At 49.2% G+C, this 228,585-nt stretch overlaps 16 protein-coding genes, 2 long non-coding RNA genes and 1 other non-coding gene across 34 annotated transcripts; 11 read left to right on the top strand and 8 right to left on the bottom strand.

Moving 5' to 3' along the window:
- Nucleotides 1-9,523: 9,523 nt before the first annotated feature.
- Nucleotides 9,524-11,147, bottom strand: LOC105068255 (small ribosomal subunit protein eS7-like). Its single transcript, XM_045515890.2, has one exon. The coding sequence runs from the start codon at nt 10,765-10,767 to the stop codon at nt 10,375-10,377; it is 393 nt and encodes a 130-aa protein (XP_045371846.1). The 5' UTR covers nt 10,768-11,147; the 3' UTR covers nt 9,524-10,374.
- Nucleotides 11,148-21,034: 9,887 nt separating this feature from the next.
- Nucleotides 21,035-25,899, bottom strand: SLC27A3 (solute carrier family 27 member 3). 2 transcript variants are annotated; one of them, XM_074349457.1, is made up of 10 exons: nt 25,010-25,899; nt 24,445-24,654; nt 23,944-24,102; nt 23,260-23,384; nt 22,798-22,893; nt 22,599-22,689; nt 22,271-22,469; nt 21,932-22,029; nt 21,677-21,807; nt 21,035-21,363 (listed from the first exon to the last, which is right to left on the bottom strand). In XM_074349457.1, the coding sequence occupies exons 1-10, from the start codon at nt 25,653-25,655 to the stop codon at nt 21,187-21,189; spliced, it is 1,932 nt and encodes a 643-aa protein (XP_074205558.1). In that variant the 5' UTR covers nt 25,656-25,899; the 3' UTR covers nt 21,035-21,186. The 2 variants fall into 2 exon arrangements, with proteins under 2 accessions (XP_074205558.1, XP_074205557.1); XM_074349456.1 differs by having other exon boundaries at nt 22,798-22,992; nt 25,010-25,898.
- Nucleotides 25,900-26,348: 449 nt separating this feature from the next.
- On the bottom strand, nt 26,349-60,457 carry INTS3 (integrator complex subunit 3). The gene is made up of 30 exons (XM_010954030.3): nt 59,683-60,457; nt 54,297-54,380; nt 53,431-53,514; nt 48,462-48,575; nt 48,218-48,302; nt 46,814-46,880; nt 44,355-44,499; nt 43,289-43,418; nt 41,882-41,979; nt 40,536-40,727; nt 39,486-39,573; nt 38,915-38,994; nt 38,375-38,466; nt 37,929-38,035; nt 37,097-37,216; nt 36,592-36,721; nt 36,090-36,144; nt 35,756-35,859; nt 35,192-35,236; nt 34,875-34,994; nt 33,364-33,517; nt 32,210-32,278; nt 31,277-31,352; nt 30,749-30,862; nt 30,322-30,370; nt 29,076-29,243; nt 28,687-28,787; nt 28,444-28,516; nt 28,086-28,242; nt 26,349-27,971 (listed from the first exon to the last, which is right to left on the bottom strand). The coding sequence occupies exons 1-30, from the start codon at nt 59,824-59,826 to the stop codon at nt 27,894-27,896; spliced, it is 3,123 nt and encodes a 1,040-aa protein (XP_010952332.1). The 5' UTR covers nt 59,827-60,457; the 3' UTR covers nt 26,349-27,893.
- An 8,295-nt stretch (nt 60,458-68,752) lies between these two features.
- LOC141574313 (uncharacterized) lies at nt 68,753-71,270 on the top strand. Its single transcript, XR_012501211.1, has 4 exons — nt 68,753-68,882; nt 69,553-69,644; nt 69,786-69,898; nt 70,096-71,270. It is a non-coding gene; the product is annotated as an uncharacterized LOC141574313 (long non-coding RNA).
- A 3,172-nt stretch (nt 71,271-74,442) lies between these two features.
- Nucleotides 74,443-88,269, bottom strand: NPR1 (natriuretic peptide receptor 1). The gene is made up of 22 exons (XM_010954031.3): nt 86,928-88,269; nt 86,042-86,241; nt 85,483-85,596; nt 84,926-85,061; nt 84,358-84,449; nt 83,475-83,610; nt 83,156-83,240; nt 82,222-82,342; nt 81,668-81,742; nt 81,429-81,506; nt 80,927-81,031; nt 80,595-80,666; nt 80,318-80,474; nt 79,878-80,033; nt 79,481-79,649; nt 78,604-78,750; nt 78,395-78,518; nt 78,183-78,251; nt 77,722-77,896; nt 77,367-77,465; nt 75,575-75,666; nt 74,443-75,424 (listed from the first exon to the last, which is right to left on the bottom strand). The coding sequence occupies exons 1-22, from the start codon at nt 87,658-87,660 to the stop codon at nt 75,362-75,364; spliced, it is 3,198 nt and encodes a 1,065-aa protein (XP_010952333.3). The 5' UTR covers nt 87,661-88,269; the 3' UTR covers nt 74,443-75,361.
- A 4,937-nt stretch (nt 88,270-93,206) lies between these two features.
- On the bottom strand, nt 93,207-93,278 carry TRNAM-CAU (transfer RNA methionine (anticodon CAU)). Its single transcript has one exon. It is a non-coding gene; the product is annotated as a tRNA-Met (tRNA).
- Nucleotides 93,279-93,517: 239 nt separating this feature from the next.
- Nucleotides 93,518-99,879, top strand: ILF2 (interleukin enhancer binding factor 2). Its single transcript, XM_010954033.3, has 14 exons — nt 93,518-93,614; nt 94,297-94,356; nt 94,573-94,615; nt 95,037-95,141; nt 95,524-95,601; nt 95,917-96,019; nt 96,602-96,667; nt 96,950-97,066; nt 97,522-97,600; nt 98,154-98,241; nt 98,640-98,701; nt 98,779-98,893; nt 99,111-99,201; nt 99,353-99,879. The coding sequence occupies exons 1-14, from the start codon at nt 93,610-93,612 to the stop codon at nt 99,511-99,513; spliced, it is 1,173 nt and encodes a 390-aa protein (XP_010952335.1). The 5' UTR covers nt 93,518-93,609; the 3' UTR covers nt 99,514-99,879.
- Nucleotides 99,880-100,061: 182 nt separating this feature from the next.
- Nucleotides 100,062-101,693, bottom strand: SNAPIN (SNAP associated protein). The gene is made up of 4 exons (XM_010954032.3): nt 101,496-101,693; nt 101,170-101,216; nt 100,822-100,940; nt 100,062-100,677 (listed from the first exon to the last, which is right to left on the bottom strand). Exons 1-4 carry the CDS (start codon nt 101,636-101,638, stop codon nt 100,576-100,578), a joined length of 411 nt encoding a protein of 136 aa, XP_010952334.1. The 5' UTR covers nt 101,639-101,693; the 3' UTR covers nt 100,062-100,575.
- Nucleotides 101,694-101,769: 76 nt separating this feature from the next.
- On the top strand, nt 101,770-117,363 carry LOC123616590 (uncharacterized). The gene is made up of 4 exons (XR_012501312.1): nt 101,770-101,903; nt 108,685-108,833; nt 109,876-109,910; nt 117,040-117,363. It is a non-coding gene; the product is annotated as an uncharacterized LOC123616590 (long non-coding RNA).
- CHTOP (chromatin target of PRMT1) lies at nt 111,523-120,030 on the bottom strand. 4 transcript variants are annotated; one of them, XM_010954034.3, is made up of 7 exons: nt 119,741-120,030; nt 118,650-118,731; nt 117,159-117,312; nt 116,463-116,546; nt 114,522-114,708; nt 113,574-113,711; nt 111,523-111,928 (listed from the first exon to the last, which is right to left on the bottom strand). In XM_010954034.3, exons 2-7 carry the CDS (start codon nt 118,712-118,714, stop codon nt 111,723-111,725), a joined length of 834 nt encoding a protein of 277 aa, XP_010952336.2. In that variant the 5' UTR covers nt 118,715-118,731; nt 119,741-120,030; the 3' UTR covers nt 111,523-111,722. The 4 variants fall into 4 exon arrangements, with proteins under 4 accessions (XP_010952336.2, XP_045371980.2, XP_010952337.2 ...); XM_045516024.2 differs by having other exon boundaries at nt 114,522-114,705; XM_010954035.3 differs by lacking the exon at nt 116,463-116,546 and having other exon boundaries at nt 119,741-120,029.
- Nucleotides 120,031-121,193: 1,163 nt separating this feature from the next.
- On the bottom strand, nt 121,194-124,788 carry S100A1 (S100 calcium binding protein A1). The gene is made up of 3 exons (XM_010954038.3): nt 124,639-124,788; nt 122,472-122,624; nt 121,194-121,509 (listed from the first exon to the last, which is right to left on the bottom strand). The coding sequence occupies exons 2-3, from the start codon at nt 122,610-122,612 to the stop codon at nt 121,366-121,368; spliced, it is 285 nt and encodes a 94-aa protein (XP_010952340.1). The 5' UTR covers nt 122,613-122,624; nt 124,639-124,788; the 3' UTR covers nt 121,194-121,365.
- Nucleotides 124,789-125,576: 788 nt separating this feature from the next.
- S100A13 (S100 calcium binding protein A13) lies at nt 125,577-132,724 on the top strand. 2 transcript variants are annotated; one of them, XM_010954040.3, is made up of 3 exons: nt 125,577-125,732; nt 126,682-126,875; nt 132,499-132,724. In XM_010954040.3, the coding sequence occupies exons 2-3, from the start codon at nt 126,723-126,725 to the stop codon at nt 132,640-132,642; spliced, it is 297 nt and encodes a 98-aa protein (XP_010952342.1). In that variant the 5' UTR covers nt 125,577-125,732; nt 126,682-126,722; the 3' UTR covers nt 132,643-132,724. The 2 variants fall into 2 exon arrangements, with proteins under 2 accessions (XP_010952342.1, XP_010952341.1); XM_010954039.3 differs by lacking the exon at nt 125,577-125,732 and adding an exon at nt 125,847-126,524.
- A 2,166-nt stretch (nt 132,725-134,890) lies between these two features.
- S100A14 (S100 calcium binding protein A14) lies at nt 134,891-137,155 on the top strand. The gene is made up of 4 exons (XM_010954042.3): nt 134,891-135,045; nt 135,440-135,547; nt 135,990-136,136; nt 136,359-137,155. Exons 2-4 carry the CDS (start codon nt 135,518-135,520, stop codon nt 136,494-136,496), a joined length of 315 nt encoding a protein of 104 aa, XP_010952344.1. The 5' UTR covers nt 134,891-135,045; nt 135,440-135,517; the 3' UTR covers nt 136,497-137,155.
- A 1,104-nt stretch (nt 137,156-138,259) lies between these two features.
- On the top strand, nt 138,260-144,303 carry S100A16 (S100 calcium binding protein A16). 3 transcript variants are annotated; one of them, XM_045516029.2, is made up of 3 exons: nt 138,260-138,441; nt 143,084-143,263; nt 143,573-144,303. In XM_045516029.2, the coding sequence occupies exons 2-3, from the start codon at nt 143,111-143,113 to the stop codon at nt 143,729-143,731; spliced, it is 312 nt and encodes a 103-aa protein (XP_045371985.1). In that variant the 5' UTR covers nt 138,260-138,441; nt 143,084-143,110; the 3' UTR covers nt 143,732-144,303. The 3 variants fall into 3 exon arrangements, with proteins under 3 accessions (XP_045371985.1, XP_010952346.1, XP_010952345.1); XM_010954044.3 differs by having other exon boundaries at nt 138,262-138,428; XM_010954043.3 differs by lacking the exon at nt 138,260-138,441 and adding an exon at nt 142,211-142,365.
- A 21,257-nt stretch (nt 144,304-165,560) lies between these two features.
- S100A2 (S100 calcium binding protein A2) lies at nt 165,561-168,309 on the top strand. 5 transcript variants are annotated; one of them, XM_045516033.2, is made up of 5 exons: nt 165,566-165,719; nt 165,815-165,906; nt 166,855-166,943; nt 167,100-167,253; nt 168,061-168,309. In XM_045516033.2, exons 4-5 carry the CDS (start codon nt 167,113-167,115, stop codon nt 168,211-168,213), a joined length of 294 nt encoding a protein of 97 aa, XP_045371989.1. In that variant the 5' UTR covers nt 165,566-165,719; nt 165,815-165,906; nt 166,855-166,943; nt 167,100-167,112; the 3' UTR covers nt 168,214-168,309. The 5 variants fall into 5 exon arrangements, with proteins under 5 accessions (XP_010952347.1, XP_045371989.1, XP_010952348.1 ...); XM_010954046.3 differs by lacking the exon at nt 166,855-166,943 and having other exon boundaries at nt 165,567-165,719; XM_045516031.2 differs by lacking the exon at nt 165,815-165,906 and having other exon boundaries at nt 165,584-165,719.
- Nucleotides 168,310-176,115: 7,806 nt separating this feature from the next.
- Nucleotides 176,116-178,903, top strand: S100A3 (S100 calcium binding protein A3). 4 transcript variants are annotated; one of them, XM_010954047.3, is made up of 3 exons: nt 176,116-176,255; nt 177,767-177,912; nt 178,380-178,903. In XM_010954047.3, the coding sequence occupies exons 2-3, from the start codon at nt 177,772-177,774 to the stop codon at nt 178,542-178,544; spliced, it is 306 nt and encodes a 101-aa protein (XP_010952349.1). In that variant the 5' UTR covers nt 176,116-176,255; nt 177,767-177,771; the 3' UTR covers nt 178,545-178,903. The 4 variants fall into 4 exon arrangements, with proteins under 4 accessions (XP_010952349.1, XP_045371847.1, XP_045371848.1 ...); XM_045515891.2 differs by lacking the exon at nt 176,116-176,255 and adding an exon at nt 176,275-176,294; XM_045515892.2 differs by lacking the exon at nt 176,116-176,255 and adding an exon at nt 176,842-176,956.
- Nucleotides 178,904-180,223: 1,320 nt separating this feature from the next.
- S100A4 (S100 calcium binding protein A4) lies at nt 180,224-182,825 on the top strand. The gene is made up of 3 exons (XM_010954049.3): nt 180,224-180,320; nt 181,231-181,383; nt 182,528-182,825. Exons 2-3 carry the CDS (start codon nt 181,243-181,245, stop codon nt 182,690-182,692), a joined length of 306 nt encoding a protein of 101 aa, XP_010952351.1. The 5' UTR covers nt 180,224-180,320; nt 181,231-181,242; the 3' UTR covers nt 182,693-182,825.
- A 3,982-nt stretch (nt 182,826-186,807) lies between these two features.
- S100A5 (S100 calcium binding protein A5) lies at nt 186,808-189,224 on the top strand. Its single transcript, XM_010954052.3, has 2 exons — nt 186,808-186,948; nt 188,596-189,224. Exons 1-2 carry the CDS (start codon nt 186,811-186,813, stop codon nt 188,734-188,736), a joined length of 279 nt encoding a protein of 92 aa, XP_010952354.1. The 5' UTR covers nt 186,808-186,810; the 3' UTR covers nt 188,737-189,224.
- Nucleotides 189,225-189,887: 663 nt separating this feature from the next.
- On the top strand, nt 189,888-191,428 carry S100A6 (S100 calcium binding protein A6). 2 transcript variants are annotated; one of them, XM_074349451.1, is made up of 3 exons: nt 189,888-190,045; nt 190,702-190,860; nt 191,203-191,428. In XM_074349451.1, the coding sequence occupies exons 2-3, from the start codon at nt 190,723-190,725 to the stop codon at nt 191,335-191,337; spliced, it is 273 nt and encodes a 90-aa protein (XP_074205552.1). In that variant the 5' UTR covers nt 189,888-190,045; nt 190,702-190,722; the 3' UTR covers nt 191,338-191,428. The 2 variants fall into 2 exon arrangements, with proteins under 2 accessions (XP_074205552.1, XP_074205553.1); XM_074349452.1 differs by lacking the exon at nt 189,888-190,045 and adding an exon at nt 190,077-190,260.
- The last annotated feature ends 37,157 nt before the right edge of the window (nt 191,429-228,585 follow it).

Below are 228,585 nucleotides of genomic sequence, written 5' to 3'. Positions count from 1 at the left end.
AAAGGAACCCTCCTACACTGTTGGTGGGAATGTAAATGGGTGTAGCCACTATGGAGGGCAGTATGGAGGTTCCTTAAAAAACTACTTACCATATGATGATCCACAATCCCACCCCCGGGCATATATCCAGAGAAGAATATAATTCAAAAAGGCATGCATCCCAGTATTCACAGCAGCACTGCTTACAACAGCCAAGACATGGAAACAACCCAAATGTCCATTGACAGATGACTCGATAAAGAAGATGTGGTACATATATAGAATGGAATACTACTCAGCCATAAAAAGGAATAAAATAATGCTATTTGCGGCAACATGGATGGAACCTGGAGATTGTCATTTTAAATGAAGTAAGTAAGAAAAGAGAAAAAATGCCACATGATAGCGCTTATATGTGGAATCTAAAAAAAGGACACAAATGAACTTTTCTACAAAACAGAAACAGACTCACAAAGAACAAACTTATGGTTACAAAGGTTAAAAGGGCTGGGGAGGGATAAATTGGGAATTTGAAATTACACCTGTTGGGGAGTGATGGAAATGTTAGGTATCTTGATCGTGGTGGTGGTTCCATCTATGTATATACATCTATCAAAATTCATCAAATTATACATCTGAAATATGTGTAGTTTACTATGCAGGAATCACACCACAATAAAGGTGTTAAAAAAAAAAAAAAAAGTCTTCCACATCTTTAATTCTGCCTCAAGGCCTAGAATAGTATTTCACTCATCCATCCACCCATTCATCCCACCACCATATGCTGAGGGTCTACTGTGGGCCAGGCACTCCTCAATTTACCTCCCACAAGCTCTAGTTCAGGCTGTGGATTGTCTTGGAATGTCCTGGCCTTGGCAAAGGAGGCTGTGTTCTGCCTGGACAGATCGTTCAGCGAGGCAGAGCTGGTCCATATAATGACACTTCAGCATCACTGGCTGAACCCCTCCACGTGCCAGGCATTATACTGTAAGCCCCACAGTCACTGCCCCCTTTAATCCTCGCTTTGCTTTTATTTCTCCAAGTTTACAGATGAGAAAGCCAAGTGTCAGAGAGGTTAAGCAACTTGTTCAATGTCAGAGGGGCTGGTGGAGGTGGGACTCAAACCTGGATCCTGGAAGCACCGGACAGCTGACAGCATATCCCCCTGCCACTGCGCTCCCTGGAAGTCTGGGATTCCGTGTCCCTGGTGCTTACCCAGGGTAAGCCTGCCTCAGGTAAGGGCTTTAGGAGTGAATGGTTTGGGGCCTTAGTCCCCAGCTCAGTCCCTGGGGATGAGTCTACACTGACCCCAGCTCCTCTCCTGACATTTAGGCAACCCAGGAACCCTCAGTTACCGGCTGACCCTCTGCTCCCTCTGCTTCTCCTTACGCACCTGAAGCTCTCTGACCATTCACTTCCCTGGCTCTGCAGGCAGCAGGATGAGGACCCCTGCCGGCCGGACAGCATGGCATTTGGCCAGAAGCACTGATCATCATGGAAGCCTGGCATCCTGCCCTGCCCTCCTGCCCCAGATGGTTGATGGGAAAGGGAAGTGGGAGGCCAGAGGAGCCCCACCCGGGCTTCCCTCTGCTCTCAGGGAGGAGCCCCTGTTCCCCACCCTTAGCTTTCAGTTTCTAAGTCAGCTCTGGATTAGAGACACAACAGCTGCCCACTTCCCTTTCAGTCTTCAGTTTAAAAAATATGCATCCTTTGAAAACATCTGACAAAATTTTACTAAAGTGTGCAGAGGCACCTAGATGCCTTCCCAAGTTTCGCTTGTTACCGATACTATGGGGCCCCCTAGTGGATGATCCCGGCATGCCATCCCCTCACATCCCCGGTGGCACCTGGGCCTCAGGCTGTGGTATGAGTCTTAACCTCGGTTTCCCACGAGGCACTGACTCTTCATAGACTCTGCTGCAATCCTCACTTCGGGCACAGAACTCTCCCACCCCACTTGGCCTGCATTTGGGGTCATTATGGGGCGTTCCATCTCAGGTACAAAGCTATTTTCATCCTCACCCCAAGAAGGAAAACATGCAAATGTGCACACACACTCACATGTACACGCAGGCACACCACGTATAAACACAAGCACACACCCCACATGCACACACACAGGTGCACCCAGGCCACCACTCCCAGCTGAGACACAGGAGCCCCCTACTCTAAACCCAGCAAGGGCTCCCACTGCTCTCTGGATCAAGCCCACACTCCTTTACATGGTGGGCCTCACCTACCTTTTCTACATCAATTCTTTATTACTCTGAATTCTGCCCATTTTATGGTCCAGCAACATGGAACTAGCTGCATGAACTGACTATTCTCACCCTTGTGCTTTTGTTCAAGGCGATGCCAGGAATACCACCCTATCTCCCTGACCTTGGCCAGCCTCTCTCCACCCACCCTTCAACACTCAGCTTTCTCCCTGGGGCCCCTGCCCATCCCTTGCCCACAGCCCACAGGCTCGGTTAGAGGCCCCTGCCCTGGGTTCCCTCAGCACTTCCCTCTCCACTTGGTTGCAAGCTCTGGGGAGCCAGTGATGGGCTAAGCATGTTCAGTCTGCTTGCTGCTGTATTCCCGCACCCAGCACAGTCCTCATACACAGCAAGTGCTCAAAGTGTCTGTCTTTACAAAGTATCTGCACCACAAACAGCTGACCACATCAGCTACACCCACTGGCAGTGGCCCCAGCTCCCACACCCTCCCCTCTGCTCAGTGCCTGCTCTGATCCCCGGGTCCTTGCTTACCCTTCAGAGTCAGCTGGGCATCCTGGCTGTGGCAGGTATTGGCCACATTGCGGGCCACACAGTGGTAGGTGCCCACATCAGCCTGGCTCACGTTGGTGATGTGGAGGATGCCACCAGGCAGCAGCGTGGCCCTGAGGATGCAGAAGTCAGGGGTCCGAGGCTGTACTGTGGCCCACAGCCAGCCGCCCCACCACACTCCTGGTTGGTACTCACCGGTGGTTGGAGGTACTCAGGGTCGTGCTGTTGTGCTCCCAGGAAATGGAAGGCTCAGGCACCCCCCGGATCAGGCACTGGAAGTGGGTGACTCCTCTTCACTCCACCTCCACGGACTCTGGATGTTGGTTGAAGCGTGACAGACCTAGGACTTGGGGACCACCTGAGCTCCCACAGAGCCAGCCCCGGCTCCGCTACCAGCAACCTTATCCCAGGGCCCCAGCCCCCGACTCCCTGCTGACCACCCGCTTGACCCCTGCAGTCTCCTGTCTGTGACTGTTGCTGGCCATGAGCACTTTGCCTTCCTCCAGAAGAAATGTTTAAAATTATGTTTTACAGTTGCATTGGTACCAAGACAAATACAATCCAGCCCTATAAAACTATAACTCATTATATATTCATTATTATATTCATTTTTTCTTCTGGCTTTAAAGAAATTAGAATTCAAACATGTTCACAGGCCCCTGAAAGTACCCTGGGCCCTAGGCACCATGCATACTATGTCTAATGGCCAAGTCAGCCCAGCCCAGGCCCACCATGGTGACTGCCCCGTGGGTGCCATCTTTGGGTGCCCTGCGCACTCTCGTCCTCCCCACCAGGAGCAGCCCAGTCACTTACTTGCCAGCTGCACTGGGCCCGCTGGCTCACCAGGCGCCCTTAGCGGTTCTGGGCCACGCAGTGGTACTCACGGGCGCGGGAGGGGAGGCTCCTGCGGGAGGGCAGGGTGGCCAGATGCAGGGAGCCATCCGGCATCAGGGTGGCACTACTGTCGTTGGCCAGAGCCAGCCCATTCCGCTGCCAGGAACTGGACACGGGCGGCTTGCCCTCCACCTGGCAAGGCAGCAGCACCAGCGGGCGCTCCCACACAGCCACCATGTTCCCTGGCTCCTGCATGAAGGCCAGCTCAGAGCCTGCAGCACGGCCTGTGGGGACAGTGAGTGAGGCCTGGACATGGAGGCCTCCTGTGGCCTATGGCGTCCCCTCAGTTTTGACCCCCTCCCAGCCATGGGCGAGGGGTGAGGAGGCAGGACTTTACTCTGGGGGACCTTGGGCCAGCAAGGGAGGAGCCGGGCCGGCTGCTGTCCGGCTGGACCTCGGTGATTATGGGGAGGGGGCGGGGCGGGCACAACAGCGAGGTCAGGGGCCCAGGCTGGGCATTGCGCTCCCCAGGGGACAATGAGGTCGCTCCCTCCCTCCCCTGCCGGCCCATCTGCCTGCCTGCCTGCGGGGTCAGCTTCCCAGGACTCCCGGCTCTGCCCTCCCACTGCCGGACCGGCCCCTGCACAGGGAAGGAGCGCCCTCATACACACTCACAGACACACACACTTGGACTGAAGAGCCCAACCTCGCAGACCACCCCATAACCTAGACACAGACAGATGGTTTGCATCCCCAACACAGATACAGGTGTCCCTACAGACTCAGTCACAAGCACACAAACTCAGGGCCACGAACAACAACGCCTCAGGCCCAGCAATGTGTGAGCATAGCTGTGAGCCCACACGCACACCCGTGGGGGGGCTGTGGTAACTCAGCTTGCAAGCCTAGGCAGGGATCCACCCAGTAGATGGGGGACAGGGCTGGAAGGGTGGAGGGGGTGGAGGTGGAGGGGCAGACGGCAACCCGTGAGGGGCCAAAGCCCACAGGCCTAGGGCTCAGCCAGCCTCGGTACCCTTAGGACATCTGTGGGAAACCTCTTGGTCCCTGCCTCCAGAAGACCCTCTGCCTGACAGCCCCTCCTGGCCCGCAGGACCCCCAGCTTCCCTCCCAGCTGGCGTAGACGAAGGACTGCAGCCGAAGTCCTTGCTTCTCCAAGGCTCTCCTTCCACATGGCTCTTTCCTGCCGGCACATGCCAGTCCTTCCTGCTTACCTACAGGGTTTCAGCTCCTCTGCTCTGATCACCGAGGTGCCTCCGCACCTCCTTCCCCCACTTTGCCCCCCAGCTCTCCCACCCCTGTGTCTTTCCCTTTAGCCTTTCACCCACCTCCCACCTGGTTCTCCCCCACTGCTCCCCTCTGCCTCCTCCCTTTATACCCCGCAGGCCCTGCCCTCTTACCCCAGTCTTGGAGCAGCAACAATAGTAGCAGCAGCCCCCGCCCCATGTCCCCACAGGCCTGGCCCCCTCAGCCCCTGGCTGCTCCCCAGGCAGCCCTGGTCTTCTGCCTTCAGCCTGGGGGCCCCTGGGCTGTGGGCATTCCCACATACACACTCGGGGAGCACAGTGTGGGGGCTCTGGCCTTGCTGTGGGGAGCCTGGGGCCAAGGCTGGAGGCCGCTGTCCTTTGCTCCGTCCTCCCTGGAGCTGGGTCTCTCTCTGCTTTCAGCCTGAGCCCCCTCCCCACCCCCATCCCCACTGTCCCCTCCTCCCAGAGCCAGAACCAAGACACCGAGACAATTAGGGCGGGGACGGGGGGGGGCAATGAGAGGAGGCAAAGTTGGGGGGTCAAGCCCGCCCCTTTCCCAGCCTCCAGACTCCTCTCCCAGCCTCCAGACTCCTCTCCCAGCCTCCAGACTCCTCTCCCAGCCTTCGACCCACCACTTACTCCCTCTCAAACGTTGACAGAATGAGTGAAGTTCTAGGGAGTTTGGGGCATCTTCTAAGCCCATCTCTAAGGATCCAGGGCCACAACGGGGAGGCCTGGAGACGGACTGGGGTCCTGGGGAGGGGGGCAGAGCCCCACCCTCCTAGGGGAGTCGCTGTCCCAGGTGCTGATCTGGGCCCAGCATGGGGGAGCTCATCCCATTAGTTTGGTCACGGCCCCAGCAGCCCCCTCACCATTCACAGTGTCACTTTCCAAAGCTTTTCTCTCTGTTCTTGTTGAGACAAGAACAGAGAGAAAAGGGGGTTGGCCAGCATGCAGGAGGTGGGGACCCAGCCTCCACCAACCCATCCTATAGAGAAGAAAAAACCCTGGCCCCCTCCCCTTGCCAGGCTGACCATCTAAACATGCAAAAAGCGGGGGTGTGGGGGGTGTAGGGCGGGACTGCCCTTTCGCCAGAGGAGCCTGAGGCTCCTCTGACTTTCTGACTTACTATTTCTGCAGAATCTCCCTCCCCTAAACTGCAGCCTCCCCCCAAAAGCAAAGTTTCTGGAAAGATAAGAGAGAAAGTATGGGGCATTGGCTGTGAGAAAAGTTGAGAAGCAGAGGTGGGGAACCTGGTGGGGGCAGAACACAAGGCCATGAGCATCCAGGCTCCTAGCCGCTCCAGCCAGCCTGGCCCCTGACCCAGTCTTTCCTGAGTCCCCTTCCCCTCACTGTTTCTCCTTGGCTTGGCCCTGCCTAGCTCAGGCTGTGCCCCTCATCTCTTCAGCACAAGCCCCCACCCTGTCTTCACCCTCACACCCCTCTCTGTTCAGTCTCCTTTCTGGCCCCGCACCTTGCACTAAGGCATTCAGAATCAGCTCAACACTGCCTCTCCCAGCCCAGCTCAGCGGCTCCTCCTCCCAGACCAGCAGTCCTAGGTGGGGTGCATCTGAGCCTGGGCTACCCCGAAACTACTGCCTTGTGGGAAGAGAGCCTGCAGCCTCCCCTCTGGGCCTTCCTTACCCAGCCCTATATCTCTCTGTCCTGGAGCCGCCAAAGCTGGTTCCCACTCCTTCCTCCAGAGAGGCCTCCTGAGTCAGAACAGCCCGGACAGGGAGAGGATCACAGGCCCTGAGGTCAGGCAGACGTAGTCCAAATCGCATACAAGCTTTGTCTTCTGTAGGCGGCCCCACCTCTCTGAGCCTGCTTCATGGATAAGACGGGTGTGTGTGTGTGTGCTAGAAACAACTTCCCGCCATGACTGGGAGGATGAAATGGTTCAAGGGCTTAGAACACAGTGTGGCCCAGATGAGCATTTGGAGTGTTTGAGCTTTCCTCTCTTCTCTATCTGGTTTCCCCCGCTGCTGTCAAAACCCCCCTCCCACACCTACGAAGATGCCTCCTTATCTGCTGCACTTACCTTATCACCTCGGAATTCACGCTCCAGCATTGCCCACAGGACAAAGAATGACCAATACAGAAGACCTGGGTTCGAGTCCAAGCTCTGTCACTAACCAGCCATCTTGCCTTGGGCTGGTATCCCTCACCTCTGAGATTTCCCTGCCTGTAAGATGGGAAGAAGGCAAGGCCTGCCTTGCAGAACAGGTGAAATGCATTTCACTTTAAGGGTCAAGAGCCACTTCTTCCTCTCCTCCTCCTCCTCAGAAGAGTTTGATTGGGATAATTTACATACCTTAAAGTTCACCTGCACAACTCAGTGGTTTTAGTATATTTCCAGAGCTGCATAACCATCACCACAATCTATTTTAGAACATTTTCATCACCCCGCTAGAAACACTGTACCCATTAACATTCACTCCCCATCTGCCCCCCTTTCCCTCCCCCATCCTGGGCAACCACTCTACTTTCTGTCTTTTCCTATTTTGGATGCCTCTTATAAGTGGAATCATACGACGTGTGGTCTTTTCGTGTCTGGCTTCTTTGACTTAGCATGAGGTTTTTAGCATGAGTTTTCCAAGGCTTATCCATGTATCAGTACTTCATTCCTTTTTATAACTGCATACTGTTCCACTGCATGGCTATACCACGTTTATCCATTTACCAGGTGATGAGCATTTGGGTTGTTTCCACTTTTTGGCTGTTATGAATAATGCTGCTGTGAACATTCATGTTTGTGTGGAGATATTTTCAGTTTTCTGAGGTACATACCTAGGAATGGAATTTCTGGGTCCTCTGGTTAACCCTGCATTTTGAGAACTCTCAAGCTGTTTTCCAAAATGGCTGTAGCAGTTTACATTGTAAGCACTGCTTTTTATAAGCCTCAAGATAGTAATTAACTTTTATTCATCCCAGGCCTCTTTGAGAATTTGATGAAAGCTTCCCCCGACTCCCACCAAGGAGACAGAGATACACTCGCGTTCCCGTGGACATCTGCATACACCCCAAGCCCCAGGTTGGGAGGTGCTGTCCCAGGAAGAGAGACCCAAATAGCCTTGATCCTTAGGAAATGCTGGCAGAATTGATTTATGGAGAGCTGTCCCTCTTTGCCTCCCTCCCCAACAATTAGCAATTGGCCTGACCCTGAACTGCCCCAGGCTCTTCTGGAACAACTTCCCTGGAAGGTCCCCCAGGCAGATGAGACCCTCCCAAGGACTCCCCTAGCACACCTTGGACACTCTCTTTCTCCCTCTCTCCATCCCTCCTCTCACCTGGGATCTGTCTCTCTCTTCATACCCTTTTTTTCCCCTGCCTCTATCTTTCTCTATCTCCATCTGTCTCCCCATCTGTGGCAGGCGGAATAAGGGCCCTGAAGTGATTCATGTTCTAATCCCTGAACCCATGAATACGTTTGGTTACATGGCAAAGGGGAATTAAGGTTGTGGATGAAATTAAGGTTGCGGATGAAATTAAGGTGACTAGTTATCTGACCTTAAAAAAAATTATCCTGCATTATCCATGTGTGCGCATGTCATCACAAGGGTCTTTAAAGGTGGAAGCGGCTGGCAAAAGTCAAAGGGAGAGAAGTTAGAGTACTGCTGAGAGGGAGCCAAGCCCTGGGCTGCCGATTTTGGAGGTGAAGGGAGCAGAGAGCCAAAGAATGTGGGCGACCTCTAGAAACTGGAACCAGCAGGAAAGGATGTCCCCCCGCAGTCTCCACAAAGGACGCAGCCCTGGGAATACCATGATCTTAGCCCAAGAAATCCGTGTGGAGTCCGACTTCAGAGCCCTGAGACAGTAACTTTGTGCTGTCTGAAGCCATCAGTTTGTGGTAACTTGTTACAGCAGCAAAGAGAGCGATAAAGGATTCCTGTCCCTGACACTGCCAACCCCTGACGCCTCATTTCACCTCTGCGTGGGTTTGTCGCGCTTCTCCTCCGCTGGAATGCCAGCTCCACCCGGGAAGGGATTTCACGTGGTCTCGCTGCGTGCCCAAAGCCAGAGCCCCTAACACTCCGGGTCAGCACTGGGGGAGGGAGGAGGGAAGGAGAGCCAGCCGGCCTTGCAAAGCCATGCCCAGACCTCCCTTTGGCGAATTCCAGTGCGGGCTGCCCTATGAAGAGCCGGGACAAAAGGTTAGGGAAGGCTGCGCGTTCCCACGGGTGGGGGCCGCCTCCTGCCGAGGCTTGCGCATGCGCCCTGACACCGCCCACCAAGAAGAGTCCGTCTGGGGCTGAGCCCCCCCCACTCTAGGGTATCTCTTCCCAAGTGCCCGCAGGGTCTGGTACCAGCCAGTCCTTCGGCTCCCCACCTGCTCCCACCTTGCCAGTCACTGGGGTTTTACACCCTCTGTTTCCTCCTCTGCTAGGTGCATCTTCCCTCGGTCTTCCGTCTTTCTCTGTTGAAGTATTTTCAAATAAATTCCGGACATTATCTCATTACTTATGTGTATCTTAAAAAACAAATACAAACTTTTCCCCATAGCCATGATGTCATTAGCATATCTAATAAAAAGAATGTTACCAAGTCCAAGTTTCTACTATTGGCTGCTCGGCAGGCCAGTCAATGGAGATGAGAGATGAGTCGTTGGAGCAAGGAATAGTGACTTTATTTGGAAAGCCAGCAGACTAAGACCGTGATGGACTAGCGTCTCGAAGAACCAGCTTCCCTGAGTTAGAATTCAGGCTGCTTTTATACTGAAAGGGGAGGGGGTAAAGTCCTGCTTCCCTCCAGACTCCATGGGGCATGTGTTAATTTCTCCTTCCTGTAACCATTCCCAGGTGGGCCTGGTCAGGATGTTTCCTGTGACCTAAACAAAGGTATTTTGGCTTAATGCCCATTACCTGGGAGGCAGGTTTCCCAGAGGTGGACCATTATGTATAATTTAAGCTTATAGGCAACATTCCTTTAGTGATTAACTCGTAATGGAATACAAAGTTCCTTTCCTATTATAATTCCCCACTGTCCGTGATCCTTTCCACAATCCTATGGGAAGAGGGAGGAAGATGGCTCTAACTTCTTCCTGCTGAACACAGGCCATGCAGAGGTGATGATGGAGTGGCACCCATCCACCCTGGACAGGAAGTATTCCTTAGAATCTTTCAGTCAGCATCACGGTCCTCTGTTCTCTTAGATCGACAGCTGTTCTGAACCTGATGAAACCCTTAGCCTTTGTTGTCTAATTTACAGTTGGTTCCAGTTCCTCATAACTATTAATTTTAACTTTCCAGCTGTTCCATAATTACCCTAGATTCCTGTGCTATTCATTTGAACAAGATTAAAACAAGTAGGTTGACCCTTCTTTAGCTACAATGAAATTACATCTCAATACCTACCTTTCTTAAACGGCATGCCTTAAGTCTTCTTCTTCTACCTTTTTTTTTTGTGAATACTGTTTTATTTAGTCATTTTTGTTTACAACTGAAACTCTGGAAATTCAAAATTAATATCCTCACCCATGAGGTTCTTATAGACACCAGAAAACGTTTCAACCTGTGCTCCACGTTGTTCTACTGCACTTTGTCCAAATGCACCTTTATGAGCCAGCTGCCGTCCAGCTTCACGTGGATCCTCTTGGCCACGATCTCACTTGGGAAGACCAGGTCCTCCAGGATGGCGTCGTGCATGGCCGACGGAGTGCGGCTCCTGGAACACTTTTGCTTATTTTTGGTATGGCTTTTTCGAGTTGGCTTAGGCAGAATTCTCTGAGCGATGAAAACGACGTGCTTCCTCCTGAACTTTTTCTCCAACTCATACACCAGCCAGACCTGGATTTTCTGAAAAGATTTCAGTTGAGGGACCGGGACGAAGATTATAATAGCTTTCCAACGACCGCCAACTTCAATTTCCTTGGCCCCCGTGATGTTCAGCTCCCGCAGCTGCGCCTTGTGGTCCCAGTTCATCTCCAGCTCCAGGAGGGCCTGGGAGATGCCGGACTCAAACTCATCTGGCTTCTCGCCGTTGGGCTTCACGATCTTTGCGCTGGAGCTGAACCTGGCCTCGACCTTTGCGGGGCAGGCAGCATTGGCTGCCTCGGCTGACACTTGTGAAAAGAAATCTTCCTTTTTAAAAATTCTATTTTATTGAGTTATAGTCAGTTTACAATGTTGTGTCAATTTTCAGTGTAGAGCATGATTTTTTCAATTATACAGGAACATACATATATTCAGCGTCGCATACTTTTTCACCGTGAGCTACCACAAGATCTTGCATACATTTCCCTGTGCTATACTGTATAATCTTGTTTATCTATTCTATATATACCTGTCAGTGTCTACAAATTTCGAACTCCCAGTCTGTCCCTTCCCACCCCCCCCCCAGCAACCACAAGTTTGTATTCTATGTCTATGAGTCTGTTTCTGTTTTGTATTTATGTTCATTTGTCTTTTTCTTTTCTTTCTTTCTTTCTTTTTAGATTCCACATATGAGTGATCTCATATGGTATTTTTCTTTCTCTTTCTGGCTTACTTAGAATGACATTCTCCAGGGACATCTATATTGCTGTAAATGACGTTATGTTGTTTTTTAGCCTTGAATCTTCTAAGAGTTCACAAACCTATCGTTTCCCAGACCTCTCAGGACTTGGGTTGTTTTCTGATGACGGTGGTGCTGCTTTAATCCAAGTGTAATTAATCCATGGCTTTACCCCAGCTAACTTGACAGATGAGTGCCCTAGTAAGTGATACGACGTGGTTCTGTCTACCTTGGCTAGGTCTTTTAGAGCATTTATAGATTGTCCCACCTGGGCAGGCACCTGGAACGGCCTACCATACAATATTTCAAAGGGGCTTATTAATTTAAGCTTGCTTCTGGGAGCCACTCTGATCCACAGCAGGGCAACTGGCAAGGTCTTATCCCAAGTTAAAAACATCTCTTGACATTTTAATAATACTCCTTTTTAATGTATGATTCATTTTCTCAGTTTTTTCTGTTGATTGTGGTCTCCAGGATGAATGTAGTTTCCAATTCATTTACAATGCTTTTAATTCCAATCAGGGGCTAGTTTCCTTAAGGAGGGCTTCAACCACATCAGAGGCTTTTTCTGACGGAGTGGGATATGCTTTTACCCATCCTGAAAAAGTGGCCACAGACACTAGCAGGTATCTGCAATTCCCTGCAGCTCGAGGCATTTGAGGAAAGTCTGTCTATTTGCCAGTCCTCGGTGGGGCAGGTTCCTCTGTGTTGAGTCCCCTTCGGGGGAGGTCTGATAGCAGGCTTTGGGTTATTTTTAGCACAAATCATGCAATTCTGAGTGACTCGCTGGATGGTCTTCTGTAGATCAAGCCCCATTTTATACTTTTGAATCGCTGTAAGGTGGCACCTCTCCCCTGATGGGCACTATTATGAATGTGCTGCAGTGCAGTGTCCAGGATGCTTCAGGTTTCTACCATACAGCACAGGGAAGTATATTCAATATCTTATAGTAACGTATGATGAAAAAGAATATGAAAAGGAATATATGTATGTATATGTGTGACTGAAACATGATGCTGCGCACCAGAGATAGACACAACATTGTAAATTGACTACACTTCAATAAAAAATTAGTAAAAACTACAACAGCAACAACAGAAAGAGTGCCTCAGGCATCAAAACAATTCCTCCTGCACTACATTTCCTGCCAGGCAAGGCATGATCAAGAGTGAAACCCCACTCTGTGGCCCTCTCTTTGTACTTTTCTGAAAATACCAGGCTGGTATTTTGACCAGTCTGTGAGAGAAGTGATGCTACCTACCATGCCTTGAGAATCGCCTTCCTCTGCTGCCTTCTTTGCAGCTTGGTCAGCTTACTAGTTGCTGTTTACATGATGAGGGACATCAGGATGCGGTCCCCTAGTTGGCATTCTAGAGGTTGTAAGAATGAACGATTTTGTACATCTCCAGAAACTCCCATGACCAGGATGGATTGAGATGTTTTCTGTACCACCTTGGTGTTTATACCACAGAGTATGTTGCATCCATGTTTGTCAGAAAGTCAATCAGCTCCTTCCCCATTGTCAATTTTATCCGGGGCTCCTGTGGGGAAATTGGAATTGGACGCCCCAAGTCCAAGGAAGCCCCTGGGCCTCTTCATTCATCACGTTCCTCTTTCTATCAGATGAGAGGCTCCCATCTTTCTTTTATTGTTTGCCTTACATTTTGGCCACGGGCAGTCTTTTTTCCAATGCCCTTCCTCCTTCCAGTAGGCTCGTTATTCTTTCCCCAGTGGTGGCTTACCTCTCTGCGGTGACTCACCTTCCAGGAAGCCAATGCCGCTGCCAGAAAAGTGGCGTTTTCTTTTTGCATCTTCTGTCTTCTGTTGTTCCCTGTTGTTGCTAGCAGTTGAGAGAGGTTCATTCCAAAAGGTACTCTCTAAATTTTGCAACTTTTTCCCAATATCTGAGGCACTTTGCCCAAAAAAGGTCAAGTTGACCATTCTAGTATTTCCTGGGGCCTCAGGATCTGCATCTGTACAACGTCTGTAGGCCTGATAAATCTTCATTTGGTTTTTGCTGAACTTCTTGAATTTTGTTCAGACTCTTTTCTTTGGTTCCCCTTTTCAAAGCCCTACCAAGATGCACTCACAGCAGTGCTCTAATAAGGGCCTTCCTCCCTCATTGGGGGGGGGGGTGGTCCCTGTTTGGCTGTGGGTACTGCCAGGTGGGCTTCAGGTGTACCTTTGGGTCTGTTAGGTGGAGCTGGTGTGCTTCTTCCCTTGCTTCATCAAAGATCATTCTTTCATCTCGAGGATCCTCCCTGTAAGGAGGGTTGCCAATTAAACAAGTCTAAGGTGGAGAAGGGCTGTAGAAACCAAGCAGGCCGGCTGTTTGCACTTAGGCCCCCTAAGGGATAATGGCTAAGGGAAACCGCCCTGCCCTGGGAGTGGCTCCTGGTCCAAACTGGGTGCCGTGTCGGGTCTTAGATGGTGATATCAAACCAGGACCCTGTGCCCCAGCAACCAACACCGGATTTTCTAGTTGACCCCTATAAGGAAGGGGAGCCAGTTCAGCCACTTCCTGAGCCCCAGTGTTGGGAATTGGGGCTGGATAGGAATGGGAGGCAGTGGAAGTGGTGGATATATTGGCATAAAGGCTGCAGCAGCTGGGACAGCTGGCTCGGCCAAAGATTGGAGCAACATATCCTCACCCTTGTTCCCTTTCTTTTCTTCCCGTATGACAAATTTTCCCTTGGGTTTCTTTTACTGTAAGGTGACAACTGTGACCTTCTCCTACCCTGATGTTCCAGCACAAATGCTTGCACATAGAGGATTTCCTCATTCTTCTCTGCTTCTTCACAGAATAGCTATGGAGCCATTCAAAGGCCACTGTAAAACCATAAACAACAATTGATCATCTCTAACCATTAAAAACGTACCTTTTTTGCCTTGGCATCCACCAGCCAGGCTGAGGTCTGGGATGGGGCTTTTGGTGATTTTAGGAACCAAGTGGAACCTTTCTGTTCTCCCCAGGAATGTCCTTTCCTCCATTTGACTTCAGTCTATAAAAGGAGAAATGGTATCAAAACAAAATGAAATGAAAAACCTGAAAAACAAACAGAAAACCCCAAATAAACCCTCAAGTTTGATCTCGGGGTTTTACATGTGCCAAGAAGCATCAACTCAACCCCCATGCAACGTGACTTCTTGGAGAGCTGTTGGATCCAGACCAATGACACAGGAGACTGCAAACAATGTAGTTAACACAGCAAGGGTGACAGCACATGGTACACAGGGTCCCAAGAAAACCCTGCTTAGACCCCTTGTGGAGATCCTAACAGGGTACTGTGGCCACACATTGTTACAATAAAATATCTTCCTCTCAGTCATGGGTTCATAGCTGTAATCAGATCACTTATCCAAAATGTGCCCCAGAGGAATTTCTTTAAAGATAGTTGAAACATTACCCCAATTTTTAAAGACAGAAACAAAAGGCAAACAAAACACAAAAGGCACACACAAATGCTAGCATCCAGAGAAACAAACTGGTTCACAAATCAGCTGAAGTCCAGCAAGTATTTCCTCTCTCCAACATGGTATCCCACTCAAATACAAAACAAACTGGCTTATTCTGGAGAAAAAAGCCCCAAATGGAGAGGAAATAAAGTTTTCAACTATACACACCACGGTGACTTCTCCTATGTTGAGGCCAGTGGTTCCCAGATGTTGATTCCTTGTTCCAACTGCCAAACACTGGGCCAGCCGGTTCTGCTTCAGGGGAGATCCTCCGGACAAGTGGTCCCAGCATCTGCTGGGACTTACCTGAAAATTCCCCAAACAGGGATGGCTGGCCATGAGCAGCAAGGCTCCTGGCTGCCTTTGCCAAAATTTGTTACTGAATCCAAGCTCATACTGCTCACTGCACAACAGGCCAACCAATTGAGGGATGAGTTGTTGGGGCAAAGAAAGTGACTTTATTTGGAAAGCCAGCAGACTGAGAAGATGGTGAACTAGTGTCTCAAAGAACCATCTTCCCTGAGTTAGAATTCAGGCTGCTTTTATACTGAAAGGGGAGGGGGTAATGTCCTGCTTCCCTCCAGACTCCAGAAGGCATGTGCTAATTTCTTCCTGCAACCATTCCCAGGTGGGCCTGGTCAGGATGTTTCCTGTGATCTAAACAAAGGTATTTTAGCTTAATGCCCATTACCTGGGAGGCAGGGTTCCCAGAGATGGACCATTACATATAATTTAAGCTTATAGTCAACATTCCTTTAGTGATTAACTTGTAATAGAATACAAAGTTCCTTTCCTATTACGATGACAATAATTTCTTAATAATCACCTAATACCAAGTCCATAATCAAATTTCCCTGAGTGTCTCAGAAATGTCTTTTTATTCTTTTTTTTTCCCCTTAAATTGGAACAAGGTCCATATACTACACTCTATTTGATTATGTCCCCTAAGCCCCATCCCCACTCCCCACCTCTTATATATTGAGTTGTTGAAGAGACTGGGTAAGTTTTCTAGCAGAATTACCTGTATTCTGGATCTGTTTGATTTCTTTGGTGTTATTAAACATGCTCCTCTACAAATGGATCTTGGCCCTAGAGGCCTGGTCAGTTTCAGGCTCCCCTTTTAGGGAAGAAAACCTTACAGGCAGTGCTGTGTGCTGTACACTGCATGTCTTCAGGAGGCAAGCAATGTCTGGTGGTCCCACTTTTAGTGATTCTAAGATTGAATGGGGGCTTCAGGTGGTGACAACCAGATTGCTCCATGGTAAAATTCCCCATCAGTCTTTCATCTAATAGTTTTATTCATTGATGATAATTGCTTGCCTCAGCGATTTCATTAGGGGTTGCAAAATGGTGATTTTCCATTTCTATAATTCCTTTCTCACTCATTAACTGGAAGCCTTTTGTAAAGAACTTTCCCTCATCAACTAGGACAATTTGGTAACCCTGAAATAAAATTCACACAGGAAAGGGGGGACAAATGCTTGATTCTTTCCTTTAATTGCCAATTGTTGGAGTAAGGAGTTGGTGCTCGTCCCATGTGTTTCTCTCCGGTTCTAGTCCTTTATCCTCCTCGTCCCTTTTCCTGCCAGTCTGAATGGTTACATTTTGTATGTTCAGTGTTTCAAGTGCCTTCTATTAATCTTTCTGACAGTCCAGATTGCCCTGCCTTAGGCAATGGGAGCTCAGTGTCCTTTACTGGTTCCCCATCCTCTGGTGTGTTTGCTTTCCGGCACAAGATGCCCCAAGGCTCATTCTGAGTATTTCCTGCCCCAGATCTGGAACCAACCTTTCCTACAGAGAGCCGGGTACCAGGAGATCTCACTGTTGTCAAATTGTCCTTTGCTTTTAGGCTTTTTCAGTGACAAGATTTTTATTTTACTTATTTTATTTTATTTTATACTTACAACTTTTCTCTTGCTCTGGAAACAGTGACTCCTAATATGTTTATTATTATACAATATGCCATAAAATAAGTTCAAATAACACCAATACTACTATTAACAGGTACACTACCAAACAAAATGAAACATATCTTTATGTCTTTATTTGTCCTTAGGTAAAAAACTAACTCTTGCAATATTCTCCCTGTATAAAAAATTAGATAAACTGTACTTCATCAAAATTTAAAATCTTTGTGTTTCAAAGAACACTATCAAGGAAGTGAGAAAACAACACACAGAATGAGAAAAAAATATTTGCAAACCGCATATCTGATAGGGAACATGAGTCCAGAATATATATTGGAAAAAAACTCACAACTCAGCAGTAAAAAGGCAAATAATCCAATTAAAAAACAAAGAAATAATTTGGATAGACGTTTCTCCAAAGAAAATATACAAATGGCCAGTAAGCACCTGAAAAGATGTTTAACATCATTAGCCCTCAGGGAAACGCATATTAAAACCACAGTAAGATACCAGATCACACCATGATTGCAATAGTCAAAAGACAAATAACAACGAATGTTAGGAAAGATGCAGAAAAATTGGAACCCTCATATATTGCTCGTGGGAATGTAAAATGGTGCAGCTGTTGTGGAAAATAGTTTGGCAGTTCCTTACAAAATTAAACACAGAGTTTCTAAAAGACCCAGCAGTTCCAATTCCAGGTATACACCCAAGATAACTGAAAACATTTTTATTTTATCTTTTTAACTTTTTTTATTTATGAGGAGAGGTAATTAGGTTTATTTATTTATTTATTTAATGGAGGTACTTACTGGGAATTGAACCCAGGACCTCATGCATGCTAGGCATGCACGCTACCACCGAGCTATACCCTCCCCACAAGATAACTGAAAATATTATGGCCACACAAAGACTTGTACACGAATGTTTATAGCAGTATTATTCCAAGAGCCGAAAAGTGAAAACAGCTCAAATTCCATCAACTGATGAATGGATAAGCAAACTGTGGTATATACATACACCGAATAGACTATTACTCGGCCATAAGAAAGAATGAAGTCCAGATACATGCCACAACAGGGAGGAACCTCGAAAAGTGAAAGCCACTGGCACACAAAAGGTCACATATTATATAATTCTATTTACATGAAATGTACAGAATAGGTAAAGCCGTATAGACGGAAGGCAGATTGATGGCTGCCAGGAATTGGGGTGAGCAGGGGATGCTAACGGGTAGGGGTGATGAAAATGTCCTAAGTTAGATAAATGGCTGTGGTCGCACAAATTTATGAATATCCTACAAACACTTAACTTTACACTTTAAAATGGTGAATTTTATGGTATATGATTTATATCCCAATTAAAAAAAAACTTTCTCCCCGCGTTTGCTCCTTAGACGCCCAAAGAGAACTCCAGGTACTCTATCCCCGCCCCTCCATTCGTCTCCGGGAGTGGCTGCCACAGCGTTGGCAGCACAAGTGCGTAAGCGCCTTTCTGCTTTGGAAGGCGAGGAGGGGCTGGCCCCGCCCATGCAGGACGACCCCGCCCACTCCTCGGTCTGCCCCGCCTCTCTGGCCAATCTGCGCTTGCGCCCCGAGGCCCAGTTTCCGCGCTTCCGCGTGGCCGCCCGGGGCGCGTGGCTGCTCGGAAGTGAGCAGATGGGGCATGTTAGTCCCTTTCCCCTCTCCTAGTGGGCACAGGCAGCCCCTCACCTGGGAGCTTTCTGCCAAGCCCCCGGAACGGTCAGCACGCATCGCCCCGGGCTTCCGACGCTCCCTGTCAGCTGCTTTCCCGCTCCGTGCTCGCGGGGAATACCGGAGCCCTGTTTCGGGGGCTGGACCAGCCTTAGAACGGGGGTGGACAGTCTTTCCCTCAAGAGCCACATAGTAAATAGTTTATCCTTTGCAGGCCATGCGGTCTCTGTCACAACTAACTCAACTCTGCTTTTGTGGTACAGAAACAGCCATGACAATAGATAAAGGAATGAGTGTGGCCTGTTCCAATAAAGCTACTCTGGACACTGAAATCTGAATCCTATATAATTTCTACATTTCATGAAATATTCTTCTCTTGATTTCTTCAACCATGTAAAAAAAAAAAAAAAACCCAACAACAACAGCAAACCATTCTTAGCTCGCTGGCTGCAAAAAAGCATGGTTTGCCGACCCCAGTGCCCCTTTACAGGTTTCTGTAGTTGTCGAAGACACGATGCCTAAGTAGCCCGGGGAATCCACAGACACAAAGCTGAGAATATTACCTTGATTCGAGGGTGGTGTGAAGCCGATCTCTGGCTCCACACTTCTTCCACTCCAGCGTCCCAACATCTCAGGGACTAGCATCCTGAGAAAAGGGCCGCACCACTTGAGGACCAACCTATTTCACCTTTGCAAATTATCTCATAATTCCATTTTATTTTCATTGGATTTCTTTGGTAGGAAAAATCCTTTTAAAGTTTATTTTTATTTTTAATTGTAGTAAATAGAAAACCTAATTCTTTTGGATCCAAAGTGTGCCTTCTTGCAGCTCTCCATTCTTACCACCAGTTATACAGCCTCTGCCACAAAGCTGGTTCAGAGCTGCGGCTCTGTCTGGAGGGCAGAGTGCCAGCCTCAGCCACTTGGCTCCGCCCACTGGAACAGAAGAAGCCCCTCCCCTCCCTGTCCTTAGGAAAGTTCAGCCGCTCAAAGGCAGGCATGATGTGGAGACAGCTCACATGTTACACCCGGTATTTGTGGGTCTGCAGAAGGAGTGGGGACAGGATTTAGGCCAGCACTACGCAGTAGAAATTTAACAGTGGCTAATACGTAATTCTGCATTTTCTAGTAGCCACATTTACAAAAGTAAAAATGAACAAGTAAAGTTCATTTTAATATATTTTATTTAATCCAATGCATCCAAAATAGTATTTCAACATGTAAACAGTAGAAAACAATTATTAATGAAACTTTTACTTTATTTTTGGTGCTAAATCTTCGAAACCTGGTGTGTTTTTGACACTTACAGCGCACCTTGCTGCAGACCAGACACATTTCAAGTACTCCCTAGGCACGTGTGGCTGGCGGCTACCATACTGCACAGATTTAGACCAAATGAAACAGGGATTGTGGGGAAAAGAAAGTGGTTTGTGATTCCACGAGAGAGGAGATAGCTGCTCAGCACATAGTCCTGGGAAACCTGGGCTGAATTAAGGTTATAAGAGGGCAGCTGCCAAGCACCGCACCTACCGGCACCATCCCACGCCACCGCAGGCATACCCTAACCGTTGTATTGTTGCTAGAGCAGATTAAAGAGGTGAGCAGAAGGTTTAATTCCTCATTTGCTGGTCAGTGTGTGAAGACATCATCTGTACCTCAGTGTGCACCTCTGGTCTGTCAGTAAGGCTGAGCTGGGTTTGTTGGTGGAGAGTGGGACAAGGTGCGCGGTTTGGAACAGGAGGTTTGGCCATCGGGACCCAAGGCTGGTGATGAGGCAGGTCCACTGAACTTTCACGTTGGGGACAGGCATTGGAAGGGGAAAGACAACCCAGGGGAAAGTAGCAGAAAATGTCAAGGACCCAGAGCTTAAAACAGAGGGGGATTTTAGTTCAAAGAGAAGCAGCAGTTTCATCATTTCAAGCTTTAGATGATTAACCTTTTTGACACTTCATTCAGGGGCCAAGGAAAAGCCCTTTTCTTTTTGAGTCCCTCATCCCGCTGCCACCACATGCACACACACACTCTGAGCCCTGCTCCAAGGAGGGCCTCCAGTCACGCTCTCCCCAGAACCTGAGGGCCCCCACCTGGGTTGCTCCTTCTGGGGATAAGGTAGGACTAAGAGAAGGTAAAATTAGGAAATTCTGAGTCGGGAGGCTGTGGCCCCACCCTTCCGCGTCACCGACTGGCTTATCAAAAACAGCCCTGATGGGAGAGGGGCGGCTACAGCATCCTCTTCCCCAAAATCAAACCTTTATTTTGCCTGGTGAGACTCTTCCCCAGGCCCCAGCCACACCTGAGTCTGTGGAGATGTTTCAGCTGGCCACAGGGGGCAGCGTTTCTGGGCCTCTGTTCACTTCTGCCATTTACACCAACCGCTTGGGTCCTCCAGCTCCCCAGAGAGAGCAGTGTGGGCCCTCCATGAAACTGGGACAGGAGACACATGAGCACACACAGTCATTAGTCACCAGGGGTTTTCCAAGGACAAGGTTCACATGGGGTCACCTGAGGGAAAAACACCAAGTTCCAGTCATTGGGCTCGGGCCCACTTAAAGTCAGGGCAGGAGTGCCTGTGGCTCTGTGCTGGTAGAAAGTGTCAGAGGAAAAGCTCCAAGACAGACAGGGAAGACAGACACTGTAGATCAGAAAGACACAGCCAGATTGTCTCTGGCCACATTTATTACAAAATGATTACAAATCTGGTATTAAAAAAAATCCCTGACAGCAACTGATACACCTGCAATCCCCCCGCCCCACGAAGTCTCTCCCTCAGGTGCCCTGGTGTGGAGGGCTCTCAGATGCGAAGGTCCCCAGCCAGGAGGGCACTGTATCTGGCAGGGGTGAGGGGCAGGTAGGCGCCCCCAGCCTGGTCCAGAATGTACAGCGGGTCGGACAGCGTGCTTGGGTCAAAGCCCTCCTTTGCCATCCGAACCTTCTGCTGCTTGAAGGTCTCTGTGGTGGCCAGACACTCCTGGGGAGGGGGAGGTGTCAAAGGGAGCTGAAGGAGGGGGTGTTCTGCCCCACGGGTTCAGGTGAATTGCCTGAGTTTTGTCAAGGGGCAGGTCTGGGGAAGGGGGGCATGAGGCCAGGGTTTAGGGGAGGAGGTGACAGGGAAGTGAAGAGCCAGGCCTGGAGGATGAAATGGGTGAAAAGCATGTGTCTGGGAAAGAACTGTCCTTTCTATTCACAGAGGACGTTATGTGGGGGCCCTTTTGTAGGGTCTGGGAGGCACTGACTGCTGCAGATAGAGGGCGTGAGGGGTCAGAGCAGGAGTGGCTGGTTACCTGGAGCCTTAGGAATCGAGGCCGGGCATAAGGTGGTAAGTTCTCAGAAACATGGGCGTAGAGCTGCACGAGATCCAAAGAGTGGGGGGGACGCAGAACCAGGGCTGCCATCCCAGCCCTGCCTTCATGCCCTGGTGGGTGTGGAGGGCAGGGTCAGCCATGGTAGCCAGTCACCACGAGGATTCATGCTCCCTGTGCCCAAGTAATAGGGGGTTGGGCTGGGTGGGCTGGGTGACCCCTCCCATGCCCAGGCACCTGGGACAGTGACTCCGTAGACGTTCACCTCCTGAAGAAAATCCAGGGCTTCCAAGGCCTCCGCCACCTCGGTCGTGGCCACATTCTCCCCCTTCCACCTGTGAGAGAGCGGAGATTTGAAACTGGGAGTCAGGGCTCAGGGCCTTATGAGCTTGGTGGGGAGGGAAAGAGGTCAGAGATGAGGGTGAGGTGCCAGACAGTCACAGGGAAGAGTGTTTAGGAGGTCTGAGGTAGGTTAGATGAGGAGCTGAGTTAGGCAGATTAGGGAACTGTGGTTTAGAGGACTTGGGTCAGAGCTCAGATGCCCAGGAGAGGGATCAGAAAGTTAGGGACAGATACCTGAAGGTGTCTCCAGTACGATCATGGAAGCGAAGAAAGCCTTGGTCATCGCAGACCAACAGGTCCCCAGTGTTGAAGAAAACATCCCCAGGCCGGAAGACATCCTTCAGCAGCTTTCCCCGGGCCAGCTCAGGCCCCCCAGCATAGCCCAGGAATGGCGACTGTGGGCTCACAGGGGCCACCAGCAGTCCTGGCTCACCTGGCAGAGTTGCCGGAGTCAGGGGTGGCTGCCCACCCTCCCCAGAGCCTCCTAGCCCCAGCCCCACTCTCCAAATCCAAACCTCTTTTGCGAGCTTCACCACCCCTGCCCACACCACCTGGCACAAACCTGGGGATGTGGCCACACAGTGCCCTTGGATGTTCCGAATTGGCTCCCCTGTGGTGACATCATAGCGAATCAAAGAGAAGGGGAAGACATGCTGGGAGAAGGGAGACCCAGGCACTGGGTCATTTTGTTTGCATGAGCTCCCGCCCCACCAGCCCCCCACATTGTTCCAGGGGTTATCCAGTTTCCTCCTGCAACTCACCTTGTAAAGCCAGGAAGCCCGCCCCACAGCACCCTGCTGTCCAGTGTAGTTGAAAGTTGCCACGTTGCCCTCAGTCAGCCCATACGTCTCCAGCACCTGCAGGGGCCCAAAGCGCCGCACAAAACGCTCCCAGGTGTCTGAACGCAGCCCACTGCCCACCGCCAGCCGGACCTTATGTCCATGTTCTGCCTTGTCCTGAGACAAGTGGGGAGAGGGGCAGGAGACTGAAGGCCAAGATGCCAGCTCCTCCAAGTGGAGCCCTGTTTCACATTCCCCAGAAATCCCTTCCACTGTGACCTCCTTTGGATGCCCTAAACATCAGAGTCCTAGCACCCCATACCCTTTCTTGCCATTTTCTTCTCCTTGCTTCCTCTCCCCCCAACTCCCAGACAACTGTCTCGGCAGCTCCTGCCAACTGCCCATCTCCCTTCCGTGGCTCTGCAAGGAGCTGTGCCCACGTACCGGGGGCTGGTTGACAAGGTATCGGCATAATTCTCCGATGTACTGGAACACCGTCACCCTGTGCTGCTGGCAGTCCTCCCAGAACTGACCAGCCGAGAACTTGGACTTCAGCACCACTGTGGCCCCTGCCAGAAGTGGGGAGGGAGGGGAGGAAGGAAGGAGGTGAGGTTAAGGGCTGGGGAGTCCTGACCCCCTCCTTCCCAGGCACTAGCCTCCCCTGTAGTGTAGTTCCTGGGAAAGGCCTGGCTGTGACATTCACACTTTGCACAGGCCAAGCTGGCCCTCCTTCCTTCCCACCTGTGCCTTGGAGAGGTTAATGCCCTCTTCCCACTTCCCATCCCCAAGCCATCCATCCTCCGAAGCCTGCCTCCAAGTCCCAACCCTCTTCTCCATTTGCCTCTTCCTGGGCTGCCACTCACAGCTCTCCCCTGCCCTGGCCCCTGGAGTTCTGTGAGCTGCATGGCTGCCTTAGTTGCCCAGTCTGCAGGTCTGTGAAGGCGATGCTTCTCCACTGTACCAGGAGCTCCTGGAGAGGAGGCCTTGCCTCCTCCTTCCCCTGGATTCTCTACCTTGAAGGGCTCAGGAAGCATCCCCAGGTGAGCGTACCACAGTGGATATTTAATGTTTGCTGGCATGAGCATTTGTTGGAGGACTGAATCGGGGGTTGGGGTGGGGGAGACTGACCAATGCCCAAGCAGCCCACAATGCCCAACAGGGAACCAGACATGTGGTAGAGTGGGAGGGCGAGGTAGATCACATCGTCCTGGTGGGCACCGCAGAGCTGGTAGAATCCCTGGCATTGAAGGATCTTCAGATGACTGATCCGAGCAGCTTTGGGGAGGCCTGGGGGTGGGGTAGTGGGGGAGATCAGGAGAAGGGTCTGAGCTCCAAGCCTGGTGTCCCTCTTTGTCCCTGCTGGGTTTCCCACAGAAAGCCACAGAGGCAAGACTGAAACTGAGAAGACAAGCCAAGCTGTCTTAGAAATGGAGGAAGTTCAGAGAGGTAGAGAAATGAAGAGGGATGGGAGGACTGGCGAGAGAGGGGATATGATCGCTGGGCTAAGAACCCTCTCTGGGGGCTTTGAAGCCGTGGCCTGGTAGCAGAGGAGGTCACAGGTCCTGTTCTTAGACCCCTGCCTTCCTTGACCTTAGTTTCTAGGAGGTAAACATTGAATCCAGCCCTCACCAGTCGTGCCAGAGGTGAAGATATACAGGCACGTGTCCATTATGTTCTGGGGGGAAGACAGATATCCAGGCACTGGTTCATCCACTTCAGCTGAGGCCTCAGCCAGCAAATCGCTGATTCCAGCAGGATGGGTTTCAGCGCCTGCAGCCCACAGGTGGAGCCCCATGGCTCTCAGGGCCGGCAGGTCAGGCTCCAGGGACTCCAGGAACTCTGGGTGGAGTGGGAAAGCATAGCTCTATGTCTCTGCCGCTACCCACAGGCCCTCTCCACACTTTACCCTATTCACTCCCCCCCTCCACCTCCCACCCGTATTATTGCTCCTGGGTGAGACTGGAATGCGGACGTCCATCACGGGTCTGGGATCTGGAGCGCGACTGTTCGGAAATCCTTGGAGAACCAGAGACTCAGCTCCATCCCTTCGCAAACCCAGACTCCTCTCTCCACCCTTTCTGAACCCCAGGAAAAGCGTGCGGCCCGCTTCCGAGCCCACCCGGTCGCTGCCGCTCGCAACACGCCCCTTTCCGTGGGTGGCCCCGCCCCCATCTGCCAAGCGCTCCAGCCTTACCTGGCGCCAGCACGAGCGCGCGGGCGCCGCAGCAGCGGAGGCAGTGCAGTAGGGGACCCCGGCGCAGGGCGGTGGGCACAAAGGCCGTGCGCAGGCCGGCCTTGGCCAGCCCGAACCAGAGCCACAGGAACTCTGGGCAGGCAGGAAGCAGCAGCGCCACGGTGGCCCCAGGTGCCAGGGGGGCCACGCCATCCCTTTCCCTCACGGCCCGCGCCGCTCCGCTTCCGGCCGCGACGTCTGGAGCGCCGTGCGCCGGCTGCTCGCCTTCCTCTGCGCCCCCCGTGCCGCCGCCGCCGGGTCCCCTGTCCCAGCCTCGTGCGCGCAGGAAGGCGCGCGCAGTCCGGTTGCTCTGGCGCTCGGCCTCCGCGTAGCTAAAGCGCCGCGCGCCGTGAATGAGAAAGGTGTGCGAGGGGCGCTGCTGGGCCAGCTGCGCAAGGCGCCAGGCCAGGCTGCAGCCCCCCTCGGGACCTTCCGGGTCGGCGGCAGCCGCGGCGAGGGCGCGCGCTCGAAGAGCCCGTTTGCAGCGTAGGGCGCGCACCGTGAAGGCCAAGTCCGCCGCGAGCCAGCGCAACTGCGGCCAGAGGCGCAGCTTCAGCAGCAGCAGCGGCAGCAGTAGCAGCAGGGGTAGCAGCAGGAGGGCGGCCATGGTGCCCTCTTCCTCCACTCGGCCCTGTCTGGCCCCAGGCGCTCGCAGACTGCCCTGATACTCCCTTCCGAAAAACTGGGGCCGCTGGCTAGCGTTTAGACCTCTCGTTCCCGGGAGCGCGCGCTCTGGCACACGCCCCTTCCCACCCAGCCCCCCTCCCCACGGGCGGAGAGCAAAGGCCCGGGAGGAGGGCTAGCGGGGGCCGGCCCCGCACTCCCGGCCCTCCCCACAGCTACGCTCCGCCCTAGGCGCTCTCCCTCCCGGGCTACTCGTGGCCCGCACCCTACCAGATCCTGGGCGGTGCTCCCGCCTTCTATCTCAGGGTCGCCTCGGCTCCCCGGGCTTTTTGAAGTTTTCGCTGCGCAAGGCTGGACGTTGGACTCCACAGCCTTAGTGCCAGGGCCTCAGGCTCCAAGTCCATCTTTCCCTCTTACATCCCATTTTCACCCTGCTCTCTCCCAAAAGAGACTTAAGAACTCGGCCCCTTGCCCATATGGTGCCCCAAGTCCCGGAGAGATAGCCAGACCTATGCCCTCCCTCCAGCTGCCAGGAGCAGCAGCAACCCCAGGAGATGGGTGGGGCTGAGTTAAGCAGGGGGAAAGGTGGAGGCCCAGACGGCCAGATTTCTGGAGGGGCCACGGCGGAGGCCCCTCCCTTTGGGCAAAGGTACAATAATTAGGGCCAGCCAGCAAATGCTTTCCATCCTAGTTTTAATTGGGGCAGAAGAAACTGGGGAAGGAGAGAAGAAGGAAAAGAGAGGCCCTACGGCAGCTCAGACTTTCAAAGGAAGGGGCAGCAGCTTTGAGGGGAGAACCTGGATTCTGTAAAAGACAGATTAGCAGGCTAAACAGGAGCTGTCTGCAGTCAGCTCAAACTTCACTCCCCTCTCCTCAGCCTGCCACCCAAGCTCCCTGGACTACGAACAAAAGCACAGCCAAGGAGCTCTTTTCTGCTGGTACACATGGATGGACAAGTGGCCAGACTGGAAGAGGGTCCCTTCTACCTTGTATCTGAACTCTCTCGACTAGGCACACTTCTGTCCTTCAAGATCCCAGCTGGGAGCATCCCTCACCCCAAGCAGCTGGTCCTCCAGCAGTTGCTAAGCATCGGAGCATGACAAACACTAGTTTCTGGAAGCCTCTAGTTTCTTGAGACAGGTAAGGACAGAGCCTACTGGGGAGATGGTGCCAGCATCAATTTCTGCCTGGACAGGTCGGTGCCTGGCCCGCACTGCCAGTGGTAGCCAGAAGGATGGGGTGTGGGGGGCGGTGGGCAAACCCAAGCCCCTCCTGGTCCAGGCAAGAAAGGGGCAGGTGGGAAGGGAAAAGGGGAAGCTGTGAAGCAACAAAGAGGGGGTGCCAATTAAATTGAGACCACTTGTACATGCGCAGGGTAGGTGGGGGCAGCAACTCCAGCACAAGAGATTCTGGCTTGTTTTATTGTCATTTAAAAACAACTTTTAAAATGCAATTATCTCTGCCAAAAAAAAGGAAAAAAAAAAAAAAAAAAAGAAAGAAGGCAGAATCAAGGAAATGGGACCATTTGACAGTTCTGGGGAGCATGTCTCTGGGACTCCCGGGGCCCTGGGCCAGCTTGAGGTGCCGACCTCAGGCCAACACAAGCCTCCCAGGCACCCGAGGTGGCGCTGTGGCCTCCCTCTCAGGTTTCTTCCCGAACACTTGTGGCATTTGCCCCACGGAGAGGAAAAGGCAGCTGGACCATGTCACAGATTAAATGCCCACTTCATACTGGTGTATGTGGGGCAACTATAAAATGCCTGTTCAGAGCAAACCAAGACCTGAAGGGGGAGGCTGGAAGGGGCATCCACACAGTTTTCACTCTCATCCTAACCTCTCTGGCCAGCTGCCCCTTTGCCATTTCTCCTGTTGAAACAGCTTTTGGGGGACTGGGAGCAGAGGCCAGGGGAGTGGGGAGGGGGCTGAAGACTTCCACCACAGTCCAGGTTTTGTACAGCCTCTGGCTTCAGTGGGAACCCAAGTATCAGTGGGAGCAGCAGTGTGATGGGGCTGGAGGCCCCAGAGAGGAGGGAGGAGGGGCTGGGGGCTGCACGGCAGCTTCTCAGGCTAGGCCAGTGGAGGCAGCTCATCCTTCTCACAGGGTGAGCTTTGGGATGGGGACAGGGTGCTTCCCCTACTATCTCCCCAGCCCCTATTAACCTCTGATTCACCAAGAAGGGGAGGGCAGTCCAACTGGGGGTGGGATGGGGAACATAGGGCCTCAGTCACTGTCAGACCCCACTGCAGAGGACCCTTTCCGTTTCCGCTTGGTGGGCTTCGGTTTTGTGTCTTCTTCCTCCTGGAAGAGATTGGTGGGGGAGAAAGCACTAGCCTGAGCAGCTGCTGCCCCAACTCTGCCCACACCCCGCCCCCCTTTCCTCCTGTGCACGGCTTACACCACCAGAGCTCTCACCGAGGCACTGCTGGAACCTGACTCTTCCTCAGCGTTGGGGGGCTGTGTGGCATTCTTTCGACTTCGGGGGCTGGACAGAGCTGCTTTTCGCCGGCTCTTGGGCGGCTTGGTGGAAGAGTCCTCATATTCCTCAGCCAGGGAGAAGAGATCACTGAACCTAGGGAGAGAGCAAGCTCTCGAAGGAGAGCGTCCCGGCCCCACGGCCGTCCTCCCATCCTCCACGGTCACCACGCTGCGGTCTCTTATTTGTCTTCAACCCCATTGTCTTGCTGGTCATTAAGTTTGTGTTGCCAGCACCCCCGGTTTCCCCAGGCCTTCTCCCACTACTTCCCAAGGCCAAAAGCGCAAGGAGCCTTACTTCATCTTGTGGGCTTCATCACAGCTCGCCTGGACGTGCTGTAGGGCCTGCAGAATTGGGGTCTGGCTAAAAACTAGACGAAGGAAGGGAGAGTGGGGAAGGAGGAACAGTGAGGTGTCTGGGAGTTTGTTAAATGGTACCCAAGGGTTACTTTCTCCTGCCTCTACCCCACCCGGACCCACGGGTTGTCTGAGCCAGGGCAGCACCCAGCACGCTAGACTCGGAGGGGGCAGGAGAACATACAGTTCTGCTTGGTGTTGGTCAGGTTGAGACGCAGGTTATCCAGGTGCTCTAGTATCTGCTCCAGAGTTAGCTGGGCCAGCTTGCTGCTGGAACTCCTCAGGCTGTGGGAAGTCACAGGAGCCAGAGTCTGAGCTCGCAGTGAGGGCTCTAGGAGGGCGAGACGCCTGTCCCCACTGGGGTCCCTCCCTAAGACAGAGAAGGGGCTGGGAGCGGCCGGGCAGGGTGAAGGAGGTGTGCCTAAACACGAGGGAGAGGGGAAGGGGCCGCAGTGGTCCTGCTTGCCAGGCAGCTTCACACCACTAGATGTCGCCCACAAGCCAGGCCGGGACCTACGGGACACCAAACGGGACCGCCCTGGGGCCTGGGGCGCCCGCGGGGCTGTGTCCCACCTCTGCCTCTTGCGCGGGAGGCTGTTGTTCTTGATGAGCAGGGACTTGACGTGCTCAGCCAGCAGCTCGTCGTGCTTCATGCACCAGTGCCGCAGGATGCTGGTGGTGAACTGGTCATCGGGGTGGCAGGGCCGGCTCAGCACCATCTTCACCATCTCCTCACTGGGTCTGGAGGCATGAAGGGGGACACCCTTCTTGCACAGCTGGCCTCAGAACCACTGGGGCTCTCCCACCGACTCTCCCCCCAAACCCCAGCCTCCACACCCCTGCCCCACCCCAAACTCGCTGTAGCTTCCTACTCTCACATCTCTCTCCCTCTTCTCTTTGGGCCAAGGAATGCCTGGTTTCATCCTTTGCAGAAGCCAGGAGACAAGAAGTGAGACTCTTCAGTTTGTGTGGTGGTAGGTGTGTGTGTGTGTGTGTGCGCGCAGGTGTGCTGGGATGGAGGCCCACTGAATCCCCCACTTTGCCCAGAACAGTCAGGAAACGGGCCAGGGAGGCAAAAGAACAAGCATGTGGTGTGTGAACATGCCGCTTCCCACCACTGACTGCCCTACTAGAGCTGTGAGCCACCCTGGTATCTAGCCCAAGGGAGGTATAGAGGAGGGGGCTGGGAGGCCCCCCAAAGCCCCCCAGCCTTCGCACTTCCTTTCGGACACGCTGTACCATTTCTAGTGTCTCAGGCAAAAGAGAAAAGGTGGAAGGAAGGCAAGAAGGTAGGAAGGAAAAGATACACAGCTGTTACCCCGTTTATCTGGGGCTGCTGGAAAACTGCTGCTGGAGGGAGGGGCCTCTGCCTTCTCTCCCTCTACGCTCTGCCCCTGGTAGGGCGCACAGGGGTCCAGCCGGCTCTGCTCTCTGCAGGTTGAGGGAGGGGATGGTGTGTGACCCTTCTACCCTGACCCTTCCTCCTCTCGGAGTAGCCATGTGGTGGCCTCAGGAGTGTGGGGGAGGGGAGCAGGAGTCACCAGGGATTAGAATTGCTGTGGCAGCAGGAAACAGGGATGTCCGGTCCCCACCTCTGAGGGCAGCTCCTGGTGGGCAGGGGGGTAAAGTCGAGAGGAAGCCCAGATCCCAGGGGAGCTGCTTATTTGTAAATCTCTTTGAGGGAAGGGCAGAAGAAGCAGATGTCAACAATAGGGAAAAACATGGCCAGAGGAGCAGCACAGAAGCCCTTTATACCATACGGCAGCATCTCTTGGTGTGTTGGGATTGAGGACTAAAGAACCTGGAGGGTGGAACTCACTTCTCTCTTCGGAGTTGAAGCAGTAGGCAGGACAGGGCCTCTGGGTGCTCTGTGGGGGAGGGGAGAGGCTTTTCAGAGGAATGCGAAATTCCAGGAAGAAATCCTGGCACCTCTCCCATCCCCCAACCAATGGCCACTGGAAGGAGCAAGGATAATCTTCAACAAGAAACCAGGAAAAGCAATTTCCTCCCCTACTCCTGTGAGGTCCCAAGCCACCAGCGCCTGGCCTGGAACCGGCCCGAAGGGCTCAGCTACTCTCAGAGGAGAGGTGACTGACAGGAGCCTGCCTCTCCAAACTTGGCACTTTGGTGGGGAAGGGCGTGGTGGACCTGGGCTCATCTAGAAAGAAGCCCAGAGGCCTAAGGCCTGCCGCAGCCAGACTGCGAGTGTCCTCTCCCCCACGTTCCCTGCCCACATCCCTACTCACCCTTGTACTTGAGGTGCTGCAGGATGGGGATGATGGTCTCCAGGGGGATGTTGTGGGCCAGGAAGAGCTGCCAGGCGCAGTACTGCTCGAAGGTCTCCCAGTCCAGGCTCTGGACTGAAGAGACACATTCATTCATATTCATATTCCCATTCCCTCTCTGTCTCTCTCTCACACACACACACACACACAATCCACTGACACCAGCGCCCCAAGCAGGGGTGGTACAGGGCTGGCGACAGCGATCCTAAGTCTACAGATACTTTCCCTTTCCACACAAAGCCTATTTCCAAAGGCTTCCTATAGTTTCTGTATTCCCATCAGCCCCAAGGCCGGAGGGCCAGGAGGAAGTCTTTCCAACTTACAGAGCCAGAAACAGATCTAGAGAGACACTGCCCAGGACCACACAGCAGGGCAGAATGAGGTTCTACCCCATTCTCAGCCCCAGAACCAGCTTTCCAGTTACTAGAAAACACACAGGGCTGCCACCCATCTCTCCTCCCAGAGAACCTCAAGGGTTTGCTCACTTACTGAGTATATTGAGGACTGAGTCTTTTCGAAACATGACCAGGTTCCCCATCATCACATGGCAGACCAGCTCCTGGAGCTGAGGAAGAGGAGGAAGAAGGCAGAACCCATTGGTTCTAATAGGGGCCAGGAGGCTTGTATGGAAGGAGAAGCAAGAGAGCTTATTCGGGGAAAAATCAGAGGAAGTGAAAACCTAGTTTTAAAGGAACAGGGAGGAACTGGCACATGATGGATGCCACGGGCTCTGAAGGATGAAGGGGGCTGGCAAAAGAGCAACAGGCTTCAGTGGTAACCACAGGCCTATCTGGAGTAAAAGCAGTTAAGGAAAACCACCCCTTACATCCTGATGGCAGAGAGAGAACGGGCAACTTCTTTCTCTACTTGGATGTAGTCTGGGCCTCTGAGCCATCCCAGTCTGTGCTGAGGAGGGAAGGGCCCTGGGAGGCTGGACTATAGGTGTGGGTAGGAGAAAAGCAAAAGAAGGACCCTTGACTGCTAAGCTTCCTTTCTTATGGATGGGGCAACTAAGTGGAAAGGAGGAGCACGAAGGGGATCCCAGTTTAGGCCTGAGAATGGACACAAGCAAAGCTTCCTAGGACCTACATGTGATAGCGAGGGCAAAGGGAAATGGTCTGACCATTTTCATTCTGAGCCAAGGGGAAGGCCAGTTGAGAGGTAAAAACAAACAAACAAAAACCCAACCCCCTCGCTTTCCCTGTAGAACAGGAGTGCCCCCGAAATACGGAGAGTAAGGGGAACTCCGGGCTGGAATGGCCCAGCCCCAGCCTGCCTCCCTGGGGCTCCACTTCCCCTCCCAGCCTAAGGTGCACACAGCTGCAGCCAGGAGCCGGGTGCACGTGAGCGCGGGCTCCTGGTCTGCAGGCTGGTGGGGAGGCAGAGCCCCTCAGGCTCTTGGGATGACGGCTCTCTGCTCACCTGCGCTGAGTCAATAACGGCCACGATCATGTTCAGCAGCTCCCCGCTCCGCAAGGTCTCATCTGGAAACTGGAGGAAAAAGAGGGAAAGTGGAGCAGGAGTCCAGGGTGCACCCCGTAGCTGCTACCTCATGACCCATTCCTTGTCCTTACCGCATGCTCAGGGGATGGCTGGGTTAGCAGACATGGTGTCCTACAGAAGTCCCTAAACAAAGATCCAACAGCTATGAAGCTGGGATTTTAATCTTTTTAAAGAACCCAACTTTTGTCATTTGTGTGTACTCACAGTGAGAGTGTATGTGTGTGTGTAAGGAGAGGAACTGGAACCATCTAGAGACAAAGCTAGAGCTGAAAGAGATTGGACGTGATGGTCAGTTGTGTGTGGAGTGGTGACAGAAGCATTTCCATCTCTGGCAGCAAAGGAATCCAGTCCACACTGCCACTTGCCAAAGAGAAGGTGTACAGAGTGTGTGTGTTTGCGGGGTGTGAGGGTGCGGGGCAGGCAGGGTCCCTTCTGCAGAGGCCAGTTCAGGGAGGGAGCAGGGGAAGAGACTGCCATCTGCTGGGCACCTGCACCCTCCTCCCTCCAGCTTTTGGCTGACATCACAGTTCCTCCGGTCATACACACACCCAGTGCCCTGATTTCCCTCTTCCTGGGAGCTTTCACCACAAGGAGGAAGAGCTGATACCTCCGCCTATGTCCCAGTTCCTAGAGAAGACTGTTAGTGAACCAGGTAAATGAGCGGTGAGTGTCCACTCCTGAGGCCCTGGTCTTTGAGAACCATTAGAGAGAACCAGAGGGTGAGCCACCAGGTGGCAAGAGGGCTTGGGATATGTGAACGTGGGTCTGGCTGGGGGGCCCTGTCCTGGGTCCAGAGGACAGGGCCACAGCAGAGGAGACAAATGTGTAGGCCCAGACCCCAACTCACACCACAGACAAAGCACAGGGTAAGAATTCTGGGGATTTTAAACATTTTTCGATTTGATAAAGAGAGGCATAAGGAGGGGATGGCTGTGGTGGAGGAAGAAAGGGCCTACTGAGGCCAGCAGGGATGGGCAAAGGACAGTCAGGGCTGCGTGCGATGAGAGGACAGTCTCCCACGAGCCCACCTGCACGGCGGCCCCACCCGCGTGGGCGCGGATAAAGGTGCTGACCTCTGTGTAGATGGAGGGTGTGAGGTGGCACAGCAGCCGCACGTCGTCCTCCTGGCAGGCCTTCATGTCCATCATTAAGCAGGTGTGCAGGTCGCCCAGCTGGGTGGCCTGGGCAAACGACTCGTACAGGTTCATCTTCCCTGCGGCGGCTTTGCTGCAAGACCAGTTGGGCCTTAGTCAGCAGCCTGACCCCAGCACCCGGCACCTGGCCTCAAACGTCCCCTAAGTAGACCCTCGCTCCAGAAACCCTCTGCTGCCCTAGATGCCCTGGGCTAATCTGTCCCACGGCCTTTGCCAAGGACTCAGTAGCTTATGGGAACTAGGAGACACTCTTCTTTCTCCTCATCTTTCCACAGCGCTCCAGACAGGGCTCAGACCACATTTAGTGAAGCTACTTCCTGGTGAGAGTCAAGAACAGGAGAGAGAGAGAGAGAGTGCTCAGGTCAGGCCAGAGAAAGCTTTCTCTCCTGCTTTTTGGGCTTTGAGAAATGACAGGAATAACACATGGAGATCACTACCTCACACCATATACAAAACTTAACTGAAAACGGGCCACAGGCCTTAACATAAGAACTAAAACTACGTAACTCTTAGAAGAAAACACAGGAGTAAATCTCATGCCACCAAAAGCACAAGTGATAAAAGTAAAGTGGACTCGATCAACATTTCAAAGAATGGCATCAAGAAAGTGAACAGAAAAAAAAAAAGACATGATGGGGGAGGGACAGCTCAGTGGTAGAGTGCTGGCTTATTTAGCATGCGCAAGGTCCTAGGTTCAATCCCTAGTACCGCCATTAAAAAAAAAAAAGATATAACAATTTGGCAGTTTCTCACAAATTTAAAAATACAAAAATACAGTTAACTTTGGACCCAGCAATTCCACTCCTAGGTATATACTCAGGAAAGTTGAAAACATATGTCTATGCAAAAATCTGTACATGAACTTTCATTAGCAGCTCTATTCACAACAGACAAAACAGTGCAAACAACCCAAATGTTCATCGGTGGCTGAATGGGTAAATAAACTGTGGTATCTCCACACAGTGGAGCATTCCTTGGTCATAAGGAATGAAGTACAGATATACGCGCAAAAAGCATAAACCTTGAAAACGTTAGGCTAAGTGAAAAAAGCCAGTCTTGAAAAAAATCACACGTATGACTCCATTTACATGAACTACCCCGTAAACATCTATAGAAATAGAAAAACAGGTCAGTAGTTGCAGGGGCTGGCTGAAAGGGAGAATGGGGAAGTGACTGCGAACGGGTATGGGGTTTCCTTTCGGGGTGATGAAAATGTTCTAAATTAGACAGTAGTGATAGTGTACAACTGTGTGAATATATTAAACACTAAACCATAAAGCTGTTATTAAACAAACACACACACAAACACACACATACAAGGCCCTGATGACGACAGCCATGGCGGGGCGGGGCGGGGCATCAGTGCATGGCAGGAAGAGGCTCTCCAGGATGCTTCCTGACACTTTCTTAAACATGGAGACAACACCCACCTGGCCCGCAGGTAGTAGAGCAGGTGGTAGCCGATCTTGGGCTGCTTCTGGTACAACTCAGAGAGAAGGTCCAGGAGCAGAGAGAAGCTGCTGTTGTCTTCCTGCATCTGGCACAGGTTCCTGGAGTGGGAGACGGGAGGACAGGAGAGAGCTTTACCTGGGGAAGACTCTCCTGTGGTGCTTCCGGGGGGCATGGCTGCATGGCTGTCTGTGCTCGCTGCACACCGCCTCCTCCCCGATACCCCAGGACAGAAGCATACGCGCACTGAGAGGGAAGGCGGATGGCACAGCAGCGTCTCCTACAGCTGGATGCTTACCTAAATATTAGGTAGAGAGGCTTTCCCACAGATTCCTCCAAGGACCTACAAAAGGAGGGTGATATGTGAGAGTCCAGGTGAGCGGAGGAAGGCTGGGCTGCAGGCAGGTATTACGGAGGACCAGCTTGAGGCTAGATGCCAGCCTGCTCCTCTACTAACCAAACCTAAGCTTCCTGCTGCCCCAGAGGTTGGCTCACAGAGAAAACATGTTCCTAACATGGAACCACAGTCTGGGTTGTCATCATTGAAAGTTGAGAGGCCTGCCCTTCAGGGAGGTTCCAGGCCAAGGGTCCAATCCCACTGGAAGCAGCAAAGGCTGGGGCCGCTGGGGCGGCAGCAGGGGCAGCTCACTCGGGGCGGGGGCTAGCTCCCTGCCCCGGTGCACTCGGTGTTCAGCAGGCAAAAATAAATCCTCTTTACATGATTGAGTACGTGTGAGAATAAAAACAACGGAAGAGATTATCTTTCTCAACTCCACAGCAAGGTGCCTCTTGGACTCAGGCCGTAAGAGCACATTTCTGGCTCCCTGAGGCCTGCGGGGCGGTCAGGAAGGATGAGCCTTACTCCTCAGTGATCTCCTCCGGCAGCACCTCCCCTCGGAAGTGGGCCTTGAAGAGCTCCTGCAGGCAGGAAGCGAGGACAGACAGCTGCTCCGAGTCAAAGTCTTCCTGGTGGTGAAACAAGGAGGGGAATCAGCACCCAGCCCCAAGCCTCACTGCCGCCACTACCCAAAGCCTCTGAACTCATCTGCCTCCACCTCCAGGACCAGCAGGCCCCTCCCCCATCAGAGGGGACCCATCTCCGAGAGGGGAAGGAGGGAGTCAGCTGCCAGGGGGGCTCTAAGCTGGGCGGCGGCAGACATGCTGCTTCCTCCCTAAGGGGGTGGGTTCCTCCTCACCTCTAGGACCTGGTCCACGATTTCCTGCATGACCTCACACTGGGCCTCTGTATCACTGCAGTGCAGAAGGGAGAGGAAATCTCAGGGACGTAAGTGATAGCAGAGGGCAGGACACACACCCAGCACAGCGTGCACAAGTGCACTCATGTGCACAGAGACAAAACAAAAGAGCTCTGTGGGAATCCGGGCTGCAGTGGGGGGCTTCAGGGCAGAACCAGCTGCTCCCTGGGCAGAGGCCCAGAGAGCAGGGAAACCCCCACAGTCCTGCTCTGGGTCTCAGGCTCTTCTACTCAGAGCCTTGGAGTAAGAACTCGGACACTGAGGGACAAGGCTGCCCCCTCCTAGCCTATGCCTCCCAGCCTAAACTGCAGAAGGCATCTCCCATGCAGCTTCACCTGCTGCTCCACACACACCCACCAACCCCACCAGCCTGCCACCTCAATAAGCACCAGCTGGAAGCCCGGGGCTGGCCCTCCCAAGGTTAAGCAGGGCCGGCACCCACCTCCCCTTCTGCAGCTGGAGCACTTTGTCCCTCAGGGACTCATCCAGCTGGTCGAGGTAAGGGGTGATATCGACCGGCTCCTCCACGACTGTCTCCTTGATTGGGTGGAAGCGAAACTCTCTCTTCTTTCCTGAAGGGAGTGATTTAGGAAAGAAGTCACTTTGCCCAAACACCAGAAGCAGGGACAACCCCTGAATAGTCCGGCCCTCTTCACACGCGCTGGGTGTGCACTGTTTACTCAGAGCTGTGCGTGCCTGAAGCACTTCCCTGAGTGAGTGCGTGTCCGAATCTCGAGAAGCAAACAAGGGCAGGGACCACTCCTTGCTTCCCTCCTGCTTCAGTGCCAAGTGCAGGGCTCTGCACCCTGGCGTCTCCTCCAGTAACCCTGTTAACAAAGCTAACTCAGAGCTGCAAAGGTGACAGAGAGACTGCAGAGAAGCTGCTCCTGCCAACCAGTCCTCTCGGGGTTGACACAAGCCTGGACCACCTTTGCTGCCACCCTCACCTTTGCTGTTGAGATCCTCCTCATCGTCACTGAAGGCTGCCTCTGCATTGTCATAGCAGCTCTCATCCTTGTCTGACATGTGGTTGTCCATCTCCATGGAAACTGGCTCCTCAATTTTGACTTGGAAGTAAAGAAAGACAAGGCACTTGATGGTCTCCTGTGTCCCAGGCTTCTGGGAAGGGGAGACCAGAGGGCAAGCGGGAGAATAACAAGTTCATGCTCTAAATGGAATATGAACCCTGAAGGACAGGCATCTTGTCCTTAACCCTCCAGGGCTTTCAGGGGGATTTTGCCAGGAATGAGAACAGCACAGGACATGACTCCTCTATGCTCAGCTGAGGATCAGCAAGTAGATAAGACCAGGCATGATCCCAAAGGAAGCAGGTGTGTGTGTGTGTGTGTGTCTGTATGTGTGTGTGTCTGTGTGTGTGTGTGTCTGTGTGTGTCTGTATGTGTGTGCGTCTGTGTGTCTGGAATTGGAAGCAATCTTTGAGACCCAACATGACAAGCTCTCATCAGAGGCCAGGGCCTAGGGTTGGGTGGAGAGATGGGCAAAGCTAAAAGCCTTCTACTCACAGAGAGGAGGTTAGTAAGAGAAAAAATAGGAGTTAAGAGAACAAGAGAGCTCAGTGAAAATCTGGTAAGATTAGATGGAGAGGGGGAGCCAAGGAAGATGACACAAAAATGAGTAAAAGGAAAAACTGAAGTGGACAGTGTCACAGAGGTGGAGCACTGCACAGGGGTGACATCCTAAACAAGGGCTCTGGTCTGAGCGTCCTGGACGTCTCCATCCCGCTTGCGAACTAGGTGATGGAATGGGCGTGTTCCATACCTTCCACAGGTGGGCTGGGCGAACTGCAGAACTCAGGAAACTTCTCCCTCAGCATCGCCCGCAGTTCCTTATCCAATTTCGGGTTGTCAAACAGGGGAGCCAAATGCCTAGCGGGGACGTGAATGAAGGTCAACATCAGAGCTCCTCACTTCTAATGCAACACGGAGTTAAACAGGTCTGAGCCCAACTAGTATAACTGGGCCAGACTCAGATCCTTGGGAAGGGTCACCAGGGCACAGGGAAGCCATCTGTCCCTTTGCAAGAGACAAATTCCTCTAAGACTCAAGAGAACACAAGCCTAGCAGCCTGCAGCGGAGCCAGCACTTTCCACACCTCTCACGGGGTGGGGGGGCAGCAGTGGCACAGCAGCACCTGGATGTCCCTGACCTGGTGTTAAATGAGAAAACAACCCCTCTCTCTGCCCTTCAGACATATTAAGTCCTTACGCCAAGACCCGTTTCTCCACGATGTGATTGAGGGAGGAAAAGACACCCTGCCGCACGTGGCCCTCCAGTGGTGGGTAGAAGTTGGGAATGATCTGGACGGGAAGAAGAGGAGGGAAGAATGAGCACAGGACTCTCCATCCAGAGTGTCCTGCTGAACTAGATCTCAAAAGCTGCTTCGGTTTTAATCAGGAGACGCTGGGGAGCATGGCTGAGGACAGGACTGCAATGTCCCCCGCCGGTCCGGGCTGCTAAAATGGGAGACTCTTACTCGACCTGACTGCTCCCCGAGGAAGCCAGATTCTACCTTAAATCATCCTCCTTGAGTGAGAAACCCCATGGAGACATGGAAAGATCCAACTGGAGACAGTGGGACTATGGAAGGGAAGCTGTTCACTAACTTGGGAGGTAGGACCTATGACCACTTCTGCTGCCACGGTCCAGGGGCACTGGAAAGACCTATTCACTGACCTACAAGGTTAGAAGGTCGCACGCTCAGCTCTGCCCGGGCAGGCGTGGGGAGAAAGGGGCACGGGCACTTACACGGCACATGAAGTCCAGGAGTGTGGCGGTGATGGCTGGGTGGGGCTTCATGGAGTGATGCATGACCAGGATGGCTGGTTCTGGAGAATGTGGAATTAGAGGGTCCACCCACATCAGACAGTTAGTTTCCAGCTCCATAAAACGAGACCTCAATAAATATGAATGGCTCCAGAGAAAGCTGGTCTATCCCCAGACCCCTACTGAGCAGACCCAAAAGCAGACGACCCCCACACGGCCTGTAGCCCTCATCTTCCTTCTGGTCCCCAGCATCAGCTTGGAGGGAGGCAGCAGGAGAGGAAAAGCAGGAGATGGCACAGCCTTTTCCTCCGCCTGGGTCCTCCCCACTCGAAGCCCAAGCTTCAGGCTATGGGGCCAAGGGGGTGGAGTGATCGCTTGGCCTCATCAAAGCACTTTTCCTTCTAGGTCAAGGGAGCACTGACAGGAACAACACAACTGCTCCCAGATAAGCTGCCTCCACTCCACGCTGCCCTGAGAGTTATGGCTGCTATCGCTGAGACAAGGCAGCGGGGCCTGGGGGATGGGGGGGTGCTGCCTGGTCTCGGTCACATACCTATGTTCATAATGCTATCCTTGTCTGGGCTAAAGAACAGCCAGTCGTAAAACAAAGCCAGCTTGGCATTAGACGCAGCGACATTTGACTGGAAAAGAAAGAGGAAAAAAGAGGGCTAGTTTCATCAACCAGCTCCCTTCCCTTCAGAAGCCCAAGGCACATTCCAGGGTCCATGTAACTGCTCCATCTACTTGAATTCAGTTTCTAGTGAGACAGGGTGGAAACTCCACAGGGGTGAAGGGCACCCAAATCTGTATGACTGTGAGTACGCCGTGGTCTCACCAACCAAGGGGGCTGGAGATCCGCCTGGGCTCTCACGCATCCAGTAAACACAACCCTGATCCCACAGGGAGAACACCTGGGCCTGGGAGTCCCCTGCTCACGCCTGAGCTGAGATACACTCAAGACTAGCCCCTCAGCTGTCCCTGCTGAGCTCCCCAGGCACATTCCTGAGGGAAAGACCCTTAAGGAATAGCCTGTTGTTGTATCTGAATCAGCACATTCCAAGGACCCAGTCAGAGGTGGGAGGGGGAACCCCGTCAGAAGAGGTCAGAGGGCAGCTAGATGCCAGAGAACAGAATTTCCCACCCCGGGCACAAGGAGGAAACGCTGGGAAGGAAATGGCTCTGTTGCAGATTCACTGTGTTTGAGGAAGGGAAGTATCCAAAGCTGATGCCAAAAGGCATGAAAGTAAGGGTCTAAGAAACACAAACCCTGAATCTGAGAAAGGAATAATTCAGAGGAATAATCATATATGGTTTCTGGAAGCTAAAAAGAAAGACAGGAATGCCCCAGAAACCCAGGCTTGGGAATTGACAGTAAAGGCATAGATGAACTTGGTCAACCCCAAACCCAAATGGGAAATAAAGAGTGTAAGTAAACTTCCAGAGACAGAAAGGGAGATGGGGCAAAGGCTGAGACATTCAGGAGGAAGAGAGTGAAGAGGTCACGTGGCCCAGAAAGTCAGGAAGAAGCACGGAAATATGGGACACAAGGGAAGAGGGGCCCTTCGTCACCCAGCGGCGTCTGCCCCATGGCCCAGGCCCTCACCGTGCATGTAGTGAGGAGCCAGCCAATGATGGCCCATCGGGGCAAGATATCTGAACTCAGCACCTCATTAGAAGGGTGGACAACCCCACAGATGTAGCGAATGAGGTCACAGCGCAGAGACTGACTGTCTGGGGTTGACAGGTACTGGCGCTGGAACCAATCTTGGTATCGCTTTTGTTGACCAAACCGCACCTAGGGGAAGGGGATGTTAGAAAGAGAAACTTGGAAGGGAGGGTGGGGTCTCTGGGCAGAAGAAAATGAGGACCGGTCAACTCTAGGCTTGACCTAGACCTCAATTTCTTCCCACAGTTTATTCATTAATTCATACTGTCTTTCAAGTCTCTCCTCCTTTGGGAAGACATCCTGATTTAAATCTTCCTTAATCAAAAAAAGAAAATGCTGTTGATGACTCACCACTGACTAGAAGCTTTCTGAGGCTGAATAACCTAACAGGCTCATTATTCAAAGCACACAGACTCTCCAAACCTCCTTGCAGCAATTCCTTCCCCTAAATAGACTCTAAGTGGTTACAACAGCAACACTACCCACGGGGAAAGATCTAGTTTTCCTCTTCTATTCCCCCAATTCAACCAAAACAGAGAGCAGAAAGATTAAAAATTATATATACATCTAGACCAATTCTGTCCAGTAGAACTTTCTGCAATGATGGTGGCTACCGAGCACTTAAAATGTAACTACTCCAACTGAGGTACTAAATTTTAAATTTTATTTAACTTAAACGAATTGGAATTGTAACACGCACTAGTGGCTGCCACATGGGGCAGCCCAGATCCAGACAGTTCTCCTGGATGACTTGGGAAACCGAAAGTTGGCTAGAGCAATGGTTCCCTAACACCAGACTGGCTGAGGAGTTTGCTGCCTGGAAAGTCTGTTAAAAATACATATTCCTCAATCAGATTCTCTGGGAGAGGAAGGTCCAGGAAGATGTATTTTTAACACGTTCCTTAAGCAAGTCTGCCATAATTCAGCCATGTTTGGAAACCAAATGGCCTGACCGCTCCTCCTGAGAGGTCATGGTCCACTCAGAGGAATCGTGAGTTTTCCAGAACGAACACTCTCATTCTACCCCTTCATGGCACACTGCACACTTGTACATTACATGATCTGTACACAACGACTGGTTTAGACAGACTGAAAGCTTCCTAACAGCTGAAACTGTACCTGTCTTACCCAACACTGTACCCCTAGTTCTCAGCACCGCGCCCAATCACGCACTTGACCACCGCTCCACCAGTCAGTAGCCACCAGTAAGACACCCGCAGGCTGAGGCTAGAAGCCCAGCTGGCGCCCGCAGCCTCTCCTCCTACTGCGCTAGGTGAGCTTACCCGGGACGTCATGAAGAGGAGCTTAGTCTCCATGTCTGGGGTTAGACGACATGCTAGGAATTTTCGGGATGTTCTTGACTGAAGAAGCTGTAGGATACCTGAACCAATGTGGAGGGAAAGAGAAAGAGAGAAGACTGAGGACCAGAAGGAACAGAAAGCAGACAGGGAACCTGGGTCAAGTACTGATGGCCAGTGGTCTTTCTCACAGGGAAACTCTAAGCCAAGACCCAGAGAGGTCAAGCTCAGGTACAGGTGGGGGTTGCAACCAGCACCTGCATGACCTGCTCCAACCAACCACCACCCCCAAGACCCAGATATATTCATTCTTCTCATCTACAGAACATCCAGAGCCCCCTACTCACATTGTTCCAGCTGGCAACACGTGGGAAAGTTAGGGGAAGATATGGGAAACCCTAGCCTCTCCTCCTCCTCCCAACGGTCCCATCACTGGGTCCTGGGATCAGTGTGGTTCTGTGGTATAAGCATGAGCTCTGGAGTCAGACAGACCTGGATCCAAATCCTGCCTCTGACACTTACTAGCTGTGTGGCCTTGGGCAAATTACTTAATCCCTTTGAACCTCATTTTCTTTATCTGTAAATATGGAAAGTAAAGTATCCATCTTACAGGGGTCCTGAGGATTAAATGAGTCAGCATACATGTGTCCAGCACACAGCAGGTGCTCAAAACAACTGAATCCATGTTCAACATAAGAGCAGTACAGTACGGTAGAACCAGAGCTTTCTTCTCTTCCTTCCTGACTTCCCAGGTCCTACACTACTGCATTCACATCACATGTGCACATGCGCACACACATGTGTGCTGGAGGTGGGGTAGGGAGCAAAGCTGTACCCTTATCGTTCAGATCATAAGCAGGACCCTGGGGAGGGGAAAAGGATATGAAAAGGACCTTGTCGGGGGAAACACACAGAGACTCTTTCTCTTCTCCAAAGAGGATTCTGGCCAAGCTGGATCCTTGGAATTCAGGGGCAAGACTGCTCCTGGGGAGGAGCCTTCGCTTACAGGACTAATTCCAGCCCCTCTGCTGACTCAGTCTCACAAGCTGACCCCTGACTCCCCTGACAGACTCAGGGAAGCTGGGAACTGGTCAACAGCTCACCTCCTGAGGAGCTGCCGGAGAGGAGGAGGAGAATCATAGTTCTCTGCTTCACTTTTTCTTAAATGACAGCTGGAGTCTGCTAAAGAGGGGCTGTCTGGGAACCACGTGAACTGTTCTGTGCCTCTGCCGTTCCCACGTCCAGCTGTGCCGGCAGAGCCTGCCCAGTCCCAGACTTCCTCTATCTGCCAAAGCCTCTCCTATCCACCAACCTCCACCCTCTTGACTCAAGCAGTGTTATCTATCCTGACCTCCCACCTCTCAAGGACAGGATGCGCCAACCCTTACTTACCTGTGAACTGAGGACTCAAGGCCTGAGGATTATGGATAATATCTTTCCAAAGCAGTTCAAATTCGGGTATCCTGGCAACATTCTGAAGTAACCTCACGAGGTCCCGGCCAATCATCAAACATTCCATGAACTAGATGGGGTGGGCAGCAGGAGAGAGGAAAGAGAGGCAGAACACAGACTGCCTACCTCCCATAGGGAGGAAGAAACAACATGCTCAAGGGAGGGAAGGGAAGAGGGTCAAAGGGATTATATAATTTCTTCTGGAACCAAAGGATTGGCTTCTACCTGGTCAGGGAAGTTAGGGGCTGATATTAAGGATGAGAGGTTACTGGAAACTGCAAAAGCCCTGTGGGCTTTCCCATTAATCTGTTGCCCTCTCCTCCCAGAATTGTTTAGATCCAGCTCAAGGGAGACCAGGATTCCAAAAGGATGGGACTAGCAAGTCGAGCCCCAGGCACCTGACCCCAGAACTTGCTCAGTGAAACAGAACATTCTATGGTGATGGAAATGATCTCCATATCTTCTGTCCAGAAAAAGGACACCCATTGTCCACATGTGGCTGATGAGCACTTGAAATGTGTCTAACTCAACTAAGGAACTGAGTTTTAAATTTTCTAATTTTAATCAACTATAATTTAAATTGCCACATGTGGCTAGTGGCTACTGCATCAGAGAACTTAGCTCTAGGATCTGTCTCTCTTGGGAGATCTGACAGTGGACAATTCACAATCCCACTTGACCGTGGCAACTACCCAAGTGGGTAGGTGGGCCAGGATAGCCTCACAGCGGGCACACAAGGCAGCTTATGTCAGTGGTGCTAACAAAAGTGTCCGCGAGGCTAGCCAGGAAAATCCTCAGGATGCCAGCATAACAGGCAACATTTCTAGGAACCAGGACCATTCCACACTGATTTGTTTACCCTTCTGCCCTCATCTGAGAGTGATGAAAAAACAACAGACCTCGAACCAGTTCCATCTCTCCAGCACATCTCTGGGCCCCGGTACTGCACAGAACCTAGAGGTGTCCCATCCTGGGTTTCACTTCCCCACCTTGTTTCTGTCCTCACCCGTTCCCGAAGCAGTGAGATGCAGAAGTCCACCTCCTTTTGCCGCAGGGCCTGGAGCTGGGCGGTCCCATGGTGGTCAACGATGAGGCGGAGGTATGTGTAAACGGCCATGGCAATAAGGATGCTGCTCTTCAGTACCCACTCCCTGCAGGGAGGGAAGACACTGGCACCTGCACTCTGCTGAGACCCGCTCACCCTCCCAATTTGCCCCCGCATTTGGCTCTAGTGCCTCGGAAATGCTTGATTAGTGCTGTGAGTAGGGTTTTTGGTTCCTTAATTGCTTGCTCGTGCTGTCATTATCTATCTTGGACTATCAACTGGTTAAGGTGGGGACAACTTCCTACCATTCTACCAGGTGCCCAATAAAGATAAGTGCTGAATGAAAGCAATCTCTCTGCCACATAACTACTTGGCTTCCAATAAAATAATTTCGTCTGTTGACTCATTCATTTAAACATTAATTGAGTGCCTATCAAGCACTGTGTGAGGTACCAGGGACAGAGATAAACCGTAGCTTCTACCAGACTATGAAGAAAAAGGTTTGTAAGTGTCCCTCAGTCAGCAGTCCTAAAAGTGAGGTCCAAGGACCTCTAGGGATTACCAAGACCCTTTCCGGACCCTGGAGGTTGCAGAACACACTGTGTCAGCTTGTCATTAGTAGCCCACCACGTCACAAACCTGTCCCTGGCTCGCTTTCTAGCCACTGATCCTACTCCCAGACAATGAGTCATCTGCCCTAAATCATAATCTGAAAAAAGGAACATGATTTTGGATGGCAATGTCTGTTTTTCCCAGGAGTTTAAGAAGCTCCCTGGGGAAAAGGGGGTGATGAAAGAATTGTGTGTTTCCTGCTGCTTGAAAAGAGGTATTAAGACACAGTGGGGAGATTCTAAAAACTCCAATGCTGGCTCAAAGTGCCAAAATTGGGGAGCTGTCTCCTCCAAGCAAGTAGTTTGTAAGCGCTTTGGCACCCCTGCTGGAAGGCAGGGAACCAGAGGAAGAAGGCAGGGAGTTTAATTAATCTAACCAGGCAACATCCTGATTCCGGAAAAGTGCTCAAGCCACCTAATTAAGAGACTCTGGCCTTTTCCTTTCACAGAATGTAAGCAGCAGCCAAGGACACTGGGGTGGATCCCCTCCCCTCACCTGCTACCTTTTAACCCCACAGTCCTAGAGACACTTGGGAAGGAGTGAGAGGGAGGGTGTCTCAAACTTCTAGGGACTCACTTGCATCAAAGGATGTGAGTTTCCCAGACGGCAGGAGAAAAGGTAGGGCAGTCATCTGACACCTGCACACTGAGACTGTGCCCACGTGAGGGGAACTCTGCTTTAAGGTATGGGAACAGGAGGTTTGTGGCACCAGGGACAAAATGAGAAAAATCACTTTTTAGGAAGATTGCTAGCAGAGGTGATGGATGTATCTAAATCCTGGGACAGGGTAATGAAGAGGAAGAAAGATGAAAGTGAAAAAGTGAAACCCTCTGACCAGGCAGCTAGAAAGGCACAGCGACCTAAGAGAGGCAGAGACCCGGTAAGAAACCGCTAGGACCTCTGTGCTGTGCGATGGTACGACGATGGAAGAAGTGCACCTGCAGCTGCACGCCCAGGCCCAGGGCACTAGGTGGCGCTGCACGGCAGACCTGACACGGTTCTCAAGCTTGGGCAGAGCACAGAACACAGCCAGCTCTTCCGCAAGTGTGAATAAAGGAGGAGATCCACTCTTTTAAACCGTGGGAAATACGGAGACTATCAGCCCTCTCAATTATTTGACTACTCTGGTGTTCTCACCCAGAAAGAGACTCTGAAATCAAGCAACAGGAAGACTGAGGCCACAGGACAAGAGGTAGGCCTCACCCCCAACAAGTTCAGATATGGAACAGCCCTCACAAAATTTCTGGTACTTTACTCTGACGGGGAAGGGAAAGAATCAGTCAGAAAGCCCAGCATCCCTCCTCATGCCCTGTCTACGGCTGGAGGACTCACCGGTCTCAGCAATCTCCTCACTCCCACTGCCACCGAGCCACTTCAACTAAAGGAGGGCACGGGTTGGACGGACAGTCCCGGAAGGGAGGAAAGCGCTACCTGCCAGGCCTGGGCGGTTGGCTGGGCCCGCTCGGCTGAGCTCATTCTCCCCTACCTCCCCCCAAAGATAAACATTCCAAGGAGGTCTGGATCAAAAATAAACCCTTATCAGATGAAATGAGTTTTTCCTGGGCTCCGAGATATTTCAGCAAAGACCTTCTTTCCCACTCCTTCATCCCTGGGGCCACTCCATGACATTAAGTCCCTCACTTGCCATCAGCACACTGGCCTCCCCCTCCCCACCTCGTCCACTCTAATCTAGGGTGTTGTTCGGCCACCTAACAGTCTTCCCGTGACCCTCTCATCCCCCTTTCCCACACTCACACCCACCGTGGCTGCATCTGGCTCCTTCCCCCACCCTTCACGGCAGACTCTACCTCTGCTCCGTCAGGATATCCAGAACACTCTCTGCCAACCAGATATTTTTTGCTGTAACATCCCCACCTGATCAAAGGGGAAGAAAACAAGAGAATCAGAATGGTTCTGATCAGCACCGCGGCTTATCCAGTATACGTCTTAACCATCCTACTGGTCCATCCCTGTTATCCCACCACTGATATTCTGAGGGCTAGAAAATCTGCCTCCTGTTCTGTCAGGCTTTAAAGTTTCCTCCTTTGCCTCCAGAAAGAAAGGGAGGGAAGGTTCTGGATTTTTCCAGAAACCAGAACTGCTATTTTTCCTCAGACTAGGGGCTTGAGTGGGAATACTTCAATCCCTGAAAGGGAGTGTCTGGGAAGGAGATATGAAAAGCCCATGGTTGGAAAGAGAGGATGATGTTTCAGACAGGGCCTGAGAAGTGCGGATGGCCAGTAACAACTGCAGCCCAGCCACTGGATGTCCCAAAGCCCGTGTCAGGCTCACGACAGGCCAAGGGTTTCTTGTTTCCAGGTGTCAAAAGTCTTCCATGCTTGCTGGGCAGAATTAAATATGCAGTAATGCCAGACCAAAGTCTTAGGATGAGAAGTGGGGACTGGGCGTGCCACGGAGGGAGGAAAGTGCCAGGAGAGTGGATAAAAATAGCCAGCACAACAACGCTTTGCCTTGCCCCAGATCCTAATTAAAAAATTCAATGTTCACAGAGTCACACGTCACACAGATTAAGGGTTATACACATCACAACAGGAGCATCAGTGTTATACAAAATCCTGAAGAGGAAGCAAAGAACCAACGGGCAACGGTGAGAGAGAGGCAGGGCTGTTTCTAAACAACCACGTATAATCTTGGGAACAGAAAAGGTAGAAGGGGCAGGCCTCTTGGATATTCAGTGGCTCAGACAGATGTCACCGATGCCAAGAAGATAACAAAACCTAAATGTCAGGGTCTGTTCTGTGACATAGTTCGTCCCTCAAATTGGACCCAAGTGCTCAGAACACTGGGGTGGGGCCAGAGATGTCTGGGTTTCTGAAAGCACAGTGTGATGGGAACCAATTATTTTGCCCTCACTTCTCTCCCTATTCCTTCCAGACTCTTCCTGATCCAATATGCCATGAAACCCCAGGAAGGACTGGCTACAAGAGGCCAACTATTCTACATCAGGCCTTGCGTTTGGCAGGAAGTTTTGAGTTTTCCTAAATGAGGCACGACTTATTGCTTCAAAAGGCCCCCTGTAATTTCTCAATTTCTTTCTGTAACATATGTGGCCAGAAGGTGCCTGTGTCAGAAGGAGAGAGTCTAAGCAATCCAGGAATCGAGTCCCCCGGGCACTTAATCATTTTCCGTTGCCTCGATTCAGGCTCTGGGCTCCTCTCCTTTCTTCTTTACGCTCTTGCCATCCAACTCACCAGCAATCTGCTTCATGAATGTCATGCAAACACCATCAGCTCCCAGAACCCCACTCTTCACTAGTTCCCGCACCAACCACACCAACTAAAGGAGAGAGGAAAAGACAGATGTGAATCTGAGAAAGGGGCTAATCGAATCACATAATTTAGGTGTACAAAGGGTGGGGGAGTTGCTCCCGCTTCCTCCTTCCCTTCCTCCCTGTTATGTCTCTGAGCTGGAGCTCTCTCTTCTTTCTGGCCTTACCTGAGTACGGCAGGTATCTTGCAACTTCAAGTACTTCTCCATAAGTATCTGGTTGATTTTATTCAGGACAATATTCATGCCGTCACGACTCACCAGAGCCAAGTCCCGGTAACACTGTGAGAAGTAAGATTTGTGAGCAACCAGCAAGTTGAGCATAGGCTCCTGACTCCACCATTGTGGGCCCCCTGCCCCTCAGCCTCTCCAACTTAATCCCCACCAATGGGGTATGAGTGGCAATGAAAGACTTTGCACTCTAGATGCCACCCTTCCATAGGGCTCCTCCCCCGCCAAGCCTACCCCTCACTCTGTCACACAGGGGTGGGAAGAGGGACTGAACTCCTCTCTTAATGAGGCACAAAAGCCTGCTTAGAAAGGCTCCCGATCCCCCTACCTCCCTTCTTAGGAAGTGTCATACTGTTTGATGCTACCAGCTGAGCAAAACCAGGTGGAGGCCATCTGCTTTTCATCTGCCAGTAAAAGGTCACTGCAGAATGGGTTTGGTTGAACAGGCCGGAAAGGATCTCAAAGAGATTTTTAGACTTGTATTGACACAGCCAGATGAAGCAAAGGGCTAGGAGTATTAAGGGAAGAGGATCCAGGGACCAGGGTCCCGGAAAGAAAGGGTAGAACCAAAAGGAACTTCCTTAACTAAACATTGCTCTTTAGTCTGGGCTGCCCTTTGCTTCTGCCAAGTATTAAAAAAGGAGGGGCATTCGGCATACCCACCTCGGGGGGAGGCGGGGGGGGCATGCGGTTTCCTCTGAGACCTCTCGTCTCCATTCCCCCTAGAGCTTTTCTCACTCCGTCTCTCTAAAGAGACCACACTCCTGGACCTCATTAGCAACCTCCTTAGCCTGCTGAGTTCCATGCTGTCAGGGTCTCAGCACTAAGGGTAACAATCAGGTAGGTAACATCGCACGGCCTCAGAAGGTCAGCAGCAAGGCCAGCATCAACAATCACGGCAGCTGTAGCAGGTCAGTGTGCAGCGGCACTGCGCACCAACTTCACACCATACATGTTACTGCATCTGAATCACATAACCGCCCTCTGAAATAGATGCTATTTATTATCATCTCTGTGTTTACAGATGAGGAAACAGGCACAGAGAAGTTAAAGGAATTTGTCCCAGATCACACCAGAGATAAGAGGAAGATTCAAGTCCAGGCCGTCCAATTCTAGATTCCATGCTCTTAACCACCCCTAGAGCATCATCAGAAACAACTAAGAGGAGAAGAGGCTGGTGGAGACGGAGGTAAGAGTGTCTGGTGGCTTTGAGACGGCTACATTTCCAAGCGCATTCATCCTAAGAGAAGTACTCCTCAAGACCAGGTGCGCCCTGGCCTTGGTGTGACTAGGGACTCCGAAGAGATCAGTTATTGCTACTTCTGCTTCCTCTGTTGTCCTTAAGGCAGAACAACTGCTCTAATGGAAATACTGACATTTAGAGATTCCCCCACGTGCTACAAAGTTTTCATACTCAAAGGAGAATTTGATTATCCTCTGACTCCATCTTGGGGGAGGACTGGGAGATCAAAAGTACAAGCAAGGAAACAAGAGAGAGATAAGGAACCGAGTGAACTACTGCCAGTGGGCCGGTCACTGGATGCTGATGGTTCAGCCCTGGAGCCTCCCCCAGAGGAGTGAGTCACAGAATGGGCAGAGCATGAGGGAGGCAAAGGAAGAAAGAAACTTATGTCAGGCCAAAGATAGAGACACTGCTAATTAGAGAGGATCCCTGTCTGTTCAAACGAAAGCAGAAATCCCAGAAATGCAGAAGAGACCTGGGACAAGGAAGGGACAAGCCCCTCAGGAGACACAGGGTCCAATGAAGGCAGCAGATTCGTCTGCCTCATTCCACGCTCCATGCTCCTTCTGGGACCTTACGGACCACAGCTGCTGGTAACACATGGCAGCTGGGTACCAGGAATATCATATTCCTGATGCTGCCAGTTGTCTCTCCAACCTCTGTGCCAGTTTGCTGACTGGCCTGGAAGATAAGGAGATGGAAGAAAACTCAGCGGGGGAGAGAAAAGAGAAGCAGAGGGCCTGAAAAAAAAGTGACAGGACAGCGATGAGGCAGCACACCTGTCTGACTGTGTTGGGAGTAGTGACATCCCAGCCTAGGCCCTCATAGTCCCCAGCTTTCTTTCTGCCAGAGCCTGGATCCGTGACCCTCTGATGAAAAGGGACCTTGGCATTGACTTAAACCCTTTCCTATTACCTGTATCTACTGACTGCTAGAGCCAGCACAGGCCCCAGCGGGCTGCTCCCAGCTATTCAGTTCAGACATCAAATAGGAAATAAATCTACAGAATATAAACACAAAAGCTGCCAAGAGGGCAGGTGCAAGTTAAAAAGGCAGAACTAGAGCAAAATCCACCCCCCGCATATTTCACTCTCCACCAGTACCTGACCTGCTTTTCCCTCAGCTGAGTTCTCGTTAGCTCCGCCCACTAAGAAGTCCCAGAGAGCTGGCCCTCACTCTCTGAACCAGCCTGCTGGCACTGACACGGGCTCCTCAGCTCATGCTTTCCCAGAGCACGTTTCCTATGTGTTCAAGACTCAGTTTCCACTACCACCTTCTCCACCATCCCCATCTCCCATCTCTCAGCCTGTGGAAATGCAGGAACAACTGAATCTCCAATTTACCCTGAGGTTTCTGTTCCAGAGACAGACTTAACCCCAAATAAACCCTTAGAAAACACTCCCCTTGTTTTAAGCTGAAGCCTAAAACAATGCATTAGGGTCAATCCTCATCAGTTACTCCCACCTAAAAACCCTCTGCAGGCCAGAAAGTACTGCACAAGATAATTACCTTTCAGGGAGAAGGATAAAGAACTACAGAGATAGGTCACTAATTCTTCCCCCATCCTCTGACCTGGCTCAGGGTCTCTGAATGAGCCACTACCTGACAGTTCCTCACTTGCCCAAACCTGTACCCTCCTAATTCTGCATCCCTACCCACTGTGTCTGAAGAGGCCTGACATGGGGGCCTGCAGCCTAGGAGGCTCCCAGGTAGGGGGTTTACTTGGAAACCTTTAGCATGTGAACAAAATCCTGCTGAGGCTATTAACCAGCTATGAGACCCAAGGCAAGGGCCTGGGCCACCCTCACGGGGCTGTCATAGAGCAAAAGGAAGACAAGGTGCCCTAGTCCCTGTCATACCCGGAGGGCCAAATTCATGACATAATAAGCATTTATAATGCACAATTCTGTGGCCTCTCACTGCCAGACCAGACAAAGAGCTGGAAACATCAGACACCCTGCCCCCTTCACTGAGGTTTACTGATTTACCCTAGCTGATTCAGATCCCACTGAGATACAAATAAAACCAGTGGGCAAGACGAATCTACACTGAGATGACTAAATGAGATTTTAGTTGTATTTATAAAAACCCACACAAAAGAAAACTAAACCTTAACCCCCAACCCTTCACCCCCATCTTTGCCAACACTTTCTTTAAAATAGAAGGGCTGGGCTGGCTCACATTCTGTTTAATGCCACCAAACTGGAGACATTCATTCGTCTTCAAAGATCTTGATGACGATAAATCCAGTATGAAAATAAAATGCCAATTTAACTTGACAAGGTCCCAGCTCAGAAATGGCCTGGGAGATCAAGGACTTGTGAATACCTGCTGCTCTACCACTGTCCCTCACCCCAGAACCTACTCCAAGTGGCACCAGAGTACAAACACATCAGGTTGCCGTGCCCATAAATCCTACCCCTGCGGTTAGTTCAAGAGCCAGGCCAGAGGGCCATGGGCGTCCTGTCCTTGTCCCTAAGAATGATTTTCCTTCGGTTCTCCTTGAACAAATGACAAAGTCTCTGAACTCCAGTTGCCTTATAGGTATATTGGGAGCAATCTGGGGGAAAGGAACAAAACCACAAATTTTACATGGCTTTTTGAAAGGATTAAATGAGATCTTGTCTGGTTAGAGCCAAACACAATGCTGGGCACAGAGCATGTTTGTCTCCTTCCACACTCTCTTTGTTCAAGGAAAGGCCGAGGAGAATACTGAATTCCCCGGCTCTAAGTGCTTCTCTGTTAGTCATGCAGGTAATGCCAGATACCAGACGTATGCTTCTAAACCATCATGCCAAGACTCAAAGGACACAGAAAGTGGAAATCCGGAGAGGTAAAAGATAGAATTTTGCTACTTTATTATAAAAAGAATGGAATTCAAAGAGATCATCCTGCTCAGTCCCTCCCCTCAAGGAAGGACCCTGCTTAGACTATTCTACATAAAGGAGAGCCTTCTGTTTATGAAGAACCTCAGACGAGTTTTCATACAGTATTCCCCAGGAAGTCAGACTCCAGTGTACTGCAGTGTTCTCTCAGTCACTACGCTGTTACTGCATCAATCACCTAACGTTAAGCTGTCTAATTTAAACCCTCCTTGCTGCAATGTCAAACCGGCTTTCTGTTCACCTGCAGTGATACAACCTGCAAACTACGGGTCACACTCTTCTGGATACGAACTCTCAACAGACGTGCTTACAGTTGTGCTCCTCTCTCCTCTGGATTAAATCCCAACTCTTCTAGCCTTGACTCATAAATCTAAAACTTAAAGCTCTTTAAGGGGGAGGGTGTAGCTCAAGTGGTAGAGCACATGCTTAGCATGCACGAAGTCCTGGGTTCAATCCCCTAGTACCTCCTCTAAAAATAAATAAACCTAATTACCTTCCCCACTAAAAAAAAAATTTAAAAATTAAAAAAAAATTTAAAACCCTTTAAATGCCTTTTCTCTGTCACAACTGCCTTTTAGCTTTAGAATCTAGAGAAACAGAAAGGACTTTAGTCAGAGGATGGCCAGAGAGTAAAAAAGGGAGCTGTAGCTATATTTGGAGAACAAGATGATCCAGCTCTGGTCAAAGGGTCTGGTCCTATGCCAGTTAAACCATAGTTCCACCGTATTCCCAGATCACATTTGAGAAAGGAATGTGGGTCCAGAGTAGGGAGCCTTACCTTCTGGGCTTGGGCAGGTTCAGTGAGGACAAGAGTGAAGAGACCCAGGCAGATTTCCTCATGCTGGGGGGGGCCTTTGCATACCTGAGAAATGAGGGAGGAAAAAACTAGTTGTCACTCACAGGAGGAAAGCTCTGGAGCACAGCTGCTCCCAGAAAACTTGGGACTCTCGAGTAACCTGCAAAGGAGAATCATCAACTCTTCAATCTGATGACTTCCTTCTCCTCAAAGTGATGGGGCCTCCGCTGCTGAAGGGAAACACCCATACTGCTCTCCCCAGGGCTGGATGGAGGCCAGAAGCAGAAAATAAAAAGAGCGTATAAAAGAGGGGAGAAAAAAATCCTCTTCCACACTTTTACCAGATCTTAACAGCCTTCAGTAGAGAGGGAGCTGCAAAGAGTTATTCATGGAGTAAAAAGCACACCTGCCAAGACAAGATCTTGGGCAAACCAATGAATCCCTGGTATTTGTAAGGTGATGATAATAAGAATAACATAATAAGTGGGAAATACAGAACATTCACTTTGTGCCAGGAATTACTCTGAATCCTCTACATGCACTATTTTGAACTCTTTCAACCTCACAGGTTGATTAAGAAATGTAAAAGGTCAAATATGTGAGAATGACTTGCGAAGAAAAAAGTCACTACAGACTGTGAGTTATTTTTTAAAGCTGTTACTGAAGGCTCCAAGACCTGGGGCTCCATTAAGAAAGAAAAAAAAGGAGTTGGGAAGCCGGATTTAGGGGAACTAAGAAATGAGCATCAGTCCCCCAATTCTTAGCCATTGAAACCCTTCCACCTCTCTGATCCTGTCTCAGAGCTTTCAGAGAAGCAGAGACGGGAGTGAGGAGAGCACCATACTCACGTAGGCATTGAGGGCGTCATTGGCCTCTCTCTCTGAGACACCAGCAGTCATGGATGTCACGATGCTCATACACCTTTCCAACCTCTGCAAAGGGGTGAGAAAGCATTTAGAGGGTGTCACACCACCACCTATGAAGCATTTCTGGCCCCCAAAAAGTTTTCTGAAATTTAAATCTCATCATGTCTCTAGACCTAACTAGTAGTTTACAAGTCACCATGGGGATATTATCAGCAAAATCCAGAACATATAAACCATGACAGGTTTCCTGGCTTAGCATTTAAATTGCAGGGGAAAAAGTAGGAAGGGGGAAACCCATGTATTAAAGGAGGCTTAAGATTATAAATCACTGAATAAACTTAAGAATCCATGCTGATAAGCCAGATACATACATACATACATAGTAAACAAAGAAGAGAAAGCTCTTCCTTACGGTGGAATGCCCACTAATAAATTCAGAAGGAATGACAGGAGTAATAACTGATTCAGGCAGATATCATCAATGGATGCTAAAACAGGGACAAAGGCGAGTGACTTTCCCCATCCGAAAGGTCATGGCAAAGCATCTTGTTGAGAACTACTGCAGCATTGTGAAGAACTGACAAATAAGAACAGGAAAGAGGTCTGGGAAGAAAAGACAACCATGTTTCTCCTTAGACCGTCATTCTGAGGTTGCCTACATCCGTCCACATTTAAGAGTGGAGGACTGAGTGTTAGGGCAAGGAGCTCCTATAACCACAAAAATTCAACCTAAATTAGGCCCAAAGCCACCCAGGTTTGACAATATTCAACATCAGGTCATCCTCCAAATTAGGTCAGATCAGCATGCTCAGCCATAATTAACAGCTCCTGCATACTTGAGAAGAGGAACTGTGAGATCACATGAAAGCTGAGGTGTAAATCTCCCAACCCGCCTCTCCCACAAATCTCCCATCATTACCTAGGCCAGCTCCTACATGGTAAGGGAAGAAAAAAGCCTCAGGTTGGATTTTCTCTTTTTAAATCTTATCCCTCTCCACCTAAGACAGTCATCAGTGACAGAGCACCAGTTCCCCCAGCTGCTAAATTGACTGTTCTTGCCAGGGAGCTCTGGGGGGCCCTGCTCAGCCAGCCCGGGTTAACCAGCTTTTCAGAGTGGAGGGAGACGGTGAACAAGCCGCGGCACCCTAAACCCTAGGTGTTACTTCCCGCTCAAGGGAAGAAACCTCTGTTGAGCCCACACCGACGCAAGGTAAGTCAGAAGAGCAGCCAGCTGACAAGCCAGCTGACAAGCACGGCAGAAGGATCCTTCCACCACTTGCTTGCCTTGGGCTAATCTTAGGTGAGTTACTCCACTCACTACTTAACTTACTAGAACTTAATCCTTTATCCTGGTTTTCGGATAAAGCCAGTATCACAAGGTTGCTCTGAGGATTAAACAAGACACCGTATGTGACAGCACCTAGCACCTAGCCTCAGCTGAGTTAGTCTCTACGCCACGTGTGAAAAAGCTCAACAATCACACAACTAAATCCAAGAGGACCAGATCGCCCCCCAAGCCCCCTGCCACTATTTCTAATGGCATCTCTTCAAAAGACTCCTGAAAACGGAGCCTCCTACCACGGGGCATGGCTAAGTCCCTAATCAGGCTGAAAAGATTTCTCTCCTGTTTTTGCCTTCTAGGAGAAGAGGAAAGAGTATGGGAGAGGAGAGGAGGCCCGACAGATGGACCCCACACCAAGAAGATCCTTGCGCAAGCTGGATATGCAGCCCTATGAGCTGGTCTAGTTTCTGGCTGTGATGTAACACACAGAGAGCTTGGACTGAACCAGGTTTCTCTAGGCCCCTCCTCGATACTCTAAGCTCCACTCAGACGCCTGAGTCAATTCTGTGGGTCACTGCCCAGTGAAGAGAGAAAAGTGGCCTCTTGGAACAGGGAGGCCCAGCTAAGGATGTAGAAAGTGGGAGAGTCCAGAATTTGGATGCGTGGATAAAAGCAATGAGGAGAGCACTGTGAGGGCCAGTCCTTTCCAGGCAACAGAAGTAGAAAGATGCTGCGCTTCCTGAACTACAGAAATTACTTTTCCAAACAGAGATGGGAGAACTAATAACAAATCAGAGTGACTGAAGGACCACATCCCCTCACAGAGGGCTGCAGGAAGCCAGATCCCTACAATGAAGTAGCAGTACGCACCTCCCCACCAGTCTCCAGCGGCCCTGAGTAAAGATGGAATCATACATGAAGTTGCCAACAACTGCTGGCAGAATGACTCTGTTCAGAGTAAGCCCTCCATGACAGCACCTCAGAGATCGGAGTAAATATTTACCATCTCTAGGAGTTTCTGAAATAATTTTTCTACTACTAAGACCACCTGACCGTGGTTTCCACGGCAGCAGCGGCAGATGGAGTTGGGGCAGAGAAGGGGGAGGCCTTCCAGTTTGCAAATATATACCTGAAGCTGGAGACTGAAGTCAGAAGACTGTCTAACCTTTTAGTTTCCCCTGCCTCCATCAGAAGAACATACAGTTTGGTAAAAGCTATATATTAAATACTGCCCCCTTATAGGAAGTCAGTGGCCTTGAGGGACTAAACTCCATCAGCTTCAGGAAAAGAAGATATGGTCTGACCTACAAAACCCCCAAAGACCCACATTCGTAAAGAGTTACTGAACAACCTGGGTTCCAAGGATTCTACAACCAAGAGTCATTTGTATGTGAAATGAGGATATAAGGGGGAAAAAGGAGAAATGACTCAATGCCCATTCCCTGGAGAACCCTCGCAGACCAGATGGGAGTTATTCCTTGGAGAAAACCTGCAAGGGACATGCCTCTAACCAAATGCAACCCTGAAACCTGTCCATAGCTTAAGAGAAAGTTCTAACTTGTTTGGGCCACCGCTCCTATTTTTAGCCTGACTTCAAAATGGACCGGGTCCTTCTCCACAGAGGAATGACCGGGAGCCACGAAGGCTCATGAGACTAGGAGCTACGTGTTCAAAGCGCCTCCAGTCTTTGGCACTATTTTTATCTCATTCCCCAAATCTGGATGGGGATGGGCAAGAATTCCCCCTACAAAGAGAGGAACAGGGCCAAAGAGCAGAAAGGATCCAACAAATGCTCCCTTGGGCATGCAGAAGAGTCCCTGTCCCTGCCTGGGACACTCTACACCAGGGCTTCAGACTCCAAGCCTCTAAAGGGCCTTTCCTCAACACACCCAGCTGTAATGACCCCAGTCTCTTCTCTACCTAACCGGGTTGTTTTGTTTTTGTTTTGTTTCATTTTAACCTTCCGTGTGTGTTAACTCAGTCTTCAGATGATAAGCTCTGGAAGGCACACCTTGGGTCTCCCTCATCCTATTTTCCTATCAGACTTGGCACACAGTAAATATATACGGTCAGGAAGCTACCACTGTGTTCCTGGGCAACAGGTAGACCTATGCTGGAAAATAACCAAACCTAAACAAGCAGAGATCAACAAACACAAGGGTTTGATAACTTCTGTGTACCGAGATCTGTGGGGAGATGCAAAGGAAAAAGCAAGTCTTGCCCTTAGAGACACTCGGTTTAGTGGGAACCACACACATGGGGTTAAAAACAGTGGCAAGGCTTGCTGGAAAACTCAAATGCAAAGGACAAAGGGCAAAGAAGGGAAGGGGGGAGCCCGAGACATGCTGGGAAACATCTGCACCACAAAGGATATCAGGAAAAAAAAGGTGACCCTTCCTCCCCACTTCTCTCTGGAAACAGTTGAAAGTTCACTATCAGACAGTCCAAAAAAGCAAGAAAATAAATGCTTCCTCTCTTTTGTGGTCCCCTTCTGCCGTATCATTTCGTTTACTAGCAAACATGTCATCACTCAGAAGAACAGGATGCTGTATTATTCTGTGGTGCCAACGATAGCAGGATGACCCCTCTAGCAACCAGGGTGGGGAATAAACAGAGTTTCACCAACCCTTGGGGTCTTCTCCCCTCCACCCAAGCTGGCGTAGGGATCAAAGGTAGTTGACCATTTTCTTGCTGCAATTCTAGACTTCCAGGGCTAGAACACAAGGTTCAATAAATGCTCTGACAACGACAGTGGCCATTTCTAAAAAAGTGGGTAATTTAAATTGCCAGGCAACCCTGGCAAAGCCATTTAAATTTGTTTGGGGAATACATTACTTTTAGAAGCATTGTTTATGTTCCTAATTATGCCTACCTTAGCTGATAAAAACAACAGCAGAAAACAAACTCTGATTTATCTAAATACCCACAGAATTACAGGGGAGTATGATGGGAAGCCAATCTCCAAGCAGACATCTGCGGATGGATAATCCACAAAGTTGCTTTCCAGCCACTTCTCGATTCACTAAGTTCATTTTTGCCCCTATGTTCCATCACCTTGTATCTGAACCAACATTTTTTCAAATCTAAACCATGAATTCCACCTATCTGCCTGCCTGCCCTCTAATACCTGTTAAAGAACAGTGACAAAGTTAGAAGCAGGGAAATGGCAGTGAAGAATCAGAGCCTATTAATTTACTTGTCCTGTCCCTGGATAACCACTGAGTTGAACGTATTAGGTCTTATGAACACTTCAGCAATCATGTCCCGCTTCTGGGTCTCATATTCCTAAGTATGTCTCTTCATGTAGAGCAGTGGAAAGGGATTTATAATCAACTCTGGGTTGTCAGGGACACAGTAAGAGGAATCAGTAGGGGAGGGGAGGGTCAACTATGCAGTAGTCTAAAATCCCCATTGAGGCCCACTGCATCGCCTCACCCTACCCTCTTCCTCAACATCTATGTACTTTCTCCTTTGCGTGTGTGCTATCTGGTTCTGAAGGAAAGCCCCAGGTCCATTCACCCCTTACCCTGTGTGTGCTATCTGGTTCTGAAGGAGAGCCCCTAGGTCCATTCATCCTTCACCCCACTGCTGTAGTTGATGCTACCTAACTAAACACAACTCATTTTTCCTTAAGTCTTCACTCATTCTAAACACTCAGTTAACATCACTGGCAATTGACTGTGTCTACATTGAAACCAATACTATCTAACAGGAGGGCCCAAGGTCTACTGTAAGCTCCTATCAGGCCCCCAGACACCTACACACACATATATTACTTCCCAACTCAATGTATGACCTAAGAATGAAACAGGGTAAATATTAAGAATAGCTGTGGCGATAGATCTGGATGCTGCATCCCTTCTTCCTCAGCATCCCCCCACCCATTTTCATACTAGTGGCTGCTGTTACTATGACAACCTGCCCAGGAAGTTGACCACACTTCTTCCTTCAGGAGCAGGAAGTCTGGAGCAGTGTTCGTGGTGCCTTAGAAAAAACTTGAAGGCCTCCCCCCACCCCACCCCATATCCGCTCCAGTATCCCTCCTCAACCCCATTTCTTAACTCCCTTCCCCACCCTCACACCTACCTCCTCTAACTCATCCTTGGCATCCAAACTGGTTGAAAGTAGCAGCCTCCCCCCTCCTGGGGCTCCTGCTCCCGCTCCTCCTCCACCTCCCGCTGCTCCCGAAGCAGCTGCTGCAGCTGCCCCCTTTCCCTTCTGTAACTCCATGGCTGCAGCCAGGAGACGGGAAAAGGCCAGGGAGTGGACAGGTGAGAAGTCCTAGAAATGAGGAACTCGGGATTGCCAGGCACTGGGGAGGGCAAGAGGAACAAGTGGGGGAGGGAAGGGAAAGGGTCCCTGGCCTCTCCACTCCTCCCTCTTCTCCGAAAGTCCGCTCCTGTGCAGGAGGCGAAGGCTGACGGGCCTCTAGTTCCTGCCTCTGGAGTGGCAGTACTGAGGAAACGCCGTTAGCGTCTCAGTATGCTGGGGTGACGGTCTGCGCCCCTACGGGAAGGGTAGGAGAGGCTTCTGCCCCTGAAGAGTCCAAAGGGGGCCCTTTCTGGCTTCTGACACTAAGAGAAGCAGGGAAAACCCTAAGTTTCTGCCTCAGGAGGTGGGGGAAAGAAGAGTCCTGCCCCTGAAGCAGGGGGATAGGAAACCTTCCTGGCTGGTGCCCCAAGGGTTGGGGAGCGAGGTTCCTTTGGATCCGGCCCCCAGGGGGTGAGGGTGAGGCAGTAAGCGCTATAGGAGGACACGGAGGACCAGCTTCTCCCTACACCACACAGAGGCGGCCATGGTGGAAGAGCGGGGGGTGGGAAGGCTGAGGGCGACGGCGGGGGAGGGGGAGGAATCGTGGAGGCCCGCGCCGGAAGTGAGCAGTCGCGGTCCCTGGCCTCCGCCAATAGCGGCTTCCGCGGTGGCGCTGAGTCTCGAAGGTGGAGGCCGACGTCGGCCCGCCAGCCTTTTCCCCGGCTGCCAATGGTATTGAGCAGAAGAGACAATGGTCTGATGGACAACCAGAGTGCCCAATCGTATCCCTCCTTTGCTCTCGGAGGGCGGGATGGAACGACTTCCCGGAGGTGGGGTGGGAGTGCTAGGTGATCAGGAAGGAGATAGGCTGCGCCTGCGTGCATTGATGCGCATGCGCGGCGCCAGCCTCCGCCCTGCTTTCCTGCCTCTTTCTGAAGCTAGGGTGGGTGCGGGAACCAGGGCACTGTTCTTGGGTGGCTTAGGGAAACCCGAAGCCTGGCTACGAATTGACAGTGCAGGGCCAGGGAGTGGATTCCTTAACCCTTAAGCAGTCCCAGAGCAAATGTCATCAGATGGTATAGAGCCAGCTTCTGGAGCTAGGAGTGCATCACGCAAGCAAGTATATGTGCTCGTGCAGTGCAGTTTTCAGCCAGACGTTGCAAAAAAAAAAAAAAAAAAAAAAAAAAAAAAAAAGAAAATGCATGGGCTTACTTGTGCACACCAAGTCATTAGAATTGCTCACTGATTCATTACTGGAAAGGCTTCTGAAAGCTCTACACAGCCCTGCTTTATCTGTGTTAGTATTGGCATTTGCCCCAACAATCCCAAGAGCAGAAGCTTATTGTTTCTGACATTCATTCTTTTTTATCCCATATTCAGTTACTAAAAGCCTTTTGATCTTTCCCTTAGAAATGTTTTTGGAATTTGTATATATATATAGACACATAGAAATGTGTGTGTGTATATATACATATATATATGTGTGTGTGTATATCCTTAGGAATTACAATGGATTCCAATCCACTCCACACCTTTAATCTTCCTAAACTTCCCTCTCAGACAACTAAATTTCCCAAATCCTTTATGAACTTAATGACTCACACCTATCTAATCAATAAAAACTCATTATAACAATTCCAACATTGAAGTAGGGAGAAGTGAACCCTCTCTTTTCCTTTCATCCCATCCAATCATCTGAGTCAACAGTGTCACTAATTTGTTGTATATAGTTCTCTACTTTCTGAAAATACAGAAACATATCTACAGTTTATGTCTTTGGTTGGTTGCTTTCCTTAGGCTTTTAACAAAAATGAGATTATGTTTTACAATTTTTTTGGTTCTTGCTCAATTAACGTTTATATCATGGCCATTTTTTCCCAAATCAAAACATGGAAATCTACTTCATTCTCTTTAATAGTCTCCTCTTCTCTGGAGAAATCGAGCTCTTTCCTGATCCTGTCCCTACCTAGTTGATTTCTAGAACAAAGGACCTTCCATTTGTCAAAATCCACCCTATGCAGAAGGCAACTGAGGTTACAAATAGCAAAAATTTTTAGAGGGGGAGAGGCTAGTTATCATTAATAAGAATTGAAGAATAAGGCCCTATAATCAAGAAAAAATTAAAAAGAGTCACAGTGCTGCAGAAAGTTCCCCTATTAAATAAAAAACAACCAAACACCTCATAATCCTGAGTGGCTTTTGGGTTGTGACAATGGAGAAACTTCCGTACCTCTGACAGAATGATGAATTAAAGAAAGGATTTGGGTGAAGACTAAAAAGGCATGCTTATAAAATCTCAGCCTTTTGGCTAGGATCAAGTGTAAAATCTACAGAAAATATAAAGATGCGATTACTAACTAATAGACTGGATTATGAGACTGCACCGAAAAAGTTCTTAGTGAGATAAGAGAATGAACTAAACAAGAAGATATTTAATAATGAAAAGTGTACTTATTTACATGCCTACGCCTTATTCTAAAAAAGATTTAAGACAAATAGAGATAAATGTGAGTTCCTGAAATTAATATTAAAAAAATTAGTGAAGTGGGATACACAAAGATTTCTTAAATACATACAGAAGTCATGATGGGATGATGGGTGAATTGGACTTCATTAAAATTGAGAACTGTCCATTAAAAGACACCATTAAGAGAGTAAAACACAAGCCATGGACTGGGAGAAAATACTTGTAATACACATATCTGACAAAAGATGTGTATCACAAGATATATAAATAGTGATATAGATAGGTAAAAGACAGTCAACTCATTTGAAAAATGGACAAAAGACATAAGCTGGCATTTTGCAAAGAAAGACATCCAAATGGTTAACAAACATGAAAAGGTTGTGGACATAATCAATAATTACGATAATACTAATTAAAACTACAATGAGATACTGGAAATTCTAGTCAGAGAATTAGAAAAGAAAAAGAAATAAAAGGCATCCAAATTAGAAAGGAAGAAGTAACATGATCGCTATACGCAGGTGACATGATCCTATATATAGAAAACCCTAAAGAATTCATAAGAAAGACCCTAAGCTAATAAATGAATTCGGCAAACTTGTAGGTATAAGATCAATACATGAAACCCCATTGTGTTTTTGTATACCAGCAATGAACAATCTGAAAAGGAAATTAAGAAGGCAATTCTGTTTGTAATATCATTAAAAGAATAAAATATGTAGGAATAAATTTAAACAGGAGGTGAAAGACTTGTACACCGAAAACTACAAACTATTGCTGAAAGAAATTAAAAATGTAAACAAATGGAAGACATCCCATGTTCATGGGTAAGAAGACTTAATATTATGAGGTCACTACTATACAAAGCAATTGATCAATAGATTTAATGCAATCTCTATAAAAATTCCAGCTTTTTTACAGAAATGGAAAAGCCAATCCACAAATTCACATGGAATTGCAACGAGAGCCAAAATAATCTTGGGGAAAAAGAACAAAGTTGGAGGACTCAAACTTCCCAATTTCAAAATTTACTACAGTAAGCTATAGTAATGAGAACAGTGTTCTATTGGCATAAAGACAGACATATAGATCAACAGAATATAACTGAGAGTCCAGAGATAAAGTGACAAATGTATATATAGCTAATCAATTTTGACAAGGATATCAAGTCCATTTAACAGGAAAGAACAGTCTCCAACAAATGGTGCTGGGGTGACTGGATTTCCACATGCAAAAGAATGAAAGTGGACCCCTACCTCACACAATATACAAAAATTAACTCAAAATGGATCAACAACCTAATCAGAAAAGCTAAAACCATAAATCTCTTAGAAGAAAACATAGGATAAAAGCTTCATGACATTGGCTTTGGCAATGGATTCTTAGAAATGATAACCAAAGCATGAGCAGCGAAAGAAATAAACTGGACTTCATTAAAATTTAACTTTTGTACATCAAAGGACTTTATTAAGAAAGTTAAAAGACAACCCATAGAAAGGGAGAAAATATTTGCAAGTCATATGAGTGTTTAGTATCTGTGATATGTAAAGAACTCCTAGAGGGGGAGGGTATAGCTCAGTGGTAGAGCGTGTGCTTAACATGCATGAGGTCCTGGGTTTAATCCCCAGTACCTCTATCAAATAAATAAACCTAATCGCAGCCCCTCAAAAAGCAAAGAACTCCTAAAACTCAAAAACAAACAGGAAGACCAAACAACCCAATTAGAAAATAGGCAGAGGACTTGAAGAGACGTTTGTCCAAAGAAGATACACGAATGGCCAATAAGCACGTGAAAAGATGGTCAACATCATTAGTGATAATGGGAATACAAATCAAATAATGCTACAACATGGAGTAACCTTGAAAACAATATGCTTGGTGAAATGATCCAGACATGAAAGGATAAATATTGCATGATTCCACTTATATGAAATATCTAGAATAGACAAATTCACAAAAATAGATTAAAGGTTACCAGAGGTTAGGGGAGGTAGGAATGGGGAGTTACTGTTTAGTGGTTATAGACTTTCTTTTTGAGGTGATGAAAACATTTTGGGAATAGTGGTGATGGTCGCACAACATATGAATGCAATTAATGCCACTGACTTCTACACTTTAAAATGGTTAAAATGACAAATTTTGTGTTACATGTATTTTACCAAGGTAAAAAATAATTTTTAAAAACTACAATGAAAAGTCATCATTTGACAGAAATCATAGTAATAATGACTTAGGCAAGAATCAGAGAAACCCAAACTGTGGGACATTCTATGGAATAACTACCCTATCCAAAAATGTTAAGGTCATTTAGACTTAAAACTGCAGAACTCTTCTAGATTGAAAAATACCAAGGACACATAACAGCTAAATGTAATGTGTGATCCTAGACTGGATCCTGGACAGAAAAAAAAACCTGTTTTCTATAATGTACATTGTTGGGACAACTAGAAATTAGAAACATTTTAATTTACTTCTATAGATTAGATAGAAGTAAATTTCCTGATTTTGACATATAAATAGTGGTTATGTAAGATAAATATATATGAAATAATATATAAATATATTTATACATATATATATATATATATATATATATATATATATATATATATATATATATATATATAAAATCCTAACCATTTATATTATAGATATGGATATATAGATATATACAGACAGATAGGTAGATAGAAAGGGAGAGAGAGAGAGAATGATAAAGAAAGTGTGGTAAAATGTTCATTGGTAAATCTGGTTAAAGGGTATATAGAAGTTCTTTGTATGCTCCTTACAACATTTCTGTAAATTAAAAATTACTTCAAAATTTTAAAATAAAAAAAAACCTTATGAGATACCACTAAATACTTATGAGGTTTAAAAGACTGACAATACTAAGTGTTGGTGAGGATGTCTAGTGATTGGAACTATCTATGATGCACTGCTGGATGGTGTGGAAATTAGACTAATTCTTTAGTAAACTGTTGAATAGTATCTACCAAAGGTAGATACAGTAACTCCACTCCAAGTATATAGCCAAGAGAAATGAGTGTGTGTCTCTGCTAAAAGACATGTATAAGAATTTTCATAGTAGCATTATTTATTACAATAAAAAAATAGAAACAATGTTGATGTGGTTCCTGGCAAGCCCATGTGTGTTGAGAGCTTCTCTGACTATCCTCCTCTGGGCCATTTTGCTGTCCACGACATGAGACAGACAGTTGCTGTGGGTGTCATCAGAGCAGTGGACAAGAAGGCAGATGGAGCTGGCAAGGTCACCAAGTCCACCCAGGAAGCCCAGAAGGCTAAATGAATATTATCCCCAATACTTGCCACCCTCCTTAATCAGTGGTGGAAGAATGATCTGAGGACTGTTTGTCTCAATTGGCCATTTACATTTAATAGTAAAAGACAAGTTAATGATAACAATGCACCGTGAAACCTTTGGAAAGGAGAATGTTTTGTGGACCATTTGTTCTTTTGTGTGTGGCAGTTTTAAGTCATTAATTTTAAAAATCAGTACTTTTTTAATGGAAACAACTTGACGAAAAACCTGTCACAGAATTTTGAGACCCATTAAAATAAAGTTTGATGAGAAAAAAAAAAAAACAACAGAAACAATGTGAACCTAAAGCTACTCTAAAAAAAATAAAATCTTAAAAAAAACCTGGAAGCAATCCAAACGCCCATCAACAATAGAAAGGATAAATAATTACAGATATATTTATACAATGGAATACTATATAGTGGTAAAAAACCAAACTCCATTACTTTCACAACATTGAATTCATCTCACAGACATAATGTTGATGGAAACAATCCAGACACAGCACCAAAATTAAATGAGGTATCAAGCCATGAAAAGACATGGAGGAACCTTAAATGCATATTGCGAAGTGAAAGAAGCCATTCTGAAAATGCTACATACATACTGTATGATTTCAACTTTATGTCATTCTGGAAAACGCAAAACTGTGCAGACAATAAAAAGATCAGTGGTTGCCGGTGGGTGGAGGGAATGGAGGGATGAATAAGCAGAACAGAGAAAATGTTTAGGGCAGTGAAAGTGCTCAGTATGCTATTATAATGATGGATACACATGTCATTATATCGTAGTCCAAACCCAGAGAGTGTGCAACACCAAGAGTGAGCCCCAAGGTAAACTATGGACTTTGAATGATAATAATGTGTCAAAGTAGGTTTATCAGTTGTTACAAATGTACAAATCTGGTGTAGGATGTTGATAGTGGGGGAGGCTATGAATGTGTGGGAGCAGAGGGTATGTAGGGAATCTCCGTACCTTCCCCTCAGCTTTGCTGGGACCTCAAAGTGCTCTTAAAAAAAAAAAGAATCTGGACACAGCAGGTACACTAAGTATATATTCTATCATTTCATGTATGTAAAGTTCAAGAATACTAAAAGTTATCTATACCAATAGGAGAATAATTAACTCTCAGAGGGTGAAGGTTGGGAGAGGTACTGATTGGGAAGGGACAAGAAGGAGGCTTCTGAGGTGCTAGGAAGAGTCAGATCTTTATTTGGGTGATGGTTATACAGTTTATTTGGGTGATGGCATACATAGGTAAATTTTTTTGAGCTGTACATTTTACTATATATATATGTTTTATCTCAAAATTTTTAATGGAGCAAATGAAGCTAAACTGAGACACTAGTTTTCATCTGTCGGGTTGGCAAAAATTCCAAAGTTTGAAAACAGTTGTTGAAGTTTGAGGGAATTAGTTACACTTATTAGTCACCCACTTTGCTGGTGGGTGTGCAGGTTGGTAAACCCTATCTAGGGACAATTTGAAATAGATATAAAACCTACAAACACATATACCCTCTGCTCAGCAGTCCCACTTCTAGGAGTTTACCTTGAAGATACATTGCATGAAACATGAGGTATAGATATGAGGTTAAACATCACAGTCTTATATATAACAGCAGAAGATTGAAAACATGTAAACGTCCATCAACTAGGTTAATAGATTATGACAATATCCACAAAATTAATACTATGCAGCTCAAAAATAATAAGGAAGCTCTTTCCAAACTGAAATGGAAAGAGTCCCAAGATACATTATTAAGTGAGCTAAGCAAGATGCTACTTTTTATATAAGAGAGGGGAAAACATAATAAATATTTGTGTGTGCTCATGTTCACATAAAGAAACTGGTAAGGACGAAAAGAAAGTTAATGGAAGTGCTTACTTATATGTATGTGGGTATAGATGACAACAGGGCAGATGCAAAAGAAACTTTTCATTGCATATCTTTATATACATATTTTATTCTTGAACTGTGTAATTGCTGACTTTAAAATTCAATTCGTTTATTTTAAAAGAGGTAGACTACCATGTGATCCATCAATTCCACTTCTGGGTATTGATCTGAAGGAAAAGAAAACATTAACTTGAAAATATATGCATGCAGCATTATTTACAATAGGCAAGATATGGAAGCAACCCAAGTTTCCATTGATGGATGAATGGATAAAGAAAATGTGGTATGTATATTCAATGGAATATTATTCAGCCACAAGAAAGAAGGAAATCTTGCCATTTAAGACCACATGGGGGGAGAGTATAGCTCAAGTGGTAGAGTGCATGCTTAGCATGCATGAGGTCCTGGGTTCAATCCCCAGTTCCTCCTCTAAAAATAAATAAACCTAATTGTCTCCTCCCCTGCCAAAATAAAATAATTAAATAATACAATAATAAATAAAATATTCAGAAAAAAGACAACATGGATGACACTGTAAACTGACTATACTTCAATAAAGAAGAATGCAAATTTAAAAAAAAAGACCACATGGATAGACCTTGAGGGCATTATGCTAAGTGAAATAAATTAGAGAAAGACAAATGCCCAAAATTGCATATGTGGACTCTAAAACAAACAAAAATAAAAAAAACCCTCTGAATTTATAGATAAGGAGAACAGATTGGTGGTTGCCAGAGGTGGGGGTGGGGATGGCAAAATGGCTAAAAGATACCAACTTTCAGTTATAAAATAAATGTCATGGGGATATAAGGCACAGCAGGGTGACTATAGTAAATGATACTGTAGTGCCTATTTGAAACTTGCTAAGAGAATAGATCTTCAAAGTTCTCATCGCAAGAAAAATAATTGTAACTCTGTATAGTGATGGATGCTAACCAGACTTATTGTGGTGATTGTTTCACAGTGTACACAAGTATTGAATCATGTTGTACACCTGAAACTAATATAATGTTATACGTCAGTTACATCTCAATTAAACAAGGGTTGGTGCTGTGGTCCTCTAGGAACTGGATTCTGGGGAATTTTAGGGAAGGGCTGGAGATAGAAGAGGCAGATTTAATACGGAACTGATAAAGCTTAGTGTTCAGAGCTACTTACTTGCACTGACTGCTTCCAAGGCCTGGGAGGGGGTCTAGCAACGTGCTCATGTGTGTTTGTAACATTTGCAAAAGGGAGCTATTTTAGCTATAATTTGCTGAGACCACTTTTTTTCCACTCGTGCCCCTCTGCAGGCTTCCTCTTCTTCTGTATAGTAGGAGAGAGACCAGAGGCATTCTGGTGATCTGGCTAAGGTGAGGTTTGGTTGAGAATACATTTCATTTCAGTTCAATGGGGTATATTTTCATAATTTGCAGTCCCCTTCATGCACAGTTGTTGCTAACCACTTCTGTGTAGAAATAGCTTTCAGGAGTCCTCTGCCATGGACTAGGCAGACTCACCCAGCATTATGACAGGCACAGGGTCAGAGGCTATTGGAACATAGGATGTGAACATATCCTTTATGCTGAGCACTGAAAGCATGTGGTTAGTAGAGGAGAAACCAGTTTTGAAGTACACAGAGCCAGAAACTAGCCTATGGAAAATCTTGCCAATCATCAGATGTGTAAAATTATAAAAGGAGAATTCGACTTTCATTGATGCCTAGTCAAAACAGAAGTCCTTCCCTATCAGGAATATACTCAGTTATGTAGTATATAATTATAAATATATCTTTTTTTTTCATTTTTGATAGAAATTGTGCAAACTATATTTTAGCATCAGAGCTTCTGCTCCAGGGCATGAACTTGCAGCAGTAGTACAATTTTGTATTATTTGTTTTACAAGTTTGTATAGGAAGTTTCGTGTTTTATGCATCCCACTTACTGATAGTAAAAATAAATTTCACAAAAATAAATAAATAAATAAATGTCACTTAACTTTGCTAGAGGAAAGGCTGAATTTACCTCTCTGTTCCCTCCATAGAAAATGATATTATGAAATCGTTGTCATATGAAAAGGCAACCAAAGAATATGCAACAAGAACAGAAGGATGCAGTATTACAGACATCTGCCAGGCAAGTTAATGTTATTTTTCTAGGTTTTGACACGTTTGAATATTTGCCAATTTTTTGAAATTTTAGATTTGTGACTTGTGACTTATTTTCACATTCTAATTAAATATTTCATACTTAAGTTTGTCTTTTTTTCTTAAACAGAGTCCACCAAATGTATGCACTTCATGCCCCACAAAAACTAGACCCATCCTGGCTGGGGGCCAGCTGGAGAGGGACTTTGAGGAGACAAGAAACCTGTCTAATGGAGTTTTTAGGTAGAAATACTGTGCTCTCTCCTCTTCCCCATCTCCTATGTGAAATCTTTAGTAAAACAGGTATTTTTCACTTTAAAATGTAACAGAGAAGAGGTTGGGAGAGACTTGGATTAACAGCAGCAATGTGAGAAAAACTGGAGGTGGAGGGAGGGAGGGGTATGTGTGGCCAAATTCCATAATCACCCGTTATGTGGCAGATGCCAGGAGGTGTGGTGGTTGCCTGCTCTCTGCACTCCTCAGACTGCACCTGGATGATTCTGCTCCAGACCAAGAGGCAGGCTGTCAAAGGATGTGGACAAATCAGGATGAACCCACAGAAGCTCACCCAGAATGGTACAGAGCTCAGAGCTGAACCTTGGAGAAATCTCTAAAGAAACCTGTGATGTTATGGCTTTTGTTTGTTTTTCAGTAGAGGTACTGGGATTGGACCCAGGACCTCCTGCACGTGTGCTCTACCACTGAGCTGTACCCTTCCCCAACTAGAGATGTCATATTTGGGGGCAGGTGGTGGGGGAGGTGGGGAGGCAGGCAGTGCTGTTGGAAGAGACTAGACTTTTACATGGCTAGGAATGGCAGTGCCAGGGCCAGCAGAAGAGGCAAGAGGCAGACTGGCTTTTCTATAAATATAAAGGGAGTTGATATTAAATATCCAACATCAAACAATTTCTAGTTCACATTGGAATGATGTTCATCAAATGTTAGCAATAACTATTTCAAAGGCAGATTTTGGGGTGATTTTAACTTCTTCTCTGCACCTCTGTATGAGTGCATGTCATTTCTAGAAAACAATAAAGTCATTAGTCTTTTTTTTTTTCTTTAAGTTTCTATTAGATGGCTTGGCCAGCTTTAAAATTTTGTGATTCTTGGGAGATGTGAAAAAAAATTGCATGGCTTGTTTTTAGAAGACCCAGAGGAAAACAAAGAAAGAGAGGAGGGAGGGAAGGAGGAAGGAAGGAAGGGAAGAAAGAGAGAGAGAAAGAGAGAGAGAAAGAGAAAGAAAGAAAGAAAGAAAGAAAGAAAGAAAGAAAGAAAGAAAGAAAGAAAGAAAGAAAGAAAGAAAGAAAGAAAGAAAGAAAAGAGTGAAAGAGAGGGAAAGACGGGAAGGGGAAAGGAGAGAGGAAGGGAAGGAAGAACAGAAAGAGAGAAGAAAGTAGAGAAAAATAAAAACTGCATCTATATAGGGAAAAAACCCTTGAAGTTCAAATTCAGTCTAGGCCATGACCACATCAACACAATAAATGACTTAAGGAATTTTGGGTTTAACTGAAGATGATATTTAAGCTCAGCAAAACAAAGGACTCTCCACCAACAAGGTGCGCTTTCCTTAGATGGCAGTGGAAGGGGTACACCCCTTAGTCCATCAACAAATATGGTTCCCTCAAAAGGAATTCTGATGACTGAAATATCTCCATCTTCTGTCAGGAAGAATATTCTAAGTACAGCTGTTCAAAAAGAGAATGGTCTTAGTTCCAAGTCCCTGAAAGTTTTCCAATAGAACACAGATATTTTAAAAAGGATTTCAGCCCTGGATAGGAAGTTGGAGTACATAACTTCTACTTTTTCTTCTAAGATTTTTAGATCTTACTTCTCATTGAGGGGTCTGATCATGGCTGCGTCTCACTGCCAGCTGTCCTCTGGACGTCAGGAATGCCCTACACATGGCATCATGGTTCATCTAACGCAGACTCTTAACGACATTAGCAAACACTTACCTAGTTCTTATTACCTGCCAGTCAGTGCTCTAAGGATACAACAGGGAAAATCAACTCATGTAACCCTCCAAGCAACCCTGTGGGGTAGGTTTTATTATGATCGTTCCCGTGTTAAGAGCAGAAAACTGAGGCTTAGAGAAGTTGAGGAATTTGCCCAAGATTCCACGGATTATGGGTGGCAGAGCTGGGATTTGAATCCTGAGTTAGTCTCTTTAACTAGCACCATGCTGCCTCTCATTTGATAGAGGCTTGAAACTGCTCCACTTCTGAATACTGAGATCTGTGTAGTATTTTGGCCTGATTCTGGCCTGCTGGGCATTTGGTGGGCTGAGACAAGATAAGCTGACCAGATCACAGGACATTACCAACAACCAAGCGATGCCATATGCAGTCTGCATCTGAAAGCCAAAGACAAGAGAATACCTGTGGGATAGTTGCAGGAAGCCCAGAAGGGTTGCCACAGTGATGAACAGATGTAGGTTCTTAAAAAGCAACCAGCCCAGTCACTTACTCACTGGTACAATGTGTGTGACCCGGAACGGGTAGGTGGATTTTGCTTCCTATCTGGGCCGCCTCACTAAACCTTAGGTTAGCACTACAGTCAAGCAGGTTCCCGCCCTAACCTCTTCCTATGGCCCCATCTCCTCACCAGCATCCTCGCCTCTGCTTTGTGCCCCACCAAATTCATCTGCATCTCGGTGGTAAACACCTTGCCTGCAATCTTACTTGTGTTCCAGTGAGAGTCAATCTCCCTGGACAGCATTAGGTATTTTCTTGCGGTTAATTTATTTATTTTTATATTTCTACAGCTCCTGCAATTTAATTAGAAAATGACTTTCAGGCTGCAAACTGGCCTCCACTGCTAATTAGGTTCCATGGATCTGAAATATAAATCATTAAAAAAAAATAATGATCGCTAAATGCACTGCTGTAATAAATAGATTACCCAAGCTGTTTGACGTAGATGTAACAGCGGGTCGGAGAAGGACATTTGTCTTTCTCTGTCAGGTCTATTTTTTCCCGAGTCCCAGCCTTGTTGTGCAGGGCTGGTTAGGCTGGGGTTCCGTCTCCACTGGGTCCTCCTAGTTACAGCTGGACCTCAGCTGGGCCCTCCTACCTCCAGCTGCACTCCCCGCCCTCCTCTTCCAAGGGTGTCACGTGGGCTGATGAGATAACGTGTGTGAAAGCCTTTGTCAACTACGAGGCACAACTGAATGCCAATGATTACTGTTATTATTCTTAACCATACTCCAGGGAAAGCCTGTCGCCCCTCACCCCTCCCAGACTTAGTCCGCAGGACAGCCCGGGGAAACTCTGCGAGGCTAGACAGCCCCTCCCACGTGGGCGGAGGTCCTGGCGCAAACCGGTCTCCCGGGCGAGCCGGAGAGGCGCTCCCGCTGCCCTCAGACCGCCCCCACCCCACCTCCCCGCAGTAATGGCTTTCCCAGTTCTTCCTGGCTTCGGGGCCCTTCCTCCGGAAGGAAATCTCCGCAGTTCCAGTGAAAGTTCTCGAGCTGCTGAAGTCATCGACTCCTTGGGCCTCTCCGCACGCCCACTCCCCCCCAGCCCCCTCCCCTCCAAGTGCCCGCAGTGGAGCCAGGCTGCCCCGGAAGGATCTGACCGGCAATTTCCTAGAATTGTCTTACTGGGGCTCCTCAGTCAATCAGCTCCCCACCCCACCTTCCCCACCTCATCTCTGACAGTCTCCCCTCCCCAAAGCCCCAGTCTATCTGGATATCCCAGCCCCCACCCTGATCCAACTTCTTAGATCCCACCGTTCTCTTTAGCATCTCCAGTCTCTTCTGGGCCTGTCACTACTCCTGGGAAGAAGAATGGGAGCTTGGGAGTCAACGTGGCCACCAGGGCCCACCGGGAAGTGGGGTATGCTGTGGTTACCCGGGCAACCATCCTTCTGTCAGGCCTTCCCAGACCTATTCCTCCCCAGCTGAGGAGGGTGAGGACTTGACCGTGTTGGCTCCCACTCCCAATAAATCAAATCTGACTGAAGCCAGAAAGGGTGGAGGACCTCAGGAAGAGCCACTAGACAAGACGGAGGACAATCATCCTTTCTTCACCCAAGACCACCACTGGTGTCTCGGGAGCACTGTCTTGAAGGCAGACCTCCAGTCCCACTGGGTGTGGACTCCAGGAAGACGCTTGGGGAGGTCGGAGGAGGGGCCTGTCGGCACTTGATGGATGGTACTGAAGAAATGTCTGGCACTTTCTTTCCCCATGGGGGAGGTGAAGCTGCAGCCACCTCTCCCCCGCATTCGCATTCCTGCCTGCCTGCTCAGGAAGGGGGTGGGGTGGGTGGCTGGAGCAGGGAAAGGAGGGCCCTTAGCCCAACTGAGAGTTATTCTGTAAACCATCTCTCGTGTTTGTCTACACCATGGGAGTGCACGGGCAGGTGGACAATTCCCAAATTTCAATTGCGGTAAAAAGGGATCCATGTGTCCCCACCCAAACCCTCCTTCTTGGCTCCCAGGCCTCCTGGGGTAGATGCCAGGACTCTCCATTCAGTCCACACTCATTATATTCCTACTGCATGCTGGGCATTGGGTAACACAGCAGTTCTCAAATTGCGGTCCACGGATTTGGTGAGTCTCCAAGATCCTTTCAGGGGATGGATGAGGTCAAACGGATTTTTATAATCCTGCTGATGGATTATTTGCCTTATTGACTGTGTTGATATTTACACTGATGGTGCAAAAACAATGGGGGTAAACCTGCTAGTGTCTTAGCATAAATCAAGGCAGTAGCACCAAACTAGACCTGGTAGTCTTCCAAAAAGTCAGTTTCTCTTAAGAAAGTCCTTTATAAAGCAGCAAAAGATTACCATGTGAGGGGTTTATTATAGTTACTTTAAGTGAGTAATAAAGATTTGTTTTAATTTCTAATACAGAATATGTTGATAGCTGTCACCCACAGAAACAAAAGCTCTTGGGGGCCCTCAGTAATTCTTAAGGGGGTGGCTGTGGTCCTGAGACCAACAACAGCGTTGGCCTGGCTGGAATAATCCTTACGCTGTTTCACTCCTCAGACTGGAAGGGGAACCGCGCCTTTTTCAGATACTGCGTTCCCACCTTGAGAAACATGTCTTGTTTGAAGTAGAGGGTGGAGAATATAGCTGTTTTCTGGCAACCCTCTCTCCCTCAAGAAAAGACACTCTCACTGGAATAAAGATTTTAATGGTCTCCATTCACAGGAGAATCAAGGCCTACAGGCCCACAGCCCCTGTGCCTGCCCCTTGTCCCCTGTGCACTGTTGGGCAGTAGGGCACAGGGGTTGTTTGCGGCCCCTGTGGGCTCGGCCCAGGTGTGGACTCCTCTTGCCCCCTAGATTCACCTAGAGTCCTTTCCTGTTCCCCCTTGGGGGCTCTTCCCCCTCCTCATAAAAGTCACAGCGCAGCAAGGTTGCAGGAGGAGGGCACAGGGAAGGGCAGGGGGACCCAGGAATCCACACCCCAGCCTGGCTGGGCCTGAGTCAGGGTGGAGAGCGGGTGCGTGTGCCTACGTGTGTTGCTGGGCGTGACTGGGAGTTCTGGTCCAGTCCTGTGAGCTCCAAGTTCTCCCCCAAACCAGTCCTCTTCCAGAGGTAATATCTGGTGTCTCCACCGAGGTCAGCACACCTGAACTGTGGAAACTACTTCTTTGGCAATGGTGGGGCTGCTGTGGGCGAGGCTGAGGCCTGGCACCTATCTGTCACCTCTGGCACTGGGAAGGGAGGTGTGAAAGGCCAGGAGGGAGGCAGGTCAGCCCCGTGTGCTACTCCCCCGCTCCCCCAGGAGCCAGTAGGTCCGAACTTTGCCTTTGCCCTGGAGGGAAAAAAGGAGGTTGGGGTGGGGAGTGACATGCCCACTTTCCCAAATGATGAGAGTGGGTTTGGCTGCTTGAGAAGGGGTCTGAGGGAGGGAAGCCCCTCTGGGACCCCCACGGGTAGTGAGGGCATGGGCTTCCTTCCATACCTTCATTTCTACATCCCCTCGAAGCTCCAGCTCGAAACCACCAAACTCTTCCAGGACAGCCTTGGTCTCAGAAGACAAGTGGATCTTCAGGGCTGGGTAGGAGAAGGGAGGAGAAGGGAGGTGAGAGATGCAAGAGTTGAGAGTAGGCGATCAGGGACCATGGGGGTATAAAGATGCTCTCCCTCCTCCCTTTGGCCCAGAAAGCCTCCTAATTCAGAGTCCCACCCCCTCCATGTAGTGTCCCACCACACCGGCCTCTCCCTAAGAACCCTTGAGTCATGCTGTCCCCATGATAGCCACTAGTCACATGCTATTCCCTAAATACAGTTTGAAATGCAGTGCCTCAGATTTACGACTCCATTTCACGTGACCCGTAGCCCCCTGTAACAGAGGCTGCTATACTGGACCGCACAGATTGTAGGACATTGCCATTACTGCAGAAAGTTCTACTGGACCACACTTCAGAGTGTTACCAGGCTCTAGACAGACAGCAGAGCAGAGCGGTCAGGAGCTCAGACGTCGGAGCCTGCTCTGCCTGGTACAGATCCCAGCTTGGACACTTGCTTGGGGAAGTAATAGCAACGCTCTGTGCCTCACTCTCCTAGTCTACAAAATGCTGATAGTGACAAGACCCATCTCAAAGCCTCGTGAGGATTGCGTGTAATGTTATTCATCGTCTATTTAAATAGAATCCAGCATGTAGGTGGCACTGTATATAAGCAGTTGCTATCCTTGTTATTTAGCTCAACACCCTCATTTTCGGGCTGAGGGGACCCAGGCCTGGGGGAGGAGAGCTGCCCAAGCTGCTGAGGTTGGCCCCAGGCCTCCTGACTCCTGACTGACTCCTCCCCACACCCCTTCTCCGACCTCCCTCTGACCTCGCCCCTACCACTCCTGGGGTCTGCATCACGGAGGCCTTGCTCTGCTGTTAAGCCATTTCTGAGAATGTGCTCCTTCAGGACTAGACCTCAGTGAGAAGCTTTCTCCTTCTCCAGCAGCCCCCAGCACAGCGCCCAGGGAATATCTGCTGAACCACACCCGCTCTGGACTCCCAGTCGCCCTGCTCCTGCCAGGAGGCTTGCACGGGTCTGCACGGGCTCCCCAGCGAACTGTGCTCTGGGTGGTCTCAGTATTCCAGGGCCTGGGACTCAGGAGCTGCTCAGTGAATGTTTACCGAATTGAATTGTGCTGAATACAGCAGGAGGTAGATCAATAGGAAGCAAGCCCAAGGGAAAGGGTGGGAACAAGCATTTATTAGGTACCCACTGTGTTCCAGGGTTTGGCCTATGGTTTTTACAACCCTGAGACAGGCCTCATTTTACAGATAAACAGCTGAGGCTCAGAAAACCTGGATGACATGTATGTGCTAGTCATGATACATGGCTTTCTTAAATAACTCCTCTGAGGTAGGTATTTAATTCTCATTTTACAGACAAGGAAAACCGAGGGTCAGGGAGGTGTAGCAAATTGACACACAGCTGTGTCAGTTGTAGAGCTGAAATGCACACCCAAGTGGGCTGCTCTGAAGCCCTCGTTACCACACCCAAGAGGGCCCTAAAGGTAAGATTCCTGCTGAGAACTGCAGGACATTGGCCTGGAAAGACTTTTCAATCATTTGGCAAGAGGGCGCAGCTGGGACCTGAGTCTCTGATTAGATTTGAGGTGATCTGGCCAGGTTGAACCCTTATGAGAGGGGGCCTGGGAGGAGAGAGAACAGGGATTGGATAGGCTCCAGCTGCCAGGAGCTACAGCGACCCTGCCCTCCCCAGCCCGCCAAGAGGACCCAGCATACCTTCCCCATTAGACTCCATTCTTGAGGCCGTGTTGACTGTGTCCCCAAAGAGACAGTAACGGGGCATCTTCAGCCCCACTACACCAGCACAAACGGGTCCTGGAGGGAGCGGAAGCCCATCAGCGAGTGGGTGGAAGGGGTGTTAAGGGAGATAGGCGGGAGGAATGGAGGGTCGCTATGGGACAGGGCTAGGGCGCTCCAGGAGAGGCAGCAGGCGGGATCTGCGGCCCGTGGGAACGCAGGTGCGTGTGCGCATGCGCACCGGTGGTGAGGGAGGTGTGAGGGGTGCTGGAGAGGGGCTGGGCCTGGTCTCCAGCCTTTGGAAACCCCCTCCCCGCGCCGTGGGCGGCCTCACCTGTGTGGATGCCGATGCGCAAGCGCAGCTGCTCCTGGGGCCTGTGGCGGATGCGGAAGGAGCGCACGGCGTCCAGCAGCGCCAGGGCCATGCGGGCCACCTCGGGGGCGTGCAGCCTCCCATTCCGCACCGGGAGCCCCGACACCACCATGTAGGCGTCACCGATTGTCTCCACCTGTGAAGGTCAGCAGCGAGAGGGTGCAGGGCCTGAGGCCTGGAACTTTCTCTTCCCCGTGCTGCCTCCACACTGTGTGTCCTGTCCTCCTGTCCCCTCATCTGCTAGCCACTGTGTTTGCTCATCCCTCACAGCCCGCGCGGCTTTTCTGCCCGACCTGGGTCTCCCTGTGACACTGTCCTTGCCCATGTCCCTTGGTCTTGTCTTTTAAGACTCTATGTCATTCTGCCCTACACTTTTCCATGACCCTGTCCACGTCTGTGTGTCCCTTCCCATCTTTACTCACCTTGTATACATCAAAGTTGTCTATGACGGCATCAAAGCAAGTGTACAGGTCGTTGAGCAGGGTCACCACCTGGAAAAGAAGAGAAGGGGTGGGGAGTAAAGGACTTCACCTGGGCTCTGGTGGAAAAAGCTGACCCAGAAGGCAGGCCTATGGGATGGAGATGCTAAGCCACACCCCTGGCTGCTCTGGCACTGTGGCTGTCCCTGACTTACCTGCATGGGCGTGCTCTCCGCTGACAGGGCTGTGAAACCCACAATGTCACTGAAGTAGATAGTCACGCTGTCAAAGGCTTCGGCCTGGACAGTCTCCCCGCGCTTCAGCTGCTCAGCCACTGAGCTGAGGGGTCAGGGACAGGTGCAGGATCAGAAGGTGAGGTAGGGCTGGGGCAGGGGCTGCGGGAGCACCGGACGCGGGCACTCACTGAGGCAGAATCTGGTAGAGCAGGGCCTCTGCCTTGCGCTTCTCCTCCAGGTAGGCCTGGGTCCGCTCCTCCACCAGCTCCTCCAGGTTGTTGGCGTACTGCTCCATGCGGGACAGCAGGTTGTCCAGGATGTTGCTGCTGCTCCCCCTGAGGGTGGCCACGTGGTGAGAGGAGCAGCACACGCTGCCCTGAAGACGCCCCCCTCCCCCGCACTGACCCACCCCCGACTTAGTGTCAGCCCACCCTGCCTCTGATTGCTGTGGGGCCCCTGGGGAGGGTCAGGGTAGTGGGCACAGCACGATGGGAGTGGTGTGGGAAAAGGGTAGGAGGAAAGTTCAATTCATCCAAGACTCCAGGGTCAAGTGTGACGTTTCAGACTTATTGGCTATTTTGTTCATCTTTGTTGAACACAAGTGGGTTAGAAGAAGGGGGAGGAGGCAGAAAGGGCCAGGGATCAATTGAGAACAGAGTGAGGGCACACAGGCTGGCAGAGGGGTGTGTCTGGAGAGACAGGGCCCCTACAGGGCACACGAGGGAAGGGAGATCAAAGCGTGTGATGGGAGCTCCTGTGGAGGGCAGAGAGGCGGAGGGAAGAGGCGGAGGCCATTTACTCTGCACGCCACTGAAGGCTGATGGCGTAGGGGCAGGTGGGTGGCGATGCCGGTGGGGGAGAGGGTTATGAGAGGTAGGGGACTGTGGGGACAGCTGGGTCATACAGTGTTCACAAAGGGGGCTGTGAGTCTGTGCTGGAGTAGGCTGGGTGCGGGGGAACTGTGTGAGGGCTCTGCCACTGTAGGAATAAGACTTAAACGTGGGGTTCGTGGCAGTTGTGGGTGGGTAGAGGCGGCTGGGAGGATGCAGGACTAACACCAGTGACCTATTAAATTTGCGCAGCATCAGGCGAATCTGTTGGAAGGGTGGCCGCTCCTGCGGGTCCTCGGCCCAGCACCGCTGCATCAGCTGCCCCAGTTCCTCCAGGTGACTCTGCAGGGCCAGGGAGGGCCGGAAGGGGGGCTGCTCGCCCCGAGTCACGCGCTCGATGATCTCTGTGTGGTGGGGGAGAGGGGCTGAGGGGTGGGGTCAGCCTAGGGTCTGTTGAGGGATGGGATGGGTGGTCCAGGACTGGGACACAGGGCAGGGGAACCCTGTAGGGAACTGGGCCAGAGTCACTGGCAGCAGTGGAGCAAAAGGTGGTGGCGTTTCCAGGGGCCCCTGTCTCTGGGGCGGGGGTTGGTTGAGTATGGTGGCACTAGGGGAGAGCATGGTCCTCTCACCTTTGGGACTGAGGTCCAAACCTTCCACATGGAAGACGCCACTCCTCAGGGCAATCTCCTGAAGGATGATCCCAAAGCTGTACACGTCACCAGCCTGGGAGCCCCGGGCAGGGGGTGAGGCCATTCGCAGGAGCTCTGGGGCGGTCCACAACTTTTCTGTGGGTCAGAGGTCAGGAGTCACAGAGTGAAGGGCCCCAAAGCTAGGTGAGGGGAAACAAGATCCTAGAGGATGTGTCTGGGACTGATCTGGAGACATCACACAGGATGCTGGAGCTGGAGAAGGCCTTGAGACCCTGCCGTTTGCCTCCCCTTTCTACTGATGACGAATTGAGCCTGGAGTCAGGAAAGGTGGGCTTGAGCCCATCAGAGGCCAGGCATCAGTCTCCCTACCAGGCTGTGCTGGGGGCAGTGTTAGGGGTCAGAGTCAGGGCGGGGCTCACTGGCATAAAGGGTGTGTCCTTGCTCTGGCTCCGGGTCCCTGAAGCTCTCCAGCCCGTAGTCAGTGATCTTGAGCACGAAGCGCCCATCTACCACGCAGTTGGATGACTTGAGGTTCCCATGGGAGCAAATGGCCCCATTGTGTAGGAACAGCATACCCTGGGAAATTTGGGGGGGCAGGGGTCTCAGGCATGAGTGGGACCTCCAATCATGGCCAGGCTAGGGGAGAAGCCTGCCTGGCCCTTCCCCCCGACACCCAGTGGGCTCTTTGGGGCCTACCTTGACGATGTCATTGGTGAGTGAGTACCGGAACATCCAGTCCAGGGTGATGCTCTCATTCTCCAGAATGTCCTGCTGGGCAGTGAGAGTCAGTCCTGTGCCCTGCAGATGCCCCCAGGAGGAGGAGTGCAGGGGTCCCACTGACATAAGCTGGCAGAAGGGGACAAAGCTTTGGGTTTACTCTAGTGCCACCACCCTCTTCCCTACTCCCATTTTACAGATGAGGAAAATTAAGGTCAGAAAGAGGAAGTGGCTTGTCAAGGGCCTTATGGCCAGTCAGGGGCAGCCCTAGGGCTACACCCAGGTTTCTTGACATCCCCTTGTCCCCTCACCTGCAGGCTCCCACGGGGACAGTACTCTGTGAGGATACAGATGTTGGGGGGGTCAGTGCAGGCCCCCACAAACCTGGTCAGGTGTTCATTCTGCACATCCCGCATCTGCAGGTGAGAGCCAGCATCAGAGCCTGATAGAGACCTCAATCCTCGTCAACTTGTGCCCCACCCTCACGGGACCCCCTCACTCTTCTTAAGTCCCTATTCATTCTCTGCAGACATTCTAGAACATTCCCTGCTGATTCCCACTCATGTTCTAAAGAAACTTCCCCCCGGAATCTGCTCCCCACTCCCTCTGCTTCCTAAGCCCCCCACCTCCTATGATGTCTCCAGTATCTCTTTCTCCCCACTTGCTCCCACAACACGCAACGGCCCATCCCAGGGCTGCGGTGCCCACCCTTTCCTAGGACACCCTGTGGTCCCTCCATACCAGTTCTGTTGGCCAACCTCCCCCGTGTCCCCAGATTCTCCCCCAGGCCACTGCCTCGCTCCCCGACATTACATGCTTCAGCTCAAACAGGACTTCCCGCGTCAGCTCAATGCGTTTACGGTTCACACGTTTCACAGCCACAAGGTTACCCTGGGCAAGGAATGAAGATGGTCACTGTGAGGAGATGGCCCAGCACTGGGAACTCCACCCCTCCTGACAGCCCACCCTGGCCCCTGTGACCCTCCCCAGTCCCCCATCAGAGCACTGCCCTGCCCCAGTCCTGAGGACCAGTGGTCTTTCCCCAGACTCACCTTATAATACGCTGTCTTGGCAAAGATTTGGAACTGGCCCTCTGTGGTCATCAGGGAGCCATAATTGGAGCCCCTCTGAAGGGAGGAAGTGCAGGAGGGATGGTCAGCCCATGGGCCTTTCAGATTTCTTTTCCATTAAAGGTTATTACAAGATATTGAATATAGTTCCCCATGTCATACAGTAGGTCCTTATTTGTCTATTTCACATATAGTAGTGTTTATCTGTTAATCCCAAACTCCTAATTTATCCCTCCCCCTTCCCCCTTTGGTAACCATATGTGTGTTTTCTATATCTGTGAGTATATTATTCTCCTTTTTAAAAATGTATGTTCACATATGCTATCTCTGACCTTTGAAAGAGTCTTGTGAGGGAGGCTCATCGATGTAATTAACACCTGAAGTAGTCTCAGAGAGGGAATGTAACTTGCCCAAGGTCACACAGCAAATGAAGGCAGAACTGGGACTAGAACCCTGCTCTCTACCCTACCCATCAAGCACTGCGCCCACACCCGTACCCAGCTCTGCCCGCTTACCCCCAGTCCTGGAGTTCTTACCCCACTCAGGGTCAGCCGGCTGCCGGCACTCCGGAGGTGCCTCTCAAGACTGCTGGGCTGCAGGTCCTCCCAGCGCACGCGCCACAGCTCTGAGGCCAGTTCCTTTTCCAGCTGCATCTTCCTGGGGCATGAAACCTGCATCTGAGCTCCAGTCTGAGCCCCTGACGCAAGGCAGGGGTGCTCAGCAGCCCCTGCTCAATGCCCTGGGATCATGGCAGGTGCTAAGAGATGGATGAGGGAATTACACCCTCTCGCCTGAGAGTCAGGAGTCTTGGGTGAAATTCTGCCTCACTGGCGACCTTGGGGTAGTCACTTCACTTCTCTGAGTCTTATGTTCTCACACCCAAACATCCTCATTTGGAAATTATTTATTTCAAAGCATTGTTATAAGAATGAAAAGAAATGTCATGTGGAGATGGCTGGCACACAGTAAATGCTTGACTAGCATTTATTTTCTTCCCTCCTGTCTTGCTTCCCTCTGTTAACTTTTCCTGCATTTTCCAGCTACCCACTGGAAGGCAGGAATGAAGCTTCCTTATCTCTCTCCTCCACTCTGGGTTCAGGGGTTCAGCAGCCAGTACACAGCAGAGCCATCATCCCCGCTCAGTTAAAATCCAGTCCCACAGGTGCTGAACCACTGCTGCCCATCTGGTCTTCGTGAGCAGGAAGGGAGGATAAACCAGCCTCAGGCTACAATCCACACCCCTATGATGCCACCCCCCCAACTGCTCTGCCCCTTCTGGATCCCCCAGATCCTCCCTGTCATCTCCTCCTTCTCTCTTCCTGGTGTCCTCTTTTCTCCCCCATCTTCCTCGGCCTTGCTGTGCTGTCTCTTCGCCCTGCTCTCTTCCATCTGGGCCCCTGCCACCTCCTCTGCTATTGGTTCTCCAGGTCTCCCAGCCTCAATCACCGACCGGCCTCAACCCCAGCTCACCTGTAGATGAAGAAGGAGATGATCAGAATGCTGAGCAGGGAGAGGCTGCCTACCAAAGCCAACACTTCCAGGGTGGAAAAGTGGTCTGCAGGGGAGAGTCCGAGTTACAGCAAGAGAGATTTTTGGTTAGACATTAAACAGCAGGATGGAGAACCTTCTAATAGTCAATCAGTGAACTCAGATGATGGATGAAGGGAAGAAAAAGGCAGGAATCTCTCCAGGAAACCCTCAGTGTGGGAAAGAAGCACCTATTTGATTCCCTAAGCAGGAAGGGTGTGATGTCTCCAGAATGGAGGCCCAAAAAGCAAGGGGCAGTCACCTTGATTGCAGGCTGGGTCCTCGTTGTCAAAGCCACATTTGGGGACATCAGGAGGTGGGTATCCCAGGGGCCAGTGTAGTTTGCACCCTGACATGGTCAGCAGCTCTTGGGAAGTCCCATTGAAGTTCAGAACAACCTGTCGGAGGGCAGGAGTGGTGGATGAGCAAGGGCCATTGGTGAGGCCTCTTGTCCAGTGGATCAGTCCTGCCTCCCACCTACTCCGTCTCTACTGCCAGGGACTGTGTGTGGGTGTCAACTGTGCACTGAGCCCCTGCTGTGACTGGGTACAGAGAGCCTCACACTCATGCCCCAAGGGTGCCCCAGAGTAGACAAACTTGAAGATGATGCAAGGGCTTTCTAAAGAAAACTCAGGACAGAATCACAGCCTTACATTCAGGGAGTTTGTAATCTTGGATCGAAGCACATATAATATAGAAAAAGGCAGTGTTCTCAGTCCACATTCCAAGGGCTAATCCATGTACTCCTCCTCCAGGAAGCCTTCCTGGATGATCTGCTCCCTGATGCCTGTGGCTTCAATCTCCTTCTGTTCCTAGATGCACTTATGGAGCTGTACAATGTGCATTTATCATGGCCCTGAGTCAGCCTGTCTCTGCTGGGGCAGATCCTGCCTACCTTCAGAGACACAAATCTTCCACAGGGCAGGGCTGTGCTCCCTCCTTAGACACGAGGTTCCCCAAGGGTAATGCCTATGAGTCCCTATCATCCTGGTTCCTCGCCCAGATTGGCCAGGGCTCTCCGTAAGTGACCAAGCATGGCAGGGTGACTACAGAGTAAACAGATGCCCTGGCTGGGCTGCAGGACACATGGGAGGTGGAGATGTCATTACCAGTTGGCACTGTTTTCTGGGGGGGCACAGCCTTACCCTGAAGGCTCCAGTCTCGGGATCCATATCCCAGAGGGAGAAGTCAGTCTCCCGATCACCATTGCTGTCCATTTTCAGGTATCCTGTCACACCTGGGGGGTACGGAGAAACATAGCTGTGTTTTGAGAGAGTGAAAGTTCAGGAACCCTGCACTTCATCTCCATCTTTTGATCTTCTCTGTCTTGCCCTCCATATACATACATGTATTTTATGTATGTGTGTAACCCAGACAGGGGTTGTGCACTTAGGAGGAATTCTTTTTTGGGGGGAGGGGGGATAATTAGATTTATTTATTTAATGGAGGTACTGGGGATTGAACCCAGGACCTCACGCATGCTAAGCACATGCCCTACCACTGAACTATACCCCCATAGCCTAGGAGGACTTCTTGATGGAACTAGGGAGACAGGAAAGATGTCCAAAGGAAGCTGCAGAGGTTCCTTATAGAAGAGAGGAAGAGACTGGCGTGGGTGAGTGACTGCCTGCGCTGCAGGGCTAGAGGCTTCTTATGGCCTCCTGCCTGGGACACCCCCAAGGTGGCCCATTCCTGCCACCTCCAGGTCCTGACCTTGGAAACTTCGGTTCCACATCCGCTGAGTGATGCCCTCCCCATCGGTGACAGCTCCCCCATGTGCTAAAGTCTCTGTCACTGCCTGGACATACAGCAGGAGCCCGTCGTGGAAGGATGCTGGGATGGTGTTCACCTGCAGGGGCAAGCAGAGCTGGGCTGGGGTGGGATGGATGAAGGGCACAGAGTGAGGCACTGTGGGGGAGGGGTGGGAGGCACTGGGAACGTGGAAGAGGGTGGGAGAAAACACCCTCACACGACAAAGAGATTTTACTACTTATAAGATGCCTCTGCATGTATCACTGCTTCTGAATCCGGATAGGCAGATAGGGCAGGACGTATCAGCCTCATTTTACTGATAAGGATGTGAGTTTCAGAAGTTGAACAACTTTCAGTGTCCCCCTCCATCATCAAGAGAGATACGGGAACAATGTGAAGGGAAAGAATGGGAGACCTGGGAATACAGGGATGGCTGGGCGAGCAGGGTGGAGACTGGCAGCGGGTGGTGAAGTAGGGGCTGGAGGTCTATGATGGAGGGTCCCAGGACCAGCTCCTACCAGGCCATCGTCCATGGTGAAGTTGAACTGCTCACGGGCCACGTGTTTTAACTTCAGCAAGAATTCCAGGTACTCAGGATTATCCGGCTCTTTATATGTAATGATTTTGGCAGCCTGAGGAAGGGGATCGTTGGAGAGGGGAGAGATGGGTGCTGACTCCAGTCCTCCCGGTACCCTGAGTGCCCACCTCCCAGAGCTGCATCTTGCCTTAGCTCAAGGTCAAATGGGACCCTATGTCCTTCATGAGGTGCTGCCTCCTTCAAAGCAGGGGATTCACTGGGATGGCTTCTCCAAGTCCTGATGGTCTGTGGGACTTGAATATCCTCCCACCTCAAGCACATCCATGCATGTTTTTAGCCTCCTGGCTCTGAAGTCCCCTGGCCCTCTGTACACCCTCTCATCTTAGCCGCCTGCCCTTCGCCACCTGGCTCCCTATGAGCATCAAGAACCTCTTTTCTAGAACCATTTCAGACACTGAGGGACCCAGGACCCAGGACCCAGAAACAATGTGCCACCAGCCCAGAGTCCCACAGCCTTGGCTTCCAACCTGGACACCCACCTGAAAGGCCTGGTGGGCACTGACATCCTGCCCATCCCCTCTCTCCCAGGGCCTGCGGGGAGCAAGGCCATGTCCACCTTGCAGGCTTTGCCCGAAGAGGTCCAGGTGGAAGAAAACATACTCCTCCCCACTCAAGCCAGCTTCCAGGGCCAGAAGCATCAGGGTTCTGAAGGTATCTGGGTAGCTGCAGATGTAGATAACTGGGGAGGAAGAGGGGTCAGAGAGAAGCCTAGGTTTCAGGGAGTGGGAAGCTGGAACAGACACGGGGTCACCCAGGGGAGGATGTTCAGAGACCCTGCGTAGTTAAGCGGAACTCCTGGCTCAGGCTAGGCTTCGGCAGGAGAGAGATGGAGAAGGGAGGGAGAAGGAGGAAGGACAAAGGGGCACAGATAGGGAGAGCCGGAATTGTGGAGCTTAAAGTGGGGAAGGTGAGGTCAGGAGAGTGGAGAGCAGAGGACGGTCAGCTGGAGAGGGGACTGCAAGAGGGGAGGGAGCACTGTGTGTGGGAGCAACGAGAAGGGAAGATGGAGGAGGGGAGAATGCTGTTGGGAAGAGATGGAAAATGGAGGAGAGAAAAGGGATAGGAACTAAGCCGGGGGCCAACTAAGTGCCAAGATGCCTAGAGGCATTTTCTCCCTCCTGTTAACTCGGGAGGAACCTGTGGGAAGAAGGTTGGGAGTGGGGCGGTGAGAAGAGAGGAGAGAGTAGGAACGAGAAGAGGGGTGGCGAGGTGGAGAGAGAAATAGAAACTCAAGAGGTGGAAAGGGCGGAGGAGGCTGAGAGAGCAATGAGGGGCCTCAAGGAGAAGTCTGGCCCGGAGACGAGAGAGGACATCCCGGAGAAGGCCCGGGGGCAAAGCGGCGGGACGGCTGTGCCCGCCGCTCACCTCGGCCTTTGCGCCGCACGGTCCGCAGCAGCATGGTGTAGTGGTCGCGGTCGCCCTCGGCGAACTCCAGGTGGTCCACGGTGATGTTGAGGCGGTCGCGGACCCGCATGTACAGCCCCTCCACGACGAAGAAGCAGGACTGGTCGTCGCCGGGCTGGTAGGCGTAGAGCACGAGCGCCTGGCGCTCCCAGCCCAGCCGTCGGTGCAGCGCCGCCACGAAATCGCCCAGTTTGGCGTGGCTGGGCCCCGCACGGGTGGTCAGCGCGTACTCGTCCTTGGCCCCGAAGCCCAGCGCCGGGGCGCCAGCGGTCAGCAGCGGCACCCGCCAGTGCGCGGTGAAGCGGCCCACAGGCGCGGCGGCGTACACGCAGCCCGGGCCCAGGAACACCGCCGGGTTGTGCTCCCACTTGAGGTCCACCGCGGCGAGGGGCGCGGCGGTGTCGGAGCAGACGCCCAGCGCGCTCTCGCTGCTCCCCAGCACCGTGCGGACTGTCCAGCCCGGCAGCAAGTCCGGGCGCGCCTTCACCCGGGCCAGGGCCAGCTCCACTGCGGGTCCCACGCGCGCCCAAGACCACGGGTACGAAGTGTTGGCCAACGGCAGCACCACGGCCACTGTCAGGTTGCCCGCGTAGCTGCCCGGGAGCAGCAGCAAAGGCGGCAGGAGCAGCAGCAAAGGCGGCAGGAGCAGCAGCAGGCGCAAGCGGGCGCCGGAGGGGCGCCCGGGGCGCGGCATGGCCTCAGCGGGCACCGCGGCGAGCGAGCTCTCCCACCATGGCCTCCTCGGTCCCCTCCGGCTCAGCGGCGGGTCCTGGGCACGGGGAGCGTCCCAGTGGGAGGGAGGAGGAGAGGGGCGGGGGCTCTCACCCCCAGGGCACGCTGCCCCCTCTGGCTGAGACTGTCCGCGCCGGGAGCGCCAAGGGCGCGCGACCGAGGGGTGCGCCCGCCGAGGGCGCTGCGGAGCAGGTGGGTGCGAGGAGAGCGCCGGGGCCGACGGGACCCGAGTGTGAGAGCGTGTGTGTGTGAGTGTGTGTGTGTGTGAGTGTGAGTGAGAGCGCGCGCGCGCGCGCGCGCGTGTGTGTGTGTGTGTGTGTGTGTGAGAGAGAGAGAGAGAGAGAGAGAGAGAGAGAGAGAGAGAGAGAGAGAGAGAGAGAGTGAATGTGCGCGCGTATGTATTAGAAAAAGGGAGCGCGAGTGAGCGCTCGGAGAAGGATGGAAGAGCGCGCGAGGGAGGGAAAGGGCAGTGTGAGTGTTTGTATGTGTGCGTGAGCGCCTGGCCCAGGGAGTGTGCCAGAAGGGGCGTCCGGCCGGCCCAAGTCTCCTGCTGTCCGGCGCAGACTGGGGAGGACCCAAGCCAAGCTCCGAACCCTCCCTCCCCGCCGCTTCCCCTCCCAGACTCCCAGACCGTATTGCCAATCCTGCATCTTTAACTCCTTCCTCCCCGCCCTGAAATCGCGGGCCCTCCCGCGCCCCCCATTCCGTGCGCTTCCCATTAGACCCTCTAACTACTTCTCGGTGGCCAAATGCCTTCCTCCTCCGAGAAGCGGCACCCGCTTGAAGGGGCTCACTCGCCGAGATGGGAAGGTAATTAAACAGAGATGTGTGTGGGAGCAACCGAGGGCCTCTTGCGTCCCACCTTGTCCCTCTCCTCCTACCTGGTTCCGTCTGAGGAAGAGAGAAAGAGGTGCTGGTTTGGGATCTTGGCAGGAAAAGGTGTGAGTTTGTGGATGTGTGTCTGGGGGTGGGGCAGGACGGTGACGGTTTCTGAAAAAGGTGTTAAAAGTAGATGAATCCAGGGTCCCCGTGACCAGTCCGTCTAGGGTCTCACCCACCCCTAGCTTTCAGATTGAGCGGATTAGCGAGGAAAAGCATTAGGTGGAAGGGCGGAGTTAACTCTTTAGTTCTCAGAAGGTTGTAGGAAGTAAGAGGGAGAGCTTGTAGGTGGCTGGAGGGGTTAAAAAGGTGTGACCTCAGGGCCGCTCCCGGCGTGTGTGTTTGCTTTGTGTTGAGGAGGATTATTAAGAATGGGATTTGTGGGAGCGGTGGGGCACGGTGTTGGAAATGACCCGTTGGAGACTAAAATTGGGGAGAGGGTTTTGGGGTCCTTGACGGCTGGGCTGCTGGCCGGACAGCCGGTGAAATTAGTCTGCCCTCTAATGGTCAGCTGGAGTCATTGACGATATTGCGCTGCCAACCTCTCCTGTACCTAGGCAGGACCAAAGATTAGTAAACTTCTTTAATACAGCAAAGAGTCCCAGAGGACCTAGTACCCGTCAAGCACAGGCCAGATGCTGAGGGCGTAAAGATGATTTTATATATATAAAATATATATATTCCGTACCTCGGAGGAACTCTATTTGGGACAGATAGATGTAATGTAATACAGTTAAGCACTACATCAGAGAGATGGGTAAATTCTCTGGACCTGGCAGCAAGTCCAGAAAGAGGCCCAGGAAAGGACTATTTTGCTTGCAGTGGGACCAGGAAAATCTCCAAAGAGTAATAATTCAACAAGGATAGGAGGTTGAGAAAGGTATTCTGTGCAGAGAGATCACAATATTGAAGTATGTTTCCCATATACTTAGGAGAATTTTGAATATTCTAATGGTCTAGAGCAAACAGTAGCCCATGGACCAACTTCAGACAGCAGACATGTTTTGTTTGACCTGCAGTCTCTGTCATACATATATAATATTATTTAATTGCCTACACTTAAAAATCAGTAGATTGCACATGAATATTTGGATTTCTGACTTATCTTGAAATATTGGAGAACAGGTCCTGCATCTCTCCATGAACAATCAGCTGATACCAAGTATCCATTACTTCAAAATGGATGAGTCCAATTCATCACGGTTCCTATTCACCCTGTTCACTCATTTGCATTCCTGGCTGTAGGGGGAGTATATTTTTTCTACTCTGATCTAGAATATAAGCTGTGTGCATGTAAGAATGACTGAGGAGGAGAGACACGAAAGGGCAGCAGAGGGCAGATCACGCAAGCTTTTGTGTGATAGGCATAACGTCTTTGTCCTGTAAGGAGGGCTCCAGAGGCTATAGAGGTAGATAAGAGATTGGGAGAGTCTTAAAAAACAGTTTTATTGAGGTATAATTGATAAACCATAAGCTATGCATATTTAGTATATACAAGTTGATGAGTTTGGATTTTTACATACACCCGTGAAACTGTCACCACAGTATCAAGGTAATAAACATTTCTATCACCTCCAAAAGTTTCCTTGTGTCCTTTGTGAGTGTGTGTGTGTTTGTGTGTGTGTGTGTGTGTGTGTGTGTGTGTGTTAAGAATACTTAACATGAGATCTACCCTCTCAACAAAATTTTAAATGTATAATACAGTGTTGTTGACTGCAGGGAGATGTTTTGTAAGTAGAATCAGTTGGACTTCAGGAACAAGGACAGCATACAAATAACTGAAGTCTAGGTGATATTGACCCATTAGTTAAGAAGCTGAAGAAGCAGGTTTTGGGGGGATGATAACAATTTCAGTTTATTGGGTTTGAGCTGCCTGTAGATACACAAGTGGAGGTATCCAATAAGCTATTGGCTTAGTGGAATGAGCTCAGGAGGAGGCTAGAAATCTAATTTAACAGGGGAGGGTATAGCTCAGTGGTAGAGGGTACAGCTAGCATGCTCGAAGCCCTGGGTTCAGTCCTGAGTACCTCCAACAAAATAAATAAATAAATAAGCATGATTACCTCTCCCTGCAAAATAAAGAAATCTAATTTAGTAATTGAGCTTCTCTTTCAGCAACGGTGGACTAAATAATTTGTCCAATCTCTGAGCTGAGCTGAAAGAACTACAAATGTTGGATGAAATGCTTTTTAAAAATCAAAGAACTAGGAAGACAGTAAGAGCGTGAAAGGACAGAAAAGCAGTGAGTTGAGACCAGTGTTTATCCCGAAATCATTTGCTGATTTCAGAACTGGTGGCAGAAAATAGGCCGTATGGGTCAAGTGAGACAAAAGTCGGGATCCAAGTGTCCCCAAAGGTGATTACCCTGGTAAACCACCTTCCTATTTTGGATTAGGATCCTGAAAGGCTGCACTCCTAGGGGAAAATAGGAGTAAGGTAAACTAGAAATAAACAGAAAATCCAGAGCTGAAATATTCAAAAGTTAAAATGAAGGACCAATCGATGGGTTTAACAAAAAGTTAGATTTGACTGAGGAGTAAGTTATAAATTGAAAGAAAGGACAGAAGAAGATACTCAGAATGAAGCATGGATAAAAAGGAATGAAAACCGTAAAAGGGAGGGTTAGAGATATAAATGATACTGTAAGAAGTCTGACATGCCTTTATTTGGAACCCAGGAGGAAGGGAAATAATAGAGTAGAAGCAATATTTAAAGAGATAATGGCTGAGAAACTTAAAAAATAAAAGAAATACATCAAACCATGGATTCAAGAAGTTTAACAAACCTCAAGTAAGATTAAAAAAAAAATCCATATCCAGACCCATCAGATGGAAACTGCAGGAAATTAAATCGAAGATGAAATCTTTAAAATACTCCAAAAAAAAGAAAAGTCAGAAAAAAGAGGATTGATGAACTTCAAAGAAGCAACGATTTGACTAACTTTTTTTTCACAGCAAAAAAAGGAAGCTACAGACAGTAAAATAATATTGTAAATGTATTGAAAGAAAATAACCCCCAATCTAGAATTCTATATCTGGAGAAAATATCTTTCAAAAACAAAGGTGAAATAAAGTCATACTCAGAAAAACCAAAACCAAGAAAGTTAGCAATCAGCAGATGGGCACTAATTCTGAAGGCATATTATTCCAGATGAATGTTGGGGATGCAGGAAGGAATAAAAAGCATTAAAAATGGTAAATCTCAATGACCACTAATTTAATTAATAAGCATTAATGTCTTGTGAGATTGCAAATATATATGGAATTTAAATTCGGTAAACATAAATTCGGTACACTTACCCAAGAGAAACAAATGCATCTGACCACAAGAATCATGTACAAAAATGGTCAAAGCGGCTTTGTTCATAATGGCTCCAAACTGGAAACAACCCGAGTGTGTTTGCCTGTGTCTCAGCCAGTTGGAGGTCCTGAATTCATCAACAGGAGACTCGATATACTGTGGAATATTTATGCAATGGAATGCTACTCATAAATAAAAAGGGACAAATTACTGATAAATACAAAAACATAGAATATTGAAACGTGTCAAGCCAAAGAAACTAGACAAAAAAAAAAAAAAAAAAAAAAGAGCACATAGGATGTGAGTCCATTTATGCGAACAGACACAACTAAATTATGATAATAAAAATCGGAATGGTGATTGCCTGTAGGAGGAGGGCAAAAGGGTATAAGCAAATTTTTTGAAGTGATAAAAGTATTCTTTATGTTAATCTGTGTGGTGGTTACATGGGCAGAATACATTACTTAAAATTAATCGAGCTGTAGGCTTAAGATCTGTGTATTTTGCTGTAGTAAATTATACATCAATATAATACTTAAAAGAGTTACATAACAATATATATAATTCTGGAGTGATGGTGGTAAATGGAATTGAATTATTCCTGCATTTTTCAAGAGTAGAGTAAGAGTATTACATAAAATTAGACTTTGCTGATTCAAGGAGGCATGTAATTTTAGGGTAACCACTAAAAGACTAGAAAAAGCGTGCATAACTTACAATTAACAGAAGCGAGGAAATACTAATAAATATTAATCAATACAAAAGAAGGTAAGAAAGGGGAGAAACAGGATTATAGAAAAGACAAAAAACCCCACAGTAGTGTGATTGATTTAAATGCAGCTACGATGTATCTATATATGTGGCTGTGAAACCTCGTTTAAGGGTGAAATCTGCCAGAGATTGCATTGTGGGTAGAGAAGAGACTTGAGGGAAACCTGGGCAAATTGGATGGGTCGGGCGCTTTTCTTCTGTCACTTCCCTTGTTCTCTTTTTCTAAGCTCTCTTTGCAAAGGCTGTCTCAGTTTCCCTTCTGATCTCCGCATCAGTATTTTCCCATCTGATTCAATCAATATACTCAAATCCGCTTCTGCCTCAAGTTTCTAGCCTCTGTGAACTATATCCCGACTTGTAATGTTCATAGTGGCTTAAAGTCCCTTTTTATTCCATTTCGCTTGTTTGCCCCATTTCACTCGCTGATGGCAAAAACAGATTCTAAAAGCTGCATTTTTGAGGGAAGAAAAAGTAGAAGTATGGCGTTTATATTTACTGAAGAAAATTAAAATAAAAACACAGTCCTGGAGAGGGCGAAAAAAAAAAAAACCAGCCCGATAGCAGAGGATGGTTTCGATCCATCGACCTCTGGGTTATGGGCCCAGCACGCTTCCGCTGCGCCACTCTGCTATCTAGAAAAACGACTTCCCATATGTCATATAGAAAGTTCTCTGAATGTTAGCCACCCTGATTCTTTTACGTAGCGCCCCCTAGTGTTTGCGGAAAAGTCATTACTGTCAAGTCTGTTCTTATTGGCTGGTTCCTGACACAGTAGGCGCTTTTTATTGGTTCATAAACCGGCTTGCCGAAGTAAGCCAATAGGCATAAGCGGCGGAGTACGGCGGGAGCCAATCGCGCCGGAGCTTGTTGGAACACGCCGGCAAGCCTCCTCTCCAGTTGTCGGCTCCACACAGGGAAGGGGCGGTTGGTGTGGCCTCCATTGTTCGGGATTTAGGACGCCATGAGGTAAGGGCGGTGGGGTGCTCTGGAAAGGTTTGGGGTATTCGACCAAAAACTTTGGGAAGGTGGGCCGAAGGAGTCGGAGGACCTGAAAGGGCCGGGTATCCGGGGGCTGCAGGAAAACCTGAGAACTCCTGGTTTGGGAGAGTGGGGGCGGTCGGGGCGGCGGAGGCGGGGAAGCCTGGACCAGGGATGGGGGTGGGGCCCAGGAGTGGGGAGGCGGGTTCGACGCCTCGAGCTCTGGGGGGTTTAGATGAGAAGGCGTCCGCAGGTCCCGGGAGGAGCGCTCCCCGTATCCAGACCCAGAGGCTGGAACGTGCCTCATTCATCCTCAGTGCCAAGCGCTAGACAGGAAAAGCCCGTTAGATGCTTTCACTGCGTTGACGAATAAATTAGCAGTCACGTTAGTCTCTGAACTGTTAGGGTTGGCGTGTCCCGGGAATTACGGATCATTACTTGTAGGGCTCACCGATCCGGGGCAGTATTTGATGTGGGGTGTGATGTGATTAAGTTATCCAGAAGGAAGAAGTCATGGGGGGTGAGGCTGGGCACTTGGAACAGGATATCTTGGCTTCCAAAGGGAAGTTCAGAGCGACAGAGGTAGGCTAACGTGGAATGATGTGGCCCGTATGGTGGAGATTGCTTCAACGAGGTCAAAACAAGTTAGAATCTATTTATGCATTTCCAGGGGTGACAGAGGCCGTGGTCGTGGCGGGCGCTTCGGTTCCAGAGGAGGCCCAGGAGGAGGGTAAGTGTCAGTTTTTAGCATCTCTGCACCGGTTAGTTTCCATTTCAGTCATCTGTTTAGGAGTTTGGAGTGGACACATCTGCTTTTGTGAGATCCAGCTGTGGTTTGGAAACATTTCTTTTCATGCTCGCTCTCCTGCTAAATTAGTTTGGCCCCATTATGTTAAGTCAACTTGATTTCTGTGGTGAATAATTTGGATTGTCTTTCGTATTTTAGGTTCAGGCCCTTTGTGCCACATATCCCATTTGATTTCTATTTGGTGAGTAGCTTGGCCCCTGTTCACTTGTAGTTTCCTGGAGCCCAGCATCTCTCTGTTAATAAAGTCAAACGGTGGTTGGAGTAGGAAAAGGGATTAGTGAGTGGTGTTGGGGTTTCTTGCTTTACGTACAAAAACAATGTAAGCAGGGTGGGGAAGATAGTTCCTTGGCAACTATTGACAGTAACATGATTATAGTCTTTGCTCTGAACAATTAATTGTATCTCTGGCTTATCTGTTAATATAAAGAGCTTAAATTATGGCTGTTCTCTCAGCCTGTATCCTTGTTTGAACATCTCAAGGAGTGAAAAATGTTGTAGAATTTCCTATTTTCAATTTTTTTTGTTGCTATGGCAACAGAAAAAAATAATCTCTACTGTATTATTTTTGGAAAGTAATATATAGTTGTTTATTTCTGGTTTAGTGTGAAATGGCCTTCCCCCGGGTCAAGCCAGCACCTGATGAAACTTCCTTCAGCGAGGCCTTGCTGAAGAGGAATCAGGACCTTGCTCCTAATTCTGCTGAACAGGTATATTCTTTTGGCTTCCTTCATGAGATTCCTCAAAGGAAGCTAAAGAAATAAATAACTACCGGTGAGGCTGGTGTTACCAGAGCTAAACTCCACAGAGGGTTTAGTTCTCTGTATTTCTCATTGTGGGCAGAGGGAGAGCACCAGGTGAATATATAAACAAGTTACGTGTGCACTCATAGTTTTATTGGGGGACTTTTTGGGGGGATCAAAAAGTTTTCTGATGTATATTCAAGGCTGGAAGGGTCAGTGTGTTTTCAGAGCCCCATGTTGGTTTTGATTCTGCTCGTACAGAAGGGATTAGGGGAAATGTTCAGACTCAATGAGAAGTTGTTTATAAATGTTTCACTTAGGGTATTTTTGTTTCCTGCTGTTTTTTCAGGCCTCTATCCTTTCTCTGGTGACAAAAATAAACAATGTGATTGACAATTTGATTGTGGCTCCAGGGACATTTGAAGTGGTGAGTTTTTGATGATTTTGTCCTAGGAAGGGGCAGCCTTGGTAGTGTGGACGTTTTCTTGGCTCCTGTCTCTTTAATTGTTCAGGTGCCTGTTAATCCAAAGCCATGCCTAAAGTGGGAAAGTACAGTGGAGCACATTTATAGTGCTGATCTCGGGTACCAGACTTACTATCAGCTAGCTGTGATGAATCAGGCTTTTCTTGTGCTTATTTTGGGTAATCCAAATCTGGGTAATAAGCTGTGTTGTAATTGAGTTCTGAGAGGAACTAGGCAGTCTTCTCACTTCTATTTTTTCTGAACTCCCGTTTCCAACAGCAAATTGAAGAAGTCCGACAAGTCGGATCATACAAAAAGGGAACGATGACTACAGGACACAATGTGGCTGACCTGGTGGTAATCCTCAAGATTTTGCCAACATGTGAGTGTGCCTCTTTCTGGCCTCGGGAGCAGAACATAGTAGTTGTGTTTGAGGCATAGGGATCTCTGTAAAGCCCAGATTTCTTGTGAGAAAGGTTGTTTGGAAGACAAACGGGAAATTTTTTTTTAAGTGCATATTGTATCTGAAAGAATATATGGGCAGTTACTATAGGGCAGTATTTCTCAACTAGGGAGGATTTTGTCCCCCAGGGTCATCTGGCAGTGTCTGAAGATGTTTTGGGGCTAATGTTCCTGAGTAGAGGCCAGGGTTGCTGCTAAGTACCCTACAGTGCACAAGACAGACCCCGACCCCCCAATCCCAAACAGAGAATTATCTAGGCCACATCATCAGTGCCACTGATGAGAAACCCTACTGTGGAAAAAGGTGTGTGTATAGGAGGAGGTGTCCTGTTTCCTGAGCCTTCCAATTTCTCTGTCCAGGTGTTAGCTTCCCCGTGTAAAAGTGTTTATTCAGTTGCTTGCCCTTGCTCCAGCAGAAATTAAGAGTGCAGAGTAGCTTAGAGATGTATAGAAAGTCTTCATAATAATTGTAATGTTCATTATCTCCTTTTCTCTCAATCAGTGGAAGCTGTTGCTGCCCTAGGGAACAAAGTCGTGGAGAGCCTAAGAGCACAGGATCCTTCTGAAGGTTTGAGTTTATTGCTGAACATGTCATTTAGAGGTCATAGGAGCCAGGTTTATAATTATAAGTACATTTTAACCAAGTCAGGATAGGCTAAGGAAGAGTGAATGCAGAGTTTAATGTTGGGGAAGTTTTGGCAGAGATCTCTTTTCTTCTAAAACTGTATTCTCACCTCTCATTCTGGGCTGTTGCTGTTTTTAAAACCCTGTTACCTCACGCCTACCCCAGATTTACCTTTGGTCATCTAATGGGAATGTGAGAGCTACAGGTTTTTCATTTTTCTTTCAGTTTTGACCATGCTGACTAATGAAACTGGCTTTGAGATCAGTTCTTCTGATGCTACAGTGAAGATTCTCATTACAACAGTGCCACCCAATCTCCGAAAACTGGACCCAGAACTCCACTGTTAGTCTTTTTTTTTCCATTGCTGGGAAATTTGGGGGAAATTCAAGACAGGATAAAGCGCTGTTGTGTTTAATTTGTTGCTATTCCATGTGAGACCTTCTGGGACCTCAGTTTACCCCCAAACCTAGCTTTCTCTTTGTATAATTTAGACAGTTTCACTAGCTTGCTAGTGAAATTGTCAAAGAAAGCAGTTTGAGGGCTTTAGAGAAAGGACTGAAAACATATCTGAGGGAATAGGCCTCTGGAGAAAATCATGGCTGTTGCATGGTTCGGGTATGGTTTTAGGGAGGAATAGTGATTTTTGCACCAGTGATTTGCTGATCTGGGGAACATGGGGTGATTTAAGGACTTGCTAAGTTTTCCTGTCCTCCTTTCAAATTCTTGGGCTATGGCAGTGGGACTGAATTGCTTAATAATAGGAATGGTTATCTTGGTGGATGTCACTTCTCTTCTAGTGGATATCAAAGTGTTACAGAGTGCCTTAGCAGCCATCCGACATGCCCGCTGGTTTGAGGAAAATGCTTCTCAGTCCACGTGAGTCCGTCCCTCACTATCTGAGTGAAGATACAGTCTGGCCCCTCTGAATACAGTGAATAGCAGGATACCCATACTTCCACTAACAGAACTTTTTTGACTGTAATCTTCTGTCTGGATTTTGCTTTTTATCTTAAGTAAGCAAATGTAGGTTGAGGGAAAGAAGGTGATGTGTAGTTCTAGAAATAGCTTCAGCTCTGTACCTCAGGTATGGAGGTAAATAGTATTTTTTTTTTTTAAGATACAGTTGATGTACAATATTACATGTTATAAGTATACAAAATAGTGGTTCAGTTTTTAAAGGTTATATTCCATTGTTATAAAATATTGGCTGTATTTCATGTGTTGTACAATATATTCTTGAGCTTATTACTTTATGCATTAGTTTGTACCTCTTAATCCCATACCACTGTGTCCCTCTCCCTTCCTTCTCTGCACTAGTAACCACTCGTTTGTTCTCTGTATCAGTGAATCTGTTTTCCTTTTTGTTATATTCACTAGTATGTTTTATGATCTGTTATTACTTTTAATCCTGGGCCCCTGTTATCTTCAGAGTTAAAGTTCTCATCAGACTACTGAAGGACCTGAGGATTCGTTTTCCTGGGTTTGAGCCCCTCACACCCTGGATCCTTGACTTACTTGTAAGTAATGAAGGGAAACTGGAATTCCTCATCCTCCCTATTTAACAGTAGTTACTCTGAAACCTACCAGAATATGAAATTTGTTAGAGATTAAAAGAAGTCTCATTGGTGGACAAGTAATCCAGTAAAGATTCAATGCTTATTATTTCTTTGGGGTTTTGGAGTACTTAGTTAAGTTAGTTATCACACCCCTTTGCCTTTTTCATTACTGTGCTGATTTCATTAATGTGGTAATGGAGAGAAATTACTGAATGAGCAGTCATTTCAGAACTGCTTTCTGAACATGAACATTTTCGCTAGACCTTAACCAGTTTTTCACATAGTGGTTTAAAGTTTTAATTTGTTTGAAGACAGAACTGCCACTTCATTTCCCACCTACCAGATGCATTTTCTCCTAGGGGCACTATGCCGTGATGAACAACCCCACCAGACAGCCTTTGGCCCTAAATGTGGCATACAGGTATAGCAAGCTACTCTGGGTCTGGGGCTGGATGTAAGCTATCTTGTGTGTTCTTCTGATACCTCCTCCTATTTCAGACGATGCTTGCAGATTCTGGCTGCAGGACTGTTCCTGCCAGGGTCAGTGGGTATCACTGACCCCTGTGAGAGTGGCAACTTCAGAGTACACACAGTCATGACTCTGGAACAGCAGGTATCGGGGACAGCTCTGAAATGGTCTGTTGTGCCCCACTCTTGAATACCCCTGGTCAGAGGCAAAGGGAATGTGCTCTTTTGGGGGTCAAGGATTTGGGGGTTCTCCCAGACTTTGGTCTTGGAATTAACAGTTGTCTTGATCTCTGTTTTCATGTTAGTCAAATAAGGTATTTTGATTCTCCTTGCTAATTTATCCTCCCTTTGCTCTCCCTCAGGACATGGTCTGTTACACGGCTCAGACTCTAGTTCGAATCCTCTCACATGGTGGCTTTAGGAAGATCCTTGGCCAGGAGGGTGATGCCAGCTGTGAGTGACCACTGTGGGACAGGGGTTCTTTATGGTATCCTGTGATCTGCAAAGAAACTCAACACTACTCAGATGTCTTAATGTTTCCACTGTGTAGATCATGACCTGTATGTTGGACTACTTGTCTAAAGTCACCTTTTTTCTCTTCTAGATCTTGCTTCTGAAATATCTACCTGGGATGGAGTGATAGTGACGCCTTCAGAAAAGGCTTATGAGAAGCCACCAGAGAAGAAGGAAGGAGAGGAAGAGGAGGAGAATACAGAAGAGCCACCTCAAGGAGAGGAAGAGGAAAGCATGGAGACTCAGGAGTGACCTCCCCGTCTCTACACCCTTTCGTACCCAGGGGGAAGACTGGCGCCTCAGCTCAATGCTACTGGGCTTTTATGTGGTGATGTTTCTGAGGGATAGGGGAGGCAGGAAGGAAGATAAAAATAAACTCTGTAGAAGGAAGTGTCACTCCACTGGGTTCTGATACTGGCTTAGTAGCCAGAAGTCTCCCATTTATGACCTAAGCCATCCATATATAGTGGAGGAGTACACCAGCTTTTCTTCCTAATACTCTAGAATCCCCAAACTCCTGGAAACCTCTTTCAACCAGTACTTTGTTGTTGAAATGTGAATTGTTAGTGTCTGCAATTTTTTTTTTCTAAGAAAAAAATTAAAGTACTTCCTACTAGGGTTCTTGGTCTTGTTTTCCTTGGCATCTGGCAACCTGTTTTGTTTCCTTTTGCTTTCTGTATTCTGAATTGAAAATGATCCTGGAGTCTTTTCATTGTGAACACTAGATCTCAATTTGAAGCTATATTTGAATTAAAGTAGAAGACTTCTGGCACCTTTCCATATACCAGAGTAAACTGGAATACTGTTTAACCATTTATTGAATTAAATGATTCTAATACTGCTACAGTAGCTCAAGCCAGTGCAGTCAACAAAAGAGGATAGATGGGTCATTCACTGTGACTTTGCCTGTCCTTTACTCTAAATCCTCTGTGTAGACAAAAGAAAATTGGAAGTCACAGGCAGAGGACAGGTCCCAACAGCCTGGCATGTAGCAGAGGCAGCCCCTTCTTTGATGAGTCTCAAAGAAGGTAGAGGAGGTGGGCCTTAAGTATGTAGCTTAAAAAAGTCAAATGTAGAGGCCTCAGCTCATTCTTGGAAGCAAGAGCCATAATAAATCCTCAGGGATCCTGAGTCCTGCTATACCGGAGTTTCTTTAGGCCCCGAATAAATAAGAAGGACTTTTAAGTGCTTCAAACACAAACCACAGGGCTGCCTTTCTGATGTCCCAACACCTACAGGGAATCCTGGCGGAAACTGGCAGCCAGGGTATAGTATTTGTGCTATTCTGTGGTCATGGGTCCATCTTCTGGCCTGTTACTTGCTTGGGGAACCAGGGGGGTAAACTCCTGAATCCAGCATTGCCCTCCTTCGTGCTGTTTCCTTGGCAACACTGTGGTTTAACCGTCTCAGCCGTTCCTACAAAACAAGGTTTGGAATCAAGACAATTGCCCTGTGAAAGGATTCAGAGCTCACTGTCAACTAGGCGCTGGAGGATGTCTTGGAGAATACCCTGAGGACTTGGAAAACAAAACGAAGACTGTTGGCAGGAAATTCTTGTACCTGGGCATTCTGTAGGATGTTGTTAACTAAGACAACTCGTCGCCGGGCATTAAGTAGCTTCTTTACATAGGGGTCGAGATCCAGGGCCACTTTCTGATCTTCGTTGATACGGCACAGTTCTGGGGGATGAAAGTGAGGTGCAACTAGACACCTAATAGCCCATTTCTTGTTCTTAGGGCAAGCAGGCTAGTAAATGGTTTGGAAAACACTTGCACCACGTGGGCACAGTCACTAGAAACCTAAGAAAGGAGTACGTCCACAGCCCTGGAAGCAAGCGACAGAAACCCAGCCCAGAGGCTGGTCCTGAAGTGAATTGTAGGATTCTATCTACAGGGAATGCTTACTCACCGGTAGCGAGGTTGTCAATTTGTTCCCGGAGCTCTACCTGGCTCTCCCTGCAAAGAGGTACAAAGCGTACACGGTCAGACAGTTAATGGATCTCAAGAAGCCTATTCCCCCTACGTGTTTCCAAAGTGCCGAGAGAAGCCAGCCTCAGCCCCGCCACCCACGGGCCTTCCGCCGTCCTGTTCTGCCTCCAATCAGTTTCCCACCTTTATTCTTCTCAGTCTCAGCAGAACGCCGGCTGGATTCATCACGTCTCCGCCCTTTCTTGGTCCCGCCCCTACAAAGCCAAATCCAGGAGTGGCCCCGCCCCAACATTCCCCGTCGGGTACCTGACTGCGTGGACGTGAGAGTCAAGCTGCTGCACAGCCGGTCGCAGGAACTCGAGGAGCCCCTCTGCGAAGAGGTCGCGGCCTGCAGGCCCCGCCACCGGAGTCCCTGCCCCGGACACAGCGGCGGAACCAGTCCCCGCCATCACGAACTGCCCTTACGCCCGGAACCTGCCGCGAGGGCCGCCGGGAACTGAAGCCCGCAGAAGTGCGTCGCCAGGGGGCGCCCAGGAAGTGCCGGCTCCGGGCCGCGGCCGGGATTTCTGGGAAATGTAGTCTCTGGAGCCCGTGGGGCTGGAGAAGGGCAGGGCCCGAGACCTCACGGGAGTTGTAGTTCTTTACAGGCCTTGAAGTAGCGCAGTCTGAAAGTCTCCAGACTTCAGGAGCTGGGAGAACGAACCCTTTTGTGGGGTGAGTACTTTTTGTTTTCCCCAACAGAGGAAAATAAATGCTTATATCCCCAGTTGTCCCATGTTAACTCTCCCATGTTAACTTTATGAGAAAGCCAGATTATTTTATTAGCATTTCTAAATTTAAATGTATTTTATGGCACTAAAATACCAAACTGCAATAATTCAACTGCAAAATTCAATAATATGAATATTATTTAGCCTTAGAAAGAAATGAAATTCTAGTAATGCTATGACATGGGTTAATCTTGAAATACGTAATGGTAAGTGAAATAAACCAGACTCAGAAGGACAAGTATTTAGTAATTCCACTTATATGAGGTGCCTAGAGCAAATTCATGTAGTTTTGGGGGAAGGTATAGCTCAATTGTTAGTGCGCTTAGCATGCACAAGGTCCTGGGTTCAACCCCCAGTACTTCCTCTAAAAATAAATAAGTTAACCTAACTACCTCCCCCCTCAAAAAATAAAATAAGTTTAAAAAATTAAAATGTAGTTTTTATCTCTTTATCAAAACAGTGTTGCCAGGGGCTGGGGGGAAGGGAGAGTGGGGACTTACTGCTTAATAGGTACAGAGTTTCAGTATGGGATGTTTTAAAAGTTCTAGAGATGAGTAGTGGTAACGGTTACAGCATAATGTGAATTTACTTATTGCCACTGAACTGTACACTTAAAAATGGTTGAAGTGGTAAATTTTGAGTTACGTATATTTTGCCGCAGTAAAAAAATCTTTTAAACCTGAGTATTCCATCTTTGCATTTTTTTCTACCCTCAAAATTTTTTCTTAGTTTTGTTTTGTTTTTTATGGCTTTCCAGAGAGTTTACATCTCTTGTTGAATTCTCAATGAGACACACAGTCCTCTGTCCCTTGGGTTCTAATGTGTTCCAGTGGCTCACAATAAATGGGCGCCAGAATGTTCAGCCTTGAGCTTTGATGAAATAAAATTCCTATTTTAAGGCAAAACAAGAAAAATGTAAACATAAAATTTTTTCCCTGCCTGTTTGGGCCTCCTCCCTCCCCTGTGATGTGCATCGTGCATCCACATTATGTGTTAACCAGCTCTCTCCCAATGGCAGAAACACTTTCTCCATGATAAGGATCAATTTTTCTTCTGACACCAGCCATGTAACTCCTTAGAAGATAACATTCCTTTCTCAATCTTGTAAGATGTCAAGATGACCCACCACTCACCTTGTACGTGCACATGCCTTTGGTAAACCTTATGTACAATGCCAATATATTCTTTCCCTTAAAGAACGTGATTGTTGCACAACAGACTGGGTCAGATGACCTGGGGAGATACTGGGCTGCACCTAATGGAAGTTCTTAGCATAAATGCTCACTTATGATGTTATTAATGTTACTAGCTATATTACTTGTATTCTGCCTATTTAATAAGATTATTGTTTCTTGCATTACCAAATGTGTGATTGAGCCTCTGATAAAAAGAAGGGTGCTTAGGTGACTTGAAATGATTGACCAAATATATAGTTCTATAAGATACTGATTGTAATAGTGTAACTCTAGATATGGGAAGATGACAAGAGAGTGGTCTTATTCTGGACCAGACTAGTAAGACTGGTGGTCCAGAGACATTTGGCTGTTAACAGGGCCTACCTAGTCCAGTAATAGCAGATTGAGTGGCCTATCAACGAAATCCTCACCTCACCTGGGAATGAGCATTCCTAGCACCATGGATCAAGCTGGCTATGAAATGCCTCCCAAACCTTCATTGAAATTAAAATCAAAAGTAGAGGACTATAAAATAATGTTGCCCACCATCCAGTTCTGTAAGAATTAAATCATTAGCCCTGCAGTCACTGACTTACCCTGAAAGGAATTCAGGATCAAAATGAGGCACTTTGTGCTCTGGGAAAACTGGCAGAACTGGCCCTCAGGTAGTTAGATAGTTTCAGGAGAAAATTCTGTGAATGCAGTTTCTTACATCTTCCCATACTTAGAAAAGCACTAAAACCATTAACTAAGATATCTGTTCCTCGAAAATAGCAGTAAACTTCTGCCAAGATGTGTGCTTGATTTCACATACTTGTTTGTCAAAATCACACGTATACTAGCCTCCCCGCTTAATTCTTAGTTCTTTGGAATAGTCCTCAGAGCTTCCTGAAAGACTGTTTCCCAGTTTATAACCCTCCTGTTGATTCGAGTAAAATTTTCCATTTCTTTCTCAGATTGAACACTGGTTAATTTTTTGCTGACAGCTTCATGCTCAGGAATAAAGAGAAGGTGTTTAAATCACTGTGGGAGAGTAGTGGTCAACAGCTCTAAACCTGAGACCCCGATCGTAATAATTTTTAAAGCCCTGCACACTTTTTATCATTTATTATGCTTGTTTCCCTGTATCTTTTGCTCTAGTGATTAGAGGCAAACTCTCAGGAGAGACTGGGGGCTTATTTTGGGAGTAAGCAGCAAGGAAAGGGGTAGCCAGGGCAACTGCCACCTGCTTCACAGTCAGACTTTCAGAAGAGGAAGCCCAGGGGATAAAGTGGTGAGTACTGAAGAGGGAAGGGAAAAGGGCCAAGCCCTTGAGGCCTGCTCTGGGGATAGAGGAGGGGCTGGCCTCAGCTGGGGAAAGGGGTAATGGCCCAGTGTCTAGACAAGAAGCCCCCCCAAGTTAGGCCACAGCCCTTTCAGGTACCTCTTCCAAGTAGGGTTGCCAGATTTAGAAAGCAGAACAAACAAAAATCTCTGGGACACTAGGTAAATTTAAATTTCCGATAAACAACAAATAATTTTTAGTATAAGTATCTTATCTGGTAATCCTACTTCAAAGGCTGGTTCTCTGAGGAAAATCACTCTGTGTTTTGTTTTTATGCATTCCTTTCCACTTGCTTCTTTTGAGTTCTGTCTCACGAGGGCATTGTAACAGCCTCCTGACTGGTCTTCTTGCCTCTAGTCTCTCTACCCCCGAGGTCAGCCTGCATTCTAAAGTATCAGATTATATAATAACCCTGCTCGGAGAAAGTAAGTGCTCAAAGGGACTTTTAGAATCCATCTTTTCTTGGTTCCTTGGACACCTCTGTGAGGGAGGCTGGGCAAGGGTCTTCCAGAAACCCTGAAGTTTGATAACAGGTTGAAGGCCAGTGCCAGTTCAATTATTCATTCTCTAAAGACTTATCAAATTCCAGGCGTCGTGGCACAAGGCATTCAGCACAAAGCCCTCTCCTCCCCATTGCACCCATATCACATAGCAGTGGCCCTCTAGTCCTTGGCTTTCCCATAGAGGCTGAAGGAGATGCAGGTCTTTGGAATAGAACCCCCTTCTCTTCTGTCTCCCATCTCCCCAGCCCTCAGGCAGTGCTCCTCACGGGCTGCCTGAAGGTGGGTCGTCTGGGGTTATGTCCACCAGAGCGCTCTGCGCTGTGCTGAGTGCTGCCCTGGCTCAGGCAGTGCAGACACACAGAATCCTCCGCCACCCCCACATCCGACGTGGAGCCTGGATGTGGTGGGGCAGGGCATGGTCAGTGTGACCAGAGGATCTTTCTTGTCGGGAGTGGGGCACAGAATGGTGTGTGGTGATGGCTTTCACTATGGAGGGGACCTGAGAGTCAGACTCTTCTGGCCTCTTTCAGGCCCAGGTAAGGGACAGGGGTTTCCTGGTCCACTAGCTTTGTGCAAGGTCAGGACTTTGGGGAGCCCTACAGTGCTCCACTGGTGGAGCTGAAGCGGGCAGCAGTGGGGGTGGGAGGGGAGGAGGGGTAGAGCGGGCAGCCAGGAGACCTGAGATTGCCTCTAGTTTATCAGCTGGTGCTTGGGAGTTGTCATCTCCACATCCCACATGGGCGAGTTCTCTGGTCAGACCAGGATCCGGTCAGACTTCAAGACTCCTGCTTATCACAAAGGGGTCAGAGGCTGAGGAGTACAGGGAGGCCGAGGAGGCCTGTCCCCTTCTTTTATCTTTCTTGCTTAGTGTTCCATCATCCCGTCTCTTCTCCATTTGCTGACCTGGTGTTACTCGTACAATAAAATTTCCTTAGAGGATGGTTTTTCAGTTAAAACCTAAAGGGTAAAGCTTTAGAACATTTTGGGAGAAACAGTTTCACCCAAGACTTCCAGACAAGCTTTTTCACTATGTATGCCTCCAGTCCCCATGTCTTTTGGGTTCCTTGACCCAATTCCCATGTGTGTGTGCATGAGGCGGGGTGGTCCCTCACGCCTCCAACAAGCAATTCTCAGATACCAGCAGGGTGTCTGAGAATTCAGTCTAATTCTGACACTGCCTGGAGACAGCATCAGATTCCAGTGTCAACTGAAAAAAAAAATGCACAACCTGAAAGTTGAGAATTGTTTTATTTGGGCCATCACTGAGGATTTAAGCCCAGGATACAGCCTCTCAGATAGCTCTGAGGGACTGTTTCCAAGAGGTAAGGGAGGAGCAGGATATATAGGAGTTTTTGCAAACAAACAAACAAACAAAAAAACAAACCCAAAACCAAAACAGGTATTAGACAGGTAGTAGAACATAAAAAGATTACTACTAATTAAAGAACAGACATTTCAAGTTAATGAATTTAGTACTTTTCTATGTGTGGGAAGGTGCAAGAGTCTGGGCTCACTGAAATTATTCCTCTGACATGCACCTTAACTGTCTAGGGCCAGTGTCCTGTTTTTCTCTATCCTGACTCCCATCAGCGTGCACCTTCTGGAGCTGCTGTAGCGGCTGATGGTTTGATGGCTGCAACATCCTTTGTTTACTGAAATGGCAGGTGACGTTCTTTGTCCAGAACAGGTTAAAGTTTGTCCTACAAGACTGCCACCAGTCCCACCCCCACTTCCCACCCCTTCCCGCTTCAGACAGGTCTCTACCCTCCAACGCTAGCTCATGTTGATACCTGTACTTATGACAGCTGGGTATTAAGCCAGAGGTTCTCCTCCTGCTAGGATTCACTTAATTTGTTAGAAGGGCTCACAGAACTCAGAGAAACATTTTACTTACTAGATTATAGGTTTATTATAAAATAGTATAACTCAGGGACAGCCAGATGGAAGAAATGCATAGGGCAAGATATGGGGAAAGCGTGCAGAGCTTCCATTCCCTCCCCAGGCAGGGCATTCTCCCCAAATCTCCACCTGTTCACCAACCTGTAAGCTCTCAGAACCCAGTCCTTTTGGGGTTTTATGGGGACTTCACTACATAGGCAAGAATCACTGGCTGTTGAACTCAACCTCCAGCCTTCTCCTCTTCAGAGGTCTGGGAGCAGGACTGGAAGTTCCAACTATCTCATCACAGGGTAATCAGCCCCCGTCCTTAGGCTACTTGAAGCTTTCCAAGTCACTTTATTAACATAACAAAAGACCCCCTTATTGCTCTTTTCACAGGGAATTCCAAGCATTTTAGGAGCTTTGTGCCAAGGGCTGGGGCTGAAGGCCAAATATGTATTTCTTATAAATCATAGTGTCACAACAAATGTGTATAAATCTTAAATTGATAATCACCTTATACTAAAGGGTAAAGAAATTAAATAAATCAAGCCTAAATGGGGAATCAAGAGAATCCTTTAAGGAGGCCTCATGGAGAAGTTCCAGGGTCAGAAATGAGATACAAGCCCCCACTGTGACAACCATGTCTATATATGTGTGTGTGTGTGTGTTTGTGGAGAGGTGAGTCCTTAAAGGGCCCCAGAACCCAGGGGAATGGAGGCTTAGGCACCCTTGCCCTTCCCACATTGCCTGGAGAATGAGGTTGAAGTGGGATGGATGGGACAGCCGGTGGGAAGAGGAGAGGGCACACAGAGGCCAGGCCAGGCCAGGCCCTCTTCCCAGGTCCCAGCCTCTCTGAGCCCCAGGCCTGCCCCACTTACAGTGCTGGTCTGCATGCTGCTCACTGCTGGGAGGTGGGTATTAGCTGAAATTACCTGAGAAGTCCCCAGGGAACCTGGAAGAGGGGAGGAAGGGCCAGCCATTTGGGCTTATGGGGGCTGGAGCCCTGTCGGCCTGTCCTGGCCTCTTGCCTGGAGGCTCAGCTCTTCCCAGGGTGTAAGACCATGGGGAGTGGGTGGCTGTCGTACAGGCTGGGTTGGGCAGCAGTGCTTCTGTTGGCTCCAGATCTGTTATCACAGGGTCCCTGCAGGGGGGCAACTAGGGAGACAGAGCAAGAGTAGGCCAGGGAGAGGCATATGCCCCAAACTGTCTCCTCATGGATGCTCAGGCATCCATGACTCCTCTTGCTCTGACAGACATCCCAGATATCAGCTGGCTAGGAAACTGCTGACCTCGTGGTCTTCCTCCCATCTGCACTGCCACTGCCCAGGTTCAGGCCAGCCCTGCTTTTTGTTTGGACTAACCCAAGTTTCCCAGCCTCCAAGGTCCTCCCTCTACCCATTTTCACTTCCCACCACCATTCTATGTTAATCACCCCATGGCATCCTCCTGCTTAAAGTCATCAATGACTCCCCACTACCTGGAGCATAAAGCCCAAGCTCTTCAATAGACAGGCTCCAGGCTACCCGATGTGATCAGTTGTCTCCCATCCTACTTTGAAGGCCCAGCACTCACTCACTTTCCCTAGCATACAGCATGCTCTTTTAGGCCTCAGTACCTTTGTATTTGTTGTTCCCTCTCCTCGGAATATTTTTCCCCCTTCTCTGTTAAACTTTCCCTTGACTTTCACAATCCAGCTCATAAATCTCTTCTCTCCACTACCAGTGCCCTTCTAACAAACAATGCCTTGTTCATGTCTGTATGGCAAGCCCTCGGCAGATGGTGGCCAAATGAGTCAAAGGCTGACCCAGGAGCCAGGCTGACTCTCTGTCCCACTCTACCCAGGACACCCAGCAAGGACTGAGGATGGCATAAGTGGGCATGGGCCTCAAGGAGACACCAGGAACTGCAGTGAGCAGCAGGTGGAGCTGGAAGGCCAGTGACTGGTAGGGAAGTTCCCTGTGCCCACTGTTGAGGAGGAATTCTTTCATGAGGTAGGAGGGACACAGAGGAGGCAGAAAGGGAAGGGGGCTTAGGCTCTAGTGGTCACCTCATTGCCCATCTTCACTGGGACCAACAAGGCAACAGCCCCCTGACCCCTTCCTCGCCAGGATGCTTCAGGGTCCCCGGACCACTAGGTCAGCTTGCCATTTCCATAGTAAAGTTCACAGATGCTAGGAATAGCAGTTTCAACCTGGTCTCAGATCACTGCCCTGCAAGTTGGGTCTGTGCAAGACAGGTGTAGAGTACATGGGGCAAATCCTTTTGGACTGACACCAGTGGGTACTAAGAGCACTAGGCCAGCAGGATGGGATGGGACTGGAAGCACCCTGGGCAGAGGTATCCTGGGCTGGAAGAGGCTGACAGTGAGCAGCTAAGGCACACCCAGCACCTTGGGGAGTCTCCCTTTCTCAAAGGACCCAGGTGTTCTGGCCCCAGCTTCTCTTCCTTAGTCTAGGGGGCTGAGGCATCCAGGAACTCTATTCTGAAATGGACCCCTCCCCCAATCATTCCATCAGTGGATGGACTGGCAGTGGTGGGAGACCTCAAACACTTGCTGCCATTCTGTCCCTCTGTCATTTCCTTACTCCCTCAACACTTTTTATCCTAGAACCTTGCCAAATGTATTCTCCAAATAAGACAGACATGGGCAGAGGTGCGGGCAGCGTGGAGATGGAACTGGGCACTGAGAGAACCACTCCTACTACTGGAGGTCCCCACTGTGGCCCCTCTGCCTCTCTAGCCCTGCTAGGTTCCCCTTCCCTCATGTAAGCTCCAAAACCCCATGCCTCTTTCACTTTTATACAGAGGACCTCAGCAGATTGGGGGGGGGGGGGTTGGCACAAAACTACCAGATTAAAAATACCTTGGCAGTATATATACCTGTTAGCTACTTTGGGGGAAGGTCAAAGTATTTAGGAAAGGCAGGGCTGGGGAAAAGTCCCACAGAGATAGGTCACCCCAGGTTGTATAACTGAAGAGGGTAAATAAAGGGACCCACTCACCCTGCAGCTTCCTCCCCTCTTTCTCCCAAAGGTATCCTGGAGGCCCTGGAAGATGCCTGATGCAAGGTAATCAGTGAGTGTGAAGTCTGCAAAGGGTAGTCTGCCCACTGCTAATCATCTCTCCCACAAAAGAGCCTTGGGGGCTGAAGAGTCTGGGGTCTAAGAAGCTAGCCTTACAACAAGCCTTGCCCATAAAAAAATGTCTTTTTTTGCTCCAATTAGAGATTATGAACACTTTAAGAAAGGTTAAAGACCTTAGCCTCACAGTCCACTCGTATTAAGAGAAAGTAATTGTACATTTCAAAACTAGGTCATGTTGGTTATGCCAGCATGACTATCCTCTAACCCCACATGATCTTTCCCCTTCCACCACTAAGCTGCTTCACAACCTTTCTAGAGGTTAAGTAGCCCAGATCATACAGGTGGGATTCAAGTTCAGGTTTTCCTGACAAAACTTCCTTCCCAGCCTGCAGTGACACACAAGCTCCCAATAGTTCAGGGAGCCAGGTAGCTCCATGGTACTGGTTTGGTTGGAGGTGACTAGGTTGGATCCTCTTTTCCCTTAAACAGCACAAGGCAAAGGGGAAATCAGTGCCAGAATCCTGGATACTGCCTCAGACCATCATGCTTGAGCTTCCTATGGGCCAAATGGGTTGGTACATTATTTTGGGTGGCTCATCTTTCCACAGATTATTCAGAGGGCAAATTCTTCACCTTCTTCACCACATTCCCCTCCTCACCCTTAATTTTAATACAACTATGAAGAAAAGAATTCTCAACTCTACAAGGAATATATGAAACTATTGTTATAGTGGCCATACCATTTCAAAGAGCCTCACAAATACAAGAGAAAATCTTGGTTGGATTTGAGAAAACCATTTCTTGTTACAGTGAACCAGAAACAAAACATTCCACTGAAACTGGAACAGTTGACAGCAAATGATTTAACTTAATTAAACCTTCAAGTAAGAAAAGGGTCAAAGCCAATGAATGCAGAAGCCCAAAACTGGTTTGAGATTAACATAAAAATAGCATTTCAGCATGGGTATCCTCTGACCCTTCCCACCAGGTATCTGCCATCATTTCCCTAGCCCTTTTTCCCTTCCGAAACATCTGCCACACCAAATGGCTTTTCCCTCTTCTGCAGGTATAACCCAACCCAAAAATGCCCCTTTGGACACGATGCAAAGCCAAGAGGAAAGTTTATAAATTTCATTCCAGGGTAGAAAGTGCACATACTCAACCCAGCACACTGATTATGTGGTGTCAATGTACATGGTAATAACTGTAATGAAATCAGAGCTGCTACCATGTGTAACCTGTTAGGTGGATCTGTAGCTATGTCAATGTTCCTAATTTACAACACTAAAACATCAATGTGGCAGAATGCACGTTTGAGCTCCAGATTTTAACACTTTTTAAAAGCTATTAAAAATGATGTAAAACAGAACTGTATCTCAGAAATCTAGATTTTAAGAAGGAACATTGATGGGCTCTTTCTGGGACTTTTTCATGGGGGCACAGAGATGAACAGAGGAAACGTTAGAATGTCAAAGCTTATGACAGGTGAGGGAAGGCAGAGGTGGGAAGAGGGTGTCCTAGCCACAAGGCCAACACATTCATATTGAAAGAGGCGAAGGAAAAAATTCCCAAACAACAAAATCAAACCAAACCCAAGTCAGAGGAAAAAAGGGTTTCATACAACACAGTATCAAAAAGTAAAAGGAACACACTAAATGCACAAACTGGTGGCAAGTCAGTCCGCCTATTATGATAGGTCCTTCCAGCATCAGTCAGGTTTCTTCTCATCTGTTATCTCAAGGTTATTTACAGATGTGTGACTTTAACAAGAGTCTCTCACAGGAGGGAAGGCAGGCTTCAGTCATTAGTTTCGGGATCTGTCTGTGCCATGTAGGCATCCAACTCAGCATCCAGGTGTCCTTTTGTTTTTGACATGTATGCATCCAATTGGTTGTCCAGCTGCTCCTTGGTCAGTACAGGGCGAGCAAGGGCACCTCTCCCTCGTCCACGGCCTCGGCCTCTGCCTCCAAAGCCCCCTCTTCCCCGACCTATCATACCCCGACCTGGCCCAAGGGGGAAAAAAAAAAAAAGAAAACAGTTACAAGTAGGTTTAATGGGTGCTATGGTAAATGCCCCTTAGAGCAGTGGGGCCTAGCTGAGAAAGACTGAAGGGCAGGGAAAAGAGGAGAAATCTGGAAAAACAGGAAACACACTGGGTAGAAAGCAACACACGGAAAGCACACATAATGAAACCCTTACTACATGCTCATCTCTACATTTTTATTCTATCAAAAAAGCAAGGGAAAAATATTTAACTGATAATTTAAAATTTCTTAGTCTCTTCTAAAACAGAAAAACTAAAATCTGAGACTCACTTTAAGTTTATAATTAAAATACAAATATAGATAACCCCATTTAGTAAGACAAGAAGGGCACAGAGAAACAGGAGTATGAAGCTAGACAGTTTTCAAATTAAACTTTATTGGAGAGCCTACTGAAAAATTAGCTCATTTCTCCTCAAATTGATCATACTAACAAGTGACCCCATGTCAGGAGACTGAGGAATTATTCTGGCATAGGAACAATGAAGGGAGATGGGGAAAAACATTTTGGGTAGTCCTAGTCACTTCTACCTACATTTCTAGTCACCTTATAACAATGATGGTTATCTGAGAGGTGGTTTCAGTTCACTTATCAAAACATACCCAGCTTTCTGAAAAGCTACTTTAGACCCCCCACCCCCACCCAACCAAGATGTCTCAGAAACCAAGTCAAGATAATTTGGAAACATGCTATTTCATCCTGAAACCCAAACTAGTTTGCGCTTCACTCAATAAGCCAAGCAACATATAATGCAAGAAAAGAAAACAAGCCCTCAGTTATCAAATTTCCTTTCCTAATAGTTACTATCCTCTGGCAACTTCAAGGTCATAAAGTATGGCAGACCCACCCTACTCTTTAAAGGGACCAAAGCAAATATACACAGGAGCTACAAGAATAGAATTTTTTCCCCTGGACAGGTGTTGTTGGGAGTTTTCCACTAAGCTCTAAGCCAGAAAACTCCCATGAGATTCAGCATTAACAGCAACACCATTAAACTCTTTCTCAATCTGGGTCATGAGCTCACAAGACAAGTATCACTAAATCTTGAGGTAAGATTATCAACAAGAGTCAGTTAATTAACTGACAGGATACCATTTTGCTTTCTACCTTGATTAAAAAAAAGTCATCTCTGGCTTTGCATAGACACAAACTTTACTTGAATTTACTTGGTTTCAGAGTCAGTAACTAGCTCCCAGTCTCATCATCTTTAACTCTGCTTCGTTTTTTACATCTCCCTCTTCTCTCTTAGACTAGAAGCAGGGGTCTGAGCTATGGGGTGGGGTGTGTGGTGATGGGGCAGGGACAGAAAAAGGTAAAACCCCAAACTGACCATTTTGTCATTTGAACAATACAATTTAAATTTACAACAACCTAAAAGACTGAAATAACCTGGCTCTGTAACATGTACCTGACTGTCCTAAGAAACCCCATGACAGACTTTCGCACTACCAGCGTATGAATTCAGAAAATAAGCCAGTTTCATAAAACAAACAAGACAAACAAATAAGCCTGCCTATGACTTGAAGCTGTGCAGAAAGGTGGCTCTGAGTTTTGAAGGGAGAGAAGTAAGGGGGAGCTATTCTCTGAAGTTGGTAGCTGACTAACCTCTACCACCGATTCCGCCACGACCCATAGCTCCACGCCCTAGGCCCCCTCTCCCAGGACCTCCACGACCTCGAACACCACCTCTTCTTAAGCCCATTCGGGGAGCTACGGCTCGTCCACCTCGGAGCAGGTTTTGACCTTGGAGAGGAGGCATACAATGTATATGCAGGTAAATCCAAGAGAGACAAAGTAGATTCTAACCAAAGGAAGGCGGTGAGGGTTAAATGAGAGTTAATTCAGTTAATATTTAGGTTGGGTAGGGAAAGCTGCACACTGAGTGTGAACAGATTAAGCAGCTCTTTATTCAATCAATTCAACAAGCCTGACCACAAATCCTTTTATGGAAGCTGGGAGTTAAGTCAGTTAGTAAATACATACATTTAATAAATACCTATTGAATAATCACAGATAGGTGCCTAGCATTAGTTAGATTTAAAAACAAATGATATGGTTCCTGCTCTCAATACATTTTTGTAGGGGACAAGAACTTATATAGGGAACAGAGTAACAGTGCCCAAAATGTAACATGTAGCTAAGCGCTATGGGTCAACTTGTCCTCTTTTTTCCAGATGTTTCACTAGCACCAGGAACAGAAATGATTAGTTAAAGTATAGGCCAAAAGACCCATACATTTCTTAGATTTGACTTATTTCTAGAACTTGAATGTGCTTTGATTCAGGCAGCAGCAGGGTGTTTTAAAATGGAATGGAGATGACATGAATTACCTGTTGTTACGCAGGTCATAGCCTCTCACCATTGCACATTATCAGAAAAGGAATGGTATCGATAAAAGACATGCAGCACTATTAAAAATATGTGATTTCAAAAGTTATTAATTATATTAATACAAATTCAGGCTTAAAGATGTTAAACAAATGTGTCCATAAGCAGCCCAAGAGAAAAGGGAAGGGGGTGAAGCCCGACAATCATCAGATACATAGCACTGACCTCGGAGCGACATCCCGCCCCTAAGGAGGGTTCTTGTGGCACGTCCCCCACGTAGTCCTCCTCTGGGCAAGCCTCTCTGGATTATGGGCAGGCCTCGTCCACCGATTGCTCCCCTGGCCAGGGCCCCTATGGGTCGGCCTAACCGTGCCTGGATGTTACTCTTACCCAGGCGCTGCTTTAAGCTCTTCTGGAAGAAAAGGTGTTAGGAATTGAGATCAAAAAAGCAATCCAATGGGATTTGGCAACTCAAAGTGCAGAAAAATAGAAGCAAGTGAGATGTCTGTGTGGAGAGAGGTAAGCCTGCAGTGGGCGTCATAAGGATCCCAAACCAGAAGCAAGCCTTTGCCTCAGGACATGGTATAAAAGCAGAATTCTGATCCAGAGCTTCTAAGAAACTTAGAGTACGGCCCCATGAAATTGGCATCACCACAAATTACCTCACTAGAGACATCATATATCACCACTTTGAATTTAAGTTTTAATAAGAACTTCCCATATTTCACATCCTGGATTCTGCTGTTTTTGAACCACCAGTTGACAATGATATGACTTGATTCATACCTGCCCAAGGACTACCACTGTCTTCAAAGGCTTACTCAAACACCATAGAAGTTCATCACACTCTGGGCAAAATTTAAATTACAAGTTCATTTGAATTCTTGTGACTTAAGAACAAGTTTGATTTCTCAGTCAAAGAGGCCAGTGTGTTCCATTTTTCCTCTGAGTATCTATCTCCAGACGGTCCACTTTTTACCTTAAGATGTAAATAAACACAAAAAAGTCAAACCTCCTTTCCTTACATTTCTTAAATAGCCATAATTCCATGTCTACCTTTGCAAACAACTCCATTAAGTCAATATAATGACTTTTAATTAAAAATAAAAATGTAACTCAAATGTATCTCCATAAAGCCAGCCAATCTTGCATGAGAATTAAGAAAGTTGAGCTATCTTCATAAAACTCAGGGCCACATTTGAGGACAAGGACATACCAGAAATAGGAGATTTTTCAATAATCTGTCCCTCAAAGAGAAACTACGAAGATCAGTATCTCAATTAAATTCCTTCAGAGGGTGACTGTGTAGCCTTGAACACAACCAAAGCCCTAGCAAAGCTGTTCTCCTATAAAGCAGTAAGTCAATATGAATGAAAATAAATTAGGAGCCCTCAGGATTCACCTACAAATGACTACCAATGATTTTCTTTGCAACCATATGCTGTGAGTTGTTATTAGCTTTCTAGTATATTTCATAAACTGCTTATCACCAGAGGGGCATGCTCTCAACAAAAGCACACAATTATGAGGTCAGGACTTCATTCCGTAAGTCCCTTATGTTTAGTCATCCCTAGTATATCCTCCCAAGACGTGTGCTTTAAGAGAACGTTCCGCACTTAGTTCTTCTCCCTTCCCAATCCTTATTTGCCACCAATACTGGTCTCTAACATTGAGAAGAAGCTTGCGGACATCAACTGTACCATCCAGTTTCCATTCCTACTAGAGCTGTGCTGTACGCTGAGACAACCACCAGCCACATGTGGCTGAGTGCTCAATAGTCAGTGTGTCTAGTGGCTACTGTATCGGAGAGCACAGATACAGAACATTTCCATCACTGCAGAAAGGTGTATTGGACAGCACTGCTCTAGAGGCTACATTCTGCACAGCCTATGTTTAAAGTTTCTTATGGAAAGGCCCTTTGGAATGATTTATCAGACTTATCTTCAGCAATTTTTATTATTTACTCTCAGAAAATAGTGGTGCCTTTCACTGCTTTCCTGAGTCAGGGATGAATGCAGTCACTCCAAGGCTTAAGGTAGCTGAAGCAGAAGGCCTTGTTTATTTTTGGTCAGTGAGCCCAATGGTTCAGGATGGGGGTGGAAGGGTGTTATATTTAACTGCTGAATTTATGCACAGCCATGCAGTGCTATCAGTTAAAGTCCTTACAGTTGCATGGCACCGCCCTCCAGACGCCCAGCCACAGCTTGGACATATCCTTCCACAGCCACTGTCCGGACTTGCATATAAAGTCTATGAATAATAAAGAGCAGGTTTTATTTCAGATCTGAATAGGATTATCTATTATTGGAAATTTGAAAGAGAACCCACTAACTCTTAATTACTCAGTGTTCTTAATCTACTCTTCTGACAAAACTTTAGGTGCTGTGGAGATAAAGGTCACCCTACTCTTTGTTTCACATCAAAAAACTTTGACTAAGAGGAATTTCAGACTCCCTGTACTAGGGAAGAAAGAAAAAAAGCATTTCCCTAATTTGTAAACCATTTAATAGGGAATAAAGGATTTTTTGAAGATCATCCAAAACAGACACCAAAATTTATTTGTGGAAAAAGCCAGTGAATCTATTTTAAGGGCAAAGGATCAGAAAACAAAAGAAATTAATACTCATTGATAACATAGAAACAGGCCACATTGATGGCAAACTCCCTAAAAGAGAAAGACAACAAAAAGTTACTTATTGGTACCTGCCAAAATGGAAATTCTCTGAACTTCTCTTTCCTCCAGAGAAGTTCAGCTTTTGCCCTGAGCCACCTTGTAATCATCCATCACGTCCTGACAGCCTCAGTGGATTGCCTGACAGAGATCACCAGCTGCTTCTGGAGTGTTAAGATCCATTCTCTCACCTGCTTAAGTTTTAATGCTGCCTGGACAGAGGGTCTATTCTCCATCTGCTGGGCCAGTCTTCTGTTTCTGGCACTGGCTAGCTGCTGTTGTTGCTGCATCGAAGCCCGAATATTCACTGGCATCGGCTGTTTGTTCTTCAGCATATTAGTAAAGCTTCAAGGTCGAACAAAATGGATGTTTAAATAAAAGCTTTATTACAAAACATTTATTGGCATTTTCATGGCTTGCTAGACCAGGAGCTCCAGATCCCACGAACTTTAAGTAAAGTGGTACACTTAGATCAAGGCTGATGTGGGTTAAAGACTCCTCTGCTTCCACAAACTTGCAGGAATCAGAAACTTAGAAATGCAGCTAAGTGCAGCACATTCAATCAAAAGTGATAACAAGGGCTCAGGTAACGGCTTTTAGAAAGGTGGAAAGTAAGAAAAACAAATAAGCAGATATGATAACAAGAAGACAGAAGATGTAGTTTCAAAGACAGACAAAGCAAGCCAAAACCTTCGGGGACCTGAAGGTGCATTCTAAGGGCAAATATAAGGAAGAACCTGAGCACCTTCAAAGCCCTTGGAAATTATACACCCACATAAATTACAGGAGTATATCACATTTTCTCTATATTTGCTCACTCAGTAACATGTGAATATGGAGAATTAGTGAAAACGTGAATATGGAGAATTAGCGTATCATACCTTAAGAGACAAGCAGCAGCACATATGCTTCAGAAAAGTCAAACAAACATTAAGTCAATCTTTCAGTGGTCTAACATCAACTTAATAAAATCACTGGTGAAAGGCACTAAATGACCAAAGCTCTTGGAGACAGAAATCTTAAGTCTCAAGTGATTACTTTTTCTGACTCCAAGCGACTACTTCGGGAAAAGTTAAGGTTAGTTCAATTATTTAAGAGCTTGTGAAGACACTCTTCTATTTATTCCTATCAAAGTAAGTTTAATGGAGTGAAAGAGAACAACACTTAACTTTAAGAATCCAAAACAAAAAACAAACTAAAAGCAGAATGGAAAGAAAGTGAAATGGAGCAAAGCAAGTGCCTCTTACAAGGCCCAAGAATGACATTCGAGGGCCTTTGGACATATTCATAGCTTGCTACCTGCCTCTTACAGGCCAGACACAACACTGCTGGCCTTGGACTGGGCAGCAAGCCTACTGCAGCCAAGGTCTCATGCTACTGAGCTGCACCACCCCTGTATCAATGTAAAAAAAAATGTGAAAAGGGAGGGTGTGAGGAGTCTTTTTAAAATACATCCCACCAGATAAATATTTCAGATAGCTTAACATAAAAATCTACTGATAAGGGGTTTTGAAACAACCGCCCAATTTGTTTTGTGTACCACATAAGATGCAATTAAGAACAGAGGTCTGTAGCCTTCTGTTGGTATTTAGTTTAAAACCGGTTTTTGAGCATTGGACCCCAGGGCCAACTTAAGTAATGTTTTCTTATGAACGAGCTGAAGTTGCTGTTGGCTGCCTCACCGCTCATTTAGAGACATCTTGGTGGTGCTTTTTAGCACAACTTTCGGCGCTGACTGTGCAGCCATCTTCAAATCCCGAGAATCTACAAAGGACAATGGGCAGAATAAGCAAATCAGAATGATGACCACCTCATTTCAACAAGGCCTAAAGGCCCAAACCAGAAATCAATGGAAAGGCACGTATCAGTGACTTCTGATGATAGGCACGTATCAGTGACTTCTGATGATCACTTTAAAACTCATTTCAGCTGCTTAAATTTATAAGCCAGTCACCTGAAGTGAATAAACTTTCAGGCCACATGACAGAAAATATCTGCCCAAGCCTCCAAAATGGCAGTCCTAGACTTAGCTAAAGGAAGTGTTAAGAGTTTGGTTTTTCATCTAGAGCGGTCCTTCTCAACCTTGGCGGCAAGGAGCTTTTAAACAAAACACAGAAGCCTGGGCCCAAACCATTTAAAGCACAATCCCTGATGTTGAGGGCTGGGGATCAGCAATTAAACGGGGGGAAAAAAAGTCTACCTCGGCGCTTCTTATGTGTAGCCAAAATTGAGAACCACTGATCTACAGAGATGATACAGGTGTATCAGTTTCAAAATTGGCTTTCGACTCCAAAATCAAGCAGGGGCCTTGGCAAGGGACTGGGGACCTGGCGGGGGGGGGGGATAAGGAGGAGGAGAAGTAAAGGTTTTCTAAATGGGCACTCACCTGGGAGTCACCTCCCAGAGAGCATGCTACAAAATTTAACCCTAACGCTGCCATTACTCTCCAACGTTCCCTAAAGTCGTGAAGTCCTCCTCTGATTTCCCTACCATCTCAAAGCTCCGTCAGCCCCGCCAACTTTGTTCAACCCGCCAAACAAGGTTCCTTTTCATCCCTATTAAATCCCAACCTTTCCCATCAACCCCGCGGCTGAGTTTCCAGCTCGGAAAACTCCCCCTCCCCCGCCTCCCTCTCTGGGGCTCCGCCCCCTCCCCGGGGCGTCCGCTCTCCGACACCCTATCTGCTTCCACATCCCCACAGCTCCCGCTCCGCGTCCGCCGGGCCCTTCAGCTCCCCAAGACTCTTGCCCCCCTTCTCACTACAGAAACGTACCGAAGGAAACGGACGCCAGTGCTCCTCCCGGGGCTGCCACCACGGCTGCGGAAGGCGGGCCGGGGGCCGGCCGAACCTGAGTTGACGGTGGAGGGGCTCGGGTTAACTTGGTGGGCGGTTGGTTAGATGTGTTAAGCGGTGGAGTGCTAGCTTAGTTCGTTGCTGTTGGCTGGCTGTCCGGTCCGCTGGTCCGCCTGCTCGCCCGGCCTGCCCTTTCCTGCCTTTCACCACAGACGCGGCCGCCAACTCCCGCTCGGTGCCCAAAACAAAATGGCCGCCACGCCCAGTGCGGAGTGGGACCGGCTAAAATGGCGTCGACGTAATTACGTCAGACGTCAGATCCGCGCACAACTAGGGGGCGGGAAAATTTGTGCCACGCCTGCGCGGGGATCGGGGAGGAGCCCTAGAGAGTAGGCGGGCTTTAGCAAAGGTCCTGTCTGGGTTACACCCTGCGCTCCGCCCAGGTGGCCGGTGGCATAGCTCTTGGGTTTTAAGGGAACTGTGCGATAGTGATTTGGGCCGCTCGGGGCAGATTTGGTGCCCACGTAAAGGATGTTCCTATTTCCTCTCGCGTCCCTCAGCGCCTCAAGCTAAGGCAGACAGATTAAACTTTTTTTACACAGACGTGCCTCGCTTTCTCTTCCGGACCACGTGGCCCGGGTAATTTCCGCTGGCTCTCCACTTATCATTTGCCTGGCTCAGAGAGTTGTGGATGGCCATGGGGACCAGGGCCGGGAGCACACCTCTGCTGGATCCTATGCCACTCACCACCGCTCTTGCATATTTGTCTCTTCACTTCCTCCCCAATTTGGTCTAACCAAATCCTTATTTGCAGGGACCTTTGCGTTCCTGCTCCCCCTTCCCTTCCATTTCCTCTCGCCATCTGCCATCCATGTGGATTCTGATGCAGACCTACACGGGATTTTCCTTACGCCTGGGCACACAATAAAAGGCTTGAATGTGTGAAGAATGAGTGAATGAACACGTCTTCATTCGCTCCCCCTCCCCCGCCCCCAGGGGCATCGGATCCTTTAATTTTCCTTTCTAGCATTTATGTTTGTGTTTAATGGTTTGGCATCCTTACTGGACTTTACCTATGTGACGCTGAGGGTTGTATGTGTTTTGCTCACTGCTGTATCTCCAGTTCCTATACAATGTTTAACACATGTTAGGTCTTCAGTAAATATTCTTTGAAGGTTGAAGGGAAATTCTTCTGGCTTTATAGCTGAGAAGCTGATATCTCCTCCACTTCCAGCTGAAACCTTGAACCCCTACCTTCCTGGACCCTGAGCATTCCTTAAGTAGGAATATGTAATGGTCCCCTGATCTCTCTCCAAATAAAATCCCTCCCCCTCAAAAGACCCTTCCCCAAAAAAGGGGAAATTGAGAGTCAGCAGCCTTCACTTCCCCACCCACTTCCATATCCTAAAGGAGACAGACAGCAGCTGGCAGCTGGTAGAGAGGAGCCTTTAATGAAAGAGGAGTTGCAGGCCTGGCCCACTACTCTTGCGCCCTTGGAGGGTGGGCAAGGGTGGGAATGTGGGGAGGTAAAAGTGGGGTAAGGGGGAAGCAGGGCAGGTATGGCAGAGTGGAGGGGAAGGGCGCTGCCCACGGGGGCGATCGGCTCAGCTGTTCTCCCAGAAGAAGTTGTTACAGGCCACAGTGAGGGCAGCCACCAGCACTACGTACTCCTGGAAGTCCACCTCCCCATCTCCATTCTCATCTAGCTCCTTCATCACCTTGTCCACAGCATCCGCATCCTTCTGGGTCTGTGCAGGGAGGAGATGGAGAGGTCGGTGTATAGGGAGATGAATATCACTGAGTTAGGGACGTGGTGGGTAGCTCATTGGGGAGAAGGAGGCAGAGATGGGGAGGAGGGAGAACTTCATCTAATTATGGGACTCTTGCTGCCCTCCTCAAAACTGAAACACTTGTGGCTTCCTGTTGCCTACGGAATAAGCTTAACAAGGCAGAGTAATAAGAACATCAATTACCATATGTTGAGTGCCTACCATGTGGCAAACACTACACTAGGAGCTTTACAAGCAATGTCTAATTTAATTCTAACATAGTATGAAGCTGGTTTCATTATTGCTATTCTAGAGAAAAGACAAATTCACAGTTGTTGGTGAAATAATGTGCCCGAAGTCACACAGCTAGAAAGTGGCAGCGTCAGAATTTGAACCTGGGTCTAATAAAACCTCAAAGCTGGTGCACTTTCTTCTGGCTTCTCCTTTTCTGCATCCTTCAGTCCAGTCACAACTACTAAGCATGCTCCATCTTTCCCCCCATGCTCTTGTTTCCATAATGTACCTTCTCCTAAGATAGCTACAGTTACCCTAATAATTTTCCAGTGGAAATCTATGGCTCAGGTGCCACCTCTTTGGAGAAGCCGTCCCACTTCAGTCAGGTTAATATTCTCCCGTAAGCCTTTCCGGCACCTCTGTTAAGGCTCTGCGTGCTTCCTGATGTTCAAGGTTTACTTTCAAGTGTCAGTTTTTCCCTTCTAGACTGTGAGCCTTGTTACTGATGCATCTACATGGGGCCTAGCACTTAACAGGTGATCAGTAAATAGGGCATTTTGATTTGAACCAGGAGGAGTAAGGGGAGCCTGGGAGAGGAAGGAGATGACTGGGCTGAGCCAGGATGGGGTCGGGAGATGGCAGGGAGGTGCCCACTCTGTTCCCCCACCCCTCGCCCACTCCACCCCGTACCCCGACCCTGTGCTCACGTCCAGGAAGCCGGAGAGCTCCGTCCGCAGCAGCTCTTTCAGCTCCTTCTTGCTCAGCTTGTACTTGTCCCCTTCCTTGCCCGAGTGGGCGTGGAACACGTTGATGAGAGTCTCCATCGCCGTCTCCAGCTCAGAGCCCATTGCGCAGCTTACCTACCCACGTCCCACCATGGAAGTGAGCTGGGGACCATGCTCGGGGTATCTGGGGTTCGGGTTCGGGTCCCACAGCTCAAAGAGCTATGAGATCAGAGCCCCACCACAATTTATCTTTTCTGAGATTTTACGCAAACAGATCTAAATCTAGACTTGAACTCTGTGTCCCTCAATCCACATTCCAGCCAGAGGGAGTCAGGGCTGAGGGCACGGCGGTAGAGCAGCTGGAGCTGGGCTGGTGCTAGAGGCCTGCAGTTGACCCTGCAGTGGCTCTGGGCTGCCCGGGCAGACGCTGAGGAGGGTGGGGCAGGCAGGTGGGGGTGGTCACAGGACCCGGCCGGGCTTCCTCTGGCTCTATTTTTACCCTGGACTTGCCTGCCCAGCACAAGCAAGCTCTGCTCTTGGGGGTGGTGGGCTGGGCTCCCCTCTACAGCCTTGACTCTGCTGCCCACCTTGAGCAAGGAGTCAGTCTGGTGCCTCCGGTCAGCCTGGGGAGGGGGTGGTAGTCTGAGTGGGCAGCCCAAGGTTCATGGGGAAGGAGCATCTCACTGCCTTTGAGTTTCCTGTCACCAGACTGGGGGCCTCTCCTGATCCTTCAGTTCTGTTCCCTCCTGAACCTGTCACTTTGGCTTCCCTCCATTACTTCTAGTTTGGTTCCTCTTCTCTGCAGAATCAGTCCTTCCACTGGGTGGTGGTGGGAAAGGGAAGAGTAATGTCTGAGCCTCTTCCCTGGAGTCAGGGCTCCCAGGGACAGGGAGAGGACACATGTGAGATCTTGTCGCTGCTGCTGGCCACTCCCACCCTGAGGCCCAGCCTGGTCGATGTGGGGACGGTGGCATCAGGGAGAATGGGGCTGGTATGTGTTGGGGAGATAAAGGCTAAATGCATGAGGTCCTCCAAGTTCAAGGGGCTTCGAGAGGGGAGGGGAAAAATGGAGAGGTCTGTTGAGAAGAGGGGATTGCTAAGCCAGGGGGCCTCTTTCCCTTGGCCTTGGGACTGTCAGCCCCTCCACAGCCTCAGGGGGTGACTCAGGTGTCTCAGATCAGGTGTCCCCATCCTTCTCCAGGCCTGAGGGGCTGGACAATGGGCCCTGATCGGATGACATCCCAGCTCTTCAATGGTGCCCTTGTGAGTGTCACCTGAACTCCAGACATGAGAAGTGGTTGTCACAGAGACATGAGGGAGATGGAACCCAAGCTGGGGCTGATGGAGAGGATAAGAGGGTGTGTGAGGAGGGGTGCTGGTGGCTCAGTTATCGGCCCCATCCAGGGAGGGCACCTAGAGGTTGCCTGGACACCTCAAGCAGCCTGGGATTTTGCGTAGGGGCCATTCTGAGAGGACCTTGGCAGGGAGTGGGCAGACAGGAAAACAAAGGGAAAGAATGGGGGAAAGAGGAGTCTGGGGATATGGGCCAAGAAAGAGGAGGAGGAGAAAGGGGAGGTCACGTGAAGTGAGAGTTGGCAGTGGGAACAGTACCTAGTGCCCCCCTTCCTGGTATCACATGGTCTATGCTCTGCCACCAACACCACCCACTCTCCCCCGCCCCCCAACTTCCCTAGGCCCCAAGCTTTTGGCAAGGCTGGGTGGGGTGGCAGAGAGACCAAGGCTGGGGTGGGGGGTGGGGTGGGCAGAAGTAGCTGTTCCATCTGCTCTCTTATTCTTACATCACTGGAAACAAGGCGAGAGCTGGGTCCCCTCCCCAGCACCTGGGAGACTGAGGGAGTCTTGGGAGGGCCCTTGAGGGCTCTGTGGTAGGAGGGCCTGGTGTCCTGGAGGCTCAGCGGTTGTGTTCCCCACTGGCTTCCTCATTCACTGAGCTCCCAGATCTCCCTTTGACCTTCCCTTGCCTCCCTCACCACCTTCCAAACACTGTCTCCTCCAAAGCCCAAACTCGTCCCAGACCCACAAGGCACCACAACGCCATCCTCCCCAGACTCTTGGAGCCCTGCTGAAGTCCCCTTCCCTGCAAGCTGGCCAGGGCAGGGACTTAGCACAGATGGGACAGGATACTCACTGTCGGCCTGGGTGCAAGGTGGGAGCAGGTTCCCGGAAAGACAGGCAAGGCTGCAAATGTGGCTACCGGAGCTGTGCGGGGAGACCTGCCTTCAGTCGTCCTTCCCCCGCCACCCCCCCCACCGGCTCCACCCCTTCACAGACAGACACCCAGTGGGGCAAGGGGCCAGGAGTGGACAGAGGCGCCCTCTGTCTCCTGGGCTGGGACAGGCTGCCCTGTGTCCTCTTCTCCAGCCTTGGTTGTCTGCCCCCTCAACTGCTGGGCCCCAACAGGCACAGCGCAGAAGGAAGGGAGGTGGGAAAGGTCTTGGGAGGAAGGAACATGGAGAGGACTTCCCTGCACCCCCCACGCCCCAGTGCTGGTGTGCTGCTAGGCAGGGCAGAAGGCATTCACCTCACTGAGGGGGCTCAGTGAGGGGGCTTCTCTGTGAATAATTTAGTCTTGGGCTCCCTGAGGGGTTTCAGCCTGAGACCCCATTGAGAGACTTCAATCTAGGGTCTCCTCTGTGAAGTCAGCTTGGATCCCCCTCTGTGTTTGTGGGGTCTCAGTCCAGATCCTCTGTGGGGGTCTTGGGCTGCAGGGTCCTTGGCGGGTTCTCATTCTGAGGGGCCCTCTGTGGTGTTTCTTAGAGGGGACCTCTCAGTGTGGAGCTCCCTCAGTTTGTTCTTTTAACCTGCAGTGGCCTCCCCACCTCCCCCGACATACACACCTGATTAGAGGAGGAGGGTGTGGTGGGACTGCAGGCTCCCTGTATTGGAAAGGATGGGACCCCAGGATACCTGCTGACTGGAATCTGACCAGGCAGCTCCAGGCAGGTCCTCCCCTCACCAAGTGGAGGCTGCATGGGCTGGGGCGGTGGGGGGTGGGGGGGGGGCGGGTGGGCGGGCAGGGTTTCTGGCCCGCTTGCTGGAGGTGGGAGCGGGGGCGGGTGTGTGTGTGTGTGTGGAGGCGTGAATGGGCGGTCTCCTTTCTTCAGGATCCACGACGGAAACTTGACACCTCCGGTCTTGGGAGGGGCTCTTTCCTCCCTCCCGGAACGCTTATAAACCTCAGCCCTAGGGCTTCTGCTCGCTGCTCCCCATCTCCCTGCCCCGGTGAGTCGCATCCCCTAACCCTGGAGAAAGCCTCGGGAGCCTCTTCTCCGCCCTGGGCTCCCAGGTCCCTCCCCTTGGAGCCGGCCCAGATGGGGACTCAGGAAATGGCTTTGGGAGGTCCAGCAACAGTCTTTGCCGAGGGGAGGGGGTACGTGGTTGAAGGGAGGACGAGTGGGCAAGTCCCCTTCCCCCAGCCTTGTCCCCCACCCCGCCCAAGGGCTGCGAGTGGAGGTATCGAGCCCTTCCTGGGCGCGGGCAGCCAGGGGAGCCCCATCCAGGACCCCTGTCGCGGGCAGACAGGCGCGGGAAGGGCTGTGGGGTCCTGGGCTCCGCACTCTGCCCGGCTGTCGCCGAGGGAAGGGGGTGGGGTGGGGCCAGGAGGCCGGGTCTGGCCAGACGGAGCCAGCCCTGACCACAGCTGGGCATTTGCCAGACCCTGGGCTTCTCTGCTGGGAAGAGCAGCCAGTGTGTGTGTGGGCGGGCGCAGCGCAGGCGGGTGGAGACCCAGGTCCTTGCACAAACAAGCTTTGGAGACAAACAACCTCATGACCCTTTGAGGCCGGCAAAACTCGAGAAAGGGCCCTTGGGTCTGGACTCCACAGAAGGTCCAGCAGACTGAGAGGACTTCAAGGAAGGATCCCATACTGAAAGCCTCCTCCCAGACAGGGGGCTCTCCAGACTGAGGGGCCATCACGCAGGGGTCCCTGAGACTTCGAAAGGATCCCCAGACTGTGAGACTTAAAGAGGAAGGGGTTTCTGGAAGTGAACGTTCCTTCCCTCACCTACATTGAGGTACCTGGTCCACTGCCCCAAGCCCCATCCCTGCATCCCTGTTCCTTCCCTGCTTCCCCATGAGGTCTCCTCCAGGTAGAGGCCTGAGGTGGACACGCCAGGACAGGGGCACTCTGGTCTCTCCTGACTCTCCCTTTCTCTCCTTCCCCTCCTGCAGGTTAGCTCCGTGAGGACACCAGCTCTAGCCCCAGGGTCATAATGGCAGCTGAGCCACTGACCGAGCTGGAGGTGGCCATCGAGACAGTGGTTACCACCTTCTTCACCTTTGCAGGGCGGGAGGGCCGGAAGGGCAGCCTCAGCATCGATGAGTTCAAGGAGCTGGTCACTCAGCAGTTGCCTCACCTGCTCAAGGTGAGTGGAATCTCTGGGCCTGAGATCTTGGGAGCCAGTGGCTGTAGGACGCTGTGTATGTGAGGTGACATTGCTCAGCATGATAAGGCTCAGCACAAGGTGTCATGGGGGAGGGTGTGGGGACTGCATGTGTGTAAATGGTTCTGGATGTTCTTACCTGGTGTGTGTGTGTGCATAACTCCGTGACAGTGTGCCTGTGAGTGCAAGTGTGTTATTGGGCTTTGCTCTTCCATCAGGCGATGCTGTTGGATTCCTGTTGTGTCTGCTCTGTGCCTCTCTGGTCTCATTTACCCAACACAGGGCTGGACCCAGAGCTGGTTTCCAGAAGATTCATAGACCATCAGAGCTAGAACGAGGCCAAGAGAAAACACAGTCCTGATTCCTCACTTCATGTATATAGAAACGGGCTCAGCTATGGGAGAGGATTTATCAAAAATAATTCTATGAGTCTAATCCTTGGAGTCATAGGATCTCAGTGTAGGAGGGACCAGTAAGTGGTCTGTGATTACTCCTCACCCCTTCTGGGAGTGCCCTCAATAATGCAACTGACAGGATCCTTCCTTCTCTCCTACTCACAGGCTGGAGTAGGGATTCACATTTCATCTGCTCTGGGTTGGCACATCATCCCAGGCTGTTAACAGTTTCTCTTACATCCTTTCTGAAAATTCACAGGCACATAAAAGTGTGTGAATATAGATTTTTTAAAAAAACACAAACAGTTCTGAAATTCATAGTCTTATCATCTTCAGTATCTCCTACACCCTTAAGACTTTCCCCTTCTTCCTTTCACAGGAAACTTAAGGCTCTCCCCTAAAAATGCAACATTCCCTGTAGTCTTGTTAAATAGTGAGTGTTTTCTTCTCCCAAATCCAACTCCCTCTGGGCCTGGAGATGCAGGTAGTGACCTCTTTGCTCTTCTTGCTGCTTCCAGATCTTAGTTTCTTCCTGTTCCTAAGACGTCCAGCTCCTTGAAGCTCCTATGTACCCGCCTCCACCGTTCTTACTGCATTCCTTCCCGCCCTTCAGCTCTGGCTGACTGATTTCCTTCTCATCACTGCTGCTGCCGTTACCTTCAGTATCCACATGGACAGCTCATCCAGCATCCAGGCCTCTCAACTTCTTGAACTCCTCACTTTCAAAGATTCTATCTTCCTGCTGCATCCCCCCCCCCCCCCGTTCATTCTTCAGCTCTTATTACCAATGTACCACCTCCGGAATCTCAATTCCAGGACTCTCTTTCTCTGTCTACCACCTCCTGTTATCCCAGTTCTATTCCTCTGTTTCGTTCCTCCTCTCCACCATTTCCTGACACCACTGGGACCTTCAGTCTCTTGACCCTATCACTTTTTCGCCTTCCATCACCTTCCCTCATGACCTCATTTCCCTCCTTACTCAGCTGGGTTCTAAGGTTCATCATTATAATCATACCCTTAACTCCCTTGATTCTCTTTCTCTCTGTCCTCTCTCTGGGTTGGGCAAAATCCCAACTTAGGTTAAATGCAACATTTCACCTCCATTAACTTGCTGGTGAAACCCACCATTCTGCGTCTGCACCATACAGCTGAATCTGGCTGGAGACGAGCGCACTGCCATGTTGACTTGTCTCATGTTAAATCTATAAGCCCAAAGCCCAACAGGACCCTTAGCAATGCCTGGCTGTTCAACTACGTTTCCCTAGTGGGTTCATTGACCATCTTTCGGATGGTTATTTCACAGCTTTCCCTTTCTCCTCGAACTCCAGTGCCTCTTTCCACATTTGCTTTCTTAATGAGAAAATTTCTCATGAATTAAATAAGAACAATCAGGAAACTTCTATGTGCTCCCTCCCCCTAATCAGCCAATCCATCAGCACATTCCCTGCCTTCTTTTCTGTTACTGTGAATGATCCGTCTCTGCTCCTAAGGCCAGCCCCTCCACTGGTGCCTTAACTCCCATCCCTACTCATCCACTTAAAGATGCTACTGTTTCCATTTTTACCTTTCTTTCTTTTGTCACATTTACCCTCTCTACTCAGTTGTTCTGATCAGTTTACAAACACGCTTTTTCAAGCCAAATATCTCCCAGCTTAAAAGAAAACTTCGCTTGACTTTGTAACTCCCTCCGGCTATGCCTTATGTCTCTGCTCCCCTTTGTAGCAAAACTCCTCAAAAGCAGTGAGAGTTACTTATACTTACTGTCTCCACTTTTCCTCCCCTGGTTAGAATGCTCATTCCCCAGCTATCTCCTAGGCTTATTCTTTATTTGACTCAGATTTCTGCTTATATGGCAAATCCTCAGCATGAGCTTCCTTCACCCCTGAGTACAGAAGTCACCTCCTTGTGCTCTGTTCCTTTGCCCTGGGATATTTTCTTTCAGAACACTTCCATCACAGCTTAGCCTCCTTTACATAATTATATGTCACTAAGAAGTAACATATAATTGCTTTCCTTTCCATGTAGGAAACAAGTCTTTTTCCATGAAGGAAAGGAACCTGCTCACTGTTTTACCTGCAGCACTTAGAGTAGTGTCTGACTCCTAGTAGGTGCTCAATAAAGTATGGAGGGTATCTGGGAGATAGTAAAAAAGTTGAAAAAAAATAAAATTGTTGAGTGAGTGAATAAATAAATGCATCTTACCTACTGTTCTACAAATAGCTTTTTAAAAATGTAACAATGCATATAGGCTATTTTCCCATTATAAAAAAAATGATGCACTGTATTCTAATATGTAACTCACCACAAATTTATGTAGCTAATCCTCTATTGAGGAATATTTCTCTTCTGTCCACTTTTCCACTTTTGCAAACATTGTTATTTATGTATCTTTAAATACTTGGAGGAAAATATTTATAGGGTAAATGTCTGGCAGTACAAATATTAGGTCAAAAGGCAGGTTGTTCTTAATTTTTACAGATATTATCAATTTGCCTCCCAACAAGATTGTGCTAATTTTCATGGCCACCAAGAGTGCATGTGACTGCCTGTTTCCCCTGTCCTTGCGTGAGTTTTTGCCAGTCTACTATGTAGAAATCTTGTTCTGATTTACACTTCTTTAATACTGAGTGAAATAGAACATTAAAAAATATTTTTGATAATCATGCATATTGCTTTTTCTGTTGAACTGCTTGAGTTTTTTCTTTTCATATTAATTTATTATGGCTCTTTATAGAATAAAGAAATTAGCCTTTGTCTGTTATGTGTGTTGCAAATATTTCCCCCCAATTTGCCCTTTGTCCTTTGACTTTGTTTTTGGTAGTTTTGGCCATACAGAATATAAGGAATTTTTATGTACTCAGATCTGTCAAACCTTTTCTGAATGGCTTCTGTGTTTTATGCCATGCTTAGAAAGGTCTCCCCCAATTTAACACATTAAAAAAACTCCCAGACTTTATTTTATTATTAAAATTTTCTCACTGATGTGACACATTATTTATTTAATTCTTCTGTATATTTTGGGTCTCTTTGTTCTGTTTCATTCATCTGTTTATTATTTATTTAAAAGCAGCCTCATTTAATTACTGTAGCTTTATAATATACTTTGATAACCTGTATGGTGGGCTCTCCCTCATTATTCTTGTTTTTCAGAATTTTACCAGTGAATTCCACATGTTTATTATTCAAGGAGAATTTTAGAAACATTTAATCCTATTAAAAACATATTAATCATAAAAATTTAATCATATCAAAAAATCACATTAAAAATCACATTAAAAATTAAATCATAAAAAACATATTAATCATATTAAAAAATCATAATCCAGCAGATATGTTAATTGGGATCATATCAAATGTTATTTTAGGGAAAATTGATTTTTTCACACTGTAAGTCTTTCTCTCTAAAAACAAGTCGGCTTTTCTACTTATTCATGCTTCCTTTCATATCCTTCAGTTCACATTTCTTCACAAAAGCTTGATTGATTTCTACATTTATTCCTGAGTTCTTAGTTTTTTTATTACTTAAATGGGATCTTTCATATTGTATGTTTGAACTGGTAGTAGTTTTTGTGTATTAATATTGTCACCATCGCGTCTAATAGTTTTGGGGGAAGAAATACAGAATAGTGTGTGAGAGTATAAGCTCTGAGTGACAGTCTAGGTTCAAATGCAAGGTCTAGCTTGTCATCCCTGGCTAGGTATTTAATCTTTCTGAACCTTAATTTCTCATCTGTGAAATGGACTCATAATAATACCTTTCTTATTGGATTGGTCTTGCGTTCATTCAGTCAATATTTATTGAGCACCTACTGTGTCCTGTCCTGTCGCCGTCCTAGGCTTTGTGCCATAGTGGTGACCAAGCCTCTGCCATGTGCCAGACACTCTCCCGGGCATTGGGATTATGGTGGTGAACAAGATGGACAAGGTCCATGTGCTCATGGAGCCTTTCATTCTAGCAGATTATGAAGATTAAATGATGTAAAGCCTGTCATGTGTTCAGCATAATGCTTGGAATGGTCAGCACTATTGTTGACATGTTAGCCATTATCACTCCTTTGTTTTTTTCTAGGTATACAGTTATATAATTGCTAATGTAATAAGAGGTGAACTTGATTTTTCTTTACTAACACTTATGCCTTTTATTTCCTCCTTTTGACTAACTTATGTTTTCCCCTCCCTCCCGACATAGTGTTAATGGGTCACTTTTGCCTTCCACTGTCAATGCTTATGGTATTTTATAATTAAGCATGATTGTGGCTTTAACAAAAGCCTTGTTCAGCATTTCTATGAAGTAGTTTTGTGCCACCTTTAGATTTGGCAAGTCTTCTCTGCTTCATCCAGATGTTTATTCAAATGTTGAGCACCACACTCTGCCTGAGGCACCCTTGTCTGGTTTGACATCCATCCATTGTTCAGCAGTCAACTTTTTGGTTGTGGTTGTTTATTTGGCAATACATCCTTTGATCATGATGGTCCAGCTTAGAATATCCTTTGGTTTTTGTTTTGTTTTGTTTTTTGACAGGGAGGTAATTAGGTTTATTTATTTAATGGAAGTACTGGGGATTGAACCCAGGACCTCGTGCATGCTAGGTATAGCACTCTACCTGCTGAGCTATACCCTCCCCTCTAGAATATCCTTTGATTTCTGAGGTCTGCCAAGAGACACTTTGTCAAGGGCCCCTTAGAAAACCAGATACTGCGTGTCCTTGCCATTCCCCCAATCTACCAGGCTAGTGACCCAACTGGAAAAGTGAGAAGACAGTAGGTTATGCAAATGGGCAGCCAAGTGCTGTGAACTTCTCCAGCTTTCTGTGAAGGAGGAGGCTCTGAGGGTGGTGAGAGTGGGTTGCTCCATGCCTGCAAGGGCTCCTTGGGTGCAGTGGTATGCTGCAGCCCGCCGTACCTGCAGGTGAGGACCCATTGTGTGCATCGGTTCCCTGCTCTGCACTCAGTGACATCATGCTTGTGGTTCATAATCCTCCATGGTGGGAGTTTTTAGACCACAGCCAACACTGTAACCAGGTTCCCTACCTCCCTTTTCTGCTTCCCCTTGGAGTTGGGCACCTTGGCAGCACTGTCTTGGGGCTGCAGCTTCGTCCTGAAGGTGCAGGGCAGGGCCTGAAGGTAATGGTGATTGGCAATTCTCCCCTCTCTCCATGTCTCAAGAGCCCTCATTTCTAACCCGACTCTTCCCTGTGGTGTCTCCTTAGGATGTGGGCTCCTTAGATGAGAAGATGAAGAGCTTGGATGTGAATCAGGACTCAGAGCTCAAGTTCAATGAATACTGGAGACTGATTGGGGAGCTGGCCAAGGAGCTCAGGAAGGAGAAGGTCCTGGAGATCCGGAAGAAGTAAAGCGGGCTGGCCGGGATGGAGGCAGGCATGGCAGGTCTCTGTGGAACCCTACTCCCCCCCAAATAAAGTTTCCTCCTTGAAATACACGTTTCTTACTCACCGCTCCCCGCACCCCCATCACCAGTTTCTTCTCTTGAGACCAGGGGTGGGAAAGCTCTGCTCTGACCTGAGGGTGATTCCAAAAATTATGAGCCCCTTGAGGACCAGGAATGGTATTCATCTTTGAATATTCTGCAGCATCAGGTCTTGTCCAGGATAGGTGCTCAATAAATAAATGGTTGATGAATGAATATATGAAAGGTAGAGACGGATCTCTGGGGCAGGCGAGGTGACTCATATCCCACCCGGTTCTGAGGGGCTTGATCTTGGCTCCCACTATTTTTATTCTGGGGGTTTTTGTCATTGGCTGGTAATGACAGTGATGAACATGAGTTGGCTTGCCCTGTGCCAGGCGCAGTGCTGAACATTTCTTGCATTCTCTTAGTTAATTCTCACAGCCCTTTGAGGCAGGTACTATTTTTAAGTCCTGTATTAAAGATGAGAAAACAGATTTTAGAGAGGTTAAGTCACAAAGACAAGAATAGTTAGAACTGGGTTGAAATTCCAGAGCCTCCGTGATGGACCTGGATCCTCTCTGGATGGGTACTTGGGGACTGGACCCTCCTCCCCTCTCTCCCTCCGTAGCCAGGGGGAAGCAGATGGATACTTACAGGGTTCCGGGTGGAGGACTGTAGGGTGAGGGTGGCGCGGGGCTGCAGGAAGCAGAACTTTGGGGCGCCCTCGGCGCTGCTCTCCCCGTCCTTCTTGGCTTGAGGGGCATGTGGTTTGCATTGCCTGCCGCCAGAGGGAGCAGGGGCGGGGCGGCCCAGCGGGCGCTGCCTTCCAGGGACTGTCACTGCCTGTCAGGTGTCCAGCTGAGGCAGCTGTTAATCCAGAGGAGCATTTAGGCTGGGAAAAGCTCCCCATCACACACCATTAAAGGGTCCCAGATTGAGAACTTCCATCTAAGTGCCCCCAGACTGAGAGACCTCAGAGGGCCCTCCAGGCTGGGACTCTGAGGGCCCATTTGGCTGACACATTCCAAAGGGGCTCCCCAACATGAGAGACCCTAGAAGGGACCCCCAGACTGACACCTTGAGGGACTTCAGGCTCAGTCACTCTCGGAGAAACCCTCAGATTGAGAGACCCTCAGAAGAACTCAGATTAAGATACTTTGGGAAGGGCCCCTTCATTAGACACACACTCGGATGGAGGCCAAAAGTACAGAGGAGCCCCAGTAGGAGACCCGGGGAGGGGCCCTGGGAGGTATGCTCTGATCTCAGAGTTTAGGAGAGGAGCCCAGAAATTTTGGCTCTGGGCACCGCCCCATCCTTGCCCTGACCCACACAGACTCCCCTGCCCTTCTCCTTTTCTCCTCCTCAGGTGGGGTGGGCCACCAGGTTGTGCTGAGTCTGGACCGGCTCCCTGGGGTGTCATTCTGGGTACTGGATTGTGTGTGTGTGTGTGTGTGTGTGTGAGGGGGTTGCTGTTCAGTCCCTGTGTTGGGGAAGGCATGGGATTCTGAGGGAAGGAGGGAGGGGCAGGCAGCCCAACCAGTCTGGAGAGGTTGTCAGCTGCCATATAACTCGCTTGGGGCTTGCAAGTGTGCACACTGGCTGAGGGGCCGAGTGAAGTCAGGACATCACTCAATCGGTCCCCCTCTACCAGGCTGCCCTCCTCTGGCTCCTTCCTCCTGACCTGAGTCCTCATTCATCTCTCTGCCCTCAGGACTAGGGAAGGCTGGGATGTGGGATCTGGGCAGCCTTGAGTGTCACTATCCAAATTGGCCCTGAGGGAGTGGGGAGGAGGAATGCGTGTATGAGTGTGTGTGTGTGTGTGTGTGTGACACATTAAAGTACCTTAGAGGGCACTGGGGACTTCTTTCAACCCACGTGTCCCTCACCTCCCCCTAGACCACAAAACCTGCCTTGACCAGCCTCTGCTTCTCCTTCTTTCCTGATTACTGACTCAGAGCCCCTCAGAGCCCCCTACCTCCCTGCCCTATGATTCCTCCAGGCCTTTCCTCCCAGGCTGTATGTCACAGTGTTCAAGTCCTCCCTCTCTCCCTCCCCAGCTTCCTCTCCCCATCTTCCCTCCACTCTTCTCGCTGGTCTGGGGCCAGGGGGATCCCAGGCCCAGCCCTCCAAGGGTTTCTCCATGGGGCAGGGGTGGGGGCGGGCTCTCGGAGCTGTGACCAGTGGAGGGTGGGGCCCACAGAGCTGGCTCACCGGCCTAGGCAGCTGCAATATCAGGGGTGGCTCATGGGTGAGGCCCAGCCCCCTGCCTCCCCTCCCTTCCCCCAGGTATAAGAGCTGAGCTCAAGAGAGCTGGTTCCTCCAGTCCGGTCTCAGCAGCTGCCAGCAGGTAAGGAGAGCCAGGGCTTGTCACCCAAATGGGCTGCTCCCAGCGCAGAGGGCATGCGGAGCCTGTCCCGCCTTAGTCTGCCAGGGGAGGGGCTGGGGGACCAGGTCCTGGAGGTTGGGGTGTGTGTGTGTTTGGACAGGACTGGGGTTTGGGGTGCGGGTTGGAAGAGATGGGAGGAATGAAGCTAAGTGAGGCCCAAGGAATTCCCTCTAAACAGGTTGGCCTGAGGGCTGTGACCTTAGCTCCTGGAGCCTGGACAGGGACAGGGCTTGTGTGGAGTTGGCTCCGAGCCCCTGGGTGAAGCACAAAATATCTGGGGTGCAGCCAAAGGGGATAGTTGAGAAAGAAATGCTGAGTTCTCCCCTCACCCCAGCCTCCCCTCTCCTCTGAGCAGATCATGAGCCATCAGCTTCTCTGGGACAGGCCGTAGGACGACAAAACTCTCAACACAGGACCAAGTGCACCAAGTACCATGGGACAGTGTCGGTCAGCCAATGCGGAGGTGGGTCCATTCATTCCTGGCCTTTCTGTTCCCACCCTCCTCTCCTTCACCCTGAGGGTCTGTGTCCCCCCTTGACTTCTGCCCCCTAACCCAGGCCTTGCCCTGCACTCCTGACCCTGCTGGTGAGACCCGAAGCCCCTCTCTGGTGCCCACACAGGCTGATGTAGATGGGCCCTCCCTGGAGGAGGATGCCTGGGCCACGTGCTGGGACCTGCCCTGCCTGGGTGCTGGCGGGTGGCGGGGAGGAAGTCTTGCCCAACCTGTGGCTCAGGGCAGAGGACAGCAGGGGCAAGGGGGCTGGATGCTGGGTTCTGGAGTGGGCGGGGGCCCACGTGCCTGCCAGCTGTCTTCGGCCCTGTTGGCTCTGCCTGTCTCCTGAGGAAACAGGGTGTCATAGGGTGGGTGGAGCCTCCCTGACATGGGCGATGTCCCTTGCCCTCAGGATGCCCAGGAATTCAGTGACGTGGAGAGGGCCATTGAGACCCTCATCAAGAACTTCCATCAGTATTCGGTGGAGGGTGGGAAGGAGACGCTGACCCCCTCTGAGCTACAGGACCTGGTCACCCAGCAGCTGCCCCACCTCATGCCGGTACTGAGGGAGTGGGCCCTACCCCAGGCAGTACCCTGACTTCCCAAGCAAGTGCTCCAAGACCCCGCCCACGCTGCCTGGGCCCCTGGCACTGGCAACCCCCAGCCCTACCCCTTGTCAGTGCCAGGTAGGCTCAGGTCCTGCTCCCTGCTCCTGGGCAGTCTTGGGTGGGAAGGGTGGAAGGTCCTCCTGCCTGAGCTGTGGTGTCTTCCCTTCTCTCAGAGCAACTGTGGGCTGGAAGAGAAAATCGCCAACTTGGGCAGCTGTAATGACTCTAAACTGGAGTTCGGGAGTTTCTGGGAGCTGATTGGAGAAGCAGCCAAGAGTGTGAAGCTGGAGAACCCTGTCCGGGGGAGTTGAAAAGCTTCCCCTTGAATTGGAGGGGGATGCTGGGGAAAGGGGACTTTAGAGCCTATGGGCTTGGAAATAAAACTCCTCCCCACCCCCCTACACTATTCCCCAGCCCCACCTGCCTCACCTCTGCAAGGTTCAGGTCCATAATGGCCCTGCCAGGGGCCTCTATGCATTTCATCCCTGGGAGCTCCCAGGAGCTAATGGGTCCAGTAGTGCCCTGTCAGAGGAAGGCTCCGGGGCGAGTTGGGGCCAGGGATGGATGTGGAGGGATGCTGGAGGGTTGAGGATGGTGTAAGGGCCTGATCATTTGGTGATGGGGGAAGGGCAGTGAGGAGCTGGGCTACGTGAAGTAATCTGAAGGGGGTGGGAATAAGGCTGGATATTTGTTATGAAAAAGGGTCTCTAAGAACCTACCCCTCCTAATCTCTTTCCCAACCCAAACTGTAGCTGTCTGTCCAGTGCTACCCCTCCCTGCCTCTTCTTCTGCCCCAGCCTGCTCCCAGGACTTGTCCCTGGGCTGGGGAGGGGAAAAGAGAGAGAGCAGGCTGGGGGAGAGGCTGAGGAGGGTGACTTTGGGAGCGAGAGAACCAGCTGGGTGCTTGGGCATTTAAAAAATGATGATTGTTTTGTATCATTTGATTAATAAAAAAATGGAAAAAGTGAAAGATGTTGTCTTGATTGGACACCCTCCCAGGGTCCATGGGTGAAGAGATGTTGGGGTGAATGGCAGTCACTGGGTGGTGTGGGCTGTGCGGGGCTGCAGTGGTTGGCAATGGAAGTGAAGGGGGGATTCACTTTCCCCCATGGATTTGGGTTGAGAATGGCATCAGGCCTAAAAGGTGGGAGACCTGTCCTCTCTGAGGGACAGACTTCTCTTTGCCAGTGACCTGGCCCTCTGACAGGAGAGGAGAGCATGGAAAAGGATGTGAACCTGTGCCCGGAGGGTATAGCTCAGTGGTAGAGCATGTGCTTAGCATGCACTAGGTCGTGGGTTCAATCCCCACTACCTCCATTAAAAAAAAAAAAAAAGGGATGTGAACTCAGTTGTGCTGGAGCCTGGCTGACTAGTAGCTTGGGAACTGTAAGACTGAGAAACAGACTGACTGGTTTGAATCCCAGCTCTGCACTCACTATCTTTGGAACTTTGGGCGTGCTCTCAGAGTGTCAGATTCCTCACCTCGAAAGTGGAGATATTCATAGTCCTTCCCTCGCAGCATTGTTAGGAGGATAGTACAGTGACACATCATGTAAAGGATGGGTCCCCTCTGGTTTCAGCTGTTGCCTCTGGGATGTCAAACTGGCCAGTTCCCTTGGGTATCTTGGAGAAAGGGTGGAGGGGTGTTTCCAGAGGAATCCGCTGCTGCATAGGAGAGGTCCTAGGGATGGGTCAACTGGAAGTGGAAGACAGAGACACTCTGGTCCTTTCTGACTTGAGCCCATAGAAATCAGGCATTACACCTGAAATCCCAACAGTGAGGAAGTTTCTGTGGCCAGCCAGCCAGGCCTGGGAAGCTAACTGAACTTGTCTGTTAAGGGCCCCTGAAACTGGGCCCCCAGTGACCCAGGTGAGAAGGGCAGGTGACAGTCCTTCCCTTTCTTTCTCGAAGTTGTAAATTCTGCTCAGGCCTGGTGGGGCTGGGAGGGTGGGGTTAGGGGAGTGCCAGTTTCCACCACTCCCTCTGGGGTGGGAGCTGAGGAGTGTTAAAAAAAAAGGTGTGTATCCCTTTAACAAGGGCCCAGCCCCGGGGCCAAGACAAGAGGGAGCTCAGTCACTACCTTCCCACCGAGCCAGCTCAGCCAGGCAGGGCCAGGAGGGAGTGGGACAGATTCTGGGAGTGCAGTGGGGAGGAGCCCTGGCGGGGCTGAGTGTGGAGCTGCTTCAGTGCCAGAGCCCAGGCCCCAGAGCCCTGCGGGAGAGGAGGTGGATCCAGAAGGCAGGTGAGCCCCCCAGGTCCGTCCTGGGAGACATGGGCCTGCCAGAGGGGCCCTGCTGGCCTGGGAGGCCTGGAGAAGGGGCAGTGAAGGGGGCCTGAGCAGGGGGGCCTACTAGAGACTGGGCAGGAAGGTTTCGTTAATTGTTAACTTTCCCAAAAGGCCAGTTGGGGAATGGAGAGTTCTGGTGAGGGGGTCGGCAGGAGAGGCCTTCAGCGGAGTGGAGGCGGTGGCAAGACCCCCTCCCTGGCCCAGCAGCTGACTGGGCTCCTCTCCAGGGGCTGGGCCACCAGGCAGAGTGTTCAGAGTGTTTGGTAGCTTTTGCCCACAGCTGCTTTTCCCCAACAAGAAAAGTTTCCCCAACAGAAAAAGGGCAAATTTTCCCCAACAGAAAAAGATGTATGTTGGAGGGGGTCGAGGAGCGGTAAGACCTTGGACACAGGTCTCACTGGGCTCTAGGGGCTGTATCCTGGGAGAGGTGATGGGGTCCCGGAGGAGCCAGGGAGGGCCCAGGGAGCCTGAGAGCCCGAGGACAGGAGGCAGGCACCGAGGTGGCGTCTCTCCACCTCATGACTCGGGCAGGTCCCCAAGGCTGACCCCACTGTGCTCTGGGAGCTGTTCTGTGTGTGGGAGGGATGATGGGACCCAGGAAGAACCTGGGTGAGGCCCCCTGGAGCCTGAGCTCCAGGAGAAGGGTCTGGAAAGTGGGCAGCTTCTCCTCCACCTCGGGACCCAGGCAGGTCCTGGCTTGACGTGCTTTGCTTGGGGGAGCCACCTGCACTCTAGAGCTTTCCCTTGCCTGGCCCTGTCCAGGTGGGTGGGGGTGAGGGCAGGGGTGCTGGGAGTGGGGCTCACTTTCCCCATCTGCTAGAAAAGAGCTCTCTGGGTTTTGGTGGGGCCAGGGGCAGCAGTGTGTGTGTGTGTGTGCACCTAACTTCGGAGGAACAGGCTGCTTCTTCCAGTGAGATCCTCCGAAAACAGGAGTGTTTGGAGGGTAGATGGTTCGCCCAAGCAGAGGGAATCAGAAATGGCAGGATTCCTTGCTCACTGTGTACGTAAGTGTAAATGTGAATTAGATGCAGTGAGTCCTGTGAGGGTGGGGATGGCAAGACTGGGACACGTGGGTGAGGTGCTAGCCTCTGGAACTGGGGAAAGAGCCTGAGAAGAGGGAACAGAGAATGGGGCTGCAGAGGCTGGAGAGATTAATTTGAACCAGCCTTGCAAACAGAGTAAAGCTTCACCAGCCCAGTGGAGATGGCACCTTCCCTGTGTGCTACGGGCAGTTGGGGCAAGTGAGTGAATTAAGAAGGAAATGAATGAGTGAATGAATGAGAATGAATAAAGGAGTCCATGAATGAGTGAATAAACAAGTGAATGGTGGATAAATGAGTGAACAAATTCGAGGTAGATGGAAGGGACACAGAGAACAGCACAATTAGGCTTCAGAGTGGTCTAGGCTCCTGAGGGGAGGCGACTAGGAGTGATAGGAATGCAGGGACATTCCCAACACTTGGGAACAATTTAACACTCAAGGAGTGTGTGTGGAGATGGGAAGAGAAGGTGAATTTTAGAGAGTGTGGTGGACGTTCAGGGCTCCACGTTGAAGGGGACTGGGGAGTTGAAGAGGCAGGGTGAATGGGCGAAGCTAGGAGGGGTGGGGCCCAGAACCTGGGGGTGGGAGGGCGGGGCTGGAGTGGCTGAGACCCAGGGGCATGGTGTCAGGGCAATTTGGGCTTTTGGAGAACTCAGCAAGCTGGACTGAGGTGGGCGGGGTGGGGGTGGGGTCCTCTTGGTTGCTCAATGATGAATCAGCCATGGAGAAGACAGTGAGAACACTTGGGGACGGTTGGGGGCCCCACTGTCCTCTGGAGGGCAAGTCCCTCCATTGCCACTTTGGGAAGTCTACAATGTACCATCCATCTCCCCGCTAACTCTCAGCCCAGGATCTACCTGTGGCCAAGTGAATGCAGGCGTTACCCCCTGCCCTGCCCTTCCCAGGGAGGGGCTGATGGGACAGCCAGCTACCTCCCCTCCCCACAACCCCATGCCTGGGGACCCTCTGGCCAGGTTGGTGGGAAGGCTGGGCAGGCTGGAGGAGCAGGTGACCTTGGCATGGGTGTGGTGGCAGAGCCCCCAGGGGAGGGAAGGGGAAAGAGGGTAATGACACCTGACCTCCCCCCTATACCCTTCCTTCAGAAAAAGCTTCAGAAAAGCATTTGTCCAGATTGTTATCTCCAGAGTTGCCTATTTGACTAGAAGAAGGTGGTGTGGGGACGATTGGGAGGCCTGGGAGCTGAAGCCCAGCTCTCTGGGGTGACTATGTACCTGACAGCAGGTGCTGAGATGGCTCCTGCAAGCTCACCTGTGTCTTGCCAGGTAGAGGCTGAGGCCTGGGCTCAAGAAAGGGCAGGAGTAGGCTCCCCTGGTCAGAGGAAAAAGACTCCGAGAGGGAAGATGATGGGAGGGGAGTGGGCGGCCAGTAGGGAGAGGGGCAGAGGCACACTACTGCGTAAAATCCATCTCTTTCCTTTTCCTGACTTCCCCACGGACTCCTCACTTAGGGTACGAGGTCTGGGCTGGGTAAGGTGCTGGGGTTCTTTGAACTTCCTCCCTACTCCCAAGGCTGGTTAGAAATAGGCTTGACACCATCCTTGCTGAAATAGCTTTCAGAATCCCCAGGAGTGCTGGTCACAGACCTAGGCCACTCCCCACCCAAGGGCAGCAGGGCAGACAGTTCACAGATTGAGACACTTTTGTCTTCATTTGCTAACGCTAGACCATTTGTGCAAAAGTCTTACAGGGGTATAAACATTGAACCACACAATTACACACAATAGAAAAAAAGTATTGGAAAAAGAAATACGGTTTCCTACAGTCCTGGTCCCACACTTCATTCTTTTGGCAGCAGACCAGGTGGATGCGGCAGGAGAGAGAAGGGGAGGATTCCTGATCAGAGTTGCCCTAACCTGACCCCTTTCCCTCTCAACTCTCTTTCCTTCCTGCATCCTGATTTTGTCCTTCTGGGTCTCACCCTTCCTCCAGAAAAAGCGTCATAAAAGAAAACTCTTAGAAGGATGATGCAGGGCCCTGGATACCTTGTAGCAGGGCCGAAGGAGGTGGAATATTTATAGAACACCTACCTAGAGCAGGGCATTGCTCCAGGCAACGTGGCCGAGGGGAGATGCGGAGATTAAACGCAGGGAGGTGTTATATCCAGGATTTTAAAAAACCCTCCCCAAATCTCCGAGTCCTACTGTTTGGTTCAGAAAACACAATGGCTGCATGTAAGAAACACTCCCCATGCTTCAGGGAATGTCTGATGTCCGGGGAGACAAGACCCAGGGAAAGACTGCAGCCACACCAGCGAGTGGGCCCCGCCAACGCTGCCTGAGTCTGTGGGAGTCGGGGAGGAGGGCGCTGAGGGCAAGGGTCAGGGCAGGCTTCCCCGGGAGGCGTGGTTTGGGCAGGCCTCAGCCAGGTGGAGAGGGCAGGGCAGTGGGCGCCGGAGGAGGGGCGGATGGCCAAGGGGGGATTAGAAAGCAGGTGGCATGGCAGGCGCGGTGGTGGGGCGCAGTGAAGCCCCCCTCCCTCCCTTCCAAATGGAACCGTGGGATGCCCAGGACCAGATGGTGGCTGTGTCCACCTTCTCTTGCCAGGACCCAATGGGCAAGGCGCTGCGTCTCATTCCTGGGCTTGAGGGTGGGAGGGGAGGCTCATTTGCCAGGGTTCACTTGGGGGGGCTCTGGGCATGGGCGGTGACTCACAGAGTAGATCCGCCCGCTCCCCTCACATCCTGTTATTCAGTGGGCTGTATCCGCTTGGAATGTGAGTGCCTTTTGTCCTGGGGCGAGGGGGTGACGTGTGTAGCCTCTGGCTGGCTGCGGAGGAGGCTCCATCTCCAGCTGTCTCCAGCTGGGCAGAGCCAGGCCTGGCTCCTCCTTAGGTAATGGGGTGGGGGGCCCTTGGATCCTACTGTATATTTTGGGGTGGGTATGAGGGATGATAGGCTGGCGGGCAGTGGCTAGGGGCCAGACTTGATGGATTGCCCTTTCCCAGGGAAGGGCATTCATGGCCTGAGACCCTGGACGCACTGTCCTGGAGCCTGGCTGAAGGGACTGGGCACAGCCTAGTCCCGCCTCCTGTTTTGTTGCCTGGGGCCGGGGTCTCAGCCAACACTGGGTTGGGGAAACAGTGGCTCCTGCCCCTCCCCAGCCCTGGAGGCCCATCCTAGCAGTTTCTAGCCGTGCTTGTCTCCTGTGCTTGTCTCCCGCGGCAGGGACCCTGGATGGGCCAGGTTTGGAGAGGGCGGAAGGATGGGTGCTTGCCCTCCTCCCCTTCCCATGGGAGCCTCTATTCTCTCTGGAGCTGTGACAAGCCCAGTGCCTGGGGCTGGGGAAGGGCCTGGAAAACCTGCTAAGGCGGTTGAGCTGGGGAGCACCTGGGTGAGAGGAGACATAGCTCTCATTCCAGGCCCACCCCCGCGCCCACCCTGGGTCCACTTTTCCCTCCCCCTCCCTTCTCTCAAGGACCAGCAAGCCTGGGGAGCTGGGCGGTGGGGGTGGGGTGGGGTGGGGCAGGCAGGAAGACAAGGGCAGGGAGACCGGAGGGGCTGTGGCCTGCAGGGCCTCTTCTCATCTCCCCTCTGTCGCGGTGGCACCCAGGCCCCCTTGGAGGACTGAGGCAGTGAGATGGCGGACAGCTACACGGAGCTGGAGAAGGCGGTCGTCGTCCTGGTGGAGAACTTCTACAAATACGTGTCCAAATACAGCCTGGTTAAGAACAAGATCAGCAAGAGCAGCTTCCGGAAGATGCTTCAGAAAGAGCTCAACCACATGCTGACGGTGGGGGCCCTATCTGAGGGCTTGGCCTTCTCGCCCCCTCCTTCCCCAGCTCCGAAAGCCCTTGTCCTCTCTGGGTGTCCTTCCCCACCACTGCCTCTGTCCTTTCAGAGTTATCCCCCCAAACCAGGGTCTCAACCCCATCCAGGCCTCTGTTCTCAGGTGCCCAGGACTGAGCCGCTGAGGGCTCTATTCCCTTTTCCCCAAGGGCAGCAGCTGCCCAGCCGGACCCTGGACTCTGCCTAGGGTCCTGCAGGGGGTGCTCTGCGGAGCTGCCACCCTCAGCCCTGCTCACCCCTGATTCCTCCCCAGGACACGGGGAACCGAAAGGCTGCTGACAAGCTCATCCAGAACCTGGATGCCAATCACGACGGGCGCATCAGCTTTGATGAGTACTGGACCTTGATAGGCGGCATCACCAGCCCCATCGCCAACCTCATCCGCCAGCAGGAGCAGCTGAGCAGCAGCTAGAGGACCCGCCCCCTGTCCCCACCCCCCAGTGCTCTTCCTAGGCTTCCTCCTCAGCCTCCTCTGCCCGCCCAGACCCCCGTCCTCTCTTCTCCCTCCAGACCTTCTCCTGACCCTTGCTGAATAGGTAAGGGGGGGATGTCAGCACCCCTTTGTGAGTGTCTCAGTCTGGGGTGCCTCTCTGGGGCCCCTCTGTGAGATCTCAATGCTGTTTGGGGACCCAAGAGTTTCCCCACCTGTTCAGTCTATCTACCTTTCCAACGTCTGATGTTCCTACTTGATACCAGGTGTCTCCTGACCTTTAGAGGGCAGCTTGCTGCTTCAGGTCTCCCTGCGCCTGGCAGCCCCAGCAGAGACCTCTCTCCCCTTTCTCTCAGCCCCTCTGCTGGGTGGAGGAGACTTCCAGGGATTGCTTTCCAGCTGCCTTTGGGTCTGGAAACAGCAAAGCAAGATTGAGCCCCTTTCCTCCTGCTCAGCTGTGGAAATGGGCAATAAAGGCTGGATTTGAAGTTTGTGTCTCCCTCACCCAGTCCCTTTGTAATATTCATTAAAATCTTTCCACTCCTTGGAACCTCCTTATGCCTTGGTGATCTTTGCCCTGGGCCCCGAGGCAAGGGGGAATCTCACCAAGAAACCCCAAGGCATAGCAAGAAGCAGAACTCAGGTTCCAGCAAGTGCTGTCAGCCCTGAGCCAGCAGCTCCTCCCCTCCTCTATGAAAGGCCAAAGGCCACCTGTCACCACCTCTGGGCCCTCACAGCCCAAACTCAACTCATATTCAGTTTCCAGGCTCACAGTGTTTCCCATTTGGTCCTCACTGCAATTACATGAGAGAGGGGCCATGACCCTCAGTCTTGAGTCATGAATAGTGTGAGATAATGAATTCTCAGCAACAGATTATTCTAATACATAGACGTTTGTGGGATAAGAAAGTAAGAGTGCAAAGGAAGAGGTGTGGGAGGCCAGGGTTGGAATTCGTAGCTGTTGGAGAGGACAATGCCAGCTTCTCTGTTTCTCCCCTGCTGTTGCATCAAGGGAGTCCCTACCATGGAAAGACAGCACATGCCACCAAGGGGAGGCAAAGAAGCAGGGCAGGAAATCCAGGCTGCAGGGCTGGGTCGGTGGTTTTCAACCTGGGGCAGTGTACTCCAACGTTTAAGAGTTTTCAAAAGATTATAGGCATAGACAGTTTTCATTGGAATCCATTTTAGATCCTTAACCTTCTAAAAGTGACCTACTTCTGAATGGGCTTGCAGTCAAGGTAGCACGCTGGTCTTTCCCATCCCTCCTTCACAATAACCCTCCCCCAGTCAAATATGGAAGGAATAGCCTTTACCTGTCCTGGGGATCACAATGCCACCTTGACTGAAATGTGAAGAAGAATATTTTTGTGATTATATATATATTTGTGATAAAAACACACACAACATCAATTTACCTTCTTAACAAATTTTAAATGCACATTACAGTACTGTTAACTACATGCACATGGTTGTACAGCAGATCTCCAGAAATTTTTCATCTTACAGGACTGAGCCTCTGTACTCGTTCAATAACAACTCCCCATTCCCCACTGCTTCAGCCCCTGGCAACACCATTCTACTTTCTGTTTCTATGAGTTTGATTCCTTTAGATACCTCATATAAATGGAATCCTGCAGTATTTGTCTTTTTGTGACTGGCTTATTTCAGTTAGCATAATGTCCTTAAGGTTCATCCATGTCATAGCATATGACAGAATTTCCTCCTTTTTGAAGGCTGAATAATATTCCTCGGCATGTATATACTACATTTTCTTTATTCATTTATCTGTCAAGGGATATTTAGGTTGCTTCTAGATCTTGCCTATTGTGAATAATGCTGCAATGAACATGGAGTGCTAGTTTCTTTTCAAGATCCTGTTTTCAGATATTTTCAATGTAAATCCAAACATGGGATTGCTGGGTATATAGTAGTTCTACTGCTAAAAATCTGAGGACACACCATACTATTTTCCATAGTGGATGCACTATTTTACATTCCCACCAACAGTGCACAAATGTTCCAATTTCTCTACATGCTTACCAATACTTGTTATTTTCTGTTTTCTTGTTTGTTTGTTTTATAGTGGTCATCCTAATGAGTGTGAGATTATACCTTATTTGTTTTAAATTTGCATTTCCCTGATGATTACTGACGTTGAGCATCTTTTCACATGTTTCTTGACCATTTGTGTATCTACTTTGGAGAAATGTTTATTCAGCTCCTTTGCCCATTTATAAATGTTTTTGTTGTTGTTGTTCTTTCATTTTGGTTTTTTTTTGTAATTGAGTTGTAGTTCTTTATGTCCTGGATATTAACCCCTTATCTGATATATGGTTTACAAATATTTTCTCCCATCCTGTACATTACCTTTTCACTCTGTTGATTTTTTCCCACAGAAGTTTTTAAGCTTAATGTAATCCCATTTGCCTATTTTTGCTTTTGTTACCTGTGTTTGGTGACATAGCCATGAAATCGTCACTCATTACAAGGTCATGAGGATTTTCCTGTTTTCTTTGAGGGGTTTTACAGTTTCAGGTCTTATGTTTAGGTTTTTATTCCATTTTTTGGGTTAATTTTTGTATATGGTGTAAGGTAAAGGTCCAAATTCATTCTTTAGCATGTGGATATCCAGTTTTCCCAACACCATTTATTGAAGAGACTTTCCTTTCCTCCTTGTGTGGTCTTGGCATCCTTGTTGAAAAATCACTCGACCATGTATGTGAAGGTGTATTTCTGCATTCTCCGTTCTGTTCCATTGGTCTGTATGTCTGTCTTTTTGCCAGTTCCAGACTGTTTTGATTACTGTAGCTTTGTAAAATGTTTTGAAATCAGGAAGTGTAAGGGCTTCAGCTTTGCTCTTTCTCAAGATTTTTTGGGCTATCTGAGGTCATTTGAGGTTCCATATGAATTTTAGGATAGTTTTTTTCTTCTTCCAAAAAAATTCCATTGGAATCTTGATAGGGATTGCATTTAATCTATAGATGACTTTGGATAGTGTGGACATTTTAATAATATTAAGTCTTCCAATCCATGAACATAGGATGTCTTTCCCTTTATTTGTGCTTTCTTTAGTTTCTTTCAACAATGTTTTGTAGTTCTCAATGTACAAGTCTTTTTCCTCCTTGGTTAAGTTAATTACTTTACATTTTTTTTTAATGCTATGGTAAATGGAATTGTTTTCTTAATTTTATTTTTGGATTGTTTATTGTTAGCATATAGAAACACAACTCATTTTTGAGAGTTGATTTTGTATCTTGCAACTTCGCTGAATGTGCTTATTAGTTCTAACAATTTCTTTGTGGAATCTCTAGGTTTTGCACATATAAGATTATGTCATCTGGGAACAGAGATAATTTTAGTTCTTCTTTCCCCATGTGGATGCCTTTTATTTATTTTCATTGCCTAATTGCTTTGGCTAGGACTCCAGTATTACACTGAACAGAAGTGGTAAAAGTGGGCATCTTTGCCTTGTCCCTGATCTTAGAGGAGAAGTCTTCTGTTTTTCACTGTTGAGTATGAAGTTTACTGTGAGCTTTTCATTATGATTGACTTACATTATGGTGAGGTAGTTTCCTTCTATTCCTCATTTGTTGAGTGTTTTTATCATGAAAGGGTATGGGATTTTGTCAAATGCTTTTTCTGCATCAATTGAGATGATCATGTGTTTTTTTTCCTCCTTCATTCTCTTAATGTGGTATATTATATTCATTGATTTTTGTACGTCGAATCATCTTTGCATCCCAGGAATACATCCCACTTGGTGATGGTATATAATCCTTTTGATGTGTTATTGGGTTCAGTTTGCTAGTATTTTATTGAGGATTTTTTGCATCAGTATTCATCAGGGATATTGGCATATAGTTTTCTTTTCTTGTAGTATCTTCATCTGGCTTTGGTATCAGAGTAATGCTGACCTCCTAGAATGAGTCTGGAAGTGTTCCTTTCTCTTTAACTTTTGGGAAGAGTTTGAGAAGGATTGGTGTTAATTTTCTTTAATTGTTTGATAGAAAAGTGCATTGAAACTATCTGGTTTTGGGCTTTTCTTTGTTTGGGTTTTTTCTTGATTACTGATTCAGTCTCCTTACTAATTATAAGTCTGTTCAGAAATTCTAATTCTTCATGATTCAGTGTTGGTAGGTTCTGTGTTTCTAAGAAGTTACCCATTTTGTCTAGGTTATCCAAATTTTTGGCTTATAATTGTTCACACTAGTGTCTTATTATCCTTTGTATTTCCCTGGCATCAGTTGTAATGTCTCCTCTTTCATTTCCGACTTCAGCGATTTGAATCTTCTTTTTTTTTTCTTAGTTAATCTAGCTAAAGACTTGTCAAATTTGTTGGTATTTTAAGAATTACTCTTAGTTTATTGGATTTTTTCTGTTGTGTTAATTCTCTATTTCTTTTATTCCGCTCTGATATTTATTCCTTTCTTCCTTCTGCTAACTTTAAATTTAAATTTTTTCCTTTTCTAGTTCCCTGGGGAGTAAAGTTAGGTTGAGATTTGATATTGCTTTTCTTTTTCTTTTATTTTTATTAAGTTTTTTAAAGAGGAGTTTTAAATTCACAGCAAAATTTAGGAGAAGGTATATAGATTTCTCATATACTCCCTGCTCTGACACATGTGTAGCCTCCCCGATTATAAACATATTCCACCAGAGTGGTGCATTTGTTACAATAGATGAAGCCACCTTGACACATCATAATCACCCAAGGTCCATAGCTTACAATTACATTCCATTCTTGGTGTTGTACATTCTACGGGTACATGTATTTGGATAAATGTATAATGACATGTATCTGTCATTATAATATCATACAGAGTACTTTTATTGCCTTAAAAATCCCCTTTCTTCTTTTTCTAATGTAGATGTTTACTGCTATAAATTTCTCTCTTAGCACTGCTTTTCCTGCATTTCATGTTTTGGTATGCTATGCTTTTATTTTCATTTGTCTCAGGTGCCAAGTCCTTGATGCGGTGGTTCCTTGAAACCTAAGGTGCAGGTGTGCCATGAGAAATCCCAGAGGTGGCTCAGAATAGAGCTCATTTCGCTGTTCCTGATTTGTGTCTGGAGACCAACACTTCCATCCCTCTAGGACTTTTGAACAGCTGGCACTGAGCTGTTCTAAAATGAACAGGTGTGTGACCTCAGTTAGAGGCCTGTTTCTAGAGGGGTCTGAGCACAAGCCTAGAGCGCTGGGGAGGATGCTGAGCTTCAGTGGAGGTCAGAGAACCTTAACAACAGTCAGCGCTTGGGCTGCAGGGCCTGAAACCATAGAGGCCCCAAAGGAGCAAAAGCAGCCGCTGCAAAGTCAGGCAGCTCAGCTGGAGGCCTCCCTGGGGAGTGCTGGGGTCAGAGAAGGGTGGGTCTTCCTCTCTCCCCAAGGAGTCCAGGGACCAGACAGCCTGAACAGAGCAGGGGAGAGGGAGCCAGAAGCAGGGTCCTGTGGGGGTCCCACAGGGGAGCTGAGAAGGGTCCATCTGTCTGGAGTCTCACACTGGCCTGGTCTAGTGTCTAAACTATTGAGACTGAGGTGGGCATGCCCACTGATGCCCATCAAACCCATCTGTAGCCACACTTGTCATTCTACAGGGTGAGAATCTGGTTTATCTTGCCGCATTAGGGTAAGGAACCCAAAACCACCTGTGTCAGCTTTTGTACTTCCTGTACTTTTGGTTTTCCTTTTCATTTCGATTCCTAATAAAGTTCCTTTTGGAAAACTATACAATCCTTTCTGCTTGTTCAATGTTAAAAGTTAAAAAAAAAAACACCAAAAATCTTTCTCATCCAAGGCTCATTTGGTCCTCCTGACAATCCTGTGAGATAGGATTTTACAGACAAAGATATCGAGGCTCAGAGAGGCCATGTGACTCAGCCAAAGACACATGGCTGGTGACTAGCAGACTTGCCACTGATTAAGTACTCAGTATTTGTTGAGTGGATAATTACAAACTGAGGTCAACTCCTAAGGGATCATACTTATAATAGTTTTTAACAAAGGAACCTGATGTAGCCTGGGAATGGGGAGTGTCCTTGTGGAAGTGACTTCCACATGGATGTCTCACAGTGTATGAAACTGACAAGTCCAAAAACAAACTCTTGTTTTTCCCTCCAAATCCACATCCCCAACCCCACCTTCCCATATTAATGGTGCTACCATATATTCAGCTGTTCAAGCCAAATCCAGAGGTCTTCTTGGGTTCTTCCTTACCCTAATTGGTCAGCAAGTTCTATTGGTTTTACCTCAAAAGTAAATCTCAAATCTGTCCACTTGTTTCCTTCTTTAATGCCCCTCCCATCATTTTAAAACCATCACCATCTCCCCCGACTGCAAGTGCCAGTCTTCTCTGTTTTCCACATGACCTGCTTCAATCCATTCTTGAAATAACTGCCAAGGTCATCTTTTCTACTTCTTCTAAAAGAATGCCCACGACCCATATCCTCCAGCAGCAGCAGAAGCATCAACAAAAAATTAAGCAATGCAGTAAAGTACAGAGAAGAAAGGAAAAATTTAATCACTATCCCACTACCCAGAAATAAGCATTAATATTTGTGGAACACCATTTGACTCTCTACCAGTACAGACAGCTAGAGAGACTGACAGACTAACAGAAAAAAAGCTACAAAAATGGAACCATAATACATGTTATTTATAATGAAAGGTACTATTAAAGTTTTACTTATAGATAACAAAAGGGAAAAGTATCAAAGGGAAAATGAACAAATTACTGAGCTTCAGATAAATATTTTTCATCATGAGAAATATTAATTTGTAAAGGATTCAGAGATGAAAAACAGCTCCTCACCACATGCTTTCATTTTGGATAGCCTTTTTGGACTCTGCCAGAAGCATAAGGAAAATAGTATATTCACACTTCCTCCCGTTTTCCCTACCCCAATCTACCAATTTCTGATAGTTATCTTACTTAATTTTAAAATGTTGACGTATACAGTATCTACATTCTGTTTTGTAGATTTCCAAAGCAAGTTTAGTCTTAGTTCTATGAATTCAGTGCTCACAAACAGACCTTTCAGCCTGGCCTCTTCATTCCTGCATCCTTTATTTGAGTCATCACTTCTTTCATTGGATTTCAAAGGGCTCTTGGCTTCTGTATTCCCTGAGTCCTTTCAGCTTGAGACTGTTGATACTTTGTAGGGCATAAAATTCTCAGGTCATGCATTCTTTCTCTCTGAGCCCCGTAGACATGGATCCACTGTTGCTGCCATTGCGAGCTGCATGGGAAAATCTCAGGCTAACTGGAGTTTCCTGCCTTGTCTGTGGCTTGCTTTCCCTCCATGGATGGTCTCTCTTCTTTTTTTTCTCTTTCCTTTTCTACCATTTTAGTGATGAAATATTTCAAGCATACAGAAAAGTACAGAAAATAGCACAGTATCCAATCATAAGCGTTGCTGAATCTGAACATATTAAAAAAATTGCTTTAGATCACTTGCAATAAAACAAAACCTACAGATTCAGGTGAAGGCCTCCACGTGCCATCTTATATTGCATGGGCCCTTCCCATCACTGTAGCCACTGTTATTCCGGTTGGTCTAAGCATTAAACTGACATGAGACAGATTAATAGGAGAAAATCAAACGAAAGTTTAATAACATGTATACATGGGAGAGACTCAGGAAAACTGGGTAACTCACTAAAATGGCCAAAACCCTCATCTTAAATACCTCCTTCAGCTAAAGACAAAAGGGGAATTTAAGGGTAGTGGTTTGGAGCTTCAAAGGGGAGGTAGACAATTCACTTGGAAATGGAAAAGTAAACATTTGGTAAACAAATGTTTGCTAAGGCAGGCAGAGACAATGGGACACACAGTGGACTCTGATCTCTTTTCCACCACACCCAGCCTGTATTCTCTGCAGGTATAGCTGGTGATAGCTCTGTTTGGAGAACAGGCCCTTTATCGAAATTCTTTAGGCAGCTGAGGGGGAGGTAAAAAGAAAGACTTCCTGAATCTTCTGTTTCTTAAAAAAATAACAACCTAAATTAATCTTCAAACTGAAGAGACACATTTTGGAGTGGCAAATTTTTCTCTCCCTATGCAAACATCCTGAATTATGTATTTACGATTCCTTTGATTAAAAATTTTTTTGATCACATATGTACATATTCCTAAGGAATATGTTACTTAGTGTTACATGTTTTTGCACTTTATATAAATGGTATCATAATGCATGGATTCTTCAGCAACTTCCCCTCTTGTTTAAAATAAGAGATTTATCCATATTGATGGAGTTCATTCATTTCCACTACTATATCATATTTCACTTAAAAAATATGCTCTAATTTATTTACCTATACTCCTGTTGTGACCATTAGAGCTGTTTTCATTTCTTTTTCTGTTTCCTTTAAGACTATTTTATCATCTATTAATTAGAAATTTTTATTGTATTATAGTAAGAAAACATAATTGTAATCTATATGATATTGAGTTTTTAGAATTTATTGAGACTTCTTTTGTGTCCTAGAGCTTATTCAATATTACATGATCCACATGGGCTAGAGAAGAATGTTCACTTCCTCTTTGTTGCGTGTAGAGATCTATAGATACCAGTAGCTTGAATTTCTCAATATTATTCAGCTATTTTATATTTCTGCTTATTTTTTTTCTCCTTGGTCAATCAGTTTCCAAGAAGAGTGTATTAAAATCTCTAACTATAATTTCTTTCTTTCTTTCTTCCAGAAGTTTTGTTAGCTATTGCTTTGTATATTTTGAGGCTATATTATTGGTGTTTTTATGTTCATGATGTTTATATTTTCTTGTATTATGTTCCTCTTGTCTCATATTTTTTCATCTTGAATTCTCTTTTATCAAATATCAAAATTGCTTCTCTGATACTTCCTATGTTTTATATTTACCTGGTGAATTTTTTCCTATTCTTTTATTTTAAATATTTAATTTTTTATATTTTAAATATTAATTTAAAATATTTAAATATTTAATTTAATTTTATTTCTCTTGTATGCAACATACTCCTGAAAAAAAATTTAAACCCAATCTGGGAAACTTTGTCTTATAAGAAATATGTTTATTTTGTTCATCATGATTACAAATACTGTTATGGAATTAAGACTTATTCCACCATATAAATTTTTAAAAAACTTTTATACAGTTTTAAAGGTTACACTCCATTTACAGTTATTACACAATAATGGCTGTATTCCTCCTGTTGTACAATACATCCTTGTAGCCTATCTTACACCCAATAGTTTATACCTCCCCATCCCCCAACCCTTTTTGTCCTTCCCCACCACTGATAACCACTAGTTTGTCCTTGTATCTGTGAGTCTGCTTCTTTTTTGTTATATTCATTAGTTTGTTGTATTTTTTAGACTCCACATATAAGTATTATCATACAGTGTCTTTCTCTGTCTGAATTATTTCACTTAGCATAATGCCCTCCAAGTCCATCCAAGTGCATCCATCGCTGCAAATGTCAAAATTTTGTTCTTTTTCCTAGCTAAGCAGTATTCTCTGCCATTTTTTTTTAATTTCCTATATACTATGCCTATTTTTTCTTTCTTTTCTTTCTTGCTTTCCAATGGATAGAGGCAACTTTCTTCTATTTTAAAAGTTATACATTCTACATTTTTAAAATGTTATGGTTGCTTTCATTTAAGTCCATGTTACTCCTCTGAATAATTTCCAGTTGTATCATTCATTTTACATTTCCATTAAAAGGAAAAGTACTTTTTCACACCCTCATCCCTGTAGTCTTGCTTTTTCCTCTCTCTCACATCCCCTCATCTTGAAAGTTCCTGTAATTCAGGCTGATTCTTGCTTTGTGTAAGTCTCCAAGCAAAGGCTAGCTGGCTTGTCCTTTAAGGGCTTTTCCTGAGGCTGATAATAAAATTCTGTGCCAAGGCCTTTTTGCTTACAGCTCATCTGCAGACGGAGTCCAGCTGCAAATACAGTCTGTAACAACTGGAGACTGCTCGCCAACCAACCATCCCATCCTCTTTCTCCTTTCCCCTTTGGCCTTTTAAAATAATCAATTTGATCATATTCTTTAACCAATTCTACTCCCCATGTCTCAGGGATCCTTCTAATTTACGTCTCCTCTGATTTGAGTCCTTTCTCTAAGAGTGTTTTTAATGCAGGTCTTTTTCCTGAGGCCTGTTTTGTCCGAGAATATTTTCATTCTACCCTCACATTTGAACCACTATTTGGCCCTAGCCAAGATTTCTTTACACATTCAAAACCATTGTTACTTTGCCTTCTTGCTTCTAGTCTTTCTGTTGGGAAGTCTGATGTCAGTTTGATTTTGTTCCTTTGTATTGCTTTTGACATCTATTGAGATAATCATATGGTTTTGATTTTTCATCTGTTAATGGGGTGACTTACAGTAATATATTTTCTAATGTTAAAACCATATCTGGATGCGGCGGGTATAGCTCAGTGGTAGAGCATGTGCTTAGCATGCACGAGGTCCTAGGTTCAATCCCTGGTACCTTCATCAAAAAACAGACAAATAAATAAAACTATCTCCCCCATCAAAACAAAAAACAAAACAAAGCAAAAAACCACCAAAGACAAAATAAAACCATCTCTGCATTCATGGCATAGGCCCAATTTAGTCATGATGTATTTTTCTTAAGTGTAATGCTAGATTCCATTTGCTAACATTTTATTTAGGATTTTCAGTCTGTAAGCAGATGTGAGATTGGCTGCTAATTTACTTTCTCAGATGGTACATTTCTGTTGTTAGAATCTAGGGTGCTCTACTTAGTACACAGATTTGACTGTGTGTAACAAATACTAAAAACAGCAGTGGCTTGAAGGAGGAAGAAGTTGATTTCTTTGTGATGTACTATCTGGAGGTTTGAGGTCTAGGGCTGGTTTGGTGGCTCTGCTCAGCTATCCCTAGTTTGTATTGTTCAGACGTCTCATCTGTATTCTAAGCAGCAGTATGAAAGAATGGGGTGTTCTCTGCCATTCAGGGCATGAATCAGAAGTTTGGAATCAGAGCCAGACACGAACTTAGGTTTGGCTGATCATTGCTCAAAAGTCAGTGTTCCAGAGACAAGGGTTGGTGGAAAAACTATATATGAAATAGATAAGCAACAAGTTTATACTGTATAGCACAGGAACTATATTCAATATCTTGTAGTAACCTATAATGAAAAAGAATATGAAAAGAAATATATGTATATATATGTATGACTGAAACATTATGCTGTGCACCAGAAATGGACACATTGTGAACTGGCTATATGTCAACTAAAAAAAAAAAAAAAAAAGACAGATGCTTTATTCAGGAAGCTGGCAATCTGGGAAGATGGTGGACTAGTATCCCCAAAATCACCTCTGAGTTTCCAGTTAGAGGGAAGAGGATTTTATAGGGAAAACCTGGAACTTTCAGGGGTGTGCAGGTGGGGGCTATGTGCAGAGCAGCACAGTCAGCTCAAAACTGGTCCAGCAGTGGTCTGGTCAGCATCACCTTGATTGTTTTAAGTGCAGTTAATCAACAAACTCCAGTTTGTTCCCATTTCCTTGAGGCCAGTTTCTGGAGTTATCCAAGCCAGAGACTGAGTACTGTTCAAGATGGAGCAGCTTGTTATGGCTATGGTCTGATCATGCAGCTTTTCCCTTCTGGTAGTGGTTTTAGTATCAGCAAAACAACTCAGGAATGTGCATCAGACACTTATCTATGTCCTTAGGGAAGGACTAAGGAGTCTGTGACTGCTATGTGGCTGACCTGTTGCTTAAATTGTTACCAGTTCTCCTGGTCCAACTGATAACTTTTGTTACTATGTGTTCACATTCTTCCCATCCTTAACTCTTGAGCTGTTTTTTTTGTGACTCACAGGAGGCCTGGGACACCAAAGCTTGTCTACAAACACGAGGCAGGTGGAGAACATGGTGGGTCTGTCTGGAGAAGGTCCCATAGGGTCCTGCTCAGTTACATCACTTCTGTCTACTTCTCTTGCTCAGAGCTTAGTCACGTGGCTACACCTAGCTGGGAAGTGTGGCCTTTATTTGAACTTACAAGTAAGGGTTCTTTTGCTATGAGAGACAAGAGGAGAACAGATGATGGGGCAACCAGCAATCTTTATCACGAAGGTTATTTCATATCTGCCACATAAAGTAAGCTGGGCACTATTTCCTTTTTTTCTGGAGATACAGATTTTTTTTCTTGATTATCTGATAAACTTGCCCACAAAACCCATCTTAGTCTACTGTATTTTTAATTTTTACCTTTATTGTGTAGATTTATACTACTGATCAATTTCTTTAATAGTTATAGGTCTTTAGATTTTCTCTCTCTCAATGTTGGTATATTATATATATTTATTTCCTGCAAAACTGCCTATTTTATGTAATTTTTCAAATTTCAATCTCAGTTGTATCTGGGGGTGGTGGTGGGGATTCTGGTTAATCTGTTTTAAGAGTCTCGGTTTTCAAAGTCATTTTGCTTTTGCCAAGCACCTCAGGCCATTGCCAGTATAACACCACTTTTTATGCTAATTTCTTATTCTGAGATTTTCTGAACCACGCCAGCCATGTAAACTAAAATCCCAAATCTGCATGAAGGCAGACCCATGGGTAAAATTTCTCCAGGAAAACCGTTTTCTCTGGATGATTTTTCCATCCAGAGTCCCGGATCAGGCTATGCAATCTTCCTTGTGATCTCTTCTTGCTGGTGGGAGATTTTTCTTTCAGGGCGATTCCTCCACTAAGGGAGCAATTCTTTGAGGGTCTTTGCTTCACATAGGGGGCTTTCCAATTCCTGGCTATTTGCAGATATAAAGACTCATTTCTTCTCAACTGATCCCTAAAGACTGAAGCCCTTTGTTTCCTGAGGCTAGAAACCACCCCTTCCTGAGGACAGCTGTAACATTAACTCATGCTGCTTGGTTTTCAGCTCCTCCTTTGCTTTGAGTCTCCAAAGATTTCCTTTACTTTTTTGTGAGTTTAGCAATAAATTAGAAAAAGTATGACTGTTTCAACCAGATGGAAATGGAAGTCAAATTCTTTTTTCTCAACACAGTAACTTCATCAGAATATGTCTCAGTTTTGATAAATTCTGGATCATTCTTTCCTTGGAATATGCTGAACAGCCAAGGATTTATTTTAGATTATTTTATTCGATTTGCTTCATTCTCTTCTTTAGGAATGCAGATTACATATTGATTGGATTTTTCTGTTTTCCACATTTCTTCTTCTTTCCATCTGATATTTTCATTGTTTTGCTTTTCCTTTCTTTTTCTTTTTTTCTTTTTTTCAGGACCTCATGGACACCAAGCATGGGCTCTACCACTGACCTACACCCTCAACCCTGTCCATTTCTGCTTTATGATTTTCTTAAACCTATCATTAGGTTCCTGATTTTAATTTCCATTGTGTTTATTCTATTTTAGCATATGACCTTCATCTGTGTAACATTTGAATTTTTTCAATTTTTTTGTTTGTTTTGTTTTATTTTTAAATGGAGGAGGTAATTAGGTTTATTTTTTTAGTGGAGGTACTGGGGATTGAAGTCAGGACATCATGTCTGCAGGCTGGCACTTTACCACTGAGCTTACCCTCCCCGCTTTTTATTTCTTATCTGAAGTCTTCTAATTCTCCCTTCTCCTTTTGCTATATAATCTTTTCTCTGAATCCTTGTATCTTTTTTAAAAGTTATTTTTAAATTTTCTTGACCATTATCCTTTCTGATTATTGTTGACTTTGAGCAGAGCTAGCTATCGCCTGAAGGGTGGTGCGCTGTAGAGCGGGGGCGGTGTAGGTGGGCTGGAGCGGTCCCTGGGGTGTGTAGGGGTACATATCTCCTCTCACTTTCAGTGTTTGGGAGGTAGGGGTGCATCTCAGTAAAACTTGGTGGCATCTAGTCTGACATCCTCTGCCTCCTCTCTTGCTTCACCCCAGTTCACCTCTGGTGGCATCCTTGACCAGGAGGCCATGTCAAGGCAACAGGAATGTCATGCCAGCATGGCTTCTTCTCAAGCTACCTTTTCCCTGATGCCCTGCGGTGACAAACTAGGTCTCCGCAGGGAGTCCTCTCCTAAGCCTGTTCTCAACCTCCAATATTAGTGTTTCAATCAAAGGGACATTGGATTTCCCTTCCAGGAGGTGTTCCACCCAAGGGTTTGGGCAGTGTGTTTCTGCTTTCATAGAATGCCCTTGCTTAGGTCCACACATAACTATATTTGGCAGGTGCTCTTCATGATTTGTGGCTTGCGGTTATACCAGTTTCATCAAACATGGTCTTTTTCATCTCCTCTACTTTTTTTTTTTTTAATTCTTTGGAGGTTCCAAAGTGGAGAAACAAAAAACACCTCTACTCTGCCATCTTTCATTGAGAGCGTGTCCCAGCGTCATGCTTAAGCCCTAAGTTAGAGTCTGTCACTCTTATTACTTAAAATCCTTCCATGGTTTCCTGTGGTACTTGGAATAAAACCCAGGCTCCTGACGCTGGTCTCAGAGGCTCTGCGTGACTTGACCCCCACGGGCCTCTGCAATTCCATCTGATGCCATTCTCTCCCTCGCCACCCGTGCCCCACCCACACCTGTCTTCTTTTGCTTCTTTCACACTCCCAAACTCCCTCCTGTCTCTGGGCCACTGCCCGGAACGCTCATCCCCGACTAACCCGTGTGGGGAACTCCTCATTCCTCAAGTCTCAGGTGAAATGTCTCCTCCTTAGCAAGCCCTCGCCTGACCACCCTACCCAGGTGGTGACTCTTTATCACAGCACCCGTTTGTTTTCATTCACAGCCCTTACTACAGCTTGTAATTTACACTTATTTCCTGGCTTCCTCACTTGATTACAAGCCCCACCAGGGAGAGGAATGCATCCATTTTTTTCCACCAGTGTGTCCCCAGGGCCCAGTGTAGTGTCACGACCTAATAAACATTTGTGGCATGATGAAGAGGGAATTGGAAAGTTGTACCCTTGGGAACCACATTGAAGAGTTTACTTTTTAATTGTTTAATTTTATTTATTTGGGGGTGCTTGTTTATTTATTTATTTATTTATTTATTTATTTATTTATTTATTTATTTATTTATTTATTTATTTATTTAATGGAGATACTGGAGGTTGAACCAAGGACCTGGTGCATGCTAAGCATGTGCTCTACCACTGAGCTATACCCTTCCTGCCTCGAAGAGTTTAAATGATGTGGTGGTCAGTAGAGAGACCTGGATGGTCTTTGAGCAAGTGAGGGTCAGAATGGATAGTTCTGATCAGAATGGAGGAGGGGAGAGACTAGAGTCCTGGAGGGGACTGGTCAGGAGGTTGCTGTCCCAGCACAGCCTGGGTGAGCCTGTTGCTATGGGCGCAGAAAGGAAGGGTCGGCCAGGTGAGCTTCCAGGGAAATGCCCAGCAGCACTGGGTGTGTGCTCGGTAGGGACTTGTGGCTGGCGAGGCTGCCTGGCTGGATCCTGGGTTCTACAGAGCCAGGCGGAGACGATGCCCGTGTTGGGGCTTGGATGACTAGGGGAGCAGTGAGAGCCTGGGGCTGGGAGGGCGGGGCTGCCCGAATGCCGATTCACGCCCTTTCATTCTAGGAGTCATCTAAATTGAGGAGGTGATGGTGCCGTGAGAAAGATGGAGAGAAAGGAGACAGAGGGAAGACAGCAGGAGAGAAAGGGTAGAAAACTAATGTCAGGGGTAGGGAACAGAAGGGGACCAGGGACGTGGCAGAGAAGGAACTTCTGGTGAAGGAGAAGCAGGCAGTCGGGGTAACTGAGCTCTGCAGCCGGGCCAATCTGAGTTCAAATCCCAGCTCTGCTCTTAATCCCCTGAGCTTCTGTTTCCTGATCTATTAATCACAGGCATGGCCCACATTCTAGGCTGGTGGGGAGGATTAAATTAGATAATGTACTACTTAAAACAATCTCCACACAGAGTAAGCACTCAGCACACTTGAATTTCTTCCTTCCCACCTTAATGCTGCCCTCCTTCCTTAGAAGCAGATGTTTATCTGGTCAGAGGGGGGACAGGTTCAGAAAGTAATTTGTTATTACTTGACTTAGAGATGATCTTGTTCCGAGAGACCAATCTTTGTGCATCCTTATGACTGCGTGGTAAACTCAAACAGTCTGGAAATCAGCTCAGTTTCTTTCCAGAAGGAACGTTTCTGTGAGGATCCAATACAAACCAGAGGCTGGCTGGTGAATAGAGAGCCAGGATGACTGGAAGTGAATGCTCTCGACACCGTGCGTTAGCTTGGATGACGATGTGCTGGTGTGTCTACTCCCAGGCACGAAGTCCACCCCCTCACCTATGGGATGGAGCACCAGGAGGCACTGAACTAGGTCAGCCTAGGTTGTCACCGAACTCCGCTATATCTGCAGCTGGCCTTAGATGTTTTGCCAGTTAGAATGGGAGAAATATGATCATTTCCAAGCTAGGAGGAAGAATGAAGCAAGTGAGTGGATTTTCCTTAATTTTAAGCTTTTCTTTATTATTTTTAAAAATTAAACTGTTAACACATGACACTAGCAGATGACAAAATAAGGGCTCAAAAAAAGCCTATCAGTGTTGACAGGGAAACGAGGAGCTGATTATCGCCTTCGTGTTTTAGTGGCTATGCGGGGCTTGGTAGTGGTTGTCCATTGCTGACGTGTCAGACGACCCCATCTCGGCAATGACCTTGGTTCTAGCTGCCTGCCATGGTTTCTTCTTCTACTGCTGTATCTAACAACATTCACTGAGTGCTCGCTAGGTACTTTACACGGGCTATCTCATTCGATCTGTGAGGCGGGTGACAGTAGCCTCATGTTACAGAGGAGGAAACTGATTCCTAGAGGGAGGTTAAGCAGTGCTCATAAGGTGACATGGCTAGTGTACTGACTGCGGTGACCTGCTTCCTTCTTTTGGAAAGAGACCCTTGACCATAGGGCCAGGTACCTCACCCACACTGGCTGCTCATAGCTCCCTGACTCCCTGGAAACAGGGGTTGCTCCATAGCTGAGTACATGAACCAAGCAGGACCAATTAGGGCTCTTCCTGGGATATATGGACACTGGGTTTACGAAGGTAGAACAGTCTGTGGCCATGTTCCTTGTTATTTCGAGAGACCCTACTATAGTAAGAGTGAAGCCAACATGTAATAGAAGAGAACAAATCTGACTCCATATTTGGTCTCTTCCTTTGGCTTCAACCCTGTGTTCTGTTTCCTGGGCTTAGTTGTGCTGGTTCTGCCCCTTTCGTAAAAGAATGTTGAATATAGCCTGAAATATACAGGATAGCCGATTCTCAAGGCTCTGACCTTTAAGGGTATTAATATTTTTCCCATTCATATAAAGATAAAAAGTTGCAGAATAGAAAATAACATTGTTTTGTTGGAGGTTTACAGGGACACGATGACCTGACCCACGTGGACAGTTGCAAGAACAAAGGATTCGGACACCAAGAAGTTTGCAACGACCACATCCCCTCCCCTTTTTAGCATAAAAGGAGCCTGAATTCTGACTTGGGGAAGATGGTTCTCCAGGACATTAGCCCTCCATCTTCTCGGTCTGCCAGCTTTCCGAATAAAGTCATTATTCCTTGCCTGATTTATTGACCTGTTGTGCGGCAAGTAGAACGAGTTTGGACTCAGTAACAAACATATAAAGAGAGACAAACAGCGATGAGAGAAGGTTAGATGGGTGGATGCATGGTGTTGAGTGTCCTGTTCTAGCCCCCAAGGCTGTGGTTCATTGATCCTGTGAATTATTGCAGTGACCTTAACAGTTATGTAACATAATACAGCCCCCTCCCCACTTTTTTTTTTTTTTTTGCTTCAGTGAGCTTGCCTGGAATTTCTGTCTCTTAGAGCTGAACGGTCTTGATCCCTAGAGCCAGAATGTGGTGGAGTCAAGATTCAAACTCAGAATCCAACATCTTACCTTCTCTGCTATAACCATTTCCTAGTATTACACCCTAATCTCTTAAAACGCCTCTCTTTAAACCACTTCCTCATGAGCAATATTCTATGCTTTTCAACATCACTGCTTACATTCCTGAGTCACCTTTTTTTTTTTTTTCCCCCTGAAGCTGCCTTTAGTTCTTTTCTGAGATTTGGGAAGTTCCCTGGGTTTATCAGAACGCATTAGAACACATCTCTCAAGTTGGGTGTTTCCGAGAAGGTTGTTAACCACTCTGCTTTCTGCTGATTCCGGTTATCACCCCTTTCTCCAGCTGACTTGTTCTGTGCTTAGCATCCATTCTGGAAAATGGTGGAACCCTGCTTCAGACCCAGGGCTGCCTGACACCCAGGGCTGTGTGCTTTTCAGGCATCAGATCTCAGGAACTACAGGGCTCTGTACTGACTCCGTGAGGAGTTGTGGGTGGAGGAGGCCTGTCCCCCCCCAGAGAGTATCTGTGTTCCTGTGAGCCTGCTGTCATCAGGACAGGGACGACAGTGGGGGTGGCTGGAGGCTAGGGACACAAGGAATGATTTGTTCCTGACCAGATCCCCTAGTAGGGGCACAAAGTCAGTCTGCACCTCTGCAGCAAAGGGGATGACAAACGCAATACACATGGCAGATTCAGAATAACCCAAACAGTGCGATAACGCAGGGGATAGTTAGATAAATTATTTAATGCAGTTTGTTAAGAGCAAATATCTCAAAGCATATTTTGGGGATCAGAAGAATAATAAAAGGGCTCTTTGTAGTGAAAAAGTTTAAGGTCAATTGTTGGTGCAGCTCCCCTAAGATCGCACAGTCAGCCAGGGGAAAGCCAGGGCTTAAACCTGGGGCCCCAACAGTGAGGCCATTTCTCTTTCTGCTGAACTGCCCCGGGGACAGTGGGTAGGTTGGCAGAGCTTGGCAGTGCTCAGCCCCTCACTTCTGCTACCTAGTTCCCTCCTGCCCTCTCCCAATGTCTATTAAACAGTTTACAGGCATCTGTCTTTCGTCTCAGCAGCCCACCTGGGTTTCCCAGCAGGACCTGTCCAGGAAATACCTTATACATCGGGCGGGTGTGAGAGGTGTGGGTGTGGGAAGGCTCGATGGAGATGAATCAGCAGGGCCTCCTTCCTGAGTCAGGAGCAGGGCAGGGCACGGGCTGGCCGGGCGCGGACCGGAGGGAGGGAAAGAGGGAGCGCAGGGAGAGACCAGCCCGCAATGACACATCTTAACCACCGGGGGGCAGAACAAGACGGGAAAAATCCAGAAGCCGCTGGTGGGAAACGTCTGGCGCCTGGAACCGGGCGCAAGGTGGATGGACGGAAAGCAGAGACCCTGCTTCTCAGGCTGGGCCTGGACAGAGTCATGGCCAGGTGTGCCCACTGCCTGTCTGCGCCCTGGCTTCTCTGCCGTCATGGAGAGGCGGAGAATGGAGAGTGGGATTGGACTCTCCGGGTCAGTCTGTCCAACCTTCCCGTTCTGCCAAGGAGATGAGAATTGCTCAAGATCCATCACACAGCAAGTTAGTGGCAAATTACTGTGATTTTCATAAGTCTCAGGAATAGCGCCACTTAATGGACACTATCTTGGCCTCAGTTCTCATTTAGGGACAGGTGTCCAGGTGCTGCCCCTGAGCAATCAGGAGCTCTCTCCCTCTTCCATCTTAGTCCCTTTTACCTCACTGTCCCTTTGTTTCCGTGACTCTATTTTTCTCTGACCTTTTCTCCCAGTTTCCATCTGACTGCCCCTGTGTCTCTTCCTCTGCCTCCTGTCTCCATCCCTGCCTTCTGGGGAGTTTGCTCAGCTCCTGGCTGGGTCCCCAGAGTGAGATGTTTCCTGCAGTCACTCCTCAGGGATTCATAGCTCTCTCAAGCTCTGTTTTCCAACCCAGTGTCTTAGTTCCGCTCATGGGATCCAGAGAAGTGATGATTTGGTAGCATAATCAATGGTGTGATGTGGGGAGGTGAGAAGGCCCCCTGGCTCCTAAATACTACCCCCAGCAACACCCCCCCCCCGCAATTTGGTAACCATAAACTGGTTGGCACCTGGTGTGGGCAATCCCGCCCAGTGAGCTCACCATGTGGGCGAGAGAAGACAGTACATGAGTGATTCAATCGAGAGCAGAATGCTTTGAGCACACAGGACAAAAGGAGTGCCTGGTAGGGGTCAGAGCAGGTACAGACAGAATCTGGTTGGGCCCAGGGAAAGCCCTGTGAAGCAGGGGACGTTTTACTGGCCTGTGAAAGCAGGGTGGGATTTCAGCAGGAAGGGATGTGATGAGTGGGCGCATTCTGAGTAGAGGGGTGGGCATAAGCCAAGAGTCGTGGCCACACCAGGGGCACGTGCCCCCAAGGGCTTAGGTGCAACGAGCAAGGCAGTTAGTGTATACGCAGGGGAGGCTCAGTGCAGGTGGGGGCCAGGGTCCAAGCACCTCACTGCTGGGAGGAGCTGCGGGGACGCCACTGTGGCTTCTGAGCAGAAGTGGCATCTGCCGAAGTCCTCAGTTAACATGGAAGGAGTCCTCCAAAAAGCAATGCCTTGCATCCCTTTGGTCCTTACCCTCAGGGTGAACAATTTTGATTCCAAGCTCTACCTGAAATAGGTTTTGAAGGGGAGGAACAGTAGCCTGATAGGTCAAAGTGCCTTGGGGAGGAGGGGACACTGGGCGGCTTTGCAAAGATGTAGGAGAGGATGCTGGGGGCCCCCAAAGTGTGACTTCATTTGTGCTCTCAGGCTGCCCCTGAATCCCAGGGCGGCCCCAGGAAGAGAGCAGCCTGGCGCCACAGCTGATCCTCTGTCGATTCTCAGTCTGAGCTTCTCTGTGGTGTCCCGATCCAAAGGTCCCGGGCCTGGGAAGGGTCTGTGTGCCAGCGCCCTCGCCTCCCAAGCTGGGCTGGGGTTTCCGCCTGCTGCCCCAGGACTGAGGCTGCCCTGGCCCTGGGGGAGGAGGGCGGTGCTGGTGAGTCACTGCCTGGGCATCTGGGCCTGGAACCACGGGTGAGTCACCTAGGACCAGGGGTGCTGGGGGAGGGGAAGGAGGCTAGTGGACATCTGGAGGGGGGAGGGGAGCTGGGCCCACAGGAAGGGTGGAGCCCAGACTGGCCCGGGGCAGTAGGCGAGGGGGCCTGGGAAGGGGCGGCAAGAAGCCTGCTCTTCCCTGAAAACCCCTCCCCTGGGCTGGGTCCTGAAAGGCCTCAGTGTTTGCCTGTCTCTCCCTATGGGGAGGGGCCTTTAGGAGTGGGCTGAGGGAGGCCTCACCCCAGGCCTGGCCCCCTGGCTTTGGGAAGTGGTCAGGCCCCCCCCCCCACTCACTCACCCCTCAAGCTGGAGAAGAGGAGACCAGAGTTTTCTCTTCTTCCTTCAGACCTCCTGGGGCTTCCTTCCACACCACACAGACTGCTGCTCACCCCAGCTGATGGTAAACAGCCATCTCACCTCTCACTGCCTCCCTGTCTCCTTCCAGACCCCTTCCAACACAAAGGGGGTCTTTTGCAGGTACTTTTAGGCACATCAACTTTCCTCATTACATCATTAAAAGGTATTGTGGTGCCAGATATTAAATGTAACTGTGTTTCCCTCATTCCCTGAGGTCACCCCGCCCTCTCTTTCCTGATGCCCCCCAGCTGCTGCTAGCCCCCAGCGCGCACACATGTACATACACACACAAACACACCTGTGAAGTCCCAGTGTGCACCTGCAGCCTCTGATACACCAGTGAGCCATGACTCATAGGCATGTGTCATGAGAACACGGCCTGGTCTGAGTCTCTAGGCCCCAGGAACAGGGGCTGCCTCCCCACGCTGTGGGCCCAGGATCCCCCTTCCCCTCGACACCTCCAGCTTCTCGCTCCTCACCGTGGCCTGGGTGGGCCTGGGGGCTGCCCTTGGCCAGCCTAGAACTGTCCCCAGCTGGCGGTGGGGCTGGCGGTCTCTGGGAAGGAGGGGGCTGGGATGGAGTAGGTGGGGGTGGCAGGAAGCCAGGCTTTGGCGAGATCAGGTTAGGGCAGGTTTGGTTTCCTTGAATTCCGTGTTGGGGGCCTGTGGGTGGCATATAAATCCTCACTTTGGGCACCTGGCCCTTGCTTTCCGTCCTGAGTCTCTCTCTACCATCAGGTCTGGTGAGTAACTCTGTCCTGCTGAGGGCTGGGTGGGGAGGACCCCCGTCGGTCTCTGCCTTTGTGCCTTTGTCTCGATCTTTGTCTCATTCTGATAGCATTGCTGGAAGAGTCCTGGGGCCTCTGTGAGTCTCTGCACTTGAAGGGAACCTCCTGTGAAGTGTCAGACTGAGACTTTCCAGGCTCCTCGGTGAGGTTTCAGTTTAGGGATTACTCTGAGGCCCCCTCTTGGGGCTCCCAGTCTGGGTGTCAGTCTAGAAGCCCTTCTTGGAGGTCTAGGCCTAGGAGTATGAAGAGAGAGTGTGTGTGTGTGTGTGTGTGTGTGTGTGTGTGTGTGTGTGTGTGTGTGTGTGTTGGAGCGCTTTAACAAGAATCCTGGGTTTGTTTTGTTTTTGTTTTTGTTTTTGCAAAATCCTGGATTCCAGCAGGACTCAGGAACAAGAGCCAAGGCTCTCAAGTGCGTGGGCCCTCCTGGGTCCCTGCCCTGAGTAGCGGCCTAGCTCTGCCCACTGCCGCTTCCTGTCCTCTCCCACCTCCTGAAGGCAGGGCTGGCAGGATGGGCCCCTGGGTTCTCCCTGCCTCTGACACCAGCTCCTCTGGCCTCCCCCTGGACCCGCCTAACCCTCCTGGGCTGGTCTGAGCATTCTCGAAGCAGGACCTTGGAAAAGATGACCTCCGAGGTCTGTCCTTATGTCCCAGATTCTTTCCTGATCCCGGGGCCCTGGGCTTTTAATTTCTTTCATTCCAGCCCCAGTAAGATCCTTCCTGGGGAGAAGGGTGTTCAGTTGCCTCCACCCTACCCATGCCCCATCTGCATAGAGCCAGCACCGCCGCTTAGGGGCCTCCAGTATGAGGGGAGACACATTCCCTGCCCTATGAGAGCCCCGAGTCCCAGGGAGGACATGTGCCTGCCCCGGGGAGCTTCCAGTTAGATGAGAGAGCGACACCCTCTGGCTGAGGAGGGAAATGACCCCTCAGGGACCCTCCTACCCCTGAGGGGAGCCAGCAGCCCCAGTGAGTAGCCCATGGAGGTGCCTGCCTCCCCAGCGCTGGCACAGAGCCCACTGGCCTGTGGAAGGAGCTGCAGAGAGATGATCCCAGATGGGACTCAGATCGCCCTGCCATTTCCCTTCCACAGACACTCAAAGGGGGAGCCCTGCCTCGGGGGTGGGCCCCAAGTGGGATCAGAGGAGCCCTGAGGCCCTTCCGAACACAGCCAGCGGAAGGGTGAGCATCTGCCCTCAGTGGGAGGTGGAGGCGGCCCAGGGAGCCACGGGCTGAGGGGGAGATGCAGCCCTGCCTTCCCATTCAGAGAGAGGCTTGGGGAGGCAGTTTCGGGGCTCACGGGCAGAAGTGGGTCTCCATCATCTGCCACCTCTGCAGCCCCAGATCCAAGATGTCCAGTCCTCTGGAGCAGGCGCTGGCTGTGATGGTCACCACCTTCCACAAGTACTCTGGCCAAGAGGGAGACAAGTTCAAGCTGAGTAAAGGGGAGATGAAGGAACTTCTACACAAGGAGCTGCCCAGCTTTGTGGGGGTGAGTGGGGCTGGCCTAGGGCGGGAGGATCCTGGTGTGTGTGTCTAGGGGGCATAGGATAAATCTCTTCTCCTTTCCTCTGGGGTGCCTCCTGACGTAGACAGCAGGGTGGGGCCGGGCCCTTCATGGCCTCAGAGAACGGAGGCACTCTCAGAGCCCAGAGAGGGAAAGTGACTGGCTCATGATCGCACAACATGTGTGTGTGTGTGTGTGTCCTCTCTCTCTCTCATTTTCCATATTTATGTGCCAAACTACAAAAGTGTGTAAGGAGAGAGCAGTCCAGCGAAGACACACCCCCCGGGACATTTTGCGGAGAGACGCAGTCAGCTCTCAGTTTGCCCCTTGCCTTCCCCTTACCGACTCCTGAGGAATCCCAAAGTCAGGTCTCAGGCTTTGAACTTTGAGACAGGCCCTTTCTTTTTAAATGTTTCTTTTGGTCTCATTTGTCTAATTTGATTTTATTTTGGCTGGCATGAAAAAGGGTGTGTCTTTTCTGAATTCACTTTGCTGGTGATGGGGAGTGGCGGTGGCCTCAGAAAACTGTCATTTCCTCATCAGCCGATGAGGGTAATGCCCACCTCGCTGGGCTCCTGTGGGGAGTAGAGCGAATCCTGTGCTTAGAGATGCTTGGCGTGTTCCCCACTCCCAGCCAGGAGATCTGGAGACCCCCTGTCCCCACTCACGGGGCCGCCCAGTGGCTCCCGGGGGCTGCCTGCCCGCCACTCACCCGGCTGCTCAGTGCGGAGGGACAGCGAGGCTCTGACCCGCGGGAGCAGCCCGCTGATGACCCCACTCTCTCGCTTTCAGGAGAAGGTGGACGAGGAGGGCCTGAAGAAGCTGATAGGTGATCTGGATGAGAACAGCGACCAGGAGGTGGACTTCCAGGAGTACGCTGTTTTCCTGGCCCTCATCACTATCATGTGCAATGACTTCTTCCAGGGCGCCCCAGGGCGGTCCTGATGCAGCACGCTCGCCTCCCTCCCGCGGGCCTCGGGGGCCCAGGAGGACTCTCTGTAGTTAGTTTTATACTCAATAAACTTTTTCACTTGTTGAAAATATTGTTTTTGCTTGTTGACCAATATCGCTAACATTTTAAAAATTTTGCCAAATAAAGCTATTTTAAAAGGGCAAATACCATCCACCATCACTAGCATTTCATAAAAAGAAAACTTCAACAAAAAGGAAGGATATAGTTTCAGAATGAAGAACAGACCTTGACACTCAATATTACAAACAATCAGTTGTTCTAGGATCAGCTCGAGGGGCATTAGTCTAACCAGCCTGGCAGAGCTTTGCATTAAGGACTTCCTGTCAGATCGCAGGCCATAGGCAGTGTCCCTGTTTCTAGCAAAGCTGTGTTTCTTTTTCTATCTGCTTTCTGATTGGCTAGCTCCAGTCTGGGTTTTTTCTTCTCCTGTTGGTCTCTGCTGAAAGCTCCTAGGAGCCAGTTCGTACCAACATTCGTATTTTTTCTACTCTGTTGCCTAAGATTGTAGCCTAAGTGACTGTATATTATTCCGCACCCTCTGGTGCATCAAATGACAGTTTGGCCAAATGCTTTGCTGTCTCATAACAAAACCACCAACTTTCCAGTTTGCAAAGGTTAGGGTGCTCATATTTTATTCTTTCGTCCCTTCATCCAATTCCACATTTTAGGTTCTTTTTTTCTTTTCTTCGATGGAACCCACTTCAGTTACCAGATTCTTTACTAGTTAGGAATGTATTCACTTGTAAGTTGCAGAAAACCTAACTAACAATGGCTTCAATAAATGGACATTTAAATGCCTCAGACAATAAGATGTCTGTGGTGTGCAGTTCAGGTTTGGTCCAGTGGCTCAAAGATGCTCTTCCAGTTATTGCTGCATCACAAACCACCCCAACGCTTGGTAAATTAAACAGTGAATTTATTATCTCTCAAGGTTCTGTGCGGAGACTGGGATCAGATGATGGGGTTCTCATGTGGGAGATGGAAGGTGGGGCTGGAGTCATCTGAAAGTTCAAGCTATCAGCATCCAGGGTGGCTCATTCAATGTGTCTAGTAACTGATGCTGGTTGCCAGCTGGGAGCTCAGCTGGGACTGCCGTTTGGAATGCCCACTCAAGGCCTCTCTGTGTGGCTTGGGCTTCCCAGAACACGGCAACTTGGTTCTGAGAGGGAATGCCCCCAAAGCAAGCATCCCAAGATGCCCAAAGGGGAGCTGTGAGGCTTCTTAAGATTTATCACAGAAATCCCAGCACATGGCTTCTGCTGCATTCTGTTGATCAAGCAAGTTATTGAGTTTGGCCCAGATTCAAGGGTAGGAGAATTAGGCTCCATCTTCTAATGTGAGGAACAGCATGCATGAAATTGATGGTGACTGTCTTTGGCGATTACGTACTGTAGTCTGCTTTCTAGCAACCACAGTTCACATCCATTCCGTGTGCAAAATGTACTCACTTCCTTCCCCAAATCTAAAGTCTTATTCCATGGAGGCATCAACTTGAAGATCCAGGATCCTGTTATTTAAGTCAGTTCTAGATACGGATTTGGCTTCTCAGGTGCAGTTCCTCCACAACTTCTCAAGACCAGGTCCTCAAGAATGATTCCCTTTGATCTAGAGATTTGCAAACAACACATTCACTGTACAAAGATGAGACAGTGATCGATAACTCCAATAAACACTCCTATTCAAAGAAGGGTGATGGGAGGAGGGTATAACTCAAGTGGTAGAGCACATGCTTAGCACGCACGAGGTCCTGGGTTCAATCCCAAGTACCTCCTTTAAAAAATAAAATAAAATGAACCTAATTACCTCTGCCCCCCAGAAAAAAAAACAAAAACGAAAAGGGGTGGTGGTGGATTGGAGGCACAAAGTGGTCACTGGTCCATAGCAATTCTGAAATTGTGTCAGACACATGCCACCAGATTCTTGACTAGGACCCAGTTCTGCTTTCTATAAATGGTTCTTCTTGGCCCCACCCTCTAGGCTCTTGGTTTCATTTTGAATTAACTCTTTCTTTTCTATAAGAAATGTCTGTGTTTGTAGCTAAGTGGATTTCTCAGCCTGTTTCTTGCCCATAGCTTCTTTTTGTTTTGAGCAGTCTGTAGTCCTTTCAGTCCCAGATAATATAATTCCTTTAAAAATGTTGTGGGCTTCCTGTGTATCAACTTACAATTCACTTGATTAGACAAAAGCCATATTTACAAATCTCTCTGAGAGGTGCCTCTCTGTATCTTAGAGTCAGGATGCTGTGAGAAAATGCCCTTATGATTTTTAAAGGCCTTCTTGTCTGAAAGGGTCAAGAGGCACACTTCTAAAATTATTGGAAGCCAAGGGGGAGGGTACAGCTCAGTGGTAGAACACGTGCTCAGCATGCACAGGGTCCTGGGTTCAATCCCCTAGTACCTCCATTAAAAAAATGAATAAATAAACTTAATTACCTCTCCCCTACAAAATTAAAAACAAATAAGTAAAATTATTAGACGCCATACTGTTTGTCTGAGAAGATCTGAGACGTGCCCTTAAACCCTTTTGAAGTCTCCTCTGACGTGATCTCACTCTGAAACCCTTTACCATGGCATGGCTTCGGATTTGATCTTTGCCCTGAGGCTATTTATTGCTTTGAGAGCCATTTGCTGCCTGGAAAGGCTGTCTGGGGCCCTCTATATTTCCTCTAAATTCTGCTCAAAGCTGAAGAGTTTCTTCTTTAGTTTATTTCTTTCTTCTCATATCTTATCACAGGCAGCCAGAAGAAGCCAGTTGGGACTTTCAGGATTCTGTCTAAAAATCTCCTTAGCCAACCCGTGAGTTCATTAGGTAATCTTTCTGTTTTGCACGTTACCATGGATACTAGCGTTTCCAGACATTCCAGTACGACACAATAGGGGTCTCCTTTTCTTCAGTCTCCAGTAACAACTTCCTCGCTCTCCTTCAAATTATTACTAGCAACCTCCTTGAGGTCTTGAGGTCATTCTAGCTTGCACCCATTCATTGCCTTGTCCCAAAGCCAATTACACCCACTTTAAGTTTTTGTAATAGCAGCCTCTTTCTCTTTCAGGTCTTTGATGAAAGTTTCCAGGAGCCAGCCAGCTCATGCTGATTTGCTAAGCTTTTCCTACCACTTCCTCTATCACTGCACCTAGGTTTCCATTTGGTCTGCATCCCAAGATACATCAGGGGACAGTTTGATTGAATATTTTGTCATTTTCTAGCAAAGCTTCCTGATTTTTCAGCCTGTATGTATTGGGTCCTCATATCTCACTATCTTCCCTCCTCCACTTGGCCAGTTTCACCTTTTAGATTCTTTTGTTTGAGGACTCCACTTTCAGATGTAAAAATCTCTATCAGTTAGGAATTTATGCAGTTTTGAGTTCCAGATAATCTAATAATAGTGGCTTTAATTGCCCTATATAACAAGAAGTCCGGGGTAGGCAGTTCAGGGTTGGTTCAGGGGCCCAGACGTGTCATATGACACCCATTGTCTTTTCATTTTTTTTTGCTCTGTTATCTATAGCATGTATGCTTTTCCCCTCATGAATGTTGCTTCATGATCACAAGATGGCTGCTATATCTCCAGGTCTCACTGTCCATGTTCCAGGTTGGAAGACAGAGGACAGGTAAGGTGCAAAAAGCTTTCCTTCAAGAGACTTTTGCCTTCTTATCACGCAAGAAGCACTCTCTCCAGGGATTTCTACTTCCATCTCTTTGGCCTTAGCTATATAATATAGCTAGTCCTAGCTACAACCAACTATTTTGAGCTGGGCATCGTGACACTTTGAAAGAAAAGAAAAAGGGTTTTAATAATAAGGAAAGGGGGGCATGGATAGTAGACAAGCAGTGAACAAGATTTTCCTGAATTGTTTTCTTACTTTTCTTAGTCCCCTGGAAGCGCTGATGCTTGGATCTGCTTACAGAGTAGCTCAGACAAGAGCTCCCCAAAGGTGGAAGGAAGTGAGGAGGTTCTGGGGCAACCTGCCTGTTCTCACTGCTCTAACTTAGCTGCACGTCTGGAGCTGGTGAGGTGAGGCTGGGCAGGCCCCAGCAATGAAAAGAGAGGTGGCCGGGGTCTCCACTAGGCCTTTGCAAGTAATCCTTGTAGCACTCGGAGGTGTTGTTAGTTTCTGCATTTCATGGAGGAGGGGCTGGGAGATTAAATCAAGAGCAGTGTTGGGAATTGACCTGGGTCTGTAAGAAACTTACCCCTATACCCCTATGGGATGGGGATGGGGTGGATGGGGTAGTGGTGGGGTGCCTCCCCTTCCTCCAAAGCTTGGTGTGCGATGAAGGGGACCTGGGTGAGCAGAGTCCAGATGCTCTTGGTCTCTTGATCCTGAATCCAAGGGGAAGAAGTGGGTCCGCTTGCCAGCGACTCGTTTACTGTAGTCTGATTGCTCACGTGGGATCCTGGGGCTCATTTCCAGGCTCTGGGGCTCTTTGGGTTGGTGGACACTGGCCTGAGTTGACTGCCTCTGAAGTTGCCCCTGGCTGGCTAGGCACTGCCTGGGGCTAATTTCCGTCTGTATATTAGGTTTACTTATTTTTATTTTTGGAGGAGGTACTGGGGATTGAACCCAGGACCTTGGGTATGCTAAGCCTTGCACTCTACCACTTGAGCTATATCCTTCCCCCCTTCCTTCTATGTATTAGACAAACTAACAAACTCGTAACTTTCTTAGCTGGTCTCAACAATCTTCCCTCATCCCGCCTCTCCCCACAAATCTGCAGAGAGCAGGAGGGTCCGGGAAATGGTGCTGTTCAAAGGCCTGCTGGCCAGATTCTCTCTCACCTCCTCCTGAGTCGCGGCTGGGAGGTGACCCTCAGGAATACATACTGCACCTCCCATCACATCCTGCTGTCACTTTGTCCTGTGCTCTTTGGGGTCTATCCCTGACAGCCTATCGACCCTCCAAGAAGAGAGAGACTGAAAGCAACAGGTGGGTTCTGAGGCAGGAGAATGACTGAAATGGGGCTCCCCACGTGCCCACATTTAAGTCCCTTGATCCATCTCCCCACCAACTCAGTGCTCCCATCTGGGAAATGGGGACAATCAGGCAATGACTGGGCATTCAGTGAGGTAGTAGGTCGAAGCCCCCCAGGCTCTCCTAGATCCCCAACTCAGATCTTCTCCCCCTTCAATTCTGTAGCAAAAGCCTCCTTGACTCCAGCCCCAGTAATCCAATACTCCTTCCCACACTGTCCCCACACTTGCCTCAGATGGTGAGAAAGGAGGAGAATCAGACTGAAGAGGTTGATTGGCCCCCTGGGACTCTGGACTGGGGCTAGGGTCACCCTGTCCCTCCGGCCCAGGTCTCTTTGGCACAAGCCCATGAGTGTCTGGGTGCTCTGGGGCCCTTCATCTTATTTCTCCCTGAGGGGCAGAACCAGACACCGACCTTCAGGGGGCAAGGCAGTTTCCCAGGAGCCTTTGTAAGGTGGTGGTGGTGACAGTGGGAGCCAGAGGCAGGGAGAGATGGGGAGGAGAGAGGGACAGCCCTGCCAGGTCAGAGAGCACCTGCTCCCACTCTCCCACACTCACCTGGTTCCTTCTCTTCCAGATGTGACGCACTTCTCGGGGGTCAGCTCCACATCTGCAGTAGGGCAGCTTGGGAGAGAGGCCAAGGGCATTGGGCTCCGTCCAGGGTAGAGAATCGAGTGGACGGTGTGGACAGCGGAGGGTGGGAAAGGAGGGGGATGGCCCCTGTCTGGGTCTCGGAGGGCTGGCTGGTGTCACGTGCATTTGGAACCACAGCAGAAGGGGGTTTCTGAGTAGACGCTGGGAAGGAACTCTCAGCAGGCCAGGAAGATTCCAGTCATGGCCAGAGGAACTTGGGAAAGCAAAGGAAGAGAGGCTGCAGCTCTGCCCACCGCCTGCGTGGAGGCAGAAGCCTGGAGACAGTGACCTCGTGGGAAAGGTCTGGTTCTCCCCCTGATGCCCCGCAGTCTGAGCCTCTCCCAGTGGACAAACAAAGGTGAGGCGTCCCAGGCAGGTGCAGCCAGGCCGTGAAACGTGAAAAGCTGAAGGAGAAGGACCCGGGCTGGGAAGAGGCTGCCCAGCTCTTCCCTGACCACCCAGATAAAGCTCTCCAGGTCCCACCACCACTTCCCCCTTAGCCCTGCTGTATGGTTCTTCCGAGCACTTCCATCGCCAGTCTAGCAGACATGTGTCTGTTACTTCCCTGAGGTGGTCCTCGCCACAGAGCTTGGGTTTTGTCTGTTTTGTTTACAGCTGTACCCCCAATGCTCATGACAGGTGCCTCTAAATATTTGTAATAATATTAATAATGAAAGGCTCTCACCCTGCCGCTAATTAGTTATGTGACCTGGGCAAGTTACCTACCTCTCGGTTAACATGTTGCCCTTACCGTGTACCAGCGCTATTTACCTATGAGCTTTGTAAATATTAACTCATTTAAGCCTCACAGCAATCCTGTGGAGTGGTGGCCACGATTTTCCTCGGCCAGCGACAGATGGGAAAAGGAGGCCCAGAGAGATGAGGTGACCTGCTTGAGGGAGGTGGCTGGTGGCGGAGCCGGGCTGTCATAGGTGGGAACAGTGCTTGACCTAGAACCGAATTAATTGCTGGTCCACTCTGGCCCCCACCTCTGTCCCCTACTCCCCATAATTCCTTGCCTATAAAACAAGGTTAATCACAGCTCTCCCCTCCTTGCCTTCCCCACTGCCCACTCCCTTCACCCACAGGGGCCGCATCTTCAGCGAGCTGGCACAGGCGAGCTCTGGGTGCGGGGCCCGGGGTGAGGTCCAGGTGGCGTGAGCTCTCTGGCTGCCCCAGGGGCATTTGGGGGTCTTCAGAGGCCTGGGTGTTGACTTCTCGTCCCCCTCCCACACTCTGCTGGGTCTTGCCTTCTCTTCCTGTGACGTGAGGGGGGGTGTGTGTCTCAGGCCCGGGGATGAGGGAGGGAACAGGGAAATGACACCGACGGATTTTCATTTCTGATAACATGGTGGCTTGTGCGGGCTGCAGCTAAGAACAACCAAAAATCTGGATAAAATAAAAACATTTTTTTTCAAAGCATTGGCGAGCTCACAAGGCAGCAAGTATTGAGGAGATCATAATCTAAGTGAAAGCAGACTCCAGGAGGTGGGCAGGGTGCCGAGGCCCTCGGGCCCTGAGGGCATTGGCCAAACCGAGCCCAAATGACCTTTGGCTTTGACAGTTTGTGACAGTTTGTGGCATGAGGAAGGGCCCATTTGAGGAGGGGAGACAAGGGGGACACCGCCTACCTCACAGGGCTACCTGCTTGAGCCAAAACCCAGAGGCAATGTACCCCCACCCCACAGGAGTGCAGGGAACTCGGCCTTGGCGCCAAGGGGGGCCAGGAAAGGCCTGAGGAGCTCTGGCTACAGGCCACCCGGGCATGAGTCTGCACTTGGTGTCGGGGGGGAGGGTGGGGTAACCAAGAGAAGGCAGCCTAGACTTCTGGAAGCACCCCTAGGATATCCTCCTAGGCCTCAAAGACATCCCTCGGGCGATCTGCCCAGGGAAGGAAGCAGTTCTCAGCCCAAAGCGGCCAAGCACCATCGGTCTGGAGATCAGGCAGGGAGGTGGTCTCATGGCCTCAGTGTTGTCATCGTAAATAAGGGGGCTTAACCAGATGCCCTCCAAGACCCCCTCTGGCACGGGGATTCTCTGGGGGTGAGGCTAGAGTGTGTCCCCACTTTGTCTTTTGGAGTGTCTCTTCAATGTGAAGGGATAGAGGATGGTTGTGATGAATCACTTGTCTCTTCCAAGCTCACTGGAAGGAGACAGGCAGGAGGCTGTGCAGAGGGAAAATGAAGAGGTGGTGGTGTCTGCAGCCCAGAGTGGGCCTTTGATGTGTGCATGGCTAGGTGGGTGGGTGGGGCCTGTAATAGGGGTTGCCAAGGAAGGAAGCAGGGGAACCCCTGGGGACACCCTCAGCTTGACCTACTTGGACCCCCATAATTGCTCCTTTCTCTCCTTGGAAAGCTACAAATAGGGATGCCTTGTGGCTGGGCTCTTAGAGCTGAAACACCAGCACCGGGGGTGAGTGCCGGCTGCCTGGGTCCTGCCCTGGGCTGGGTGGTGAGTGGCCGTGGTCCGGCTCCTGGCCCAGGGTCTGGCCTAGGGGGCAGAGGGATGACCACAGCAGGGATTGACGAGGCGAAGGGAATCAGATATGGTGGATTCAGGGGTGTCCTCTTACAGCGAGGAGTTGTTGGGGAGCTTGGGTTTGGGGGTGTGCAGAGCTGAGGTCTGGCCGAGCGGCGCGGGCAATGAGCTAAAAGCTAAAGGTGCTGCTATCACCCTCCCTGCCCCCACCGCCTCCTTCATTCCTGTCAGCAGGTTGAGACGGGCTAGGGCCGTGCGGAGGAGAGGACTCCTTCCGGTCGCCAGGCACGGAGCCTCTGAAAGAGCAACAGCAGTGGCGCCAGGCAGGCTGGCAGGAGCTGGGAAGGGCGGCCAGGCACCTCTGCAGTTCCCTGTTCCCTGACATCGCGACCCTTCCTGCCCCCTGCCCCAATCCTGAGCTGTCACAGACAGTTAGACCTCAGGCAGGGCAGGGCCCCTCCCACTCCCCCAGCCCTGCACCTCTGTCCGCCCCCCCCCCCCCCCCCCCCCCCGCCAGCCACAACCAGGCTGGCCATTTGCTCCACAGGGCCCAGCAGAGGGGGAAACATCAGGGAGAGAGCCCTGGCCCAGGCTGCCTCGTGTTGCAGGACTCCTGTCCCCTGGGGGAACCAGGCGTGAGTCATAGGGCTCACATGGAAACAACACATGCCTTCCTGGCTGCCTTATGGTTTCCCCAGGCTGGAGGCAACTCCCTGAAGGGTGGTGGGTGGGGCCAGTGGAATGGCGGGGGTGGGCCATTCCAGGAAGGATTTCCCCTTTAACAGAGCAGGGTACCCTTCTGCAGAGCCTTCTGTCTCAAGACCCCTGGGGTCAGGGGGATGGCCTCAGGTGGGGCAGATCACACATTGGTAGGTGCATACCTGTGTTGGTGAGGTGGTGGGGGTTCTTCTGAGATCTGACCCTCCCTGAGAATGCCCAGCCTTGCCAAGGGACCGAGGACGGGGTACATGGGGCCAGGGTCTCCTAGTACAGGTTCCTAGAGAAGGAACTCTGGGGTCGGAAGGGGAGGAGGCTTCTAGGGCCAGGGCCTGTGTCTGATGGGGTGGTGCAGAGTGGGACTGAGCCCTCGCTGGGTGTTGGGGTGAGAAAAGGTGGAGAGAATCAGGGAGTCCTCAGGAAGCCCCTGGGTGGGGTGTGCCAGCTAGGGGGTGGGCCACTCTCCCTGAGGGGTTTGCAATGATGTTGGGGAGAAAAAAGTCCTCGGTCCAGGGGAAGAACAAGTGTGGAGGGGACAGTCGGGAAATAGATGAGGAGGGGCCGGTGTAGTCAGGGAGGGCTACTCAGAGGAGGGGGAGTTTGTGGGGCTGGAAGCCTGGAGGAGATTAAGTCAGATCTGGGCACAGTCCCTGGGACACACGGAAGGCAGGGAGGAGCAGGGGGCTGACATGGCCTCTGCCCTGAGTCGTACCCCTGTTCTGTGACAGTGAGGATGACCAGTCCTCTGGAGCAGGCGTTGGCTACAATTATATCCAGCTTCCAGAGACATGCTGAGCGCTTCGGGGACAATTATACACTCTGCCAGGCGGAGCTCAAGGAGCTGGTACAGACGGAGCTGCCCACCTGGACCCCGGTGAGCTCCTGGGGTGACCATCCCACGGGAAGCACTGCTAAGACTCTGCAAAGAGAGACCTGGAGATGAGTTGAGAATCAGACAGCCAGGGGGTGGAGGCCGGATTGTGGGGAGGGGGTGCTAGGAAGCGGGTTAACACAGCAGGAATCTCAATTTCCCCACCTGTGAAATGGGAGGACAATCATCACACGGGTGGCCTGGCAGGGCTGTTCGGAGGACCTAGCGACAGCACTGGGAAGAATGCCTGACACACAGTAGGCACTCAGTAGCACAGAGCAGGTGCTCAGTAAATGGCCTGAGAAGGAGGACTTGGGAGGGGGACGGACACAGGTGAGTTACCAGAATAGAAGGGGTGTGGATTGAGCGGGACCACCCAGGATGGTGGAAGGGAAGCTGAATGTGTGTACGAGACTGTTCTGTCCTCCTCAACCTGCCTCCCCATCCCTCCTCAACCCTGCCCTGCACAGACGGGCCTTCGGGAGTGTGACTACAATAAATTGATGAGTGTCCTGGACACCAACAAAGATCAGCAGGTGGACTTCGCGGAGTACATGAACAAGCTTGCCTGCCTCTGCATCTACTGCCACGAATACTTCAAGAACTGCCCCCCAGAAGCCCCCTGCTCTCAGTAATGGGCAGGGCTGCCCTGGGGCAGGGATCTGGGTCTGCTTAGGACCTGCTCCATCTCTGCCCTGAGCTGTCCTGGGTCTGTCAGCTCCCCTTCCCTCCTCGTGTCCCCTCCATCCAGAATCTCCCAGGTTTGCCCCTGATCTGTGAACCCATTTATCTGCGAGTCCAGGAGGCATGAGGGGACCTCCCCAAGGATCTCAGTGAGTGACCAGTAGAGCAGCCAGCCGCTGCCTCCTCACTGTGGCCCATGTTGGCTGGAGGCGGGGATCTGCTTTGAGACTGTCCAGGCCCACAGTGTATGTGCAGGAATGAGACCATGGCGAGAAAGGTCCTGTTTCTCTCCTAATAAAGAACTGGCATCACTTGGCTTTGTTTGGTTCTTCTGAGAGGATAGCTGGGGTCAGGTCAGAGTCCTGCCGAGGCTTCGCTCCTCTCTGGCCACTGGAGGATGGGAGGCTGAGGGCAGTTTCTGGCCCTGCGGAAATGAAATGTTTTCAATATCCAGCAGGAGGGGCTGGGATCAACACAGGGACCTTGTCTGTGGGAGGCTGGTGGCTGGGGGACCTCTCTCTCTCTCTCTCTCTCTCTCTCTCTCTCTCTCTCTCTCTCGTGGGTCTTTGAAGAAGCAGCTCCCTTGGGCTGTCCACCTGACAGGATGTTCTGGGAGGAGGGTGGAGCTATAGGGGAGGGAGTGGGTCTATTCCCCCCGCCCCGCTGGGTTGTGGGAGCCCACAGTGCAGCACTAATGGGATTAGAGGTCTGACTAAGATGTTGCTCCCTGATCAGCAGAGGAGGGGTGCCCTGCATTGGAGGGGGAAGGGGACCCCTTCAGGCAGACCCCATCCCAGAAGCTACAGCCACCTGAGGGACTTAACCCCTTACTTCGGACCCTCCCTCAATCCCTGAGGTCATACCCAGACCGAAGAGGTTACTTTGATCCCTGCCTCCCCCATTTTGTGCCATGTTGTCTCTAACTTTCCACCCCAACTTGCACTCATCACTTTTGTCACCCATCCCAACTCTCAACTCCCTCTTCTGACACCTTCTGCCTCACCTCTGCATCCTCTCTTGGTCCCTTCAGTCCGTTTCTGAGCCCCCAGGCCTGACTCCCCTTCTCCATTCCATCACGACTTCACCCAAAACCTTCCTCCATGGACCTGCTTGTGGGGGTCCCAGCACCTCCTTGGGTGTCAATCTGTTCCTCCCCCGAGACCTGCAGCTCCTGTCCTGGGCGTCACCCAGCCTGGCAGAGAGCCTTTGGGGGAGGGGAGAAGGACAGCCTGAGTTGTCCCCAGCACCGAGCCTGGGGTCCCTTCCCTGTGTTCCTAGGCAGCCTCACTCCAGGGCAATTTCCCACCTGTTACCCACCACCCCCAACCCGTTTCCTCTATGCCGGCTGCTCAGTGGGACCACACCATCCCTGTCCCTCACGCCCCAGGCACAGACTGCCCCTTCCTCTAGCTCCCTAAAACTCAGGCTGAGCTGCGCACGTGGGGGTGCCCACCCAACCAGGGCCCCTCCCTGTGCCCAGCGGAGGTCTGCCATTATCCATCTCTGCCTGCTCAGGGCAGGAAACTGGGTTTGCAGGCTGGGCTGGTGGAGGGGGCCCGTGGCATTTACCACATCAGCTCACGATAGGAGGGCTGTCTCCCGCTCTCCCCCATCCCCTGCCATGGGCAGGGCCTGGCCAGGGTATAAATAGGTCACACTGCTGGGCTCTCCCCACTCTTCCTCTCTCCCCAACCCTCTCTCCTCAGAGCTTCCTCTCTCTTGGCCTGGTGAGTTGTGGTCTCCTGACTGGCTTGCAAGGGCTGTTGGGGCAGAAGAAGGGGAAGCTGGTGGGGACCAGATGACTAAGTGGATCCAGATGTGAGATTCTGATGCAGAGGCTCTGGGCTGGGACATGTGCGTGTGTGTGGTGGGCATGCACGCGTGTGTGCTTGCAAGAGAGAGAAAAAAAAAACACAAAAGAAAAAGTGTGCAGGTGGCTGGGTGGGAGCCCTCTGTGTGGTTTCGTGACGCTGGGGCTTGCAGATGCTGTAGTGTGTTTTAGCGCATGTGTGACTGGTGGGCATGCACCTTGGCTTGTGTCTGCTGGGTTGCACAAGCTCGTGTGTTCGCCCTCGGATGTAGGGAGCACGGTGAATGCAGAAGGCGACTGTGGACTTTTGTCTGCTTGTGTCCTAGGAGCCTCTGCCCTGCACGCAGCAGCCTAGCCCAAGGGAGGGTGGCCTCCTGGTCCCTCCCCTGCATCCGAAGCCTCTGCCACCTCACCCTGCCCCTCCCCATGCTGGGCTCTAGGCCGCTGGTTTTTTCCGCTACGGGGCCCCTGGGCAGGCCTCCAGCGGCCTCACCCCGCGCTGGGAGGGAGAATGGGTTAGGGTGGGGCTGCTGTGGGCTGAGCCATGGGAGTACACTGGATAGAGTGAGGGGTGGAGAAAGCACTCTTGTTGAGCTGGCTGCCTGAAACCCAGAGCCTGTGCACTGGGCCCTGCAGGTGTTCACTGCCCCAAGCATGAATTTCCCGCACCATCTCCCCTCCAAGCCCTGCTTTTCTAGGCAGCCTCTCTAGCGGGAGCAGGGTCGCACCAAGTGCTCCCTGAGGGATGGGAGTCGGGTGGGCATTCAGAATACATGACTGGGGGTGGGATAGGGAAAACAGGGGTGTCTCTGTGACCCTGCCCCCAGATCCTGACCACCATGGCGTACCCCCTGGAGAAGGCCCTCGATGTGATGGTGTCCACCTTCCACAAGTACTCGGGCAAGGAGGGTGATAAGTTCAAGCTCAACAAGTCAGAGCTAAAGGAGCTTTTGACCCGGGAGCTGCCCAGCTTCTTGGGGGTGAGTGATACTGCCCAGGAGGCACCAGTCTCCTGTGAAGCCTGGGCTACAGCTGGCATCTACCTCTGAGTTGGGCGAGTCGGGGCAGAGAACTCGCTCTGGCTGCCTGGGGCGGAAGCACAGTGGGCACCGAACGCTCACTTCCTGGTCCCCAGCAGAAAGAGGGCTGAGAATGAACGGGTAGGTCACTGGTCAGACTCTCCACCAGGTGTTTTGTACAACTTAACTGGAGGGAAACTGAAGCTCAGAGAGGTTAAGTAACTTCCCAAAGCAGCCCGTGTACAAAGCTGAGGTTCATGAACCAGGACGGTCCAACTCTTGCCATCACTCCAGCAATGAATCTTCTTTTTTCACTGAAGTATAGTTGATTTACAATATTGTGTGAGTTTCAGGTGCACAGCAAAGTGATTCAATTATATATACTTATTTTCAACTTCTTTTCCATTATAGGTTATTACGATATTGAATATAGTTCCCTGGGCTATACAGTTAATCCCTCTTGCTTATCTATTTTCTATATAGTAGTGTGTATCTGTGAATCCCATACTCTTAATTTATCCTCCACCCATAAACATCTTTTAAGTTCCTATTTGGCTTGTGGATGTGAAGACACAGTTACGGAGACACTCACACATGTACAGACTTCCCCTGAGCAATACAGCTGCCATCTCTATTGACCTTTATGCAGTTTATATATTGCTTTCATGACTCTTGTCTAATTGGATTCTTTTTTTTAAAAGCTCTTTTTTTGTTTTTCTAGGGGGGGTAGGTAGGTAATTAGGTTTATTTATTTATTTTTTTAATGGATGTCCTGGGGATTGAACCTAGGACTTCATGCATATTAAGCATGCACTCTTCTGAGATATACCATCCCTCCAATTGGATTCTTCAGACAACCTTGTGGGGACACACTGTGGTGCCCCTTTCCAGTTGCACCCAGGTCCTCAGACTTCCTCATCTGAGGATAGCCCTCCTCCCACCCTAGCTTAGCCCTGAGGACTGGAGGTCCAATGCTGGGTCTCCCGAGGAGGGGCTGTGCCTTCCTAAACTCCCATCTGGAGGTGGAAACCTGGTCTAATCTTAGCTCTGTGCCCACCCCCACGCCGGGCTTCTGGTTTCTACCTGCAGCTTCTCGCCCCTGCAGAAAAGGACAGATGAAGCCGCGTTCCAGAAGCTGATGAGCAACCTGGACAGCAACAAGGACAACGAGGTGGACTTCCAGGAGTACTGCGTCTTCCTGTCCTGCATCGCCATGATGTGCAACGAGTTCTTCGAAGGCTTCCCGGATAAGCAGCCCCGGAAGAAATGAAGGCTCCTCGGGTGTGGGTGAGGGGCCTGCCGGCTGGGTCTTCCCTGTCGGCAGTGGGCACAGTGCCTCACCCCGGCTCCCCTAGAGCGTAAGCTCAGTACTGAGCAAGTTCAATAAAGATTCTTGAACACTAGGAGGCTGATGGTCTGAGAGAGTCTTGGGGCGTGGTGTGGGGCTTGAGGGGTATGGGGGGTATGGGCGGCTCTGGGAGCTGAGCTGCAGTTCTGTGGGGAGTAGAGAGCAGGCTAGTGAAGGTGAGGGAGGGACGTGGGTGAGCGTGCATGTGTGTGGGGGACAGAGTTGACTCTGGATGGAGCTGAAGGCAAGGAGACGGACCCCCAGAGGCATGGAACAGCCCAGCTGTGGGACCTCAGCCAGCGCACTTGCCCATCCCACCTCTCCTACCTTGCCTCTGGCCGGACATCTGACTGCAGCGGGGATGGGATGGAAGGTCACATCTGCTTTTGGTTGGGGTCTGGAATGGAAGTGGACACCCTAGGGGTGGGTGGGGGGAAAGGGCTGAGTCACAGGGAAGAAGCAGTGAGGCCAGAGTGGGATAAGAGGAGGGCTCAGTCTTGACATTTACAGCCCGAGCCCTGTCCTGCCACCCCTTCCAGTGCTCTGGCTTCGAACCCCAGGATGGATAAATCCTTCCTGTCCATGGTCGGATCAGGGAAGCAACGTGGCGGGAGAGCTGGCTGTTGGCTGCAGCATGAGATATGATCGTTCTCTCAGCCATCCACCTCTGTCCCAAAGACCCTGGGATGAGCTCTGTTACCAGTTAGCAGCCATGCTTCTTCAGCAGAGGACAAAGGACCTTGGAAGGGATGAGTGGAGGATAGTGGCTGGGGTGGGAATAGGGAGATGGTGGGAGGTGACCATAGTTTTAGGGACAAAATTCCAGACATAGGATCTGATCAATGAAATTGAGATTTTTTCCACCCAGAAAAGATCAGGCATGATGTTTCCCTTCAGGTTGAAGGCGAGCAACTCCAGCAGGCAGTGGGTGGGATGGGCATCAGACTTCCAGGCCACGCCTGGGAGGTACGGGGACCCTAAAGAAGAGGTGAGTAGAGGCAGGTCCAGAGGCAGGGAAGGTCTGGTTCCCTTGACCTTTCAAGCTTCCTCCTTTCCTTCTCATCGCATTGTGTTTTTCTCAAGTTTCAGTGGAGTGGGTAGATGACTCAGAGGTTCCCTCAGGGTGTGACTACAGAGACTTGGGTAGAATTTTGATCCAGGAAAAATTCTGCCGCCTCCCCCTCCTTCCCCAACCCCGGCCCCAGGCTGCCCATCTTCCAGGGAGCGCCCTCCCTTGAGCCTCCTCCTGTCTTACTCTCTACTTCGGAAACTCCTGTTGCTTAGCAACCGTCCCTGCTGCTTCTCTAGCCTTGCTGGCTGGCCTGGGAGTGGAGTGGGGGCAGCGGGGAGCACCCAGGCAGGCTGGGGAGGGGCGGCAGCAGCGGTAGGCGCTAAGCCCCTAACTCAGCTCCTTCCTCCTGCTTGGACTGGTGCCGGCAGAGCAATGCTGAGTCTCTCCTGAGACACAAGCAACTCTCCCTGATCCCTGCTCCATCCATTACTGCACCCTGGACCTGCTCACCCTGGTCCACGGCCTCTCTCCCACCACCCAGCCCTTCCCTTCCTCAGTCTCCTCCCTGGTCCCTGATTCTCAGTTCTCCATTCTGAGAGTCTCTGACAATTCTTTCCTGGGATGATGAGTGAGGTTTAGAAGAAACAATTCATTGAAAAGCCCTTTCAAAACGTTAGGCTCTTGAGGGGAGGGAATAGCTCAAGTGGTAGAGCACATGCTCAACATGCACGAGGTCCTGGGTTCAATCTCCAGTACCTCCTCTGAAAATAAATAAATAAATAAGTAAACCTAACTATCTCCCCCAACAAGAATTGAAGAAAAAAATGTTAGGCTCTACTACTTAGCCATGAAAAAGAATGAATTATAATGCCATTTGCAGCAACATGGATGGGCCTAGAGACTATCATACTGAGTGAGGTAATTTGTACAGAAAAAGATAAATATCATATGGTATCACTTATATGTGGAATCTTAAACATGATGCAAATGAACTTACTTACAAAACAGAAACAGACTCACAGACATAGAAAACAAACTTATGGTTACCAAAGGGAAAAGGTGAGGGAGGGATAAATTAGGAGCTTGGGATTAGCAGACACAAACTATTATATATAAGATACATAAACAAGGTCCTACTGTAGACCACAGGGAACTATATTCAATATCTTGTAATAACCTGTAATGAAAAAAATATATTAATGTCTGACTGAATCACTGTGCTGTACATTAGAAACTAACACAAAATTATACATCAACTATACTTCAATTAAAAAAAAAATCTTAGGCTCTATACTTGCTAATGACCTTGACCATGCCCTTGGCGGAAAACGTCTTCCCTCACTGATTTCCATCTCAAGATGTGTCTATTCTGCTCCTGGAGTGGGTGGGAAGAGAACAGCCTAGGGCGTGGGGGGGGGTACCCTGCATTTGTCCCACATCTCCTGGGTCTTCTTTCCAGGGCAGCCTGGCTATTGTCCCATCAGATTGTGAGTTCTGATTTTTGGTTGAGAAAATAAAGCTTCTGGGACTGAAGGTCTGTGTGTCTTGGTGAACTCAGTGTGCCTCCATCCCTTCTGTTTGGAAACAAGGAGTATGAGATTGGCAGAGGGGGGTTCTCCCCAGCTGCACCCCAGGAGGTTCTGACCTGGGCCTCCTTGTCCCTGGCCCCTTCTCATTGGCCCTTTCTCTCCGCTGGTATCCTGGGGACTGGAGCCAGGGGATAAAGGCAGAGAGCAGTGGGAGGGAGCCTGTTTCCACTGTGAGTTCTTTGGCTCCCTCTGTCCTTGGTGAGTCCTTCCTTCTGATCTCCCTGCTCATCTGTATGGTGGGGTAAGCTGGTGATGAGGCCAGAGGGTGACCAGCTCCAGTGACCTCCACCAAAGAAGGCCCGGCCCGATAAGTGGGCATGCGCTCAGGGAGGAGAGGGAGAGTCTTTGGACCTGTGGCTTCCGGAATCTCTCGAGAAGCAGCTCTGGGGTGGAGGTGGGGATCAGGACCAGCCAGGATGCTGCTGCAGATGCCCAGAGACCCTTGCCTTCTTCCACTGTGGTACTGGCTGAGTCTCCTGGAAGTGGGGGCAAGCTGAGGGTTTTGGGTGGTGGGAGATGAATGAAGGGTCCAGCTCAAGAATTGTGAGGCGGGCTTTGGGCTGAAGGGAAGAGACAGCAGTGCCTTCCTCCCTTCCTTGCTCAGGACTCTACACAGACTTACCTGCAGCCCCTGAGTTCCCTGGGTGTTGGCTCCTTCCTCCCGAAGGGGGAAGCGGTTTTCAAGCCTGAGTCACAGGAGCTCTGACTTCCTCTTCTTTTGGGTGGGTGTGGCTGTGCAGATGGACTGGAGGGCCCCATTCAAACCCAGCCTCTGGATGCAGCTCTCAGAGTGACCCTGGAGGTTTCAACAAGCCCACCCCCTTTGCTGCCTTGTGGCCGGTCTGTGTGTACAGGTCTCTGGGCCAGAGACGGGAGACCAGCTGGACAAGTCCTATCACCTCTCCCCGGTTTCCTTTGAAGATCTTATCTTCCAGCTCCAGCCCCAGTCTCCTCTAACCCCTGGACTCTCTCTTTGCCCCATTCCCCACTTCTAGAATGGGACACTCCCTGATAACAGGTGATTCAGGCACCCAGGCCCTGGAGGGCGACTAGGGTGAGGACTGCCTCCGGAAAATGAGTGCCCAAGCTTGACATGCCAGGGAAAAAATCCTGACCCTTTCTCTGTTCCACCATCTGCCACCAGTTCTTATTTTGGGGAGGCCACCTTGTCATCCCTCTGCCCTGAGACCTCTTTTACAACATCTCCTAGGCTCCTTTGGGGCTGGTCAGTCTCCCTGCTCCGGGGGCTCCAGGTTTGCCCTGGGTCTTATTACAACCTGTCCTGAGTCGTTGGGGTCCACTTGGTAGATTTCAGCCTCATCATGGAGTCTTTGAGGAAGCAGCTTGGAGGTGGGCTAGTGATGGAGAAGCAGAAGGTCCAGCTTCCTGGGCAAGGCAACCATTTCCTCTCCCTTCTGCCTCCAGAACGTCACACTGTGATGGAGACTCCTCTCGAGAAGGCCCTGACCATGATGGTCAGCACTTTCCATAAATATTCAGGGAGAGAGGGCAGCAAACTGACTCTGAGCAGGAAGGAGCTGAAGGAGCTGATCAAGAAGGAGCTGTGTCTTGGCGAGGTAGATGGTGGTCCCCTCCCCACACCCCAGGGTCCCAGGGCTCCCCCGCAGGCACCGTGGAGGAGGGAAGGGGAGAAAAAAGAAATATCAATACACCTGCCCGCAGGGTACTTGTTTTGGCCAGGACAGAATGGCCGGAGGGGATGGACAGAGACTCAAAAGCAGGTGGACACTGTGGGCCAACACAGCTTGAGGCCCTGCCAGGGGATGAGTTAGATGTCACTGGGAAGGAAGAAGGGACTGCAAGGGTCTGGAGGGTGGGCTGCAGGCTGCGTGAGGGTTTAGAACCAGATCAAGGAACCCTCTGTGTGGAGACTGGGCTCTCGCAGCTATGGAGCCGGTGCAAGGTTGTGGGGGATGAGGGGGTCCAGGCGTCCAGGTCAGCCGCGTCCAGCTCAAGGGCAGGGCCCCTCCTGGTTCTCCTCCGAGGGCCTGGCATGTCCAGGGCTCTCAGCTGGTGCTGACATGAGAACCAATAGGTTCACTCCGCTAGTTGGTGGACACAAGTTGTAAAGAGACAGAACTGATTCTTACCAGACGGCGATGGTGGGAGGGAGGCAACTGACAGAGGCGAGGGCCCATAAGGTAGTCATTATATTATTATTACAGTTAAAAAACAGTTGAGGCTCAGATACATTATATAACTTGTCCAAGGACACCCAACTAGTGAGAGGCTGGAGTTCCAGACCAGGCCCATGTGTCACCCTCCCTCTTTCCTTTAAAATCAGCCTGGGTGTGGTGGTGGTGGGGGGCGGTGCTCTCCTGTCACATCCTAAATCCAGGGGGCCTCTCCAGAGAGAAGCTCCAACGAGTGTGTCCTTGTGGGCAAGAGACCGAAGCAGGTGTGGATGTCACCAGGCTTCCCCTCTGGCCTTCTAGCCAAAATCTCTGCATCCTGGAGTTAATGAGGGCAGAGGGAGGGGCCATGGGTCCAGCAGGGTTAATTACAGGGGGACAGAGACCCTGGGGAGGGCCTGGCTATAACGGGAGCCCAGACTGGGGACAAGGATGACGTTGCAGAGAGGCTGTTTCCATCTCCGTATGTCCTGAAGTCCTGCCTCCTGTGGAGAAGCTGGAGTTGAGGGCATTGAAGAGGAGAGGGCAGGATGTGTCTGTATTTTCCTCCTGTTCCACCCGAGGGCCCTGTCTCATCCTCTTGGTGGAGCTGGGCTGGGAGGACAGAGGACGAGGTAGACAGTATGACGGGAGGCCAGGCACTCACTCCATACAGCTGTTCTAGCAGGAGAGATGTCTGGTCAATTCTCAGCTGTCCCCAACAGGGACAGAATAAGACTTGGACCTTGCTCAGTGCCACATAGTCACCAAGTCGTTCCTATTAGGTGTTGTACGAAATCTAGATCCTTCTTTCTTTGGGTGGCAGAAAGTGTTGCAGGGAAGTGGGCTGCACTAGCCTTTCTCTTGTAGTTTATTAGATTCAAGAGTCAGGTCACTGAGCCCCTGCTCGGTGCCAGGCCTTGTGCTGGGTGTGGCCTGGGGGAAACTCTGGGGGTCGAAATGCTCTATGTAGCTGACTTGGCTGGGATCACCCTGAAGCTGCCTTGCCAGGGGATGGGTGCCACCACGCAGTGTCAGGGCAGGGCTTGGAGGGGTGGCTGACCTGTCTTTCTACCTGGGCCCTCGAAGAAGATGAAGGAGAGTAGCATCGATGACCTGATGAAGAGCTTGGACAAAAACAGCGATCAGGAGATTGACTTCAAGGAGTACTCGGTGTTCCTGACCACGCTGTGCATGGCCTACAATGACTTCTTCCTGGAGGACAACCAGTGACCGGGGATCAGTCCCTGGCCTCCGCGGCTCCTCTCACAAACCCTCTGAGGTCCCTTGCCCTCCCTGTCCTCCTAGAAGTACCCTGCTTGGGCCTTCCCTTCCAGCAGAGGAAATAAAGATTTTCCATTCCAGGCATTTGGGGCTGGTTTGAAGGTGTCTTGTCCACCTTGGCTGGGGGTGTGGTGGGGCAAGACAGAGCTTCTCCTTAGGTGGGTGGACAGCCTCCCACCCCCTTTTCTGCCCTACAGTGCGGACGTGACTAAGCTTATCCACGTTCCCTTTTGCCCTTCTGGAAAATAGAGAAGTCCGGCCAGGCTTTTCCTCGCCTCCCAGGAATGCTGCAAATATGCAGAGAAAGCTAAGAGGGAAAGTATGTTGAAAGCGATGACACTTGGGAGGCTGGGATGTGTTTCCTGAGGGCAGTGATGGACAGGCCAGTCTGACTTGTCACCAGTTTGCAGGAGGCCACCTGACAACCCTGGTAAGGGGGGGAGCCTGGTCTTGACCTCCACACCAGCCTCCTTTCCATCTCCTCCACCACCCCTTCAGCAACAAGCCCTTGCAGCCCACCCAGCCCCACCCCACCCCACTCATCCCTGGAGTCCAGGGCTTTTTGCTTTCCCCCTCTCCCCACATCAAAATCCTTTTTTTCAAGAGAGGCTCTGAAAAAACTTAACTGAAGGGTAAATAGCTAATAATACATAAAGGGCTCGGCTCTGGTGTGTGTGTATTTTAACGGCCAACAGGCTGCGGGTGGAATTCAGGGTGGAGGGTGGGGAAAGGGAGCGGAGTAGTGGCAGGAATTTTTTGCTAGAGGAATGGTGTTCGAGGGGTCCTTTAAATCACATCGCGTAGACCAAGGGCTGCGCCCCATCCTTCATCTAGCGTTGACCCTGAACGCCCCTGTGGGGCACCCTCCTCCACCTCTTCCCCCTACACACACACACACACACACACACACACACACACACACACACACACACACACGGCCCTTCACCTCCTTCCCATGCCGTGTCACGTCACTGAGTTTTGGGAATTAGGCAGGAGGGAGCTCAAGGTCACTGGGCTGGCCGCGGTCCCACCTAAGCGCCCCCACCCCGAGGAGCCCCGACGGGCCCGGGGCAGGAGGCGTGGAAAGTTTGGGGCCCGGGTGCGAGCGAGCGGCGGGCGCGGGGCGGGCCGCGGGGCGGGCGGCGGGCGGGGTGGGCTCTCGCCGGGCCGGCCTCCCGGACACGCCGCTATAAGGAGGGCGGGCCGGCCGCGCGCCGCGTCCCCTCGGCCGCTCCCTTCTGGCTCCGCTGCAGCCGCGGTGAGTCCTCGCCAGGGCAGCCCCGTCCTGCAGAGCCGCCCGCCCTGGGGGGAGGCCGCGGGCCGTGCGCGGCGCCTACATCCCGCCCCGGGCGCTCTGCGGCGCTCCCGGGCCGGCGGGGAGAGGCCGGAGCCGCCAGGCTGGCCCCCGGCTAAGGCATCCGGCGGGGCGGCTCCCCGGAGTGGCCCTTCCCGGTGCGGGAGGGTGTGTCCCGGGTGTGTCAGCGCCGCAGTGCGCGGCTCTGGGAGAGGGAGAGGGAGAGGGAGAGGGAGAGGGAGAGGGAGAGGGAGAGGGAGAGGGAGAGGGAGAGAGAGAGAGAGAGAGAGAGAGAGAGTAGCCTCCATCCCCATCCCCCAGCATACTCCCCAACTTTGCCCGGAACCCTTGGAAAAGAGTTCTCGGCTGCGGTCCTGTTTGCTCCTTAGAGTCCTCCAGCCCCGTCTCCTCTGGTCCCCGGCGGCCACAGATCTCTTGGCCCTCGAGTCTGCCCGCTCCCTGCCCTTCAAGCCCTGGGCTGGCCCCTGATGTCGTTTGACACCTGGCGGTGGGCAGGGTAGTCAAAGGGAGTTGAGGGTGTTGGGACAGAGGTCTTGGGGTGTATGGGTGAGTGAGAAGGCCCTGCCACCCAGGGTGCTGACCAGCCTGTCTGCCCCCAGCTCTGAGCCCAGCCTCCAGCCATGTCGTGCCCCCTGGATCAGGCTATTGGCCTCCTGGTGGCCATCTTCCACAAGTACTCCGGCCGGGAGGGTGACAAGAACACCCTGAGCAAGAGTGAGCTGAAGGAGCTGATCCAGAAGGAGCTCACCATCGGGGCGGTGAGCGGTCTCCCCTGGCCCTCTAGAAGCAGGACTAGGGGAGGGGGGAGGTGCCAGGTGCCCCTGACTCACACTTACCCGCATTCTGGCCCTGCCTGGGACCACATGCCTTCCTGGCCTACACCCCTGAGGGGCCAGGGGTGCTCTTAGCCTGGTGCTTACTCCCCTTAATGAGGAGTAGGTGCAGGGAAGTAAAGCCAAGTGAATCCAAGGTGGACTTGGATCTTTGGTGACAAGTGAGCACAGAGCCACCTATATAAGAGAGGGCTGCCTGGGATGGGGAAAGGCAGAGAAGCCAGGGTTCTCATCACCACTGATGGATTTCCCATTCTGACATGTTAGAAGCTGCAGGATGCTGAAATTGCAAAGCTGATGGACGACCTGGACCGGAACAAGGACCAGGTGGTGAATTTTCAAGAATATGTCACCTTCCTGGGGGCCTTGGCCATGATCTATAATGAAGTCCTCCGGGGCTGAAAGTAACTTGGAAAGGTGGAGACACCCTCTAGCTGGCCTGTCTGTCTAGTGGTGCGTAACTACAATAAATATTTTTCTTTGGTTAAATCTACCCCTGTGTCCTGGCTTCCCAGTGATTTCTGTTTCCTCCTCTGGTGCTGCATCAGCCATCAGATTGTTTTCTCACAGGCACCTCTGGGAGTGACTCAGTGACTCACCAGATCAGGGGAGCAGGTGGGAGGGGCCACACCATGTGGCTGCACCCTAACAAGGCGGCTGCTAGCTCATAAGGTGCCTTTATGCGAAGCAGAAAAGACGCCTGCTCTGAGTGAAGCCATCTTAAGGAAAGGCTCAAGTGACCCCCAGGAGGAGGCGTTCTGGGATGGGCTTAGGGAAGGAAACGGTGCCTGGGCCAGGGTGTAATGGGTCCAGAATGGGGCAAAGACGGTCCTAGCAGGCTCCAAGAGGACAAAGCCATGTTTATTTGCTCTGGGTGTGGTGAGAGGGGCAGGGCCAGAAGAGCTGTGGGGCGGGGCCGGTCCACCTTCTCACCACAGTGAGGTGGGGACAGAGAAGGCATATCCGTGTGCCCAGAGCCTGGACGGGGAGCGCTCTGTCCGAGATCACCTCGGATGCTGTGTGGTTGAGTTCAGTTCTGCTCCCTCTGCCCTGGCTGAAGGAGGGAGACATGCTTTAGGAGTTCTTTGTGCTTGGGACAGTGGTCTGAGGAGCTGACAGCCGTGAGAATATGTGAATCATAGGGTGCTCGTGAAAGGGAGGGGTGAGGGTCCCCGGAGCTGGGCAACATAGCTTCAAGCCCTTCAATCAATACTGAGCCAGCACATCATTACAGCCTCAGCAGAATGAATCATCCCAGTTACTCCATTGGAGCCAAGCCTGGCTCTCAACCCCCATCAGGGAAGATGACTAATTGTTGTCTGAGTCCATTGTTTGCATTAGTGTTTTCAGGTGGGGGCGGGGAGGGGGCAAGGGGATAAATTGTGTCTCAGGGGGTCGGGGCAATTGTTGTAATTCTATTCCCTCCAGGTCTTGTCTGTGTCAGGCAAGTTCCTCTTTAGGTTCCGGGGACCTCAGAGGGAGACCATATCCTCCTTCCTCTCTTACTCACCTCCCAACTTCCCTGGGGGCCCAACTTTGTAGAATTAAGTGGTCTTCTAACTTACTGGGGTGGGGTTGAGTGAACATGAGTGAACAGTCTCAAGAGGGCTGCAAGCCTCACCTTTTGGCATCCCTCCTTCTCTAGTGGCCTCTCCTTCCCCGCAGGGAGCAGGGACTGGCACTGCTGAGAAGCAGGAAGGGACCCAGGGCCTGCGCTCCCGGCCTGCACAGCCAGTCTAAGTCAGCTCTATCTAGCTCCCTCGGGAAAGGGACTCTCCTGGCGCCGCGGCGGCCAGCGTATTGGGGCGTGGAGCGAGCGCCCTCGTGTGGACAGAGAGCAGGACACTGGGGGCGGGTCGGCGTTGGTTTTCACCAACAGCGGAGTGGTGGAGACCCTCCAGAGAGGAGGGAGACACGACTTGGACGTCCAGGGAATGTCCCCACGGGGATCTTTTGGAGCCCAGCAATCAGCCTCCAAATGAAGCAACTCAACTTCATATAAGACACACCATGAGCAAGCAAGTCAATGAAAGGAAGGCGGTTTGCAAATACAAATGGAATCTGAACCCTGCCCTTCCTCTCCCCCGCTGTCAGGGCCCAGAAGACCTTGGTACAAAGAGGGAGAAGGGGTCTTTGCAGTGAGTAAACACACACTGCCGGGGGAGGGGCTGCTCAGCCTTCCATTTGCAGGGAGCTTGAGTGGGTGGGCGGGCCGACAGGTTGAAGAGAATCTATAAACGTGCGGATTCCACCTGCTAAATAAACAGGCGTGTCCTTTAGGTCCTGTCTTTCCGCAGTAGTGGAGGGGAACAGGAACACGGGTTTAAAAAATAGAATAAAAGCCGAAACATATAGCAAATCTTTTGTTTGCTTTGAGGGTATGATTTTTAAGTTTTTTTTAGGGGGTGGGGGGCCAGCGGGAGGAAGCAGCATTTCCAGTGGAATCTTGTGGGTGCGCTGGACTCGGAGGGTGGGACTGGGTGTGGAGAGGGGCACAGACTGGTCATTTTTGTTGCATTTGCCTGCCACTGATATAACGTTGGAGGTGAAGCCTTCAGCTCACTCTGTGGAACAGGGTGGGGCCTGGGCTTGGAGGGGAGGGAGACGTTCAGATGGGAGCTGGGTGCTTCGCACACCCGCTGTCCCTTTGCTGAGGCTGATCCAGGAAGTCTGATCCGCCTGCAGGCGGCTGGTGGAAGCGGCGCCGGCCCCGGTTTCCGCTCGCTGAGGCTCCTTTTTCCCTCGCTGTGCATAAATGGGCATCCATCCTGCAACCGAGTCACCCCAGCCGTGGAGCTGAAACAGCAGCACCCCAGCCCGTCTGCAGGCGGGGGCGGGCCCCAGGCGGAGGGGCTTAGGACTGAGTCACAGGCTGTAGCTCTTTGTTCTCTGCCAGGCAAATCTGAAATTGTCAAGCGTCATGCCGTCGTACGTTTGTACAGCACTTTTATTTTTACAAGGCACTTTCATATCCATTGTCTTTTGTGATGCTCAGAGGATTTATGTGTAGTAGGTATCATTAACCCCATTTAACAAGTGGAAAAGCTAAGTTATAGCGAAGTAAGTGCCTCGACCCCAAGTAAAGTGTAAGTGGGGAGCAGGGCCCTCTCCATCCCCTTGCCAGTTCCTTCGTGTTTATCTCCTCATGCCATATTTTGGCCATTTCTCCTTGTTTTTCTCTTAAATGTTTTAATGACATTGATAGTGTACCAGATGATTTATAGAAATAATCAGTGAGTCAGGGCTGACTTGGCTCAGGTCTTACCCTGGGCTGAGCCCCATTCGAGGACCAGACATTCAAAGGTGAGTGACAAGGTGTGGGAAGGGTATAGATCATGCATGAGGTCCTGGATTCAATCCCCAGTACCTCCATTAAAACAAACAAACAAACAAATAAACATAATTATCCCCCCCAAAGAAAACAAAGGCGAGTGACAAGGAAAGACAATTTTTCTCTACTTATAAAGGGGAAGAGGGCACCTGTTCTCCTCCCGAAAGGGTCTCCTTGGAAATGTCACGTAAATAAAATTTCTCCAGGAACCAGAGAGCTCCAGGAGCCTCCAGTTTTCAGGTCCTAGAGATCTCTAAATTCTGAGTTTTCATCCCTTTTGAAGTATAAAAACCTGGAGAGACAGCTCTCTGATCTCCTGGGCTCCTTGGGGCTTAACCTTGGGACCTACTGTAGGTGGTAAGCACTCAACTCCCTCTTGCTGGGAGAGAAGAGAAGTTTTATTACCCTTTTGGATCAGAGCAATTAACTACACAAGTGGCTGTGAGTCTAATTCTCAGGTACGGGAAGGGTCCCAGGGAGTTAGGGCTTACGCTGCAGCACTGAGGAATGCACGAAAGTTTTGTTTCCCCCAACTCAACCAACCAATGTTAATAAACAGAATGATTTAAAATAACCCTAGAATGATTCATCCATAGTGTTCTTTATCATCGTGTCACTATACATGCAGATAGTTCCACATGTGAGATCTTTTGTATAATGTAATTATATTATAAAAATGGGGTCAGGATATATATCTATTTTTCTCATTTTATTTTTCCCCCATTTAACAATATATCACAAAAATTGCTTCAGGTCAACTGGTAGTAATCTAAATGCTTCTTTTTGATGGCTGTGTATTATTCCATGGTACGGACACCACAATTTTTCTGACCATTTCCTATTGGTGGGCATTTTCTACCCCAATTTTGTTCATTGCAAGCAATAATAATATTGCTGAATAAACACCTTTGTGCACACATTCCCAAAGACATGCTTTTGTTTGTTTAGTACCGAATCCCAGGAGTGAGACTGCTGGGTTGAAGGGCAGATGCATATTTAATTGAAATAGCTGCTGCTTTATCACTTTCCAAAACAGCAGTAAATATTCACACTTCCCATTAGTGGTAAACGAGAGCAGCTTTCCCGGCACCCCGGACAGCCGAAGGCGGTGTCGTTTTAAAAAGTTTTAGCCAGTCTGATAGGATCTAGTGGATTTTGAACCATGAGAGCTCTAGTGGGTCCTCAGAGGTGGCATAGGGGCTTCTCTGTGGTGGGGGAGGTGGCTCAGATGGGGCAGCTTCTGGCCACTTAACCCTATTTTTGCCTGAGCTCTCTATTTTTCATATATCAGCCTCCCCCACAAGAGTTTATTTTAAGAAAGGGTACTAGAGATAAAGGGATGTTTGAAAGCCCAACCTCTAAGCTATGAGTGTCCGGTGGGTATTAAAGGTTTTGAATAGGGTGGTGATTTGATGAAAGCCTGGACTTCAGAGAGATCTGGGGCCTGGGGAAGAGGCCAGGAAGCTGGTGGCACCTGCAGGCGGGACACTGAGGATCTGACCTGGAGGCGGTGGGGTGGCAGGAAGAAGGCAGGCAGGCAAAGATGAACATTGGTTTGGATGTGTGTTTGGATCCCTTTGGATCCATTGGATGTGTGTGTGAGTGGAGTTTAGAATGTTTAGCTTGCCCCAGGTTGGCACCTGGATGGGTGGCCAGGAGGCCTGTGATGACGTTCCTGGAACTGCCACCCCAGTCTTCCTGACACTTTGGGACTTAACTTACAGACCTAGTCCAGGTGGTGAGCAGAGACAGACCCAGAGGAGACTGAAAAGGGAGCTGGGTAAGGGGGGCGGTGTGTGTAGAGTCAGGGGTGAGGCTGGGCTGACTACAGTTCTTGCTTCACAGAAGAAGGGTGTGGCCGGGGAGCAGGGAGCAGAGTAAGGGAAACTTTAGTCAGCCACTGGCCATTGCTCAGGGGGATGTCCAGGCGGGTCCCTTCCCCTCTCCTCTAAGTGCCTGCCTGCCTGCCTGTGTCCTCCCGGAGCCCAGGGGAGAGCAACCCAGCCCTCTGTCCGGGGGGAGGCGGGGAGGCGGGGAGGGTCCCGAGGCACCCCTCACGCCTGCCCCCCGGAGGCTCTTCCTGGTCAGTGCAGGCTTTCAGGCAGACAGCGTCCCACAGGGAGGCTCCCCCCACGGAGACCTCTTCCCTCTCCTCCATCCACCTCTCTTCAAGCTTCCAAAGTCTAAGTTGCTGCACCCCTCCCTTGGGACACTCCGCTGCTCTCCTTAGACAAGGACACCCCATATTTAGTCCCTTTAGAAGCCAGTGGAATTTTCCTATGCCGGAGTCTTCCTGCTCGGGTGGATTCTGAGGCAGGTGGGGGTGTCCAGATCCAGGAGCGGAGATGCTGCTGAGAGTCCCGGGCCCGGTCCTTCGCGGCACATGACGCCTGCGCCCCGCTTCCTCCCATGTTACCTGGAAGCAGGGCTGCTTTGGCTTCCGTGGGCCCCTCCTGCTCCTGCCTCTGTGGACCTTTTCCTTCACAGGGAAATGTTACAAATTGTATTTTATGACTGTGTCGGTATAAAGACAAGCATAAACCAAGATGGATTCATTACTATATATTCATTATTATTGTATTCACATTTCTTGTGCTTTTAAAAGAAATGAAAATGAAAGTATTTTGGGGGTTCTTGGCATGGTGCCTCCTAATGGGTGCCCCCCACCCAGAGGCCTGCACCCTACCCAGGGGGTATTTTCATTAAAAGAAAAAATAGCCTCATCAGTCTGTTTCTTTTTATTTTAAAAACAGCTTTATAAAGGAATTGAAATTAGGTTCTCACAGAGACATCAGCACTCCCATGTGCACTGCAGCGCTACTCACTATAGCCAAGAAGGGGAAACCATCTAAGGGACCGTCGATGGATAAAGATGTGTGTCTCTCTCTCTCTCTCTCTCTCACACACACACACACACACTAATATTATTCAGCCACGAAGAAAAGGAAATCCCACCATTTGTGACAACAGGGATGGACCTTGAGAGCATTATGTTAAGTGAGATGTCAGATAAAGACAAACCCTGTATGTTCTTACTTACATGTAGAATCTAACAAAGTCAGACTCAGAGAAACAGAGAATAGAGTGGTGGTTTCTGAGGGCTGGGGGTGGGGGAAATGGAGAGATGTTGGTCAACAGGCCAAGAACCTTACACTTCCAGTTATAAGAATAGCAAGTTTGGGGGATCTACGTACAGCATGGTGATCATAGCTAATAACACTGTATCAAGTACTTGAATGTTGCTAAGCCAGTAGATCTTAAATGTTCTCACCACAAAAAAGAGATGGTGACTTTGTGGTGGCCTGGAGGTGGTAGCTAATGCTATGGTGGTAATCGTTTTGCAGTATATAATTGTATCAAATCAACACGTTATACACCTTAAACTTATACAATGTTAAATGTCAATTATATCATTGACAAAACAAAACAAAACAAAAAACCAAGACCAAAAGACACAAACAAAAGTTATTGAGATATAATTCATATACCATAAAGGTGACCCTTTCAAAGTGTACCATCCATTGGGAATTTTTAGGGGAGGGGTTTAAAATAACAGAAATTTAGTCTTTCACAGTTCTGTTTACCAGAAGTCTGAAATCAAGGTGTGTCTGGCAGGGCCACACTCCCTCCGAAGTCTCCAGGGGAAAATGTCTTGGTTCTTTGTCTCTTTCAGCGTCTGGGGGCTGCTGGCACCACTCGACTTGTGTCTGCCTCTGTGGTCACACTGCCTCCTCTGTCTGTGTCAAATCTCTCCCAGCCTCACTCTTTTCTTTTCTCACTTAAAAAAAAATAGCAAAACACAGGCATACCTCTGAGATATGGCAGGTTCGTTTCCAGACCATTGCAATAAAGCGAATATCACAATAAAGCGAGTCATACAAGTATTTTGGTTTCCCAGGGCCTATAAAATTTACATTTGCACTGTAGTCTATTCAGTGTGTAATAGTATTATGTCTAAAAAATGTACATCCTTTAATTTAAAATTACTTTATTGCTAGAAAGTGCTAACCATCATCTGAGCCTTCAATGAGTCATAATCTTTTGGGGAGAGTAATGTCAAAGACCACTGATCACAGATCACCAGAGCAAATACAATAATAAAGGAAAAAACTGAAATATTGTGAGAATTCCCAAAATGTGACGCAGAGGCATGACGTGAGCAAATACTGTTGGAAGAATGGGGCCAGTGGACTTGCTCGACACAGGAGTGCCCCAAGTCTTAAATCTGCAATAACCACAATGTCTGCGAAGTGCGGTAAAATGAGATCTGCCTGTACACAGAACATAAAATGAACAATCTGAACTTTTCAAAGCATGCCGTTCCGTGGTATTAAATACATTCACATTGCTGTGCGGCCTTCACCGTCACCCATCTCCATAGCTCTTCCATCTTGCAAAACTGAAACTCTGCACCCACTAAACAATAACTCCCCATTCCCCTCTTTCCCCAGCTTCTGGCAACCACCATTCTACTTGCTGTCTCTACGAATCTGACTCTTTCTAAGTGTTTCATATAAGTGGAATCATACAGTATTTGTCTTTTTGTGCCTGGCTTATTTCACTTAGAATAATGTCCTCCTGTTTCATCCATGTGTAGCATTTGTCAGAACTTCCTGTTTTTTTAAAGGCTGAGTAATATTCCAGTATTTGAATTACCACATTTTGCTTATCCATTCCTCTGTTGATGGACACCTGGGTGGCTACCACATTTTAGCAATTGTGAATAATGCTGCTGTGAACACGGGGGTACAGATATCCCTTTGAGACTCTGCTTTCAATTCTTTATTCTCCTGGGTGCAGCAGAGGGAGCTCCTCTCCATTGTCCCACTGGTGTCCTGGGGCGCCCTTTGTTGTACAGTTGTGCTCGGGGTGCTATGGAAACCTCTCCTCCTACTGTGTGTGCGTGTGTGTGTGTTGCTTCAAATTTGGGGAAAGATATACCTCCTTTCTTTTTTGACCTCCTATCTGAGGTCAGAGTAGGGGGCTGGGAAGAATGGAGCCCACGGGACCAGGCAGTGCCAGGGTCTGGAACCTGGATGGCTTCCCTCTTCACCATGTGACAGAAAGGATTGGACCAGCTTTGTGACTGTCCAGTCACCGGTCCTTTGGCGCCCCCTGCTGACCATTCAGTCCCCACTCAGCAAGGTCCTGTCTACGGGAGAGGCCTGAGAAGTCTAGGGGTGGTGGGATTGCCAAGGCATTGCCTGGGAGAACAAAGATGTTTGGACAGCGGCTGGCTGGACCAGAAGCCAGACACCCTGCTCTTCTCCAGGATCAAGCCACACAGCCCTGCTAGTGGGCAGCCCCACAGCGTAAAGAAGTGGAGTTACACACAGTTTGTCTTCCACATTGCAGTCACATTTGTTTTTCTGGCAAATAAGCTGGTTCCCTAGATTAAAATCCTATATTGGCTTCTGCTATGGACTGAATCTTTGTTCCTCCACCCCCACAACCCCCAGTTCATATATTGCAGCCTTAATCCCCAGTATGATGGTATTTGGAGGTTGGGGCCTTTGGGAAGGCATCAAGTTTGGATGAGGTGATGGAGGTGGAGGGATGGGATTGGGCCCTTGTAAGGGCGCCCTCTGCTGGTAGAAAGGAGCACTGCATGCAAACTGGACACGCCCTGGTCCTGGTCTGATCTTGCCATGTCCATTCATGATTTGTTCACGCAGTTTCTTCCGTCTCCTGGGAAATCCACTCCAGGTTCAAATGCCACCTCCTTTGTGACATCTGAGGTTGCTGCTCTTGTCTCCCACAGCACCCCTACACTCCTCTACTCTAGTCCTATTACACCACAGTGTAACCATCTGTTTACAAGCCTCTCCCCTCTCCACCTCTCCTTCCTCCCATCCCCTCTCCTGATACTCACACTGTGAGCTACTTGGAGTGAGGGACCATGTCACTCTCAGTTTTATTTAGCACACGGCCCGCCACTTAATAGATGTCTTATAAGCTTTTATTGAAGGATGAACACACTTCCACAGTGTGGCTGGTTATGGGATAAAGGGTTGGCTGGGGTGGGGGACCCATAGAAGTTTTTATGTAGGACTCGGATCCACACAAATCTGGAGCTGGAGGACAAGTTCAGCTCTGAGGCACGGGGACGGATGAATTGAGTGTTTGAGATCAGGCCCAACAGGTGGGTCCTAAGTCTGCACACTCCAAGCAGAGGGTATCCACGAGTCACGGTCTCAGGGGTCCAGTGAGGGGTTCAGTCCTGCTGCTGAGGGGTGGTGGGGAGACAGCTCTGGGCCAGCACAACCTGGAATTTTACTCTGATGCAAACTCCAGCAGGGCCCGGGGAACCCTGGATGCTGCACTCCCCGCCGTGTCCCTCGTACCCAGCACCGTGTGGGGCGTAGGGCAAGGGCCTGTGGCCTGCGCTGCACTCAGAGGAGCGCAGGCGGAAACAAATCTCTGTCTCTCCAAATGCTCGCCAGTAACCCTGCTTTGGACCACCATTCTCCTCTAGCCTTGGATGAAAACTTGCAGGTCCTACAGACTTTCCTGCCACTCCGTTCTTGATTTCCAAGAAGTGACAAATCCAGCCTGAAGCTCAGTCTGTCAAGCTGATGAAAACACCTGGCTTGCTGAGAGGGGGCCTGGAATTGGGGGGGGGCAGCCTTTTCACTGGCCCCCCTGCCCTTACACCCTCCCTCCAGGCTCACTGTGTCTCCTTTGGCCCTCCTAGGGGGGGCAGAGACAGGAGAGACAAGGGATCACATTGGTCTCACTGACCAGCGCTCTCATCATCTCGCCTTGGACGGGGCGGGGGTTTAAATGCTGACTCTCTCAGGGTGGGGGGGTAGGTTTTGTGGGTTCATCAGTGCCCCCCCTTGCTTCCTTCACTCTATCATTTACAACATCCCACCTCAACCCCTGCCCCGATTTCCAGCAGAAGTCTCCACGCAGACTCATCGTTGGGGTCCCCTGTCCCGGAGGCAGGCCCCTCCTGGTGCGAGGTCCATGTCTGGCCATAGGACCCGGGCAGTCACCCCACCACTGAGGGGAGGGCAGCCTCACCCCTTCGCAGGCATCCCTCTGTATCTGCTGTTGGCGCAGCCAGCCTCTTACCTTGAGAGCTTGGGTGTCCACAGGACACAGCCTGAGTCCAGAGTGCCTCTCACTTGGGTGACAGTGAAGGGGACGCACCTTGGCCTCCACCTCCATGGGGGGGTGCTGTGGCCCCCCCAAACATCCCTGCCAGCTTCTGTCTCTGAGCAACCCCAACCTTTCCTCCTGTTCTCAGACTCAGGTCTGGCTGCTTGCCCTCAAAAATCAATACTTGAGAGAGACAAATGCTGGCAGAAAGGAAAGTTACTTTCAATCAGAATGCCAGTAATCTGGGGAGATGGTGGGCTCAGTGTCCCTCCAAAACCATCTCTGAAGAGTCTGCTTGGCCATGAAAGTTTTAAAGGGAAAAGGAGAAGTAATCTCAGTTAATTATTGACATGGGGGTCAGAGTTGTCGCCACCCCCCACTATGTGCAGCTTGTCAACTTCCCGTGATCTTTCCTTAGATCTATCTTGTTCAGTTTGTTCACGAGATTACTGAAGGGGAAGCTAGGGAAGAGCTCTGGTCATCTGCTAATTACTTATTCTCCAGTCCTACTGCTTTGATCTAGGACAGAACCAGGTTAGACAAGGTGCTGTGTGATCAAATTCAGAGGTCTTCTTGGCTTCCTCCTTAACCCTCCATACCCATATCTAAGTGACCAGCAAGTTCTATTGGTTTTACCTCAAAAAAAAAAAAATCTCAAATCTGTCTTTCCCTCTCTAATGCCTCTTCCATTATTTCTGGTAAAGAGCTCCTTCCTGCTGTGAATGAAAAATACTGCAAGCCATATCAGTAAACAAAGAATGCTGAAACCATCACGTCATTAGTGGCTGCCACCCCCCCACCCCCCCCCAGTGAGGACAAGCCTGCAGCCTGGCCTCTGCAGCCACTCACAATGGTGCCCTCTGAGTGGACTCAGAATAAGAAAGGAAAGGATACTGGCCCTAGATAGCTAGGTGCTTGTCAAAGGAATGAATTCAGTGAGCCCAAATGTTTGCTCCCTCCTGTACCTAGAAAAGCGCTAAATTCTTTAACTTGAGATGTCTGGCTTTCTTCAGTTAACAAGTAATCTTTTAATGTTCCAACTACCTGGTCTTTGTCGTAAAGCTCCTATATATCCTAGCTCCTCCCCTACCTCATCGGAGCGGTCCCTTAGAGTGACCTGAGAGGCTGCCGTCCTGGGCTCGAGTCCTCAGAAATGTCCGCTGAATAAGACGTAACTCTAACTGTTAGGTTGTGCGTTTACTTCTGTCGACCCTGCCGAAGGCTGCACACACCTCCCCTGAGGAGAGGGGCGGGTAAAGACAACAGACTGTGCTTTTGATTCACTTCCTTCCTGGAAAATTCTCCATAGCTGGTCAAGAGCCTTTCTTCAGAATGTGTAGAAAAGTAACCTTTTGTCCTCAGCTTTGAGGCAACAGTAAAAAAGGAGACAGTTGAAAAAGTTTTTTTTTTTTTTAGCATCCTGTTACGTCAGGGTTGTCGGACAACAGCCACTATCGAGGCTGCAAAGAACAAAGAGCTTTATCTGGGCTTTTAAGAACTGCAATTCGGGAGACACAGACTAGGGTAAAACAAAAAGAGTGTTCTGGGGAAAAGACAGTCAGGGGCTCACAAAGAAAAGCCATAAGGCTATCTTCTCACACAAGGAAGGAAATATTTGTCCTTGAGGGACAGGCTGTCAGGAGTTATTTGAGGGTAAGGGTCTGATAAATATCTTCAGTTTCTGGAACACTGGGCAGACATTCTAGACGTCTCTGTTAAGATAATAAGTGGGCAAAAGGTCAGATTCCATCTGGGCTGAGTGAACGAAAAATACTGCTAGCCACATCAGTAAACGAAGAGTGCCGTGGTCACCAGGTCATCAGCCAACTCAGGGTGCAGACAAGCAGGCGGCCCGGCCTCTGCAGCCGCCCCCAACTTAGGGGACTCAGGATGTACAAGGACAGGACACTGGCCCTCGACAGCTACGTGCTTGTCAAAGGAATGACTCCAGTGAGCCCAGACCTTTGCTCCCTCCTGTATATAGAAAAGCACTAAATTCTTTAACTTGAGATGTCTGATTTTTCTTTAATTAACAGCAATCTTTTAATGTTCTGACTACCTGGTCTTTGTTGTAAAACTTCTATATGTCCTGGCTCCTCCCCTACCTCTTCGGAGCCGTCCCTCAGGGCGACCTGAGAGGCTCTCATCCCGGGCTCGGAAGGGTTCAAGTCCTCAGAAACATCCACCCAATAAAACATCACTTTCAACTTTGAGGTTGTGCATTTATTTCGGTCCTTAGCTGAGACGTGCTTACATCTCGCGTCCTCAGTGGCTCCCAGCTCCATGTTACAGCACTCTCTTAGCGATTCCAACTCGAGGGTTTGTGGACTGAATACAGAGATGGCCAGGAGGCTTCCTGGGTGAGCCAGGAGGTGGCAGGAGAGCAGCGAGGAGGACTCAGCTCAGGATCCCAGAACAGACTGGGACTTGAAGGCTGGCTCTCTCGTTTCTTGGTTGTGTGTTTTGGAGAAAGTGAAGGAGTATAGAGCAAACTAAGGAACTGACTTCTCCGATGCTAAATTGCTTGCTAATTCATTCTTTTCTGAGAATAACCTTAATCCAGAGGCTATGCTCTGGGAAGGCGATAACCGGCTGATAATCTGAGAAGAATGGACAGACCCTCCGGAGTTCCTCCTGAAGATTCATTGAGGTGAAGAGGAATGCAGCCCCTCTAAAATGCCCTGATTCTTACCACCCTTTCTGTTCCATCCAGTTTTTCTATAAAACCTCAAAACCTCAACCCCAAGCTGGGCTCACAGTCTTTAAGGCATTAGCCTGCTGGGATTCCCTTTGCTGGGCAGAGCAATAAGGCTGCTCTTTTTGGATTCTCCCAGAACTCTGCCTCAATCTGTCTTTCGGGATACAGAGGCCGGCTTTGCTGTGATGACGAGATGAGGTAGACTCGAGCCTGCAGGCAGGAGCGCCTTCACTCTGGCAGTATCTTCCCCGTTGAGGTTATTGTTCCTCAGAGGGTGGGGGTGGGGGTGGGGGTGGGGGCGGGGGTGGGGCGGGGTGGCTTGGCTGGAAGAGGCAGGAGAGCAGGAGGGACGTGGGAGACCTGGAGTGAGGAATCTGGGGCAGAGGGGAAGCTGGTTTCCGGCCCCTGGGTTGGTCACTTGTCAGAGGAGAAGGGTAGAGAGGGACCCCCTACTGAGCGGCTCCCGTGGTCCTTAAGGATGTGCTCTGCCTGGCTGCAGACACCTCGCACTGCCCGCCTTCTCCCTCCCTGTGCAGAAGGACCAACTCAGCCTGCTCCCTGGAGAGTGGCCCTGGAGGGCAGGGGAGAGGCTCCTGTGCCCTCTGAGCCCCAGTCCAAGTTCCTCCCTCCCTGGTCTCCCCTGCAGGTCAGCCCCTCCTCTTTGGCTGACCTGCCCCGGAGACCAGGGCCTCAGCCTGGGCAGCGGACCCATGTGCTGTCCGGGCTCTATGGCAAAACACTCCGCAGCCTCCCCCACCCTGGTCTTGAACGTGGAAACTCTTCTTCACGGAGCTGGGGAAGGAATCCAGCTGCACAGAGCTGCTGAGTCAAACTGGACCAGATGACCAGCGAGAAAGGGCTCAGTAAGGTCGGGTGCCCTGCGAAGGCCGCGGAGGCCGGTCGGCCCCTGGTGTCCCTGTGGTGTTCGTTTTCATCCGCACAGGTCTGACCACTCTCTCTCCCCTTTCTGACGATCTCATCCTTGTTCCTTCGGGAACTTTCCTTCCCCGTTCTCACTTCATCCTGGTGGTGTTCCCACTTGTACTGCCTTCCTCCTGCGTCCCCAGGGTGGACATGTGACTGCAGGCTGGCTGGTCTGACGGCCCTTTCCCCAACGCTGTGGGCCCTGGCCAGCCTGCTGTGTCCAGTCCCTCCTGGCCCCGGGACAGAGGAGGCCTCTGATGCATGGTGGTCGACCGGCCATCCTGACCTGGCTGCGAGGTGTCTCTGCATGTACCAGTGACACAGTAAGATGAGGCTCGTAGCTGAGAAGACATTGTGCCTGGAAGCTGGAGGTTGGATCCAGGTGATGCTGTTTCCTGAAGGCTGGATTTGAAAAAAAAGTCAGGTAACAGCTGGAGTTTCAGGATGACAAGGTTGAGAGCATGAGGGGGAGTTGGAAAACTGTTTGGAAAACATCTTCCAGTCTGGAATGTTGTGTGGGGTGGAATTTTCTGGATCTTTTGCAATAAATACAAGCTACAAAAATGAAGTGTCAGCATGCTCTTTTCTCCAGGCCTCAAATCCAGCTCTTGTGGATAATGTCACCCTGGCCACAGCGATTGTTCCAGGGGTGGTCGTGTGATCTCAACTGGGCCTATCAGGATCCTTTCCCGGGGGAAGGATGCTGGGAGAAGAAAGCCCTGTGATTGCCGCAGGTGGACGATGAAAGCTTAGAGCTGTCTGTCTCCTCACGGAGGAAGTCCTCCTCAGGCAGGAGAGAATGGAACCTTCTAGGAGAGACAGAGCATCAGTGGATCCATCCATTTAGAAACCAGGTGATATCATTTGAGTCTTGGCATTTACCCCTGTGTTCTTCAGTGATGTGAGCTTTTTTTTTTTTCCCTCCGAAGCTACATTTAGTTGAGTTTTGTTCTTTTCAGCCCTAAGAGTCCGGCCTAAGATCTCCCGTCAGGAGCCCCCAAATTCACACTCTGTCACAGCAACTTACATCCTTGGTGCCTCTTATCCCCGACCCCCCACGCCTTGGATGACTGTCCTTTGCCCACCTCCCCTACCCCACATACATACAGTGGGGGATAATTAAGAGATTACGGCTGTACTAATGTCCTCTCCTCCCACTGGGCCCTCTGAATGGCTCTGTGAGGCAGGTGGGCTGGGCAGGTCACTTGTACTGCTCTGGGGTCTGCACTTTGAGAACCACTGTCCTTGAGGGTCTGCGTGTGGAAATGCCCAGAGACGGGGTCGGAGGGCCCTTTGTGTTCTTCCCTCCTCTAATGTCATTGGGCTGTACCTCAAGCCCTCGCGTTACCCAGATCTCTGGACCCGAGGCACTGGTGGCTTGAAGGACATGGTTAGTGCAGAACCAGAAAAAACACAGGCGTCAACATATTTGGTACTTGCATTTTAAAAAGCTGGGGTAAAGATCCAAGATGATAAAGATTTGGAAGCATATGTAATCCTTCCCTAAGATCCACCCCCCCCCCCCCGCAAAGCCCCTGCCAAGGAGCCAAGGACAATGGAGCAGGGGCGCAGGAGCAGAGAGATCACTGAGCTCACAGAGCAAGCTCTGGCCCTGAGATGGGGCCTCTTGGAGCTGGTCAGGACCAGCATCTCCTGGTCCAGCAGGAGGGTGATCCTTGGCCTGGAGTCTTGGCTGCGCCTCCCATCCCTTTCCAAAGGCCCACATGGTGGGGGCCTGGATACCTAGAGGTGGTGCTCGGAAGGGGTAGTCCCCCTCTCGGTCCCCCACCATGGGCAACGAGGGAGGCTCCTGGTTACACAGGGTTACTGTCAACCAGACCAGTCTATTGCAGGGTTTACTTCAGTGTGTGTGTATGTGTGCGTGTGCGTGTGTGTGAGTGTGTGCAAGCAACTTTTGGCAGGAAAGAGCTCTTTGCAGGAGGCCCCTTTTCTCTCATCACTCACCTTAAACCAGGCACTCCCAGACTCTGCTCATCTCTGGCCCTTTGCACACCTTTCAAATCTTTTGATCACATGATACCTTACCTAACCTGTTGGTTCGTTCCTTAGATCAAAGAATTAGGAATGGAGAATAAGTAATTAACAGGTGACCAGATCTCTTCTCTAGCTTCCCCTTTGGTCATCTCACAAACTGTGAACAAGATAGCGTCTAAAGAAAAGATCACAAGAAGGCAACAAGCCTGCGTGCGGTGGGGGATGGCAATGACTCAGACCCCTGTCTCCATGATCAACTGAGATTACTTCCCCTTGCCCCTTCAAAACTTTCACAGCCAAGCAGCCAGACTTGGGTTCGGTGCTATCTTTCTCTCCATCCACCTGAGGCAGCCGGAGCCCTGAGTGCCTCCCTGCTCTCCCCAATCTTTCAGTATCTCAGAAGAGAATGCAGTTCCACACAGGGCAGGAAGAAGCTCTAAGAGAGAACAAACAGGAGACTGGGAGTGGCCCAGGAGTTTCATTTGGTAACAAGAATAGGAACTAAGAGTGTCTAACAGGTTTGCGGGGGGCCATTCAGGGAAGGTCTGGGCCGCCAGCACGGGTGTGGCGGGTGTAAGGGGATATGGAAACAACAAATCAGCAAGTCCCAAACTTTCCCCAGAGCTGCAGCTCCCACCACATGGATCGGCTTTTTATATTATTAAGCATAGTAATTAACATTAATGCCTGAAGAGCTTCACGGCACACAGATCAATTAGAGGGTGAAATTACCCACATGACAAAAAAGTATTGGATTATATTAAAGGGTTACAACATCTTAACAGAGGGAGAAATGAAAAACACAGTTATTCCAGGTGTTGTGGGTTCAGCATGGAGCACAGATTAAGACGAAGCAAAGCTGAAGGTGTGATCATAAAAAAGGTTTTTTCCTTTCTCTTCCTTTTTCCCTCTTTGCTTTTGAACAGGAAGATAAACCTCCAGTTACCTTGCAACCTCATACTTTTCAGGTACCAGTCCCTATGCTAATCCGTTTATAAACATCATATTTAATCCTTGAAAAGTATTGTTACCCTGTTTTCACATAGGAGGAAACAGGTTTAAGAAGATTAATAAACACGCCCAAGGTTGCAGAACTTGTTGGATGGGAGCCAGAGAGTGGCTCCAAGTGGGCCTGATTCCACACCTGGACGTCTAATCTCAGCAGTGCCCTGTGTGGTATGGTTAGTTCCTGAGGAGGCCAAAACACATAGAACAGAAGTAATTATTTACAACACCAAGACTGAAAACCTTCCTGAGCTGAAAAACGTACAAGAATGTGCCGAAGGAGGGTTTCCTACAATTCAGGCAAAGTTTACAAAGACAGAGATGCCTAGAAACGCCCTGGCAAAAGTTGGATCCTTAAGGAGGGGAACGTGGTTCTCCAGAAAGGAACGATTCAACTGGCTCATGGTTTTTAGAATTTGCTCACAAGGGTCACAAAATAAGTGAACAAAATCTTCAGTTTTGCAGGGTTAAAGAAGGCTGTGAGTCAGAATTTTATAACTAAGTTGATAGCCATCTGTGAAGGCATCAGAAAAATTCTCAGATGTGGAAAAGCCCATTAAATGTTCTAATTACATTCTCTTCTTGAAGTAAATATACTGATTCTATAGTCTTCGTGTGGTGAATTACTGGAAGTACTATCACTGATGAAAGATGAATCAAAAATTAGAACCCGAGAGTGGGGACTTAGAATTTTTGATAATAAACCACTTAAACTGTATAGTTAGGTCTAAATTACCAAAACATAATAATAAAACATATTATTAATTTATCATTATACTAGATTTTAAAATTAAGTTTAAAAATAATTATTTCAAGAAAACAATGCAATGTAAACACAATAAATTATTAACAACAATTGTAGTTTAAATTGCAAATTATATTAACAAGTACTACCAGTTAGTAGGAAGTAGCTTGGGAAAGAGTAAAAGAAGTAAAAGTAAAAGTAAAAAGGATATAATGTTATTCTTGACTTTTAAGATTAGAATAGTATTTGTAAAAAGCTTTTGGAAAATCTTGAAAGTTACCCACAGGAAGAACGGAGAGTGAAATATATATTATCCAAATAACTAGAGAGAATATGATGAAATAAAACATAATCCATTTAACAAAAGTAGAAAGCAAAGGAAAGAGCCAGGAGGTATAAAAGAGGAAAACATTAGGAAAGCAGAAACAAGAAGACCATATTAATTATACCCCATTAACTTATATGTTAAGTTTAGACATATATAATTTAATTTAATTATATACATTATATATAAGGTGTATCCTGTTGCACATTAAATGATACAAAATTATATGTACAATATGATTCCAATTTTGAGTCACAGTGATATTACTGTAAGTACAGGTAACAGAATTTCCCACATCGCATTCTGTAGAGCACTGCTTTCTGTGCCATGTTAACAATTGTTCAAGAGAAAGGGCTGTGGTAAAATGACACAGGGAATGCCCACGTGAAACCTTCCCAGACAGGATTCATTTTTGTGAGTCTTAGAGCCTTGTTGGAAACGGGAAGTGGATTTTTTTTCCACTGTGGCTGCTCAGCTCCTGGACTCCCATCCTCTATGAGGGAATACCTTAGTTCACTGTAAGCAGAATCTTTCTCCTACTGCAGAAGTTGAACATTCCAGTTAAGTACTTACTATCTCCTTTCCTTGGCAGCTGCACCAGTCAGAGAGATGCACCTGCCTGGGAGTCTGGATCAGGGCCAGTTGCCCCAAGAAGCAGGAGTGGTGGATGATCCTTCCTGGCAGTGCGTGGCAGCTTTCGCCAGCGCCCATGCTGGCCATGCCGTCCAGTGCTCAGGGTGACTGCTCCCGGTCCCCGCCAGACCGCCTCAGTGGCACAATTTTGGCAGTGTTTCTGTTTGTGCAACTTTGGTTTATTTTCGCCCATTTTCTAAGCCCTCATTCTCTAGTCCTCATGGTAAATCTGTGAGATGTCTATTATCATTCAGATAAAATCTTTGCTCAAATCAGTTTGAAGCAGTTTCTGTTGTTTTTTGGAAGACTGACGATACATTATGCAAATGTGTATACACATTTCTAAGAGGGAACCATTTTCCAAAGTTATTTGTCTGCACTTTTTTTGTTTTCTTTTCAGAAAACTTAATTAATCTCTTGCGAAATTAATAAGCTGTGGAACATAAGCTGGAAACTTCTGGTTAGGAAAAAACCTGGAAGAAAATACAGCAAATGAATCATAATGGATATTCAGCCCCAAACAATGAGTTGAGGACTTGTGTCTCCATCCAGAGATCCCGTTAAAAAGGGGATAGAGCGGGAGGGCATAGCTCAGTGTTAGAGCACGTGCTTAGCATGCACAAGGTCAATCCCCAGTACCTCCATTAAATAAATAAGTAAATAAACCTAACTACCTCCCCACCCTACAAAAAATTAAACATTTATTTAAACATTTAGAAGATGGAAAATTGAAGGAGTTGTGTTGGTAGATGAAACAGAGTAAAGGAAGCCTCAGACAGGATATGGTGCCCAGAAAGGAAAGGAGTGAAGCTGAGAACTGATGGAATCCCAAAGAGACTTCAGAGTGAGTTGGCAGTGGAGGATGAGAATGACAGAGAGGGCTGGCATTGCTAGGGTTAACTGAAAGTCGGCCAAGGGACCATCGAGGGCAGCCACAACTCTCTCTTCTCTCCTTTCTTCCTGTACCTGTTTGCAGAGCAAGAGCTGTCTGGATCCAGCTCTTCCTTAAAGAGAATGAACAAATACTCTGGAACTCCTCTCTTGGCATCCCAGAATGAAGCCTGCCTAGTTCTGGCACAGGCGGTCAGCTCCCTGCCGTGTAAACAGCACTGCTAAGCAACCTCTCCAGGCAGGGGAGAGACCAGTTGGGGAAACAGATACATGTTCACAACAGCGAGGAAAGCCTGCATCAGCTAAAAGAGCTGCTTAGAATAACGAATTTACTCTTTCATTCCTAAGGATATGAAATCACCAAAATGTGAAGAATACTGGCAGCAGGAAAGGGGAAGGATAAAATAACAAGCAGAATAACCAGTGGCCCTAGAAGAAGATGCAGAGAAAATATAGGAGCCAGAAGAAAACTGCATCCTCAAAGAGATTCAATGAGTGGATTTCCAGAAAAATGACTTCAGTTTAGTTTCATGTAATAGAATTAGAAGTGAGAAGACATTAGCGATACAATGTCGAAAGCACAGGCTCCTTCTCTTACCCACAGGGGAACAAAACCCCCCCAGAAACACATCCAAGACAGTGAGAGACTTGTGAAAAAACAGAAAACAGGAAGAAAATCATGGTACAGAAGCGGAGCATCCCCTAAGGTGACATGATTTTGAGCAACAGACAGAGTGGAAGTAAAGAAGCCCATATTGAAATTTGATGCTCGGTCTGTCCTGTAAGTGACCCTGGACCATTAAATAAAGCAGCGTCATCTTAGCAACTTCTGGTTATGGAGCAAACAATAATTATGTTGTCATAACAATGTAAGCCCTGTGTTTCAGTTTCAGTTATTTATAATAAACCTACAAACAAAGCCCGAAGATTTAGTTATGACTCCAGAACGGAATGTGAATGTTTTGCACGACCATCTAAAAGAAGGAAGGCGAGAGGAGAAAGGAGGGGGAGGCAGCTGGCGGGGAGGCTGCGATGCTTACATCCCCACCTTAGCGGAGGCACGCGCTGGAAGGAAACAAAGGGAGGCTTAGGTTTCTAGCTGGAAGTTGCACAGATAGTCAAGAGAAGAGTTAGAATAATAATATAACCACCAAACTGGGGAGGAAGCTAGAGAGAGGAGTTGGGAAATAGAAAAAAAGGGGAGTTAATCTTCATTGTTCGTTGTAGGCATTCAGCAGATAATGTCTAAAGTCGGGGCACGTCTTGTAGTAGTAACCTATAATGAAAAAGAACATTAAAAGGAATATATGTATGTACATGTGTGATTGAGACACGAAGTTGTACACCAGAAACTGACACAGCATTGTAAACTGGCTATACTTCAGTACAAAATACGGTCAGTGCGTGAAGGGATAGAAGCATAAACCACGTGGTTAGAATGATGGTACACAGAGCGAGTACGGAGTCAGTGGAAGAGAAATGATTAAATGAATGCATTTGGGAAGAGAGACTGCCTGAGAGGCAGGGAATGCCTGTTCTTTTTTTTTTTTTTTTAATAATAAGCTTTTCTGAACTATTTAACTGTTAAAAAGCTAGGTGCATGTCTCAGTTTGATTAAAATACAGAAAAGAAAGGAGGGAGCCACTAGAAAATGAAAAAAGTGAAAATCGCTTGTAACCTGAATGATTCTTCTTTTCTGTTTTATGTGCTTTTGTATAGTCCAAAGTTTTCTGCAATGAGGACAGATTGCTTTTTTTGATTAATAAAAGAAAAAAGATAGGAAAAATAAAAATAAAGAATGACTTCTTAAATCTCAGCTGGCAAACTCTGGAAGGGCAAGCATCCTGTCTGTGCTGTCTTTCTTTTTCCAGGGCCCAGGGCAGCCCGGCCCTGGGGAAGGGGCTAAGTAAATTGAACACAGGAAGACAGACCCTGGGAGAGGAGGCATTTGGGAGAGAAGAGAGGCAGGGATGGGTCTCAACTCCGATCTGAGTTGGCTGGAGACTTAGGCCCGTTCCTTCTAGCCTCTCAGAACCTAAGCACCCCAAAGTGCTTGGAAGTCTCATGATTCCCCAAGTTGGATCTGGAACCTCAGGGATCCTCCTTGCTGAGGACCCTCAAAGATCCCTCGTATCTGTGTCTGCCATGGCCTGTGTGACAGGTCCATGATGGTGTCTGGGGGGCCCAGAAGGATACAGGAGAGGTGATGGAATGGGAGTGGGGGTGAGGCACGGGCCAGCAAGGTAATAAGCACCCCCCAACCCCGGGCCCTGGGGAGAGGTGAGGTCATCGCCTGCTCTGGTGGGAGGCAAGTGGGAGAGCCACACCAGCAGTCAGGGAGGAGCTTCTGTGTTCTGCACTTTAATAAAGGGATTGATCCCTGAGAAAAAATCAGCACACCTTGGGAGAGGATCCTCTTTGTTTCAGTGAAGTTCAGAGCGGGTGTGACCCCCCCAGCCTGTCCCGTGGGACCAGCCTGTCCTCACCAGCTGGGAGGTCACCTGCCACCTCGCTCATTGCTGGAGGGCTGGCCTATGGCCACCCTGTTTCTTTAGCTTGTCCTCAGGTGGCCTGAGGGACTCAGGAGAAGGAGGGGCTACACCCTAACCACAGAGTGACCCCCGCAGGAAGCTCCCAGTCTAAGGGGGGAGGCCCAAGTCTTGCTCTGAGGGAGAGACAGCCCCTGCCCACTGGAGTTGCTGGCCTAATGGTAAAATTAGGGCTTCCCTCCGTGTGCGTCAGGGCAGGCCCAACGTCAGTCCCTCCTGTGCCCCTTCAGTCTGATGCCAACACATGTCCTTGCCTCCTGGGAGCAGTAGTTGTGGTGCGGGGTCTATGTGAGTGGCTGGGACATCAGCCCTCTCAATTCAGAGAAGGCAGGGCTAGGGGAGGGGCAGCAGAGCAGCCCAGGGACGTTGCCGAGATAGGCCAGGAGGGGGCAGCAGCGTCACTTCAGTAGGAGAGGGTGGGGAGGAGGGAGGGAAGGAGTGAAGTGGGCCAGGCAGTGACTGGTTGGGACTTCTGGATGTTGTCTGATTTCTGGGACGACAGAGGGGGAGCTATGGGTTGAGGGTCCTTGTATAATCAGTCTTAGGAAGAGGAACTTTGTACTGGTTGGGATCCTTTTAGGTTGCAAAACCAGAATAATTGATTTGAAGTGGATTATAAATGGAGGTTTATTATCGCCTAACAAGAAATCTGGATGTCAGAGGTTCCTGGTTTGGCTAGTTCTGCAGCTCATCCATGCCAGTTTCTCTGCAGTTCTTTTTGCTCCCCTCCAGAAAGAGGCTCCAGCATCAATAAACCCATATCCCTCAGGACAGTTAAAGTAAGAAGGGAGGGCAGGGGACATTTTCTTCTAAATCTTTTTCTTTCCAAGGCAGAAAAAATTTCTCCTAAGTTCTCCAGTAGACTTCTCTTTCATATCACTGGTTAGAACTGGGTCCTAATGTCTACTTCTAGATGCAAAGGAAGCTTTGAAATGCCTTTTGGGTTTTCAGTGTTGCTCATGGAAGGCAGGGTCTGCCCATAAGAAGGAAGGGTGGGGGGAGGGGACTGGTGGATGGTTGAAGGCCAGCGGTGACTGCTGCAAACCAAAGGATGAAGGGAGGTGGGATGGCTGCAAAGAAGAGGCAAGAAGACTGAGTCCTGCGGGCCTTACAGGAGAAGAGGAGGAGAGCTCCCAGGGTTAAGGGCGGCCTATGTGTTGGAGTTCAAAGCATAGCCGTGGACTGTGTGCTTGGTGTGAGAGGCACTCCACCCACAGGGGGGCTGGAGTGTGCTTAAATCTGAGATGAAAGCTGCCCCAGACTTTGTTTTTCCTCCTGCCAGTTTCAACCACAAGGACTTGCCTTGAGCCCGCAGGGCGGAGGCTGGTGTTGCATCAGTGGCCATTGACTCCCGTCCTCTTCTGTGGGGAAAACTCCCTGGACGTGAGTGGAGACGAAGGACCGGGACCAGACCACATCTCTTTTTCTCTTGAATTTCCAGATCCAAACATCTTGCCCTTAGCAGTAGTAGGGCAGCGGCGCAGGTGGAGCAACGGGCAGGCTCCTGTCTGGTGGGGAGGAAACAGCCCCGCCCTTGACAAAGTCCCATCTGTCAGGGGCAGTGGGGCCCAGTGCTCTGATAAGACCTAGCATGGAAGTCAGGCGGCTTGGCGTGGGGAGCTTTTGGGGGCATGTAAAGCTGGATGGGGGTGCTGGACAGAGGGCTGGGATCAGGAGCGCTCAGTGAGAAGACCAGGGAGGGGGATTCGAGGAATGGACCCAAAGGGCCAGGGTAAGGGCTGGGCAGCCAAACGGCAAGGCTCCTGAGGTCAGCCCATCTCGTCTCCTCAGCGGGGGTGCGTGGGGACCTCACCCTCACTCTGCACCCTGAACACTGTCCTGAGGGGGGCTGTGCCCAGGGCCCGGGCTGGGCACAGAGTTGGATGGAGAGCTGGCTTACCGAGGCGTGGGCTGGGGCGCTCTAAGCACGCTGAGGGGCTTTCTTCAGAGAACGATTTTTTAAAAAAGCACCCCTTCTTCAGAGAATGATAAAAAATAAAAAATGCCCTTTCTTCAGCCAATGATTAAAAAAACATGCAGAAGGGTGAGGGTGGGCTTCACCTTAGAACCCAACCTCCACACACTGGGCTCTCCCACCCCAGAGAACTGAGGAGGCGTCCCTCTCCCATCTTGTGTGTCAGCAAACTCCTTGGCTTGCCAACTAAGTGGTTGGCAAATTGCATGCGTTTTGTCTCCTGGGGGAGTAAATAGAACCCCTTCCCCACAAAGAAGACATGAGCACCTGGCTTAGGGTGCAGGCGCTCTGAGTTAGGACTTGGTTCTGTCCCCCAGCAGGAGTGTGGCCTTAGGTGAGTCTCTTGGCCTCTCCCAGCCTCAGTCTCACCATCTGTACACCTGCTACACTGGGGCCGTGGGGGAGATGGGCTCCAGCCTGAAGCTTCTGTGGGCTGTGTGACTTCAGGCGAACATCCTTCGGTCCTTAGTTTCCTCACTTGGCAGTGGGTTTGGATTGTTTACAGTGTCTAAGCTGTGCCTGGCACCTAGCTGGCTCTCAGTGAATGTTAACTTCCCCCCATTTTCTTCCTGAAAAAAAATTTTTTTTTTTGAGTTTTCAGCCATTCACCTCCGTATACACGGAGGCGCTATTATGCACATCGTGCTAACCTTTGCTGGGGGGGGCAGGCTGAACAGCCACAGCGCAACAGTGAAAAACACAAACAAAATGGGTCACATCTCATGAGTCATTAAGAAGGATTAACATTGGCCTCTGGGGCTGGCTGGGACCCAGAGTCCAGTCACCATCCTGAACTAAATGGGACAAATCCGGTGTTGTTCTCTGTAAAGGGCGACCAGGACAGATGTAAGAAATTAGTCTCCGGGAGGGAAGCCTGAGTGATGGGCCTTCAGGCAGGGTGACAGGCGGGTGAGGGGCCTCCCACACCCCAGGGTCCTCAGGGTGGGACTCCTGGTGGCAGATCGGCTGGGTCCAGGACCGGGTGGAGCTGGAGGGGCATTTCCTCCAGGGGGAAGGACATTTCTCTGGAGTTCCTGAAAGTGGCAGAGAAAGGCTCAGGGTTTGCTTAGCTCCTCTCCAGAGCAGCGTTCAGCCCCCCTTTTCAGTGGGGATGAAGGGCTGGGACCAGAACACACCTTTTCCTCTTCCCACAACTGCCCTTGTCCCTCAGGGCTCTGCACCTCCGCATCTCTGGGCCCAGAAGGAAAAGGACAGCTCTATGTTAGGACTAGGTGGAGCTTTAATGAATTTCAAGGGTCAGTTTTCAATCCCTCAAGTTTTACAGTTTCACTCTAGTGGCTGAATGTCCGTGTTCGCACCCTTGAACTGTTTGACGATGATTTACACTTTGCCACCCCCAACCCCCACTGCCACTGCCGCGGCCACCCACCACCACTTCTGCCACTGTAGAGTCATGGCTCACAAAATGGGTAGCATAAGACATAAAAGTAAGCCTGTTTAAAATAGACAGGAGGGTAAAATAAACACATAAATAAAGTTAAAAAATGCAAATAAAAAATAAAATAGAATAAAATGATAGCAGGCTCCAGCAGTTTAAAGTATGGACTCTGGAGTTAGACGGCCCAAGTTCAAGTCCAGCCTCAGCTGTTTACTGCCTGTGTGAGCTTCAGCAATCACTTAACCCCACTGTGCCTCAGTTTTCACATCTATAAAGTGGGGGTGACAGTGTGACAGCAACCGTTCCCACTGTGTAGTGTGTTGTGCGGACTAAATGAATTCATGTAAGTAAAGTCTCTAGAACAGTGTCTGGAAAAAAGAAAACCGTATATAAGTATTAAGTATTTGTAAGTTTGAAAACCCTCCAGGATACTGTTCCATCGGAGACTGACTTCCTGTTTCTCAACAAATTAAACACAGTCAAGTTCTTCAGTTGTTGGAAAGAGTGGTTGTTCCTCAGATGAGTCCCAGGTGAGGCACTTGGCTTGGGTTGGGGTGCCATGTGGTGTGATGAAGGTGTTTCTTTATCATTAATGTTGTCCCCATTAATGACAGTTAATGGCATGATTCGGTTCATTGAGATGATCCCCCATGGGAACTAAGATGGCCCCAGGAGCTGTGGCTTCCCTCCTCCCATTTCACACCTGGATAGACTCTCCAGGGCCATTTTAATTCTCTCTCTCTGCTGATTAAATGCAGGTGGAATTGACTGCAAGTCTGAGGGCATCACACCATTCTGCTGCTATAGTTGCTAATAGCACTGCCACCATCCATCAGACCATCTACGGCTCCCTCTGTGCCAGGCACCGTCCTGGCCATTTTGTAAGTGTTGTCTTATTTAATCCTTAACAACCCTGTGAAGTACGTATTATCCTCATTCTACAGGCGAGGGAACAGGAAGTAACTGGGCAAAGTCACACAGCGAGGAAGTCGAGGAACCAGAATTCAAACCTGTCTGTTTTGGCCTCAAGGCTACTACCGTTCACCACGGGATTGCACACATCAGCCCCCTCAGCGATGCCTCAGCACAAGGAAAGTGTCTCCCGTGTCTTCCCATCACAAGCCTGGCACTTGGTACATGTGATTTTAATACACTGGCACATCTGCGCTTCCTTCCAGGGTGTGCTTGCTTTCCAGAGCTTTCTAATTATGATTTCCATACTACATTCAAGCCCCTGTGTGAGAAGGCCCATTGCTGTCTGGATGTCTTCTTTCCTGGTGACTCTGGGGCAAGTAGTGGTGCCGGAGAGTCAGGGAAAGAGGGTGCTGGAGAATGTCACTCTCCTGGGACAGGCGTCTGCCTGGTCTCTCTTACTCCAAGTAATTTGGGAGGGGCTTCTAGCTCAGCGCTGTTGGTGTTCGGGGTGGTTAGCACTTGGATGGGACGAAGACCTCCGGTTTTTAGATGAGCTTTGCTTGCTGCTTGCTCTTACCTCAGAGACAGAAGAAGGCTACGGCTTTAATAAGATATACACAAGGTAGTTTCTAGGTAGCAGCACCAGAGACCACGGCGAGGAGAGCCTGCCTGGACCTCATCTCGCCTGGTCCTAGAAAAATAAGTGGAGCAAAAAAGACCTGCAAACACACACACACTATACAGTGTAACAACACAAGGAACGCCCAATGACCCACCAGCTTAAGATATAAACCATTATCAAAGACCTAAATTTAAAGTATAAAACTTGTAAGAAAGCATGAGAAAAGCTTTGTGACATTGGATTTGGCAATGATTTTTTGGACATGACACCAAAAGCTCAGGCAACAAAAGAAGAAAAAAGATAAATTGGGCTACATCAAAATAAACGTCTGTACATCAAAGGATACAGTCAAGAGAGTGAAAAGGTAACCCATGAGTTGGGAAAAAGTATTTGCAAATCTTATACCTGATAAGAGGTTAATGTACAGAATATATAAAGAGCCCCTACAACTCAACAACAACAACAACAGCAACAACAACCACCTGTTAAAAAATGGGCAAAGGACTTGAATAGACATTTCCCCAAAGACAAGCAAATGGTCAATAAACACGTGAAACAATGCTCCATGTCACTAGTCATTAGGGAAATGCAAATCAAAACCACAGTGACATAGCACTTCACACCCATTAGGGTGGCTAATATATATTTAAAAACAAAAGAAAGAAAAAATCAAATGTTGGGAGAGATGTGGAGAAATTGGAACCTTTATGTGCTGTTGCTGGAATGTCAAATGGCGCAGTCGCTGTGGAAAACAGTGCTGGAGTTCCTCAACAAATGAAACTTAGAATTACCATATGATCCAGCAATTCCATGTCTGGGTTTATATTAAATTAAAAGCAGAATCTTGAAGAGATATTTGGACAGATTTCCGGTCAGGATGGTGGAGTGGTTGGACCATGGGCTCACCTCTCCTTGCAACTACAACAAAACCACACCTGACTGCTAAGTAACTATCAGAAAAAAATAAAAGACTGGAACCTAGCAAAAAAGATCCTCAACTGGAAACATAAAGAGGGAACCACAGCAGGATGGTAGGAGCGGCCGTGCTTGCGATATAATTGGGCCCCATACCCCTGGGGTGGACGACCCATAAGCTGAAGGATAATTAAGTCGCGGAGGCCCTCCCACGGGAGTGAGAGCTCTGAACCCCACGCCAGGCTCCCCAGCCCAGGTTCCTGCATTGGGAAGAGAAGGAGACTCCAGGACATCTGGTTTTGAGGGTCAGGGTTTTGAGGGTTTTGGCTCTGGGAGCCCCACAGGACTGGGAGAAACAGAGACTCCATTCTCCTGGGAAGCATACACAGAATCTTGCCTGTGCCAGGTCCAGGGGCAGAGGTGGTGATTTCATAGGAACCTGGGCCAGACCTACCTGCTGGTTTTGGGTCTCCTGGGGAGGTAGGGGACGGCTGCAGCTCACCTAGGGGACATAAACGCTGGTGGTGGACATTCCGGGAATATTCATCTACATGAGCTTTCCTGGGGGCTGATATCCTGATCGAATCATCAGCACCAAGACCCAGCCCCATCCAACAGCCTGTAGGCTTAAGGACAGGGAAGCCTCAGGGCAAACAACAGGCTGGGTAGAAACACAGCCCCATTCATCAGCAGACTTCCTGAGTCACAGACACATCTAGACACCCAGCAGTGGGCAGGCATCAACCCCTCCTGCAGGAAAACCTGCATAAGCCTCTAGTCCAGCCTCATCCACCAGGGGGCAGATATTAGAAATAAGAAAACAACAATCCCAAAGCCTATGGAAGGGAATCCACAAACACAGGCCAGACTCTACACTGAGACTGGCTGGACCCTGACCCTTGTGTGACAAGAGAGGAGTGTACTGCTGGGACACATAGGATGTCTCCCACAGAGGGCTACCTCTCCAAGGTTGAGAGACGTAACTAACCTACCCAAAAATACAAATAGAAAGATAGACAATATGAGGCAGCAGATGAATATCTTCCAGGCCAAGGCACAAAATAAAATCCCAGAAGAAATAAGTGATGAGGAGATAGGCAATTTATCTGAGAAAGAGTTTAAAGTAATGATGGTGAAGTTGTTCAGAGAACTCAAGAAGACTATACGTGCACAGAGCAACGTTTTTAGCAAAGAGTTGGAAAATATAAAGAATACCCAAACAGAGCTGAAGAATAAAATTACTGAAATGAATAACACACTAGAAGGAACCAAGAATAGATTAAATGAGGCAGAAGAACGAATCAGTGAGCTAGAAGACAGATTAGTGGGGATTACTACTGCAGAACAGAAAAAAGAAAAAAGAATGGAAAGAAACGAGGATGGTTTAAAAAAAACTCTGGGACAACATGAAGCACACTAATATTTGCATTATAGGGATCCCAGAACGAGAAGAGAGAGAGAAAGGACCTAAGAAAATTTTTGGAGAGATAATAACAGAAAACTTCCTTAACTTGGTAAAGGAAACAGTCACCCAAGTCCAGGGAGCACAGAAAGTACCACACAGGATCGACCCAAAGAGGAACACACCAAGGCACATAGCAATCAAATTGACAACAATTAAGGATAGGGAGAAAATACTAAAACTAGCAAGAGAAAAGCAACAAATAACATACAAGGGAACTCCCATAAGGCTATCAGCTGATTTTTCAGCAGAAACTCTACAGGCCAGAAGGGAGTGGCACGACATATTTACAGTGATGAAAGGGAAAAACTTACAACCAAGAATACTCTATGCAGCAAGGCTCTCATTCAGATTTGACGGAGAAATCAGAAGCTTTACAGATAAACAAACGCTAAAAGAATTCTGTACCACAAAACCACCTTTACAACAAATGTTAAAGGAACGTCTCTAGTCATCAAACCACAAGAAAAGAGAACAAAAAGAAGAAAGATTTAAAAAAAAAAGAGACCTACAAAACATTGCTTTGGCTGTTCGGGGTCTTTTATAGTTTCATATAAAATCTGGAATTGTTCTAGCTCTGTGAAAAATGTCGTGGGTGTTTTGACAGGGGTTGCACTGGATCTGTGGGTTGCTCTGTGTAGTATGGGCATTTTGATAGTGTTGACACAGCCTCTGCTGAGAAGCTAGGAGATGAAACAATCTGGGTGGCAGATCTAGGGTGACGTTCTGCCTCTGAGATGGAGGTGGTGTGTGAGTGGATACCAGGAGTAGAGCTCCTGAGGGGGACAGAATTTGGAATGGGGGAAGGGGCAGCAGCAAGTGTCACCTAGGTCTGCGGTGGCTTGAGCAAGGCCTAGGTGGGGGTGGAAAGTGGAGAGAGGAAGGGCTGAGACTGGCAGAAGATTCCAGAACTCTCCCTGCATTGGTGTCAACATCTAAGTGCTAACCCTTCACAGGAGCCCTGCCCAAGTCGGGCAGTGCCTGTGGCAAGGCAGATGTAGCCAAGATCCTGGGCTGAGGGCGGGGGTGCGGAAGGCAAAGTTCCTAATTCCTGGGTGAGGAGGGGTTTTAAGAAATGCTTAGGGCTGGCAGTGGTTTCTTTGGAGTTTTCCTCCTTCCTGTGCAGAGCTGAGGAGGAAGCAGGGTGGCTCCTTGGACCCCTCCCATCTCTTCCTCAGATTCTCCATCCAAACCTTCCTCTCCAAATCTGGTGTGTCTTTTCCAGGGCCTTGAATTACCACCAAGTGTCAGTGGATAACAAAAGAGTGTCTACATTGTAATACTTAGTTAATTCAACAGAGAGCCACTTTGATCTTGCTGTGGGGCAGGCACTGTGCTGGCTGCTGGTGACACAACCAGGAATAAAAAGAGACTCTTTTCCTACTGACATCCCATCCTCCTGAGGAGTCCTTGCTACAGAGCACCTGACTCTGCTGGGAGTTCAGGGAAGGTCTTCCTAACAGATACCTAAAGCACGAAGATGAAGGCTGGAAGGGTGTTCAGGGGCATGTGGAACAGCATTGGAAAAGCCTCTGTAGTGGACTGTGATGCAGGATCTGGGAAGGAGGCCAGAGCAGATGGAGCACAGGCAGGAAGGGGGAGTAGAGACTCAAGCCTGGAGGCAGGGGCCAGATCACCCAGAACTTTGAATGGCAGGGAGTTTGTACTTCACTTAAAGAGAAATGGGAGCGGGGGTGGGGGGTATAGCTCAATGGTAGAGTATGTGCTTGGTGTGTATGAAGTCTTGGGTTCAACCCCCAATGTGCATGATGTCCTAGGTTCAATCCCCAGTGCCTCTGTTAAGGTGAAAAAATAAAGATAATAATAAAAATTAAAAAAAAAAAAGAAATGGGAAGCCTTTACATATTTTTACGTGGAAGAATGACTTAAGATGACCAATTTTGTCCTGGTTTGCTTGGATGTTCAGATTTTAGCAATGAAAGTCCTGTGTCTGGAAAACCTCTTAGTCCCAAGCAAACTAGGATGAATTTGATTAATGAAATTTGTGTCTTAAAAAGGTCATTCTGACTAAAGAATGAATAAGGGGACTAGAAAAGGCAAGAATAGATGAGGGAGAGCATTTAAGAGGCCAAGGGAAGAAGTAGTTTAAAAAAAGGATCTCATATTTATTGAAGGTTTTGTTATGCGTCAACCACTCTTCTAAGCACTTTACGTTCATTATACTATTTAATCTTTAAAACAATGCTCTAAACTAGATACCAGTTTTATTTTTATTCCTATAGGTGACGAAAAAGGCTTAGAGAGGTGAGACACTTGGTTAAGGTCAAGTATCTCGTGAGTGATGTAGAGGGATTTGGGCCTGGGAATCTGACTTCAGTGCCCGCCACTGTGCTGAGTTGCCAGGAGGGCATGCCGCGTCTGTGCCGACGAAGAGAAGACCGACTGAAAGTTTGTGGACTCCTGTCCCCTTTCCCACCTCTGCAGATGGATGACTCTCACTCCCCTAACCCAGTGGACTCTAAGTAAGGACCCCAAACAGAGCTGAGGGCAGCGGCGCTGCACTGAAACTCGGGGACTTGGTAAGAGCCGTCACACTGAATGGCGAGACCATCTCGGCCCCTCCCACCGTTGCTCTTCAAGAACATTAGCGGCCAGCTTGTTCCCCTCAGACTGGAGAACGGAGGATTCCTTTCTGGGAAAACTGACTACCCCAAGATGGCCCTTCCAATGTGTGTATTTCTCCCACGCCATCAAGGAATTCTCCAACACCAGCAGATGTCCATTCAACCTAATTCTGACACCAGTTACCTGGAGTTAGCGTCACATCCCACAGGTAAAGGGCTCAGTCTCACAGGAATGATCCCTCCCCCGGCTTCAGATGCCAGTTGAAAATCCAGGTTGTCACCTGTGCTTATGGCCAAGTAGTTATAGATCAGAGGTTCCCATGATCCTCTCTTTGAGTTTGATTAACTTGCTATAGAGGAGTCCACAGAACTCGGAGAAATATTTTGCTTACTTGATTACTGCTTATTACAAAAGGGTAGATCTCAGGAACAGCTATATGAGACACACAGGGCAAGCACAAAGCTCCTGTGCTCTCTGGGAGTGCCATTATCCCTGAAGCTCCACGTGTCACCAGTCCAGAACCTCTCAGAACCCTGTCCTTTTGACTGTTTATGGAGGCTTTATCACATAGGGATGCTTGCTTAAATCACTGGCCTTTGGTGATAGATTGAACTTTCAGCCCCTCTACTCTCCTCAGAGGTCAGGGGGGTAGGACCTCCAATCACTTGGTTTGTTGCCCTAGCAACAATTCTGGAGAGATCTGTGGGTCTGGTAGAAAATGAGGAGTTTTAGGCAGAGGGTACATTAATTGTCTCAGAGGGCAGAGCAGGAAGGGCAGGACTGGGCTGAGGAACAAATAGACCCATGCTGTCCTTCCTGGAGGTCTGTGAGATGGGAAAAGCCAGGTGGAGGTGGGTGGGGGCTGGGGTACAGAGGAGTGAGCTCATGGAGGGGTCTGAGACCCTTGGTCCCCTGGGTCCGAGGGCAGTATTAGACGTCTGCAGAGCTCAGCTGTGGCCTCTTGTCCTGGGGGTGGAGCTGGCTCCGTGACAGGAGGCAGCAGTCAGAGAAGGAGGAATCAACCAAAGAGGGCCTATATGTCCAACCTATGCATCGTCCTGAGATGAAGGACCCCAGACTGGCAGGGTGAGATGGCAGGAGGTATGGAGACTGAGGAAGAGGCAGGTGTGGTCCCCAGGGTTGGGGGCTCTCGGGCAGGGGAGGCACTGATGGGCCTGAGATCTGGGCTGGAGTTAAAGGACACAGGAGAGCTGCAGGAGGGGGTGGGGGGCGTTGGCTCACAAAAGCCAGTTGAAGCATCATAGACATAAATATGTCAGAAAGGCTCTGGAACAGCATCCAGCACATAAAAATGAGTCCTCAGTAAGTCTTTGTTAAATAAATGAACATATGAATGCATTCTCAGACTACTGCTGTGGGACTCTCCAGTTGGACCCAAGGCCCTTATCTCCTCTGTCTGAATAATTTGACTAGAGAGGAGATTCATTCATTAAATATTATTATTTTTTTTTAAAACCTGCTATGTTCCAGGAACCATCCTAGAGATTGAATTGAACTGCAGCATTCTTTTCTGGTTTCCACCCTGTAGATTTTGGGCTTGCCGAGCCTCTGTGATCCTGTGAACCAATTCCTTAAAATAATCTCTCTCTCTTCTCTCTCTCCATCCTACTGGTTCTGTTTCTCTGGAGAGCTCCAACCATGGGTAGCTTCTCAAGTAAGGCTCCTACAGCGCCCGTGGCTTCTCTAGTGTTACGTTCCTGTTTCTCCAAAGCCCAGCTCCCACAGTGCATGGAGGTCAGCAGTTTCTCCATCACCCTCACCCCTCAGACAGTTTTGTAGCAGGATACCCCTGTGAGTCACCACTTCGTGCTTCCCCTGGCATCCTAGAGGACGGATTTCCACTAAGTTCCACAGGCGTGGACCACAGCCATTCCTCTGCCACTCAGTGAGCCATGGCTGTGACCCCTGCAATAAGGTCTCATCCCGGGGGGTGAGTGGGTGGCTGGGGCTCTCCTTTGAGAGTTCTGTCTCAGCCTAAGGAGGGTGGCTGTTCCTTATAGCCGCTATTTCTACATGCTTAGAGTTCTCTTTACTTCTTACTAGCCAACCCCTTGCTATTCTGATCCTTTACTAAATTAATCATTCTTTATATTAAATTCTCCCAGTTCAAACTGCTATATGGTTTCTCTCTCCTGATCAGTCTCCGATTGATACTGAATCTTCAGTTCTGGAATAGGCTAGCCAAGATCTCAAAACAGTCTGATTGTTAAATTTTACTCCAAAGTATCAGAGAAGCATCTCTTCTGTCCATTATTCATTTTGCTTGATTCTCTGTAAATATCATTGGGATAACAATTTAGAAGAAAACCAACCATCTTTTATTAAACAATGTTGAGTGAGATTATTGTTCACGCTAACAGACTGTAATGCAAGATCATGGCACTTACTGAAGGCAGTGAATTTGCTCAGCTTAAGATGGTGCGTGCTTCCCTATGCCTGTCACCTTCCTTCTGCTCTTGCATTTCCTGGTCTCGTAATCGCCTTTGTTTCTCCTGTTGTCATTCCAGTGGTCTAAATCTATTGGGTTTCTTTGGTTCTTTTTTTTACCCTTATAATTTTGACCATCAGAGTTCTGGGTTTCTTTCTGACATTTTGAAGCTTCCGTCAGTCTCCTTTCTTTTCAGGGTATGTGTTTGCTTTGCAGTAGGACACTTCCCAGCATATTTCAGTTAAGATGTGGATAAATACCTGAAAAAAACTTCACGAAATTAATCTCAAATTAAGGCATACAAAGTTGTCACTATGTTTTTTTTTGAACGAAACAATTATTTAATTAAATGACTCCTGCTACATTCATTAAGTTATTGGCAAAGTTCGTTTCTGGAGTACTTGTTTCCTCAGTTGATCTTGCTGCACTGGTGGCAATTTTGTATGTTATTTCATTGGACAAGATGTTTCAGATTTGCTAATTTGGCAGCCGATATGATGGATGAATGAAACATGCAGTTTCACATAGATATAGACTCACAATCGTAACCATTTACTAGATATGGGCCTTTCCAACACAAGGAACTTGATAAGTTTTATTTTGCTGGATCCTCATAAAAAGTTCTGTGGTATGTTTATAAATGTATATGCTTCATTACTGAGTATATTACTGAGAGAACTTCTGTTTAACTAAGTATCAATGAGAACTGAATACTTTGCTTATAGTTTTATTCATCTGCTGATCAGAAGAATTTTCACAGACTAGCCTCTGGCTCCTACATTTTAAACACTGTTTCGCATACACTGTCCACATTCTTCTAGCATTGGGCCCTGTTGGGCACTTTGGTGTCATGATGCAACTCCTGGCCCTGCAGGCTAAATGTGGCTGCAGGCATTCTGAGGGTCTGCTTAATGGAAAGTTGAGTGGGAGACCCAGTTGGCACTTCAGGAACACCTTCCCATAGGACACACTGGTCCCTGTCGTGGACTGCACCTCTCCTAAAGTCTCCTGCTCCAATCCCATTCTTCAAACAGTCCTAGCCCTTCTGCTGACTCCCTCATTCATTCCTATTCTCTCTATTCTTTAAATGACCCATTCCTCAGTCTCAAGTTCTCATCACTTTCTTTCCCCCAGGCTCCAGAGGCTTTACTTCTTCCCTGTATGTCTGGTCCTCCGACGGGGTGATGGGGAGTATCTCAGTTACCTATGCATTGACATACCCCACTGGCTCCCTTGGGGATCACAGGGGCCAGGGATGGCCTCAGACAGAGCTGTATCTCCTTAATTCTCTAGCCTAAGTGTGATTCTTCCTGAAATTTCACAATTCCCTCAAATACCAAGCTGGAGCAGTTAGACAAGCCCATACAAGAGGCTCCAGTTATCAGACCTCTCCCTTCCCCGTTCCTGCACTTCACAGGCTCCTGCTCCTCGTTCCAGTCTCACTTTGGTTCTTCCTCCCTGCGGGAATCCTCATCCAATGTCCTGCAATGGGGTCACACTCCCATCCCACCTTGAGTTTATACATACGATATTACATACTGTATTTTATTTTTCTGTTTATCTGTCCTCCTCAAAGTGACCTCCTTGAGAACCGGCACCCTGAGCCTGATTAATTCAAGACTTCTGTAAGAATCCAGCTTATGTCACCTCCGGGTATCCTGCCAGACTCACCAGGGTAGCTTAGTTTGTAGAAGAACTGGGCAGGTAGGGCAGGGAGCTCAGCCACCGCCCACAGCTCAAAACTGTTTTAGTTTTCAAATAATTCCCAGGATTTAGATGAAGGCTCAGTGTTAGATTTAGAAGGGGTGGGCTGGGCAGAGTAATGGTTAAGGACATGGCTTTAGGAGTTATGCTGGGTGACATTTGAATCTTGGTTCTCTTCTTACTTAAATAAGACGAAGCAATGAGGAGTTATTAATGTAGTTGCTGCTGTTGAAAATGGAAGATGCCTCTTGAATAACTGCCAATTTTGTCCCCTAAATCGTGTCACAGCTACTATGGAGAGAGATACTGGGATTTAAAGAGTTCTCACAGGACACGGAGGTCATGGGGTAACACCTGCCTATAGGCACTAACTTAGTGAAACCTGTGGGAGCAGAATTACACTCCCTCTGATCCATGCTGCCCACATCCTAATCCCCAGAATCTGTGAATACGTTATCTTACATGGCAACAGTGGCTTTGCAGATGGGATCAAGTTAAGGGCTTTGAATACAGGTGGCCAACAGGCACATGAAAAGGTGCTCAGCATTACTAATTATTAGAGAAATGCAAGTCAGAACCACAATGAGGTATCATCCCACACCAGTCAGAGTGGCCGTCATCAAAAAGTCTACAAATAATAAGTGTTTGAGAGGGTGTGGAGGAAAGGGAACCCTCCTGCACTGTCGGTGTGAGGGTAAAGTGATGCAGTCTATGGAAAACAGTATGGAGGTTCCTTAAAAAACTAAACACAGAGCTACCATATGATCCAGCAATCCCACTCGTGGGCATATATCCAGACAAAACTCTAATATGAAAAGACCCCTGCACCCCAATGTTCATAGCAGCACTGTTTACAATAGCCAAGACATGGAAGCAACCTAAATGTCCATCAACAGATGAATAAAGAAAACGCGGTGTACACACACACACACACACACACACACACGAATATTACTCAGCCATAAAAAAGAAGGAAATAATGCCATTTACAGCAACTTGGATGGACCTAGAGATTATCATACTAAGTGAAGTGAGTTAGACAGAGAAAGACAAATATATGATATCACTTATATATAGAATTAAAAATGATATAAAGGAACTTATTTACAAATCAGAAATAGACTCACAGACATAGAAAACAAACTTATGGGTACCAAGGGGGACGGTGGGGAGAGGGATATATTTGGAATTTGGGATTAACAGATAATACTATATATAAAATAGATAAACACAAGGACTGTATAGCACAGGGAACTAAATTCAATATCTTGTAATAACCTATAATGGAAGATAATCTGAAAAAGAATACGTAATTATAATATATATGACTGAATTAATTTGCTGCATAACTGAAACATTGTAAATCAACTATACTTCAAAAAATTTAGTTTAAAAAAGGTTAAGTATTTTAAATTGAGGAGAT

The sequence above is a fragment of the Camelus bactrianus genome, chromosome 21, assembly GCF_048773025.1.
Source record: "Camelus bactrianus isolate YW-2024 breed Bactrian camel chromosome 21, ASM4877302v1, whole genome shotgun sequence".
Lineage (NCBI taxonomy): Eukaryota > Metazoa > Chordata > Mammalia > Artiodactyla > Camelidae > Camelus > Camelus bactrianus.
Note: the sequence above shows the minus strand (reverse complement) of the source record. Positions and strands in the feature narration are given on the sequence as shown.

Bases quoted from the DNA above. Each gene is read 5' to 3' on its own strand.
- LOC105068255 (XM_045515890.2), bottom strand. From the start codon at position 10,767: ATGAACTGGGACCACAAGGCGCAGCTGCGGGAGCTGAACATCACGGGG.
- SLC27A3 (XM_074349456.1), bottom strand. From the start codon at position 25,655: ATGGCCGCCCTCCTGCTGCTACCCCTGCTGCTACTGCTGCCGCTGCTG. The intron at 22,030-22,270 runs GTATCTGTCCCT...GCTCTCTCACAG, and splicing joins CGTACTGGAGACACCTTCAG to GTGGAAGGGGGAGAATGTGG. The intron at 21,808-21,931 runs GTGCCTGGGCAT...CACACCCACCAG, and splicing joins CTACGGAGTCACTGTCCCAG to GGCATGAAGGCAGGGCTGGG.
- INTS3 (XM_010954030.3), bottom strand. From the start codon at position 59,826: ATGGAGTTACAGAAGGGAAAGGGGGCAGCTGCAGCAGCTGCTTCGGGA. The intron at 48,303-48,461 runs GTAAGGCCAGAA...TCTCTCCTTTAG, and splicing joins AAGATACCTGCCGTACTCAG to TTGGTGTGGTTGGTGCGGGA. The intron at 38,995-39,485 runs GTATGTGACCGA...CACATTCTCCAG, and splicing joins GGATAGCATTATGAACATAG to AACCAGCCATCCTGGTCATG.
- NPR1 (XM_010954031.3), bottom strand. From the start codon at position 87,660: ATGCCGCGCCCCGGGCGCCCCTCCGGCGCCCGCTTGCGCCTGCTGCTG. The intron at 84,450-84,925 runs GTCAGGACCTGG...CGTACCCCCCAG, and splicing joins GTGGAACCGAAGTTTCCAAG to GTGTGACAGGATACCTGAAA. The intron at 75,425-75,574 runs GTATGGAAGGAA...TTTTCCCTCCAG, and splicing joins GAGGGGATGTAGAAATGAAG to GGCAAAGGCAAAGTTCGGAC.
- ILF2 (XM_010954033.3), top strand. The intron at 98,702-98,778 runs GTATAGCAAGCT...CTCCTATTTCAG, and splicing joins GCCCTAAATGTGGCATACAG to ACGATGCTTGCAGATTCTGG. The intron at 99,202-99,352 runs GTGAGTGACCAC...TTTCTCTTCTAG, and splicing joins CCAGGAGGGTGATGCCAGCT to ATCTTGCTTCTGAAATATCT.
- SNAPIN (XM_010954032.3), bottom strand. From the start codon at position 101,638: ATGGCGGGGACTGGTTCCGCCGCTGTGTCCGGGGCAGGGACTCCGGTG. The intron at 100,941-101,169 runs GTGAGTAAGCAT...TTCATCCCCCAG, and splicing joins AATTGACAACCTCGCTACCG to AACTGTGCCGTATCAACGAA. The intron at 100,678-100,821 runs GTACAAGAATTT...CTTGTTTTGTAG, and splicing joins ACATCCTACAGAATGCCCAG to GAACGGCTGAGACGGTTAAA.
- CHTOP (XM_010954034.3), bottom strand. From the start codon at position 118,714: ATGGCTGCACAGTCAGCGCCGAAAGTTGTGCTAAAAAGCACCACCAAG. The intron at 114,709-116,462 runs GTAAGGACTTTA...CTTTTCTTCCAG, and splicing joins GAGGGCGGTGCCATGCAACT to AAGAGCTTAAAGCAGCGCCT. The intron at 113,712-114,521 runs GTCAGTGCTATG...CTCCTCTCCAAG, and splicing joins GGGCGGGATGTCGCTCCGAG to GTCAAAACCTGCTCCGAGGT.
- S100A1 (XM_010954038.3), bottom strand. From the start codon at position 122,612: ATGGGCTCTGAGCTGGAGACGGCGATGGAGACTCTCATCAACGTGTTC. The intron at 121,510-122,471 runs GTGAGCACAGGG...CTCCCTGCACAG, and splicing joins AGCTCTCCGGCTTCCTGGAC to ACCCAGAAGGATGCGGATGC.
- S100A13 (XM_010954040.3), top strand. From the start codon at position 126,723: ATGGCAGCTGAGCCACTGACCGAGCTGGAGGTGGCCATCGAGACAGTG. The intron at 126,876-132,498 runs GTGAGTGGAATC...GTGTCTCCTTAG, and splicing joins AGTTGCCTCACCTGCTCAAG to GATGTGGGCTCCTTAGATGA.
- S100A14 (XM_010954042.3), top strand. From the start codon at position 135,518: ATGGGACAGTGTCGGTCAGCCAATGCGGAG. The intron at 135,548-135,989 runs GTGGGTCCATTC...CCTTGCCCTCAG, and splicing joins GTCGGTCAGCCAATGCGGAG to GATGCCCAGGAATTCAGTGA. The intron at 136,137-136,358 runs GTACTGAGGGAG...CCCTTCTCTCAG, and splicing joins AGCTGCCCCACCTCATGCCG to AGCAACTGTGGGCTGGAAGA.
- S100A16 (XM_045516029.2), top strand. From the start codon at position 143,111: ATGGCGGACAGCTACACGGAGCTGGAGAAGGCGGTCGTCGTCCTGGTG. The intron at 143,264-143,572 runs GTGGGGGCCCTA...ATTCCTCCCCAG, and splicing joins AGCTCAACCACATGCTGACG to GACACGGGGAACCGAAAGGC.
- S100A2 (XM_045516030.1), top strand. The intron at 166,944-167,099 runs GTGAGCATCTGC...CCACCTCTGCAG, and splicing joins CGAACACAGCCAGCGGAAGG to CCCCAGATCCAAGATGTCCA. The intron at 167,254-168,060 runs GTGAGTGGGGCT...TCTCGCTTTCAG, and splicing joins AGCTGCCCAGCTTTGTGGGG to GAGAAGGTGGACGAGGAGGG.
- S100A3 (XM_010954047.3), top strand. From the start codon at position 177,772: ATGACCAGTCCTCTGGAGCAGGCGTTGGCTACAATTATATCCAGCTTC. The intron at 177,913-178,379 runs GTGAGCTCCTGG...TGCCCTGCACAG, and splicing joins AGCTGCCCACCTGGACCCCG to ACGGGCCTTCGGGAGTGTGA.
- S100A4 (XM_010954049.3), top strand. From the start codon at position 181,243: ATGGCGTACCCCCTGGAGAAGGCCCTCGATGTGATGGTGTCCACCTTC. The intron at 181,384-182,527 runs GTGAGTGATACT...TCGCCCCTGCAG, and splicing joins AGCTGCCCAGCTTCTTGGGG to AAAAGGACAGATGAAGCCGC.
- S100A5 (XM_010954052.3), top strand. From the start codon at position 186,811: ATGGAGACTCCTCTCGAGAAGGCCCTGACCATGATGGTCAGCACTTTC. The intron at 186,949-188,595 runs GTAGATGGTGGT...CCCTCGAAGAAG, and splicing joins AGGAGCTGTGTCTTGGCGAG to ATGAAGGAGAGTAGCATCGA.
- S100A6 (XM_074349451.1), top strand. From the start codon at position 190,723: ATGTCGTGCCCCCTGGATCAGGCTATTGGCCTCCTGGTGGCCATCTTC. The intron at 190,861-191,202 runs GTGAGCGGTCTC...CTGACATGTTAG, and splicing joins AGGAGCTCACCATCGGGGCG to AAGCTGCAGGATGCTGAAAT.